Source organism: Rana temporaria, chromosome 7 (genome assembly GCF_905171775.1).
Source record: "Rana temporaria chromosome 7, aRanTem1.1, whole genome shotgun sequence".
NCBI lineage: Eukaryota > Metazoa > Chordata > Amphibia > Anura > Ranidae > Rana > Rana temporaria.
The window spans coordinates 55659360-55947717 of record NC_053495.1 but is presented as its reverse complement, the minus strand read 5'-3'; the positions used below and the strand labels follow the sequence as shown (position 1 = coordinate 55947717).

General features: G+C 43.2%; 1 protein-coding gene across 1 annotated transcript; it reads right to left on the bottom strand.

The window, feature by feature from the left end:
• Positions 1-76577: 76577 nt before the first annotated feature.
• ELFN2 (extracellular leucine rich repeat and fibronectin type III domain containing 2) lies at positions 76578-231652 on the bottom strand. Its single transcript, XM_040359416.1, has 3 exons — positions 230786-231652; positions 101188-101292; positions 76578-80580 (listed from the first exon to the last, which is right to left on the bottom strand). The coding sequence occupies exon 3, from the start codon at positions 80187-80189 to the stop codon at positions 77775-77777; it is 2415 nt and encodes an 804-aa protein (XP_040215350.1). The 5' UTR covers positions 80190-80580; positions 101188-101292; positions 230786-231652; the 3' UTR covers positions 76578-77774.
• Positions 231653-288358: the final 56706 nt, after the last annotated feature.

The following is a 288358-nucleotide window of genomic DNA, read 5'->3' as shown; positions in this document are numbered from 1 at the left end:
TGGATTTTTAATGATTATCTTTACAACATGGCTATGAAATAAAAAAGGAACGGCATTTAAAAAACCCTGGACTCAAAGGAAATGTTTATCTTTTTTGGATCTCACTGGTCTCTAACTTTAGATGCAAAATGGACACTATGCCAACAAGTACACAGTTCATGCTTCAAATGGGCAGTCGTTTTCTGTTTTATGCAGCAGAAAATAAAGCAGTGTGTTTGCATTAGTTTTTAAAAGAGCTTGCAACATTTCCCCGAATCCCCCTCCTTTTGCATGAATTTACAGAACATTATTATCTCCCTAGATTTTATACATGGTCCAGAGGTGATGTTTTTTCAACAGGAAGCAAAAAATATGCATGTACTTACTGGAAAGCAACGTAATAAAAATTTAAAACTGAAAAGCATGAAACATTCATGAAACACATGCCTTGCTTCTTCAAATTCTTTAATAATATACTGAATGCAAAATGAGCAGGTAAAGGTTTTTCAATTCCTAGCTGAATTAACTAAGCCCTTCTTATTGTCACAGTTATCTTTTCAGCCCCAAGGGTTCTTTTTTGCAGGTCTCTCCCAAGTCATTCTTCGTTTTAGGGCTGGAATGACTTTAACCACATCAATACCGGGCACTTTCGCCCCCTTCCTTCCCAGGCCAATATTTAGCTTTCAGCGCTCTCTCACTTTCAATGACAATTGCGTGGTCTTGCTACGCTGTACCTAAATGACATTTTTATATCTTTGTTCACACAAATAGAGCTTTGTTTTGGTGTATTTTTTTGCGACTCCGTTTTTTTTTTTTTTTTGCGATAAAAACTAAAAAAAGGGCGTAAATTTGGAAAAAATAACAATATTCTCTTCTTTCAATTTTAAAAGAAATCCAATAAAATCGAATTTTTGTAATAAATTTAAGCCAAAATTTATTCAGCTACATGTTTTTGGTAAAAAATATAATAATATAATATTTGGTTTGTGTGATTATGGACAGATGTACGCAGATGATCATGTACAGATGTGCTCAGGTGATCACGGACATATGTGTGTTGATGATCATTGGGACATATGATTTTACTATTACATATGTGGGGGACAGGTGTTTTTACTGTTTGGGGGCATTGTGTGTGGACACTGGGCCGGTGATCAGTGTGTAAAGAGCTGTAAAAACAGCTCACTGATCACCAGCCCACTGCAGAGATCCGCTCTCCTCTCCTTACCGACAACTTCTGTGTAAGGAGAGGAGAGCCGATCGCCTAGCAACTGTCTCTGTATTAAAATCACATGACGACTGTGATTGGAGGGCCAATCACAGAGCCCTCCTGCTGATCTGAGATCCGCTGTGTCCAGGTGACACAAGCACATCGGGATCGCGCCGCTACGCATGCACGCGCACGATCCCCCTCCTTCTGAGGGACGACCCTGAACATCCACTCAGAAGGAGAGAGCGCCCACCCGGCCGTATATGTACAGTGGCCGGGTGGGATTTAAACTGAACTCCAGCCTAATCTTCAGTCATGTTAAATTTGGTGTTATCACTCTCACTCTCTCATACTGGTCACTGGAAGTTCAACATGGCACCTCGTGGCAAAGAACTCTCTGAGGATCTGAAAAAAAAGAATTGTTGCTCTACATAAAGATGGCCTAGGCTAAAGGAAGATTGCCAAGAGGACTTTCCTTGATTTTAGCCGTATATCTTCAGTGTGAGATCTAAGGCACTGTTGCCTCTGCTAGTCTCAAGATATTTCAATTGAAATGTAGTGATGCCAGTACTGTGTTGTTCACTGTTTTTCTTGCTGGCGACTCTGATATGAGGAAGCAAAGCCCTTACTTGACCAATATTACTGCCTCCACACACAGACACAATGTAGAACAAGTTAGGGTATGTCAGTAATGGTTGAAAGATCAGCTGAAGGGAGACTGCAAGCGATACTGATGACTACTCTTTTACTCTCTGTCAGCATATTTTTGGCCAGTCCAGTCTCTATTTTACATTGATATTTATCTACCTTTAGCTCTTTCAATACCAGACTGTGCTAAAGCACTTTAGGTCACTCTACTGTGTTAAATTAAAGATTCAACAGAGCGCACAGGGAGAGGGAGAGGAATCAGTCATTTCATTCAGTTCAGTGTGCAGTCTAACCTTGAGATATTAAGCAATGTAAACAACATACTTTTTAGAGAAAGCAGTTGAAATTAGTCTTTTAAACATGTGAAAAGGAACCTAGAGCTCCGTCTACTGGCTGAAAAAAGGTAAATATATTTAATCTAAACCCAAAAATACCAAATATGTTGCTGCACATGCTCTTGGTATGTTGGCTCTTTTTTTGTCCTGCATATAATTAAACCAGACAACCAGTAAGGTGTATCCACTGGCCCTTCCCGTCCTTGGGGCAGCACTTATATTATATAACCAGAAAATATAATCATGTTCTGCTCTACAAAAAGCATTCTTGTGAAAATGTAATTTAAGTAGTAATTTAATGTAATATTGTATTTTATTTTTAGCCCTGAACATAATGAGTGCATAAATAAAATATATATGAAACACTGTACGTTCCCTTTAATACATTTTTTGTAGTTTCCTTGCATTCCAGATCTGCATGCATTTGGGATTACATTTCTGTCCACTGACTTAAGTAAGTCCTTGGCAACCGAGAGTGAATTGGGACCAAACTTTCTGTACGTTAACAGACACCTTTTGTCCAAGTAGGCCATTCTTTCTCATAAAGCTGCGTAATCACTTTTAGAACAACATTCATTTGTGTTTCTATTTTTCAGATTTATAGCAGATCAGGGTCTTCACTTGTCTGCTTAAGTAATCTTCTCTCAAGCATGGCTCCACCCCAACCCCTAACTGGGAACGCTATATTAACCACTTGCCGACGGTGGCACAATGGCTCTCCTGGGCGAAATCCCGTACGGGTACGTCTTACCTGTTTTCGGCCACCAGAGGGCACACGCACATGCCTGCTGCACAGCGGTTGACCTGATGCGTGTGGCCGACAGGCACAATCGCCACCATTGCCAAGCGTGATCGCGTGCACAAGCGCCAGCATGGGGATTTGTGTGTGTAAACACACAAGTCCCTGTGCTGTCAGAGGACAGGAGCCATATCGTTTCTTCCTACGAAGGAGGAAAAATGATATGGCTTCTCTCCTAGTCACTCATATCCCCACACAGCTAGAACATGCTGAGGGAACACACATTTAACCCCTTGATAGCCCCCTAGTGTTAACCCCTTCCCTTCCAGTGACATTTACACAGTAATCAGTGCATTTTTATAGCACTGATCACTGTACAAAATGCCAATGGTCCCAAAAATGTGTCAAAAGTCTCCGATCTGTCTGTCGCAATGTCACAGTACCGCTACAAATTGCAGATCACCACCATTACTAGTGGAAAAAAAATGAAAATGCTATAAATCTTTCCCATTTTCTGTTATAACATGTTGTAAATAAGTAATTTTTCTCCTTTGGTGCTGAGGCTACATTGACGGACACTGATAGGCTGCACTGATGAGGTGGCACCGACGGGCACTCATGAGGTGGCACTGATAGGCACTAATGAGGAGGCACTAATATGCAGGACTGATGGGCGGCACTGATGGGCACTAATGGGCAGTGATGGGCAGCACTTATGGTCACTAATAGGCAGCATTTATGGACATTGATTGGCAAAACTAGGCACTGATAGGCGGCATGGATGTGCATAGGCAAACTGATGGGCACTGATGGGTGGTATTGATGTGCACTGATAGGTGGCACTCATGAGGAGGCACTGACAGGCATCACTGATGGGCACTTATTGACATCACTGATTGGCATCACTGGTTGGCACTGGCAGGCATCACTGCTCTCCTGAAGGGGGGGGGATCTGCGCTGATAATCAGCACATTGATTATCAGTGCAGACCCTTTGAGGATGCCCACTAGAGACCACCAGTTATGCCCACTAGAGACCATCAGGGATGACAATCAGGACCCATTCGAAAAGCCAATCTGTGCCCATCAGTTATGCCTGTCAGTACCCCCTAATCAGTGCTGCCCATCAGTGCCACCCATCAGTGCCACCTATCAGTACCCATCAATGCCACCTATAAGTGCCCACCAGTAGTGCCCACCAGTGCTGCATATCAGTGCCACCTATTAGTGCCCATCAGTGCTGCTTATTAGTGCGGCCTATCAATGCCCATCAGTGCTGCATATAAGTGCCTCATCATCAGTATCACCTCATCAGTGCTCACCAATGAAGGAGAAAATGTACTTATTTACACAGTTTCATAACAGAAACGAATAAAACCTTTTTTTTAATCATTTTCAATAAGTCTTTTTTTATTTGCAGTGCAAAAAAAAAACGTGGTGATCAAATACCACCAAAAGAAAACTCTATTTGTGGGAAAAAAAGGCGTGGCGTGGGAAGGAAGGGGGTGAAGGTGCCCTGTATTGAAGTGGTTAATTACTGGGCCAGAGGGCTACCAGGAGACACCACAGTTTGACTGAGACTGTAAACCATGCTGGGAAAATAGTAACATTCTGTGAGCTGTAATGGATGAAGTGAAAGAGAAATTTTGTTGCTATTGATAATTGCCTGGTCTGAAGTTGCACCATACAAAAAGGGGTTCATGCATGTATGGCGTATCACAAGCACAGGGTTTATTAGGAACAAGGCAAGTCAGAAAAGATGCAGTACTAGTGTCTAACGTGCAGTAAGCTATTTGGAGGAGACCATATTGCCGATGACTACAGAACTAGTGTTGAGTGCATAAGCATCCAGCCTTTTGGGAAGCGGTGTGACTTGGCATAGGTTACGGAACACCCTGGTAGTGAAGAAGCTTGTGGGCTTAGGCTCCTTCCCTAGTGACTGGAACCCAGACACTGGGTCCAACTCCCACCATGGGGCATCTTAGGGACCCAGCACATAATGTTCGATGGAGTGAGGCCTAATAAACCATGTGTTGTACAGTACACAAGACACACTTCCTAGTATTCAGGTGCAATATATGAATCAATGTCCCTGGAAGTGAGGTGACAGGTTGCTGGGCTGGTGGAGTCCAGTACAGCTTCAACGGTACCAGCTAAGAAATGCTGCAGAATACAGAGAGAAGAGTTATGAAGTGTATTGATGAACTTTTCATAGTGCACAGAGTGTAATGCCCCGTACACACAATCAGTTTTCCTGTTGGAAAAAGTCTGATGAGAGCTTTTGGTCGGGAATCTCGATCGTGTGTATGCTTCATCAGACTTTTTTCAACGGAAAAACTGCTGGAAAAACATAGAGAGCAGGATCTCTTTTTTCCCGTCAGGAAAAAAAACTGATCGGAATTTCCGATCGTGTGTACAAATTCCAAGCGCAAAATTCCTACGCATGCTCAAAAACAATTTGACGCATGCTCAGATGCATCAAACTTAATTTTCTTGGCTCGTCGTAGTATTTTACGTCACCGCGTTCTTGGCAGTCAAAGGTCCACCAAACTTTTGTGTGACTGTGTGTATGCAAGGCAGGCTTGAGAGGAATTCCATCAGAAATCTGTGCATTTGTCACAGATCAAGCCCACAGCACTCGTGCTGCATCCGCTCTCTCCCCCCCTCTCCTCTCACACTGTACCGTTCGGTACAGAGAGGGGAGGGAGGAACCGGAGTCTTCACATGACGCCGGTTTGTTTACAAGTGATCGCTCCGTCATTGGACGGAGCGATCACGTGGTAAACTGCCGATATCAGCGGCGATTTACCGTGACATTTACCGTGACATTACCGGACATTCCTGTGTGCGTGCCCCAGAGGGCGCGCGGGAGCGCGATTCTGGGAGGACGTCCATGGAAGTCCTCCCAGAGTTAAGCAACCGCCTTGTAGACGTATATCGTCTATAGGGCGGTTAGTAACTGGTTAAAACAACGTTGCCCACACACGATCGTTTTTAAAAAATGCTCTAGCAAAGCGCAGTGACGTACAACACGTACAACGGCACTATAAAGGGGAAGTTCCATGTGGATGACGCCACCCTTGGGGCTGCTTTAGCTGATTCCCTGTTAGTAAAAGCCGATTTGCGCTTTTCTGTCTGTTACAGCGTGATGAATGTGCTTACTCCATTACGAATGGTAGTTTTACCAGAACGAGCGCTTCCGTCTCATAACTTGCTTCTGAGCATGTGCGGGTTTTTAACGTTGTTTTAGCCAACACACGATCATTTTTTACAACCCGAAAAACAACATAGTTTAAAACGTTGTTAAAAAGTGCAGCATGTTCGAAAAAATATTTTGTCGTTTTTCAGAACCCGAAAAATGATGTGAAGCCCACACACGATCATTTTAAATGACATTTTTTTAAAACGTAGTTTTTTTCATGCCGAAAAGTCTTTCATTAAACGTCTGCTTAAATTTGATAAAACAAAAGCAATATGTAAAATGAACTGTGCCAGACACTTGCCCATTTTTAGAATTTTTCCATCTCTGTCTGCTTTTCAATAGTCAATGATAAGCAGGGCAGGACTTAGGGTGGTGGGGGCCCCTGGGCTTGAGTGTTGAAGGGGCCCCCTGGAGCCGAGAATTGGGGGGGGGGGATCGAAGTTGCTGAGCGGGGGGGGGCGAATTGAAGTTGTTGAGGGGGGGGGGGGGGGGAGTGTCTCTCAGGCCCCGTACCCCGTACACGCGGCCGGTTTGGTCCGATGAGAATGAACCGAAGTTCTTTTCATCGGACCAAACCGACCGTGTGTATAGGCTATCGGTCTGTTTTCCTTCGGTCCAAAATTTTAAAACATGCTTCAAAACCGAACCGATGGACCGTCGGACCATTCTCATCGGTTTTGTCCGACCGTGTGTACGGGGCCTCACCTGTGCCACTGCCAACAGCCGGGGCCACAGACTATCATTAGACCGTCTCTCGGCTTTCTTCCCTTCAGCAGCCACAGTCCTCCACACACCGCTCCGGTTCCTCCTGCTTCCGTGCTGCCTCCTCTTGCAGTGCAGGAAAATTAACCCTTTTGCGAGACTGCGGGAAGAAGCTGTCTGTGCGGGAAAGTCCCGCAGAATCCGTGCGTGTTGGGAGGTATGCGCAGAGCCATCAGGAATTTTGGGGCCCCTCACACAGCTTAAGGCATGGGCCCCCTGGAGCAGAGAATCGGGGCGGGGGGGGGGGGGGTGCTGCCGCCTAAAATTGAGAAGCGGAGGGGCTGCCGCAAATTGAGAAGCGGGGGGGGGGGGCCTTTACAAAAAAAATAAGAAATAAATAAAAAAAAATATATATAAATATATATATATATTATATATATATATATATATATATATATATATATAAAGGGGGGTAGCCATCCGGGGGCCCTGAGGACCTCTGGGCCCTTCATTTAATAAAAATAAAAAATAAACCTCTGGGCCCTTTAATAAAAAAATAAAAAAAATAAACATTTATAAAAAATACATAAAAAAAGGGAGGTTGCCTCTGGGCCCCTGGGGACCTCTGGGCCTTTTAATAAAAAATATAAACAAAAATAAAAAAATAAACATTTATAAAAAACAAAAGGGGGGGGGGTTGCCACATGGGGCCCTGGGGACCTCTGAGCCCTTTAATAATAATAATAATAATAATAATAATAATAATAATAATAATAATAATAATAATAATAAAATATATACATATATATATAAAAAAAAAATTAAAAAAGGGGGGTTGCCGTCTGGGGCCCTGGAGACCCCTGGGCCCTTTAATAATCATAATAATAATAATAATAAAATATAATATATATATATATATATATATATATATATATATATATATATATATATATATATATATATATATATATATATATATATAAACTTTTTTTTTATTAAAAAAAATAAAAAAAAGGGGGGTTGCCGTCTGGGGCCCTGGGGACCTCCGGACCCCTAAAAAAAAAAAAAAAAAAAAAAAAAAAAAAATTTTTTTTTTTTTTTTTAAAGGGGGCCCCCTATTGGGCGGGGCCCATGGGCTTGAGCCCAGTCAAGCCCAATGGTAAGTCCGGCCCTGATGATAAGAGATTTCTGCAATTTTATCTGGATCTGGTTTTAAGCTTTCTCATGGAAAAAAAGGTGTCAGAAATGCTTGACTTCGCCTTCTCGTAGTATGCATTTTTCTACGTTGAATTTAGCTCATTTTTTGTGGGTCTTTCTAACATGGCTTTCAAATTTTAATCATGTTCTTCTATAGAGCTGCCAAACACTAAGAGATGATCCACATAAAAGGCTGCCCCTCGGAGTCCTGCATATGTTTCATTTACTTTCCTTTGGAATACTTGCTGTGCAGATTGGAAGCCAAATGGTAGGTGGGTAAAGAAATGCCTTCCTTGTGATGTGTTAAATGTTGCAAGCATGGAACTGACCTTATTTACTTTTATCTACCAATATCCTGAACAGCATCCACAACTCTGAAGTACTTTGCACTGGCAAGCTTGCTAGTTATATCTTCCAGTATATATTTACAGTTTTATTTTTGTATCTGGTAAATCAGGCATCTCAATGTATTGTTTTTCCACTATGACCATTGCACAGCTTTGATGGCCTTTGTTTTTCCAGCGCCGTCTTTAATATTGATTGGACCCTGGCCAAACATTTTCTTGGACCCCCCCCCCCTCTACACCGACCACCAATGTTAGGGGGGATTTACACTGACCACCAGTGTAAGGGCAATTCTGCACTTACCACCAATGTAAAGGGAATATACTGATCACCTATGTAATGAAGACTTTACACTGACAACCAATGCAAAGGTGGTATTTTACATCAACAACCAATAATGGGGGTTTTCTACACTGGCCACCAATGTAATGGGGATTTACACTGACCATTAATGTAATAGGAGCATTCACAGTAACTACCAATGTAAGGAGAGATTTACACTGACCACCAATGTACTGTACATATTAATGCAGCCTCTATTTAGGCATCAATGTAGATATTTACATATTAATGCAGGTTATTTACATGTAAACACAGGGACCCAGATTCTCAAAGGGCTTACGACGGTGCAGTGCCATGTACGCCGTCGTAAGTCCTAATCTGGGCCGTCGTATCTATGCGACTGATTCTTAGAATCAGTTACGCATAGATATCCATTAGATCCGACAGGCGTAAGTCTCTTACGCCGTCGGATCTTAACTGCAATTTTTTTTTGGCCGCTAGATGGCGCTTCCGTCGATTTTCCCATCGAGTATGCACATTAGCTAGATACGTGAATTCCCAAATGTACGCGCGGCCGACGCAGTAAAGTTACAACGTTTACGTTAGGCTTTTCCCGGCGTAAAGTTGCCCCTGCTATATGAGGCTTGTTAAGTATGGCCGTCATTCCCGCGTCAAAATTTATAAATTTACGTTGTTTGCGTAAGTCGTCCGTGAATGGTGCTGGACGTAATTTACGTCCACTTCAAAACCAATGACGTCCTTGCAACATCATTTAGAGCAATGCACGCCGGGATATTTTAGGGACGGCGCATGCACAGTTCGTTCAGCGCGGGGACGCGCTTCATTTAAATGAAACACGCCCCCTACCTGCCGAATTTGAATTCCGCCGAGTGATTTACGTTACGCTGCCGCAACTTTACACGCAAGTGCTTTGTGAATAAAGCACTTGCCTGAAAAACTTGCGGCGGTGTAACGTAAATCAGATACGTTACGCCCGCCCATTTTTACGCCATTCTACGAGAATCTGGGCCAGGGTCTGCAGGTGAGCCATCTGTACACACAATAAGGCAGAGCTGGGCAGCTTTAGTAACAGAACTTCACACTGAGATATCAGAACACAGCACATGACTAGAACTTCAAGGGACAAGGGAATTTATACTGGGGTAGTTGGCAAGTATGAGACAACTGCTTTGGGCCCCACAACAATGATATATATTTTTTTAGATCCACCTTTATATGATGCAGTCTGTCACCATCCTTAACAAATCAGTCTGTTTTTCTGATTCCCCCCCACACCTAAAACTAACTTGGCAGCCTCTGTGCTGCTTTGGGAGAACTTGCCTATTTTCAGGGGGTAAGCACTGCACTAAAAACATAAAACTAAATGCTGCCACAACAGTTAAACATTGGTATGTTTGATGCAATATGTTTTGGGGGGAAATACATACACATCATGGATCTGCATTGCAATAACTTTCCTGCTTCTACTTTATTCATTCTGTGGATCTGTACTTTCTGTACCTCTTGTGTGGGCCCTCGAATATTTCCTTTAAAGATCACTAATCATACAGGAGCAGCTCTAGAGATGACACAAGATCTAAAGTAGAGCTGGGATTTTGGAAACCCAATTATATTTCTTATTTAATGTTAAAGTGGTTGTGAAGGCTGAAGGGTTTTTACATTCGTGCATTAATGCATTCTTTTTTTTTTTTTTTCAGATTATATAGTTAGAAGCTGAAGAGTGGAAACTTTGAGTGGAGAGTGAAAACCAGTTTTACTTTTGACTGCTTTTGATTGCTGTGTTTGCATTTTTGGGTTCTTTTTGGGGTCTTTCCTTGCAGCTTTTTACCACCCTTTTCTGTCACTTTTTAAATCACACTGCCATATGCGTACTGCTGTGGAGTGTCATTATATCTTAACGACACCCCCATTTCAGCTTGCGTATCCCAGTGCGAACTGACAGTTCGGACATGAATCGGATCACATATGTGTGAACACACATGCGATCCGATTCTGGTCCGAACAGAAAAACGGTCCTGTGCGTCTTTGGACCGAATGCAGTGCGATATCAGCCATTCTATCTGTATGGCTGATACCGCACCGCACAGACATCGCATGTAATCTGAACAGCAGTGTGCTGCGGAATACATCCAAATTACATGCAATGTCTGGCATCGCACAAGTGTGAACCGGGCCTTAAGGTGGGTGTTCTGCATTATTAAACAGAGCACCATTTTCAAGCAATATGGGGAAGAAAAAGGATCTCTCTGCTGCCGAAAAGAGTGAAATAGTTCAATGCCTTGGACGAGGTATGAAAACATTAGATATTTCACGAAAACGTAAGTGTGATCATCTCACTATTAAGAGATTTGTGGCTGATTTAGAGCACAGACGGGTTTTGTGCAGATAAAGGCACATTGAGGACGATTTCTGCCAGATCCAAGCATCGAATCAAGGGAACAGCTGCTAAAACACCATTACATAGCAGCAAACAGATATTTGAAGCTGCTGGTGCCTCTGGAGTCCCACGGACATCAAGGTGTAGCGTCCTCCAGACTCTTGCAACTGTGCATAAACCTTCCATTCGGCCACCACTAACCAATGCTCACAAGCAGAAATGGCTGCATTGGGAAGAAAAATACATGAAGACTAATTTTCAAAAAGTCCTGTTCACTGATGAGTGCCGTGAAACCCTGGATGGTCCAGCTGCGACATCAGCAAGGCGGTGGTGGAGTTATATTTTGGGCCGGAATCATGGGAAGAGAGCTGGTCGGCCCTTTTAGGGTCCCCGAAGGTGTAAAGATGACCTCTGCAAAGTATGTGGAGTTCCTGACTGACCACTTCCTTCCCTACTACAGAAGGAAGAACTATGCTTTCCGTAATGAAATTATCTTCATGCATGACAATGCACCATCTCATGCGGCAAAGAATACCTCTGCATCAATGGCTGCTATGGGGATAAAAGGAGAGAAAGTCATGGTGTGGCCTCCATAATCCCCTGACCTCAATCCTATTGAGAACCTTTGGAGCATCTTCAAGCAAAAAGATCTATGAGGGTGGGAGGCAGTTTACATCCAAACATCCGCTCTGGGAGGAAATTCTGACATCTTGCAAACAAATTCAAGCAAAAACTGTCCAAAAACTCACAAGTTCAATGGATGCAAGACTTGTGAAGCTGCTATCAAATAAGGGGTCCTATTTTAAAATGTAACATGACCTGTTAAAATGTTTAAAAAGTTAAAATGTTTAAAAAGTTTGATTGAAATAGCTTTTGATTTCAGTAAATATGCTGCAAACACAACAAATGACAATTTTCAGTTCTTTACAACCTATAACGTGTTTTGAAACTTACTGTGCGTAATAATTTGGAACAGTGCATTGTAAAAAAAAATAAAAAAAATGTTATCATTAGGAGGTTTGTTCAATAAAATTGTAATTGTACTTTTAATAGTTGATAACATGAGAATTATGCTAACTGTTGTTTACATAAATTTTTTAGGTAAATGAGAAAAATATCATTGGCATAATAATTTGGAACAGGGTGTATATAACTTCCTGTAGAACTCATTTCTGAGCCTGCTTATCCTTGAGCTTGCCGTTTTTTTGCTTGCTGGAACTCTGACCAAGTGGAACTGGACTAAGTGGTGAGTTAAAAACCAGAGTGCAAAACAGGAGTCATTAAACCTGTGAGTAACATCTGAAATTTCCTGTTAGTAATATTATTATTGTAACTGGGAGAATGGGGGTTAGCAAGATTTAAGGTTTTGTGCAGTGCACAGTGTGCCACATGTATACAACAATGGAGCAACAGCTCCAGGATGGATACCGCTGCGACAGATGTGAGCAGGTTGCCTTTCTGGAAGCTCACATTAGAGATCTGGAAAAGCAAATTGCAACACTGGGCAGAACAGACAACCTTAAAAGGGGTCGCTCACTGAGAAGGTGGCTAGTGGGGTTAATGGAGAGGGTGCAGGGGCAAGTCAGGATTACCAGGTAGAAAGGTGGGTTAATACAGTTAGAGGGAGTGATAGGGGCTCACAGAATAGGAAGGCCAGTCCTGTGTTTGACACCCTAACAGATTTTCCAAGTTGGGTGAAGATGTGGGGGTATCAAGCTCAGAGGTGGCAGCCCTAGCTTTCACTGCTCCCCCTAACAGCCGGTTAGTAGGGGTGGTGAGGGGAGTGCAGGTAGGCCTAGACAGTTGATGGTAATAGGGGATTCTATATTCAGAAGGACTGATAATTTGTCGCCAGGATCGCCTCAACCAAATGGTTTGCTGTCTCCCTGATGCCAGGGTTTGGCATGTGGTGGACCGGATTGATAAATTACTGGGAGGGGCTGGGCATGACCCAGATGTCTTGGTCTATGTTGAAACCAATGACAGAATATATGGAAGGTGGAGGCTCCCTAAGAACCAATTTAAAGAACTAGGCTGCAAGCTTAAGGGAAGGACCTCCAAGGTGATATTCTCTGAAATATTGCCTGTGCCATGCGCAATACAGGAAAGGCAGGGGGTCATTAGAGAGCATGGCTAAATACCTGCTGTAAGGGGGAAGTATTGGGTTTTTAGAGCACTGGGCACTGGAAAAGCTGAAGGAGTATTTAAACTAGGATTGTGGGAGAGGGAGAATTTGAATTATAATGGGTCAGACAAGGGTCAGTCCCTATTGATGGGTGGAATGGGGAAAGCTGGGGGAGGGCAATGGCAGAGGATATAAAGGTTTCTTTGTTACAAACAAGAATCAAGGCGGCTCTAGGCTTTGTGAGGCCTTAGGCAAAACGTACATATGAGGCCCCACTCATGCCGATAATGGTAAAAAAAATTAAGAAATAAAAATGGCTACAGAAAGATGCATTGATCTAGCACATATGGACATGCCGCATGCACGCCTGTCACATGGAGTCGGGTGCTGTCATCCAGCCGCTGCTGCCACCTAGAGGCCTCTACTGTCCCGCACCTGCTGTCACCGGAACGGGAGCTCCGTGATGAGGCCATTCTTTGTCAGTCAGCCCCTGGGCCACAGAGTCCCAGCGAGGGTAGGCAGAGCCACATCAGTGATGGAGGCGGAGCACAGGCAAATTAGGCATGGGCGCGATGCCCCTGTGAGTGCGAGGACTTAGGCGACTGCCTAATTTGCCTAATTAGAGAGCCGCCTCTGAGAATAGGTGTGTAATGGAACTCTGTATTCTGCCAGGACATTTATAATCATCATGCAGTGAGGCATACCAAGGGTTAATTGTAGAGTGACTTTTGGGCACAGATTGAGCCAGGAGATGGGGTGGCAAGTGAATCATAATCCATGTTTGCAGGATGTCTGGAGATGTCACAAGTTGTTGGCTATTCAATGTGGGGACACATTCTTTTGAAAGGTGTTAATTGCATAGACTCCTAGACATTTCATTGTCCCTTGTGTAAAGGTGTTATGTGTGGAATGAATTTATCGGAGACAGAACGTCTGTCTAGAAATGTGGATTGGAAGGAGATCATTGTGTTTGAGTTCTGGTAATGAAGAAATGTTTATAATTAGCTCAAAGAAGGTGATTGAAGCTTCCCCACAGTGTGATATGTGGGTGGGGACAGTTTGATTGTTCATGTGCCTTGAATACTGTATACAATCTCAGAGTGAACCATTAAAAATCAGTCCTGCTTGACTCTGCAAAACGTAGCCTCGTCTCGTTTCTTGAAAGGGCGTTCGATGGGATATACCGGCGGTACCTGCATATCGCAGCTTGCCAGAGAAAAGGACTTCTCCAACGGCTGATACCCTCTCACTACCTGGGTAGCCGTTACATTGGTTGGCAGCAGCGGGATGGTCCTTTTATCCAAAGAGCAAGTGCTGAATGGAGTCGCAGTACGCCAGGCTGAAAAGATCCACACTAAAAGATTTATTGGAGAGTCGTGGTAGGAGTGCCAGCAACAGACCACGGAGGGAGCTGATAGCTGACCTGCTGGAGCTGGACGAAATGGATGGATCTATGGAAGGAACGGAGCCCCTTGCACCGGTCAGCGAAGAAGATGTAATTACTGGGATTGTACAGCGGAGATTATCCTTGTATCCAGAAACGTCCGTGGAACTAATAAACCAGCTGTTCCGGGAAGCACGGGAAGAGATACAAACGAAGGGGGGACAAGAACTGGAACTGGTAAGAGCGAGACAGCCCATTACACATGCAGCTCCTACTCCTCCACCTGCGGCTACAGGAAAGAAAATACTGTTCACTGCATTTAAAGCTTTTGTAGAAAGTGAGGAGGAAATCGATGGATATTTGGCGGACTTTGAGAGGCAGTGCTCACTACACCAGGTACCACCAGACCAATGGGTCACTATTTTGTCGGGGAAATTGTCGGGCAAAGCCAATGAAGCCTTTCGGGCTCTTGCTCCAGAGGATATTTTACAATACCAGCAAGTTAAAAAGGCGCTGCTAACCCGATACGCTGTAACTCCAGAAGCCTACCGCCGTCGCTTCCGGGAGTCCAAGAAGGGGGCTGTGGACTCCCACATGGAATGGGCCAACCGGTTACAAAGGGTGGCATCCCTTTGGGTCCAAGGGTGCAAGGCCAACACCGGGGAGGAAGTATTGCAGCTGTTTCTAATGGAACACTTCTTCCAAGACCTGGCCGCAGACATACAAGACTGGGTACGAGATCGCCATCCCGCTAACTTAAACGAGGCGGCTCGGCTAGCAGATGAGTACGCGGAAACAAGGAAAGTAAGCCAGGGTACTACACGGCTGGCTCATGAGGTAGAACCGCGTACTCCAACCGTCACCCCACGCCCAGAGTTTGGGGCTCCAGTCCCACCAGGACCACCACGCCCTCAGGGGCCTAACAACTACCCCCGGGATTCGTCAGGGGGTGACGTGCCATCACTGCAGCAACACGGGACATATTGCTCGTTATTGCACTCTGAGTGCTACAACTACCAACTGGAGATGGACAACACCCAACACAGAGGTCACTCCATCACGTCCCTCTGCGGCCCACTGCCTAGAGACCGAGGTGGGCCCTGAGGAATGTCTGGGAATTTTGTATGAGGCAGACCCAATACAAGCTGCCTCTCCAGATAACTGTCAGCATCACCGTCAGGAGGTACGGGTGAATGGACAAGTAGCACAAGGCCTAAGAGACACTGTCTAGAAATGTGGATTGGAAGGAGATCATTGTGTTTGAGTTCTGGTAATGAAGAAATGTTTATAATTAGCTCAAAGAAGGTGATTGAAGCTTCCCCACAGTGTGTGATATGTGGGTGGGGACAGTTTGATTGTTCATGTGCCTTGAATACTGTATAAAATCTCAGAGTGAACCATTAAAAATCAGTCCTGCTTGACTCTGCAAAACGTAGCCCCGTCTCGTTTCTTGAAAGGGCGTTCGATGGGATATACCGGCGGTACCTGCATATCGCAGCTTGCCAGGGAAAAGGACTTCTCCAATGGCTGATACCCTCTCACTAACTGGGTAGCCGTTACAAGGTGGAAAAGGTACTATTTGTACTAAAATAAAAAAATATGCAACATACCTTTGCAAAATGTGACTTTACGTGTTTGTTCACCAATGCCAGAAGTCTGCCAAGCAAAATAGGTGAGTTGGAAGCTCTGGTGCACAAGGAGAACTATGATCTAATTGGTATTGCTGAATCTTAGCTTCATTCTTCTCATGACTTCTATTAATATTCCTGGCTATGCTCTCTTTCAGAAAGACAGGGTAAAAAGGTGGAGTGGTGGTGTCTGTCTTTATGTGAGACGTGATCTTAAAGCGAGTGTGAAAGAGGACATAGTTATTGGAGAGTGTGATGAGTCTGAAGCATTATGGGTGGAACTGTACATTGGTGTGAGTACTACAAAGGTTGTCATTGGAGTTTGTTATAAACCTCCCAGTGTTAGTGAGGAAGTGGAGACTCACAGATGGAAAGGGCTGTAAAGGTTGGGATAGTGATAATAATGGGGGATTTTACCTACCCTGAAATTGACTGGAGTAACGGCCCTGCTGGGATAGTTAAAGGGAAAAAATGTATAAACCTATTACAAGACAATTTTATGGTCCAGTTTATCGAGGCCCTGACTAGGAATGAAGCTCTGCTGGACCCGGTAATCTCAAACCATGCAGAGCTTATTACCAATATTCATATAAAAGAACATCTGGGTAGCAGTGACCATAACAGGATTTCATGTGATGTTAGCTGTAAGCAACAAACATATACAGGTAAGATAAAAACACTTAACTTTAAGAGCCGGTTCACACAGGGGCGACCTGGGATCTGACTTGTAGTCTCCCCAAGTAATCCCAAGTTGCGCGGTTGAGAAAATCAATGGAAGTGAATGGAGCCGTCTTAATGTACACTACTGAAGTCGCTCCGACTTCAGAAAAAGTTCCTGTACTACTTCAATCCGACTTGTAGGCAACTTGTACCCATTGATTTCAATGGAAGTTGTCTCAGAAGTCTGATCACTGTTTTAACTGAAGCAACTTTCCAGGAAGATAACATACATTTCTCAGGCAAACCCCTCCCTCCCTCCCTCCCTCCCTCCCACAGAGCTTATTGTTGTTTGATTGGACACTGCAAAGCCTCCTGTCCTGGAGGCGACTTGAAGTTGCCTTGTACTGTCCAGGAGGCAACTCGAAGTTGCCTTGTAAGTTGCCTGATGATTCATACTCAAGTCGTGTCCAAGTTGCCTCCCAAAGTCGTGCTGGAAGTCATGTTGCCCCAGTGTGAACCGACTCTAAGAGATTTCCAAGGATGAGGGCTGCTCTCCAGGACTTAGACTGGGAGGGAATATTGGCATCAATGGACACAGAACAGAAATGGGAATTCTTCCAAGTGACCGTATGTAAACTTGCTGGAAAGTATATTCCCTTGGGCAATACGCTTAAAAGGCATAAAATAAAACCTATGTGGTTCACGGTCAAAGTTCAAATGGCTATAAATAATAATAAAAAAAAAATTAAGGATTGTTACAAAGAATATAACAGACTATGTAAAAAGGAAATCAAGGATGCAAAAATTCAAAACGAACGACAGATTGCAAAGATAGTAGGACAAACCCCCCAAAAATATATTAATAATAAAAAGGTCATGTCTGAGCATGTAGGCCCTTTACAAAATAATCTAGAGTGGGTGACTGGGGACAAATAGAATGCTTTCTTCAGCTCTGTGTATACAAAAGAGCATGGAGGAGCTCATGTCCATAATGTGGGTGGTAGTGACACAGCCCCAAATGATCCACAATGGCTCAAAAGTGATATTGTCCAGAAATATTTAGTCAGAATAAAGGTGGATAAAGCACCTGGACCAGATGGCATCCATCCATGGATCCTAAAAGAATTGAGCTCTGTCATTTCAAGGCCATTGTTTCTAATATTTAGGGACTCGTTAATGACTGAAATGGTACCACTGGTGATCAAATTCCACCAAAAGAAAGCTCTATTTGTTGGGAAAAAAGGACGTCAATTTTGTTTGGGAGCCACGTCACAAGACGCGCAATTGTCAGTTAAAGCGACACAGTGGCCTGTTTTTTGGCCAGAGAAATGGTCCGGGGCTGAAGTGGTTAATAAAAGACCACATCAAGTTTTTGCTGGAAAAAATATTTTAAGCAACAGACAGCATGGATTCGTGAAAGACAGAAGTTGTGAAACAAACCTGATTTCTTTTTATGAGGACTTGAGGTAAGTAAAAACATGGACAGAGGGGTGTCTTCACGTGACGTGACGCAACGCGTAAGGTGGACATGACCCGGAAGTGACGCGATACCCTGACCGTCCACCGGAAGTGCAGTTGTTTGGCTTTTTTATTCGTTTCTTTGATGTAAGCACATTTTATCTTCATTAAATCTCTTAAAGTGCTTACTTACTTCACGATGAGAGTTTTTTATCTTCAATTTGCTCCTGCTAATACTTGTGGCCGCCTGTGAGCTGACTCCACTGTGCCGGGACCTGCACCGCTAGTGTACACAGAGAACGCTCCTGGATTCCATTCCAGCAATAGGAGAATTTCGTGGACACGCATTATCCATTGACTGGAGGGAATTTTCCTGGACACCATCCCAACATTTGGAGGATTTTGTTGACACGTATTATCCTCTAACTGGAGGTAAGCGCTCTGTGAGCTCAATCATTGTGAAGTCTCATCTAGATTGTCTACATTGATGTCCAAGGGCAGAAGCTTTTACACAAGTTGATTTACTTGATTTATACACATTGGACTTTATTCATATGTTTTGATGCAATAGTTGCATTTGGTTTATGTTTTGGACTTTAATTTATGGTTCACAGTTTGCCATTTTTTAGTTCATCTATAGATGTTATCAGTCTTCTGACTGTCTTTATATTCACTTTTAGATTTTCAGTTTGCGCTCATCACTCCCACTTTATAAGAATATGCATGCATCATACATACTAGGGGGAGTACAACTGGGGGGATCCATAGTGGAGAAGGATCTGGGAGTTTTGGTAGATCATGAGCTCAATAATGGCATGCAATGCCAAGCTGCAGTTTCCAGAGCGAGAGAAGTCCTTTCTTGTATTAAGAGTGGCATGGAGTCCAAAGAGAGAGATATAATTTTGTCCCTGTACAAATCATTAGTAAGACTGCACCTGGAATATGCATTTCAGTTTTGGGCACCAGTTCTCAAACAGGATAATCAGGGACCTTGAGACAGTGCAGAGAAGGGCAACCAAACTGATAAGAGGCATGGAGGAGCTCAGTTATGAGAAAAGATTATAGGAACTGAATTTATTCACTCTTGAGAAGAAAAGATTAAGGGGGGATATGATCAACATGTACAAATACACAAGTTGGCCTTATAGTGAAATTGGTGTTGAGTTTTTCACTTCAAGGTCATCACAAGAGTAAGAGCTGTGAAAATGTGCAATAGAATCCCTCTAGAGGTGGCTCTGCAAAGCTCAGTAGATTGCTTTAAAAAGGGCCTGGATTCTTTCCTAAATGTACATAATATAACTGGGTACTAACATTTATAGGTAAAGTTGATCCAGGGAAAATCCAATTGCCTCTCTGGGGATCAGAAAGGAATTTTTCCCCTGCTGTAGCAAATGTTATCATGCTTTGCTGGGGTCTGTTGCCTTCCTCTGGATCAACTATGGGTGAAGGATTGTGTATATGGGATTGTATTTTTTATTTATTTTTTGTTGAACTAGATGGGCTTGTATCTTTTTCCAACCTAACTTAGTATCCTTCTGTGTGTTGCTCCCCGCACAGCCCCCTCCATACTCACCTGAGCCCTTACTCAATTCAGCGATGTGCACGATAGCCTTGGTTGTCCCAGGTCTTTCTCCTCCTCATTGCTCTCCTCACTGTCAATCACAGCCAGTGAAGAGAGAGCAGGGGGCAAAGCTGAGCCACAGCTCAATGTATCTCATGTACTCCTAGAGCGGGGCTCGGAAGCAAGCACACCCCAGTGCCCCCCTTAGTATGCGGTTTGCTTTTGGGAGCGCTGGTCAAGGGGTCAAAAAAAAAGCTAAAGCTTTAATATTATTTTAACAAGGATGTCTAACTTGTGGATATGGGCAACAATTCCACTTTTACTCAATTTTTCTTCACTCCTGTTAAGTAGACATGTGCGATTCCGTTCGTAACAAATGGATTTTCGTACAAATTTTTTTGTATTACTACATTCGGATCAATTCAAACATCCGAATAGCTGAAAGTACTAAAATACGAAAATTACGGAATTGCGAATAAGCAAAATATGAATGTACGATTGGACAAACTTACTAAGATACGAAACACCGACACAGCAAAAGAACGAAAATTACATCTATAACGAACGATTTGCATTCCGTTTTTTAAATCCTTTGTCTGTTCGTAATTTCGTATATTCGTATTTTCATTCGTATGTTCGTATTTTCATTTGTGTGTTTTGTAAATCCATTTCTTTGTCTGTTCATAAATTTGTGTACTCTGATCGTTCTTTCGAATGGGCACTGGGCAGTGTAGTTAGTGAGTGATGTATCTTACGTAATATCTTAGCAAATCAGCTTATCTCTTTTGTGCTGAGTCACATTGGACAGTGCAAAGCCTCATACACACGATCTGACTTCAAACAAACTTTTCTGTGGATTTTTGTCCGAAGGGAGTTGGCCGGACTTTTGAAACCGAAAAAGTTTGTCTGATTGAGCGTACACACGGTCGGATTTTTTGGAAAACGCTCATTTTGAAGTTTGTTGGCAAAAAGTCAGACCGTGTGTACGGGGCTTAACCCCCCTGGCGGTATTCCTGAGTCTGACTCGGGGTTACATTTTCGTGCTGCGATTGGTAACCCCGAGTCAGACTCGGGCTCGCCTCGCTGACTCCACAGGCATGGTTTACTTACCTTGTCCCTGGATCCAGCGATGCCACCGCGCTGTGTGAGCGACCCGGTGCTCGCTCGATTCACACAGTGCCTCTGTGTGCTGCCGATCTCCGTTCCCTGCGACGTTACGACGCACGGGGGCGGAGAACAGCGCCAAATTTAAAAAGGTAAACAAACACATTACATACAGTATACTGTAATCTTATAGATTACAGTACTGTATGTAAAAAATACACACCCCCCCTTGTCCCTAGTGGTCTACCCAGTGCCCTACATGTTCTTTTATATAATAAAAACTGTTCTTTCTGCCTGCAAACTGTAGATTGTCCATAGCAACCAAAAGTGTCCCTTTATGTCAAAAATGGTTTTAGAGCAGCTAGAAAACAGCGATAATAAATTATAATCACTTGCAGAATTGTGCGATAGCGATTTGTGGGGAAATTCGTCATAAAAAAATAAGTAATGACAGCGACAATTCTGCAACTGAGCAAATTTCAGTGATTTTGAGTTGATTACATTATTGAATAATTGTTATTGTAATTATATTATTATTTGTTATAATTATTTATAATTATTTATTATATTATAATTTATAATTTTGTTTTTAAAAAAATGTCATACCCAGGATGCCTACTAGACTCTTGTTTGGTCAGATTTAAGTGAGTTATTCCTAAGAATTACAGGCCTACAATATAAAACGCCAAATTTCCTTGCAAATAATTGTACCGCTTTCAGCACCTAAAATCTGAAATAATCATACTGCCAGGGAGGTTAAGAGAAAGTCTATCTTAATATGGATTAGCCGCATGTTGAAAATGAAACTAAAATACAAGATTGCAAATGACCGCGCCGCAATGTATTTCCGAAAGTACAAAATTACGAATCCATTAAACGAAAATTATTATCTAACAAAATTACAAATTTCGAATCAACGGAAATAAATTAGACAGAATTACGAATCATTCCGTATAAACGAAAATAAAACTGTTACGAAAATACGAACGGGTCCGAATAGGAAAACTTGCGTCTTACGAAATACAAACGGGTCCGAATAGGAAAACTTGCGTCTTACGAAATTACGAATCTTTACGAACCTACGGAAGGAGACAAGACGAAACAAACAAAAAAAAAAAAAGTTTTTTTTTTGTTGTGCATATGTCTACTGTTAAGTAAGATTTCTTTTTTTGTCTCCGATATAATTAACATTTGCATTAATAAATAAATCTTCATGTAAGGGTACAGAACAGAGTTTAAATACGGTACATATGCAAACATACAATTGAGAAAATAGATTTACATATTATTTTTATGTGATTATATAAACAATAAACCCTGGGCCAGATTCACAGATGAAATACGCCGGCGTATCTACTGATACGCCGGTGTATCTACTGATACGCCAGCGTATTTTCAAATTTCCGGCGTCGTATCTTTAGTTTGAATCCTCAAACCAAGATACGACGTCATTTGGGTAAGATCCGACAGGCGTACGGCTTCATACGCCTTCGGATCTTAGGATGCAATACTTCGGCGCCCGCTGGGTGGAGTTTGCGTTGTTTTCCGCGTCGGGTATGCTAATTAGCTGTTTACGGCGATCCACGAAGCTACGCGCTCTCGTCGCATTCTCTTACGTCGGCTTTTCCCGTCGTAAAGTTACGGATGCTATTTCAATGGCTTATATTTAGACTAGCCATGTTAAAGTATGGCCGTCATTCCCGCGTCGAATTTTGATTTTTTTTTTTGCGTAAGTCGTCCGGGAATAGGAAAGAACGTAACGCACGTCGCCGTTCAAAAAATTACATCGTGCGATGTCATTTCGCTTCAAAGCACGGTGGGAAATTACAAAACGGAGCATGCGCAGTGCATTCGGCGCGGGAACGCGCCTAATTTAAATGATACACGCCCCATTTGAATTAGGCGGGCTTGCGCCGGACAGATTTACACTACGCCGCCGCAAGTTTACAGGCAAGTGCTTTGTGAATCAAGCACTTGCGCTGAAAACTTACGGCGGTGTAACGTAAATGGGATACGCTACGCCGCCGGAATTGTACATGAATCTGGCCCCCTGTGTTTCTTTTGAAAAGAAAAAGCAGTCTGTATGGTAAAACAGCCCATTAGACAGATGAATTTAAAATTGTAATATGGTGAAATGAGTGAAATACACAGACATACAGCACACATGTATTGCTTAATACAGATGCCAATACATTTGTGTGTGAGAAAGATGAGGCAGGGAGTATGCTGGGAGATGCATTGATCTGTGGGCCTTTAATTAAATGCCTTTTAGCTAGACATCAAAATGAGATCGCAGAGGAGAGAGAAGTCAGAGAGATAGAGGAAAATGGACACCAAGCGGCTACAATTCAACAGTGGAAGTGAGAGGGAAAAATCAGGATAGGTATTGCAGTGAAATGGAAGACACATCAGAAGAAGAAATGGTGGGCATAGAGACCTAAGGATCCTTTGCAGAAAAATAGAGTAGAACTTGATTTTATGTCCAACAATGTTGCCACATATTCGTGTTGTGTTACCAGTAACCTACGGTTCACCTCCCCCCATATAAGCTGTCCCCACTTACGTGAACTAGTTATCTACCACTAGACCAGGGATATGCAATTAGCGGACCTCCAGCTGTAGCAGAACTACAAATCCCATGAGGCATAGCAAAACACTGACAGCCACAAGCATGACACTCAAAGGCAGAGGCATGATGGGACTTGTAGTTTTGCAACAGCTGGAGGTCCGCTAATTGCATATCCCTGCACTAGACCATACTTCCCACTAGTAGACTAATATGATTTCTTAGATGATACATTCAGAAATGTGTACAAAAATGTCCCATTATCTTGTTGGGTCAGTGCATTAGACAAATAAATTACAATAAAGATTTGAATCACTTTTAAAAAGAGACCTACAATCCCTATTCGACTTGGTAAAAAACAATTTGACATTGATCATGGTAAATTAATGCCTTTCAGCGATCATACAGGACAAACAAGCCAATTTGATAAGATCTGAGAACCCTGGATCAAATACTTGTCTGACCCTTTGTGAGATCTCAGGGATTGGCCAAGTTAAAGGGGTTGTAAAGGAATAAATAGCTTCCTTTACCTAAGTGCAGTCCTCCTTCACTTACCTCATCCTTCGATTTTGCTTTTAAATGTCCTTATTTCTTCTGAGAAATCCTCACTTCCTGTTCTTCTGTCTGTAACTCACCACCGTAATGCAAGGCTTTCTCCCTGGTGTGGAGAAAGCCTCTTGAGGAGGGAGGGGGCGAGCAGGCAAGTCAGGACACTCTCTACTTTGCAGATAGAGAAAGGAGCTGTGTGTTAGTGGGGGTCCTGACACTCCTGCTCGCCCCTCCCCCCTCAAGAGGCTTTCTCCACACCAGGGAGAAAGCCTCGCATTACGGTGTGTAGTTACAGACAGAAGAACAGGAAGTGAGGATTTCTCAGAAGAAATAAGGACATTTAAAAGCAAAATGGAAGGATGAGGTAAGTGAAGGAGGACTGCACTAAGGTAAAGGAAGCTATTTAGGGGAAAAAAAATCCTTTACAACCCCTTTAATATTAGGGAGTGCACTTCCTCCTTCCTCCTTGATATTCTTTCCTTCTTACTTTCATTCTTCTCCTTTTCCTGGAATTGCCTCTTCCTTTCCCTCCCATGTGGAGGGATGGGGAAACCAGGGGATATCTATAGCTATTTTCCAGATCACAGTAATGTTATTCGGTTTTGTTTTGTTTTATTATTATTTTTTCCTTTTCTGAATTGGAACAATAAGCTGTAACAGTTGTGCAGGCCGGAAGATGATAATTTACTCTTCTAGAAATGCTCACTGTATAGTCATACTGAGATATGGAATGCAGTTTAAACTTAAATGTTGAAAATGTCTTGTAAACTTTCAATAAAAACCATTGAAACAGAAAAAGAGACCTACGACTATTGCCTTAAAGGGGTTGTAAAGGTTCGTTTTTTTTATTTTCTAAATAGGTTCCTTTAAGCTCGTGCATTGTTGGTTCACTTACCTTTTCCTTTGATTTCCCTTTGAAACGTTTTTTTCTCTTTGTCTGAATTTCTCACTTCCTGTTTCTCCTCAGTAAGCTGTTCTGGCTGACTAACCTCCAGCCAGAACTGTTCGGATGATGGGGGCAAGCTTACAGGAAGTGGGAAATTCTGACAAAGAAAAAAAATCATTTAGAAGGGAAATTGAAGGAAAAGGTAAGTGAACCAACAATGCACTAGCTTAAAGGAACCTATTTAGAAAATAAAAAACAAACCTTTACAACCCCTTTAATCATACAAAATCTGACAGATATAACGTTCAGGTACCTAGAGGTTGCTGAAAAAGACCTGCAGCAGCTACCATTACCTCCCTTCTGCCTAAATCCTGGGTGGATCTGATTGAACAAAGCTTTTGATACCTCCTTGTAGTGTCAATGTCAAAGCTTTCTGCTGCACAGGAAGGTATGGACCAATAGGAAGGTATGAGTAAGTGAGTGAAAAACGTATAATGCGCAAGCACATGCGAACTGAATCGCCTCTGGGCGCTGTATCTATTTAATGGGTAAGGAACCCCTTGACCTCAGAAGAGATGGGTTTTAATCTTTCTCCTGAAAGCCAAGTGGTCCGACTCCAGTCGGATGGTAGTTGGTAGCGCATTCCACAGCCAAGAACCTTGGTATGGTGCAGAGAAAGCAGGCAAGCTCTAACACTACCTAAAAGCAGAACTAGATTTTCGCTCTTCAGAGGTGTTTTGTATTTCTAAAGGGCTTTTCTCCTCTGGGGACTCAAAGCGCTTCAGAAGCAAGGCAGCACACTCAATTGGGCCAATTCATTAACCAGAATACCTTTGGAGTCTAGGAGGAAACCATTGCAAGTACATGGAGAACATGAAAACTCCATACAGATAGTATTCTGGTCAGGATTCCAACCAAGAGACCTAGTGCTGCAAGGCAGAGGTGCTGACCACTAAGCCACTTTGCTGCCACTCAAGAAGATATTGTACAGATGTTCTTCATTATCATGATTTTACTTCTACTTTTCATATAAAGCGGTTGCGCAGTGTGTCTAACTATAACTGAAAAGTTCAATAGACGCCACAGTTTTACAGAGGGCTTTATACGGCGCCTGCGCAGTCAGCTCTACACGGCTCCTAGTCGGTACGCAGGCGCCGTATAGCGCCGTATAGAGCCGACTCGCAGTTCGGCTATTTTCAAAAAATCGTGACGCGCCTTATCCGCCGGGGGGCAAGTTTTTTTCAAGACGTCAATCATCTGGGTGAAGTCCCACATGACACTGCGCCTCTGTATAGGAACGCCTACTCCGGTGGGAGTGAGCACCCGGAAGCCGGGTGGAAAATAGCAATAATACGGTATGTACAGCAAAAAAAAACAAAAAAACAAACAGCATACTGTAAATGTTGGAAGTATGCAGAATGTAATGTTATATACCGTATTTATTGCGGTATAACGCGCTCTGGCGTATACCGCGCACCCCCAATTTGGCCCCCAATCCTGTGGGAAAAAAAGATTTTTAGTTTTTTTGTACTTACAGTTTTGATGTCTTGCGCGGCGTCCATCTGCGGCCTCGTCGGGTCCGGCGTCCTTCTGCGGCTTCGGGTGTCCTCTTCGGCGGGTCCGGCGTCTGTCTTCGGCGGGTCGGGTGTCCATCTTCGGCAGGTCCGGTGTCCATCTTCGGCGGGTCCGGTGTCCATCTTCGGCGGGTCCGGCGTCCTTCTTCGGCGGGTCCGGCGTCCATCTTCGGCGGCGTCCTCTCGCTCGTTTCCCGCCACGACTTTGAATACTGCGCCCGCATATAGCGAGCGCAGTACACTCGTGAATCTTCGGGCAGGCTCGGGCGCCTCTCGCACTGACGTCCTGTACGCTCAGGACGTCAGGACGTTAGTACGAGAGGCGCCGAGACTGGCCGAAGATTCACGAGTGTACTGCGCTCGCTATATGCGGGCGCAGTATTCAAACTCATGGCGGGAAAGCGGGTATCGGCGTATATCGCGCACCCACGATTTTGCCCTGATTTTCAGGGCAAAATAGTGCGCGGTATACGCCGATAAATACGGTACATGTTTTTAGGGTGAACCGCTTTAAAGGGTCACTAAAGGAAAAAATTTTTTTTGCTGAAATGACTGTTTACAGGGTATAGAGACATCAAAGTTAACTGATTCCTTTTAAAAATGATTAAAAATCGAATTTAATCTATCATATAATGTGCCTCTAGTTTCACGTTCGGTTTTAAAGGTACATACATGAAGTTCCGGGTGAGAGGTGAGTCGGGAAGACTCACAGAACAAAAACAACAAATCCAGGGCAGTGTTTTGTTTTTAAAATGAATCTGGTTCTGAGGAGTTTCAGACACACAGTAATGACAGCTTAGACCACCGTGAAAATCACCCAGTACGATGGTTATAAGGAAACAGGCAACCAGGAAGTGTGGAGATCACAGCAGAATTACAGCTACTTCAAAGCAAAAACGAACAATGAGGACATGAAACCAGTACTGCAGTAAGGTAAAGGAAGCTATTTAGCTAAAAAAAAAATTCCTTTAGTGACCCTTTAAGGTTAGGTGTATTAAATAAAGATTAAAGGGGATCTCTCTGCAACTATACAGCTGAATAATTACTTATATGTCACAGTATAATTGTGTCCTTGAGCTACAGTCAAGTGACTTTACCTAAGCTGAGCTGGTCATCATTTCATACATAATTTCTGCATTTCAACAGTCTCCTCTTCCCCAGTGATCAGACTTTAATGATGTAGCAATTCACATAGACAGGTCTGATCTGTGTCAGAAAATGAATAACTGTATTTGGATTTGTATGATTGTGCCTTGCAAGCATCTCAATTTCGGTAATAAAATGTTAACTTTGAATGATGACTAAACAAAGATGGTGCCAACCTCATGTAGAGAAAAGCAGAAGAAGGCATTGCCAGGGGAAGTACAATGATCTCTGCGAGAAGCAATAAACACCTGCAAGTGTTATGGTTTCACATGGGTCAACAACCTCTTCCACATTAAATGTCAATTTACCACCATTAGACAGCTGGCGTGTCAGAGAACAATAGCAAGCTGTAGTTATATAGTTTGGGTTTTCAATTTTTTGTACTCATAGTTATACTGTTAATAGCAAGGTAAAATATATGTGAACCCTTACCTTGTAAAACAGCCCTTTTAGTTTTAGAATGGAAAGTCAAAACATTTGTGTGTGTGTGTGTGTGTGTGTGTGTGTGTGTATATGTGTATATATATACAGTGCCTTGCAAAAGTATTCTCCCCCTTGGCTTTTTACTTATTTTGTTACATTAGAGCCTTTAGTTCAATGTTTTTTTTATCTAAATTGCATGTAATGGATCAGAACACAATAGTCTAAGTTGGTGACGAATAATTCGAAAAATAAATGCATAAAACTATTTTTCAGAAATAAAAAAATGATAATTGGCATGTGCGTATGTATTCACCTTGTTTGTTATGAAGCCCATAAAAAGCTCTGTTGCAACTAGGGTAGAGCGAACCCGAACTGTAAAGTTCGGGTTCCGTACGGACTTTGGGTTTTCCCCGAACCCGAACCCGAATAATTGAAAAAAGTTTGGGTCCAGGATCGGAGTTCGGGAAAAAAAATGCGCGGAGGTCCCCGCAAATTCAATAACCAGACCCTTTAGGTCTGGTATGGATATTAAGGGGAACCCCGCCGTCAATTTAAAAAAAAAATGACGTGCGGTTCCCCCTAAATATCCATAACCAGACCCGTTATCCGAGCACGTTGACCTGGCCAGCCGCAGAAAAGAGGGGGGGACAGAGTGCGGCCCCCCCCTCTCCTGAACCGCACCAGGCCACATGCCCTCAACATGGGGAGGATGTCCCCATGTTGATGGGGACAAGGGTCTCATCCCCACAACCCTTGCCCGGTGGTTGTGGGGGTATGCGGGCGGGAGGTTTATTAGAATCTGGAAGACCCCTTTAACAAAGGGGACCCCCAGATCCTGACCCCCCCCTGTGTGAAATGGTAATGGGGTATCCAGTCGTTCCCGGCTTCCTGCGTTGTCCTGATCCTGCGACGGCTGCGGGTGATCTCCAGCGATGAGAAGTTCCTGCGTCGGGTGATCTCCGCTCCAGCGATGAGAAGATCCATCCATCCAGCGCAGCATCGCCGACCTCCTCTCACCGCTGGACACTGCCCAGCGAATGACGCGACTGCAGCTGTGACATTACTTATATAGATGAGGCAGGGCCACCCGTCACGTGACCCCGCCCCCTCTGACGTACCCTCTGCTACGTCACTGGGGAAGCCCAGGAAGAGGAAAGACCCTGGGGGTCTGTACAGACTCACCGGATCAATCCGTCCGAATCCATCCCCTGCATGCGTCGTAATGATTCGACGCATGCGTGGAAGTCCTTATATCACAGCGTCGCGCACGTCACCGCGTCATCATCGCGGCGACGGCGCGACGCGTCACTGCGGACGGAATTCGGTGGGGATTTTGATCTCATGGTTAGTACAACCATGAGATCAAAATCCACCAGAGGATTTATCCGCGGAAACGGACCTCCGGACCGTTTCCGCGGATAAATCCTCTCGTGTGTACTAGGCCTAAGAGTATGTGTATGTTAAAGAGGAAGCATACAACAGAGACCTAAGTGAAACTGTGTTCAGTTCCCCCACGTGGCTATCCCCAGGTACAAACCTTAAAATACCCAACACTAATACCTAATACCCGATACTGAATTAAAGGGAGTTAGGACTTGAACTTATGCCAAAAGATGTGGGTCCCTGGACTGTAACCAGATGCACCTTTATTATATTACTAATGGCTGGAAGTTATGCTATTTCAATGCTGAGCAAAAGAAAAAAAATACACATCTGGCTGGCGCCGCTGGCGGTATGTTACTTTAAAGCGGGGGTTCACCCTTAGAGGGCACTTTTCCCCCTTAGATTCCTGCTCGTTATTACTAGGGGAATCGGCTATTTATTTTAAAATATGTGCAGTACTTACCCGTTTACGAGACGCATCCTCTCCGTCGCTTCCGGGTATGGGCTTCGGGAATGGGCGTTCCTTCTTGATTGACAGTCTTCCGAGAGGCTTCCGACGGTCGCATCCATCGCGTCACGATTTTCCGAAAGAAGCCGAACGTCGGTGCGCAGGCGCAGTATAGAGCCGCACCGACGTTCGGCTTCTTTCGGCTACGAGTGACGCGATGGATGCGACCGTCGGAAGCCTCTCGGAAGAATGTCAATCAAGAAGGAACGCCCGCTCCCGAAGACCCATACCCGGAAGCGACGGAAGAAGATGCAGCTCGAAAACGGGTAAGTACTGCACATATTTTAATATAAATAGCCGATTCCCCTAGACCGAACGAGCAGGAAGCTAAGGGGAGATTTTTTTTTTTTTTTAAAATGGGTGAACTCCCGCTTTAAGAGGATGTCTGAATACCTGAATTTCAGTTAAATATAGTGGGCCTGTACACAGTTGGGCTGCAGGTGGCAGGATGGGGTGACTCATAATATGATACATGGGTGGTGGTGGACAGGGTCCTGAATGTAACGTACACAATGTGAGCCTGGTCAAGTCAGGAGTTGATGGTGGCTAGTGGAATAACTTCTTCTTAAGTCGTCTCATGGATGATTTGACTCTAAATGGAGAGGTTATAAGTGTGGTGAGGCTAAAACACCTGTCCAAGAGCATAGCAATGTCAACATTGTCAACACTAACACAAAAGGTAAAGGGAGAAGATTCTTCTTATGCCTTGTACACACGATCAGGCTTTAGCCTGACCAAACTCACATCAGAATTCCGACGGAATTCCATCGGAGGAAAAGAGAACATGTTCTCTATGTAACCTCAGATGGAATTCATCAGAATTTCCGATGGAATTTCTCTGATGGGCATACACATGGTCGGAATTTCCAATGGAAAAAGTCTGTCTGACTTTTTCCATCAGAAATTCCAATCGTGTGTACGAGGCCTCAGAGTAAAGTGCCTGATTTTTCCTGGATTGTGGCGCTTGAGGACCCGAGGAACCCGTGCAATTGTCTTGTTTCCCTCCCAATGCTATCATGTCTGGAACTTGAATGGAGCGATGGTAACACTGGAAAACAAGATAAGTATAAGTTGCTAGCACTGAGTTTCCACTACAAAATAACTATTTTTGGCGGACTGACTCTCTAAAACTATTACAAAGCATCATAAAATGAAGAATTATAAAATTGTATAGGCTAAAATGATCACAGAAACAAAACATGTTAATGCTCATGCAAAACAGCACAGAGTAAAATGGAAAAGGCTGCGTCAGATAGTAACAAATCGGAGACCGTGAGCTTTGCTGAAATCACTAAACCGATGAAAGATGAAATGTTTGGTTCCTATAAACTACTGCAAGCTGAACACTATCATTGCTCTGTGTAGCTCTTAATTAATTAGGCTTGTGCTTGTTATTTGCCTGGTGACAGAGTGATCTCTAGATTCCTGTCATATTCTCCTCCATGAATCGTTCTCTATCCTCTCTCCCTACCTGCTCTCCCTGTCTCCACTGCTGTCTGAACATACTTCCTCCCTCAACGCCTCCTCTCTTTCTTACAGTTTTCTTCTCATCCACGGGGAAACTGGATTTTCCACCTAATCCTATTACCCCCTGTGATTCCACAGAGTATCATTAAAAGCGCTCAGCACATCGGGGGAGCACAGGGGGCAAATCTGTCAGTGGGAACATAAGAAGCCAGGGAATAGCAAGGAGAAAGGGATGCTGAACTACCTGTAGAGGTGTTAACGGTAAATAAAAGGCAAAGAAGAAAGCAATCGCGTGGGGATTGATTGGAGAAGTAAAAGCGGCTGGGGTGGAAGGATTTATTTGCAAAACGAAATACAGATAGTCAGATTTGTACAGTAGGGTTGATTCTTATTAGAATCCTCATCACAAGCCTTTTGCTCTCAGGCTCTGGCTATTGTTACAAGTGAGTTACTGCCCCTGGGGGGGGCTATTAATGGCATGATCTGATTTTCACACAGAGAACAGCAGCGGTACCCGTCAACTCAGCCTCTCAGCCAGAAGCAACCACACAGCTGCATGTCAGCTGCAAACTGTGCAGAGGTGGGAGGGAGAAGAGAAAATGTATGCAAGCAAGAAAGAGAGAGAAAGAAAATCAACATGTTAGAGAGAGATAGAGAAGCGGCATCTGGTTTGTGTGAGATTAAAGGGTCAACCCTGAAAATGATTTATGTCTTTGAAATCCCTGTGGGTGTTATATATGAAAGATAGCAGTACTTTGATAATGATGGCCTGCGAAAGGACCTATCATGTCTCCCTCTGCACAAAATGAAATAGCTATAAAGATATAGATTGTGATTTTACCCAATTCCTGCTGAAGCAACCCAGGCCCTGCTGGGCATTATTGACAGCATCTACTGTGTAATATAACAATGCTGCAACAGAAATCAATCTAGACCCACAGTGGATGGGTGTTCTATTGGTTGCCATTGCAGCGTACTGTACGTGCATAGAGGGGCGCAGGTTCATTATAGCCAAGGCAATATACAATGTTCAGCAGTGAGTGGCTAGCTGTTACAGCAACCAGGTAAAACCACAACGGAGGCCTATATTGCTATTTATTATGTATTATCTTGCTTAGGGAGTCATGGGGAGTCCTTTTGTGGACTCTTTTTTACACGTTTACTTTGTTTTCAGTATGCTCCACAGCATATGCCATACCTGCTGAAACCGGAGATTCACTGTCGCTACTGTCCTCCAGGTCCCATGCCCTACTACATAGCGGACTGTTTGTTCGGCCAGGGCCGCCTTTCGCAGAACACTTTGGGCCAGATTCTTAAAGGACTTACGACTGCGCAGCACCATGTACGCCGTCGTAAGTCCTAATCTGAGCCGTCGTATCTATGCGACTGATTCTTAGAATCAGTTACGCATAGATATCCATTAGATCCGACAGGCGTAAGTCTCTTACGCCGTCGGATCTAAACTGCAGATTTTTTTTGACCGCTAGGTGGCGCTTCCGTCGGATTCCCCGTGGAGTATGCAAATTAGCTAGATACGCGAATTCCCGAATGTACGCACGGCCAACGCAGTAAAGTTACAACGTTTACGTTAGGCTTTTTCCGTCGTAAAGTTGCCCCTGCTATATGAGGCGCAGCCAATGTTAAGTATGGCCGTCGTTCCTGCGTCGAAATTTTTAAAAGTTACGTCGTTTGCGTAAGTCGTCCGTGAATGGGGCTGGACGTCATTTACGTTCACGTCGAAACCAATGACGTCCTTGCGACGTCATTTGGAGCAATGCACACTGGGATATTTTACGGACGGCGCTTGCGCAGTTCGTTCGGTGCGGGGACGCGCTTCATTTAAATGATACACGCCCCCTATCCGCCGAATTTGAATTCCGCCCCGTGATTTACGCTACGCCGCCGCAACTTTACAGGCAAGTGCTTTGTGAATAAAGCACTTGCCCAAAAAACTTGCGGCGGCGTAACGTAAATCGGATACGTTACGCCGCCGCAGAGATACGCCCAGTGTACAAGAATCTGGGCCTGTGGGTTTTACGCAAGCAATGCAAAGTGTTCTCTGTTTGGACGAGATGGAGATCACAATCTCTCCACCTCATCTAATGAAGGAACTCCATACACTCATTGAGAAACAAGAAATACATTCTCTAACCACTAACGCACAGTTTTACGTTGGCACTTTGAAGGGGAATACCGTTGTTATGGTAGCAGATAGCTACCCTAACCCCAGTATCCTCTTCTTCAGCGGGTGGTCCGCTACAAGATAAAAGTGGTCTCTGCGGCGGATTCACCTCAAGATCACTTTTTTCGGCGGCAGGAGAAATAGAGTAAAATAAATAAGGAAAACCCAAAAAACTTTTTTTAAAGCGCCCCGTCCGACAAGCTCGCGCGCAGAAGCGAACGCATACGTGAGTAGTGCCCGCATATGAAAACGGTGTTCCAAACCACACATGTGAGGTATCGCTGTGATTGGTAGAGCGAGAGCAATAATTCTAGCCCTAGACCTCCTCTGTAACTCAAAACATGCAACCTGTAGAATTTTTTAAACGTCGCCTATGGAGATTTTTAATGGTAAAAGTTTTTTGACGCCATTCCACAAGCGGGCGCAATGTTGAAGCGTGACATGTTGGGTATCAATTTACTTGGCGTAACATTATCTTTCACAATATAAAAAAAAAAATTGGGCTAACTTTACTGTTGTCTTATTTTTCTATTAAAAAAAGGGATTTTTTTTCCAAAAAAAGTGCGCTTGTAACAAAAAGTATTGCAACGACCGCCACTTTATTCTCTAGGGTGTTAGAAAAAAATGTATAAGGTTTGGCGGTTCTAAGTAATTTTCTAGTAAAACAAGTTGTTTTTAACTTGTAAACACCAAGTCTAAAAAACAGGCTCGGTCCTTAAGTGGTTAAACAGTGCCTGTGCTAAGTGGACTGTTCCCTGTGGTTAGGCTGCTGCTTGGCTCATGATGAGGAAAACAGCAGCAACCACTGTAGTAATGGCAACTACTAAAGCAATTCTTTACTTCCATAGCAGTCCCAGAGGTATGGTATATGCCTTCTTGCATTAGTCCAAGTTGGATCAAAGTAACTATGCAATAAAATACATACCTGGAATTCCGTTTTAACCTTTTTTACCATAGTGGAAGCCTTGCGAGGGGTAATTTGCTGCTCAAAACCAACCCAGTGCTTTAGATGTGGATATGGCTGTGTATGGCCTCAGCCAGCACTGCTCCGGCCATGCCCCCTGACATGTTTCGCCCCGATACAAAATTTAGCAAACTTTTCTATAGCTTTTAGGTCTGTTGTTGCTCCCACTTACACTGTTTAAGGCAGGCAAAAACTACCAAGGAAAGACTTTTTTCAAGTTGAAATGAATCCGATTGGTGTGCTATTGCTGTATTTAAGTCTAGCTAAATATAAAAGATATAAATAAATGATGTGTCCAAAAATTATGATGCCAAATTACATTGCCACGGACACTGTCCGTAGAAATCATAACACATATACAAAGACATCTCCCAATCATGTAATTTTAGGATTGGTGTTTTTTTATTGTTTTGCTTTGTTAAATGGCACACATAGCAGTGTCCAGCTTCCCATGCTCATTTTTGACAATAACTTGACCATTAGCCTAGAATACGGAGACAAATAGCTAGATTCAGGTAGGGGCACGCAACTTTAAGGCGTATCGTATTTACACTACGCCGCCTTAAGTCAGAGAGGCAAGTACTGTATTCACAAAGTACTTGCCTCCCAACTTACGGCGGCGTAGCGTAAATGGGGCCGGCGTAAGCGTGCCTATTTCAAATTAGGATGAGGGGGCGTGTTTTATGTTAATGGAGGGTGACCCGACATGATTGATGTTTTTTTTACGAACCGCGCATGTGCCGTCCGTGTACATATCCCAGTGTGCATTGCTCCAAAGTACGCCGCAAGGACGTATTGGTTTCGACGTGAACGTAAATTACGTCCAGCCCTATTCACGGACGACTTGCGCAAACGATGTAAAATTTTCAAATTTTGACGTGGGAACGGCGGCCATACTTAACATTGACTAGTCCAGCTATTTGATGGAATAACTTTACGCCTCAAAACGCCTTACGTAAACGGTGTATCTTTACTGAGACGGGCGCACTTACGTTTCGTGAATAGACGTATCTAGTCATTTACATATTCTATGCCAAACTCAACGGAAGCGCCACCTAGCGGCCAGCCTAAATATTGCACCCTAAGATACGACGGTGTAAGAGACTTACGCCGCTCGTATCTTAGCCTAATTTAAGCGTAATCTGGTTTCCAGAATACGCTTAAATTTGCGACGGTGCAGATTCAGAGTTAGGCCGGCGTATCTACTGATACGCCGACCTAACTCTCTCTGATTCTAGCTAAGAGTTTAGTATCAATTCACCCCCATAGACTTCAACAGGATTTGTTAATTTTGGGATTAGCAAATTTCAAACAGAATTACGCAGGCCCCTCAAGAATTGAAACAAGGCAAATTTACCTATCTCGAATGATAATATTTTTGTTATTAACATTAACACGTTGAGACACTAACACGTATAATATAAAGCCTTTTTGAGGTCTGACAACATCTTCGAGCAATGATGCATGACACACTATTCTGCCAATAGACATGAGAAGGGAAATAATTCCAATTTTGTGTGCTAACAGGGTTTGGAATTCATTATTGCAATAGTATCCCATGGTATGGCATCACACATACCCTTTACAGTCTCCTCTTTGTACTTAGTGACAACAATTTTTTTAAAGGATTTTTCTGCACAGCATCTTTTAGGATTAGAGACTCTTTAATCCGAGGCCAGTAATCACTGCCGTACATTTATTACACTTGCAATAAGTATTGCAATTAATCAGTAGATACTGCAATATATCCCTTTTTTCTATCGAAATGATTATATCTCTGTCAATTTTATCTAGCTCCCTTATTTAGTCACACAAACTATGTGCAATGTGTCTAGTTTCAGTCATGGGATGGCACAAGAGAAGAGGACAGATGGCTCTAAGGTTACATAATGTCACTTGTTTGTCTCTTCCCACATTATTTGTACAAATATTCTGTCAGGGACCCTCAGACCCAGTGTGACAAAGGTTTCTTTTTCTGCAGAGTAAATCTAGTAGATTGTGCATTATTACGCCACAGCACAGCTGTTCTCTAAAGATGTTTGATGACCTCTAATGACTTGCTTACCAAGCAGACCACAGAGTGTATTAAAGCAGTTATGAAGGGACACAATGGGAGAAGAGGACATTATAAGAAGACCGATGTAAGAACTTGAGGTATAGATTATTGACTTGATGCCTGAAAAAATCTCCTGTGGCTAGCAATGGTTCAAACAGCATAAAAGACTTGACACTTTTTCCCCCTATAGAATGGGAGTTTTACGGTGCAGAGAGTCTGTCACTAGACCATTGATTTTAACAAATACTGGATCTTCATAGAAAATTATATATGTGCATTTTACATATTTTGGGCATGTTATTTACCTGTATAAGCATAATTTATATACAGTTGCAAGAAAAAGTATGTGAACCCTTTTGGAATGATATGGATTTCTGCACAAATTGGTCATAAAATGTGATCTGATCTTCATCTAGGTCACAACAATAGACAATCACAGTCTGCTTAAACTAATAACACACAAATAATTAAAGCAGGGGTTCACCCGGAAACAGATTTTTAACATTAGATTGAGGCTAATTCTGGGAAGCAGAATCGGGTGGTTTTTTTTTAAATCAATGCAGTACTTACCGTTTTAGAGATAGATATTCTCCTGCCGCTTACGGGTATGGTCTTCAGGACTGGGCGTTCCTATTTGATTGACAGCCTTCCGACCGTCGCATACAGCGCGTCACGAGTTGCCGAAAGAAGCCGAACGTCGGTGCGGCTCTATGCGGCGCCTGCGCACCGACGTTTGGCTACTTTCGGCAACTCGTATTCTCAAAGCACTTGCTCCGTAAGTAGCGTAAATCGGCCGGCGTAAGCCCGCTTAATTCAAATGTGGAAGGGGGGCGTGTTTTATGCTAAACTACTGTGACCCGACGTGATTGACGTTTTTCACGAACGGCGCATGCAGACACTCGGCCACCCCCCTGGTCTTATGGGTAGCCTTCCTGCCTGCAGCTGAGTCTTGTGACCTGGGAGGAGGGGAGAGAGAGACCCTTGTGGGGGAGGCCTGTTGGGGTGGAGGAATGGGAGGGGCTACCCCTGATGGTGGGAACCACATCCGAAGCCAAAAGGATTTCCCTGGCAATGTCCATATCTTCATCCTCATCCTCCCCCCCCTCATCCTTCTCCCCCTCAACCTCCTCATGATGTGAGGTGTGGCCACTCCCTTCCCCTGGGGACTCCTGCCATTCTTGGGGCTCTTCTGCAGCCTGTTGTCCTGGGGGTGGTGCAGCCTGGCCTGATGGCCCAGCAACCTCCTGGCCTGATGGCCCAGCAATCTCCTGGCCATCTGTGGAGGACACAAAACATTCACAGGTTGGAGGATCCACACACTTGGCACATATTCCCTTCCCCCACCCACACATGCTACTCACCAGATAGAAAAACCCCAAAATTACCTGTCCTCACAGGATCATCAGATTCAAAACCAGGCAGGCCCACCACCTGCTGTCTGTGGAAGCACCGGGCCACTGCCCATTCCTCCTCAGTCAGCCTGACGGAGCAGGGTGGTCCTCCTCCAGTGCCCGTGGCATGGGCACTTATCTTGGCCATCTTCTCCCGGACCAGGCTCCTAAGATCGTTGATCTTCTTCTGAATCCCACTGGGGGTCCTCGTCTCCCCCCCCCCTCTGCATTGATCTGATCAGTAATTAGTTGAACGATCTCCTTCCTCCTGGCCGGGGTGGCTCTCAGGGCCATGCAAATAACGCCCGAAACGGGTGATGGCCCTAGCAGGTATCTGCTTTTCTCTCACAAAAAAATTCAACTTCCTGTGCTTCGGTGCCATAACACCCAACACTCAGCACCAAACACCAAAAAACAAACACAACAAACAAACAAACACAAATACTCACAGAACAAACACACACAAAAAGACACAGAACAAACACACACAAAAATCAAACCACACAAGCAGACAGCTAATACAAATTCAAAAACAAACACCGAAAAAACAAACAGTAAAAACACTCAGAAAAAAAACACAGCTACTACAATCTACTACTCCTACAAATCTTTTATCTAACAATACACTCACCAACACACACCAACAGACGACAGAGCAAAAGCAACTTGCTTTAGGAAGGGGAAAACAGGGATGTACTTTTGCAAGGGAAGTGTGTTTGTCTGGGGCTATTTATACACAGGGCGATTCTCAAACTAAGTACGCTTGGCCTTTTACCTATCTCACTGATTGCGCCGAGCCGAGTTCTGAGCATGCCCAGTGAGGTGCAGATTCGTGCGCGCATGCGCAGTACGGCCGGCCCTTCATTTGCATGGGGTCACGGCTCATTACAATGGAGCACGCCCACTTCCTTCCCACTTGCAATAACCCCGCCTTACGCCTCAGGATTTAAGTTACGCTGGCGCAAATTTGGGCGCAAATGCGCTGTGGATACGGCACTTATGACACAAAATTAAGGTGCCGTAACTTAAATGAAATTTGTTTGGAGTAACTTAATTTGCGCCGCTCTACGTGAATCTGGCCCGAAGAGTCTAAATATTTTTTTTTTAAGATTATGTCGAATCTTCTTTTTTTTTTTCTTAGAACATTCGACAGACACCATAAGCCTTCAATGACAGATTCGACCTTAATTTGGATTTTCGGACAAATGCATTTTTTTAACGAAAAACAAAATAAATAAAAACGAATTTCGGGAGTAACTAAATAAATGTATTTTTCGGACGAAAACGAAATTACGAAATGAAATATTTCAGTGTGCACATGTCTATTGACTAATCAAATAACACAGTCACTTCCAGGGCTAATAGGTCTTTCAAGGTGTGGCATAACAGATGTCAAATAAAATGGTGGTGTAAAAGATATATATGGTATCTCAAAACTAGGTGGATGCTGCCTTCCTCAGATGTGGTAATCCGAAAGGAACTACAAGAAAAACAGAAATGGAAGGCACGCACACCTAGTGCATTACCAGAGATTAATAATAAGAAATTTTTGTATGAAAGATGGTACTCACAAAATGCAACTGACAAAAGTCCATAAACACAGTGCATAGACATTCACAGAACACGGGGTACAGCTAATGCGTTTCAGGAGAGCACCCCCTTCTTCAGAGCTAGGCATAGCTAAGTAAGTAAGTGGTAAGTAGTAGTAAGTTGTAAGTACTTGCATGTGTATGAAAATCAGTTAAATTGTCACAATTTCTCCTAATTCGCATATATTGTCTTTTAGGGACAGCTCCCAACCATTGAGGGTGGTGGCAGCTATTGATTGGCACAAAGCCATTTCTATCCGTGGCCTTAAAAAATGTCCTTGTGCCAGTCTTATTCTTATTTTTAATCAAAGTAAGCTCCAGATAGTTCATTGTCACCAGACTCCATTTTGATGTATATTTGAGGCCATATTTATTATTATTCATATATATATATAATGAAGTTCTCCAGCTTAACCTGTGAACCATCCCACAAGAGGATGACATCATCTATGTACCTTTTATAGTACAAAAGTGTCCAAAAATAATTATTCCCCATAGCTTATTTAAGTCCTTCTACAAGGAAATACATTTGCTTTTTTTTCAGTTTGGATCCTTCTACAAGAGCCGATTTAACCGCGATAAGGGCATCATGTTGTTTTATGTTGGTAGAAAGTGACTCAATGTCAACAGTAACCATAAGCATGGTATGTGAAACTTCAATAGTTTCGAGTGATTTTATAAGTTCACGACTATCTTTCAGATACGATTTGCCCTGAGTAACCAGGGGCTGAAGATAGATGTCAAGATAATCGCCCACTCGAGAGTAAAGGGAGCCAATCCCACTTACTATGGGCCGGCCTGGGGGTTTGTCTCTACATTTATGAATTTTGGGCAATATATATAAAACCAGGATACGGGGAACACATCGAATAAGATAATTGGCTTATTTTTTATCTAAAATGTGGGTATTGATTCCCTTAGTGACCCAGAGTGTCAATTCTGTTTTTAATTTGGCAGTGGAATTAGATTGAAGTAGTTTATAAGTGGTTGTATCGTCTAACAACCTTTGAATCTCTGTAGTATAGCTTTCTTTGGTAAGTGCTATCACACCTCCCCCTTGTCCGCTGGCTGGACTACTATTTGTTTTTTTTGTTCAAGTTTTTTAATTCCCTCCCATATTGATTGGTCAGCTTTAGATTGTTTGACCTGTAGTTGTTTAATTTAATGTTGAACCATATTTTTGAATACCTCAATATGATGATGAGTTATGTAATTATTATGTAATTATTTCTGATTGGAACTCTAAAACAGAAGTTAATACTGCCGCTGCAGGACGCAATCACTGTGTGTAAAATGACTATTCAGTGGCAACAATTATTATTACATGTTATTTTATACATAGATAAAAAAGGGGTGGTGTGAGATGCTATTAAAAACTAACAAATAGAAATATGTTATTAAAAGCTAACAAATAGGAATATATTATTAAAAGATAGCAAATAGGACAAAAGTAAAACTTTGAGAGGGGAGGGGGAGTAGAGACAGAGAGAGCTTCTAGCATACGATGTGTCTGTGTGTTAGGTTAGGGTTACAGAACACATTTCAACAGTGTAAAAAAAAATTGAGTCTCTTGTGCTTAAATGAACAATGCAGTTAATGTCCATGTCATTTCCCTCCTTTTGCTTATTTGACACCATTCTTCTTCGCATTACATTCAGCTGATTGCTGGTAACTCCTGTTACATTGGCGCAGAGAGACAGCGTCCTGCTCAGCTCTCTCCTAGTTTTCTCAAAATAATGGGATCATAAGGGCTGGTACATTTGTTGGTACAATGGGTGGTCACACAGAAGCATAGCCTGATGAGGAAGTAAATAACAAATATGAGAAAGCGTAACATCACAATGTATTCTAGTTTCTGTAACCATGTTGCTATGCCATATAAAAAATCACCAAAACCTCCTAAACCCTTAAAGGGCTTCCATCCATCTTTAGCAATATCTCTGGTCTTATTCTGTAGTTCTCTTATCTTGGCAAGTTTCCCTTTAATAATGTCCTCATTATCAGAAATGTATATACAACTGTCAGTGTGAAATACCTTACACAACCCACCTTGAGCTGCAGTGAGATAATTTAGCGTTAGTCTGTGCTCCAATACTACCTTTTTAAGCTGAGCCATTTCTTCACTTAATGAACCTATATCAGTGGTAGTAAGGTTAATACAGTAATCTTATCTACAATTCTAGTGTAATTATTTATTCTTTTCATTGCTTCAATGCCCCATCCTTTCCAGGAAGGGAACCATGACCATGTCATGTCACCTTCAGTGAACAGCTCTCTTTTGAACACTAAAGGGTATTCTGGACTTTGATCGGGTAGCACTGTATCTTTGCAAACAGCCAAACCAGGTGCTAACTTCCCAATATAACATGTACCTGTAACATTAGTAGGAAGCCAGGCGCAAGCTTTATTTCCACATATATAATATAACCCTCTACGTATGGATGGTAAACCCGCTCCTAAAAAACTGGAAGCAATAACATGGAATCTCAGATAACCAATATTTTCACATATTTGGAACTGTAAACAATTTATACTATAAAGGCAGCCCTCAAAATTTAACTCGCCTGCTCGCATTTTGCGAGTAAATTTTGAGGGCTGGCGAGTGTGTGCTGCTTGGGAGGGGGGGGCGGACTGACCATCGGACGATTCGTGGATTCGTGACCAGTAGAGGGCCCCATCACAGCTTCCCCTATGGCGGGCATCACTAAATCGCGGCACTCTGCCATTCGGACCGCGGTGGTACCGCTATGTAGAAGCCTTTTCCTTCTCCTGCCGTTGCTCTGTAATCCTCACAGAGCCGACAGCAGGAGGCGGGACACTTCTGGGTGGAGGACAGAGCTGCCCGAGGTTATCAAACAGGCAATTGACTGCTAGGACTGTCCTTCATCCTAGCAGCCAATCACCTGTTTGTTACCTCGGACCTCCATCTAGAACTGTCCCGCCTCCCTCCCTGCAACTCCTGCACCCATCCAGACACGCTGTGCCTCCCTCCCTCCCTCCGATCTGTGTAAGGTAGGACAGTGCGGGGGGTGAAGTTAAGACTAAGAGCCAATAACTTAATGTGGGGGAGGATGCCAAGCCTCAGGATTGCAGTGATGTGGGGGGGCTAAGGACTGTCATGTGAGGGAGCTGAGGATTAGAATGTGGGGGAACTGAGGACTGTAATGTGGAGGAACTGAGGACTGCCCCATGCCCTGCTCTCTCTCTCTCTGCCCCATACCCTGCTATCTGCCCATACCCTGCTCTCTGCCCTGATCTCTGCCCCATACCCTATCTGCCCATACTTTGCTCTCTGCCACATGCCCTGATATCTGCCCATGCCCTGCTCTGTGCCCCCATGCCTTGCTCTTTGCCCTACTCTTTGTCCCCATGCTCTGATGTGTGCCCCCATGCCCTGCTGTCTGCCCCATGGCCTGCTCTGTGCCCCCATGCCCTGATGTCTGCCCCATCCTCTGATGTCTACCTAATGCCCTGCTCCGTGCTCCTATGCCCCGATGTCTGCCCTCATGCCCTGATGTCTGCCCCCATGCCTTGCTCTTTGCCTCATGCTCTGATGTGTGCCCCTATGCCCTGCTATGTGCCCCCATGCCTTGCTCCATGCCCTGATGTGTGCCCCCATGCCCTGCTCCGTGCCCCCATGCCCTGCTGCCTGCCCCCACGATGTGCCCCGTGATATGCCCTACTTTGTGCCCTATGATGTGCTCTACTGTGTGCCTCATGCCCTATTGTCCCACTGTGTGCCCAATTCCCTTTGGCCCTGTGATGTGTCCTGAGCCCTCATGCCCTACTGTCTGCCCCATGCCCTGCTCTGTGCCCCATGCCCTGATGTCTGCCCCATGCACTGCTTCTTTGCCCCATGCCCTGCTGTCTACCCTATGCCCTGCTCAGTGCCCCCATGCCCTAATGTCTGCCCCATACCCTGATGTCTGCCCCCATGCCCTGCTCTTTGCCCAATGCTCTACTCTTTGCCCTCATGCTCTGATGTGTGCCCCCAAGCCCTGCTTTTTCCCCCCATGCCCTGCTCTATGCCCCCATGTCCTGATGTCTTTCCCATGCTCTGATGTCTACCCCATGCTCTGATGTCTACCCCATGCCCTGCTTTGTGCCCCCTTGCCCTGCTTTGTGCTCCCATATGCCCTGCTATCTACCCTATGCCCTGCTGTCTACTCTATGCCCTGATGTCTGTCCCATGCCCTGCTCTATGCCCTCATGCCCTGATGTCTACCCCTTGCCCTGCTCCGTGCCCCCATGCCCTGCTCCGTGCCCCCATGCCCTGATGTCTGCCCCATGCCCTGCTGTCTGCCATATGCCCTACTCTGTGCCCCCATGCCCTGCTGTCTTCCCCATGCCCTGCTCTGTGCCCCCATGCCCTGATGTCTTCCCAATGCCCTGCTCCGTGCCCCCATGCCCTGCTCCGTGCCCCCATGCCCTGATGTCTGCCCCATGCCCTGCTGTCTGCCATATGCCCTACTCTGTGCCCCCATGCCCTGCTGTCTACCCCATGAACTGCTCTTTGCCCTGATGTGTACCCCCATGCCCTGTGTACCCCCATGCCCTGATGTGTGCCGCCATGCCCCGCTCTTTTGTGTACCCCCATGCCCTGCTCCTTGCCCCCATGATGTGTGTGGCTTGAGTGTGGGCAGGGATACAGGGGGCCCCATAATCTCCTGTTGCCCGGGGGCCCCATGAGTTGTCAGTCCGCCCCTGGGGCGAGCAAGGAGAGGAGAGCAGAGCGGAGCAGAGCCGCGGCGTTCAAACCGCGGGGAACATTACAGCTTTCAATTTAATAGCTGTGTTCCCCGCAGCGCACGTCTTATACAGCCCCTCCCCTCTTGTCCGGGAAACTTTGATAGACAGATCACCCATCCCAGGATTGGATGGGTGATCTGTCTATCAAAGTTTCCCGGACAAGAGGGGGACGTTTATACGAAACGATCGTCGGCGGCGTAGCCTGGTCACGCTTTTTACCTATTTCCCATCATCCGACCCTGTGAGCTGGCGAGGCGAGAGGAGACACACGCCACACGCAAATTGAGGTTGCCACCTCCTCTATTCAAGGCCCGCAGACCCAGTGCCGGGATGGGCACCTTTTAATGTAAGTGGCCACTTGGCCCCTTTTTTTTTTTTTTAATTTTAAAAATAAAAACCGGTTGCACTATGGAGCTTTTTTCTGTTTTATATTCCATTCATGAGATTAATGGGAGAAGATTTGCCTGTGTTTAACCACTGGAGGACGCACTACATGTTTGCAGACATTAACAACTGCACAAGCGTTTTTGACTCTCTTTTTAGTTAAAGGAGTCAAATCGCTTTGGTAAGCGCATTTATTATTTGCACTTTTGGGTGTCGTTTTGCGTAATTGGTGGAAGGAATATTTGAAGCACTGCCGTCCATGAGAAGATTGCATGTTTACTTTCTGGACCATTGAAAAGATTCACTCCTGTATTTATTAGTGGTTCACCACTATCATAGGAATATATGGACATTATCATTATCACTAAAATTATATTTTTTCTTTGATATATGGTTTTGGGAGCACATCACTCTTTAAATAGAGGTTCTTTTGTGAATCTTTTCTCTTATTATTGACCTAACTAGGTCTTTGCAATTTAGTTTTGGTTGATATATTTTGTATATTTTTATAATTGATATCACATGAGTTTTGTAATTGCTATCACATATGGTTTAGATTTGAGCCTGTTGTTACCTTACTGTTCCTTGCGCTCGTCTCAGGGGTTCTCCTTGAAGAGGTGGTTAAAGAAAGAAATGTCTGCGCCAAACACCCAGTCTCTTTTTCTCACTCCTGCAGAGAGGGTTTTTTATTAAACTAAACTTCAGAAAAGAGGGATGGAGGTCTAGGGGAGATTCAGGCATCTTACTTGCAAATCATGAATATTCTCTTAGGTACAGAGGAATAGCTGTCTCCACGCTGGACTCAGCGACCACCGGATAGGCCAACTCTCACTGGCCTCACTGGCTAGCAGCCGGTGCGAAGCTCGAGCAAAAGATAGTCTCTGCCACAGACTTGGTGAAAGTAGAATTGGTTCAATAGTCTCTGCCACAGACTTGTGTAACCACGCACTGGGTTAACTTCTGAAGAATAGAACACAGCTTACAGTGCCAGGATCTCTCAGCCATTCTGGCAGCACTGTGAGTTAGATTTTGATCCAGATGCATCCTTCAATTGAGTCCCCAATTGCTCGGTCCCTTCCAGCAGGCAAGGCGACACAGGACCATCCCTGGATCAGTAGGCCCCAGCAGCTACATTCAACCTGTTGCATTTCCAACCTTGACCAATGGTGACAGTGACACCTACTGTCAAGTGGAAAAACGTGCAACCCAGCCGAACTGAAACAGAAGCACAATTTGAATACAATCTTTCTTAGCCAAACTATTGCTCAGACAACTATAATTTTAACATATAGCACCCACTCATTGGGAGCAGGGTGCTACATTTGCTCCAGTGCAATCTTAATTGCCCAACCATGTAGATTTAGTGGTAAACGGGCATGTAATGTTTAAACAAATCTGTGGAGTATCTATTTTTAAACCATCAAAGTTACTGATCTGTGCTCATTAGCTGTGGAGACAATGTATGAGCCATTTATTCTGGTCCTGTTTAGATCAGTGAAGTTGAAAGGTATCATGGATATAGTTCCTGTTTGGGGATGTAACTGGGAACACACCCAGCAGTTACTAGCATTGCTATGGGTTAAATACAATTTTAACATTTGGATGAGAGGGTTATTTATGTCTCAGTTCTCACAATTAACAAAAAGAAACATCATCATTGTTTTTTCAAAGGATATCATCACTTCAGGATTTTCTTGCAGTGACTGGCGTGAATCCAGGTGGACTTTCCTTCCAACTTGACAGTGGAACCAGTTGTCAAAAGCACCAAATGTGGTCCATCAAATTTTGATTCTAGTGTCTTTCTGACGTGTCACTTGACCACCACCCAGTCACCTGGTTGGATTCTGTGAATACCTGAAACAGAATCTGGGTCAGGGATAGATTTATAAACACCTTCTGTGACGAACACGAGTGTCAGATCCCCGCCCTCTGCGCTAACTTGTGATGAAGGACCGGCCAACCTCACACCACGCTGTCACTTACGTAACAATGCCACTCTCAGCTGCGCAGCTGCGCCCAGCACAAAGATTTTCCAGCCTGCAGGACCACAACCTCTAGTAGCTAGTGCTAGTAGCCTGAGAGCGATTGTCACTGGGCTAATGACACAATTAACCCTTTAACTGCCACCACCGACATTGATAAGGAAGCGTCGGTACTCCCGTTAATTAGCAATACCAATTATGATTCTAGAATAAGCGTCTGCAGCACACACTGTCACCACAGACAGGTCTGCTCAGAGGCCTTACTCTACAACAGTAGCGCTCTTCAAAAGGCAGGTTCGTTATAGCTTGCATTAAGAGTTTTAGAGACAAGGTTAACACTTTTCAACATAAAAGGTTTATTACGAAAAGGGCAAACTTGGTGCAATAAAGTGTTACAGAAAAATATGTTTTAAAGAGATAACAACAATATACAGCCACAAAGTAATAAGGTAGAATTGAAGAAGAAGAATACTTGCAATTAGTGTCCAAGGGTTGATCAGAGTTCGATCGATGAACTGGGTAATCGGTTCTCAAACTTGGCAGATGCTCCTGCTTGGATGGTAAAACGGAGAACTCCCTATTGACTTGGCTTCTCCTCTTTTCTGTCAGATCAAAAGGGGCGTTGACACGACCAGTGACCAATTGTCTGGTCATCTGATTTAGGGGTCCACATTCACGCCCATATCCCAGGTACACTTTGTGATACATATTCATATTTCTGCAGCTCTAATGTTTACAGACTACCAATATCCGTTTTTTTGTTCAGTGTGATATCTGCCTTAAGAAAAGTCCAAACATGACACGTATTCCCTTGTTATTATACCTAGGATGGATAAATGGGGCCAGGGGCCTTCTATATAATTGATCATATTCATGTCTGGGCTTGAAACGTTACAAATTATCTGAGGAAACTAAATATGTCCGTTGTTTGGCTGTGCTATGAGTTAGCTGGAAGTTATGAAACATGCTAAACATTCATACTTATTTCCCTAGTTAAAGCTTAATGAGTATAAGACATTTACGACCGGGGTCTGCTGATTCTCTGAGGGGAGAGGGTGACAGTTTTACGACAGGCCAGGAACCCTGCCAGGCGACCTTATCAAACCTAGCTTGGTTCTGTTTCTCTGAGGAGATAACAACTCCTTTGAAGTAGACGCCTATGAATTCCTGAGAATAAGGGAGGGAGGGAGGGAGTGAGTTCATGTCTATGGCTACACTGTTTTTAAACAACATGGCTGCTGTATGGTTTTCAAACATGGCCACTGCGTGTCCAATGCGCAATATCGTTACACCTTCATGTATTTTTTTTTATGTTCTTTGCAAAATCTGAACATATTCTAACAGACTAGAGTGAGAAGCCTGTAACTGTTGGGGAAAATATAGCCCTGTTTTGGGTAGCCCTCCAAATAAAATCTCATAGGGGACAACCCATGTGGTTGTTTAGGGGTAGTTCGTACAGAATATAGGGCTAGTGGCAAAGTCTCCACCCATCCTTTTCCTGTATCTGCTTTAATTTTTGCACATCTGTTTTTCAAAATTCCATTAAGTATCTCAACTTTATCACTACTTTGTGGATGATAAGGTTTATCATCTGTATGTGAAGGACTTCCATTACCTCTTTCATTACTTCCCCAGTGCAATGGGTTCCTCTGTCACTCTCAATAGTTTCAGGAACTCCATATCTACAAACTATTTAATTGAAAATTTTCTTTGTTGTACTCATTTGTGCCTATTTTGGGCATCTGAATTTTATTATTATGTTCCACCTGTGTGTGAAAACGATTAAGTTAATTTACTATTGTCTTAATAGTGTAATCACAGCAGGAGAAGAGGCCGAAAAAGTATTGACAGAAGAAACCACCCCCATGTTGTCAGAATGAAATAGCACAGATTTATTGCAGAGCAGAGTACCCCAAAGGGAGGGCGTCATCAAAAGACGTGTATGAAACAGAGGAGAGATCTTTACTAATGCCATCATTTACCGATCCCCTTTAGGGAATGATAAATGTGGAATCATATGAAATTTGCCTGATTCCTTCTTGGGGACCACCCCTAAAGGGGACACTGCCTAGCTGGGAAGAGGAGGCACTGAAAAATGGCCCACCATATGGCCTAAAGTAGCCTCCTTGGCCAACTTCTCACAGAGAACCACAGGGTGTTGTCTAGCAGATTTCAAATTATGGGAGGGTGGTAATGTGGGAGGGAGATTGCAAGGGATAACAAAACCATGATCAAAGCCATGCCCCAATAGCGTAGCAGACCGCCTGTCAGGATACCTATCGAGCCAGGTTCGAATCACCTCAGTGTTCACCGGCGACCTCCTCTTTTCCAGAGCTGTCTCCTGGTTTATGGAACAAGCTTTTGCTTTTTTTGAGACAGCGACTGACAGGGTGGCTACCCCACATCTTGAGCATTCATGCCAGAAATGGCAAGTAGAACCCCACTTGCAGTGGGAATTTTTAAAAAGACCAACAGACGCCTCTTTTAACAGTTCCATGTGCCCCTGCTCCGGCAGAGGTGTTGCCCGACTTTAAGGGAGAATCCGCAGATGTATTGTATACACAACCCCTTTAGAATTCATGACCAGCATCCAAATAGGGATGAGCTTCGAGTTCGAGTCAAACTCATGTTTGACTCGAACATTGCCTGTTCGGCGAACAACGAACAATTTGAGGTGTTCGCGGCAAATTCGAAAAGCCACGGAACACCCTGTCAAAGTCTATGGGAGAAATCTAAAGTACTAATTTTAAAGGCTAATATGCAAGTTATTGTCCTAAAAAGTGTTTGGGGACCTGGGTCCTGCCCCAGGGGACATGTATCTATGAAAAAAAAGTTTTAAAAACTGCAGTTTTTTCGGGAGCAGTGAATTTAATAATGCTAAAAGTGAAACAATAAAATTGAAATATTCCTTTAAATTTCGTACCTGGGGGGGGTGTAAAGTTAGCATGTGAAATAGCGCATGTTTGCAGTACTTAGAACTGTCACTGCACAAAGTGCCATTTCTGAAAGAAAAAAAGTCATTTAAAACCGGACTTGCGGCTATAATAAATTGTCGGCTCCCGGCAATTCAGAGAGGATTCATTCATAAAAAAAAATAGCGTGGGGGTCCCCCCAAATTCAATTACCAGGCCCCTCAGGTCTGGTATGGATATTAAGGGGAACCCAGCCGTCAATTTAAAAAAAAATGACAAAATATCCATTCCAGGTCTGGTGTGGATTTTAAGGGGAACTCCACCCCAAATCTTAAAAAAAATGGCGTGGAGTTCCCCCAAAAATCCACACCAGACCCCTTATCCAAGCACGTTAACCTGGCCAGCCGCAAAAAAGAGGGGGGGGACAGAGTGCGCCCCACTTCTCCTGAACCGTAACAGGCCACATGCTCTCAAAATGGGGAGGATGTCCCCATGTTGATGGGGACAAGGGCCTCATCCCCACAACCCTTGCCCGGTGGTTGTGGGGGTCTGCGGGCGGGGGGCTTATCAGAATCTGGAAGACCCCTTTAACAAAGGGGACCCCCAGATCCTTGCCCCCCTATGTGCATTGGTAATGGGGTACATTGTACCTCTACCATTTCACGAAGGAAGTGTAAATAGTTGTAAAACACACCGTAGAAAAAAGTCCTTTATTAATAATAAAAAAAATAATAATCCAAATTTAAAAGAATATTTCACTTTTATTGTTTCACTTTTAGCATTATTAAATTCACTGCTCCCGAAAAAACGGCCATTTTTAAAACTTTTTTTGCATTGATACATGTCCCCTGGGGCAGGACCCAGGTCCCCAAACACTTTTTAGGACAATAACTTACATATTAGCCTTTAAAATTAGCACTTTATATTCCAAACGTTCGAGTCCCATAGACTTTAACAGGGTTCTAAAGTTCACACAAACATTTGGTGTGTTCGCAAGTTCTGGTGCGAACCGAACAGGGGGGTGTTTGGCTGATCCCTACATCCAAATGCCAATATCCTTATGATCCCAACTAAGGTCAGAGCGAACAGACATGCATTGCTGGAACTGCTCATCATACCTAAGCCAAGCTGTTCCACAATAAACCCTATGGGCCTCCCAAATGGAATCAAGATAAGAAAACAGCACAAAACAGAGCTCCGGCTGCTTTTCACCCAATATGCTCCCCAAGATTGTAAAGGCCTGAAGCCAATTCCCAAAGGTACGGGAAATCAATTGTTAGCACCGCTTGTCATCATCCTCTTCCTTGCGATGATTTATACCCTTTTTTTTCTAATGGGAAGCGTTCCAATGAGAGTAATGTGAAAATATCAAAATATAAAATGTTCAGGATTTTTTCCCTAACCTCCTGCTAAAGGTGCGCTCCCAGAGGGCCCTCATAGAAGACATATGAGTGTCCCTTTGCTGCATCAGAAATAGGGACAGGCTTGTCAGGCTATGATTAAGCACTAGCTTAGTGCGAAACGCGTCGGCTATCTACCTGTTCCTTTGTTTCACCTTGTGAAATGATGTACTTGCTGTGTTTTTTTGAATAAAAGACAACCGTTTGGTCATTGGAGTGCGGCTATATATCCTCTTTCTTCGTATCTTAGGCTTGTCAGGCTGCTTGGCACTACCTGACCCCACCGTTTCCACCACCATTGAGTAAGATGCCCCCACCATTGTGGCCTGGGCAGCCACAGATGACACGCCCACTGTAGTAGCCATAGGCGCAGGTATCTGTGATAAAGCATCTCACCGTGTGGAATCCCAGACAACGCTTGGGGTTGTAGCTCCACCGCTAGACCCCACCTCCAAACCCTTCAGTAGGACCAGGAAAGCCTGTACAAACCTGTGAACCTCCCCATCATATGTGGTAGTAATGCATGTGTGAGCCAAGGAGTATGAAATCTCACCTGTTGGAGGTGCAGGCACTTCGCTTCTGCCAATCATATGATCTGTACTTGGCCCAGTGGTGCCCGATGAATCAGAGGCCACCACCATGCCACTCTGGATGCTCTGTGGAGAAGCCGTCAGATTTGTAGATTGAGGCCCGATGTCAATCCCTCACAACATAGATACCTGTGGAGACAAAGAAGAGAGCGGGACAACCGGGGTGCCCCCATAAACCCCTAAATTGGACAGCCCCAATGTCCCCTGTGATATTAAGCTATCAGGTGCCTGATATGAATGGGTGAAGGGGTGAAGGGGGGCTGGGACACAGAGAAAGAGAGGAGCTGTCTTACATACGTAAAACTGTACTAGCTGGTGGTTGCTGATCAGGAGCCAGCCACAAGGGGGAGCCAAAGGGAAGCGCAGGAGATGGCTCAGGCAGTGTAGAGGAGAGGGCAGGAGAGGAGAAGATGTCGACCATACTAACTTGCTGACATGCTGGGGACACCATAGGAGGATGTGGTGCGGCTTTCTTCTCTCCCTGCAGCCTGGGTTGATTAGAGCCAGCAGCCAAGAGCACTAAACCGAGTGCTAGCAGGGTGGGAGCTCCGCCCCCTGAAACTCCGGTCGGCTCCCGGGACACATGCTGACCACATATCTCTGGGCAGAGGCAGAGGGCTGAGACGCTACTGCTCTTCTCTTGAGGCTGGAGCCCAGACAGAGACCCTTGGAGCCTTGGAGCCCAAATGTTGCACATCCCAAGGTGAGAGCAGAGTGCTGGACTAGGGAGATATGCACAACTGGTATTAGCACTTGGCAGTAGTAAACCATATGAGAAACTATTTTTAGCGGGCTTTACCATTGTTTTTGCGGTGCTATTCGGCCACTAGCGGGGGGCGCTTTTAACCCCCGCTATTGACCGAAAAGGGGTTAAAACTGCTGCATTCGAATTTCAAATAGAATAAATTTGAATTTAAATACATAAGAAAAGAAAAGAAAAAAAAAAGAATAGAATAGATTATAAAAAAATAGAAAAGAGTTGACTCAAAAAAAACAATAGAATATAATAGAAAGAATATAACCATTTCCCAAAATTCAAATAGAATCAATTTGAATTTGGATAGAATAAAAAAGAATAGATTAGAATGGAATAAAAAATAACAGAATAGTATAGAAAAAATACAGAATAGAATAGAAAGAATATAACCAGCTTCCAAAATTAGAATTTGGAATAGAATACATTTGAATTTGAATAGAATAGAAAAGAAAGGAATAGGATAGAATAGAATAGAATAGAAATTAATAGAATAGAATAGAATAAACAAATAGAAAACAAGCCCCCCCACGGCACCTCAACCCCTCCTCGCTGTCTGCCAGTCCCCCGGCACTTACCCCATCTAGGTGGCGGGCAGCAGCGGGGATCGGGCATCAGTGGGGACATCGGACATCGGCGGGCACATCGGGCATCAGGCAGCTGCTCCTGTGTCTTCTCCCCCTCGCTTCCACCGTGTGTCTCCTCCCCTCCTCCTAGGGATCCAATAGGATTACCTGTCCTTTCAGCCAATTGGGTGATGGGTATCAGAACCACTTCTCAATTGGCCGGGAGGAGGATCAGTTTTGCAACATCAAACATTTATTCGCTGTTGTGACACCTGGGTGGGCTCATGGCTGTAAAAAATATTGTTATCATTGGTGGCTGTGAATAACACACAACATCATAGATGATGTTATCTTTCACCTAGGTGGTCATGTAAGGACATTCCCTATCTGTGCTATGGATTGTTAGAGAAATGCATCCATATTGTCCCACCCTACCTTTCACTCAAAAACAATTCAAAGAACTGTGTTGAGAAAGACAGCTTCCACTATAATAATAAATAGTAAAACAAACAAGGCACGAAGCACAAGTTTTCTTTAATACCCACCAACCGATGCCACAGACATGCAAGAAGTGTGCCTTTGCTACCAATTTCAGAAAAACAGCTTGCAAGGTACGTGCACAAGAATCCATTTTTGACCTGAATAGAGAACATAACAGGGGTTCACTTTGATTTTTTGTATTGCAATTTTGCAAATTTTAATGTCCACTTTTATTATTTAATCAATGCAATGTAATTACAATGTAAACATACTGTATATATTCTGACTCCAGTTGTTTTAATAGTGATTATTTAGGGTAACACAGTTCAATGCAACAGTATTAAACACTCTCAGAAGAAATGAAGGAAATGTGTATATCCATTTGCTTTCACAAGATGGAAGATGGCACTTAGCTGGATTGCTAATTATACAGATATACCAGATACTGATACACATAAAGAATTATACTAATTTTGACTATTGTGAAGCAAATTGTTGTGATAGTGACTATCCTTTCGTGGGACCTCTATGGCTGGCATAGTTGGAACACAGAACACAGAAAAAGTAATACCAACGATGGTCACAAGGCAGCTGCATAATCAAAAAACGATTAACTAGAGAACAGCATAGGCTGTATACACAAATACAACTGCATTTCCCATGTAATTCAGGAGGCAGCGCAATATATCCAGGTTTAGGGCTCCGATTGTGCTTCTGGGGAGGGAGGGTTCCGTTTTCTGTCACAATGTGAGCTCCTATCATGGGAGCGTTACTGGCGAGATGGCACCTGTGATGTGGGCATGGATTTCTTGGGCCTCGTCCGGAAAATCTCTAGTATGTGTCAGCTTAGCTGTGTGTTGAGGTCTCGGGGAGAGCGGGATCTCATCGAGAGACACTCCGGGATGTTCTCTCCAGGTTTAGCTAGCTGATAGACACGCTGGGGTAGATTGCTGTATCTCAAGGAATGGGAGCTCCGAGACTGTGTCCATCTTAGAACGGGACCAAGCCACGCCCCCTACATTTCTTTTTATGTTTGATTTGTTTGATGGAAGAGCTTTATCAATTTTAATGAATGTCTGCAATGGTTTTGGATGGAGAGTGTGGCTGGTGATTTGCGCTCTTGTACTAGCTGACAGGATCTGCTTATATGGTTTGTGAGTGACTTATTAGCTCAGAGCGAATCACCCGCGGTGATAGACAGAAAGCTGGCCAAGATGGCCTTTCTTTTTAAACTAATGGGATATCCTGACTACACAAGTCTTTCGTAATTTGTCAGGTATGAGGGGTGGAGGAGGATGCGAACGCGAGCAGATCAGCGAAGACCAGTTTCCTGGGAAATTTTGCGGAACATGATGCAGGTGCTACCTAAGTTATGCCATTCCCCCTATGAAGTTATTATTTTTGTGTTGGCTTTTTCCCTGGCCATTTTTTGGTGCATTTCGTGTAAGAAAACTAGCTAGTATTGACATCACACTATGTTCTTCGAAGACTGATCAGCTTTACCGGGATGTGTCTAGTCCAAGTATGGAACACACTCCTTCCGCATTGGGGCTGCCATGAAGGCTGCCAGGTTGTGCACGTCTAGGGTGGAGGTTTAGAGGATTGGCCGATGGTAGTCTTCTCGCTATCACACATATGTGAGGACTCACAGAATGCAAATATGTCCAGTTTGGTACAATCGGGATGTGTTGGGAGTTTTTTGACTGCTGCCTTCCGAGTTCCATCTGTTGAATTATTACATTGCTATTTGTTTTATTTCTTTTAGGTCAGCAGCGACTCATGGTTTGGATCATGTGCCATTCCTTTGTTTTCTGGGCGACTGGTAGAGTGGAACTTCGGAAAAGTTGGTTGCAACTGAATTTTTCAGTATTCCAAGTCAAATTGTTGTGGCTGGGGGTCCAGGTATGCTTTGGGCCGAGGTTCTGTCCTTAATTCACAATCGTGTGATGCTGGAGGGACCTACAGACGTTTTGCTGCTGCAAATTGGGGGGTAAAGATCTTGGGGCCGTTGCCTTCCAAGCCCTTTTTTTGACAACCTGTTTGGATGAACATCCACATGTTCTTCTGGTCTGGTTGGAGATCCTCCCCCATTTTGTCTGGTGTCAGGCCAGTGATTTCAGAGCCCTTGACAAGGCGTGTGTTAAAGTGAATATGGCTATTTCCAAGTTTACCACGTCAACGTAAGGGCCTGGTCACTCATCATGTGGGTTTGGAGAGTAGGCGTTGTTATTTTCGTGCAGATGGGGTCCATCTAAATGATGTGGGCCTTGACATGTTCAATCTATTACTACAGGACTGGATTAATTGGGCTATGTCTTTGTGGTGGTCAGGGAGTCGATAAGGGAATCATCAATCTCCTGATGATTATCCCTTTTGCGGGCTGAGGTGGCAGGTGGCTGATGGAGTGGAGTCGGTTGAATGGGGAGCAGGAAGCCTTTAGTAAGCCCCTGAGCCTAGCCTGGACAGTTTGGGGCTAAACTGGCTCCTATTAAGTAAGGAAAGTTGAGATACGCCACTTAGCACTGCTAAAGGGATCTGGTGTTGGCTATATATGTTTACTGGTTTGATGGTTAATTTACAGTTGTCAAGCAGTGGCCAATACCTAAGTAATATAAGTATCAACCCAGTCGAAAATAATTTTGTTGTCCGCGTAATTATTTTGATTAATCTTAAGGAAAAGTGAACAGTGGACTATTCATGAGCAATTCATGCACAATTTTGATAATCCTTGAGGCCTTTTCTCACAGCCCCATTAAAAATAATCATTTAAACTTAAAAAATCAAATTTTGGACATGTGACATGTAAGAATGCACAGTGCAGCCCTGGCATATAAAACAATAAAGCCCAGAGGCAAAAACAATGCAATTTATAGCCACACAAGGTCTTGGGAATAAAAAGGCTTATTTTGGTTGTTAAAAAAAAAAGAAAAGACACATACATTAAAATATATATATATATATATATATATATATATATATATATATATATATATATATATATATATATATATATATATATATATATATATATATATAGATCTATATCTATAGATCTATAGATATAGAGATATATATCTCTAGATATGCAGATATAGATATATCTATATCTATATATAGCTATATACAGTATAGATCTATCTATCTATCTATCTATCTATCTATCTATCTATATATATATATATATATATATATATGTATATATATATATATATATACCGTATTTATCGGCGTATAACGCGCACCGGCGTATAACGCGCACCCTAATTTTAAGAGGGAAGTTTCAGGAAAAAAACTTAAAACAGCCCATTTTATATTCCAAAGCCCCCCTGCACATTACACAGATCTCAGCACATTACACATAGATACCAGCACATTGCACATAGATACCAGCACATTACACATAGATACCAGTACATTGCATAGATCTCAGCACATTGCACATAGATACCAGCACATTGCAAATAGATACCAGCACATTGCACATAGATACCAGCACATTACACATAGATACCAGTACATTGCATAGATCTCAGCACATTGCACATAGATACCAGTACATTGCATAGATCTCAGCACATTGCATAGATCTCAGCACACTACGTAGCCCCCCCCCCCCATACACTACACAGCATTGTCTCCCTGCACAGTACAGCTCATTTACATTACACAGCCCCCTTGCACTCCCAGGAGACTGCCAGCGTACTGTAAAGTTTAAAAATAAAGCACTGCCAGTCCCTTCTACATACCGTAGCTGAGAGTTCCTTCTCATTCATTCTCACTGTGTTCCCCGGCTGGTCACATGATCGCTCTCCTCTCATGTGACCGCTCTCCTCCTCCAATCTGAAGCTACACTCGGAGGGGGAGGAGGAGCAAGAAGAGGAGAGAAGGGACAAATGATTCTTAATCTCTTTAGTACGGTACGCTGGCATCCCAGGACCAGGAGAGGTAGGATGGCCGGAACGACACCCCCGTCCAATCCCCGCTCCCCCCCCATTGGTAAAAAAATGACATCGGCGTATAACGCGCACCCCCGATTTCCCCCTGATTTTAGGGGGAAAAAAGTGTGCGTTATACGCCGATAAATACGGTATATATATATATATATATATATATATATATATATATATATATATATATATATATACCGTATTTATCGGTGTATAACATGCACAGGTGTATAACTAAAACTTAAGGAGGAGGGCGTGTTTGGCGCGCTCTCTCCGGACCGCCTCTTCAACCCAGGAGGACACCTGCGGGTGTGTCTCCATGGAAGTCTAGGACGGAGTTGAGGCCTATCTACGACTGGCCGAAGCGCCATTGAGAGAGAGAGACAGAACCTCTGACAGGGTGATCGAACGGTGTTCCAATACATTAGTGACCTGTTCGAGAACCGGAGACTGTCATCCTGAAAGACTGTGACCGGAGATCGTGGACGGACTGTTCCGGAAGGACAAGGCCTGAACTGGTTGGGTGAGACGGGCACCTGCCCAGAGACAAGATCTACTGACTATGTTGCCGGAGAGTGGATTGTTCTCATTGACCGTTGTGGTTTGACTATTTGGGCCTTTTTCACCAGTTTATTTGTTCCCTTATTGGATTACAAATTACCCCTTGCGAGCCGCCGCATGCCAACGCATCAATGCAAGGACTTTTGGGATAATTTGTTCTGGGGTTTGGTCTGATCAACCAAACTACATTAGTTAGATATATTATCTAAGGACTGCCTGTTTAGTTATTGCAGACTGTTGATATTTGTCTTCATATTCTCTAACCGAGTAAATGGTTTCATTAAACTGTGTAATACTGTTGAGGGAGAGAGAGCTGGGTGAGGCTTGGCAGGGAGGTGCTACAGTGTGAATGCCTTAGTGAGGGAACCCCCCTTGCTGGTGCTTACACAGGTCTGCATAGCCGTTACAAATGAGTTTGTATTTATCTGCTACTAATGATCCCGACTCCTGCAGGGTTCTGCAGGAAGTTTACTACCGTTTTACCTTTTGCCTTTATTCTAACAAGTAAATAATTACATGGTTAAGTTGAATTTGTGTGCAGTTCATCTGTCATCCTACATGATCAATACAACTCAAGGTAATCATTTGTTTAAATAATTTATTGAGGTGCAGTAAGATATTGTGCTCCCCAACATTTATTGGGGTCCATAATCCTCATTAATACTAGTTGTGCAAAAGGAGGTTTTGAGCCAATTCTAGGGGTTGATAGCCAGAGCGTAGGCCCAAAACAAACCAGCAGCTCCTTCGGGGGTAGTGCTACATACAGTATATATAAATGTATGTCTTTCTACCATTTTAAAGCTCCCGACATCGTTTTAAAAAAAAAATCTAAAAATTGGTGTTTTACCACCCATAGCAACAAATTATATGTTTAGTTCTATCTAAATGGCAGAAATTGTGCCAGGTTGCCTTAATCCATTCAATGCTTTTTGCAAATTAAAATGGTTGAATTCAATAACAAGTGTTTTATTTCAAAGGATTTGGAAATGGACTCAGCAATAGGGATGAGCCGAATAAATCCCCCCCCCCCGTTCGGTTTGCACCAGAACCTGCGAACAGTCCAAAAGTTTGTGTGAACTTTAGAACCCCGTTAAAGTCTATGGGTCTCGAACGTTTGAAATTTAAAGTGATAATTTTATAGGCTTAAATGCAAGTTATTGTCCTAAAAAGTGTTTGGGGACCTGGGTCCTGCCCCAGGGGACATGTATCAATGCTAAAAAATGTTTTAAAAACTGACAATTTATTAATGCTTAAAGTGAAACAATAAAAGTGAAATATTCCTTTAAATTTCATACCTGGGGGGGGGGGGGTATAGTATGCCTGTGAAGTAGCGCTTGTTCCTGGTGCTTAGAACTGTTCTTGCACAAAGTGTAATTTCTGAAGGAAAAAAAGTCATTTAAAATCACTCGTGGCTATAATGAATTGGGTCCCCCCAAATTCAATAACCAAGCCCTTTAGGTCTGGTATGGATATTTAGGGGGAAACCCCACGTAATTTTTTTTTTATTTGACGAAGGGTTCCCCTTAATATCCATACCAGACCTAAAGGGCCTGGTTATTGAATTTGGGGGGACCCCCACGCATTTATTTTTTTATCAATGACTTTCAATGCCTTTTATCTGTATTGCCGGGAGCCGACAATTCATTATAGCCACGAGGTTATGGTTTTAAATGACTTTTTTTCCTTCAGAAATTACACTTTGTGCAAGGACAGTTCTAAGCATGGGAAACAAGCGCTAATTTACAGGCATACTATACAACCCCCCTAGGTGCAAAAATTAAAGGAATATTTCACTTTTATTGTTTCACTTTAAGCATTATTAAAATCACTGCTCCCGAAAAAACTTTTTTTGCATTGATACATGTTCCCTGGGGCAGGACCCAGGTCCCCAAAAACTTTTTATGACAATAACTTGCATATAAGCCTTTAAAATTAGCACTTTAGATTTCTCCCATAGAATTTTTGTTCCGCAGCTTTCTGAATTTGCCGCAAACACCCCAAATTGTTCGCTGTTTGGCGATCAGGCAATGTTCGAGTTGCACATGAGTTTGACTCGAACTCGAAGCTCATCCCTACTCAGCAAAAGAGGAAGTGATAGGAGGGCTTGCAGAGAAAGTATGTAATAAGTAAAACTCCACCATACACTAAGCTGCATGAAACTCATGACAAGTCCCTCAAGCTGGTCATACACATTACAAATGAATAAACATTCTCTATGCAATCTCCCTTAAGTATACCACAACTATACAGCATAATGTGAGGGCCTACCTACAGGTAAGCAATCCATTCCAATTGTATCCGATCAAGCAGACATTTGACATACCATCAGGGGTCAAGTCCTGGGGAAAAAAGTGTGGGAACTCCCACCCAAGATCCACTCCCCCAGCAAAAAAAATAAATGATACGCTCATATGCATAATTACTAAACCGCATGTTTTTTTTTTTTTCAATCCACTGTACCTTAGTAATCCTCAATGTTACTGGCCGCTTCCTGTATATGGATTCATCAGGTAGTGTGCGGGTATTCCGTCACTTCCTCGATCCCGCAATGTCTCCTGGGAGCTTTTGTCATTGTTCCCAGGAGACATTGCAGAGGTCTGCTGCGAGTTATCGCAGGATTTAGAAAGAACTTTAAGCAAGTTCTTTCTAAATCCTGTGATAACTTGCTGCAGACCTCCGCAATGTCTCCTGGGAACAATGACAAAAGTTCCCAGGAGACATTGCGACATCGAGGAAGTGACGGAATACCCGCACACTACCCGATGAATCCATATACAGGAAGCGGCCAGTAACATAAAGGATTACTAAGGTTCGCCTGCCCCTGACAGTGACTCGAGATGGGCATCGCCGCTTAGTAAAGGATTGGCTCGGCTGCTCTCGGCTGCTCTAGTCCTGCAAAGGGAACTGCGTTCCTGCTGTGAAAAAAGTGCAGGAACTCCGTTCCCATGCGTTCCCGCAGGACTTGAGCCCTGCATAACATAATTGTCTGTACATCGAAAGAAAATTGTACAATCAGATTTCAAAGTCTATGGTTAGCTTAACACTGAGGTTCTACATGACAGTTAAGGCTTTCACACTTATCTTTTTCACAGGCTGACAAATAAGCGCTGTCATGGTAACAGGCAAATACAATTGATGAACACAAGCATAGAGTGAAGCCTTAAAGTGAAGCTGTCATGGACTTCACTAAAAGGTAATAACTGCTAGACGTATGTAACTTTTGGTGTTGACTTTAACAGAAATAGAGGTACTGATGGAGATTTACTAAAACTAGTGCACACAGAATCTGGTGTAACAGTACATAGTGACCAATCAGCTTCTAGGATTTATTGTAAAAGCTTGATTAAACAAGCTGAAGTTAGAAGCTGATTGGTTACTATGCACAACTGCACCAGATTCTGTGTCCAGACAATATGGAAATTGGTGTGAAGACCATCGCCATCACCAGACTCTCCAACATGACCCACTCCACAAGGTACACAATTCTCTGCCCTGGACATCCCTTCACCTTCCTGATTTTAGTCATCTGACAGGTAACCTCTTTGTGAGAATTCCATAAGAAAAGTCCAGGAGTTAAGTCTTTTATATCTGATGGGTCATGATGGAGGGCCTGAGGTAATTTCAGGCACCACCTGCCTGTTCGTTGTCAATATTGTAACAGTATTGTGGACTTTTTTTGGGTCATGACAGGTTAACTCTAAACAAGATGCTTCTTAGATACATTATGACTTTTATTTACTGAGGAACACGTACAGTATATATCTTTGTTACACTCCACCATCACATTAGTATTTTTGTTTTTGCTATACAGGTGCTCTCTGGCACAAAGGAAACTATGGGTAGTCAAAAGGTGTCAAAACCAGCATGCAACCAGTGATTGCAGCCAATGGTTGCAGCACTGATATGTGTACTCTGGTTGGTGGAGAGTCCCCCTATTAGAATACAATAACTCAGCGTGAGAGATCCCTGCATCAACATCTCTTGTGTTGATGCAGTGATCTGTGATTTCTTTGTCATTTGAATGAAAAAAAGTCAATGTATATACCCAGCTTAACTCCATCCATGTATCTAGTGGAGTTCTCTACCTTTCACTAGCTTAGTTGTGCGGAATATACACTTCAATGCAGGCACCTAGTGGTATGTGCATATCCTACTTGATAGTCAATTGATTTTTGATGAAACAGTGCATTAAAATATATTCATAGTTTTCAGTACATTTCACTCTAATATTTGTTAAAAGACAAGATTGTTTTTTTCTTTTTTTCGAAAACATACTTACCTAGGTGAATGCAGCATTGATCCATTGCTGCATCTGTCCCCCGCCGGCTCTAAGACTGAGAACCGAGTGATCAAACACCACTGATCGCTCAGTTCTCAAAACAACCTGCACTCACAGGAGAAGTACAACCAAATGAGCTTTGACTGTACTTTTCCTTTTCTTCCTTTCTGAGGTTGCTGTGAGCTGTCCTGTGTTGCACTGTGCATGCCTGGCAGTTGTAATCAGGTCAGGGAGATTGCAGAGGACCCTTCATTCTCAGAAAACTCTGAAGCCCTGTACACACGCTCGGTTTTCCCAGCGGTAAAAAGTCTGCTGGGAAAACCGAGGGGAAAGCCGAGAACCCGGCAGAAAACTGCCATGAGAGCTTTGGCCGGGAATCCCTGCCGTGTGTATGCTCCATCGGCACTGCCTTGCAGTGTTTCCCATAGGAAAGTATTAGTAAATCTGGCGGAAAAAAAAACACTGGGAATCCCGACGGGAAAATAGAGAGCAGGTTCTCTATTTTCCCGCCGGGATTCCTGGCTGTTTTCCTGTCGGGAAAACTGCGAAGAAGCATACACACGTCCGGTTTTCCTGGCCAAAAGCTCTCTTGGCAGTTTTCCTGGCAGGAAAACCGGTCGTGTGTACGGGGCTTAAAAAAGCAAGAGCAACCAAAGCAAAATGAAGAATTACAAAACATATTACAGTTAGAAAATGTTATGAAGGTGGACTTGCCCTTTCATGAGTTGGATCCCAAACAAACGGAATTTCATTCTTGACAGAATTGTTACAATTCTTTACTGTCCAATGAACCACAAACATACTTCTGGATTTCATAAGAAATTTATTGCAAATATAGAAATAGATTTTTTTTCCATCCAATAATCCTTTTTTTTCTTTTTTTCAGGAACAATGCGTGCCAATAAAACAAAATCTAGAAAGACAACAAACCAGAGGACGTTCCAAATCCTTGATGTCCTCATAAAGTAGGGGACATAGCTGCTGGTATCTGCTAGGTCAGAGATGGAGATAAAACGGGTGGCTTGAAGCCTTAGAAGGATTTGATTCTGAATGTTCTTCAAACATCAGCCAATTAGCAGTGTTGTGTATAGTCTAATGGGAGCATTATGTAAGTCTTTTAATTTCTCATTAATTTGCTTTAATGCTATAACATCACAGCCCACCAGGGATTCTGGGTCAGTAAAAGATTTGTCTTCATCGATCGGAGTATAGGTGTTTTCTACATAATTAATGTATAAAGTCATTATTTTATATTAAACATATAAAATGAAATGAAGAAGAGCACCTATGGTAGCATAGGGAAATCAGTTTTAATAAGTGATATACATGTTTAATGTTGTTATTTATTAATACATTTTAAAATGTATTTATTTTCTATAAAGCAAGGGGGGGGGGGGGGTATAACCCCTGTCAGATTTTCTTTTTGGCCATTTGTGTCCTATTGTGGAGAGTTCCCTTAATTTCCTGTCCTATAGCCAAGCAGGAAGTGAGAGGAAATCCCTGAAAATTAAGGGAATTCCTTGGGGACCCAGAACTAATATCCCCATCTGAAGTTTTCCCCTCTATTACTTTCCTGGGGATAGCCCAAAATTTGGAGTTTTCTTTACTTTCAATGATAATGGTAAACAGGACAAAAAGAGAGGGTTAATCTCCTTAGCGGGGGCACAGTCAGCAATAGACAGGGGTTGCTGTCCACTCTATCCAAAACAAAAATAAAAGTTTGATGTCAGACGTTGGATCGATACAGGAATCAGGTAAATGTTTAAAGGGGGCGTTGCTGTGGTAAGGTTTTTTCATCTTAAAAGATAAGTTCACCTTTTGGAACATGTTATATGTTCCACCCGTATTTAGAAGGCGATTAGGCTATTCGACTTAGCAGCCCCTCGGCGGAAGGAGGAAGTGGGACAGGAAGTCCCACTCCTCCTGAAGCCCCCACTCCCCCCCCAAAAAATGACATGCCAAATGTGGCATGTAAGGGGGCGAGGAGTGGATTAAGCGAAAGTTCCAATTTTGGGTGGAACTCCGCTTTTCATTTGCTTTTATAACCACTTTAACGCAACGCATGTTAACATGCGCAAAAATATGCACCAGGATGCCGAAGTGTGAATGGGCCCTAAAGTGTATTTATTTATTAGTTTTAACTCTGAAGAACAAAGCCATGTTTGCTTTACTAAATCGTTTTTCTAGTATACTATAGTACATCATATTTTTAGATTATAAGCTCTAATGAGCAGTGCCTCTGATTCCTCCTGTATTGAATTGTATTGTAAAGTGCTGTTCAAACTGTTGGCGCTGTATAAATCCTGTATAATAATAATAATAATAATAATAATAATAATAATAATAATTACAGTATATCTGGGTAAAATGTACTTATACATTGCCTTGAAAAAGTGTTCATGCCCCTTGAAATTTTCCCCATTTTGTCATATTAAAACCAAAAACGTAAATGTATTTTATTGGGATTTTATGTGATAAACCAACACAAAGTGGCACATCATTGTTAAGTGGAATGAAAATGATAAAATGTTTTTTATTTGTATTTTTACAAATAAATATCTAAAAAGTGTGGCATGAATTTGTACTTAGCCCCCTTTACTCTGATACCACTAACTAAAATCTAGTGGAAACAATTTCCATCAGAAGTTACCTAATTAGTAAGTAGAGTCCACCTGTGTGTAATTTAATCTCAGTATAAATACAGCTGTTCTGTGAAGCCCTCAGAGGTTTGTTAGAGAACCTTAGTGAAAAAACAGCATCGTGAAGGCCAAGGAACACACCAGACAGGTCAGAGATAAAGTTGTGGAGAATTTTAAAGCAGGGTTAGGTTATAAAAAAATATCCCAAGCTTTGAAAATCTCATAGAGCACTGTTTAATCCATCATCAGAAAATTGGAGTATGGCACAACTGAAAAACTTCAAGACATGGTTGTCCACCTAAAATGACAGGCTGTGCAAAGAGAGCATTAAAGCAGCCAAGATGCCCATGGTAACTCTGGAAAAGCTGCAGAGATCCACAGCTTAGGTGGGAGAATCTGTTCACTATTAGTCGTGCACTACACAAATCTGGACCTTATGGAAGAGTGGCAAGAAGCAAGCCATTGTTGAAAGAAAGCCATGAGAAGTCATTTTTGCAGTTTGCAAGAGGCCATGTGGGAGACACAGCAAACATGTGGAAGAAGGTGCTCAGATGAGACCAAAATTGAACTTTTTGGCCTAAAAGCAAAATGCTATGTGTGGTGGAAAACCAACACTGCACATCACCCTGAACACACCATCCCCACCATGAAAAATGGTGTCTGGCAGCATCATGTTGAGGGGATGCCTTTCTTCAGCAGGGACAGGGAAGCTGGTCAGAGTTGATGGAAAGATTGATGGAGCCAAATACAGGGCAATCTTAGGAAAGAACCTGTAAAGCCTCGTACACACAATCAGTCCATCTGAAGGGGCTTTTACATTTTTGTTTTTTTCTTTATTTGTTTTAATAAAAATTTTAACTTAATTTTATTGCTATCACAAGGGCACTGACAAACCCCATTTGTAATAGCATAATGTGGATAATAGGTTAATAGGTTAATTTTAAGGAGAACATCAGGAACAGAGGTTCACTGGTCTCCCGTCTTTCTCCAGCCTGACACCTGCCATGGAGGCCTGCCATGGACACCCAGTAGGGGCAGCTAAGCCCTGGACGCATGGTGAGGTGGGCTGTGGTGGGCAGGCAACATCTTATGAATACTGTAGAAGTTATCTGGTTGCTTTACAGCCAGAAATACTTCTACTATATAGCTGGTAGTCAGGAAAAAAAAGAATTAAAAAATAAATAAAAAATCCAGGATACTAACTTGTATCACTGAGACGGATTTTTTTTTTTATATTTTCAATGGGATACAGACAAGAGATAACAGAGGAAAAAGGCCTAATAACAAAGGCCGAAAAAAACAAGCCTAAAATAGAAGGAAAACAAGCACAGCCACTTAAAAAAGAAGGTAAACTAATGCAACCAGCACAGTTTAGGAATGGCAAGCTGCAATATATTAGATTTTTGTTTTGGGGTTTAGATATGCTTTAATCTACTACAATAACATTGTGTACATGTGTGCATGGTCAAATTATAATAAAAAAGAAAATTGGCAAATTAAGTGTGACCATAATGTTGTGTTCAAGTCAACAGCAATGTGATAATTACACAACACTCTTTTCTATTTTCAGTATTCCCGCTTAAAATGAGTAATGAACGTTGGTATGAGAGTGGATAGGACTCAGGGCAGCTAATTAGAGTCAGGATACTCATGTATTGCTGACTTGCCCTGGGGTTATTCTCATATCAATATTATGTAGGAAAGGGCAGAGGTAAACTATTTCTTCTATCCTGCTTATTGGACAGATGCAGCCCCAAGGCTGTCTCCAAGGTTATTGCTGCCCAATTAGCAAACATGATTCTTAGTTATATCAGGCTACTGCTCCATAACATGTCATATTTAGAGAGTCGTGAAGGCTATTTTCATAGCAAGCATCTACACAATTTTTCTAGCTGGTGAGAGCCGATAGAATAGTTTTACTATATCTATTAGGATTTTTATAGCTGGTATGCCTGTAATCAGTTTATTTGTTGTAGACTTCAATAGAACATTATAATTGTGGGCAAAAGTATTGTAAAAGTTTGTTTGCCCTGTAGCAAAATCAGCAAAAGTGTGCTGCTTTGGGCACACAAGAGAAAGAGGGAGTGGAGGCTGGTGCTGGGTCTAAGAAAATTGATGCCTTATGACTTACAAGTTAAAATACCTTAATGCATTCTTTACTGAAACAAGTCCTTGTAGGGTACAGGCACATAGGTGCCTGGTGTAGTTCCCCAAATTTGTCACTAGATCTTTGTAGGCAGGGGTTAATTTGTTCCCCCTTTAAAAGTGTTTCTCCTTTACAATTCCTAATGAGGGGGAGATGATTTAATTTCCTCCTGGCAAGATCACATATGTATCCTAGATGGAGCTTAGTTCTAGGCAGTCCAGCCTGGATAGTGGAAAGTTAGGAGCCACAGGAGAAAGATTACTTCAGAGACTTTCCTTTCTTCACTACTCCGAAGATGGGCTTGGGCACATTAAGGTACACCAGTATATGCAAGAGAACTGTTGATTGATTGGTTACTGAGAACTGATGATTACAAGGGAGGAGATGTGATTTAATGGGCGTTTGAAGAAACTTGTTATCTCTTGTGTCTGAAGTGGAACCTTAGTAACATTGTTGTTGTGAAGTGAGGTAGCACCTAATTAAGCTATGTTAGACAGTACACCTCATGAAGCACTCACTTGCTAAGGAGAAAACTAGATGTTCCCAAATGTATGCAAACTTGATCATGTTAGGGGATGGTGTGGATGAGGGCATGGAAAGTTGTCCTGTAACCATACTTAAGACGTGGGGCCCAGAGTATGAGGTATACCCAGTCAGAATGAGGTGATTGTCAAGGAAGACCAGGACTATGGTGAAATTTGTGAATAACACTTTGCACCCTGTCTGAGGCACACCATGATGCATGGGTAAAGGTATCAGGAATAAGAAGAGTCCTAAGGGGCAATGGATGTGGCCTAAGCTAGACCTGCATGTACAAGCCCTGTAATTTTTGGCAGGTCCACAGGCGCAAGTGAAAGGTTGGAATTCTGTCCCGGGACTGGGACCTTCCTGCATTTTTATGTATTTAGCAGGATGAGCCACTGGGGACCCCCTACGTGAAGCACTGTACCAAATGTGGAAGGCGGAGTCTGGAGCAACCCAAAGCATGAACAGAGAAGATGAAAAAAGACAAGTGACATGGCACAGTTGGCACTTGCAGAGGTTGATGCAGAGGAGCCACTAGTTGACACTGTAGTTTGGGTGGATAACCGAACAGGATTCTTTATGTTGAAGGGGTGTACAGAAGTTAGTAGCTTGCCAGCAAGCCTGGCTTGTCAGCAAGTGGCAAGGACAACCACCACCTGGGCAAAGTGTTTGGTGTTTCTATGGAGAACCTTGAGGCCAGAGAGAGGAGAGACACAGGACCTGCCACCCACATTGACTGTGCATTTTCAGCCTGTGGTCTAGGGTCTTTACCCTAGTGTCACAGCTGCCTCCACCGTCAGAATCTTGAGAAGAAGAGTATTTGGGAGAATCAGAACCTCCAGAATCAGGCCCATTAGGGGCCCATTTAAACTGGGGCTCATTGGCATCTACTGCAATTTCTCCACCTTCTCCCACCTGAAGCTCAATTTCAGGACCTGTAATTGCTCCAAAATGTCACCAGGACAGGACGCTGACTGGTGGTTGATGAGGTTGTCTGGGCTGCAGCACTATTTATCCTGTAAAGTCTTGCTAGACTATAGCTGGGAGTTTCCGTACATCACCGAGAAGACATTTGATATGATAGAACAGGAGTAGGAGCAAGTTTATGATGAGGCTGTCTGAAACCAGTTGGGAGTCAGTCAATGGTATAGCACATCATTAGGCTATATAGATAGTGCAACTTATGAAGTACCCACTTGGTGAAGCGGGAACCCAGTCTACTCAACTGTATGCAAACCTAGACAGACTAGGGGATGATGATAGATGGGGGAATGAGAATCCTGTCCCGTAACCATGCTTAAGACATCAGGCCCGATGAACAAGGTATCCCCAATCAGAGTGGCATGATTGTCAAGGAATACCAGGAATAATGGTGAGAGTGTGAAAAGTCATGAATAACACTTCACACTCTGTCTGAGGCACATCATACATGCAGGCGTAAAGACATAATGGATGAGAAGAGGCAATTAAATGGTGATGTGGCCTAAGCCAGGCCTGAGCGTACAAGCCCAGTAATCTTTGGTAGGTCCGGAGACACAAGTAAAAGGTGGGCAGGTGTCTGCCTGGAAGTTGGTCATGAAAAGCAGTGCATGTACTAAATCTTGCAAAGATATGATCTTTAAGAATGTATCTTCTAGGAACTTCCCCTTAAGGGAAAAGCAAGAAAGTAGAAGTGCAGGACCTTTGGGATTACCCCTTGGGTATGGGATATAGGATTAAAGGTATAGCTGTTCCATGACTTAGTTATCATCTCTGCTGTTATCTGTTTGAAATGTAAGGAATTGGATAAGTGAAATAGTAAATATGGTAAAAGGCTGTCATTGTGTGGGCTGTGTTTTCTCCTAACCTTAAATGGGAACATCCTCTTTAAACAAAACTTGTGCTGGGAGTGGCTGCTATTAGGGTCCATTGCTGCAAGGCCTGAATCAGGTATGGAATGGGCTACTGTATGGTGCTAGCTGTGTCAAGTCGGGAACTCAGGGGAGGATCTTGTACCTATAGCACCTCAGTCACCCCAAGGATGCCAACCTATGCTGGCAGAAATGGGTTAAAGAGTATAGGTGCCTCCTCACAACATGGTTGTGTTCATGAAGGACTTGCTCCCCAGTACGCAACTAGGCCATGACACAACACTACACAGTATTCAGTCCATACATTTACATTGTTCATTACTTAAGCTAGGACCAAATGAACTTTGCAGCAGCCCCTCTTTCTATTCTGCTACACTTTTTATCACCATAATTTGTTAAGCATTCCACTGCATTGGAAAAAAATATACTTTGTACTGGAGAACCCCTGTTGCACCCTCTCTAAGCAAATTATATTTCATATAGAAAACATATTTTATTTGAAACCTTCCCATACCAATTTTGAATATTTATTGTAGCTATAGATTTTATCCTGAACTAGACTGTTCATTGCGAATATATTGTAGTTTAATAAGTTTCCACCCTTTAGACCCCTTTCACACTGGAGGTGTTTTACAGGCGCCATATCGCTAAAAACAGCACCTGTAAAGTGCCTGAAAAATGTCTCCCAAGCTTCTCCAGTGTGAAAGCCTGAGTGCTTTCACATTGGGGTGCTGCGCTAGCAGGACATTAAAAAAAGTCCTGCAAGCAGCATCTTAGGGGCGCTGGAAGAGCATACACCGATCCTACACCGCCCCTGCCCATTGAATCGAATGGGCACCGCTGCCGAAGCACCTGCAAAGCGCTTCCGCAGCGGCACTCTTATGGCACACTTAACCATTTCTTTGGCCGTTAGCAGGGGTTAAAAGTGTCTCACTAGTGCCCGAATAGCGCCCCTTAATCTAGTGGCGCTTTACCGCTAACGCAGCCCACGGCTCAATGAGAAAGGTATCTTACACAGCCCCTTTTCTACACCTTTTATACTGTATATCTTGTTGTTATCCGCATAATAGTCTATAATAGTCTATAGAATGTATTGGGTTTACTATCCAAATGTAAACAAGCGTTAGTAGTCATTATTATTTCTAATATCCTTAGAAAGCATAACTAATCGTCTAAATTGTGTTCACATACTTATTTTAGCTAATTTATTATTGCCATTTGTCTTACTCGTTTTCCTTTTACGAACGTTAAAATGTCACGTGATGCTCTTTTGTTATCCTATTTAAGATAGTACAAATGAAGTAACTGTTAAAAGTACATGGAGTATATTTTCATACTGCTAGAACCTGTTGCTTTTTTACAAAGCAACAACCTCAAAAGTTGCAGGGTGCTTACAGGAAAGAATGAATTAGGAAAAAGCAAAGCATTCAAGTGCTGCATACCCCACTACAAGAAAACCATGAATATACGACTACATTGAGTGGGTGGGTGTTTATATTTTTTAATCTTTTATACATAGATGGGTTTGAAGAGAGAATATATGAAACATTTTGAGGGCTAATATTTAGTCAGTGTTTTAAATTTGAATGTTTGCACTGTTTTGCGTTATGCTTTTTATCTCTTTTTCACTGGTATAATGTGACTAAACCCAGTAACTAGCAGGCCCGGACTGGGACATAAAATCGGCTCGGGCATTTTAGACTGAGCAGCCAATTGTTCACTGGGACGGCCTGTGACTCTATTCACAGAGTAAAAGGGGACACTGCGATTAGAGCAAAGAGGGGAGCACTGTGCTGGGGGCTGTGAACACTAGGGGCCCTGTAATGTAAAGGTGCATTGTGATATAAAGGGGATTGCACTGTGATATAAAGTGGATTGCACTGTAAAGGGTCACTGTAATGTGCATATTCAGCCTGTGTGTCCTCTTCAGGGAGGAGCTGCAGACTCTTGCTCTCTGTGCAGATCTCAAGCTCCTCTGCTGATAGGATGACATTGTTGGCAGAGTGGAAGAGCCAGGAGAGGAGACACAGGTATGACCGCATGATGGGAGGTGAGTAGCGGCCACAGTCTGTCTTACCCTTTGCAGACCGTGGTTGTCGTTACCTCTCGGTACAGTCATCAACAGGCCGCTCTTGTTAGGACATGCCTGGTATGCCCTATGGTCAGTCTGGGCCTAATAACTAGTATTTTTCTGTGCTTGCTGAAAATATTCTTAGCCCCAAGAAAGAAAATTAATGCAGTCATCACACCTAGGAACTGGCAAGCTGTAATATATTACATGTTTGATCTTTGGTTAAGATACACTGTAAAGCTGAAGTTAAATCTGCTTACTGTCGAAATGTGCCTTCCTTGGCTCCTTTTTTTCTCCTCATCACAATGCTAATCCCATTTTTTAAATAAAATATCATCATTAGGTCTCTGTGTTTCCCTATTAAATGCAGTCAATGGCCAGCAAGGTGCTGAACCTAGCATCTTAAAAACATCACAACACCCTGGCTCGGTAATCTCCCAAGTTTCCCTTAGTCCTTATGGAAGCAGTGGGTTGGCTCTTGGGAGAAGTTATTCACATATTCAAATGCCTTGATGAGTGAAAGTCAGTCTGGAGAAGTGGGCATTCCTAGGCAGGCTGCATTTGCATGCAAACCACTGTCAGTAACACTCACATGTGATGCCGAGCCTCCATGATTGAAAGAACTAAAATTCAATGCATTAAAGGGGTGAGCCAGGGACTGGAGAAAAAAGATGAATACATGCAAAGAAAAGTAGACACTCCAGTATATCAGCATAAACCAACTTCCTTTACTGTAAGACGATAAAATACAGCCCAAAAACATTGAACGCGTTTCAGCCGTTAGGCTTTAATTATGGTCATGATTAAGGCCTAGCGGCTGAAATGCATTGGCAGTTCTTTCGGCTGTATTTTATCGTGTAACATTAAAGGAAGTCTGTTTGTGCTGATATACTGGAGTACCAGATTTTCCTTGCATGCTTTAAGCTTTGGAGGTGGACAGAAGCCTTTCCAGCCTGAGCACCCGGCCGGGAGCCTTGGAATTCAGTGGGAGTTGTAGTTCTTCTTCACCTGTTGCTCTAGTGAAGAAACGGGGTAGAGGAGGCTGAACATTCTTCATCCGTAATTGAGACGGCCTCTATTTGTCTTGTCGTAGCTTCTAATGAACACTGTGAGAAGCTCACAAAGGTGAACAAAAGCCTTTAGTCTATGCGCTCTAACCTCTTGATTGAAACCTTCATTTAAATTACATTAACTTGCCTTCAGATAAATGACATTCTCACTGCTATAGTCCCCCCTCTGAAATGGCATGTCTGTGAAGAATGTCCATTATAGTTTTTTCCAGGGCTACTGCATGTGCAGCTTCTCAGAGTAGATGCACCAAAGATTGTAAGTGCTGTCATAACAGTGAGACTATTGGTCACATGCATCTGAGGTCTGTATTAATGTTCTAATGGGCCAAGATGGTGGCCTACAGTGCTTTAGTTAAAGTTAACAATGACTGAAGCAGAAAAACATTGCAAATAATATTGAAGAAATCATCAAAGAGGTTTATACGTGTGTAAAAGCTAAGCAAAATAAATATAATAACCTAAAACTTGTAAAAGATAACTTAGGAAACATAATTTTAAAGCACAAAGCAAAAGATCATACAGTAAACCTGTCATAAGAGAAAGAAGGAAAAAAACATTACTAATGTCCTTCTGACAATGACAGTTGCTTGACTTATTATGCTTCAGAATGGCTTGCATCCCCTTGTGCTAAAGGAATTAAGATCCAAATTGAATATGTGACTATTTCGTATTTTATTAGACTTTTCTTTTAAAATAAATACATCCAGAAGACTGAGGTATGGTTGAAAGTGTACTACTCAAGAAGAGTAACAAATCAGAGAACATAATATTGTCAGGCCATGTATAGCTCACCTAATTCTTCAAAAAGCTTTATTCAAACACATGGCAAAGACATTCATCCCTTCTTAAGTTTTTACTCCCTACTAGGGCTTTAATCATAGAGTACCGCAGCCTTTTTCACCCTGGAGTGCCTTGAGGTTTATTCGGGGTTACGATGACAAAATGCCTAAAAATTGCCCCAAAATTGTATACAAGCCAGTGGGTGGATGAAAACTGCTTTTTATTTACACAAAGCTACAGGTTTTCATTGTACAACATTACAACCTTCTAGCTGCCAGCCCCCTAATGACCAATGCCATCATCAGTTGATAAGGAGAATGTCAGTTGCCTGCAAAGCATCTTTGTTTGACCCTCCCTTGCCTTTCTCCATCAGCTTTGGGGTCTCATTAACTAAGTGATGGAGAAAAACTGAGAGAGAAGAGAAACACTGGATCACTATTCAGAACCAGTTTGCAAAAGTGTTTTTACTTTGGAAGAATACATTACCTCTAACGTTTGGTGTCCTACATGTATTGCTGTTGCTGTATTATGTAAAACTATTAGAATCGTTTTTGCATTTTAGAAAGGGGTGACTCAAGACTGTCCATCATTTTGGAGGGTGCCTCAAGACTGTCCATAATTTTGGAGGGTACCTCGAGATTGTCCATAATTTTAAAAGGTTCCTTGACTGAAAAAAGTTTGAAAAACACTGGCGTACTTAATGTATTAGGGAATGTTTCTGCTAAATGTCTAAACAAAGATTTGTGAAGAAGGTGAGCAATGTTTGGCCTGATGTTATTGAATTTGCAATTGAAGGAAGGTGACGAGGTCTGAAGTTGGCTCGGCACTTGTGGCTGTAGTATGGGAACAAAGGACTGAAGAAAGTCTAATGTACCTTTTACAGATCAATAGAATTGATTTCTGCTGTGTGCAATCATTTGAAGAAATTGTAAAGGGTTGATATGCAAAATTATATTAAATATATAGTAAAGAATAATTTAATAAGAGAAAATAAGCTTTTAAAAGGTACACAAGGGCGATAGCCATCAGAATGCTATTCCTCTTGTTGGCTCTTAAAATGTCTTCTTTCACTGAATTACATTTTTGCAATTTTTTTTGTAATAAACCTACAGTATTTAGATACAAGGTGCCATGGGGTATATAAATGAGCTATTGCATATAAATGATTACATTCCAATTTACCTCTTCCTATAGCTGTGTATCTTCATCTCTCCCACTAGATACCAGCAGATTCCCAGCAGGCAGGATGTCACCACATATCACTGCTGGATACATAAAGAGTGAACTGTGCCAAGTGCTTTTATTTATTTTTTTTCTTTACCTTTTGTGTTTTTTTGTCATTTTTGTTATTTTTTTATTTTTTTTTACACTAATGCATGCAAAAAATACAGTTCCCATCTCCTCCTTTGAAAATTATTGGCCTAAAACCTTGTGTACAAGTTGCTCCATCCCTTTCTCCCAAACCCTCCCACACTCCCAATTCCACCCAGAAAAAAAAGAAAGAAAAAAAAAACATAAAACAAGAAGCCAAAAACAAATCATGTCTTTGAATATACAGCAAAAAAAATACATAAAGTGCTCCTCTCACCTACCAACAATGGATGCAGCCATTTTGTGTTCTGAATCGATATTCGTGAAGCAGTATTCACTGATATCATCACTTTCAAGTGAGCTGATAGGCTGGATATTGGTTGTGGTGGTATTGGTTTTGATTACAAAATGGACACGCCCACTGCTTGTAAGCAATAGGTACAGTTATAAAGATAAAAAATAACATAAGAAATATTAGTCAGCTTCTAAAAAGTCAAGAAAACACAGGGCAATGTAGAGGTGACAAAGGTAAGCCCATGCACTAGAGTAGGTGATGTTGCAAGCTGACTTCATCAAGTGGAGGACACCAGGGAGAACATATAAAACAGGTAAATATCATCAATTCAGGAGGTAACAGAAAAACAAAAGCTCCTATTTAAGATTTTTCTCTTTATTAACCTGTAGTGAGTAGGTCTCCGCTGCTGTGTGATACTGTAAGGCTTCATTTTAACCTTGCACTCTGTAAATCAAACATACATCTTTCATTACAAACTGAGAACAATGTGCTAAACCTGCAGCATGCAGTGTTTATTTTATAAAGTCGGTATCTTCAGTAAGCTTTCAATGTAAATTTAAAACGCTTAACACATCCTCAAGTCCATATAATCAGAAAATACATTATTTATTTTTTTGTTTATAGCAAAAGCTAGGCTTGTTTGTATGATCTTGCTATTTAGGGTCCAAAAGTTGCAATTGTTCCATGAAAGATGGTATAGGTATAGATATTTGTAAATGCCATGATGACTTTTCAATGCCTGTAAAATGAATGCAAAGGACTTAAAGGGGACTCCTGTAAGGCAAAAAAGCACAGTGTGCTTAGGCTAGGCCCATCACCTTTTACTCTGCTGCTAATCATGTACACATTAAGCTAAAATACAATAAGCTGTGCTAACAAATTCCTGTTAGCAAAACATTAAAGATCCACTGTACCTAAGCAAATGGGAACATGGTGCCAATTTTTAACTCCTATAGTAATATATTTATTCTTTCATACTACTGCATTTTTCTTTACCAAGAAAAACGTAATAAAGTCCAATATTTCACATTTTGTTTAGCTTTACACATACAATAAATAACTTTATAGATCTTCGGCGGTTTAAAATGAATTAGCATGTTTCTAAAACAAAAAGACAATACAAGTTTTGCCTTTGTTGCAGAAAACATATACTTGAAAATGGGGACCATGATGCCTGTCTCATTAGTATAGCCTTCTTAATGCTTGAAACAGTTATATGTAGGATTTCCAGTGGTTTTGTATTGTGATGCACTTTTTTGTGAATTGTTCCTAGGTTATCACAATAGTTTTCTAATAACTCTTTCGAAATACAGCTTTTTTCGTAATGTTAAAGATCTTCTATCTGGCTGCCATAAAGCTTACCGAAAGATATAGCTGAGCAACCATAGCTTGGTTTACCTTGCTCATACTTTTTAAATGATCCCTCATATTACATGGCACATTCCTGTTCAGGCAATACAGGCATACCCCACTTTTAAGTACACAATGGGGTTTATTTACTAAAGCTGGAAAGCGCAAAATTAGGCTCACTTCTGCATAAAAACCAATGAGTTTCTAACTCCAGCTTGTTTAATTAAGCCTGGTAATAAAACTTGGAAGCTCATTGTTTTTTATGCAGAAGTGAGCCTGATTTTGCGCTTTCCAGCTTTAGTAGATAAACCCCATTGTGTAATTAAAAGTGGGGTATTGTAGCACATCAATGTATCCATTTCTTTTGTGGCACACCATCTCACGAAAATAGAAAAACCCACATAACCTTTTACCTGTTGTAGTCCATCAGTGTCACTAACTTGTCTGTGATGTGCAGAATTGTAAACCATTGCAGGTAAACTTCATCCTAGATCCTACAGTGGACAAGCCTATGTTCTGCTGGTCATTATTTGTTGCTTAAAAAACATTATATGACGTGCACACAATCTAAAATTATGTAACTTAACCTAGCTGCAGTTCCCCTTTAATACACATTCAATAACATGTCAAAAACTATGCTGAGCTAGCCACTTCTTTTAGCAACAATTCCTAGTTGCTATCTAGGCTAATGCGTCCACCTCCCCCCAATTCTTTGTAAGCACACCTTCTCCCAGCAGCATGCAGACTTCAAATAGATACATTTCTTCTGAAATTTGGAACATGCCTGAAAACTCTCAGTTTGAGATCTTACTATCACTTTAATACAGTTTATTATCATTAGTCTGGTCCTTCTTTATCCTAGCTATGATAGTTACCATACCAGTGCACCCTGCAGTATTGATATAATAGCAATAGTTATTTTTTTCTTATGATGAGAGGTATCATTTAAGGTCACTGTAATCCTTAATGTAAGCAGAGCAGCCTTTTCTCCAAAGCTCTTGGAATACAAATCCCGGTATCATTAAACTGCAGATCCACAGCCAATTTGTGTCACAAAGAATTGCCTTCAAGTCATACAAACATTGAAGAAAGAACAATATAAGAATATTATTTTACATGACTGACTACTTCAGAGATGGCTATTTTCTCCCCTGCTAGGGCTTGAATTCAGCTTGCAACATTTTGGGCTATGGGCGTTTTTTTATCATAATAATATTAATCATAAAAATAACTCTAAAACCAAAATGTATAAATGGAAAGTCACCACTACAGCGTATGGAGACAAGGGGGGGAAAGTGTTAAAAAAAGGGGAGGAGGTCTGTGCCAGAAAATTCCCTGTGCAGAACCCAGAAATCAAATTTTCTCCCCTCCTTTTATGAGGGTACATCCCCACCTCCAATGTAAACTTTAACTGCAAACTGCAGTGCCTCAGCACCACAATTCTCAACATGTCCACAGCCCTGTCCGGCCTTTAGCACCCTCTTAGGTGTCAGTTACAGTTTCTGCTGAGCAGACACTCCTTTCCAGTAATCCAAAATGTCATGCAAGTCCTCCCCTTTGGCAAACTGGACTTTTTTGCGCAAAGCATGTCCAGCTGCTATGTAGACCTCTTCTCGTGTGTGTTTTTTGTAAGGACGGAAGCGCTCCCATATCTTGTGGGTGTTTTCAGTTGAGTATTCTGGGCTAGAGGAGTATCCAGAGAAATGGTGTCTGGGTGACAGCTGGGAATAGCTAGAGTCTCTCTTGGTACGAGAAAGGGGTTTCAGAAAGCTCACTCTCTGGCTTAATGTATCAGCACTTTCTTCATAATAAAGAGCAGGGAAGGAGTGACGATGCTCACTACAATGATAGGAAGGCTTGACATCTAAATGGTGAACTCCTGCGGAGGACACAAGAGGAAGGCGGTCCAGAGGACTGTTGAGGGGGCTGCTTTTCTCAATATATTTGGAGTCACACTTTAAAGACTGCTCAGGGACATCCAAGCTAAAAACTCTGGCACTCTTAATGGAGCCACTAGACGAAATGCTGCAGCGTTTCTTTGCCACTGTGGCAGCATCTGCACTCAGCTGGCGCTGGAGAGGGTGAACACCTTCCTTGTAGGAAGGAGAGAGGAAGCTCAATCTTTCCAAATGACCCGAAGAGCTGGCTGGAATTGACTGGCAATCGTAGCCCAGCTCCGGGTCCCCCCCCCCTAAAAAAGAAGCCGTGTCAAGTTTTAGGGCATCAATACAGTTATTGATAATTTGGTTCACTTTATCCACTTCTTTGGCAATAGTGGATATTTCAGCTGCTGAGCCTTCACCATTGTCCAATTCTCGAAAGTCATCTTCATCCTCTTCTCCTGAAATGCCTCTGTGATTTCTGTCTAATCCTTCCGCGCTTCGTACTTCCATATAATTTGTCCCCTTTGGACCTTTTGGTGTTCCCATCTGAGAGTTCATTGACTTGGAAGGCATTCCTTTCTCCCCTCCACCTCCAAGTCCAACAGATGTTGGCAGTGAAGATATACGGGAGATTGGAATAGGATGTTCTGAGAGCTTCTGGGAAGAATGAGGTCCAATACAAGGGTCAATATCTGAACCATAACGCATTTCAAGAATAGTCTTTTTCACATTGAGGGATTTTTTCTTCTCCTCTTGCCTTCTCTTTTTTCTTAGACAGTAATAGACTACTCCCAAAATGATGACCATGCCAAAGAGGCAACCTAATATAGTCATAATATAGTGAGTGGTGGTGGAAGTGTTGGGAGAAAATTCTTCCTTATCCTTGGACCGAGTAAAAACAAACAGGCAAGTATGGTTGTACCTCTTTGAGTTCCGAATAGATGCTACACAGAAAGTATAGTTGACATGTGCCTTCAGCTTATCCAAGGTTATATACTCTTTCCTGTTTTTCAGGGTTGTAACATCATATACAAAACTATTGTTGTACTGTACCAGAATGTACATCTTTTTAAAAGGAGATGGAATAGTGACAATTAGAGTAGCTGAACTTCCTGTTACATGGTGAATTTCAATAGTGGGTATGCCAGAAGAATCTGTGGTAGAAGTAGGGGTTGGCTCAGATGAAAGAAGATCCCCAGGACTATAACCAGAGTTTTCATCTGTATCCGGCAAGGAGTTTGGTATGAAAGGGGTTGGCCTTTCACGTGGTATATAGGCTCCATTCTTGCACTGCGCTTGAAGGACAGTTATGGCATTTCGACTATGGTGAGGCTTGGGGCTGAGAAGTGGGTAACCTGCAAATTCTCTGGGGCTTTCACATTGCAAGCGGTCATAATTACGAGTAAAATTGTTGAACATGACTAACCAGCCAAGAAAGCCATAAAGTTCGCAGTTGCAATGAAAAGGATTTCCTGCCAGTTCACATGCCATAAGTGCTTGAATACTGACAAAGGTAATGCTATCTAACTTTGTAAGTCGGTTAGAGGATAAATCAATGCTTATAAGGCTTGGACACTCTGAAAAAGCTCCTGGTGTTACCACCTCTATCAAATTGTGCTGCACAAAAAGGAACTGTAGTCTGGGCATACCCCTTAACATTCCCTCTGATAAATTAGTCAATTTATTATACCCAAGCTGCAGGATTTGTAAGTTGGATTGTCCCAAAAAGGCTCCATCCTCAATATATGAGATCTCATTTTTTGTGAGATTGAGGTCTGTTAGATTTCCAAAGCGAGCGAGGGAAGCATAGCCAATAATTTTCAACTTATTTTCATTAAGCCTAAGATCATGAACTGTACTGTTGATATGCTGGGGTATGGTTTCATATGGTGGTTGATTCTGGCTACAGATGGCTAGCCAGACATAACCCTTGTCACCTTCAATCAGCCAGCAATCACTCTTTGCCCCTGGAGGGAGGTACCAGAAGAAAGGAACTAGTGTCAAAAAGAACCACCAGTATGACATGTTGCAAAAAAAAACAAGAATGATGGGCCTGAGGAAGATATGATATCCAACTGCAGATTTGTGCCCAAGCTTAGCGCAGTCCGTTTATGACAGTCCTGGACAAAATTCTGCACATCATGTTCTATGGGACAGGATATGAGAACAAGTCTCTTCTCAATAATAGTATCTGATCAAACAGCTAGCTCCCCGTGAGCGACCAACAGTTACTCGTTTGTGTTTCCCAGTGTTTTTCTATCAAGCCGTAGAAAGTTAAAATGAACGGAAAGGGTGACAGGGAACAGAGGACAGAGATTGTGTATATAAGTGTGCCAGCCGCCTCTGTGCCCTGGGATGTAGATTTCAAGAGATGAATCCGTCTCTGTTTCTGTCCGTCTCCAGCTGCCACCAGAATCTGAAAGAAAGAGAGACAAGGCTATGTCAGCAGAGAAGGAAATAGGAGGGAGAAAAGGAAAGAAAGGCAGATGCTCGGAGGTAGAAAAGAAATGCATATACAGAAGAAAGAGAAAATGTCAAATAACGGGCATGTATGAAAGAGACGCTAGATTTTTGAGGATATAAAACCGAGATAACAAGAGGAAAATTTAGAAAGCAGAGAAAGTCAGGCAAGTGGAAATAGGTGATAAATATGTAAATGATCCTCACACTGCCAAGGAGGGGGAGACAGGCAGGGAGATTAGAGGGAGATATAGCAGTAATCAAAGGCAGTGGGCTGAAAGATAAAAAGGAAGAGAGTGAAAGAATGAAGAATGTAGAAGCTGATGAAAATTTGAGTACATAGCAGGCTGTAAGATACAAAACTATACCCAACCAATGAAATGCATTTCTAAGCCAACAAAAAAATAAACATTAACAAAGCATAGCATTTACCAGATCCCCCCCCCCCCCCCTCATTTGTTGTTTTCATAGTGGAAAATGCTCCCTGATGAATTCAAGATACATTGCTGCTACATCTGACACAGTCACACAGAAGATAAATATAGGTCATTGCTGTGCACAGAAACTACATTCCCTTTGTATTGATATATGAGGCTATTATTTGCTATGTGAGAGAAACTATCATTCCCTAATTGCCATATACTTAAAACAAACAATAGCAATTTAGCGGCTGCATAGATGGCTGCATGGGCAGCCAGTGTTTGGCTTTGCCTTGAACAAGAGCGCTAAGGTCAAAAAATCTGCACAGATGTTCGCTGGCAGAGCAGTGTCAATGTGAAAAAAGCTGTTTGTTGGCTCAGAGAGGAGGGGGAGGGGTTGGCTTGTAGAAAGCTTCCTATATATCTATACAGAGTACATAGATCTCATTGCAGCAGCTTATTGTATCTGTGTTCAGTTTGTGACTGTTGGTCCTCTAGGATAAAAAGACAACGGTTTGGTAAATAGGGAGCCAAACTTTATTAGGCTAATTGTAGGAAAGCAAAAAATGTTCAGTTTGCATCTACATGTCTTTTATTGGTGAAGTTCCCTCCTAGGTAGGTGCTAGTGTATATAGTTTTTGGTTTCTCTGCTTAACAGGGAGACAGTAAGGCAAATGTATATGCTGTCAGCTTAACCACTTACGGACCGCCCGCGGACCACCCGCGGTCATTTTACATTACTAATTTGAAAAGGGATATCGTTATTATGGCAGCAGATAGCTACCATAACCCCGGTATCCTCTTCTTTAGCGGGTGGTCCACTTCAAGATAAAAGTGGTCTCTGTGGTGAATCGCCACAAGATCACTTTTATCTGCAATTTTCCCAGAAGTCTGCCTAAGATACAAGTCAGATATCAGGCATCCCCTGCAACAAAAATGTCATTTTTGGTGAGATATTTCTAATAGGAACATTTCTCAAGGGATGCGGGCCCAGCAGCTTTCCTCAATAGTGCTCTTCAGCTGCCACAGTTGATTGATAATTATGAAACCACTCCCATTAGACCCACTCTACACAGAGTCACAGACAAGCACACATGGATTTCTTCAGAATAACAAAAGGTAGGAATCTGCAACAAAGGTTGTTAAAACCCTTTCAATGTACATAGATCACCCAGAGGGGATTTTTTTTTTCTCAACAAAAGTGGAGTTACAATTTAATTTTGAGTATTCTACTAAGTTCCTTCTCCTATCCAAGTTCTCTAAATAAAATACAAAAACAAATCCCCTAGATTGGTCATTGGAAATAACAAGAGGAAGAGTGTGTGCACCTGGCTGTGTGAATACCCTGTAACTTACAGTGGATTAATCAGTGGGAGACCTCGGAAAACCAATATCTAAGCGGCTCCTGCGGGGGTACCGCCACAAAGAAAAGCATAGTTACAAGTCTCCCAGCCTTTCAGATCACCAAGAAACACATCTGAAACACATTAGGATACTCAAGGGCACCCTGAGGGTCAATTCATTACCTGGAGTGGTGAAACTACATTCAGCGGTTATTCCAGCACAGTCCCACCACAATCTTCTATGTGCCCAGTTCACATCACCACATTGTGCCGGTGTGTGCTGAAAAACAGCATCGCAGGGCACATTTTTTTTCTAAAGCAATGCAGTGCAATACAATCCACCTTGCACTTCATGGTGACCAATGGAATTTTATAAAATGTCATTGTGTGACATTCTTAATAAAGTTTGTTTAAAAAAAGTAACAATGCGATGCACTAGGAGCGGCACTGCAGTTGTCCCGGCACAGCACACCAGTTGGTTGTTTTTGTGAAATGACCCTCCAATAGAAAGCAAGTTGCAAAAAAAGGCTACAAAAAGGAAACACATACAGCCTCCACATTTACTGTAAGGATTGGTAAGCTGCAATATATTACATTTTTGGTTTGGGTTTAAAATAGTTGTAAGCAGTACAGCTAGATCACGTCTCTTTTCCCTGCCTGTGACTGGATATTGAACATGCAGCAGCACAGTCATAAGTCATCCCACTGCTGGCTCTACTCTTTCCTACTGTCGGCATGGTGCCAATAGGCTACTACTGTCGGTTTGGTGCATATTCCCCCCGTTTGGACCCCTGATATTTCACCAAAGCTCCCTAACAGGGTTCCTAAAAAATTGTAAAAAAATGTTTTTTATAAAAATAAATTTGTAAAAAATAATAAAAATATAACAATTTGGACACCTTACACTGCCCTACTGACACAAATCTCTGTTATACAAAATGTACACTCACTACTTAGCAAAGTTTCATTTCCTCAGTGTTGTCACATGAAAAATATAATAAAATAATTTCAAAAATGTGAGGGGTGTACTCACTTTTGTGAGATACTGTGTGTGTATATATATATATATATATATATATATATATATATATATATATATATATATATATATACACACCTACACACATGCATACACACACAGTGGAAATTTACATCAACATTGCAGCATAGTGCGGTGGTAATAATTCACAGGTGCAATATAAAACTTGTATTGAATTAATGCAGGAACAGTTCACAATAGACCCGGTGGTCCTACCTACCCAGCCAGGCACACTCACTGTTTCCAATATTGTGAAGAAGTAGATTCCAGCCAAACCAACAGTATCTGCTGAGGAGGGAACAGAATGCAGTCTGGCCATCTTGTGTCCAATTAGGAAAGTATTTGGAGAGATGCAACCTCATGCTTCCCCTTAGGCCCCAACTGGGACAAAAAAATAGGCCCAGGAATTTTAGACGGAGCAGACCATTTTTTTATTCATTTTTTATAAAGCTAAATTACAAATGACAACTGCCGCACCACAACTGTCTGCCAGAGCATTTGCGAAGCATTAACATAGACTTGAATGGAAGGCATTGAAAGGCTTCAAACGCCTCCTAATTCGTCATGAGGCTTCAATTGTGAAGCCTCTCAAATGCCTGCTTTTAATGCCAGTGTTAACTTAGCTTTAGTAATATTTATATAAATAGATAGTGCAGCGCTATTGTAATAAAATGCTGTTAAGTTCATATATCAGAACATAAACACAGATGTATAGTGTCTTCAATGGAGCCAAAAACACTCATGCAAGTGACTCCATGTGAAAAGCTCCACCAATGATAAAAGTGGCAGCTCACCTCCCAACGTGGACCCTTGATTACAGTGGGTCACACAGGCATTCCCTTACAGGGTATCAAGATGCTCAAACACCAAATAAGAGGGAACAAGTATTAAGAGGGAGCCACAGTATTCATGCAAATAAAAACATATATACAGTGGGGATCGAAAGTTTGGGCACCCCAGGTAAAAATGTGTATTAATGTGCATAACGAAGCCAAGGAAAGATGGAAAAATCTCCAAAAGCCATCAAATTACAGATTAGACATTCTTATAATATGTCAAAAAAAAGTTAGATTTTATTTCCATCATTTACACTTTCAAAATTACAGAAAACAAAAAAATGGTGTCTGCAAAAGTTTTTGGCACCCTGCAGAATTTATAGCATGCACTGCCCCATTTGCAAAGCTGAGACCTGCCAGTGTCATTGATTGTTCTCAATCATTGTCTGGGAAGACCAGGTGATGTCAATATCAAAGGTTTTAAATGCCCAGACTCATCTGACCTTGCCCCAACAATCAGCACCAGGGTTCTTCTAAGCAGTTGTCTAGAAAACTGAAACTGAAAATAGTTGACGCTCACAAAGCTGGAGAAGGCTATAAGAAGATAGCAAAGCGTTTTCAGATGTCAATATCCTCTGTTTGGAATGTAATTAAGAAATGGCAGTCATCAGGAACAGTGGAAGTTAAAGCAAGATCTGGAAGACCAAGAAAAATATCAGACAGAACAGCTCGCAGGATTGTGAGAAAAGCAATTTAAAACCCACGTTTGACTGCACGATCCCTCCAGAAAGATCTGGCAGACACTGGAGTTGTGTTACACTATTCCACTATAAAGAGATACTTGTACAAATATGGTCTTCATGGAAGAAAACCTCTTCACCACAAAAATCAGCGTTTGAACTTTGCAAATGAACATATAGACAAGCCTGATGCATTTTGGAAACAAGTTCTGTGGACCGATGAGGTTAAAATATACTTTTTTGGCGGAATGAGCAAAGGTACGTTTGGAGAAGAAAGGACACAGAATTTAATGAAAAGAACCTCTGTCCAACTGTTAAGCATGGGGGTTGATAAATCATGCTTTGTGGTTGTATTGCAGCCAGTGGCACAGGGAACTGAGTAGAGTAGAAGGAAAAATGGATTCATTAAAATTTCAGCAAATTTTGGATGGTAACTTGATGCCATCTGTGAAAAAGCTGAAGTTAAATGGCTTCTACAAATGGATAATGATCCTTTTTTTTTTGTTGTAAAAGGGATAATGATCCTAAACACACCTCAAAATCCATGGGGGATTACATCAAGAGGCGCAAACTGAAGGTTTTGTCATGGCCTTCACAATCTCCTGACCTCAACATAATTGAAAATCTATGGATAGACCTTAAAAGAGCAGTGCCAGAAATCTCAAAGAACTGGAAGACTTTTGTAAGGAAGAATGGGCAAAGATACCTCAAACAAGAATTGAAAGACTCTTGGCTTGGTACAAAAAGTGTTTACAAGCTGTGATACTTGCCAAAGGGGGCAGTACAAGATATTAACTCTGCAGGGTGCCCAAACTTTTGCAGACACCATTTTTTTGTTTTCTGTAATTTTGAAAGTGTAAATGATGGAAATAAAATCTAACTTTTTTTGACATATAAGAATGTCTAATCTGTAATTTGATGCCTTTTGGAGATTTTTCCATCTTTCCTTGGCTTCGTTATGCACATTAATAAAATTTTTTACCTGGGGTGCCCAAACTTTCGATCCCCACTGTAGTGCTCTCTGTTAGAATATGTTTTATTAAAATAACAGAATAAAACGTACAAGTAAGGCACTGAGACCCAGTGCCTGGTAAACATGCGTGTAACAACAGATCAGCGATGGCCGCAGGTAACGTCACATGACTTCCGTCCGTCCATACGCATTACATCCCGGGGGGTTGGGACTTCTTCAGCAGATACCTGTGACACCTGTCCCGGCATGCAGCTATGGGGTCCCCACCCCAGCTTTGCCCTTGCAGCTATGGGGTCCCCTCCCCAGCTCCCTTCCTTCATGGTCAGCTGACCTATTGTGTCCACCCCTGGCCCCGACAACAAAGAAGTGAATTAAATGGGATGCCGGTCTCCCAGCCACGGATAGTCTGGGTGAGCAGCGCAGGCTCAAGGGGCAGCCCAGCTGCCTTTGACATTTGACCCCAGCCCACCAGGCAGATGCCTACTCGCAAAAAGTGCACCAAACCCAGGGGCCAGGTTTTTAAATAGACTCTGGAACACCTAAGACGGCCACCAGAGTCAAATGAGTGACCAGCATCCAATCGGACCACTGCCCCAAACCATAGAGGAACCCTGTTCCCCATAACTTCCTTTTCCTCTGCATTGCCGCTGCAGTTGAGCGCCACCTGCAGTGGAGACAGCAGACTGCACCTGCCTACAGAGAATAATTTGTCCTACAAAAAAAGTGTGTACATATACATTATACATACATTAATACTGTGCATTTTACGACCTGAATAAGGGGCCACGCCCTGAAACATGTAGTCATCACTGTCAGCCTATTTTTATGTTCCTGGAGCTGCAGTTGGCTCCGGACCGGCCTCTGGCCTCTTCCGCCAGTCCGTGACGTCACCTCCGGGTGGTGGACACGGCTTCCTCCCTGCAAGTGGCTGTCATTTTCTTGTGTCTAGGCCACCTCCACCTGCTCTGGTGAGGCCAACCACATGCTTCAGAACAAGAACAAAGAGTCATGGAACTGATGGTTTGCCCCCCACAGAGCCCTGATCTCAACAACATCAGGTCTGTCTGAGATTACATGAAGAGACAGAAAAATTTGAGGCATTGTACACTGTACATACACATGTGGTTAGTTCTCCAAGATGTTTGGAACAACCTACCAGCCGAGTTCCTTCACAAATTGCGTGTAAGTGTACCTAGAAGAATTGATGTTGTGAAGGGTGGTCAAACCAAATATTGTTTTGATTTGGCTTTCTCCTCTGTTCATTTAATTTCTACTTTGTTAATTGATAAAAATAAACTATTAACACTTCTATTTCTAAAGGCATTGTTAATTTACAAAATGTTTCACACCTGCCTAGAACTTTTGCACAGTAAGGTGTATATATATATATATATATATATATATATATATACATATATATATATATATATATATATATATATATACGGTATACAGTATATTAATATATAACATTTTCTTTCAGGACAAACTATTCTTCATAGATGTGAATTTCCACGCATTAATTGCATTTGCTGTGGTACTAAGCCACAATAACTCTACCTTTTGGGTAAACAACGTAGTGTAAATTCTTGATATGCACTTTACATTTTAGTGGAAAACTGTTATGTTATGCCAGCTAAGAAAAACCATATCTCGTAAAAACAGTACAGTTTTACTTTAAAAAAAAGAGCTGATCTTGTTTTAGAAAAGTCCCACAGGTCCATGTTTAAAAGATGAGTTGTCAGTATCAAATTCAAATAGGTGAACATTTCGAAGCGTAAAGGAATAAAATGTTGGGACAGAATAAAAATGTTGGGATATAATATTTCATACAAGCCAGGTATCTGCACTCTCTACTATGGAAACCACAGGCTTCTTTCCTGGGCATATTTAATTGGGATAAATCAGCAGGCAGTGATGCTCTGGCCCACTTCCTTTTCTGTCCCACCCTTTTTACTGTGAGGTGTCAATTCCTGGATACATATTTTTTACTCATCTCATACCTAAGGTTAACGGTACTTTTAGCTCAGGTAAGCTTTAAATGTCACATTCCCTTCCAGCAACCCACCCAATCAAGTTTTAGACTTACCTGCACCTGCTTCTCTGACTTCTCTGGCACAGTTAAGATCATAAAGGAGCATTTGACACTGCAGAGCAACTAAGAGGACAACCTCAGTCCTTCTTCTGTGGATTTGAGGATGGACTGCTCCACAATACCTGCAGCTACAAAGGTCAGTATGTGCTTGTTTAAATGTTCCTTCCCCTCCAGCAACCCACCCAATCAAATACACATGCTCTGAATTTCCGAAAACAAATGTTCGATGGGAGCTTTTGGTCGGAAATTTCCGACAATAAAAATTTGAGAGCTGGTTCCCAAATTTTCTGACAACAAAATCCGTAAATTCCGATCGTGTGTGGACAATTCAGATGCACAAAATTCCACACATGCTCTGAATCAAGTGCAAGACGGAAGCACTCGGTCTGGTAAAACTAGCGTTCGTAATGGAGATAGCACATTTGTCACGCTCTAACAGACTGAAAAGCACGAAGCTGAAAAACACGAATCATGTCTCACCAAACTTCTACTAACATGAGATTAGCAGAAGGAGCCCAAAGGTTGGTGCAATTGGTATGGAACTTCCATTTTATTGTGCCGTCATACGTGCTGTACGTGACCGCGTTCTTGACGTTCGCAATTTCTGACAACATTTGTGCGACCGTGTGTATGCAAGACAAGTTTGAGCCAACATCCGTCGGAAAATTATCCACAGTTTGGTTTTCGGAATGTCCGATCGTGAGTATGCAGCATTAGACTTACCTGTCCCTGCTCCTCTGACATCTTTACTGTGTGGCTCGTGGGAGATGCCCAGCCTCTGAATTATAGCCTCCATTAATGCACAGAAAAACTCCATATAACCCCAGAGGAGAACAAATAATAAATGGCCCTTCAACTGAAATGAATAAAGACTCCTCCATGCATGCATAAAGGTAACACAACCTGGCTGTGAGATTTTTGGAGAGGAGGGTTTGGGACACCAGAAGACCGCACAGTGAAGATCGTAGAGGAGCACTTGACACTGCAGAGCAACTGAGAGAACAACTTTGGTGCTTCTTCTGTGGATTCGAGGATGGACTGCCCCACAATGCCTGCAGCTACAAAGGTCAGTATGTGCTTGTTTAAATGTTCAATTACTGCTTGCTATTTTCTAAGAATGTGTAAATACTTTGATGTTCATAGCCTGGTCATTTGCACTATAATACAAAGCCATCTACAGCTGTGGCCTGAGGTACTTCACCAAGCTTGCCTTAAAATATCACGCAAACCATTCTCTTTGCTCCTCCCAAGTCCTCCTGTTCCCTCAACACCTCTTACCATGCTTGGCTCTATGACTTCTCCAGAGCCTCTCCCATTCTCTGGAGCTCCTTACCCCCAATCTGTTCAGCTATCTTCTACTCTTTCTGCCTGAAAGCACATTTCTTCAAGAAAGCCTATCTCGCCTCTACCTAAAAAGGGAAAATTTTCATTCTCCATCAATTAATCCCAATGCAGTTGTTACTTTTTGTATCACTTACTGTACCCCTCCCTTTTAGATAATGTATTTCCCTTTTCCAAGCAGGGCTCTCCTAATCCTCTTGTCTGGAATTGTATTGTAAATGTATTTCCCTTTGTTTTGTAAAGCTCTGCACAAACTATATCAATCCTGGATAATATTAATAATTGGATTACCAAGAAGACAGTTAAATACACAGTTCAAATAAGTATATGTTTACTGTTTTATATGTCAAAGATTTTGGTTTGCTACACATGCCTTTTCTTTTTGACAGAATGGTAACTTTGCTTAGTGGTTTACCATTTATAACTGGAAAGAAGCGATGATGATAATTTTAATGATAATTTGAAATAATTATCATCTATCACTTAAAAGAGGCGATGATGATAATTTGAGGTGCATAGGTTCAACAAAATATACCTGTAGCACCCTCTAGTGTGCTACTAGTGTTAGTGTAGGTAAATGCATTTGGTATGACTCATGGTAACTGTGTGAGTTTGTAATTAGGTTGGGTTACTGCAGGTCAGGCTGAATGGCTCCACAGGGCAGGTCTCTGGTACCTCTCACTGGATCTAGAAGCTTGGAAAAACTCTTGTCCTGGGAGATCTTTGGAGCAGCCTGGTGGGCTGGTAGACAAGCAGCCAGGAGGGCTGGTAGTACCTGCAGATGGTGGAGCTGGGAGCAGTTCTACAAGAGGAGAGGAGATATTCCTGCATGCAGTTTTGCAACTTTTTGTGCTTTTTTTCCAAAGGGGGGCTAAGAGCTTCTGGTCCGTAAGTGACTTTGCCACTTACTCAATAGGCTGGGTGTTTCTAGCAAGGAGAGCAGTCCATGATTTTTTCTCTGTACATAGGAAGGAAGTTGTCTTTATCTGTGTTCTTCAAGTCAAGTTGGGCATCCCATAATCCCTACACCCAATCCAAATAGTTTTCCCCAATAAAACAACAAAAACAAGCCCATGGACTTATTTCTTGTGTCTGGAAGCAAGTGGAAAATGTGTGCTGCCTGGCTGTGCAGTTATAGGAAAGCCAGTTACCAGCAGCACTTGTGAGGGTAGTGCTACATACCATTCAGGGTTTAAGATTTTGGGTGAGGCTGATATGTGTGATAGAGCTGTACTGATAAAAGTGGTTCAGAAGGATCTACCGTAAAGTGATTTTCCCTTCAAAGAAGCAATTCCTTGATGGTAATCTAGTATGGGTGGACCCTGTTCTGGTTTTAGGCTACTAGCTCTCTGAAGCCTCGTACACACGTCCGAGGAACTTGACGGGCGACACACATCGTTTTGCTCGTCGAGTCCCTTGTGAAGCCGTCGAGGATCTCGGCGAGCCAAATTTTTCCATTCCCGTCGAGAAAAAAGAAGACATGCTTTCTTTTTGGCCCGACGAGATCCTCGGCGGTTTCCTCATTGGAAAGTGTACACGCGACCGGTTTCCTCGGCAAAAAAAAAACCCAGCAAGCTTCTTGCTGGTTTTTGCAGAGAAACTCGGCCGTGTGTACGAGGCCTTATAGTGACAAAGGAAGCCCTTTCCAGATGGTAAATTCTTGGATGTGTACGGTGGAGCATCAAGTACAAAAAATCATCTTACTTAAAGACTTAAGCCAGCCATAGACAATTCCAATCTCGGTCAGTTAAGCAGGAACTGGCTAAGATTTGAGTCCACTTATGGGCAGGCTGAATGTACCTACGTTGATCGATCAATCAACTTGGGTACAACCAGCCTGTCAAATAGTATATTTGATTATTGCTAGCTTCTGTTAAAGCCGCTAGCAATTATTACTGTGATCTCCTAGTGGGGACGGCTTCCTCCCCCAGACCCCCCCCCACCACCCCCGCCAGGAGAACGCAATAGCTCTGCTTAACGCTGACTGAGTTGATGGGGAAATCAATCAATTTTCCATGTCTGCAGCCTGTGGTTGCTGTGCAAGATTCAAAGATTGGCTGATCGGAATTTAAAGGTCTTTGGACAGCTAAAACTGTAAACATATACTGTAGGTATTTCAGCTGAGTATTTAACTATTTGCCCAAAGTTGCATTCAAATCATTTAAAAGAATTGTAATGCTTTCTGTTTAATCTTTATCCATTTTCAGTAGTGATTATGTTACAGTGTTGCATCATGATTATTGCTAATCCAGACATGCTTAAACCATTTTGGCTCTCTCTATAATCACATATGAACCATTAATGTAGATCATCAAGCCAGGATGAAGCAATCTGGGTTTCTACATAATGACTGCAGATTATTGCAAGGATAGACTGGTTTGTAGTGTGTACTGCAGATCATCAGGATAGGGTTGATTCTTAAGCCTCGTACACACGACCAAGGAACTTGACGGGCGAAACACATCGTTTTCCTCGTCGGGTTCCTTGTTAGGCTGTCAAGGAACTCGACAAGGCAAGTTTCTCCATTCCCGTCGAGGAAATAGAGAACATGCTCTCTTTTTGGCTCGTCAAGTTTCTCGACAGTTTCCTCGACGAAAATGTACACACGACCGGTTTCCTCTGCAAAAAAATATCTCCCAGCAAGTTTCTTGATGGATTCTGCCAAGGAAACCGGTCGTGTGTACGAGGCCTTCGATTTCTTTACCCTAGTGGTCACTGTAGTCTATAAGTATAGGATCAGGCAGCGCTTATCCTCAACATATATCAATATCTATAGAACACAATTAGGTCCAGATAGGCAAGTTGGCAGCTGCAGTATCTGAAAGCATCTTTGGATCAGCTAGAGTTTCTGTGATCTACACTGCCTCCAAAAAAAAATTCGATAACAAAAAGAAAAAGAAATCACATCGTTTTCTATATTCTACAATGTAATTTCCTAGATACTATCGCTGAATTAATTTATATTATCAGCACAGGTGCAGGCTTTTTATACCATAACTGCTTTATGTTAGTTCAGTCTTGTTGTCACAAGAGGAACAAGATGTGCTAGTTTCCATCATTTAATGCCATCTCCACTTTGCAGGTAGCATCAATATTTGTATGGCATCAGACAGAAATAGCTTTATATATATATAGTATAATAGATAATAGTATAATAGAGTGAAAACGACATAAGGGACCATATAGTGTTAGAATTCTACACACTATGAAGATGGATTATTCATGCAGGAAAAGACAGGTAAGTTTCTTTATAATATAGCTCTGATTGCACTTTACTTGGGTGTAAGACCAGCAAGTGCTAGGCATTTAACCACTTTAGCCCCGGAAGAATTTACCCCCTTCCTGACCAGAGCACTTTTTGCAATTCAGGCATTGCGTCGCTTTAACTGACAATTGCGTGGTTGTGCGACATTGCACCCAAACAAAATCAACGTCCTTTGTTTCCCACAAATAGAGCTTTCTTTTGGTGGTATTTGATCACCTCTGCGGTTTTTATTTTTTGCGCTAAAAACAAAAAAAGAGCTGACATTTTTACAAAAAAGCAATATTTTTTACTTTTTGCTATAATAAATATCTGTCTGAGAGGAAAAGCATTAATACGCATCTCCTTTTCCAGGTTGTGGTAAGCCTGCACCCCAGAGGGGGGAGTTATCCACATCTTTTTGGTGAATCTTTAATAGGTTGTAGGGTGCACTCACACCTTGTTTTTGATCACCTAGCACGCCACCCCCTTTTCTCTTTTTAAGCTCCTGTCTGGGGCTATTCACCAAAACACTTTAAGCGCTGTTTTATCATTTGAACCACGGTTCTATATATATATGTGATACTTTGTTTTATATCTTTAGTGGGTTTTACCCATTTTTTTAAATAGCTGCTTCTTGGAATTTTATCAATTTTATTCACTATTGATATTTCCTTCACACGCTTTTATACATCTTTTTCTTCACTTGGGATCAGTTGATACATTGGTCTTTGGCGCCGGAAGTGCATTTAGGTTCCCCTTGTCTTGTGTATGCACCTTCATTCCATAATAAATATCCCCCCAAAATATATAAAAAAAAACATTTTTTTCCTCAGTTTGGGCCGATACATATTCTACATATTTTTGTTAGAAAAAAAACACAATCAGTGCATATTGATTGATTTGCGCAAAAGTTATAGCGTCTACAAAATAGGGGATAGTTTTATGGCATTTTTATTATTATTATTTTTTTTTTTTTTATTAGTAATGGCGGCGATCAGCAATTTTTATTGTGACTGCGACATTATGGTGGACACATCGGACACTTTTGACACTATTATGGGACCATTGTCATTTATACAGCAAATAGTGCTATAAAAATGCACTGATTACTGTGTAAATGACACTGGCAAGGATGGGGTTAAACACTAGGGGGCGATCAAGGGTTTAAGTGTGCCCTAGGGAGTAATTCTAACTGTGGAGGGGCTGGGCTACAAGTGACACGACAACGATCATTGCTCCCGATGACAGGGAGCAGTAGATCTCTGTCCTGTCACTAGGCAGAACAGGGAAGTGCCTTGTTTACAAAGGCATCTCCCCGCTCCGTGACACAATCGCGGGCACCAGACAGACATCGAGTCCGCGAGACCCACGGTCACATTCACGGAGCACGCGACGCATGCCTAATATGCTGCAATTTAAAGGGGACGTACAGGTACATCCCTTTGCACAGCCGTGCCATTCTGTCAACATAAATAGTCGTCAGCGGTCGGCAAGTGGTTAAGCTATATTGTGACAGGCAGCTACATATTATTAGTATGGATAGTAAATAAATAGATAGTAAAGGGTTTCTATATAATATAGTGTAAACTGGAAATTATTATAGGACATATTTTTAAAGCTGTGGCTTAATTAAATTTGCATGTCATTGTTGTCACAAGAGGAACAAGATGTGCTAGTTTACTACATTTTACTACATTTAATGTCATCTCCAATTTGCATGTCATTTTGTCATGAAGAATGTATGCCAACCGTTCTCTATTATATTCATAAAGAATTAAAGAGTTACGTGACGTGCTGGAAAAAAGTAAACTGCTATTTAAAGCAGTAAAGAAAAGAGTGGACTAGAAGGGCTTAAGTGTTTAAGCCTGATCGCATGGGCATGTGGCTGCCCCCTTCCGCTGGCAATGTTAAAAAAAAGGGGGGGGTAAGGTTTAAGAGATTGAAACGGGGCTTGGGAAAAACAAGGATCACATGACACTGGGGAATCTTCTGGAACGTCATGTGATCTCTTGGAACATTCTGGAAAAGGGGCTTGTTATTAGGGCGCCCCTGCAGGAAGATTCCCGCCAGTCAGTCAGCGTCGGTGCAATGAGCTCCCCATCCTCCCTTCCTTGTCACTAGGCATGTTATGTGGTTCTGTCATCCTTCATATTTGAAGGGGGGACTTTTGGTTATGGCTATTCTGTAATGCTTAAAGGGGTGTTCCAGACTTTTTTTAAGTTTATTAAAAGTCAGCAGCTACAAAAAGTGTAGCTGCTGGCTTTTAATAATCAGACACTTACCTGCTCCACGGTTCCAGTGACGCGCCGGCCGGGGCTCCGCTCCTCGCCGGCCGGCGTCTTCAATCCTAGTGTGGGCACCCGGCAGTGACAGCTTTCGGCTTCACGGCCGGGCACCCATTGCGCATGCGCAATCAGCACTGCACATGCGCGAGCGGCGCGGCGCCGTCCGATTGGACAGGCGCTTGCCTACAGGGAGGGGCTGCAATAAGGCGATTAAGCTAATCGCCTTACCAGCCCCTCGGGGAAAGGAGGAACCCCCCACTACCCCCCCAACAAAAATGACATGCTAAATGTGGCATGTAAGGGGGGAAGGAGTGGATTAAGCGGAAGTTCCATTTTTAGGTGGAACTCCGCTTTAAGTCCTTTAAGACTGAGCTGTTTGAAGTTTATTGTTTGAAATTTAAGAATTTTATGAAATAATACAATCATTAGGAGGATGTTATTATTTATTTAAGTGAATACACCAATCAATGTGCGGCAGCCAATTTTATGCCATGAATTTGTTGTGTGTCATTATTTTAGTAGGTATTAGGTATTAAAAGGGTTGTAAAGGTAAATGTTTTTTCACCTTAAAGCGGAGGTTCACCCAAAGGTGAACCTCCGCTTTTCGGGAACCCTCCCCCCCTCCGGTGTCACATTTGATGCCTTTCAGAGGGGAGAGGGTGCAGATACCTGTCTAAAACAGGTATTTGCACCACTTCCGGTGCCTCCGCGTCTCCCCCCCCCCCCCATTGTGTTCTGAGAAACATTTGGCTCCCAGAACACAACGGGGACCAGTGAGAACGGCACAGCGCAACTCGCGCATGCGCAGTAGAGAACCGGGCAGTGAAGCCGCAGCGCTTCATTTCCTGATTTCCTCACCAAGGATGGCGGCGGGGGAAGCCGAAAGCCGAGCTACCGTATTTGTAGCTGTTGGCTTTTAAAAAAATGTTTTACAGGTGAACCACCGCTTTAATGCATCCTATGCATTAAGGTGAAAAAACATCTGAGTATTAGCGGCCCCCCAATTACTTAACTGACCCCTCGAAAGTCCCGCGCCGTGAACAAGCAGGCTTCTCACCCATCTTCCTGGCTCATTCATTGGTTGATTGAAAGCAGCGCAGCCATTGGCTTGCGCTGCTGCCAATCACATCCAATGATGGAGGGCGGAACCAAGTGATACAGTGAGTGGCTATGGCCACCGGCTGTATCACGGGAGCACGCCCGCAAGCACTCAACACCATGCGAGCTTGCTTGCATTAAGATGTTGAATCCTTGCGGGGGGGAGCGTAGAAAGCCGCCGAGGGACCTCAGAAGACCAGGTTCAGGGCCACTCAGTGCAAAACGAGTTGCACAATGGAGGTAAGTGTAACAAGTTTGTTATTTAAAAACAAAAAAAAATCCATTAGTGATCCTTTAAGTTATTCAGGGAAGGCAAGGTACAGTCTGCATTCCCATACCATAGCTAAGGAAGCAGTAGCAGTGTGTAGTTACAGGAAAATAAATGCTATATTTTTGGATAAAAAAAGTAACATATACCTTTAAATTAACTAGGAGGAGGAAAAGCGGCATTTATATAAACCACTGTCATAGTGCCATACATGCCATAGAAACATTTTGTTCTTCTGCAGCTCTTTATACATATGGTACATTTCAATATAAGGCAAAAAAAAAAAAAAAAAACATTCAAAACTGATAGGCAAAAGCCAAACTGTAAAAGGGGTAAACTGAGAAATGTCCCCAGTGAGCTAAACCAGTGGTAACCTCATGGACCACTAAACTCACAATTTTGAATCCCAAAGATCACTAACATGAATTTTACATGTGAACCAAAAAGCAGTGCTATACATATAATCAACATTAGCCAAAGTGCATATAATCATCAAAGGTTTACAAAGGTGCTACCAGTTCAAACAACAATGAATAAATCATGAATTACATAAATTCATCAATGTTATACAGTCAAAAGAGTGTAAAATGGTGCACAATATATATATATATATATATATATATATATATATATATATATATATATATATATATATATATATATATATATATATATATATATATATATATACATATAGATAGATAGATAGATAGATAGATAGATAGATATATATATATATATATATATATATAAAACAACAAAACCAAATATTACCCAAAACATCACACAACAATGGTTAGATGATGATGTAAAGTTGACACAAGACTAATCCCCTCATGTAGGAACCTCCAAGAGGATTACGCAACAGAAAGAAACAATATGTGACTCAATTAATTCAATTAACAATGGGAATTCACACCTAGGAGCCACACCGTGGAAAAGACACACTTAAAAATAAACACATAACAACTTGATAAACAGATTATAACAGGAGGCTCCAGCATCAGATTGTTTTGAGCTGGTTATATTAACGTGCTCTGAGTCTAGGAGGGGGTGAAACATACAATGCTGGTTTGGGCATTGAGACCCCAAATCTGTATCCGAGTCCTCCAGTTCCCAGTGTATGTGTGATATTAGACAGCAATGAAAACCCATTTCAACCTTTGCCAACTCTATTAAAAAAGAAAAAAGAATATATAAATAATTATGTACTGGTGTATTGATAGCCAAAATGTGTATTTATAGCCAAAACCATTTTTCTACAGTAGGGTAGAGTGGGGAAGGGTTCAAATCCCTATCAGGTTATTTTTTTACTGCTACGGGAAATATTCAATTGTTCTCTGTCCTGGAGACACAACAGGAAAACAGAGGAATTCCCATTTGCCAAGGATCACTTTGACATATTGCTCTGCAACGGGGGACATAAAGCACAAACATAAATACAAAGGCTCTACATTTTCCCCACATCCAAAACTAAGAAAAAAAATGCTTTTACAGTATAAACACTTTCAAGCATAATAGTGGGCTTACAAATTATATGTTTTACAAAGGGTAACTCTGATTCATCTGACTGCAAATTCTTACTAGACTTGGGAGAGCGGTTGGCAGTTTGATGAACACCCGAATTTTAAGGGCATTCGACCGTTTGTTCGGCCCGCCAAACTACCACAATGCAATGCGCCACCGCACTGTGCATTGGAAGCCCTGATTGGCTGAAGCAATGAAAACTTTGCCCAATCAGGGCACAGAGCACAGAAAGAAAAGATGACTCTATCCAGTCATGGTTCATGCCCTTAGTCCCACCGCACACTATAGAGGCCATTTGCAGTGTGATATTGGCTTGGAGAGAGATAAAACAGGGCTCTGTTCGGTGCTACTAGCGAGTTAGTGTGTTATGGTGTACTATTGTTATTCTATTGTCATTGTAGATCAGTTTAGTGTGAATCTAGTGATAGTGCAGTGTGAGTGTAGTTTGAGTGTAGTAGAAAAGTGAGTGTGAGGCACAACCCCAAAAAAGGCAGCCATCATGGAAGAGTAGAGAGTAGCCACCCTATTCCACCAGATTATGGAGCTGTTATCTCTAGGCCCACTTTTCACAGTTCAGCTGTTTGGGCCTTTTTAACACACGTTCAGTTGATCGCACTATTACAGTTTGCAAACTTTGCCTCAAGCACATCAAGCATTGCAAAAACACCAGCCATTTGGATACCACATTCTTGACAGGGCATTTAACCTCCCATCACTTTGCTCATTGGCAAAGGCACCTAAAAGCCAAACAAAAGGGACGCAATTCTGCTTCTCCTCACTCTTCACCTTTCTGGTCTACCCCCGCTATACCTCATTACCTCTTAGCAGCCTCCACTGACAGGGATGATGGTTTTGTTGGGCCAGGCAGTCAGCTGCAGGGGCCACGTTACTGCTGACACGTAGTCCAGCAAGCATGGTCAGGGATGATATATTTTGTTCACAGCACACTGGGTAACTCTGCTTGCAACTCGGAAGAATGCAGGACAGGGCTCAGTGCTGCAGCGTGTTGTACTGCCATGTCTCCATACAGCTAGTGGTGATGATGCAAGATTTGTCAACTCCACCCCCTCCTCCTTCTCCATGCCCTCCTCTGCTAAATTGTCCTATGACCCCCTAAGTGTTCAAGGGGCTATTCAATGAGTCAGGCTAAAAGGTGCAATGCAGTGCTTCAGCCGGTCTGTCTAGAGGACAGGAGCCACACTGAAGCAAAGATTCTTGCAGCTCTGCAGGGGCAAGCCCAGAGGTCATTCACGCAATGCCAGCTGGAGGCAGAAATGGTGGTGTACGATAATGGCACAAACCTCCTCTCTGCTCTTAGACAGAGAAACTTGATGCATATGCCATGCCTGGCACATGACCTCAATTTGGTGGTGCAGCGTTTCTTGAATAGGTACCCAGGGTTGGAAGATCTGCTAAAGCAGGCCAGCTGTAGCCATTTCAGGCAGTCATACACAGCCAGTGCTCAGCTGGCTAAAATTCAGCAGGAATTCCTCCTGCCCGTAAACTGTCCGATTTGTGACATGCCCACAAGGGCCTGCAAAAGGACCTGAGAATACGTGGCATCAAGGAGAAGGATAATTATTGGTTGGCAACCCTCCTTGACCACGTTACAAGGGGAAAGTCTCTGAATGCATCCCGTCCCCAAAGAGGGAGCAGAAGATGAAATCTCTTGAGGACACCTTAAAGCAGAGTTCATGTAACGTCTTTCCCGACTCTGGTAGGTTACAGTCTGGTGGAAAACTTTGTTTTGAGTCTTATGTTGGTCAAGAGAGGAGTGGTGGAGAAGGGGAGATGCATTTTAATTTTTTTAAGTCCTCGGCACCCAGGTCTGTCAGCTTTGGAAGATTTTCTAGGGGCAAAAACAGACACAGAGAGATTTCCAGTTGACGATACACTAGGTTACTGGGTCACGAGAATATACCACTGGCCAGAACTTGCCGAGTATTCAATTGAGCTGCTGAGCTGCCCTGAATCCAGCGTGATTTCCGAATGGGCATTCAGTACTGCTGGAGGTTTTGTGACAGGTAGGTGAGTGCGTCTGTCCATAGACTCTATGGACCAGCTGTCATTTATCAAAATGAATCAGTCCTGGATTAGCTGCAGCTATCAAGCCCCTGATGCTGATGTTGCTGATTACGTGCTTTCTGGATCTGGACTCTCTGAAAGACTGTCTGGGCTGCCTAGCTTTGTGAGTGTTGATTTAATCTGGAAGACATTTTTTGGTGTAGGTTTCATGGGCACAATTAATACCCAAGGGCCAATATTTGTATGCACCTGTTTAACAGGTGCATATTATTGCAATTTTTGACAGCAAGGCCAATTCTTGCTTTCATCAAGAGTACCACTATAGTGTTACCTTGTTAAGGCACCACTGACACCTAAACACCATTTTTTGGTATAGAATTCATGGGCACAATTAATACCCAAGGACCAATTTTTCTGCAACTGTATGACAGATGCATATACTTTATACTTTTCTGTATTTCAAAAAAAAATGTTTGACTAGAGGTACACTTTAAAGCCTGGTTCGGACCTATGTATTTTTTTAGTGCATTTTCAGTTTTGCAGAAACACACTACAGTCCATTAAACATGGTTTCTTATGGATCATGTTCACATTTCACATTTTGCATTTTATGGAAAGGGCCATGGACTTTTTTCTGGTTTTAGGTTCCATAGACTTCAATGGATCAAAAATGGGCATTGAAAAAGCAAAATGCACCTTGAGCCTAGGTTCACACTGCTGCGAATTCAAAATCGCGGTAAAATGCGCAATTTTACCGCGATTTTGCGGCTGCAATTTTGCCGCGATTTCGGCCGCAATTTAATGTAAATCGCGGCCCGAAATCGCAAAAAGTAGTACAGGAACTACTTTTTGAAATCGCAGATGCGGCGTCGCACTGATTAGGACAGTGCCATTGCCGACAATTGCCGCCGATTTGAGATGCGATTTGACATGTCAAATCGCATCTCAAATCGTTCCAAATCGTACCCAGTGTGAACCAGGGCTTAATATGCAAACTGTATCCTGCATAGGTGTGAACCAGGCCTAAAACATGATTAAACACAGTCTGTTAAGGGCATTTTTACAATAAATTCAAGCTAAAGTTAATTCTAATTTGTCTGCAACCTATATTTCATAAAAATAATTTTTATAACTTCCTGTACCACTTCCCTTTCTCTCCTCTACATGGACGTAAATTTCAGCATCTTGACCTGTTGTATTATATGTGTAAATATTGGAGAAATATTGCTTGACATAATACATATATTTTAAATTTGTATTAGGAACAATAGTACTTTTTATACTATTTAGCTGTATTATTTAAACTAATGTAACAGTATTCAACAAATTGTATGTATGATTAATATATGAAAACCATTTTACAAAAATGTACAAGAAAAAAAAAACCTACCGATCATATGTTCTCTAGAGGCAATAAGTATCTTGTAGAAGCAATGTTCTCATTATCCCAGCATGTCATTTTGGGGTGTGCTTGTTTGCCGTGTTCTTTTTCTGTCTATAAAGAGAACCATTCATTTTTAGTTAAGTAACTCTCATTTTCTTTAAACAAAAAGAGACAAAGAAGAAAAAACATGCTTTGTAATAGTGCATGGTTTAAGTAATTCAGTTAAACAAAAGGCAATAGAAAAAAAGAGAAAAAAAAAAAGTTGTTGGTTGAAACTGTATACAGTACTATTATTTCACTATAGGCATAAAGGTTTATTTCACCTTTTAAAGAGAATGTATAGTCTTTTCAATGTTTTTCGCTGTAAAGAAGATGACCTTGTTTAAACAAATTCTTGTTTCTACTTAATCTATACTTGTAATGTTATCTGAATATGTATATGTATATGTATATATATATATATATATATATATATATATATATATATATATATATATATATATATATATATATGCTGTATTAATACTGTATATATGTATATATACAGCACTACAGAGGAGAAGACATTGCCTTTTATTCTTCTCTCCCTCTATCGATCTACTGAAACACTAATGTTATGCTGCAGCATTCTCCTCCAGCCAGCAGGAGGAGTGCTAAAGCCATGCAAGCCCATACACTTCTATGCAGAGCTCTGAGAATCCTGGGAGTTGTGGTTTGCGATAGCAGCCACATGGGACAAAAGACTCCTTACACTACAGATCCCAATGGGCACTGTGCAGAAGAAAGAATGAAGAGATGATTTTTATTAAACTGCTTGGGAAAGTTCCTCTGTCTGAGCTGCCAGCATGAGACCATATCAACAGAGACCTGAGCCTGAGATTGGGAGTGAGGACAGCTGGGGATAGTGCAGCACTGCCCACATGAGAGCACCTGCACTGCTGCAGCAGAGAGACTGGAGGGTTAACTCATCCACTACTTCTCACTCTTGATTACTGGGTGCTTTTGGGGTGAGAGGGAGGGGTCCCTCTTCTACAGTAAGAGGCCACCACAGCATCCCATACGGCACTCTATACTGCACTTATTCCAATCTTAGACTGCACTTATACCAACCCTACACCACATTATACCAAACCTTTAGGGGAAATCTGAACCATATCTACCTTGCACCTGTGCTGAGACTATACCATACCTATACTGCATGTAGGTTAACTGGCACTGTTGTTAAGTGCACTAATGCTTCTAAAGGGCCCCAACAATGGCCCGGCAGAGGACCATCCCAAAGGACTGGCCCTCCTGTATTAATTATTCTGTAAGACCCTTTCTTCCCCTGCATTCTTCGCTACCATCCTCCCTTTCTTTTGCAAAGTGCATACCCAGTCCGGAAGAATAATTCTGCCTGGTGTGCTAGAGGGGCTGAGGTGTTTTTGGAAGAGGTTAAGGTAAAAATCACACTAATCAGCGGCTCCTATGAGGGTGGATCTACATACATAGCCAGGACAAGGTCATCTAGAGCGAAAATTCCAAACTGTGCCCCCCCCCCCCCAAGATGTATGGGCAATATGTGTCAGCAAAAATGCCCAGGCGAAAACAATAAGCACTAATCTGTGACAAGCATACCCCCCCCCCCCCACCCTCCTCCAGAGACAAATTATTATTATAGAGGATTTAAACCCCTCACATTTTTGAAAATATTTTTTTATATCTTTTCATGAGACAACACTGAAGAAATTACACTTTGCTACAATGTAAAGTAGTGAGTGTACAGCTTGTATAACAGTGTAAATTTGCTGTCCCCTCAAAATAACTCAACACACATCCATGAATGTCTAAACTGCTGGCAACAAAAGTAAATACATCCCTAAGTGAAAATGTCCAAATTGGACCAAAGTGTCAATATTTTGTGTGGCCACCATTATTTTCCAGCACTGCCTTAACCCTTTTGGGCATAGATTTCCCCAGAGCTTCATAGGTTGCCACTGGAGTCCACTTCCACTCCTCCATAATGACATCACGGAGCTGGTGGATGTTAGAGCCCTTGTGCTCCTCCACCTTCTGTTTGAGGATGCCCAATAGGGTTTAGGTCAGGAGACATGCTTGACCATCCCTCACCTTTACCTTCAGCTTCCTTAGTAAGGCAGTGGTCATCTTGTTTGGGGTCGTTATAATGTTGGAATACTGCCCTGCGGCCCAGTCTCTGAAGGGAGGGGATCATGCTCTGCTGCAGTATGTCACAGTACATGTTGGCATTCATGGTTCCCTCAATGAACTGTAGCTCCCCAGTGCTGGCAGCACTCATGCAGCCCCAAACCATGACACTCCCACCACCATGCTTGACTGTAGGCAAGACACACTTGTCTTTGTACTCCTCACCTGGTTGTCCCCACACGTTTGACACCATCTGAACCAAATAAGTTTATCTTGGTCTCATCAGACCACAGGACATGGATCCAGCAATCCATGTTCTTAGTCTGCTTGTCTTCAGCAAACTGTTTGCAGGCTTTCTTGTGCATCATCTTTAGAAGAGTATTCCTTCTGGGACGACAGCCATGCAGACCAATTTGATGCAGTGTGTGGCATATGGTCTGAGCACTGACAAGCTGACCCCCCACCCCTTCAACCTCTGCACATACCTGCTCCCCATTCACATATGAGACTTTGTAACACTAACAAGACACATGACACCAGGAAGAGGAAAATGGCTAATTGGGCCAGGTTTGGACATTTTCACTTAGTGGTATACTCACTTTTGTTGCTAGTGGTTTAGACACTAATGGCTGTTTGGTGAGTTATTTTAAGGTGACAGCAAATTTACACTGTTATACAAGCTCTACACTCACGACTTTACATTGTAGCAAAGTGTAATTTCTTCAGTGTTGTCACATGAAAAGATATAATAAAATATTTACAAAAATGTGAGGGGTGTACTCACTTTTATGAGATACTGTATGTCTTTGTATAGCTGTTGTATTAGTTCTAGCCTATAGACGTCCCAATTAAGTTACCAGCATTTCAATAAGGCAAGTATATAGCAGGAGATATAATTACTGTACTACTCAGGAGTGTGTACTCGGGTGGCCTGCTTGCAGCAGACTGTAAGGACAAGAGGATCAGACGGTATGGGGCTTGTATTTAATGGCAACTTCTGCCTGCGGATTATGAGGCAAAATGGAATGGACCAGTAAGGTTCTGGGTTAATAGCATCATGCTATATTTATTACCTGCTGAGCACTACGTGATAAATATACCACACTGGCAATCATCTAACAATCCTGCTCAAGGTCTTCTATGTGTCAAAACATATTTCTTTGCACTGGCCATTTTATCTGGCGTTTAGATTTTTGTGTGTTTTATCTATTACCATCCTGCACTGATTCATGTTCTTTTTGGTAGACAATCCATTTTATCATGTTTTAGACAATCTGCACGATGCTCTTTTTGGAGAAAACATGAATATTTAATTTTTCGTATGTGTGTTGTGTAGTTTTGTCTTCAGAAATCGCTTGATTTGGTGCATTAACTCTTTTAACTGCAGGTTATTGAACAGAGTTCCTGGAATTCTACAATCTGATTTACAGCAGTCTCTTAGCTGCATATAATGAAGAACCTGTAAGGCAAGAACCTGTAGGATGCACATCATGACGCCACTGGCAGCCCACATGCAATGAACCTGCGGAGTAAGACTAATAGCATTATCGTGTCGGTACGGTTTGAGCTGTAGCAGAGCTTCTCACTATTAATATCCCTTTTCGGTGATCTTTGCAGGTCCGCACTGCTACTGGACTGCAGAGCATCACACCACTCTCTTTCTCCAAGATCACATCTGACATGAGATAGAAAGCAAGAGGCGGCTATGCGTAGGTCCCAGCTGAGAATCAGCAGAGCATGATATTACTGTGCTAAGTGGGTTCTGTTAGAAATTTATGTTTTAACCCTCTCAGCCTTGAGACTCATGGATTTGTGCTGACAGGTAGAGCGTTTCTTTAACCCATTATCTGTCACTGGGTACACAAGCCGGAATCTGTGCATTGACACAGATTAAACAAGCAGGAGCTGAAATCATTAAAATGCTGCTGCTCTAGGGACCAATCCCTGCTTAACTGTTGCCTAGACCCATTCCAATATCTGATGTCTTCTATAATTGTTTTATTTAAAGGGGTTGTAAAGGTACAATTTTTTTTTCCTAAATATCTTCCTTTACCTTAGTGCAGTCCTCCTTCACTTACCTCGTCCTTTGATTTTGCATTTAAATGTCCTTATTTCTTCTGAGAAATCCTCACTTCCTGTTCTTCTGTCTGTAACTCCACACAGTAATGCAAGGCTTTCTCCCTGGTGTGGAGTGTCGTGCTCGCCCCCTCCCTTGGACTACAGGAGAGTCAGGACGCTCTCTACGTTGCAGATAGAGAAAGGATCTGTGTGTTAGTGGGCGTCCTGACTCTCCTGTAGTCTAAGGGAGGGGGCGAGCACGACATTCCACACCAGGAAGAAAGCCTTGCATTACTGTGTGGAGTTACGGACAGAAGAACAGGAAGTGAGGTTTTCTCAGAAGAAATAAGGACATTTAAAAGCAAAATCGAAGGATGATGATGAAGGATGAGGGAGGACTGCACTAAGGTAAAGGAAGCGATTTAGGGAAAAAAATTGTACCTTTACAACCCCTTTAACAGAGGAGCGTAGTACCTTTCACTTAGATTTCTCCAGCAGATCGGCTCTGTAATTCTTACAGCTTCCTAAAATCTTCCTACTTTATTTTCTATTGAAAAAACAGAAAAAGACTCTATAACCTAGTTTTAGACTTGAGAGTATTTGTTAAAAGTGTAAGAATAGGTCTTGTACTTAATACAATTGGAGATTGTCAATGGTGATGGGGGCGGACCTTTCTTCTTTTGTAATAGAAAGAAGGAACCGCCGCAATGACTAAGCATTGGTTATCAATGTGAAACTAGTTAGCTCTATTACCCCACTGTTTGCTGTTTTTTTCTTGCTTTTGTAGTATTTTTTTATTAGAATAAAAGGCACCACCTTTTTACCTTTTATTGGAGTGCGGCTGTCCAAAATGTATTTTCTCCCATTTATGTTTCTTTTGTAATACTTAAATTTTGGGTTATGTATGATTTTATCTATGATTTAAGCACTGTGGGGGGTATAGGGTTTCTGGACTGGAATACATAAACCTTACCCTTCCACTTACAGTCTGTTAAAAAAAATTGTTTCCCCCAGAAATATATAGAAATCATTTTTGTATCTCAACAGGAAGTGAGGTTTTCTCAGAAGAAATAAGGACATTTAAAAGCAAAATCGAAGGATGAGGATGAAGGACGAGGGAGGACTGCACTATGGTAAAGGAAGCTATTTAGGGAAAAAAATGGTACCTTTACAACCCCTTTAACAGAGGAGCGTAGTACCTTTCACTTAGATTTCTCCAGCAGATCGGCTCTGTAATTCTTACACCTTCCTAAAATCTTTCTACTTTATTTTCTATTGAAAAAACAGAAAAAGACTCTATAACCTAGTTTTAGACTTGAGAGTATTTGTTAAAAGTGTAAGAATAGGTCTTGTACTCAATACAATTGGAGATTGTCAATGGTGATGAGAGCGGGACCTTTCTTCTTTTGTAATACTTTTAATAATAATTTTGGGTTATGTATGATTTTATCTATGATTTAAGCACTGTGGGGGTATAGGGTTTCTGGACTGGAATACATAAACCTTACCCTTCCACTTACAGTCTGTTAAAAAAAATCTTGTTTCCCCCAGAAATATATAGAAATAATTTTTGTATCTCATCCTATGATATTATATTATATTTTATAAGGAAAAAGGGTACACTGTGCTACCTAAACACATTGTGATGGATTAGGCTAAAATCCCTATTTTCAAATTAGGCTAATTCTTTTTATGATTAGAATCACTGAAATGTTTCTCTTTCCTATATTCCTTACGCTGTTCATTTGTTTTATACGCATTATGCATATGTATGTATGGGAATGATCAATACTGCTTATTTTCCTTGATAAGATTTGTCAGATATGTTTTTTTAAGTATATTTCAACTTGGATGGATATACAAAAGGGATAAAAGAAAAGTTCAGTTTCCATTTTCTCCTTCTGCTTCTCATCTTGTGTGCTCCGGCCCATCCCCCCTTCCTGTTTTCAGCCCACCAAAGGGATTTGGTGTCTCGTGAAAAGCAGAACTGTTTTCCAAATAAGGACTTCCATTTCTTGCTCTTTGCTTCTGGACTTTGGAATGTGTGTGCCATGGGCTACAGACGTCACAAGCGGGAGGGTAATAAGGGGCTGGGATGTATTTGTGATTCTGTGGTTTTAATAAAAGAGCCAGCAGGCTCCAGGCCTCCCTCTGTTGGGCTGAGAAGCTGAGAGAGGTGAGATGTGAATCTTTTTGTCTGGTCCACATATTTCACCTTACTAATTTGAATCAAACGGCAGAATGGGTTTCCTCCCTGAGAAATTGTGTCAGGAATTTAATTAATCCACAACAACATAAACCAATAAAAGAAGAAAATATGCGGCAGCTCCAAAATATGAGACCACACATATATTATAAACCAAAGTACTAAAGAGAAGCCGCGCAAAATAAAGTTGAATAGATATGTGAAAAATTGTGATTAAACATATAATGATAAAAATTTACATAAATGATATGTAAAAAATCCAATACAACCATGTGCAAATCAAAAACACAAAAATGTGTGTAATACCAATATGTGTTATATACATTTTTTTTATATAAACCACATTTTTTAAATCAAAAAAGAGAGTCCAACACAATTAAAATAAGGTGGATCAATCCAATAATTAATGGAGTGCAGTATACAAAGAAGGGAAGCTGTGGGTATAAGGAGAAAGAGTGACATCAATCTTGCAACAAAACCATGCATGCACCACCACCGTACAGATTACTCACTTACCAGAGGCAAGCTGTAACAAGCCCATAAATATGGTCCCACTCCTGGTGTGTAATACTCTCCAACACCATAGAGAGGCACACAGATGAACTCGATATGTTGGCAGTCACAGAAATCAACACAAAGTACCCAAAATTAGAAAGGCACTCACATTGTGTATAACGCTTCTCTTATAACCTCACTATTAGACTAAGGTAGGGATGGTCCCGCTGTTCGAATCGACCGTAAGTTCGACTTGAGCATCAGGTGTTATATTTTATCCCATTATATTTTTCTTTCAATAAATAAAAGTTATTTTTTGTACTTTTCCTATTACAACCATGAGTACTTTGTGCTTATATATTATCTGACTAAAGTGAGCACACCCCTCACATTTTTGTAAATATTTTATTATATTTTTTCATGTGACAACGCTGAAGAAATTACACTTTGCTACAATGTAAAGTGGTTAGTGTACAGCTTGTATAACAGTGTGAATTTGCTGTCCCCTCAAAATTGCTCAACACACAGCCATTAATGTCTAAACTGCTGGCAAAAAAAGTAAGTACACCTCTAAGTGAAAAGGTTCAAATTGAGCCCAATTGGTAATTTTCCTTTCCCAGTGTCATGTGACTCGTTATTTGTACAAGGTCTCAGGTGTGAATGGGGAGCCGGTGTGTTAAATTTGGTGTTATCGCATTCACTCTCTCATACTGGTCACTGGATATTTCAACATGGCACCTCATGGCAAATAACTCTCTGAGGATCTGAAAAAAAGAATTGTTGCTCTACATAAAGATGGTCTAGGCTATAAGAAGATTGACAAGATCATGAAACTGACCTGCAGCACAGTGGCCAAGACCATACAGCAGTTTAACAGGACAGGTTCCACTCAGAACAGGCCTTACCATGGTCGACCAAAGAAGTTGAGTGCATGTGCTCAGCATCATATCCAGATGTTGCCTTTGGGAAATAGACGTATAAATGCTTCCAGCATTGCTGCAGAGGTTGAAGGGGTGGGGGGTCAGCCTGTCAGTGCTCAGACCATACGTCACACACTGCATCAAATTGGTCTGTGTGACTGTCATCCTAGAAGGAAGCCTCTTCTAAAGATGATGCACAAGAAAGCCTGTCAACAGTTTGCTGAAGACAAACAGACTAAGGACATGGATTAATGGAACATGTCTATTGTGGTCTGGTGAGATAAACTTATTTGGTTCAGATAATTAAGCATCTGTGGGGGCAACCAGGTGATGAGTACAAAGACAAGTGTGTCTTGCCTACAGTCAAGCATGGTGGTGGGAGTGTCATTGTCTGGGGCTGCACGAGTGCTGCTAGCACTGGGGAGCTACAGTTCATTGAGGGAACAATGAATGGCAACATGTACTGTGAGTTACTGAAGCAGAGCATGATCCCCTACTTTTGGAGACTGGGCCGCAGTGCAGTATTCTAACATGATAACTACCCCAAACACACCTCCAAGACCTCCACTGCCTTGCTAAAGAAGCTGAGGGTAAAGGTGATGGACTGGCCAAGCATGTCTCCAGACCTAAACCTATTGAGCATCTGTGGTGCATCCTCATATAGAAGGTGGAGGAGTGCAGAGTCTCTTAAATCCACCAGCTTCGTGATGTTGTCATGGAGGAGTGGAAGAGGACTCCAGTGGCAACCTGTGAAGCTCTGGTGAATTCCATGCCCAAGAGGGTTAAGGCAGTGCTGGAAAATAATGGCGGCCACACAACATATTGACAATTTGGGCTAAATTTGGACATTTTCACTTAGGGGTGTACTCAATTTTCTTGCCAGCGGTTTAGACATTAATGGCTGTGTGTTGATTTATTTTGAGTGGACAGCAAATTTACACTGTTATACAAGCTGTGCACTCACTACTTTACATTGTAGCAAAGTGTCATTTCTTCAGTGTTGTCACATGTACTCACTTTTCTGAGATAATGTATGCTGTTACTGTATGCAAATCTAAACTCTCTCGCTGTACAAGTTATATAATACCATGTACAATGTTATATTCTTTTCTACTTTTAATAAAGATTTGATTGTGAAAAAATCTAAAATAAATAATAATAATTAAGTGCAGCTCTTTAGCAATGTTTTCACCCAGGATTCACACAACTGTGAAGCCTCGTACACACGAAACACATAGTTTTGTTCGTCAAGTTCCTTTTTAGGCTGTCGGGGATCTCGGCGAGCCAAATTTCTCCATTCCCGTCGAGGAAAAAGAAGACATGCTCTCTTTTTGGCTCGACGAGATTCTCGACAGTTTCCTCGTCGAAAAGTGTACACATGACCGGTACGAGGCCTCACTCAAGATTCAGAATTGTTTTCATATTAAACGGGTTGTAAAGGTTCGTCTTTTATTTTCTAAATAGGTTCCTTAAAGCTAGTGCATTGTTGGTTCACTTACCTTTTCCTTAAATTTCCCTTCTAAATGTTTTTATTCTTTGTTTGAATTTCTCACTTCCTGTTCCTCCTCAGTAAGCTTTCCACCATCATCCAAGCGGTGGAAAGTCATTTAAAACAGCTTACTGAACAGCTTACAGAGGAGGAACAGGAAGTGAGAAATTCAGACAAAGAAAAAAAATATTTAGAAGGGAAATCAAAGGAAAAGGTAAGTGAACCAACAATGCACTAGCTTAAAGTAACCCATTTATCAAATAAAAAACAAACCTTTACAACCCCTTTAAATTCAATTAGAAACATTTGTGACCCTTGGATGAAAGATGTGTGAATCTTGGGTAAAAAACATTAATAAATAGACCCTTTAACATGAATGTTTTCTCTGGTTTGAAAACTTTATTTTAAAGGATGCCGGCTGTACTCTTGTTTATCATGGTATTTTCAAGACCTGCATGTACAAAATTTAAAGTGGTTTTTCCCCCCCCCCCCCTTTAAAAAAAAAAAAAAAAAACACTTTACCTATATTTTTTATAATCTTTTTCTGTGCCTCTGACCCTCAGTAGCTTTGCCATCACATTGCACATGCTCTACTTCTTCTTTTAGCAAGTAGGCCGTGTCTTCTCCCAGATTACTGTGGGTCAGAATCCTCCTAAATGCCCACATTCTAGGCAGAAATGCCTGCAGGGTGGATCAGATATCTTGACTGACAGTTCCACTCCACTCTGCATGACCTTGTTGAAGCGATGTCACCAAGACACGCAACATTTTGTGCCTAGCCCAGCTCCTGCCCCAGGCCATGCAGAGCTAAGAAGAAGAAAAAGAGTTACATGACCATATTTCTATCATTATTTTGTTAAGTTGAAGTTTAGATATGGTCGGTTTTACATTACTTCAGCTTGGACCAATGTACGTATGTATGTAAGTGCCAAAACCTGGTCAATCCCTGTAGAAGCTGGAAATTATTGTATTTGGCACTGTTACTACAGTGATCTCCAAGTGGAGAAGTGGGGGTTGACATCATGATTTTCAGCTTCCACAGGGACCCCACATCCTCTAGGCATTGAGCGGGCGTAATTTACTTTGAAAATTCGACATGATACTGAGCATGCACGTGCATGCGCCGTTCGAAAAAAGCGCCATTTACGTGGGGTCATGCTTAGTTCATAAAACACACCTCCCTGTTCCTCATTTGATTTAGGCGCGCTTATGCCGGCACATTTACGCTACGCCGCCGTAAATTATGGTGCAAATTGTTTCTGGATAAGGAAACTACGCTCTAAGTTACCGCAGCGTAGCGCATATGAGATGCGCTACGCCCGCCTAAATATACGCCCGTTTTTGTGGATCTGGCCCCAGATGTTGTGGAACTACTTTTCCCATGATGCTTGAGAAGCGGAGGGGGGGGGGGGGGCTGCCGAAAATGACTTTTCACATTAAAGTTGAGAAGCGGGGGGGGGCTGCCGAAAGTGACATGTCGGAAATTTAATCTTACATTAAAGTGAGAAGCGGGGGGTGCTGACTTCTTAGTTACCTCTTCTCCCACCAGCGAGTTGAGAAGCAGGATGAGGGGCCGAAAATGACTTCCCACCAGGCGGGGCCTCTAGTAATTCGGGGGGCCCTCTGCAGCTTTGTGGGGCCCTAAGCGGCTTGCATAGTGAGCCTATAGGGCGTATCGGCCCAGACTACAATGCAGAGTTCTGGGGCATCATGGGAAATGTAGTTCCAAAACATCTGAGGTGCCAACGTTCGCCATCACTGGACTAGAGTTTATTAAGACTAGTATCCATTTTGTATCATGTTTAGAGCAGTACTCTATTGCCGCGTACACACCATCACTTTATGTGATGAAAAAAAATGACGTTTTTAAAAACGTCACTTTAATTGACTGTGTGTGGGGGAAAACGTTGTTTTATGTCTTGTAAAAAACGACCAAAAAAAATTGAAGCATGCTTCAATTTTATGTGTCGTTTTTCAAAAGTGCACTTTTTACTTCACAGAAATTGACCGTGTGTAGCAAAAAACGTCGTTTTCTAAGACGTTTTTTCATCCACGCATGCCCAGAAGCTACTTATGAAGCAAGCTTCAATGGTAAAACGTGGTGGAACGTAACCTCACTTTGCAAGATCATTGTGAGAAAACGATGGTGTGTAGGCAACTTCGTCTTTGAAAATTGAAGTTTCAAAAACGTCATTTTTTACTTCACAGAAAGTGTCGTTTTTTTTCATCACATAAAGTGATGGTGTGTACGCGGCATAAGGCCTGATTCGCACCTATGCATTTTTAATGCTTTTTGCATTTTGCAGATTTGCACTACAGAATGTGTTCCATAGGAAACCATGTTAAATGGACTGTAGTGCAAATCTACAAAATGCAAAAAGCACCAATAATGCATAGATATGAATCCAGCCTAAAGGTTCATCTTTCTCAGTTTACAGCTGTTTTAATCACTTAAGGACCGCCGCACGACGATATACGTCGACAGAATGGCACGGCTGGGCACAAGGGTCCCCTTTAGGAAGCCCAGCCATGGGTCGCGAGCGTGCCGCCGGCGGCACGCTCGTGACCCGGTCCGAAGGTCCATGACCGCGCCCGCGGGACCCTTGGATCCGATCGCCGCCGGTGTCTCGCAATCTGGTCACAGGAGCTAAAGAATGGGGAGAGGTAAGTGTAAACACACCTTCCCCCGTTCTTCTCTGTGGCAGTGTCACTGATCGTCTGTTCCCTGTTATAGGGAACAACGATCAGTGATGTCACACCTCCACCTGCGCCCCCCTACAGTAAGAAACACACATGAGGTCACATTTAACCCCTACAGTGCCCCCCAGTGGTTAACCCCATCACTGCCATTGTCATTTTCACAGTATCAGTGCATTTTTATAGCACTTTTCACTGTAAAAATGACAATGGTCCTAAAAATGTGTCAAAAGTGTCTGATATGTCCGCCATAATGTCGCAGTCATGAAAAAAATCTCTGATCACCGCCATTACTAGTAAAAAAAAAAAATATTAATAAAAATGCCATAAAACTATCCCCTATTTTTTAAACACTATAACTTTTGCGCAAACCAATCAATAAATGCTTATTGCGATTTTTTTTGCAAAAATATATAGAAGAATACGTACCGGCCTAAACTGAGGGAAAAAAAATTTTTTATATATTTTTTGGGGATATTTATTATAGCAAAAAATAAAAAATATTGTTTTTTTTTTTGAAATTGTTGCTCTATTTTTGTTTCGAGCGCAAAAAATAAAAACAGAGGTGATCAAATATCACCAAAAGAAAGCTCTATTTGTGGGGGAAAAAAGGACGCCAATTTTGTTTGGGAGTCACGTTGTACGTTGCACGTTGCATGTGCAATTGTCAGTTAAAGCGACGCAGTGCCGAATCGCAAACAAAGGCCAGGTCCTTAACCTGCATTATGGTCTGGGTCTTAACCGGTTAAGCCCCACCTCTTGCTGCAAAAAGATCGACCATTTTTTTAAATGGCAGTGATAAAAGTGTTTTTTTGGGGGTTTAATTATACCATTGGTCCCTCTTACCTTGCCTTGACTCAGAGAGCCCTGGAAGTCCTACTTAATCAGATACAGACAGGGAATGAATAGCAGAGACTTTATTTTGCCTTGTACTGAAGAAAAGCCGCTTGTCTGTATGCAATTCTGGCGTGCAAAAAAAACAGGCACTGATGGGCATTGATGGGCAGCACTAATGGGCAGGCACTGATTGGCACTGAAAGGCAGCAGTGACTGGCATTACTAATTGCCACTCATTTGTGTCACTGATGGGCACTGATTGGTGTCATTGTTTAGCACTGATTGGAGTTACTGATGGGTACTGATTGGGGGTACTGATTGGGGGTACTGATGGGTACTGATTGGCAGCACTGGGGGGGCTTTACTGTAATCAGGGCACTGATGATCAGTGCCCTGATTACATGTCCGGGTGTTCCCTGCGAGGAGATGCCGCTGATCCGAACGTGTTTCGTAAAAGCACGGCCACGCCCCCTTTAAACCCAATAAAATAATGCTGCACTTGGAATTGCCTGGCGCTTCTCTTCCTTTTCTGTCCTTCTCTTTCCTCACAGTGATATGGTTCCCCAGCCCGCGCCTGAATCATTCTCACTCCCTCTGCAGCATTTATCTCAGACTCATATTTCCCTAGAACTAATTTTTACCTTTTTACATGCTTTTTATCATTGTTCTTTTGACAAACTATTATACTTATTCATACCTCCAATATTTTCTTAACTACCAGACTTTTTTTTTCAAATCTCTAATTATGACACACTTGGCTGACTACAAGAACAGCTGCTGTAAAAAGCAAAATACCTTTTTACTGAATATTTTCTCACAGTCAGTGAAACATCTGAATGTCTTTAAATGTCTAGGAACAAGGCACAATTCTTGACCAATGTTACCTGGTTAATATTTGCCATTCTTAATTGGGGTCCATAATATTACACAAAGTGTTTCCATACACTGTACAAAGACAACGCTAGCATAGATTTTATGGCTTTAAAAAGATGCAAAAACAACAACTAAGGGGCAGATCCACGTACATCGGCGCATATTTCCGCTGGGCGTAGAGTATCTAAGATACACTACGCCGCCGTAACTTACTTTTTTTTTCCAATCCTCAAAGAATGTGCGCCGTAAGTTACGGGGGCGTAGTGTATCTTTGGCGGCGTAAGGGCGCGCAATTCAAATCGATGTGATGAGGGCGTGTTTTATGTAAATACGTCGTGACCCGACGTAAACAACGTTTTTTTTTTTACCGGCGCATGCGCCGTCCGTGGGGGTATCCCAGTGCGCATGCTCGAAATTAAAGCGGAACAAGCCAATGCTTACGACGTTGATGTCATTCTACGCAAATCCCTATTCACGAACGACTTACGCAAACTACGTAAAAAATAAAAATTTTGACGCGGGAACGAAGGGCCATACTTAACATTGAGTACGCCTCATATAGCAGGGGTAACTTTACGCCGGAAAAAGCCGAACACAAACAACGTAAAAAAATGCTCCGGCCGGACGTACGTTCGTGGATCGCCGTATCTAGCTAATTTGCATACTCGACGCGGAATTCGACTGAAACGCCACTACTAAGACGTACGCCTGTCGGATCGATCCCTCATTCCATCGTATCTTGTTTTGTGGATACAAAACAAAGATACGACGCAGGAACTTTGAAATTACGCGGCGTATCAATAGATACGCCGGCGTAATTCGTTTGTGGATCTGCCCCTAAATGTTTATGTCTCACTATGATCCAAAAACATTTGGGAAACTCTAGGGCACTACCCTGAAATTAAATGTCATGCAACGACAAGCCAGCAATAAATTATAGCCTTCCAACCAGCAATTATGTGGCGGATATCCGATGATGCTGACTTTCATCAGTCTTGCATACACACTATCAGACTAAATTTCGACCGTGCCAAAACGCAGTGACGTAAAACACTACGACGAGCCTAAAAAAATTAAGTTCAATGCTTCCGAGCATGCGTCGACTTGATTCTGAGCATGCCAGGATTTTTCTCCAATGGAGTTCCACACAGACGATCGGAATTTCCTAACGTTTTTTTATCCATAGGAAAAATGTAAAACATTTTTTTACACCGATGAAAAAAAGACCGATGGGGCCCACACACGATTGGTTTGTCCGATGAAAGGGTCTTTTTTCATCGGACAAACCGATCGTGTGTACACGGCTTTACAGTTCTCTTGGTGCTTCAGCCCAAAGTGGGGTAATTTGAGCTTGTGTGGGGTTGATGTCATTCTATTAAGAAAAAGAGGTGAACAAATTGCTTGGGGGAAGTCAGACTGAAGCTACTTCATCTATTCACTTCAATCTATGTAGTCACTACTCACTATCACAATGGCTGGCACAAACAGGGGTAAAGAATGAGTTGAGATAGAAGAAATTATGGTGGTAATAAAAGCACAAACACGTATATGATGAAAAAAAAGATGGGCTGCAAACACATGGCTTGTATCAAGGGCACCACTCTAAAAAAATATTGCAAAATATTACAATGAAGGGAAGGGGACTTCTATTCAGAGCTCTAAACATGATACTTCCAAAATGCACCATAAATACCGTATTTATCTGGGTATAGCGCGCACCGGCGTATAGCGAGCACCCCAAGTCTAGAAAGGAAATTTCAGGAGAAAAAATGTATTGCTTACAGTTTGAATGCCCCTCGTCGGTGTCTTGCCCGGCGTCCATCGGCGGCCTTGTCCGGTCCGGCGTCCGTCTGCGGCCTTGGTGGTGTCCTCCCGCTTCTCCCGTCTCTGAGCGCCGCCGAGCTCAGTACACTCCGGTACACTCGGCTAGGCTCGGCCACGCTCAGCTCCTCTCGCATAAAGGCTAGGGCGTGACCCCGAGCGGAGCCGAGCATGGCCGAGCCTAGCCGAGTGTACCCGAGTGTACTGCGCTCGGTATATGTTGGCGGCGGCGCTCAGAGACAGCGCGGATCGGCGTATAACGCGCACCCATGATTTTCCCCTGATTTTAAGGGGAAAAAAGTGTGCGTTATACGCCGATAAATACGGTAATTTATTGCTGGAGATACCAAGTACACCATCTACCTACCACCCTTCCCATCCACCCTTACAACACTGAGAGACACACATAGGAGTGATTTACTAAAGGCAAGTAGACTGTGCACTTTGCATGTGGAATTGCTCCAGTCCACAGCTTAGAAAACGAGGAGAAGCTCTGCTGACTTGCATTATACAATCATGTGTAAACAAACAAAATTTTTTTTTGTTTCTTGTTGGGTTATTTTGCAAAGTGAAGCTTTACTTACTCATTTACTAAGCCAGGAGCTCAAATTCTTCGTCTATTTGTCTTTAGTAAATCAACCCCATAGCCTAATGTATGCGAATGCTCTCTCACAGCATATGCACTTGAAGACGAGGTAATAATTAAAGGGGTTGTAAAGGTTTGTGTTTTTTCACTTTAATGCATCCTATGGCTCACGCTGCTGTCAATCAAATCCAATGGTGCGGGCGCCGGGGGGTGGGGCGGGGCCAAGTCATAAACTCACCGTCTATGGACGCCGAGTGTATGACTCAGGAGCGTGCCCGCAAGGTAACCCCCTCGGGAGAGCGCTTCTCCAAGGGGATTTTCTAATGCAGGGAGGAGCCGCGAGAGCCGCCGAGGGACCCCAGAAGAGGATGTTTGGGGCCACTCTGTGCAAAACGAGCTGCACAGTGGAGGCAAGTATGACATATTTGTTATTTTAAAAAAATAAAAAAGGAACCTTTAGTATCACTTTAAAGTGGTTGTAAACCCTTTTTTTGTGACTTCTACCTATAGGTAAGCCTAGAATTAAGCCTCTAACACACAACCGGTTTTCCTGCCAGGAGAGCTTTTGGTCGGGAATCCCAGCCGTGTGTATGCTTCCTCGCAGTTTTCCCGACAGGAAAACTACCGGGAATCCCGGCGGGAAAATAGAGAACCAGCTCTCTATTTTTCCGCCGGGATCCCCGGAGGTTTTAAACCCGGTAGTTTTCCTATGGGGAAACACTGCGAGGGAGCATACACACGGCTGGGATTCCCAGCCAAAGCTCTCCCAGCAGATTTCCAGACGGGAAACCTGGCCGTGTGTACATGGGGAAACTTACCGAGCAGGTTCTCGGTTATCCCGTCAGCTTTATACCGCCGGGAATCCCGGTCATGTGTACAGGGCTTAAGGCTTACCTATAGGTAGTGGAAATATCTCCTAAACGTGCGCCGTTTAGGATACATTTCACTTGTAGTCCGCCGATAATGTAAACAGCGCATGCGCTGGGAAGAAACGAAACTCCATGCCGTTTCTTCCCTAGCCTGTGCCGTTAATGGCGGCTCCCCTGCGCAGGCTCCGACAAATCACAGAGCCGGAGCCTGTGGCCCAGAAGGAAGAGGGGCCAGAAGATGGACGCAGCCTTCACAGGGGAAATCGCTGGATTATTTTGCAGGTAAGTGTCACATAATGGGCTAGTGTGCGATGCATACTAGTCCATTATGCTTTTAATTTGCAGGCTTTGCAGGGAGCAAAGAGGAAGTAAAACCCATCAGGGTTTACTTCATGTTTAAATCTCAACAGCAAATAAAATCCGCAGGACATAAAGAACATGGCCCACATTTGTATGATTGTCCAATCACGATGTGTGAAACAATTACAACAAACCTAGAAGTGTTACTAAACCCAGGACCCTGCATTCAGTATATCTGATTCTCCACAGTACACAGAACATGGAAATGCAATTATTTTAAGAAATATAAATTGCTAAATACCTTTTCTCATCACCAGTATAGTCTTGTGACTTCTATGAGCGTCTGGTTAAAGCTTGTAGGAGGAGTTTTCATTCTACACTGACTGTCCTATCAGGATGCAGGACTGATCGCATGCATCCTCCCAAGAAAAAACTCTCTAGCAATACACACCAAATTGAGCATGTGTAGCCTGTCCCCGACTCTCTGTACTATCAGAAAATATATTGGTGACAGTGGAAGGAGGAAAGGATCAGAGAGGACAGGATCAAACAGCCTTTTTACACAATGCAGAGGATTAACCCCTTAGGTTCCACAGTGAGCATAACACGCATGCTATGCTGCATATACAGTGATTATAACATGCATGCTATGCTGCATATACAGTGAGTATAACACGCATGCTATGCTGCATATACAAACTGATTTTACTGTTGTGGGTTTAGTAAAACTTTAATTGGGCCGGTTCAGTAGATGTAGAAATCCATCTTCAAAAGTCAACTTCAGTTCCTAGCTCTGATTTTGTTAAAATTTGATATAGCATATATAATTGCAAGCCATTTTGTAATTTAGGGTTATTAAAATGACCTTTTTATTTCAATCTTCAGATGCTGTAATTTAATAAAATTATCCAAAAAAATAAAATTGTTGCCTTCTTGCAATATGGCAACCTGGAAGTGTTATGTACACTGTCAGTGTGCTGGATGCCTTCAGATATATAATTTCCCACTTGTGTGATTGGCACGTTGCTTTTATCACATGTCTGCTCTGAGAAACATTTTAGGCACCCCCGGCAATATGTTTCTATTTTTGTAAGATACAATCTAGGGCCCTTCCATTTCTGAAGTGATGCAGACAGATTTGTTGTTGCAGCCCTGAGATTGTACTAGGAGGGAGGTTTTAACGAAGGCTGACCTTCCTATCATAAATCAGTCAGATTCTTGCTACTGGAATTTGCAGTGTGTGTACCTGCTTAGTAGGTTAAGTGAACTTAAATGTTAATTGGAAATATTTAGTTTGACAACGCACTGTGCAACATAAAATGTCATTATTATTATTATTATTATTATTGCTATTTTGTTTTGTTTTAGAAAACTCTGTTTTCACCTTTTTTTTATCTGTTAGGCTGGGTTCACACTACGGTTTTCCCGTCCGTCAGCCGCATACGATTTATATGAAAAACCGTATGCGGCTGAAACGGACGGGAACGTATGGAACCGCACACATGTGCGTTTTCCATTGACATTAATGTTAAAGGAAAACGTATGCGTTTGCCATACTGTTTTAAAAACGACCGCAAAACCGTGGTTGAACACGGTTTTGCGTACGTTTAAAAAACGTTTTGCCAGCAAATCGTACGCACCCGGATGCATCTGAGTGCATACGATTTGCAATGCATTCTCTATCTATACGTTTTCCCGTCCGGGCCCGTACGTTTTCAATACTGAAATCGTATGCGGCTGACGGACGGGAAAACCGTAGTGTGAACCCAGCCTTAGCTGGATTCAGATAGCTTTTCATCAGTAGATACGCCAACGTAACTCTGAATCTACGCCGTCCTAAATTTAAGCGTATTCTGGAAACCAGATACGCTTAAATTAGGCTATGATACGAGCGGCGTAAGTCTCCTACGCCGTCGTATCTTAGGGTGCAATATTTACGCTGGCCGCTAGGTGGCGCTAACGTTGAGTTTGGCGTAGAATATGCAAATGACTAGATACACCGATTCAGAAACATACGTGTGCCCGGCGCATTTTTTTTACGTCGTTTACGTATGGCTTTTTCCAGCGTAAAGTTAATCGAACAAATAGCTGGCCTAGTCAATGTTAAGTATGTCGTTCCCGCGTCGAAATTTAAAATGTTTACGTCGTTTGCGTAAGTCGTCTGTGAATGGGGCTGGACGTAATTTACGTTCACGTCGAAACCAATACGTCCTTGCGGCGTACTTTGGAGCAATGCACACTGGGATATGTACACGGACAGGGCATGCGCCGTTCGTAAAAAACGTCAATCACATCGGGCCCTAGCGTGTCATGATCCTACAGGGTAAAAATTACCGCACCAGCCAAGCAGATACTGTCTGGAAAAAGCGCCCAGAGGCGATTCAGTTTGCATGCGTTGCGCTATACAAGTCATTCATTCATTCATTCAATCATTTACATAAAACATGCCCCCCTCATCCTCATTTGAATTAGGCGCGCTTACGCCGGCCCCATTTACGCTACGCCGCCGTAACTTAGGAGGCAAGTGCTTTGTGAATACAGCACTTGCCTCTTTGACTTACGGCGGCGTAGCGTAAATACGATACGCTACGCTGCCTCAAAGATACACACATCTACCTGAATCTAGCTATATGTTTGCATCCTAGTGCTGTTGATCTACTCCAGTCTCTCTGTAGTCGCTTCCTGTCTAAATGCACAAGCTCCAATGGCTGCTGCTTGTCATTACTCATAACAGGCTCCCTAATGGGGAGAACAGCAGAAGACACGTGCACAGTTGCTTATAGTCTCCATTGGAAGCAATTGCAAAAGGGTGACAACACAGGAGAACAATTGGGAGACAGGAACATGACGTTGTCACCCCATACCGGTTAGTGCCTAAACAATTATATTCATGGAAAGATCACCAGGAATTATTTTAAGGAAACCTACAAATGTAAAAAAAAAAAAATGACTTGAAGTTACACTATCACTTACATAGTTACAAAGTTACAAGGTAGGTGAGGTTGAAAAAAGACACAAGTCCATCAAGTCCAACCTATGTGTGTGTGATTATATGTCAGTATTACATTGTATATCCCTGTATGTTGTGATCGTTCAGGTGCTTATCTTATAGTTTTTTGAAACTATCGATGCCCCCCGCTGAGACCGCCTGTGGAAGGGAATTCCATATCCTTGCCACTCTTACAGTAAAGAACCCTCTACGTAGTTTAAGCTTAAACCTCTTTTCTTCTCATTTTAATGAGTGGCCACGTGTCTTGTTAAACTCCCTTCCGCGAAAAAGTTTTATCCCTACTGTGGGGTCACCAGTATGGTATTTGTTAATTGAAATCATATATCCTCTCAAAAGTGTCTTCTTCAGAGTGAATAAGTTCAGTGCTCGCAACCTTTCTGCATAACTAATATCCTCCAGACCCTTTATTAGCTTTGGTGCCCTTCTTTGTCCTCACCCTATTTCCAGTACATCCTTCCTGAGGACTGGTGCCCAGAACTGGACAGCATACTCCAGGTGCGGCCGGACCAGAGTCTTGTAGAATGGGAGAATTATCGCTTTATCCCTGGAGTTAATCCCTTTTTTAATGCATGCCAATATTCAGTTTGCTTTGTTAGCAGCAGCTTGGCATTGCATGCCATTGCTGAGCCTGTCATCTACTAGGACCCCTAGTATATCAGGACATGATATTTTAGTAATTGGGTTTACATCTACTTTAAATGGTACATTTTAAAAGTGGTCTATAGATATAACCAAAAACCCAACTAAGGAGGAAAAGGGAACAGAGGGATTTGGTTCAAAATGGGGCAGTTCATCCAAGTAAGGTCCCTTTCACACTACCGCGACTTCGCCGTAATTTCGCGACCACGATTTTTATGCAATTTTGCTGCAATTTCAGGGAGACTTGAGGTCTATGGACCTCAACTCACATCAAAGTTGGACCAAAGTAGTGCAGGGACTACTTTGAAGTCGGCACGACTTGAAGTCATACTGATATGAGTGGTAGTCATTGGAAATCATGGTAAACAACTTGTCATACGACTTTGCAGTCCCAAATCGTAGGACAAGTCATACAGGTGTGAAAGGGGCCTAAAGGACTGATTGGTATGTTACAGTTCCACAACATTGTATCTTATTAGGTTCTTTTTCAAATAGTCCATAAAAAACAGCTTGATATTGAATTTATTTATTTACAGAATTTTATGTTTTGTCTTAATACCTGAAAAATATTCCTTCCAGGTATAATGATGTTTCTAAAGCTGGACTGAGCCTTTAAGACTCTACAAAAAAGCCCCAAGCTGTCCAATGCCAGTCTAAAAGCCTAGATCTCTTCCATGTATAATGTGTAGGATGCCATGCCTTTTTTCAAGCTTGTTAAACAACTGATAAAACTCAAGGCATGTAATTACTGAGATTAGAACCCTAATTTTACTTTCCCACACGGACTCTTATCTCCTATTTGTCTGTTTACCCCAATTATACATATCACTAATTATAAGCTTGGATAAGCATGCCATAATCTACCTAGAGAATAATGAGAAAATCAGAACTGAAACAGCTATATTTAAACTTGGATGTGTTATAACATAAAAAAAAAGACATTTTATTGTATAAACTGAAAAATTAGAAGATGGATAGTGCCAATCTGGATAATGTTCACATATATGGTATGCTAGGTTGTTTGTTTGCTCCCATTTTGGAGACATAGGCCTAGATTCACGTAGGGCGGCTTTACGTTGTGCGGGCGTAGCTTATCTTATTTACGCTACGCCACCGCTACTTAGAGAGGCAAGTGCTGTATTTACAAAGCACTTGCGTCCTAAGTTACGGCGGCGTATCGTAAAACGGCCGGCGTAAGCGCGTGTAATTCAAAGTAGGCAGGTCGTGGGCGTGTTGTATTTAAATTAAGCGTGCATGCTCAGTATCACGTCGTATTTATGCCCAAAGATATGCTGGCTCAATGCCTGTGACGTGAAAGTAACCTACGCACAGCCCCATTCACGTACGACTTATGTAAACGACGTAAAAAGATACGCTTGTTCTGACGTCCATACCTTTCATGGGCTGCGTCACCTAGAGACCTGCTTTATCTTTACGCCGGCATATGTCTTACATAAACAGCGTAACTAATTGCGATGGGCATACGTACGTGCGTGAATCGGCGCATCTTGCTCATTTACATATTCAACGCGGAAATCAACGGAAGCGCCACCCAGCGGCCAGCGTAAATATGCACCCCAAGATACGACAGCGTAGGAGACTTACGCCACTCGTATCTTGGCCAAATCTATGCGTAACTGATTCTATGAATCAGGCGCATAGATACGACGGCGGTCATTCGGACTTACGACGGCATATCTGGAGATACGCCGTCGTAAGTCTTTGTGAATCTGGGCCAAAATCTTCATGGTAAAGCTATGTGAACAATGATGATCAAATAATGCGCAGCAATATATTTTTTAAGCCATAATTAGTGATGGACAAATGGGACTAGCTTTGACCCAACCGTGCACTGACAACTTTCTACATAGCCAACCTTGTCCGTGGCCTTAGGGCAAACCTGTACATTATTTTGTGGATAGTAATACAGTTTTGTGTGTAAGGGAAATTTTGCTGCCTTCCCACCTGCTGGAGTCAGTCACGTTAATGTTGCTACTCTTACAAAGATTTAACATTTTAATTAGAGGAACACTGTACTGTGTACCTAAAATGTACACAATCAGGATCCGTACACATAAAACCGATATACTTGCAGAGTATGGTGGAAGTTTTCCCTACTTCTAGTGGCTGGTTCTAGGTGTACTGACACAGGTGGGAAAATGTTCCTAATGCCCCATACACACGATTGGAAATTCCGACAGCAAAAGTCAGATGTGAGCTTTTGAACGGAAAATTTGATCGTGTGCACGTGGCATAAGCCTCTCTATCCTATCTCATTTTGGCTATGAAATCTGATCCCGTTAGTGTGATACTAAAACATCACATCCGCAGTAGTGTGATTTGTACAATTCCCATTTAAGACATTTTTGAACATAAGAAAATTATAAGGCTGGTCATACCCTGTAAGATTTCTCTTGTTTAGCCCCATGGGGTTGTTTGAACTAATTGAATATATGGTTAATTGTTTATCATTATATATACTGTATATATAAACTGATCAGCCAAAACATTAGGATCACTGAAAGGTCAAGTGAATAACATTGATTAACTCATTACAATAGCACCTGAAGGTCGTGGGATATATTAGGCAACAAATAAACATGTTGTCCATGAAGTTGATGTATTGGAAGAAGAACAATGGGCATCACAGTGTGTGTATGGGGCTGCACATCCACAGACCATTCAGGGTGTGCATGCTGACCCGTGTCCACAGTCGGAAGGGCCTACAATGCGCAAATCAGCATTAGAAATAGATCAATGAAAGAAGGTGGCCTGGTCTGATGAATCACACCTTCTTTTATATCATGTGGATGGCTGGGTGCATTTGAGATGGCACTAAAATGCAATATGGGAAGAAGGCAAGTTGACAGAGGCAGTGTAATGCTTTGCTGCAATGTTAAACCTTGGTCTTGCCTTTTAGTAGATGTTTTTTTTTAAACTTTGTTTATTTGTTTTCTGCAAATACAATCATCAAAAAGGCACTGTAACGGTTACATCTCTTGCATAGATTAACGCAGATTCAACATTGTCATAGCAGACATCAACTTTTTCCTCAGAGTAATTACCCCGGTTCCTCAACGGAGGAACCATAACAACAAGTGATCCAGGGTATTCACCGTGGACTGCACTGGGCCCCATATCGTATAACAGTACGTAGTAAACAGTAGAAATACCTATCAGTTGTAGTACATTCAAACTGACCACACTCACACACACACACCCAAACAACTGCCCTGACCATAAGCGCCCAACCACCCCCACACCCGGATCCGCTCGCACCCCAACCACCCCCCAGCCATCCAGCAACCACCAGAACAACCCTCCTCCCTCCTGCTTGTAGCCCATTATGATTGAGAGAGTGGGGTATCCTTCCAAAAGTAGTCCGCAATATCAAGCAAGGGCTGTCAGATCTTGGTAAACTTTTTGGGACAAGCCCTGCCCTTATATATGCATTTAAAGATGGGTATAACCTTAATCACCATACGATACAACATTTGAATATCAGGAGCAGATGTACTCTTCCAATGCAACAGAATCATTTTCCTAGCATAAATGAAAACTGTGCGGATCAGAGTTCGAGCATGAATTGTAGATATAAAGTCATTGAGCACTCCCAGCAATCCAACCTCTGGGGGGAGAAGAATGGGGAAGTGTAGGGTGTCCTTAAAAAAAGAAAACAAGTCCTTCCAATACGTTGATAAAGCTGGGCATGACCAAAACATATGTATATAATCGGCCTCAGTGGAGCCGCACCTAGGACAGGAAGCTATAGAAATTAGACCCATGCGGGTCAGCCTGGCAGGAGTATAATGTAACTGATGTATAAATTTAAATTGTAAATACCGATTGCTAGACCCGATATGATCAAGGAAGCAGACCTCCTAGGCCTCCTCCCACCCCTCCTCGGACAGCCCCGGAATGTCCACCTCCCATTTCCGCTGAGCAATCTGGAAGGGTTTAACCACCGCCGACTGCAGGGGGGAATAAACTGTCGTGACCAGTTTCCTAATATCCGAATAAGACATGAGCGCCTCCAGAGGTGAATCAGTGAGCTCCTGGGTCAGACCCTCAAATTGTGCCTGTGCTGCATGACGTAGTAACATATACTTGTATAGAAATGTATCTGTTACCCCACTTCTTACCCTTAGGTCCTCAAATGAAATAAACTTGTCATTGACAAAGATGTGGGAAACGTGTGTGACCCCCAATTGGGTCCACCACCTAGAATCCGGGTGGCCCAGGAACTCCGGGAAGTTGGAATTTTGCCATAGGGGAGGTCTGGGAGACACCCCACCCGAGTCCGTGAGCACCCTGTTACCCTCATGCCAGGCCAACCAGCTAACCTCTATCGGAGAGTTACGGGAGCAGCATCCGGGTATAGACCTGTGTAGGTCATCAACCTGCGAGTCCCTGGAGTCCACCAGAGCAGTCAATAGAGCGGTGGAACAGGACGGGGAGGCCTCCAGGAACCAATCATAGACATATGCAAGTTGAGACGCTATAAAATACTGTCTCAAATTAGGACAGGCTAATCCTCCATCCAGTTTAGCAGCCTGGAGAGAGGCCCTAGCGATTCGTGGGTTCGACCCCTGCCAGAGAAAGGTGAAGAGGAGCGAGTTAATATTTTTAAAACGTTTTTTCAACAAAAAAATTGGGGATGCCCGAAACACATACAAAAATTTGGGTAGGTATATCATGTTGAAAATATTCACGCGACCTATGAGATTAAGCGGTAAAGAGGCCCAAGTTTTCAGCCTGGTCTCCATGTGTGATATAATTGGGGTAATATTAAGATTTTCAAAAGAAGACAAGTCCGCATTAATACTGTATGTATCCCCAAATATTTAAATGTAGGTTGGACAGATAATTTAGACATAGAGAGGTAGGTATAGTCAAGTGTGGGGCCAATAGGGAATGCCACTGATTTGTCCCAACCTACCCGCAATCCGGAGACCTTCCCAAACTCCTCCACCACACCCATTAGGGAAACAAAGGACTGCTCAGAACCATCCAAGTAAATTAGGGCATCATCTGCGTAGAGAGAAATCTTTTGAGAGAGGGAACCATAACAGATGCCACCCACCGTCACCACTGACCGCTTACCCTGGCCCTAGGGTTGGCATAAAGCAAACGGACCCACCGAATAAATTGGGCGCTGAAGCCCATACGATGCATGGTTTCTCACAGGAAAGACCAGTTAACAGTATCAAAGGCCTTAAGCACGTCCAGAGATAGCACCAGGCCACTTTTTTTGATGGCAGCAGCCCTATGAATGTGCAGGTAAAGTCGTCGGATGTTGTCATACGTACTATTTCCAGGCATAAACCCCGCCTGGTCTCTGTGAATAGGATGGAGAATAACTTTTTGCAGTCTTAAGGCTAGAATTTTTGCAAGCACCTTCACATCACTATTCAATAGTGATATTGGACGGTACGACCCACACAACAGCTTATCTTTGTCAGGTTTAGGGAGCACCACTATCAGGGCTTCGCACATGGAGGAGGGGAGCTCTCCCCCCTGCATTATATATAATGTATTTGAAAATTTTAAAAATAGATGGGAATACTCAGGCCCTGTACACACGATCAGTCCAAACTGATGAAAACGGACTGAAGGACCGTTCTCATCGGTTAACCGATGAAGCTGAATGATGGTCTGATGTGCCTACACACCATCAGTTAAAAAAATGATCAAGTCCAACGCGGTGACGTAAAACACAACGACGTGCTGAAAAAAACGAAGTTCAATGCTTCCAAGCATGCGTCGACTTGATTCTGAGCATGCGCGGGTTTTGAACCGATGCTTTTACATACTAACTATCGGTTTTGACCTATCGGTTATCAGTCCATCAGTTAAATTTTAAAGCAAGTTCTAAATTTTTGGACTGAAGGATAACTGACTGATGGGGCCAACACATGGTCAGTTTGGACTGATGAAACGGATCTTAGACTAATCAGGTTGGACCTAACAAAAAGAGATTTACAGCATTATTGTGAATGTCTGTTTGCCCAATATCCAATCATTGCCTTTTCTATACAAAAAAGAAACCAAATATTTTACCATGCCTGTGTTACATCCACCTGTTGTAACATCTGAAGACTATTTTAAATGCACTGTCATTACTTAAAACCCTAGTCAAGTAGATATTTCTCCCTGTTTTCTCTGCGGGACATCTGCCTATCTATGACCAGACTTACACCACGGAGACCTGCTATTAGGATTAGTAGATTTCTATGGAAACTGTTTTCTCTAGTAACTATCTCTTCTATCAACTCTAATTCACTCTGTAACTGCTCACAATAAATCTTATCATCTTCACCTATAACTTCTCCTCATAAACCTTTTTTCTAACTGATCCTATAATATCTTACAATAAATTTCATTTACGAGTATCTCCCGAATCCCTTCCCTATACGTGTTTATCAGAGGGTCTGATACAAGAAAAAGGCCACTTTTTTGAAGAAGTAATTAAATTGATCTAAATAATGATGCACATTAGAAAAAAAATCTAACCAATGAATTCCTTAGATGCAGAAATGCAGTCAAAATTATGCAGATCAGATTACTTCAGCAATACTAGTACTATAGCCATGCATTACCAAATAACAGTGATTATGATGATTCTGGTTTGTTGTACAGATAATTAATTAAAACTGACTACTAAATGTAGTGACTTTCAAGCAGGGACAGTACACAAATAAGCTTATTTAATTCCTCCATCAAATTTTTCATTGTGGCTGCTACACTCCCTTCTAGATCCTATATTTACTGATCAGATTTTCAAGTTTTATGCAGTTAAATGGGTGATTGTACTCTGCCCTGCTACTGGATGCAGCATCCACTGCTGACTTTCTTTGAATAGGGACCATGTGTGAGGGTCAAGGTATATACTGTATGTGCGTAGAAATCCTACCATGTTTGCTCATACTGATGTGTAGTTATCTTTTTCTGTTTGCTATGAGTCGATGAACAACCAATCTGTTATGCCACGTACAAACGATCGGACATTCCAACAACAAAATCGTGGATTTTCTTTCGACGGATGTTGGCTCAAACTTGTCTTGCATACACACGGTCACACAAATGTTGTCGGGAATTCCGAACATCAAGAACGCGGTGACGTACAACACGTACGACGAGCCGAGCAAAATGAAGCTCAATAGCCAGTGCGGCTCTTCTGCTTGATTCTGAGCACGCGTGGAATTTTGTGCATTGAAATTGGCTACAACAACTTTTGTTGAAATTTGGAAACCAGCTCTCAAACATTTGTTGTCAGAAATTCTGACAGCAAATGTCTAATGGAGCATACACACGGTCGGATTTTCCAACAACAAGCTCACATCGTGTTTACACGGCAAAACATTCCTATTTTTTGAAGCACAAATGTTGCCAACCCAACTGGTGATGTTTGCCAACCTGGTTAGTGTGTATCATATCTATGAACACAGAAGCTCCAGGTCCTGACTCGGATCTTCTAAAGGACTTAGGACATTTTCCCAGTACCTATCTGACACAGCTGACAGAGGTGGGCGTCTAGGTGCCCAATTTCAAAGCTTTGTGAACTGCCTTTAAAGTAAAAGCAGTTTCTATAATAATAATAATAATAATAATAATATTTTGAGTGAACTGTCTCAGAAAATTCGTTTTGCCTTTGTCAGAACATTTGGGGTTAAAAGAATATATACATACACACACACACACATATATATAGGCCTTTATATTATGTATATATTTTACATGGATGTTATAAACAATACCAAAGCCATTTTTTTCTCTAAACTTGAAATTAAGTTCATAGCTCATGAATAGACAGTGTTACAAGAAGTTTCACAAGGAGTCCTCTGTATCATCTTCCCAGACCATCTTCTAGGTTATAATTCAAAGGTTTAGACCGGGCGTCACTAAATGGCGGACCGCGGTCCGGTTCCGGCCCCAGTGGCCATTCTACCCGGACCGCAGCCTCGCCTGTGTGTCTCTGTGACCGGCTCGCCCGCCTGCCGATGCCGCTATATACACAGCATGGCAGGCGCAGCAGGTCTGTGCCGTCTCTGCACTCCCCCCTCCCCACACTGCCTGTCTGCCTTATTCACACAAACATGAATCACGACCGCGCTGGACAATGGGCGGGACTTTTTAAGTTAAAAAGTGGGTGATTGGTTGCTAGGCATCGGGTCGGTCCCAGCAACAAATCACTCGCTTTTAATGGGAAAGGTCCCGCCCATTGTCCAGAGCGGCCACGCTTCATGTCCTGTGTGAATAAGGTAGGTTTTCTGTGGGGAGGGGGAGTGTTGTGCTCATGTGCTGTGCAGGACAGGACAGAACAGAACAGGACAGGGGTTTGCTATTGAGAGGATTGTGATGGGGGGAAGTCAGTCTGCGATGGGGGGTCTGTTATTGTAGGGAGGGGGTTGTTCAGTCTGTGATGGGGGGGGTCTGTGAATTTGGGGGCTCCGTCTGATTGGTGGGTCAGTCTGTGATAGGGGGTCTGATTTGGGGGGGTCAGTCTGTGATAGGGAGATCTGTGATTGTGGGGGGTTCAGTCTAAGATGGGGTGTTCTGTGATTGTGGGTGGGGGGGTTCAGTTTGTAATTGGGGGAGGGTTAAATCTGATTTGGGGGGTCAGTCTGTGATAGGTCTGTGATTTGGGGGGTCAGTCTGTGATTGGTGGGTCAGTCTGTGATAGGGGGTGATCTGTGATTGTGGGGGGGGGTTCAGTCTGTGATGGGGTGGTCTGTAATTGGGGAGGTCTGTGATTGTGGGGGGGGGGGTCAGCCTGTGATTGTGGGGGGATCAGTCTATGATAGTGGGGTCTGTGATTGGGGGGTCAGTCTGTGATGGGGTGGTCTGTGAATTTGGGGGGTCAGTCTGTGATTGGTGGGTCAGTCTGTGATTGGTGGGTCAGTCTGTTATAGGGGGTCTGATTTGGGGGGTCAGTCTGTGATGGGGGGATCTGTGTTTGTGGGGGGTTCAGTCTGTGATGGGGTGTCCTGTTATTGTGGGGGGTTCAGTTTGTAATTGGGGGGGGGATCAGTCTGATGTGGGGTCTGATTTGGGGGGGGTGATTGTGGGGGGGTTCAGTCTGTGATGGGGTGGTCTGTGATTGTGGGGGGTCCATCTGTGATTGGGGGGGTCCATCTGTGATTGGGGGATCAGTCTGTAATAGGGGGTCTGTGATTTGGGGGATCTGATCGGGGGGGGGGGTCAGCCTGTAATAGGGGGATCTGTGATTGTGGGGGTTCAGTCTGTGATTGGGGGGTCCATCTGTGATTGTGGGGAATAAGTCTGTGCTGGGGGTGTCCATCTGTGATTGGGGGGGATCGGTATGTGATGGGGATCTGTGATTTGGGGGGGTCAGTCTGTAATGGGGGGTTTGTGATGAGGCAGGGGGATGTGATGTAAGGGGGGTGGGGGGGCTGAGGACACTGATGTAAAAGGGGTTCTATGATTTCTGCACTGGCAAAACACAGGTCTGTTTTCTATGTGTCCTGTTCACATTGAAACAGCGCCCCTGCGTGCTGAGCAGTGTGGTACAAAATGCATTTTGTTTCTATGCACCGCAACTGATCTGTGCTGCATAAAAATGAAAGAAATGTATTTTGCGATTTTTAAGTCGATTTCGATGGTGTGTGGGTCTTAAAGGTGTGTGCATATGTGTGGTGGGGGGGCGCTGTGAAGTGGAGGATATCATGTGGCGTCATAGCACCAATATGACATTCGGACCTCCGCTGGAAGAATTTTTTTCCGTCCGGACCCCCGTGAATTTTAATTCACTACCCCTGGTTTAGACACTTATAGATAAGGGGAGATTCCACAGACGGTGTATCGTTTAGAGAATCAATTTTCAAGTGAGCTTACAAACCTAATTAGTATTTCCAGAATAAAACCATGAAACAAAAAAAGGGGCTTATTCAAATATGACTAAATGAAACGTATTATAATATTACTCAAGTACAAGTAGTATATTAACCAAAGGTATATAGTATTATTATATTGAAATACTTATATACATGATTCATCGAATAATGTCATCTATATTAAATGATGTATGTTAAATAATGTTTCTTTCATAATATGCTTACAGTGTATCTGTATTAGTTATTCATATATAAACCAGTTTAATACATACAATGCAACTGTTTTGCTTTTCGTTAGAATTATGACTTCAGTTTCAAACAATTTAACTAATAGCTCCAACTAATGATGTGGGGTAAACTTTCTCAAACCATATATTTCTGGCTACCCAGAGCAGAAAGATATGCTAGGCTGAAGGGAAAAGATCTCTTGATCTCTCACTATCTCTTGGGCTGAAGGAAGAGATCTTGAAATGCAGAAATGTAGAATGTTGGAAAGAATCCAGTTGAACTCATAACTGAAACTTCTCAAAAAGACAGAACTCCTAAGTCATGGTAAAGTATTAATCTTTTCATGTATACCTTTTTGATAATAATTTTTTTTTTGCATATACATTACTAAAATCATTTAAAAAATATATGGCAGAGCAAATTGGAGTTGTATTATTTTTAACTGCAGTATGAAATAATTATATTCCAAATATTAAGAGACATACACAGTTTTTTCTGTCTTTAAAAAGCTAAAAGGCAAAGCTTGTACAATGGTTTTATTATGATATATGTTTAGAAATTGATTCATCCTAAATTTAACATAAGTCTTGATTGGTCTATCAAGCTGTGCACAACAGACATTTTGTCTGTGAAAGTTTAAAATTTAAGTTAGAAGATCTGTTTGTTTTTAGAAGGAAACACCGTAATTAAGGTAAACAACAATTTGCTACACAAGTCTGTGAAACCACAGAAGCTATTCACTAAGAGTTACCAAGTCTTAAATGTACAAGTATCATTTAAGTATTGAAATGTGGTAATTTGTTATAGAGCTTATATAGTAAACGTGAATTATCTGAATCATCATTTATCTTTGATATGTAGAAGTATATCCATTTATTTGTATTTTCACAAAATATACCTGATATTAATTTGCACTGTATTTTTAGTTAATAAATATATATTTTAAAGCATATCATTTGTATCACTTGTCTTCAAAATAGCACAGATAAACACACTTGAATTTATTGTTGATGTTTATGATAAAATATAAATCTCCCGAAAACCAAGATTTGCATAATTTTATGAATACAATACTGTTCAGTATAAACATTCTGACACCTTATTAACAAGACCACCATTTGGGTCCCTCATTGGCACCATTGCCAGTTGCAGGGAACTAATAATCCAGTACTACAGTCCCTTGCAGCTTCATCATCATCAACAGACACTATTCTAGATCCTAAGGAGGTTCTTTGGCTTTGAACATCCAGGTTCCATCTCAATGCTTCTCATTAGTCCGCTGTGTAACCTAAATATTGCACAAGAATTATGTGCTCTCATGCAAAGAACCTTTCTGCTCACATTTTAACAGTCCAAATTAAGATACATTTTCTACCCTGGTATTATAGTTACAGTTTACTCTCAAACAATTAAAACTGTGAACATGTATCTTGCCTGGATAACCTGCTGTCTTTAATGCATACAAAATAGAAAATCATATTTAAACTCAAACTCCAGCCAAAACGTATTGTTTCGTTTTAGACCAAGTGGGGAAGGGTTAGAGCTTCTACTTAGTAGTGTAGCAAAAAGTAGGGTACTGACAGCTGTCTTGGGTTCCAGGGCTGTCATTTAAATGTTTTTACCTTAACTGCTTAAGTTAGCCATAGATGGATATTTTTTTTGTTTGGTCAGCCAGCTGGCTGACCAAAAAAAAGTGGGTGGATTCCCCCATCCACTCAATAGAGATGATCGAGGAACCCTCACTGATGTGCAATAATATGCTGATAGTGGGACTGCTTCACTCTCACAATACACTGATCAATGCTGATTGATTGCTTATGCTGATCAAATAATATTTTTCAACATACCCATTTGAGAGAAACCGATTGTTGGAATAGGTTCTCTCTTGCAGGAACAGCAATAGATGGAACAAAATTTGTCTGGTCCATCTTTAACAGGCCAAATTTCGATCCATCTATGGCCAACTTTAATGTTTAGGTTTTTATGGCCTTCTGTGTTTTTTTAAGGGCTCTTTTACACTGCTGTGTTTAAAAAGGTGGTATGTATTTTTCAAAAACACATCTTGCGTTTTTTAACATGTTTTTAATGTTTTGGGTTTTTTGTGTTTTTTGTGTGTTTTCTTGTTTTCTGATTGCTTTTGATGCATTCCAATTGACTTACAATGGATGGTGCCTTTTTGATACATTTAAAAAATAAATGCAGCATGTTGGAGTTTTTAAGTCACAGTTCACACATAGTCACCTGCAGTGATGTGAAGAGTGACAAAAGACTTAAAGGGAAATAGTTTTTATGGGCTTTTGTTGCCCTGGAAAAACATGACAAAAGCACACCAGTATGAACAGGGCCTAAAATTTTCCCCTTTTGTCTGTTAGAAACTAAAGCGATAGGAAAACTTTTTAATGACAAAGACAACACCACATTTGTGGAAAATGTGTGAGAGCTGGAACTTATGACAAGGCTTTTATTGCTGTCTATACCTTTCTGTTTTTTTCTGCAAACTGCACCCCTTATTTCTTGTGTGGGCATCACCAGAACCAGAAGTGAAGGGAAATCTCCCCAATGGTGCCACATATAGAAACGTATATTATACAAAATGTAAAACCTGAAAGAAATGCTAATTCTTCCCACATTTATCCGAAAAAAATAGGATATAGACTTTAAATTATAACATAAATGCCAAAAGTGATGAGCTGGTGACATTCAGAAAAATATATAATGACAGTTACCCAGGCACTATTTACACATATCACTATGCCAAATACAAAACTGCCAGCTCTCAAGAAAAAATGCTAACCTTTCCAAACTTTCAAGCAATGGCCTGCAGACTTGTGTTTATACATTTAAGCATAAGAATGTTTTGAGCAGTTGGCACAAACTGGGCTAAGTAGTTTCTGTGGCACTGCGTGGCACTGAATGGCATTTCTTACGCTCCCTTTCTCCCCTCCAGTTTGCTCACACAATGCCGATTTAATTAGCCTGTTATCTCACAGTGCCAGCTGCTCTCTCTAACATTGCACATTCACCAGAGAAAAGACACGAGTTGCCCAACCGAGAGAACGAGGCAGAGAAGTAGAGAGCAATGGAACCACAAGAGAAAGAAAGACAGTAAATGAAAATGGGACAAATTACTGAGTGAGAAAAAAAAAATATTTCATAAAAGGACCTAAAAATATTTTGCTGACAGGGAATAGGCATTTTTGGATACTATTTTTGAACACAAATCCCATCTATTGCATAGTATAATGATGTATTTTAGTGTTTCCATTTTTTCATGATATACATATGTTTACAAACTTGTTTTTACTTCTTTTAGTTATAATTAACTCAGGGCACTTAAATTATGTAAAATAACTCTAGAATCAATTTGCATACTAATATATATATATGTTTAGGAAAATATAAGAATTAATTTTTTTAAATAAAAAAACAAAACAGGAACACTTATACAGTAAAACCTTGGTTTGAGAGTAACTTGGTTTGAGAGCGTTTTGCAAGATGAGCAAAATGTTTTAATACATTTTGCCTTGATATACAAGCAATGTCTTGATATAAGAGTAGCGTCATGTCACAACTGAGTATAAAAGAGAAGAGAGGAGCCTCTAACGCCGCATACACACGGTCGTTCCAAACCGATGAGAATGGCCTGACGGGCCATTTCCATCGCTTCACCACTGAAGTGGCCTGATGGTCTGATGTGCGTACACACCATCGTTCCAAAAACCGATCGGGTCGGAAAGCGTAGACGTCAAACACACGACGTGCTGAATAAAATGAAGTTCAATGCTTCCAAGCATGCGTCGACTTGATTCTGAGCATGCGCGGGTTTTGAACCGATGCTTTCTGTACTAACCATCGGTTTGGACCGATCGGGCAGCGGGCCATCGGTTCGATTTTAAAGCATGTTTTAAAATTTTGGACCGAAGGACAACAGACCGATGGGCTATACACACGGTCGGTTTGGACCGATGAAACTGAACCTCGGTCCATTCTCATCGGTTTTGTCCGACCGTGTGTACGCGGCCTAAGTGTAGCAATATGGTTACATTTAATGAAAGTACAACATTTAGCAACATATTGCTACTCTTATAGGTGTCTCTCTTCTCTTTCAAATGGAGTGCTGCTTGGACCTTGAAGAAGAAGACATACCCCGAAAGCTTGTCCTGAAAAATTGTATGTTAGTGAAAAGAAAAAAAGTATCACGGACAGTACTCAATTTTCTCATACCCTGTAAAAAAAATGGTTTGATATACAAGTGCTTTGTTTATACAAGCATGTTTCTGGAACGAATTATGCTTGCAATCCAAGGTTTTACTGTATACTAGACATGTGCACACTGAAATATTTCGTTTCAGAATTTAGTTTTCGTCCGAAAAATAAATTTATTTAGTTACTCCCGAAATTTGTTTTCATTTATTTCGTTTTTCGTTAAAAATTGCATTAGTTCGAAAATCCGAATTAATTAAGGTAGAATCTGTCATTGAAGGCTTATTTATGGTGTCTGTCGTATGTTCAAAGAAGATTTGACGGAGCAGCTAAACTGCTTAACTCCGCAATCGTACATTTCCCGTCAAATGTTCCGCCTACAAGCTATAGTAGAATTCTAATGTTGTATGACTAGTAGTAATTATATTTATTAATTATTATTACTAGTCAACCAACATTAGAATTTTTATATAGCCTATGGGCGGATGCATTTGACCGGCGTCGTACAGTTTAGCTGCTCCATCAAATCTTCTTAGAACTTTTGACAGACACCATAACCCTTCAATGATAGATTCAACGTTTGTATGTTTTTCGCTGCTTTGTCGAATCTTCGTCGTTCATGTTGAATTGTCTACCCCAACAGTCACCCGACTTTCACATTCTTTTCACACCTATTCGTTCACACCTATGTATTTTTTAGTGTGTTTTCAGTTTTGCAGAAACACACTACCGTCCATTTAACATGGTTTCCTATAAATGTAGTTCACATCCATACCTCCCAACCTTTTGAGATAGGAATGAGGGACACCTACTATGAAATGTATGTAGGCATAGGACACACACCCTGCCACACCCCTGTAAAGTAAAATTAACCCAAAAAAGGTTAAAGGGTCACTAAAGAATATATTTTTTTTAGCTGAAATGACTGTTTACAGGGTATAGAGACATAATAGTTAACTGATTCCTTTTAAAAATGATTAAAAATAGATAAAAACCAATCATATAATGTACCTACAGTTTAGTTTAGTTTTTGCTGTTGTTTGCTGGTTCTCTGATGTACAGAGACAAAGAGCCAATAGAGGGCAGTGATGCTTTGTAAAACGAAACTGGATTGGTGCTGACACACAGTAATCACACCTCCTTGATTAGTCACCACAGTGAGAAATCTCCCAGTACTGTGGTGATCAGGAAACAGACAACCAGGAAGTGTCCAGAACAGAGAGGAATTGCAGCAACATCAAAGCAAAAACGAACAATGAGGACATGAAACCAGGATTGCAGTAAGGTAAAGGAAGCTATTTAGCTAAAAAAAAAAAATCTTTTAGTGACCCTTTAATTAAATACACAAGTGCTTTTTTTTTTCTTCTTTTTACCACTACTATTCCTTTATATTGGCTTTTAAAATGTACAAATGCAGCAATTTAGAAATCAGATGAAAGGTTTAGCACTGGGAATCACTTTTTGAAAGTGCATTTTATGTACTCATGCAAGCATTACACATCATTACTCAGTTCATAGGAACAACAGTGGGCCAATGAGTGCTTGTCGGGCAAGACAACAGCATAAAAAGCTGCACAGAAAAGCCCACGCGCTAATTACTCACAGTAAAAAGTAACTCTAAAGTGGTTGTATAGTGATTTTTGTAACTTTTACCTACAGGTAAGCCTATAATAAGGCTTACCTGTAGGTAAAAAAAAATCTCCTAAACCTTTATGGTTTAGGAGATATTCAGCGGCACATGCGTTCAGGGAATTCTCGGCTGAAGGCCCGGCAGACGCCAGACCTTGCCGGAAAGAAGTCTCCCGCGTGCATGCGCGGGAGTGACGACATTGCGGCTTCAGGCACTCACAGCGTTGGAGCCGCGATACCCGGAAGACACACCAAGGCAACATGTCAGCTACCTCGGAGTGGATCAGGTGAGTTAACGACGCCTTGTTCTAAGATAAGTATTTCAAAATGAGCTAGTATGCTGTGCATACTAGCTCACTATGCCTTTTGCCTTACAGGTGAGTAAAAAAATAATAATAATTTGGGGCTATACAACCCCTTTAACTTAGGCAAAGCATCAATGGGTCTGCACGAGGAGCCCTTTATCAAATGACTTGTCACTGCCATTTGTGGTAAATCAACGTTTTTTTTTCATATTTGCAGTGCTGCTACTGTATGTTTGTTCACCTTCATTTTTTAGATTTTTGGAGGTAATTGTTGTAGGATGAGTTTTGTTTAATTGAGGATGTTAATACAGGAGCACAACTGGGGGTAAGTAAATATCTGATTAGGGACCATGACAGGATCACCTGGTATACTTTATAGAAAGATTTCTGATTTCTGATTTTAATTACCGTATTTATCGGCGTATACCGCGCACTATTTCAGGGCAAAATCGTGGGTGCGCGATATACGCCAATACCCGCTTTCCCGCACCGAGTTTGAATACTGCGCCGGCATATACCGAGCGCAGTACACTCGTGTATAGTCGGCCAGTCTCGGCTACACAGACTGCACGACTATACTCGAGTGTACTGCGCTCGGTATATGCCGGCGCAGTATTCAAACTTGGCGTGGGAAAGCGGGGAAACGAGCGGGGAGGACGCCGCAGAAGGACGCCGGACCCGACGAAGAGGACACCCGAAGCCGCAGACGGACGCCGGACCCGACGAGGCCGCCGATGGACGCAGTGCAAGACACCAAACTGTAAGTGCAAAAATCTTTTTTTCACAGGAATTTCTGGGCAAATTTAGGGGTGCGAGCTATACGCGGGAGCGCGCTATACCCCAATAAATACGGTGTTATAAACAACTTTAAAAAAATTTCTTAACATGTTCAAGCTTATATGACATTTTAGTGACTATGATTAAAACTATTTTAGGCACCTACCAGGCCTGCTGGCCTATGCCCATATCAAATATATACTGTATATTGTTGTATGATGGCAATCAGAGATTATAGGCTGAAAATATTTTTTAATCATTTTTAACATCTAACATTTGAGTACATCCTTTAATGTGGTGCATATTATGGTGCATAAAGTACAGTAATTATTTAAAGAAAACAGCTGCGGATTTTGAGTTTTCAAGTTCAATTAATGTTTGGATAATTTTCCATTAGCCAATATTCCCAGCGGGACATTTTTATTAAGAGAGGAGACGATTTAACAAGTTTGACTAGAATGACACATGAATCATATGACAGACTGAAGCAGCAGGCATAATCAGTCATCCAGATGATGATTCTATCACCAACTGTCCAGTCCCTGGTGAAGTTTCAATATACCCCAGACTATTGATTTTAAAGGAAATATATAGTCATATATAAAAGTCACATTAACAAAAAAACATTTGTCTCCCCCTTCAGAAAACAAAATAAAACCCACAGTGGAATGCAAAAAAAACCTGATAACCCATAAAACTGCCATATCCACAATCTGCAATGTTATTTCTAACAAATATGTTTTGCCCTTTACGTTTTCTACATGTTAAAACACATTCGGCACATTTTTTCAATCTGAGTTTATTGATTTTTGAAGTTTTAACAAACATAAGGTACAAAAGTAAACAGGGGGTAATACAGGAGGAAAGGATATGTGTACTTTTTTGCACAAGGATATGTGAATGAAACTTAAGGCCTGTACAAACAATTCGATTTTCCGACAACAAATGTGTGATAGCAGGGTTTTGTCGGAAAATCTGACCGTTTGTACGCTCCATCGGACAATTGTTGTCGGATTTTGCAACAAATGTTGGATCGCATGCTTTAACCACTTATGCAGGTTAAGGACCTTGCCCCTTAGATAAAGCTTTCTTTTTGTGGTATTTGATCACCTCTGCAGTTTTTTTTTTTGCGCTATAAACAAAAATAGAGCGACAATTTTGAAAAAAAATGAAATATTTTTTACTTTTTGCTATAATAAAAATGCCCAAAAATATATAAAAAAACATATTTTTTCCTCAGTTTAGGCTGATACGGACTCTTCTACTTATTTTTGGTAAAAAAAATCGCAATAAGCGTTTATCGATTGGTTTGCGCAAAAGTTATAGCGTTTACAAAATAGGGGATAGTTTTATGGCATTTTTATTAATATTTTTCTTTTACTACTAATGGCGGCGATCAGCGATTTTTTTTCGTGACTGCAACATTATGGCGGACACATCGGACACTTTTGACAAATTTTTGGGACCATTTTGGGACCATTGTCATTTTCCCAGCGAAAAAAGTGCTATAAAAATGCACAGATTACTGTGAAAATGACAATTTCAGTGAAGGGGTTAACCACTAGGGGGCGCTAAGGGTTAAGTGTGCCCTAAGGGAGTGATTCTTACTGTAGGGAGGCATGGCTGTAGGTGTGACGTCACTGATCGTCATTCCCTTTAACAGGGAACAGACGATCAGTGACACTGCCACACAGAAGAACAGGGAAGGTGTGTTTACACACACCTCTCCCCGTTCTTCAGCTCCTGTGACACCAGCAGCGATCGGGTCCGCAGGTCCCGCGGGTGCGGTCATGGAGCTTCGGACCAGGTCTGTGTGCGCGTGTGCGACCCACGGCTGGGCACTTAAAGGCGACGTACAGGTACGTGCCTGTGCCCAGCCGTGCCATTCTGCCGATGTATATGTGCTGGAGGCTGTCCTTAAGTGGTTAAAATTTTTGGACAACAAATGTATGTCGTCAGATTGTCCGATCGTGTGCACACACGTCCGTCGGGAAAAAAAGTACAAACACGCATGCTCTGAACCAATGCTAACCATAAGACAACATTATCAGACATTGCCCAAAGGATGGCGCTAAAGAGCTGAACAAAAAAAACGTAGTATGTCTAGTACGTGTAGCACAGGGGTGTGCTACTAAAGTTATTATGTTAAGTAGTAATAGGTGAAACTCCTGCGCTGTACTGGATCGGTGAGTAAGGGAGAGGAAAAGAGGGGGGAGAAGAAGGGAAAATGGGGAGTGGGTGCACTGCAGCAAACAAAAAAGGTCTATCCTAATAGACAAAAATAGTAAATGCAAAAGGTGATAGTGTCTGCGCTGTCAAGGAAAACACTGCCAATGGGTGAAGGGCAATGAAAAGGGGAATAAGCCTGTGGGGGCAATGCCTCTAAGTGACAAACAAATATGCAATGCAAACATCAATACCAGTAACAAAGTGAGTCAATACATTGAATGAACATAGTGGATCAATACATTAAATAAGCATAACAGTCCCGATCCCACGATCAAAAGGAAGAGGAATCCAGGTAAAGCATGTGGAATGGATAAATAAATAAGTAGAGAGTCTGAGGTGAAGATTCCAACAAACAGGTCTGTGAAAAGGCGCAGCAAACGAATCCAAATGTGCAGCCCACACATATCTTCCTGGAAGGTGGGATGATGAATCTAATAGGGGACTACGCAATATTGTCTTTTATTGTGTCTCCCACATGCACCACCTGGTATTGGGACAATACCAGGTGGTGCATGTGGGAGACACAATAAAAGACAATATTGCGTAGTCCTGTCACTACTGGGGAACCTCCACTAAGATAGATGGGTGTACACTTACACAAGGTCTTAAGAGGGGGTGCCTATCTCCACGTGACTTCATCAGGGGAAGTCACGTGGTGTGACGAATACGCGTCGGGATCGGAGCACTGGACCTTTTGCAGCACCTGACAGACGGTAGACGAGCTTGCAGCTCGTGGATGTGTGACCGCCTCAGACTGCTATTCGTGAAGACAATGTACTTGGTTTGAGCTTCCCTTTTTGCATCCTGCTCCTGTATGGGCTCTTCCAGAGTATCTGAGTCTACTGGGTGGTACCACAAACTTCACCCCTGGAAGCACTAGAAAAGATTAGGCCTGCCTTAACTGGAATTCAGGTCCACCCTAACCAGCTGGTTTAAGTCCTGCTTCTTTGTCCAATCAAAGAGAAAAAATCCTGCCCCACGATGTCTCAAAGATAAAACATATACGATTTTATTAGATCCATCCATTAATAATGTATTATGACTAAGGCCTATGTAAGAGGCTGAAACACTTCAATAATTACAGGTATTGATTCCTTTTAATGGATGGATCTAATAAATTTGTATATGTTTTATCTTTGAGACGTTGGGGGTAATTTACTAAAGGCAAATACACTTTGCACTATAAGTGCACTTCAAGTACACTTGAAAGTATACTTGTAAGTGCAGTCGCTGTAGATTGCTGTAGATCTGAGGGGAAGCTCTGAAATGAGGGGAAGCGCTGCTGATTTTATCATCCAATCATGTGCAAGCTAAAATGCTGTTATTTATTTTCCTTGCATGTCCCCCTCAGATCTACAGCGACTGCACTTGCAAGTGCACTTATAGTGCAAAGTGGATTTGCCTTTAGTAAACCAACCCCATTGTGTTGCCGGATTTTTTTTCTCTTTGATTGGAGATTAAATGTCTGAGTACTGGGGCTATCCAAGCACACGAGTCTCCATCCGATCCTGTTTATAATTAACCGTTATTATGGGGTAGCAGCATGATTTCTGGAGATGTCAGTCCTACTCCTTACCCTAGACACAAGTCCAAGGTAGTACAAGCCAAAGAATAATTCCCCAATTACACAGAAAAAAGAGGGACCCAGACAGTTTCTCCATAATTGTGCCAATTTTATGTGGCAAAGTTAACATAACAACAGTCATTCTGAATAATTACAGAACACGCTTAAGTCCCCTTTCACACTGCTCTGTAGCAAATGCGTTTTTATTGTGATTTTGCTGTGTTTCAGATGCTTTTCCCATGCGTTTCTGATGTGTTTTTGGCCCACCTGCACCTGTGAAAAATGTATGTCTATAAGTTGCGCTGTTTCTAAATCAAACTACACTTATTTAAATTGGTGACACTTAATCCTAAATGATATTAAACATGTGCATAACAATGTACAACAAATGACACACTGTATATAAAGTGCTGTGCACAGCCACTAACTATGTTCAAATCTTTTTGCTATATTGGTGCTCATAAAACCAAAATGAACAACAGAAAAAAACAACAGATAAGCTGCAATGGTTGCTGTAACGGTCACCACCGTTTACGATATTCCATTTCATCACCCCACGACAGCTTATCCGACACTCCGACCGACAGGACCCATTTCATTTCCCAGAATAACGAGACTTCACACACAGCTCTGTTACTGGTTTCAAAATGAATGAACAAATGCTTTAATGGTTAGCTCTCTTATATACAGTACAGACATTTTACAGTAATCAAAGGAAGAAAGACACACTCCACCCACACATCACACAATGGGGCTTCAATCACATTCTTTTAGATAATGACATCCAGAGGAGTTAATTATCCCCCAGACGTCCGGACTCCGACAATAAGTGATTCACCTGCATAATACACATTCCTATGTCAGATGTTTTGGCACCGTTCTGACATAATTAACATGACCTAATTACTAATCAGTATCCAGACAGCCTGTCTCCGCATACAGCTTGACAAGTCACATTCCACATCTTATACTTTTGACACAAAACAGTGTTATTAGCATACATAATGAAAGGTCTTAGAAGCCAGGCTGAATTAACACCTAAAAGATAGACATCTGACCTTTACAGACGTCATTAGCATCTCAACAGCCTAGGTTAATAATTGAAGGAGACATCTTATTGACCTGTTGTGGACAGCATTAACCAAACTGTAATATTCCAAGATATCCTGCAAAACATGAATTATCATTTATCAGTAACCTTATGCCCAAAAGGGGCACAGGGTGACCTTAGACCCAAGAGTCATTACTGACGCTGGCACAGGAGTACCCCCCATCCTTCAAAAGTCTCTGGGTGTCACTGGTCATTCTGTTACAGTTGCAATTAATTGAATTCATGTGTCCAAGTTTGTAGAAAGTAAATAGTGCTCCAAAAACTCTTGCTTGCAAAAGGCGACTGTACATTTCAAATTGCCACATGCAATTCATAAAAGAATGTCCACATGCATACAAGTATTTCCAGAGTGCATGTCCATCACCACTGTGCTCCAAACACAAAGATTGTTCGATTACCAGATGAAATTATCCCACCAAGAGATAGTATGCGTGAGTGTAAATTCACCTCTGAAGGTGGGTAGTGAGCCAGCCTTAGTGGATCCAAGCTCACATATCTCATAACATATATTGATGAAAACAGAGAAGGCTCATAGTGCATTACTGTATATAAGCTGGTTTATTGAAAAGCACGATTGCACCTAAAGCAAAGATGTTTAGATCGGGTAGAAAATCATTCCTTGTGTTCCTGCAGAACGGTCTGCACGTGCTGACATAATGCTACTATCTCCGATTCAACGCGTTTCATCTCAGACGGCATAGACTGGAAACGGAGGCTCCAGCAGTGGTGTAAAAAGCCCCACAGTTTTTAAAGGGATACATTTTTCATGTGTTTTTCTTGCAAGGTAAAAACGTATCCGTGTGAAAGGGCCCTAATTAAACAGTCACAAACAGCCCTTAGGGTGTTGTTGCCTGCACTACATAAATGAAAGAGTCCCAGCCTTCCTACTTCTGAGAATTGCAAAGAAACTAGCCCCACTCCCATCATGAAGCAGTCCCTGCATTCCCCTTAAGGGGGACATCCGCTTAGAGCTACCCAAGCTTACATGGTAGTTCTCTACTATGTTCACACTTCACTTTCAAAGGAAAAACTCCTCAGTTCCCTTTATGGCACTGGATGGTTCCTGCCAATTAACTATGCACAGAGTCTGTTTATATAACCCTAGTGGAGGAGTGAGAGGGCATACTGCCCTGCGACCACAGAGTAGAGCTGTTCCTGAAAGGGACCTTACACTGGGTGACTAACATTAACACAACAAAGCGCGGGGACTTACAGTGGCTCCATAAAGAACTACACCAGGCTAACTGCTAGACCCAGGGCCTTTCTTTCCACCATAATAGCAATCTGCACAATAAAGCCATACTGGAATTGTTAATAGGTATACTGTAAATCAGTCGGATGAATATTAAACACCATTGGCACTAAAAATCCAAAGATTTATATTAAAAGAAAATAGAAAATGGGCAGGCAATTAAAGGGTGACCCTGACCTGCCTCCTAACCTCCTCCCTGACCTCGACCGCCTGCTGTCTGTCTACTTTGGTGCTGATTTCTGTCTGTCTATGACTATGATTCTAACCTGCTGGGTGCGCCAGTATTCTACCAGCTGTATTTCAATGTGCTTCTGCCCAGCGATCTTCTTATTGCATTTCAGTAAAACCTTGTTTCAGCTTCAGTGGACTGTACTTTTGCCATCTCTGCCACTCTGGATCCTCTCATTCCCTCTTCTTCTCCCCATGTGTATTGGACCAGAAGTGTTATGGAGGCTCCCTCATCAACTTGATCTCTAATTAGATACATGATAGAAAGCTCTTTTAAACAGGGCCCTCTTCACCTGAGATGTACACTCTCCCTATTGCTAGGGCATAGTGTGGTAACAATCTTATATTGACAGCAAGTATGTTGGTCATAATGCTCATTATTTAAATGGTAATCAATGGTAGCCATGGGGTGCACACTGTCTGCCCACAGTGGTTTAAGAGTGACTTCTGATGGCTGCCATCTAGAAACTTATAACCATTGTGTTCCCCCAAAAATAAGACCTACCCTGAAAATAAAACCTACTGTTATTTTCCAGGAGGGCTGCAATACAAGCCCTACCCTGAAAATGCTTAAATTTTAAAATGCTTGTAAATTCCTATAATCCACGCTATTACAGTAGTATAAATGTACAATGTGTGTGTTTCTGTAATATTATTGTGCCAAATACCTTCAGTACAATGCCACTAAGCGTTCAGCTGACCTCCCGCTGCTCTTCTCCTCTTCTCCCAGCTGTCAGCGGGGGATCTGGGCCCTCCCCTCTGCAGTGCTCGGAGCATAGATGAGAGCTCCGGGGGGTCAGGAAAGCACTGAGCAGCGCTGTAACGAAGGTATTGGTACAATTATATTACAGAAACATACATTATATACTATTGTAATAGAGTGGATTATAGGATTTTACAAGCATTTTAACTCGGTTGATACTGGGGATTCCTGACATTATCCCGAAAATAAACCTTATTGTGTCTTTTGCTGCTAAAATTAATATAAGACCCGGTCTTATTTTCAGGGGAAACACAGTGGGCCAGATTCAGAAAGAGATACGACGGCGTATCTCCTGATACGCCGTTGTATCTCCTGATACGCCGTCGTATCTCTGAGTTACGACGGTCGTATCTATGCGACTGATTCAGAGAATCAGTTACGCATAGATATTCCTAAGATCCGCCAGGTGTTAGGCCCCATACACACGAGAGGATTTATCCGCGGATACGGTCCAGCGGACCGTTTCCACGGATAAATCCTCTCGAGGATTTCCGCGGATTCCCATCCGATGAAGTGTACTCACCATCGAATCGAAATCCGCACCGAAATCCTCTGGCGATGACGTGTCGCGCCGTCGCCGCGATTATGACGCGGCGATGTGCGCGACGCTGTCATATAAGGAATTCCACGCATGCGTCGAATCATTACGACGCATGCGGGGGATCCCTTCGGACGGATGGATCCGGTGAGTCTGTACAGACCAGCGGATCCATCCGTTGGGATGGATTCCAGCGGATAGATTTGATAGCATGTCATCAAATATTTATCCGCTGGAAATCCATCCCAGGGGATAAATATCCGCGGAAACAGATCCGCTGGAGTGTACACACCATAGGATCTATCCGCTGAAACCCATTCGCTGGGATTTTTCAGCGGATGGATTTTATCATGTGTATGGGGCCTAAGTGTTTTACACCGTCGGATCTTAGGCTGCAATTCCAGGCTGGCCGCTAGGTGGCGCTTCCGTATTTTTACGCAAGGAATATGCAAATGAGGAGTTACGCCGATTCAGAAACGAATGACCGCCCGGCGCTTTTTTTTTACGTCGTTTGCGTTCGGCTTTTTCCGGCGTATAGTTACCCCTGCTATGTGAGGGGTAGCTAATGTTAAGTATGGCCGTCGTTCCCACGCCGAGTTTTGAAATTTTACGTTGTTTGCATAAGTCGTTCGCGAATACGGCTGGATGTAATTTACGTTCACGTCGAAAGCAATGACGTCCTTGCAACGTCATTTAGAGCAATGCACACTGGGAGATTTTACGGACGGCGCATGCGCCGTTCAAGTAAAACGTAAAAAACGCGGGGTCAAGGGAAATTTAAATAAAACACGCCCCCTACATCCCCATTTGAATTACGCGGCCTTACGCCGTAACACATACGCTACGCCGCTCTAACTAAGGGCGCAAGTTCTTTCTGAATAAAGAACTCGCGCCCAAAGTTAGAGCGGCGTAACGTATCTCAGATACGTTACGCCGGGCGGACAGATACACCAATGTATCTGAATCCAGCCCCTTATGTACACTCTTTAAACTACCCTTACAATGCATAGTAAATTATGTAATCATAGGAACACAATACCCCCAAAGGAAATCATTGTATGTCCCAAAAACACTATACATATCAATTTGCTATTATAAGTAAAAGGCAAATTATAGGTAAATCAATGAACCCATAGCTAAATTGTGAACATTTCTGTGGCCTGTTAACAGGAACAAACCACTATCCCTAAAGTTATTAAAAGAGAACAACAAAAATAGGGCGCACCAATGTAGTGTATTACCATTATACCAATTTATTAAATGTCTAAAGCAAGTGATATACACACAAACACATGACAATATTAGGCATATCATATAACACAAACAAGACTGCCACCAGATCTCCATTTCTTTGCTAGTGTCCCAGGAAGACACCGAAGGCTGTGGAGATCTGGCACTAGTCTCATCTGTGTTATATGATATGCCTGAGGCTGGGTTCACACTACTACACTACTTTCATCCTACTTTGCTCTGCTACATTGGTCCTACATTTATCCTACATTGGTCCTACATCCATCCTACTTTCATGAACAGGATACTACTTTGGTCCGACTTCAATAATATTCAATGGGCCTGAAGTAGGATCAATGTAGGACCAAAAGTAGTACAGGGAGCATTTTCAAAGTCGGACCGACTTGTGTAGGACGCTACAAGACGCTCTCATAGGGAAACATTGAACACAGAGCAAAGTAGGATGAAAGTAGTGTAGTAGTGTGAACCCAGCCTGACTCTGTCATGCATTTGTGTGTATATTACTTGCCATTAGACATTTAATAAAGTGGTATTATGGTAATGTGCGACACTGGGGCGCCCTGTTTTATTGTTCTCTTTTATTAACTTTAGGGATAGCGATTTACAGCAATTCAGCTATGGGTTCATTGATTTACCTATAACTTACTTTTTTGTTGTTTTGTAGTGCTATATGAAGGGACAGCAACAGTCCCAAGAGGGCAGCAAGGCATGTCAGCGTAAGCGTCCAAAATTATCCATTTAAGGAAACACATTTTGCAGCAGCTTTTGATTGCCTTCCCTTTATATATATATATATATATATATATATATATATATATATATATACACACTATATTACCAAGTATTGGTACACCTGCCTTTATGCCCACATGAACATTAATGGCATCCAAGTCTTAGTGCGTATAGTTCAGTACTGAGTTGGCCCACCCTTTGCAGCTATAACAGCTTCAACTCTTCAGTAAGGTCCATAAAGACACAAATGAGCGAGTTTCGGGTGGAGGAACTTGACTGGCCTGCACAGAGTCCTGACCTTAACCTAATAGAACACCGTTGGTATGAATTAGAGAGGAGACTGCGAGCCAAGCCTTTTTGTCCACATCAGTGCCTGACCTCACAAATGGGCTTCTGGAAGAATGGTCAAACATTCCCATAGACACACTCCTAAACCTTGTGGACAGCCTTCCCAGAAGAGTTGAAGCTGTTATAGCTGCATTGGGTGGGTCAACTCAATATTGAACCCTACGAACTAAGACTGGGATGCCATTAAAGTTCATGTGCGTGTAAAGGCGAATGTCCCAATACTTTTGGCAATATAGTGTATATATCAATATATACTGTACTTCTTAGAACTTTCTTTTAAACAAGGAAAAACTATTTATAGCATGCTGCTATACTACTAATGTACTCGCTGCTATTTATAGCTACTTTATTGATTATCAGCACCTTTTGAGATAAGGGCTATGGGGAGCCAAGTCAGCAATGCCTTGAAGAAAGACTGATGAAATAATGGGGCTTGGAACACTACCAGAGTATGTGACGCTGTATAGTTAAATATATGTGATATATAAATACAATAATTTACACTGAATATTTAATGTATTGTGCGAATGATGGGGGTAATGAGGTGCCTGCGGAGCAATGGCTTAAAAATACATTCCCATAGACACACTCCTAAACCTTGTGGACAGCCTTCCCAGAAGAGTTGAAGCTGTTGTAGCTGCAAAGGGTGGGCCAACTCAATATTGAACCCTACAGACTAAGACTGGGATACCATTAAAGTTCATGTGCATGTAAAGGGTGGCGTCCTAATACTTTTAGTAATATAGTGTATTTACTGATATATATACAGGGATTTTTTTCAGCTTGAACTTGGTGGAACTCAGTTCTGCCACCTCTGCTTCCTGCTCTCTACTATCACTGGTAAACACAGAAGTCCAGCTTCGGTCTTTACCAGGAATAGCTTGTCTCCCAACAGCTCCCACAGATCTCATCTCCTCAGCAGCTCCCACTGAGTGCAGGATGGGACCAAGGAAGATGCAGGTGCCCGGGGTGCATTGCGAGTGCTGACACCCCCACTAGATGATCTCCCTGCATGTGAGATAGGAGGCGTCACCTACAGTGTACGGAGAGGTACTAGAGCCGACTGCTTCAGCCTAATACAGCAACAAAAGTAAGACATGTGGAAGATGGGGGAGCTTTTAAGGGGGGGATAGGGATGAAGTGAAGGGGAAGCTGTGGAAGAAGCCTGAACTCTGTACTCTGTATGCAGCGAACCCCCGAACTTTGCATGTACATAGCACAGCCCGACCTCTGCATGTAACACATCCCTAAACTTAGCGCACCCCTGGGAGGAGTATTTTTTGGGCGGTTGTGGTTGAGTTTATACACCTAGGGCCAGATTCACAGAAGAGATATGACGGCGTTTCTCTGAAACGCCGTCGTATCTCTCAGAGTATCTATGCGACTGATTCATAGAATCAGTTACGCATAGAAAGCCCTTAGATCCGACAGGTGTTATTGTCTTACACCATCGGATCTTAGGATGCAGTACCTCGGCCGCCGCTGGGTGGTTTTCCAGCGTCGGGTATGCAAATTAGCAGTTACGGCGATCCACAACGGTTTTCGCGTTCGTTACGTCGGCGCAAGTCTTAGTTTCCCGTCGCAAAGTTAAGCAATCTTTTTCATTGCTTAACTTTACACCAGCCATGTTAAAGTATGGCCGTCGTTCCCGCGTCGATTTAGATTTTTTTTTTTTGGCGTAAGTACGTTATGCATGTCGCGATTCACAAACACGTTGTGCCGCCGTAATTTTGCGCAAAGCATGTCGGGAAAATTGCGAACGGAGCATGCGCAGAACGTCCGGCGCGGGAGCGCGCCTAATTCAAATGGCATTTGAATTGGGCGGGCTTGCGCCGGACGTGTTTATGATACACCGCCGCAAGTTTACAGGTAAGTGCTTTGTGGATCGGGCACTAACGCTGAAAACTTGCGGCGGTGTAACGTAAACGGGTTACGTTGCGCCGCCGCAATTGTACCTGAATCTGGCCCCTAGTTTCTGAGAAAAAAAGCCCTGTGCATATATATATATATATATATGTATATACCGAGAGAAATATGAATCACATAAACACGTGATATAACATAACATAGACCTGAGGTGTATCTTGGTGGGCTGGCCGGTATGCAAGGAATAGGGGGCATGCCTAAGATATGTAATGGAAGATTGTGGAGAGGAATGTGCTGAGAAGTGCCCTGAAAAGGGGAATGGGAGGGAGGGAGGGTATCGCCCACTGGAACCGACAAAGAGCGGTCCGCTTAAATACCCCCCTAGGCTCCTCCCATAAATTCAGGCCACCATATTGGCCTTATTATATACTGTATATACGAAATGATTAAGATGTGGGAGAATATGATGCAGAATAAAAGAGGCAGATGTAAATGTGTGTGTGTGTGTAAGGGGGTGTATTGTAAAAGCACGGAGAGGTAGGAGGAAGGCGTAGAAGGAGTGAATATTGTGCGAGGGGGAATACAAGATGTCGAAGCTTGAAGGGAACAGAGCTGAATGAGGCAGAGAAATGAATGCGGTGAAAAATAAAAGAGAACAGTGACAGCAGCTAAGGAGTGTGCTGGCGAGAGGGAGAAGGTGTTAAGAAAGATAGAAGGAGAGAATCAGCAGTGTGTCGATATAAATAGAGAAAGAACAAGAGCGACAGGAACAAAACCTGGAGGGAGACAGATGTGCAAGCCGCGTGGAGGAGAGAAAAATCTCTTCTGTGATGCAAAATATGCTTTTTTTTCTAAACACATTTAAGATTTTGCACTCTTCCAGCTAAAAAAGACCCATTGCTGTGGAATTATTTGAAAATACAGTACATGAAATGAGACAAGTACGCAATTATCCATGGCAACCAATCAAAATTCAGCTTTGAGTATGTCAATGAAAAGAAAACTCTAATGCCTCATACACACGATAGCGATTCCCGAAGAGAAAAGTGCGATGTGAGCTTTTTGTTGCGAATTTTGACCGTGTGTAGGCTTCATCGCACTTTTTCTGTCAGGCCGCATACACACGACCGAGGAACTCGACGGGCAAAACACATCGTTTTGTCCGTCGAGTTCCTTGTGAAGCCGCCGAGGACCTCAGCGAGCTGAAATTTCCCATTGAACAACGAGGAAATAGAGAACATGTTCTCTATTTCCTCGCCGAGGTCCTCGTCGGCTTCCTCGGCCGAAAGTGTACACACGGCCGGGTTTCTCGGCAGAATTCAGCTCTGAACCGAGTTTCTGGCTGAATTCTGCCGAGAAACTCGGTCGTGTGTACGGGGCCTCAGAATTCCAGCCAAGAAAAGATTGAAAGCAGGATCTCAATTTTCGTGACAGGAAAAATTCCTGTCGCAAATCGTGTTCGTCTGTATGCAATTACGAAAAGCGCAAAAAAACGTGCATGCTTAGAATCAAGCAGAAGAGCCGAACTGCCTATTGAACTTCATTGATCTCGGCTCGTCGTACGTGTTGTATGTCACCGCGTTCTTGACGTTCGGAATTTCAGACAAGATTTGTGTGAATGTGTGTATGCAACACAAGTTTGAGTCAACATTCTGTCAGAAAAAATCCAAGTTTTTCTTATCGGAATTTCCAATCCTTTGTATGGGGCATTAGAGTTTCAAGGCTCCCCTGAAGGAAGTGAGGGGTTACAAGGTTTCAAGGCCCCCTTTTTCTTCTTTTTAGGGATCCTTAAAATGAAGGCAGGTGTCAAGGCTCCCCACTCACCTGTAAGTGAGGGGTCAGCTGATTGGTGGGGTGAATATTCTTGGGGGTCACATGAACTCCTGGAAGGTTCTAGAATGTTTTTGGGGGGCTATATAAAGTACCAGTAGGTTTGGACCCCCAGAGTTCACTTGTCTCTCTGTGGTGCTCCTTTCCCTCCTGCCCCAATTTATGCTGCGGCCTTATTATTATGTGCTTGGGTCACCTTTTGCTAAAAAAGGGTGGACTTATGTTATCTAAAGTTCAAGTGACGTTTCAAGTATCTGTATTATATGTGTGGGATGTTTTAAACTTGCTATGCATTTTATGGCTTGAGTCGTAGTGACTGAGCCTTTCACATGGAAAAATTTAAAAAACGTAGAATGTTATATTTTGAAAAATAAAGTGTTTTTATTTAAACCAATAATAAAAATGGCTGTGGCCAAGTTTACTTCCAATAAGTATTTTTTTGTTTGTTTTATTTAAGATACTGCCTACAGTCCTAATAATGATCTAAAACTGTCTGTAGAGTCATTATAACATTTTAAAACATTTATTGTAAGAATTAAGAGGGAGCTGTTGTATTAAATAGATTAAATAAACCTGAAACGTTTATTAGTTGTCACCTAAAAATCAACACATTTTGATAATGCACAATTAACACAATTCATTAATTGCTGCGCGAAAATCCACCTTGTACTGTGTTATATTAGAAGACTGTTTGAAATGAGCTATCGCTCCTGAGCATTATGGGGTTTCTTTCATTGAATCTGGAGTGATGTGACTGTGACTGATTCGTTGACGTGAACTTGTACCTTGCCCATACTATACAAAGAAATAGGTTCAGTTTACAGGAGGGGCTTTAAATCCTAATTCAAACATTTTAAAAATTCAATGTTCAGGAACAGTAGAAATAATAAATACAGCTTTTGCTGCAAAACTCACCTCCTCTCCAGCATTGTTCCCTGCAGACTCACCACTATGAGGTCCAACTCTAGGCCTCTTACAGGTTGAATGTCACCCAACATCATAGAACCAAGTTCCTGTGACCCCAAGTTGTAATGGACACAACCCCTGGGGGTAAATCGTCAACCAGCCTGACAGTGCTGCCACACAGAATGGTATTCTTACTGGAGAACAGCTCTGTGGAAGTGTAAGGCCTTGTACACATGACCGAACATGTTTGATGCAACATGTCCGACGGACCGTTTCCAGCGGACAAGTTTCTTAGCATGCTAAGAAACTTTTGTCCGCTGGAAAACGGTCCACTGGAAAACGGTCCGATAGGCCGTACACACGACCGAACATGTCCGATGAAACTGGTCCGCGGACCAGTTTCATCGGACATGTTCGGTCGTGTGTACGAGGCCTAAAAGAACAGCCAATTAGAGAAGATGCAAGACTGTTGCTGCCCAGAATTTTGTGGATTTAATATCTTTAAAAAATAATTGTGGATTGGGCTTCAGGAAAAGGGGGGGTGGGGTGGTAAAACTTTGTATTGGACATTAAAGCGGGGGTTCACCCTAAAAACAATTTTCTAACATTACATCCAGCATACTGCCGACATGAACAGTATGCTGGTATTTTTTTTTCTCCGTACATACCGTGATATTGTAATTTTCCCCCCGGCTTCCGGGTTCTGATTCCCGCAGGACTGGACGTTCCTATTCAGGAGGTAGATGATTGACGTCTGGTGAAAAACTTCCCAAGGCGCATAAGGCGTGTCACCAGTTTTCAGTAAATAGCCGACCTGCGAGTCGGCTCTATATGGCGCCTGCGCAGTTAGCTCTACAAGGCGGGTGCAGGCGCCGTATAGAGTCGACTCGCAGGTCGGCCATTTTCGGAAAACTGGTGACGCGCTTTATGTGCCTTGGGAAGTTTTTCACCAGACGTCAATCATCTACCTCCTGAATAGGAACGTCCAGTCCCGCAGGAATCAGAACCCGGAAGCCAGGGGGGAAATGACAATATCACGGTATGTACGAAGAAAAAAAAAAATACCAGCATACTGTTCATGTCGGCAGTATGCTGGATGTAATGTTAGATAATTGTTTTAGGGTGAACCTCCACTTTAAGTAGCATCTGCTTACCGTCTACTGCTAGCCAACTCAGGAGTCCTGTGTATGTTTTGATTAGTTAAGCATTACTATGCATCCCCACCTGTACAAGATTTGGCTATTGGGCTCTGAAGCACCAAGCACTACCTTATGGGTGGCAAAGGGGACATCATATACAGATTCTATATCTGAAGATGCAGGACATTTTTGGCTGAACAGCAAAGGGAGACAATGGCTCCCACTGCTGTCTAGGCCAATAAGGAGGAAGAGTCCCCGGAGAGCTCCTCTCGTGCACATCGCTAGATCAAGAGGGAGCTTAAGTACGTATTGGGGGGGGGGGGGGGCTGCTGCACACAGAAGTTGTTTTGTCTTCATGCATAGAAAACTTGTCTAAAAAACCTTCATCCTTTAGAACCACTTTATGGACCATGCTTTTTCTCGCATCTTTTTGTTTAGTAAAAATCTGTATTTTTTGCTAGAAGATTACACTTTCGTGAATTTTATTCCAAAAAAAAAAAACATAATATATAACACACTTTTTTGGTAAAATATAAAAGATGATGTTATGCCGGGTAAACAGATAACTAATATGTCACGCTTTAATTTTGCGCACGCTCATGGAATGGCAGCAAACTATAATACTTAAAAACCTCCATAGACAAAGCTTTACATTTTTTTAACAGGTTACCTGTTTAGAGTTACAGAGGAGGTCTAGTGTTAGAATTATTTCTCTTGCGCTAACGTTCACGGTGATGTCTCACGTGCAAATACTGTTTACATATGCGTGCATGACTTAAGTATACATTCACTTGCATACTTAAGGGATGTGGGCTCTTTAAAAAAAAAAATCTTATTTATTTACTTATTTCTTTACCTTTAAAAAATATACAGTATATACCACTTTTTATCCTATTACAAGGAATGTAAACATCCCTAGAAATAAGGAATCACAGGTCCTCTTTATGGAGAGATCTGGGGTCTATAAGACCCCAAATCTATCCTCTACCCTTGAAAGCAAAAGATTTAAAAAAAACTCATTGATCTTTTGATTAAAAAATAAAAATAAATTGTATACTTCCGCCCTAGAACAGAAGTCACGTCATAACGTCGATCTGGTCATCCTAGATCATAGAGGTGGGGAGAGACAATCTGGTCTCTCCTCCTCTCTGTCACCAGCCATACAATCTGTTTGATTGTTTCCCAGGCTTACTGGTAAGAACTAGATGTGCACCAAATGGAATATTTGGTGCTGAAACCGAAAATGCAGGATGCACTTGGCCGAAAACCAAAACGAAAAATTACAGTTTTTCAAAAATATATATATTTTTATATATAATTGTATTATATTTGACTTTTTAATTAATATCTTGAATATAAATAATTATGAATTTGTAAGCCATTATTGGAATGCATCGCAAGAAAAGCTCAAGAGAAATGTATCCCTTTAAATTCTCTGTATGTCTTCACATTGGTACGTTGCGCTTCCGTTGTAGTGTAAAAAATCTTGCTTGCTGCATTTTTGGTCAGATAAAAAAAACTGCACCAAAAACGAACCTCCCTGTTGAAATGTATTGAAAGCGCAGCAAGTACGCATCAATAACGGGCCCGTATTATGTTTTTGATGTGGTTTTTGAGTCACATCACCTATAAAAAACACATTGGGCCGGATTCAGATACATGGGCGCATATTTCTGCCGGCGTAGCGCATCTCATATGCGCTACGCTGACGTAACACAGAGAGGCAAGCAGAGTATTCACAAAGCACTTGCTCCCAACGTTGCGCCAGTGTAATGTAAATTCTTCGGCGTAAGCCTAATTCAAAGTAGGTGGAAGTGGGCGTGATCCATTTAAATGAACCGTGACTCCATGCAAATGATGGGCCGAGCGAACGGTGGACGCTTTCCAATGCGCATGCTCAGAATCACGTCGGAACGAACGCCTAAGATACATCGAATCACTGCCTACGACGTGAACGCAACCTACGCCCAGCCCTATTCACGTACTACTATGTAAACTACGTAAAATACGATGGCTGTTCCCTGGTCCATACCTTAACATGACTCACACCTGCTTTATGAGGCTTAACTTTACGCCAGACGTACAATGTACGTAAACCGCGTATATTAATGCGCCTGGCACAAGTACGTTTGTGAATCGGCGTATCTCACTCATTTGCATATTAGAATTGTAAATCAATGGGAGCGCCCCTTGCGGCCAGCGTAAATATGCGCCCACGATACAACAGCGTAGGAAACTTACGTCGGTCGGATGAAGCCTATTTACAGGCGTTTCTTGCTTTCAAAGTCAGGCGCATTGATAGGACGGCCACATTGACACTTACGTGGTGTATCTCGAGATACGCCAGCGTAAGTGCTACGTGAATCCGGGCCATTGTGTCATTATATACACTATTATATAACACCATCGGACAAACCGATCGTGTGTACAGGGCTTAAGAGAACAAGGCCTTCTCCCCTTCTTTCTAGAATACAATTCTTGAGCCCAAGAAATTAAACATAGGGATGGAAGAAGGTCATTAACTATTTGCAGACTCCAACTCTGAACATCACTGAGCTTACACAAGGATTAGACTCTGGGCTCAGGTAAATAAAATGGCAGAGGAGAATGGGCAAGGCAAGTTCCAATGGTTGGGTGATGTCTTACCAAAAGATCCTGTAATGCCGCATACACGATCGGAATAGCCGATGAAAAAATTCTGTCTGACTTTTTCCATCGGAAAATTCAGACCATGTGTATGCGGCATAACTCTACCAGAAATTATTAAGGTGACACATTCTTAAATTGTAATTATATCTAATCCATTGTTACTCAGAACCAGAGTCAAACATAATAAATTCTGGCAAAGATAAAAATTGGAGGTCAACATGGCAGTGAAAAAGTTAAGGGTCTCCCTGAAACACATGGCCGCCCCCTCTGCAGACAAGCACACTCCCTCCCTCGCACCCACACAGACTAAAACAAACAGTGCATCATGTTTTCATATGGTAATGCTTCTCCATCTCCTAACGAGGCTGTTAATTAGAGCTGTGTGCAGCGCGGCAGGAGGAGGGGTTGTGGGAATGTGATTATAACGTGTTGCTGTGGGTTAATTCCAATGCAGAGAGACCTGCAGAGCATCACACTGCTCTGCGATGTGGATTACAGTGGTGGAAAGGAGGTGGGGTCGTCGTGTATGAAAGTAAGGGAGGGAGTGGGGAAAAGATGTGTCATTTGTATACGTTATGCTGAAAAGCAGCTTTCTGCTATTCTACATCCTTATACCGGGGAGGGGAGAAAGAGCAGAAAAGGGGTGCCTAATGAAGAAAAAAAATGAGGAATAGAGATAGAAATGAGAAAGGCTGAGGAGAGGAAAGCCGTCAATTAAAAGATACAAGAGGAAATGCTCGGAAAAAAAAAATTATGCAAATACACAGATAATGCAAGAGTGTAATGATAAATTAATCAATTTAGTAAGCCTATGCAAAGGCATTGAGAAAACCTGTCAACATATTTTAGTTGATGTGCAAGTCAGTGTATAGTTATCCAGGGAGCTCATATTGAGAATCGTTCATAAAACAGAGCGAAGGGCTAAATCCTGACATGTTAGAGATTACTGGAGCCCTGACTAAGTACCAAATGTTTGATAATGCCAGGAGGGTGGCCCAAATCCAGAGATGATACACATGGTCAGAGCAGGAGGTCAATATGAGAAATGTGTCAGATGACACATGAAGAGATGTGAACAAGAAAAATGGAAAAGATGCTCCTGGCACTGTTCTGAATGGAAGAATATTACGCTGCTATTACAGAGCTGCAAACAGAAGAATGGCCACATGTTCACTTCAGATGCATTTGAAAATATATGTGTTAATGCGTGTTATATTAATGTCATTCATTTTTAGATGTGTTGCGTTGCAACGTTAGAAGAGCCAATTTAATTATCATAAAACGGAAAATACAAATCACCAAATAATGCAGCACGGAAGACTTTTCCTTCAACACACTTTACTGCAATGTTCTTCAATGTGTGCTAACAACAGTAAAATCACTTAGTGAGTGTCGCTTGCTAATACAAATTTTATGGTGCAAACAAATATTGTGAAATATATATATTCAAATAGGTCCAAATAAGAGAATGTAGAAAAAATAAGCAAAAAAAAAAAGTTAAAGTGTTCAGTCCCAATTAGATAAACAGCAATCAAACTGTGAAATTGTTTTCTTTGAGCTCATACGCTTATCCCGGATGTTGCCTCCAGCTAAGTGACAGTCCCTCTGTGTGAGCCCAAATCACCTCATGTGACAAAGTACAAAATTCCCACTCACCAGATGGTGTTGATCCTAATGTCATACGACAAATAAGATCCAAATAAGGCTTCTGTGGTCTCTATAACCCACGTTTATTTTTCACCCTCTCACTGATGTCTTTTCCTCTGTGTCTGGTTGTTTCAGTGGCAGAATATAGAGGAGATAAATGAAGAAAAAACTCCTCATGGCGTTAAAATGTAAAAATGTATTGAACCGCCTTATGGGTTAACATATATAAACCCACAATATTAAAAAGTGGGCAAAAAATATTCAAAACTCTGTGCTGTGCGGTGGGGAAGAGAGTCCGCTCTAAGCCGGCGTGCATTGAACTCACACTAGGAGTTACGCACCGTGCATTCCATCTTGATGCGTTTCGTCATTATGTGATATTTTCACGTGTATTTACTACAATGTCTCATGTCCATACTGTTTGCCAGTGATTGAAATGCAGCAAAATTCATGTCAATGCCCACTTGCCGACCGCCCTATAGCAGTTTTACTGCTACAGGGTATCCGCACAGGATCGCGTATATATTTGTGATCCTGCACTTCTGGGTATCAGGCGCAAGTGCGCTGCCTGTTTGACATGGACATCTCCTATTGAATGTCCATAGTTGTGGGTCCTCTCAGGAGCCGAAAGATTATTGACATCATCACAGGGGTGTAAAGTACACCGGTGGGCTTAGGCATTATTGCAGTGCTGGATTAGCGACCCCCTGCTCCGTAACTGGTGACATGGAAGGTGGACTTAGGTGAGTGTAGCAGGTAAGGGGTTGGAAGATAGGGGTGGAAGGGAAGATTGAGAAAAATGGTTTTAGCCCAGAGTGGGGCTTTAAATGATGCAATAGGGTTGATTTAATAAAGAAGTATTTAACCTTGTAAGAGAATTTTGGTAAAAAAGTGAAAATTCACTTCTGCAAATCATACCCAATTACGTGCAAGAGAAACACAAATGATTGTGATTGAAGTCAGCAGAGCTTCACCTCATTCACAAATCTAAGGGAACACTTAATTTGTTAAGTGAAAATACTAAATTAATTTAGTCAATCAACCCCCAATAAGTCCAGTAGGAGGTAAAATACACATTAGGGTTAATTTATTAAAGGGTTACAATTATGACTTAGCTCAATGAACCCATACTCCATTCACTTATCCAATCACGAGCAAAGATTTTTATTATTCCTTTGCACACAATTGGGTGAACAAAGGTTAACTTGGACGAACAAAAAAAAATACTTCTTATAAGCTTGACAAATACCCGTACAAGATATGCCATGGCTTATAATTGTTGTGTAATGGCTAACCTGGGCTCTAATGGAAGTAAAATTGCCAGGGTACAGGTGTAAACACAATTATATTGCAGTCCACAAAAGACTTCCATGGGCTAAAATAATAGTCCTCCAACTGGCAGGGTTCCAATCACTGAGCTACTGCAGAGAAGTCACTTAAAAATCTTTTGCCTGTACTTTATATATTTAGACTGACGGAAATCTTGGGCACATTGGGTGGGATTTGCATTTTTCAAAATCTAGATTGTAAAATACTAATAAAGGCATATCTAAACCCAATAACAAAAAAGGTAATGTTTTGCAGTTTTCCAATCCTTTGATGTGCTGACTGCATTAAATTTATTTTTTAAGGCTTTTATCCTTTTTTTTTTTAACCTGGGGATCCTGCCAATTTCACACTTTCTGTCCTAAGTTGACAACATTCATTTACTGCACACAATTGTTGGCTGAAAGCGTTGTCAACCTAAGTTACTCTCCTGATTTGGAGAACAAAACACCTCCTCTCCTAATCTCCATTACATAGAGGGAATTTGTTCAGCAGTTCACAGAATATAGATGGGAAGGCTGATATCATTGTTTGAGATTTAAAGAGGAATTATAATATGGATATGTTTACATACAGTAGTTACATTGATCCAGACCAAAATGAGTGCAAAAAGAAAGCTATTCCGTCGAGCACAAGAAAGGAATCGTGGAGGTGAAAATCTTACGGCTTTCTGCAAAGAGATGAAGGTAGATCTCCGAATAATCCGAAAATGGCATGCAGAGTACAATAACCTCAGTGAACAGGTTGTTTGAATAAATGTAGATTATTGTATATATATATATATATATATATATATATATATATATATATATATATATATATATATATATATATATATATAAATATATATTGTATATGAATAAGACATCCCCTTAAAATAAGCCCCAATGTATCTTTAGGAGCCAAAATTAATATAAGAACCGGTCTGATTTACGGGGAAGCAGAGTGTATACCATACGTGGCCAATGCCCCTGGAAGTTGGAAATCAATGAAGTAGACAATGCTTCTCCAGTGATCTCCACCTGCATTCTGAACACAGGAGATCAGCCATTTGGCAAGGGCACCATTCAGGGAATGCTTTGCATTTTCTGAATGAAGGCAAAGCTTTCTCTGATTGGATGAGGTGGAGAGCGTGATGTCACCCCTTGCCTGTCCACCACGTTCAATCAGAGGACACTTTGCAGTGAACAAGAAGTTACAGGGGCACAAACATTCTGGCAAGATCAACAGGAATGTATCTGTACTTGCTATAAATGTTGGTTAAAAAAAAGAAAACTGTTTCAGCTTTCTCATCCAAAGAATGGTAAGGTGCAATAGATTAGGGTATTCTAACATATATATTATACTACTCCCCACTGAAATCAGGAGAACGCTAAAGCCTTGTTCAGTACCACCCACTGAACATTACCATTTAACTGAATGGGAGCGCCCTGCTGCAACCACCCCACAACGGCATGCATTGCACGCAATTGTAGTATTCCAGTGTAACGTTCAAGAGGTTAAATCAGGTGGTGAGGAGGTGGACATTGCCTACTCACTGCCTGTCAAATGCTCTCTGAAGAACAATACAAATGTGAACCACTCTTTAGACAGCAACACTAGTGTAAACTAGCCCTAAAAATGTTCAGTAATAACAATTCGCAAACTTATACATAATTGCAGGCTTTTTATCCTTTGCGCACTTTATTTCTCTATTGCTGTTAACTTTCATTTTAAAGGACTATATATCCCATGATATATCCTGCCTGCAAGCAGTGATTCCTATATTGACTCTGCCTCCTGAAACTCCTCCTTTCAGCACCTCTGTAGTTCAGCAGGCAGGCTCTGTGAAGTGTGTGACCAGCAGTGCTTACTCACTCCCCTGATGAAGTCACGTGACGTCACGACACGCATCGGGATTGGAGCATCGGGTACAGACACAGCCTGATGCCAGGAGACGAGCTCGGCGCTTGTGGATGTGTACATTTGATTTTATCCACTCATGTGAGTTTTTTTACTTTACCATTAAATTGTTTATTTTACGGAGTTACGCTATTGGTTCCCTCTTCCTTTCTCAATATCACTACCACTTTTTGAGTATTGATCGGCTGCCATTTGGGGTCAAGAGCGAATCTTAGTCCACACCAGGTCAACACTCTGAGGGGGATACGAGTTTGGTGCTCGTGGATTGATGCCCGCTTTCATATCTTTCAAGTGAGTGCATCATCTTGAGACCTACTACTATCCAGTTTTGGGGTCCCTCACAGTGTCACGCTATATGCATCTTATATGTTTGTGTCTATTCATGATACATATCGGCCACTGAGACCACTTCAGCAATAGATGAGAGATTGTCTGTCAGTTTCCATATGCATCCAGATCTGCGGTATTCTGCTGTTTGGCTTAAACAGCAGTGAGGTGAGCTGCTAGTGCACATATAGGTGGTCATCACTGAAGACTATATACAGCATGTTGCATCTTTGGTGGTGGTGTTTCATTCAAACACTGACTGTTGGATCATGTTATGCTGTGTTTTTTGGGACTATTATCCATGATATATGTATTTTCCTAATTGCGATCTTTAACACGTGTGTGATTTTGTTCACCATTGTTATCTCATTTGGATTTTTTTATGTATTAGTTCACATACACTGAGTTTCCATGTATTTATTATTAGCTACTAGAACACTTTGGAATGCCTACCAGTCCTTCTCACATTTCTTAACTTGATAACTTTTTAGCACTCAGTAATATGCACTAAGATAGTTATGTAGCCATATACATGTTGTAAACATTGGAACGTATTGAACTAGAAAACAGTATTAAGCCTCAAAATTAAGCAGGGGACCACTTTTTTCTGTTCTTTGTCTAGCCACATATTAGAAATAAACCGAAACATAGGTATGCTTATGTTTCATAAGAGTGCTCCTAAAAAGACAGAGAAAGTCATAAAAATGTGAAATATGAAAATGCTCGCACCAAATTGCCAGAGGAATACTTGAAACAAAAGAAAGCAGAAGCACTGGATTAGTGTTTGAATTATAGAAAACTCACCTACTATAAGTACCCTCAAAATCCAGAAACATCAGCGTGTCAAAAGATTACTTAATATGAGAAAAGATATAACTGTTGAAAATACGGTCGCATTATAATGGAAATTCTAATGGAATGGAAAGCAAATGTAGGCAGCTGTTGATGGACTAAATTCAGGAACAGTAACAAGAAAATTCTCAAAACATGAGAAGCCTATAAAAATGTACCACAGCAACAATGTTGACGGGCTATGACAGCTTATTTTACATCAATATAATTATTATGTTTGGAAAAAATATAAATAGCTGGTGCTGCCTTTGTGCTGAACGGATGTTTTAAAAATTCATTAGTCCATTTTTTTTAAATAAACCTATTGATCTGGGCAGATGTGTCACAAGACCCTGTGTTGCTCTTCCTGTTGGAATCCAAGGCATTACAGGTATATCCCACTTTTAAGTACACAATGGGGTTTATTTACTAAAGCTGGAAAGCGCAAAATCACGCTCACTTCTTCATAGAAACCAATGAGCTTCTAACTCCAGCTTGTTCAATTAAGCCTGGTAATAAAACCTGAAAGCTCATTGGGCCATATTCTCTAATACTTTACGCCTGCGTATCAGCAGATACGCAGACGTAAGTCCGATCCTATGTTTAAGTGTATTCTCAAACTGAGATACACTTAAACATGCCTAAGATACGATGGCCTGCGCCGTTGTATCTTAGGCTGCAATATTTACGCTGACCGATAGGTGGCGGTCAGCGTATAATATGCAAATGACTAGTCACGCCGATTCTCTAACCTACGCTTGCCCGCCGTAGTGTTTTAACGTCGTTTCCGTAAGCGATACGCGGCGTAAAGATAAAGATGCCCCCTAGGTGGCGTACTCAATGTTAAGTATGGCCGTCGATCCCGCGTCGAAATTTGAAAATTTAACGTTGTTTGCGTAAGTCGTCCGTGAATGGCGCTGGACGCCATTTACGTTACAGTCAAAACAAATGACGTCCGTGAGACGTCATTTAACGCAATGCACGTCGGGTAATTTACCCGACGGAGCATGCGCATTACGATCGGCGCGGGAGCGCGCCTAATTTAAATGATCCACGCCCCCTACCAGGATCATTTGAATTAGGAGGGCTTGCGCGGATGGACTTTACGCGACGCCGCCGCAAGTTTACAGGTAAGTGGTTTGGGAATCAGGCACTTGCCACTTAAACTTGCGGCGGCGTAACGTAAAGGACATACGTTCCGCCGCCTCAGATATTTTAGAATATGCCCCATTGTTTTTTATGCAGAAGTGAGCCTGATTTTGCGCTTTCCAGCTTAAGTAAATAAACCCGATTGTGTACTTAAAAGTGGGGTATACCTGTACAGGTTGAGAGATATACCACTTATGCCGCGTACACACGACCGTTTCTCATGACGAGAAAAATGCCATTTCTTAAATTGGTCGTTAAAAACGGTCGTGTGTAGGCTCCAGAGCATTTTTCTCGACGAGAAAAATGGCCATTAAAAATTTAGAACATGCTCTATTTTTTCTCGTTGGTTTTCACATTGTCGTTTTTCTCGTCGTTAAAAACGGTCGCGTGTACGCTTTAACGGAAAAAAAGACCTGCATGCTTAGAAGCAGGTTATGAGAAGGGAAATTTGCATAATCAGCCCAAAGGGTGGCGCCATTCAAATTGGAACTTACCCTTTATAGTGCCGTCGTATGTGTTGTACGTCACTGCGCTTTGTTCGAGCATTTTTTTTCACGATCGTGTGCATGCAAGGCAAGCTTGACAAGAATCACTTTGTGAAAAACATCGTTTTTTTCTATGCCATGAAAAATGGTCGTGTGTACGCGACTTAAGTCCAATTGAACCTTCAGATTAAATTAGCTTAATATGGTCCAGATTTGCAAAGTCTTACCTTTTTTTCATGTACACATATTCGCCAGCACACCAAGGATCATTGAAAAAACGTCCAAAAATTTAATGCATAATAGCGATCCAAAAAGCAAAGTTTCGAGGTCACGCAGGACCTCTTCGTCAGGCTTTTTTTCAGTCTGCCTCTTTGCTTCCTCTCAATTTAACATGCGTTGAATAGTTCTTATGGGTGGTTTTCGAAGGTTTCCTAAGTAAAGCTGGTCATACACTGTTTAAAATATGTTTAGTGGGAGGCCCAGTCAACTGATTTGCGCCTGACATCCTTTGAGTGAAAAATTGAGGGAGTAAAACATTTTTGGAGGCTACTCAAACTGCCTACAAGGTCTCCTCTAAATAGAAAGGAGCAACAACTCTACCCTACAATGTCTCCTCTCTATATAAAGTAGGCTTTGCATGCATGACAGCAAACTTCTGGAAAGTTTATACAAGACATCCCAAGTTAAGTTAAAAAACACTTCAAAAAGCTACCTATGCACACAGTGTGGGGCAGATCAACAGAGAGAGTACGCCGGCGTATCTACTGATACGCCGGCGTACTTTCAAATTTCCCGCGTCGTATCTTTAGTTTGAATCCTCAAACCAAGATACGACGGCATCTGGGTTAGATCCGACAGGCGTACGGCTTCGTACGCCTTCGGATCTTAGATGCAATACTTCTGCGTCCGCTGGGTGGAGTTTGCGTCGTTTTCCGCGTCGGGTATGCAAATTAGCTATTTCCGACTATCCACGAACGTACGCGCGGCCGTCGCATTCTTTTACGTCGTCTGTAGGCGGCTTTTTCCGGCGTATAGTTAAAGATGGTGTTTTGCAGCGTATAGTTAGACTTGCCATGTTAAGTATGGCTGTCGTTCCCGCGTTTAATTTGAATTTTTTTTTTTTTCGTAACTCGTCCGTGAATCGGGATGGACGTAATTCATGTCTATGTTAAAAAAACGTACATCCTAGCGACGTCATTTAGCGCAATGCACGGCGGGAAATTTAGGGACAGCGCATGCGCCGTTCATTCGGCGCGGGGACGCGCTTTATTTAAATGAAACAGGCCCCCTAATTGCCGATTTGACCTCCGCCGCCAGAGATAGACTACGCCGCCGTAACTTACGGTGCAAAATCTTTAAGGATTCGAAGATAACACAAGTAATTTACGGCGGCTTAGCGTATCTCTGATACGCTGCGCCGGGGCAGATTTTTATGGATCTGCCCCTAAATGTGTATTTATATGTATGTATTGTTCAGATAATACATTTTTACTTCTGCCTAAATGGGTAATACGTAGCAGTATTGCTTCATATTTTCTGTCTGAGAAGAATCAAATTATTAAGAAATTTAAGATTTCAGAAATAAGAATAATAATAAATAATAATAATGAAAACACTAAGCAATGAACTAGTAGTAGCCTGTTTTTAACCTGTCAACTGTTATCAACTGTCACACTGAACTCCCCTAGAGTTGATTAAATCTGGTACTGCAAATCAGAACTTGTAGCAGAGTAGGCTGTTTCACTCCTAACATGAATTTGGTCAAACCCTTGATCTAAGTTTCATATGAACTAGTTCATTCAGTGAACTGGTCACCTCAGCCATTGAAGAGCAGAATCTAACAAGCCCAGGACCCTATAGATATTCTGTTTTTAATGTTGTGAAAGACTTTGAGGCAAGAATCCACATCCCTGTTATGTCATTGACCTAACAAGGATATTGCATACTTCCTTTAAAGCCAGGGACATTCTTCTCACTTCCCAAAGCCCCCCCCCCCCACCACCACCACCACCACCACCACATTCATAGATACAAGACTCTATTTTTGTTTACAAGCTAAAACACTGTCCCTCAGTGGTGTATACAGGTTTTGTGCTGCCCTAGGCCTGACTAAACTTGTGTACCCTCTAATTTAAATATGGCCCACCCCTTCCTGTCAAGACCACACCCAATTTTTGATTAAGACCCGCCCTGAAATTTTCGAGTGGGGACACTAGTCCTGAGGGCCTGGGGGGAATGGATTCCCTTAATTTGCAAAGATTTCCTCTCACTTCCTGTTTGGCTATGGGGCAGGAAGTGAAGGGGAATCTTTGCAATGGGACAGGTATGGTAAAAAATAAACTAACAGGGGCTATAACCCTCCCTTACTCTATCCAGAATGAAAAAAAAAGTGTTGCCTATAGTTCTACTTTAAGCACAAATTTCTGATAATTTTATGGAGAGGGCTAATGGAGAGGACTAAGAAGATATAACCATGCCAATGGTGCAGCAGAAAACATATAGCACAGTGAGGAAGGTTTGTGGTCCAGGATGATAGGACAGTCAAAATTAGAAGCAGCGCCCCACTCCACAGTTGCGGAATGCTGGCCACCCGCATACCGGAAGCAGTGCAGCTGCTTTATGGGGGCACTAGACTAATTGTTTCTCTCAGCCCAGTCTGCTCCATAAGACTGGCACTACGCTATCAGTGTAGCGCAAGCTGACAGGGACTCTTTCCGTGCTGCACCCCTGCAAAGTGCTGCCCAGGGCCTTGTTGGCCTAGGCCAGGATACAGCGCTGCCTCTGCTTACTACATTCTGTCCCAACTTACATACCAAAATTTTACATGACCTATATAACTATTCAATGATGATACGTATAGTATTTTTGTAAAAGATTTACAGGGGAAGGAATGTGTGTGGCAAATGGAAGACATGCAACCAGCTTGGTCGCACTTTGGCACGCTTTCTCAGTTTTAGCTCACGTCCCCACTCAGCTTTACTGTCTTCTTTTTACAGGTTTACTCCTATCTTCCCCATTAGCTTAGCTTCCCAGTATTTTGGCTACTTTCTATTAGGTGAGTCATTTTCTTTGTGAGTTGGATAGCTCAAACTGCTAAAGCATGGTGTTAATAAAAGCAGGCCATATTTCTGCATGGGATAGGTTGTTTTTTTTTGCAAATCATCTTTCTTCAAACTGCATTCCTAAAAAATTGTCTCAAAAATTGCCTACCCAAGCATTTACTTACCGTACAGTTTGATGCAAAATAGATTAAATGATTTATAAATAAATTGGCTTCCCTGAGAAACATTTTCACAGTAGGATAGCTAAAGTGTGGAAAACCCCATCCCTAAATAGAGCTGATATGAAATGTAGAATATTTTGGACGCTGATCAATGATACGTTGCCTGCAGTTCTCAGCAAAATCATGCATAGATTTAAAAATAAACGTAGGCAACCTAGATTGTTTATAACATTTCCTTCGACTTTGAAAACACCTTTTTACTATTTCTCTAGTTTACACATTCTGTGGTCCCTCCAGTAGACCTTGGATATGAGAGAGTAGTCTGTCCTGTCTTACCGCTTGTGTCCTCTTTTTATTCTTTTTTTAGACTTAATTTCTGATTTCTTGCTCCATTCTTTACACTAATTCTCTACAGTAGTCTATTTTGAACACTGAACATTTATTAGAATTGTACTTGTCATTGCACTGGGATGATTTGTAACAGGATCGTAACATTGTTGGCTGATTTTATACCTTACGTATTGCCCACCCTTAAGTATAATATTTCTAGGGATAGTGCAGAATATTTGTCATCCCTAAACAAGAAGTACTCTGTTAAACTCTGGGCAACCCCCCTCTCCCACCCTCTGCCCCCCCCCATCCCTGCCCATCATTTACTAAATTAATTGTAAAAAATCTTTATCCTTTTTTTTGCTTAAGAATTTTGGCACAAAAATGTTGAGTCTGTAGGAGGAAATCAAGCTTGCTGGAAAAAAATTCAAATTCCGAACAATGCAGTCTGAACCTACATTGGCTCTTCTACTATCTATTCAGTGTATTCATTGGATACCAGAACACCTGCTGATAAATTATTTGTTTGTCTATCTGTTTTGTTTAAAAGGGATTGGAAATTGCCAAAGTGTTTCCAACAGATTACCAACTTGCGGTATGCAGGTACACAGCAGGGTTCCCCACATGCCTGCTGCTACTGCAAGTCTTAATATCCAATAGTGTGAGTCATTAATCAGTATGTTGGTTTACCAACAGCCAATCAGATGTCACGTAGCACATAGTTAATTTGGTTCCTAACAGGAGTCATGTTTTCTAAGTGATATCAGTATTATGCATAAAACCTGGTGAGCCCTTTCTAAATAGCATTGCTATGGGGGGGGGGGGGGCATGGTGTTTGACTGGTTTAAAAGTATTTCTTGAATAAAGATTTTTATAACATAATATATGCTACTGTTAATGTTTATCCTGGCTGATTTTCTATGTTATTTATGTATTCATTTAAAAAAGAAACTGCTCTTGGTACTCAAATTAAACCACACTAAGGCCCCTTTCGGATGAAAACGGGACATACATTGGTCCCTATGTGATTGCGGGTGTCAGCGGATGAACATCCGCTGACACCCGTAATCACCCGCCTCCGCAAAGATCCGATTTTGGGGACGGAAGAAAAAAAAAATTTCTTCCATCTGCGGATCGGATAAACACGGACACACGGTCCGTGTTCATCCGATCCCCCCATAGGGGAGAGCGGAGAAAAGACAGGGCGGTCCCTGCACAGTATGCGGGGACCGCCCTGTCAGCCGGTGGCTCAGCGGGGATTTTACGGAGCGATCCCCGCTGAGCTGACGGACACACGGAGGTGGATCATTACTGATCCGCCCTGTCTGAAAGGGCCCTAAGTGAACCCATATAAGTAAACAAGTAAATAAAAAATGTAACGGAAGTGTATAGCAGAGCAACACAAACAATACAAGTGTTATAAGAATGCTATACAAAAACTGTTGCACTGCATATAAATCTCAGTGTTAGCAAATCATCAACTAATTAGATCCATAATCCTATCAAACCTGTTAAAATGTCACCAGTACAAAAATAACACCACATGTGAACTGTTTAAAATAAGACCCCTTTTCACTCTGAGGCATTTTTTAGGTGATAAAAGGCAAAAAATAGCGCCTGTAAAGCTCCTGAAAAATACCTCCCCTGCAGCCCCAGTGTGAGAGCCCATGTGCTTTCACACTGGGGCGCTGCGCTGGCAGGATGTTAAAAAAAGTCCTGCATGCTTCATCTTTGGGGCAGTCCACTGTCCCTGCACATTGAACTGAATGGGCTACACTCCCGAAACGCCTATGTAACAAGCCCCTGCTTGCTCCGTTCCACTCTCCCGACACTCCTCTGCTACTATTGGATCAGTTTGCAGATCGCAACGTCTGATGGTTCGGGATTCAAAGTACAGCTATGTGCCATTCAAATCCATTTGTGATAGCTCAGAACAAACACCAGGCAGGCTGTATGTAAGTTCAAACAGGAAACCCTTTATTGGATAGACACACACTTTTATACATAGCAGTTTGAACCCCCTGCCCCCACAACCACTTTGCTATTGGTCAATTGTAAAGTACATTGTAGTTCTCAATTAGGTCCTCTTGGCCATGCAAATGAGGACTTGAAACAGGGTCAGCAAGGATTGGTCCAATAGCTTGAATAGGAGGGCTGATATGTGTAATGGCACAGAAGCCCCAGGGGGTAATTAAAGTACATAAACAGTTAAACACAGAACAATGCTTTTCTTCCAGACCATGGAGCCGTCTAAGGGGGGGGTTAGCCTTAAGACATGGCAGAAGACCCACCACTGTGTAACAGATTCAAAGGAGAAATACTTCAGTATTCCAAGGTTCATGACAGCCTGCAAAGCGATTCGGCAGCGTCGCTTTTAGGGTGCATTTAACCCTTTCTTCAGCCTCTAGCGGGGGTTAAAAACATCCCGCTAATGGCCGAATGGCGCCACTAAAACGACAGTAAAGTGCTGCTAAATTTACTACTAACGTGGCCTATGGCTCAGTGTGAAAGGGCTCTCAGTCCTTTAGTGCAATAAATCCTATAAAGTGCCTTGGTGCATCCCTCCACCTTGTTACAGACAGCCTCTTATCAAAATCCAAGACCTTAAGTTATAGGTTGTCTAAACTGACAGAGTTATGTGTCCCTTCTCCACTACGGCGGTATTACAGCCACCAAGAAAAACTGATGACAATATCTATAGACTGCATATCTACCCACAAAATGATTGGTGCAATGCACATGTCAGTACAGATAACCAGCACCGTTGTTACCAGCTCCAGCGCACACGATATTGTCAGCATAGGCTCCACCCCAATGTGCATTTCATCTGAACAGACTTTCCCAAGGGTACTTATTTACTGCTGTCAATTTACGCAGCACTTTACATATATTGTACATTCCTATCAGTACCTGCCCTCAAAGTATATGCAGTAAACCATCCACACGGAAGTAGACATGTTCAGTTGTACATAGCTGTGAATGCAGCTGTGTCAATAAGAATCAACAATAGTTTGACTTTTTGACATTACTGACCTATGACATTTATAGTACCGTGCTGTCATCTAGAGTTTGCAAGCAGAAATGCTTCCCTCATAGAAATTGATGTAGGAAGAAAGTGTGAAGAGCTAACAGCCAGTGGGATAGGGCTACACACTTTCCAGTTAGAAGAACTGCACCAATGCTGAACTGAGCTTTACTAGTAAACAACGCTTCAACTTCAGTACGTGAGAGGCTGCCCAAATCAAGAGCCAGTTTTCATGTGATCACTTAATGCGGGGAGTCCTGTTTGTTTAGGAAATCGAGGACCAGCTATAATGGAAGCTAAGTGATATTTGTATCTTGATTGCATACAGACTATTGCCAAGGTTCATTTTTAGGAAAGAATAGAGTGTGCATGTATGCTTACTTGCAGCACTCTGTGGGGTTGATTTACTAAAACTGGAGAGTTCAAAATCTGGTGCAGCTCTGCATAGAAACCAAACAGCTTCCATTTTTTTTGTCAAAGCTTAATTGAACAAGCTTAAGTTAGAAGCTAATTGGCTACCATGCACAGCTGCACCAGACTTTGCATTCCCCTGGTTTAGCAATCAACCCCAGTATGTCTTGTTTTGCTAACTGTAAGCAGTTTGCATACACACCATTCTTGTTTAGTAAAAACACATTTATATATAATACTGGGATTGTTTCTTTGGGTTTACTGGAAGAATTAGACAAAAATAAAAAGCTAAATTCCTTATCATTTTGTAAAATATTACCCTATTATAATTGCCGTGCTTTTCAAAGATTTCTGAACAAGTCAATTGCATGTGTGTTATGAATCATGGCATTGCACTTCTTCAGTAAAGACCGGATCACATTGGAATTGTGGTACCATGTGGCCTTGTGGCTGCAAACGTGCTGCTGCTTTTGCGAGATGCGTTTGGGGTGCCATGATCAAATAATGGCACCCCTTGCATGTCTTGCAAGAGCCCCGCGTTCCGGTGTCAATGTCCCTTAACTACTTGCCGACCAGACGCCGCAGTTATACAGCGGCAGGTCAGCTCGGCTGTGCGAGATCACGTAACTATACATCATCTCGCGTTTCAGCCAATAGGGGCGCGCGCACCGCCGGAGTTGCGGGCGCACGCCCCCCACTCGCCCCTGGTGCCGACGCGCGTGCCCAGCGGTGATCACCGCCGGGCACCTGTGATCGCTTGTTACAGAGCGAGAACCGGGAGCTGTGTGTGTAAACACACAGCTCCCGGTCCTGTCAGGGGGAGAAATGACGGATCGTCTGTTCATACAATGTATGAACAGCGATCAGTCATTTCCCCTAGTCAGCCCCACCCCCCTTCAGTTAGAACACACACGGGGAACATACTTAACCCCTTCCTCGCCCCCTAGTGTTAACCCCTTCCCTGCCAGTGGCATTTTATAGTAATCACTGCATTTTTATAGCACTAATCGCTATAAAAATGCCAATGGTCCCAAAAATTTGTCAAAAGTGTGCTAAGTGTCCGCCATAAGGTCGCAGTACGGATAAAAATCGCTGATCGCTGCCATTACTAGTAAAGAAAAATATTAATAAAAATGCCATAAAACTATCCCCTATTTTGTAAACGCTATAAATTTTGCGCAAACCAATCAATAAACGCTTCTTGCGATTTTGTTTACGAAAAATATGTAGAAGAATAGGTTTCGGCCTAAACTGTGGAAACATTTTTTTTTTATATATATATTTTTGGGGATATTTATTATAGCAAAGAGTAAAAAATATTCATTTTTTTTCAAAATTGACGCTCTATTTTTGTAGTGCAAAAAATAAAAACCGCAGAGGTGATCAAATACCACCAAAATAAAGCTCTATTTGTGGGAAAAATAGGACGCCAATTTTGTTTGGGAGCCACGTTGCACGACTGCGCAATTGTCAGTTAAAGTGACGCAGTGCCGAATCGCAAAAAGGGGCCCGGTCATTGACCAGCAATATGGTCCGGGGCTGAAGTGGTTAAAGCCAGTTCAGCGGGTTTTGAAACCACACATAATTCTCTATTATCAAAGATTTTGATGACAATATTTACATTTCTGGGGCAGTACATACCTTGTTTGCTGCCAGCCTCACAAATATATTCAGCATCACGGAGGTGTGGGCCTTCTTCTGTCGCATAGTTACACAAATGTTCACACTTCCCATCCTGTTCTTGTGCAATCAACATGCCTTGACATATGCCATGATGAATAAAAAAAAGGGACTACCCATGTGGACATACAGTAAATAGCTGTATGTCCCTTACAATCATTAGAACTGAAAAAAACTGCTGGGTTAAGCTGCAAAACATCTTCAGCATTACAGAACAAGTCCAGTTAATGTTGCTAACTACTTTTCTAATAGTTATACAAAGACCAGAATAAATGAGTACCTTTACAATCTAACTGACAGACTTTGCTAAGTAAAAGGTGATTGGCAGGCAAATGATTGTAAATTTTAAACTCATGTAATTATTATTCAATTGTTTTTCCAAACTAAGGGTATTTAATAGCTAAAATTAGTTCTCAGAAAAGCACAGACTATATAAATAATTTAGATTAAAAGATTAATGTCAGAAGTGACAGATGTCATCAAACTAGATGAAAGGATCAATATCAAGAAATAAAAGTGAAATTGAGTCTTACATGCTTGAACAATTCCTTCAATTTAAAACTTTCAATTCCCAATTGGAGCACTACTGATATAAACCATAATGGATATCTTCACACAATGCACCTGGGTGACTGCAGTCCTCGCTGAACACTACAAAGACTTTCTAAATCATGAGGGAAAATCCTATAGAAGGTCACTTACAACAATACATTGTGAGTTATTCTATTCAAGTTTTACAGAACAGGTAATATAAAGATCATTCAAACATATGCACTTTTGAATTTTTTATTTATTTTTGATCATTCATAATGAAAAGTTCAGAAATCTGTTTCAGTTTTTTCTAGGCTCAAGCAAACTGCAGTTTTTGTAAATACTGTGTATTAAAATCTGCCTGTATTAAAGTCCAACTTTGGGCAAAACAAGAACCCCATCTCTGGCCAAGCAAAGGACATTCCAAAGGCCAGCACAAACTCTGTGACAAATATCTTGCGGGTGAGCCTGGGTTCTTCAGATTTAAGAATCACTGAGGCGTCCTCCCAGGCATATGATTTGTTCTCTGCCATGTCATGGACCAATATGAGGAGGGAAGCCAGATTAACATCCTTGCTGTCGAAGATGTCCTTCCTGATGCCGGCTGGGACTAGTTGCGTAGGGAAGATGGTAGTGCTGATCTCTGGCATACCTGCAGGTGGAGGCGCCCAGGACAGAAACCGTGACTGTGTCTGGGAGGGCTGTGACTGGGCAAACTTCCAGGACTCCCAGTCTAGCATTGGAGACTGCTGTGGACTGTGTGGTCACCATGGAGTGGAGCTGGGCGATAGTCGAGGAGATTGACTGCCGGGATTGCCTGCTGGGTTTCGGGCTCGGCTGCCACTAGTGGTGGGAAGAGTAGCCTAAAGAGCTTGGCTTTCCTGGTTGTGACGAGGAAGGGAATGCCCCTACGTCGCAGCTCAGCTGTGAGTTTGGGGATTGTCCAAGCCCTGAAAGACTGAACGCTGCTGCGCTCTGAACCCATGGAGGCTGACAGAGGGGGAGAGGTAAAATCTTTGCTGCCGGCCAGCGACATAGCTCTAGCTATAAGACAAGGAGAGGGGGAATGCATATGTTAAGATGAAGTAGGAAGGTAGGAAGGTAGGAAGGGACAGAGGAATTGCGTACAGAAATTAGACAAGAAAAAAAACGAGCATAGAAAAAGGAACAACAGGAGCAGTGAAGAAGCCGGTTTGCGTTCTGAAGCGTTGAATGCTGTTAGGGGAAATTTAAAAAAAAAAGAGAGTGTGGCAACCAAAGTGAGCCAGGAGGTGACTGGCTAGGTCACTGATAACTCGGGTGCACATCTGTGCTGAGCACAAACCTTTGGACCAGAGCCCCAGGGCGTACTGGAGCGAGAAGCTGAAGTCTGGCACGGCCTAAGTAGGAATGTTGCGTTCTGTAGTTTGTGACATGTGCTTGGCCTGCTAACGCTTGCACTGCCAGCAAGCTTAACATTTAGCGACCTTGTCTGCATAGCTGTTCAAAAACAGAGTGTAATGCGAAGAACCGTGTGACAGTAACTAACGTTCCAATGAGCTGTCCAAATTGTGTATATTAAGTGAACGTAGCGAAAGGATGCTGCAAGGGTGATGTGAGGGTGCCATAGTTGCCCTCAATGCCCTAATTGCAAAGTCCTGGTTGAGATCGAGAACTCAGTCGACCGGGAACCTGTTGTAAAGGTGACATAGAAGTCCAGTTTTAACCTGAGTTAAAATGAGTTTTGATCATAACCGATCGCTAATTGTGATTCTGAGTGTGTGGCAGTGAATGAATCATGCTGACTTGTGCCGGATTTAATGAAGTTGCATATCGTCTATGCTTGTGAGTATGTGTGAGCGTACGAATGGATTGACTGGGTACCGACTGGTAGCTTGTGCTAAGTGCCTCACGGAGGGGGCGGAGCTGCCGGAAGCCGTGTGACAAAATGGAATTGTGCTGTGTCGTGCCAAGGACTCGAGTCGTTATGCCACTGATGCAACTAGACTCAAATCGGGCTGTAGAGTGTATGAACTGAGTCCATTCGAAAACGTGGTGCCGCCGACCCGACTGGATTCAAAACGGCCTGTGGAGTGTACAAAGGGACCCAATTTGAATCGTTGTGCCGCTGGCGCGACTGGACTCAAAACGGTCTGGGGTATACAAATGAATGGTACGTTGATTGAGTAAAGTCTGAGCTTGGGAACATACGAACTATGTGTAAGTCTAAATGTGGGTGGGAAACAACAATGCAGAGGGAAGGCATGAGCCTACGATGACGGCAATTACAAAATGGGGAACATGATAAATTAAAACAACGCGTGACACAAGAAAGGTTTAAGAATCCTACCTGCGACAGTGAGCAAGAAGCAATTGAAGAAAACCACGAACGACGAACCGCAACACACTAAAATTCGAATACACAGACTCACGGACACGAGGTGAGCTGGCGGAGTCGGCCTGGTGACGTAATACTGTGCACTGTAAGTGGTCTTCTTATATAGCCCCCAGACCCCTCCCATAAATTCAGGCCACCATACTGGCCTTCTTATATGTATATACTTTATATAGGCATTTTGTATAGTTACATTATTGTGACATGAATTAAGTTTGCAATACTAAGGGCCACAGATGGGTTATAGTGCACAATTAGCAATATATGGCTGCTGCCTTTTGATATAGTGTTTAGTAGACGTATTCAAAGCTCAGTTAGTTACTTTTTTAAGCAGCAGATGTAACAATATGTACAGTCAGATACAAATATTTTTACACAGATGGCATGCTTTGGTAAAAGTGATGATTACTATGAATCTAGAAGTTTGCTTACTGTTGCAGGTGTATATACTGTCTGTAACGTTTTTTAATGCATATATCATTTTTTTTAATCCCGCAATTGTCCAAAAAACCCACCTATATAATAAGATGCAAAATCCTTTTTTTAATGCTACACATAAAAATCATATCTGTATATACAAAGGGTTGTTATAAGAGAATGTTATAATGGAAGAGAGGTTGAAGAAAAAATACAGATGATCCTTGACTTACATAATGTTCAATTCTGCAAATTGTGCACCAAACTGAATTGGGCTTATGTTCTGTAAATCTAATAAAAAAGAAAGTGCACATCTGGTCACTTGACAGTGGACAGGCAGCCAACTAGATACATTAGAACCTGACACAGCACTTTTGTTTCCTGCTCCCTTTAGTGCAGGCATTTCAAGCTGGTGTGTTTTGGGCAGCATGTGGCCCTTTTGTTCCTTCTTTGTTTGGCGCAGGGAGAAAGACTGACCATTATTCTTTACAGTATCATGTGAAGCAGTGCACAATCCGCCAGGTCTTGGGAGGATGTAGGCTGGAACGAGAAGCCGCAAAAGTCTTGAGTTTAAAGGTCTGTGTTTACACACTGTATAATTTACATGAGAATGGTAAAAGGGAATATAGGGCTTTGTTTCACTCAACAAAAACAAAGTACCTGTCAATTTCTGTTTAAAAAAAAAAAAAAAAAAAAGAAGTAATCTGTTATTTAGAGAAGAGTAATAATTACGTATTTGGCTGCTGGCTCTCTAGTAAAGCTACACCCAACAGCAGTAACATCAGCATCCAACAGTTCCAGGTGTGTCAGATGCCTGTATCGCCCTCTGTATGCTGTGGTTCCGCCTGCTGGCTGCTATGTCACTAGTGTGCCCCTGCAGTGATGCAGCGGCCAGGAGGTAGAACAACAGGACGTGGCGGCGTACGCAGGTATCAAACAACCCAGTTTATGCAGGATGCTGAAGATTTCAGGATCAGCTGTGACCCTGCAAGGGAGCAAAGACTGCAGTTAATAGTGACAGGCCTGGTCAATTATATTACTCTTATTTTACAACCTGCAAAATGTGTAATACACCTTTAAAATTCCATGCACACAACAAAATACAAAACTGCACATACAGGAACTGTCATACAATATCTCACAAAAGTGAGTTCACCCCTCACAATTTTTGTAAATATTTTATTATACCTTTTCGTTTGACAACACTGAAGAAATTACACTTTGCTACAATGTAAAGTAGTGAGTGTACAGATTGTATAACAGTGTACATTTGCTGTCCCCTCAAAATAACTCAACACACAGCCATTAATGTCTAAACAGCTGGCAACAAAAGTGAGTACACCCCTAAGTGAAAATGTCCAAATTGGGTCCAAAGTGTCAATATTTTGTGTGGCCACCATTATTTTCCAGCACTGCCTCAACCCTCTTGGGCATGGAATTTACCAGAGCATCACAGGTTGCCAACTGAGTCCTCTTCCACTCCTCCATGACGACATCACGGAGCTGGTGGATGTTAGAGAGCCTGCGCTCCTCCACCTTACATTTAAGGATGCCCCACAGATGCTCAATAGTGTTTAGGTCTGGAGATATGCTTGGCCAGTCCATCACCTTTACGGTCAGCTTCTTTGTAAGGCCACTGGTCGCCTTTGAGGTGTGTTTGGGGGTCGTTATCATATTGGAATACTGCCCTGTGGCCCAGTCTCCGAATGGAGAGGATCATTCTCTGCTTCAGTATGTCACAGTACATGTTGGCGTTCATGGTTCCCTCAATTAACTGTAGCTCCCCAGTGCCGGCAGCACTCATGCAGCTCCAGACCATGACACTCCCACCACCATGCTTGACTGCAGGCAAAACACACTTGTCTTTTTACTCCTCACCTGGTTGCCGCCATACACGCTTGACACAATCTGAACCAAACAAGTTTATCTTGGTCTCATCAGACCACAGGACATGGTTCCAGTAATCCAGTAAATGTCCTTAGTCTGCTTGTCATGCAGGCATTATCATTAGACAAGGCTTCCTTCTGGGACGACAGCCATGCAGACCATTTTAATGCAGTGTGCAGCATATGGTTTAAGCACTGACAGGCTGACCCCCCACTCCTTCAACCTCTGCAGCAATGCTGGCAGCACTCATACATCTATACCCCAAAGACAACCTCTGGATATGATGCTAAGCACATGCACTCAATTTCTTTGGTCGACCATGGTGAGGCCTGTTCTGAGTGGAACCTGTCTTGTTAAATCACTGTAGGGTCTTGGCCACCATGCTGCTGCTCAGTTTCAGGGTCTTGGCAATCTTCTTATAGCCTAGGCCATCTTTATGTAGAGCAACGATTCTTTTTTACAGATCCTCAGAGAGTTTTTTGCCATGAGGTGCCATGAGGTGCCATGTTGAGCTTTCAGTGACCAGTATGAGAGAGTGAGAGCCATAACACCAAATTTAACACACCTGCTCCCTATTCACACCTGAGACCTTGTAACACTTATGAGTCACATGACGTCGGGGAGGGCCAATGGCTAATTTGGCCCAATTTAGACATTTTCACTTAGGGTGTACTCACTTTTGTTGCCAGTAGTTTAGACATTAATGGCTGTGTGTTGAGTTATTTTAAAGGGGGACAGGAAATGTACACTGTTATCCACTTAAGACCCGGACCATTATGCAGGTTAAGGACATTGCCCCTTTTTGCGATTTGGCACTGCATCGCTTTAACTGACAATTGCGTGGTCGTGCAACGTAGCTCCCAAACAAAATTGGCGTCCTTTTTTTTTCCACAAATAGAGCTTTCTTTTGGTGGTATTTGATCACGTATGCGGTTTTTATTTTTTGCGCTATAAAAAAAAATAGAGCGACAATTTTGAAAAAAAAAACAATATTTTTTACTTTTTGCTATAATAAATATCCCCCAAAAATATATAAGAAAACTATTTTTTTTTCTCAGTTTAGGCCGATACGTATTCTTCTACCTATTTTTGGTAAAAATAATCGAAATAAGCGTTTATCGATTGATTTGTGCAACATTGATAGTGACCCCACGGCTGGGCCTTAAAGAGACACGTACAGGTACGTGATTGTGCCCAGCCGTGCCATTCTGCCGACGTATATCGTCGGTAGCGAGTCCTTAAGTGGTTATACAAGCTGTACACTCACTACTTTACATTGTAGAAAAGTACCATTTCTTCAGTGTTGTCTCATGAAAAGATATAATAAAATATTTACAAAAATGTGAGGGGTATACTCACTTTTGTGAGATACTGTATCTGACAAAGTATTTGTTATTTTGTTCATCCTGTTTTGTGATCCAGAAACAGAAAAAGCTAAGTTTTGGAACTCCCTTTGACCTCCCTGTGAACTACACTGCAGATTATAGCCGGTCAAGGACCCACTTCAGCCTGTGATTAAACAAGGAAAGTGCAGCAGCACACATATAAGGTCGTCATTCTCCTCACTATGTTCTCCCAGGAAACTTACACTGTTAGATTGACAGGACTGTGCAAAAACATCTGATTCTTTCCTACTTAAACTGGCTTCACAGTAGCAGAATTTGGTTCAATATTTTTTATTGTATGAACATTGTAGGTTTGTTCATTTCTAATCATTAGTGGGGTAAAATCAATGTTTCTTTTTGACCACAGTGATGAGAAAATTCGAAGGAGCGGGATGGAAACATTTTCTCAAATGTACAAATTTCTAACAGTATATGGTTTTCCTTTTTGTAAAGTCAATTTCTTCCAAAATGTAATGTTAAAAGCAAAGTAAATCTTGAATTACTTTTGAAAGACATTTGAATGTACTGAGTGAAAGACCTCATACACACGACCAGTTTCCTCGGCAGAATCCATCAAGAAACTTGGTGGGAGAGCTTTTCTGGAGGAAACTGGTCGTGTGTACATTTTTCATCAAGGAAACTGCTAACTGTTATGTCTCTATACCCTGTAAACAGTCATTTCAGCAAAAACATTTTTTTTTATTTACAACTCCTTTAAGCTTTGACAAAAAAAAATGGAAGCTAATGTAACATAAAATAGTCCTATGGATTTATGATAGGTGCTTATTACCAATCAAAAAGTAGTGTGCCCCTTATTCTGAGGATGCATGCATGTTTTCCTCTTTCAGCAAACCATGTTGCCCCATATTTTGTGTCCACAAGCATGTGCTCTTTATCGGTCTAACTCCAGTTTCTCACATTTTGGGAATCCACAGTGCCCCTCATCAATCTGTCACCCCTCATTCTGTACCTCTGTAGTACTCTTTATCAATCAGACTACACTGGTCCTCAACCTGTGCTTCAACATTGACTCTTATGCTCCCACTTTCAACCCCCCCCCCTTTATTTATTTTCAAATTAACTACATATTACCCAACAGGCCTAAGTCAACCCCAGCCCTGGTGAACATCCACACTGTAACCTGCAGAAACTATCTGATGCATACAGACCTGACAAGGCAAGTTGAAGGCAGAATTTGGACGCGGCATTATTGATGAAGTAGGGGCTGTTCACTTTGCCAAGTGAATGTGTTAATCACCCAATTATTAAACAAGTTTGGTTAATAGAAGTGAAAGCTTCACATTACTTACTAAGCTAAGTGAACATTCTCTTTACTGAGTGAATATTGTATGACTTTAATAAAGCTTGCCCAATGGGTGACTTATAACTTTTAGTGACCCTGAAGTTGCACAAGGCTTTTCTGTCAAATAATATATATATATATATATATTTTTTTTCATTCATCATTCATAAATTATTAAATAGCAGATATTTTATTTCAGTGAATCAAATAACACCAATTTAATGTCGGTTTAAATAACAAAATAGGCCTTCAATTCTGCCACTGTATTTAAAGTTGTTTTTACACCCACACTGCAGTTCCCATTCTAAATTAATATTGACTATTACTTTGTACTTTCTTACCCTGTAAGTATGGCGTTGCATGTAATTCTCTCTTCTACTCCAATGATCCTGTGCTGGGTGGCTGGGCAAGCAATTACCAGGCCAGAGTACTGTAACGTAGGGGCAGCGGATGGCTCCTCTATAATGAGTATGGTTAAAGGGGTTGTAAAGGTATTTCCCCCCCCCCCCCTAAATAGCTTCCTTTACCTTAGTGCAGTCCTCCTTCACTTACCTCATCCTTTGATTTTCTTTTAAATGTCCTTATTTCTGAGAAATCCTCACTTCCTGTTCTTCTGTCTGTAACTCCACGCAGTAATGCAAGGCTTTCTCCCTGGTGTGGAGAAAGCCTCTTGATTTGGGAGGGGGCGAGCAGGAGTGTCAGGATGCCCACTAACACACAGCTCCTTTCTCTATCTGCAAAGTAGAGAGCGTCCTGACTTGCCTGCTCGCCCCCTCCCCCCTCAAGAGTCTTTCTCCACACCAGGCAGAAAGCCTTGCATTACTGTGTGTAGTTACAGACAGAAGAACAGGAAGTGAGGATTTCTCAGAAGAAATAAGGACATTTAAAAGCAAAATCGAAGGATGAGGTAAGTGAAGGAGGACTGCACTAAGGTAAAGGAAGCTATTTAGGGAAAAAAATATTTTACCTTTTCTACCCCTTTAAGCTCTGACCCTGATTGACTAGAAACAAACATAAGGTAACTGCAAGCAGCTATGCAGGGAATGTGTAACTTTGCCCTGAAAAAAGAAGGTTTGGGTTTGTTTTAAAGGTGGGGTAAAGTCTTTTCAATTAACATTTATGCAGAGGAAAAGAAAAATACAAATAATAATGCTAATATTACACTTTAGTATACAGGATAATTTGCAATAAGAGCAAGGCGTAGAATGCCACTTGCTGTCCAGATCAGCATAAACAGTTACAATGCAACGTAAACTGCAACAGTGAGCAGAAATAAGAGTTGAACTATAAACCATTGGAGCTATACTGTCAGAGTGCACTGATGGCAGCTATGCTAGGCCTAAAACTGTCTGGTAAGCACTTGTTAGTATTTGAGAGGTCAAGACTGGGTATAGGGAGACAGAGGGGATTTTCAGGCAGGTTAAGGTATGCCTTCTGCCAGCCATCATTGGGGCCCTTTAAGAAATGTCGGTGCTCTAAAAAAACTGTGCTGATAAACCTGCATGCAGTTATACAGTAGGGGTAGTAAAGTCTTTGCCCTGATGCAATGTAGATGATGGGTAGGTCCCGCGTAAAGGTGACAGTACAGAATAGCAGTGGTCTAGAGTTGGTAGGGTTGTAATATAAAACTTGTATAAATACAGTATGAGCAGGGTGTACTTGTTGTCCTGCTCTTAGCAACTCAATCTCTGCCAGCAGTTTACCAGCCCCAAAGGCACAGCTGCAGGTGTCCGCACCAAAAGGGGGCCCCTCAGTCTCTCCCTAAAGCCTCCAGAGAACAACAGTGGACCAGATGATGGACGAATGTACCAATCTCATTGTGGTCATGGCATGGGTGATGCTGGTGTGGCCGATGATGTGTTTCAGAAAATGTTCTCACTCACTGTCGCAAGATCAGGTCTCCTCTGGTCAGACCTTCAAACAGGAGCAAGTGGGCAGATGTCCTCTCTCCTCCAGATCCTGGGTGCAAAAAGACCCAAACTTTCCCAGACAGCTCAACAAAATTCCCCTCCAACTCCTCCTGGGTCCCATAGCTTATTGAGATCTGTAGCTTTTACAGCCATGCCACAAGTGCAGTGGTCTCTCTCCAGGACTACATGTCCCAGTGTGCAATTCAACAAGTCAGTGTGCAAGTCCTTTCCCCCTTGCTGCTGATTGGCTCCCGCTACTTACAGGAGGGAGGGGGGTGAGCGAGGGAGGGGAATCCTCACAGAAACTGCATGTTCAGCCACGCAGCACCAACGGCACCTTTATACTTTCCCTTTAATTTCTTTAGAAAATAACCCCAATAGCTTTCAAATTCTCTTCTCCAATTAAATCTATCTTTCATCTACAAAGGACATTTAAAGTATGCAAAAACCACATGCACAGTAACTTAAAAGCTGGTCACTGTGCACTTTGTGCCAGCTGTGCATTTTTACTTACACTCAAAAGTGTCATTATGAATAATCATGTAATGGCGCTCTCACAGGAGGCAAAAGAGGAAGAGTCATTTTCATTTAAAATCTCGCTGGAGTTATATTTAAATCTTAGTTGTGAAAGGATTTTACAACATTCCGGATGCATCAAGGAGGGACCAATACGCATGCTTGAGTTTGCTAGTTCTGAGAATATTGGAATTGCTGTTTTTTTTTGTTTTTTTTTTATCTCCGCATCCAAGATTAGCTGAACATTTGCAGATAAATCATCTGCCTGACATCTTAAGCACATTCACCTTCATTGTTCATTGATACAATTCCCCCATCAAAAGAGATTTAAAGCTGAACTCCAGGATAAGCAAATATTGTCTAAATTAAATAGTCATGAGTATTCTTATTTGAATCCTGGTGTGCTTTGTGTATTTCTTCCAGATCTGTGCAATAATCCAGCGTGAAACTTTGCCTTCCTGTAATAAAGACTAGTCACTGCTGCTCTCTCTCCTTGTGCAGGGTGACTGGTCTTGTCTACGCCCCCCTCCTGTAGTTTTATGGCTATTGACGAATATATTTGATGACAGTTTTTGTCAACCAGAATTTGATCTTCTTTTCATATAAATAGTGCAAATGAGACCTTGTACATCTTGGTGGCCAAAACACTGTAATGTCATATAAATAGTGCAAAATAAATAATGTCAAATAAATAGTCATATAAATAATTTCATATAAATAGTGCCAACATTTTGGCCAAAAGAGACCTTGTACGTCTTGGTGGCCAAAACACTGTAATGCCACCCCCCATTAAATCATTCTCTGCAGCTATTACCTTTTGTACCACCAACCCCCCTCCCTTTAGGCCCCATTCACACCTGAGTTTAGCGTTTTTGAGCGTTTTTTCCGGCGTTTTGTCGCGCGTATTCGCATGTATTTGCACGTTTGCATACAGCGTTGTCCGAAGGGGTCAAAACTGGGGAAAAAATTTTGGGAACTCCCACCCAAGATCCACTCCCCCACCAAAAAAAAAAAATGATACGTTCATATGCATAATTACTAAACCGCATGTTTGTTTTTTTTCGATCCACTGTACCTTAGTAAACCTTTATGTTACTGGCCGCTTCCTGTATATGGATTCATCGGGTAGTGTGCGGGTATTCCGTCACTTCCTTGATGTGAAGTACTTTTGCGGCAGACCTCCGCAATGTCTCCTGGAAACAATGACAAAAGCTCCCAGGAGACATTGCGGCATCGAGGAAGTGACAGAATACCCACACACTACCCGATGAATCCATATACAGGAAGCGGCCAGTAACATAAAAGATTACTAAGGTTCACCTGCCCCTGACAGTGACTCGAGCTGGGCATCACCGCTTAGTGAAGGATTGGCTCGGGCGGTTTGGCTGCTCTCGGCTGCTCTAGTCCTGCAAAGGGAACTTGCCGTAAAAAAAGTGCAGGAACTCTGTTCCCACGCGTTCCCGCAGGACTTGAGCCCTGGTTGTCCGACATTTTTGAACTTTTTCGTTTTTTATTTTAGCCAATAGGAAAAATGATCATCTCTTTCATCATTTGTTGCTATGTTTGTAGATTTGTTTTATCTTCTTCCTGGGTGAATATTCTATATTTCACAGAACAGATTAAAGCGACAAAACGCCCGTAGAAACGCTCGTTATTGTGCTAGACGCTTGAATCGAGCGTTTCCATTACTTTTTATGGGAATACAAACGTTCAAAAATTCCCAAATCAGCCCAATTCGCGCAGAACTTGTTTGAGCTTCAGGCCCCATACACACGAGAGGATTTATCCGCAGATACGGTCCAGCGGACCGTATCCACGGATAAATCCTCTCAAGGATTTCAGAAGATTTCTATGCGATGGCGTGTACACACCATCGCATTGAAATCCCCGCTGAAATCCTCTGCCGATGACGTGTCGCGCCGTCGCCGCTATTATGACGCGGCGACGGGCGCGACGCTGTCATATAAGGAATTCCACGCATGCGTCAAATCATTACGATGCGTGCGGGGAACCCCTTTGGACGGATGGATCCGGTAAGTCTGTACAGACGAGCGGATCCATCCGTTGGAATGGATTCCAGCAGATGGATTTGTTGAGCATGTCAGCAAATATCCATCTGCTGGAAATCCATCCCAGGGGAGATTTATCTGCGGATAAATATCCGACGGAGTGTACACACCATAGAATCTATCCGCAGAAACCCATTTGATGGGATTTATCTGCGGATAGATTCTATGGTGTGTATGGGGCCTTAGGCGTTCGGCTTCAGGCGTTTTGGAGTGGAGATGTGAACCATCTCCATTGAGAATAATGGACTTTTTCCCCTCTAGCATTTTATAGCTTCAGGCTTCAGGCTACAAAATGCTCAGGTGTGAATGGGACCTTAGAATGTAAGCTCTACGAGCAAGGCCTTCTTGTACCTTTTGTATTGAACTGTATTGTAATTGTGTTGCCCCCCCCCCCCTATACAATGTAAAGCTCTGCGTAAACTGTTGGCGCTATATAAATCGTGTATTATAATAATAATAATGATGTCTAGAAATGTTTCAAACTGGGACTTTTATGCTTTGAACAAAGTCTGAGCATTCTTGCAATTATGCACCATACATATATATGCTGCAGCTGCAACAAAATACCCCTTAATTACAGTATGTGCCACAAGCGATAATCTCAGAGACACGCATAAACTTCCAAGACAAAGTATAATTTTTAGAAAATGGCACACTGTTATTACAAACGCCTTTATCTGCAAAGAAAATTCACAAAAAACAAACACTTTCTCTGAACTTAACTTAAAAAGAAACTTAATTAAATCAGTTGAAAACTACTTAGCAACCAACAACTGTTGGCACAACAAACATCTCAAGTTGTGAAGTCAGACATATGTAAGGTACAACATAACATATAGGGAGCAGAGATCAGGACAGGGTAATGTACAACAGAATGTACAGCGCAGGGTCGGGACTATGTAAGGTACAACACAGCGTATACAGTGGCATCAAGAGAATGTAATGTATTAAGAGGGATCAAGTGAAAACTATACCACAAATAGTATCAATCTGGCCCTAAAACAATTTAAACTCAGTAATCAAGAAAAGCTGTCATCCTAATTTTGATAATTCATAAAAACCTAGTACTATGAGACAAATGGACAGCACTAATCCAGTTACCCTATTTGTACTGTAACTACCACATTTACCAATATTCAATTCATATAATGTGCAAATAATAATACACAACCATGCTATAAGTACTAAAAATAATTGTGTAACAAAGTGCTAGTGCAATAAAGCTGTGCATTCAAATATATATCATTAATGTGCTATTTCTCAGAAAAAAAAAACATATACAATAAAGTGCTAATGCAGTGAAAATGTGCAATCAATATCATATTTGTACAAAAAACACATGCATCCAAAAAAACAATGTGCTAAAAAAAAGTTCATATGTTTCACAATAAAAAGCCCCAAACATACATGAATAGTGTAGTCTGAGACCCCTTTCACAGAGAAAAAAGTGCCTGTAAAGCGCCTGAAAGAAGCCTCATCTGCAATCCCAATGTGAAAGCCTGAGTGCTTTTACACTGAGGCGCTGCGCTGACAGGGGGCGTCAAAAAAAGTCCTGCAAGCAGCTTCCGTGCAGCACTTTAGGAGCGGTGAATACACCGCCCCTTCCCATTAAAATCAATAGGAAGCGGCTGCAAAGCGACTTGGCAGCAGCGTTTTCTGGGCACTTTTAACCCTTTATTCGGCCACTAGAGGGAGTTAAAAGCACCCCGATAGCGCTCGAAAAACGCCGGTAAATCGCTGCTAGTTTTGACGGTGCTTTGCCAGCGTTTTCCGGGCTCTGGCAGTGTGAAAGGGCTCTTAAGGCATGATTGGATTATCTGACGGGAATTGTATGATGGCAGGCTGTTGTTGGATAATCCGCATACAAACACGCATGCTCAGAAGCAATGCTAACCATAACATAACATTAGCAGAAGTTGCCCAAAGGGTGGCGCTAAAGAGCTGAAAAAACACATAATTTCGTGTTTGATGGACGAAAATTCTTTGCCACTTGTATGCAAGACAAGTTCCTGGCCAACGTCCTTCGGACAAAAGTCCTATGCTTTGTCCACAAAAAATCTGATCGTATGTACCAGGCTTTAGACTTGAATCCTCACTTCAAAAGACTTTGCTTTACAATGTGCATTCAACACCCAGTGCAAATATGTAAGGTACAACATATCGTATAGGGAGCAGAGATCAGGACAGTGTAAAGTACAACATAGAATGTACAGAGCAGGGGTTAGGACTATGTAAATACAGTATAACACATGGTATACAGTGCAGTCATCACGGAAATGTAATGTATTGTATTGCCTATAACATTGCTGGTCAATGGAATTAATTTTGCATTTATTTGTGTATGAAATATATATTACGATGCAAAATACACTTCAGATGTTGTTAAAGAATATGTAAACCCAACATTTAAATGGTAACTCCACTTTCGTTGGAAAAAAAATAGCAAATAAAGAAAAAATAATATAGAGTGTACAATTGCGATACAAGTCATATTGTAATTTAATGCTATTAAAAATGACCTTTCCTTTTCAATCTGCAGTCGCTGTCATTTTCTATAACTACAATGGAATATGGCTACATGGAGTTGTTCTTTACTCAGGATGTACTGACCACTCCCCAGAAACATAATTTCCTGCTTGTGTGATTGGCTCTCCAATTTTACCATAAGTCTACATAATTCATCCCAACGGTGTTCTATCAGGTTGAGGTCAGGACTCTGTGTAGGCCAGTCAAGTTCCTCCACCCCAAACTCTGTCATCCATGTCTTCACAGACCTTGCTTTGTGCAATGGTCCAAATCATTTGGTGGATGGGGGGATTATGCTGTGGGGTTGTTTTTGAGAGGTTGGGCTTGGCCTCTTAGTTCCAGTGAAGGGAACGATTAAAAACTCAGACACATGATAGGATTTTCATCAGACAAATCCGTGGAATTTTGTGCGGAGGGCGTTGGCCGTGAACTTGTTCTGCATACAGACTGCAGAACTTTTTCAGGCAACATACACAAAACGACATGGTTTTTCTGCTCTTTAGCGCCACCCTTCGGGCAACTTCTGCTAATGTTGTCTTATGGTTAGCATTAGTTCGAAACATGTGTGTTTGTACTTTGGATTTTAGTCCGACAGACTTGTGTACACATTTGTTGTCGGAAAATTTGAGAGCATGGCTATCCAACATTTGTTGTCGGAAATTCAGACAATTGGATTATCCAACAAAACCCTTCCATTACACAATTGTTGTCAGTATATCTGATCATGTGTACAGACCTTTAAGGCGTCAGCATACCAAGACATTTTGGACAATTTCATGCTCCCAACTTTGGGAGATGGCTTTTTCCTGTTCCAACATGACTGCATACCAGTGCACAAAGCAAGATCAATAAAAATACGGATAAGTGAGTTTGAGGAGGAGGAACTTGACTGGTCTGACCTCAACCCGATAGAACACCTTTGGGATGAATTATAGCGGAGACTGTGAGCCAGGCCTTCTTGTCCACCATCTGTGCCTGACCTCACAAATGGGCTTCTGGAAGAATGGTCAAACATTCCCATAGACACACTCCTAAACCTTGTGGACAGCCTTCCCAGAAGAGTTGAAGCTGTTATAGCTGCAAAGGGTGGGCCAACTCAATATTGAACCATACAGACTGGGGTGCCATTAAAGTTCATGTAAAGGCATGTGTCCCAATACTTTTGGTAATTCAGGGCCAGATTCTGAAAGGACTTACGACGGCGCAGCGCCATGTACGCCGTCGTAAGTCCTAATCCGACCAGTCGTATCTATGCGCCTGATTCTTAGAATCAGTTACGCATAGATATCCATTAGATCCGACAGGCGTAAGTCTCTTACGCCGTCGGATCTTAACTGCATTTTTTTGTTGACCGCTAGGTGGTGCTTCTGTCTAATTCCGCGTCGAGTATGCAAATTAGCTAGATACGCGAATTCCCGAACGTACGCGCGGCCGACGCAGTAAAGTTACGACGTTTACGTTAGGCTTTTCCCGGCGTATAGTTGCCCCTGCTATATGAGGCATAAGTGCGGCGTACCAATGTTAAGTATGGCCGTCGTTCCCACGTCGAAATTTGAAAAAGTTACGTTGTTTGCGTAAGTCGTCCGTGAATGGGGCTGGACGTCATTTACGTTCACGTCGAAACCAATGACGTCCTTGCGGCGTACTTTGGAGCAATTCACACTGGGAAATTCCACGGACGCATGCGCCGTTCCGCAAAAACGTCAATCACGTCGGGTCACAGTAGTTTTACATAAAACACGCCCCCTGATCCAAATTTGAATTAGGCGGGCTTACGCCGGCCGATTTACGCTACGCTGCCGCAACTTACGGAGCAAGTGCTTTGAGAATACAGCACTTGCCCGTCTAAGTTGTGGAGGCGTAGCGTAAATCGGATACATTACGCCCGGGAAAAGATACGCCGCTGACTGAGAATCTGGCCCATAGTGTATATATCAGTATACACTGTACCACATTGGACTTTCTTTTGAACAAGGAAAAACTATTTATAGCTTGCTGGTAATGTACTCCCTGCTATTTATAGCTACTTTATTGATTATTAGCACCTTTTGAGATAAGGGCTATGGGGAGCCAAGTCAGCAATGCCTTGAAGAAAGACTGATGAAATAATGGGGCTTGGAACACTACCAGAATATGTGACACTGTATAGTTAAATATATGTGATATATAAATAAAATAATTTACACTGAATATTTAATGTATTGTGCGAATGGTGGTGGTAATGAGGTGCCTGCGGAGCAATGGCTTAAAAATAGAACAACGTTGTGGCAGAGTCTGTAGTGGGTATCTTGTGTGGTCGTATGGGAATGTTTAACCCTGTTTAGAGATCACAGAATAGAAAATGTTCCGTATTTGTAATAGAAATACCTTTTAGTTATGTATGGCTGGATTGCAGTAATCTGTCTCATCAATTGTAAATTCCACATATATCTCTATGGCTGTGACATGCACCTTGCAAAAAAGTAAAAATTAGGAGTAATCCCAGCATAGTGAAATATGAATTCTTCAGTATAAAATGAATCGTCATAAAAAAGGAACAAGAAAACTGCCTGTCACTGTCCTGGATTGTTTAGGAGCTAAGCCAAAGCCTTGGCAGAACAAATCTGGCCCTGCTCCAATGGTCAGGTTTGTATCACAGCATTATGATTTATATCCACCGTCTGCAATAAATATATAAGACACCAAAAAGTATCAGTCAGATCTGATAGATTAAGGGCTAGTTTACACCATGTGCGTTGTGCTGCGTTAGCACATAGAAAACAATTGTGCCCTGTGAACACCATACACGTGCGGCAGTGTATGTTGTGTAAAAATTAGGGTTTCCCCGATACCACTTTTTTAGGACCGAGTACAAGTACCGATACTTTTTTTCATGTAGTCGCCGATACCGAATACCGATACTTTTTTTAAATGTCATGTGACAGTTTTCAAACCACAATACAGACTAAGGATATTTTCTTTAGAATTATGAAGAACTCTAACTCAAGACATTATAAAATAATAAAAATGAGTAAAAATGAATAAAAATGTTTTATTTGCTTGTCACGCAGTAGTAAAAAACTCAAAGAATTTTCATAGAACATGTTGATAAATACAAAAAAAGTATTCTATTTAGGTATCGGGAGCATTTGCGCGAGTACGAGTACTCCCGCAAATACTCGGTATCGGTCCCGATACCGATACTAGTATCGGTATCTGGACAACCCTAGTAAAAATGTAGCCTGCCTGCACCACATCACATCTCAACATGCTGCAGTGCATAGAGATGAATGAAATGTCATTGTGTCACCTTTTAATAAAGTTAAAAAAGAAAAAAGTAAAAAGTGTGATGTAAGTCATTTTTACTAAGATATTGATTTATATTTTATAGATTATTAATGTGGGAGAGAGAGAGAGAGAGAGAGAGAGAGAGAGAGAGAGATTTGTAAAGCGCAACACATGCGAACTGAATCGCCTCTGGGCGCTGTATCCATTTCATGGGTAAGGAAACCCCTTGACCTCAGAAGAGATGGGTTTTAATCTTTCTCATGAAGGCCAAGTGGTCCGACTCCAGTCGGATGGTGGTTGGTAGTGCATTCCACAGCCGAGGTCCCTGGACTGCAAATCTTCGATCTCCTTTGGACTTGTATCTGGCTTTGGGTATCTGGAGAAGGTTTTGATTTGTGGATCGCAGAATGCGATTGGGGTTATGGGCTTTTATTTTTTCGCATAGATATTGGGGGGCATTGCCTTGAATACACTTATGTATTAGGCAGAGTGCCTTGAAAGTGATTCTGTCTTTTACTGGCAACCAATGAAGGGTTCTCAGTGAAGGTGAGATTGATTCCCATGGTTTTTTCCCAGTCACTAGTCGAGCGGCCGTATTTTGAACGACTTGCAGGGGGGGTCAATTGCTCTGCATGACTATAGTAAGACAGATGCAAACCGCCTATTGCCTATAATACCATACACCCTACATCCCATCATAAGAAGGCACTGACCAAATATTCTTTGTATCAGGGTGGCCACACAAGATCCCCTGTCGCTGCACACTGACTCAAGGAGAATACCACTCTGCACCTTCTAACGCTGATAGCCATCTCCCAATGCCAGTTAAACCTTGGTTAACTGGATCAACTGAAGGATCCCATACCATGATGGTTCCTCACTTATGCCATATTGTTCTTAATTTTGAATGCCTCCAAGGATCCCCAACCGCTACACCCTTACCCCAAGAACCGACATATATACATTCCGACAAAATTAGGGTGGGAGCTCCTTCTTCATCTGGTGACCTGCGACTGACCACCGGACCCAGGCCCCTCCTACCCCAAGCATAAACTTACTAGGGCCACCCACTACCCTGGCCAGCTACACTCCCCCAAAAATTAACCCCTATAACTGCTGTTTTTTGCCCTGCTACCCTGTCATGCTAGCCCTATGCCTAAGCCTGCGTCTTGCTTCGGGCTTCTCTTGTTTGAGCATCTACTTTTGCATGTCTATAGTCTCTGGCACCTATTGTAGCATTTATTCCCTGTATGCCCCCTATATCATGAAAGTTGTCCACCACTGGCCTAGAACTCATGGTGGCATATCGGAAGTGTAAGGTCTTAGGCACGGCTGCTTCTGGCTCCTAGTCTCAGGAGATTTGAAGAGAAAAATCTGGTGATGCCACCGCTGTGCCCAGCTTTCTGGAGGCTTTGACATGAGGATTTAATGCCCCGCCTCTACCAAGATGGCTGTCCCACTCCCCACACAGAGACAGTGCAAACCTAGACGGTGGCAGTGCGTCCATAAAGGGCACAGGAGCGCCGCCCCCTCTCTCCTGCACCGCTCTATCACCATGCATTGCATGAATCTATCTATGGTTGCTGCTAACACCCCCTATTCAGGTGTCCGGCCCCTTTTCGGGCACCGGGCACCTGAATTAAAGCAGCGGGGATGTTTTTTGGAAGTGCCTGATTAGAGTCATAGCTCTAATAGGCGCCCAAAAATGAGGACGGCGGGCGCCATGCTGGGTGTTCACTGTTCACTCAGCTGTGTGTTAGCAAAGTGAAGGAATTAGCTTTGCTAACACTGAATCCGCCTCTAAGCCAATCAGGTTGGCCGGTCTGTTTCACGGTCACCTGATTGGCTGAAATGTCAGGCGCTGTGATTGGTCGCCTGAGAGAGGATGGAAGAAGACAAGGAGGACATGCAGGAGACTGCCGCTGACCCGCGAGACAGGTAGGTGCCGGGCAGCATCTGATGGGGTACAGTAGCGCCAATTGATGGGCACACTGGCAGAATTTGATGGGGCACAGTAGCGGCAATTGATGGGCACACTGGCAGCATCTGATATAGCACAGTAGCGGAAAATGATCCGCACACTGGTAGCATCTGATGGGGCACAGTAGCGCCAAGTGATGGGCACACTGGCAGCATCTGATGGGGCACAGTAGCGGCAATTGATGGGCACACTGGCAGCATCTGTTTGGGCACAGTAGCGGCAATTGATGAGTACACTGGCAGCATCTGATGGGACACAGTAGCGGCAATTGATGGGCACACTGGCGGCAATTGATGGGCACAGTGTCAGCAATTGATGGGTACAGTGGCTGCGATTGATGGCACAGTGGCGGCAATTTATGGGTACAGTGGCTGCGTTTGATTGCACAGTGGCAGAAATTTATGGGTACAGTGGCTGCGTTTGATGGCACAGTAGCTGCGTTTGATGTGCACAGTGGCTGCAATTGGTGGGGGTTTTTTTTTCAGTTTGTTTGCGCCCCCCCAAAAAATGTTGAGCACCAGCCGCCACTGAACCTAGATATCCTTAATTGGTAATGAGGTAAAGGTCAGCTGCACAGAAACAACAGAAAATATTAGAAATATCCTTTGCCCTCTGCCTGCCTTTTTTGTGCACAGCTTCCAAAACTTAGTTTGTCTACATTAAATGTGTGGCAGACCTTGCCGCTCCTCCTCTGAAAAAGGACCCGCACTGGAGGGCTTTTCAGATGTGCCTGATAGGTGGTGGGAAGGTGATATTGCTTGCTTATTCCCCCCATTTTGATGCACATGCATTACAAGCAGTGCAGGGCAGCTGTGGTGTATGGAATGGGTTTGCAATCAGTGCCTATACTGCCTGCTGAACATAATATGGGTGTTTTATATATTTTTTGCCCATAAAGCAAAGCATTACAGCCACGGCAGGTGTGGAACCCTATCTGGCTTCCTTTGCAGTATAGTCAGTAAAACTTTGTCTCAACCACCTGTTTTTACTGCCACCCAACCGCAAGGGGTCTTCAAGCCTGGGGGAAAAAAATTTAAGTCAGCAGCTACAATTACTGTAGCTGCTGACTTTTAGTATATGGACACTTACCTGTCCAGGGAGCCTGCAATGCCAGCACCCCCGGTTGGGCAGTTTTGTTTCCTTATTGTGACTAGTTTTACACCATTTATTTTTCTTTTGGCCCCCCCCCCATGAGGGAACAGAGAGTTTTACGCTGTATGAGAACCTTCTTGTGTCTGGATTTACTCCATTAGCTGGCTATACTTATATTCTGTATACTATGTACACTATCTATTATTGTCTTGTTGACATGGAAACTGTCTGTCTGGTTAAATAAAACATAAAAAAAAAAAATGAAAAAAGACCATCAGGACCTGGCGTTCATCACCGAAGAAACCAACACTGGAAAATGCCCCCTTTGGATTCCTTGATCATACATGGACTCTACCTTTTGCAGGTATGCCGGGACAGCACATAGCCTGAGGATTAGGGATGTAGGAGAAATATTGTTCTAAATGTTGGACTCTGAGATGTCTTTGCACTTTTCTAAGAGGTCACATAGTCGGTCCAGGCTGGGGTGAGATTGCAACAATAAAGTCGGGATTCGCCCACAACCTTGGACCAGCACCTGGCTCAGGCTTTCAGTAAATCATCAGGAGCCTGAGCCAGCCGCTCCCGCCCACTCCACAGCCCAGCACTCCAGTGAGTATGAGGGGTAGAGCAGAGAGCCGGGGACAGTCACCATCTCCCTGCTCACGGAGCTCTAAAAAAAACAAGCGATCAGTAGTCCGGTTCTCAGTCTTAGAGCCAGCTGGGGACAGATACAGTATTAGACCACTGCATCCACCTAGGTATGCGCCCGAAACTGAAGAAATATTCCTTCCGCTTCGACCAGCACATGACCAGCACATGATCATCAGAAAGGGGCACAGATAATGGGAAAATACAACCCCCCTCATGCTAGTAGGCACAGCGTGTAATTCAAATTGTTTTGCTTTAATTCCGCACTGACTGTCTTTGAAATTACCCCTGCCCCCTATTAAATCCAATCTGTGGACAAAACCAGGGACAGACTTGGTCCGGGGACAGTTTCCTCAATCAGGGGACTGTCCCCTGAAACTGGGGATGTCTGGTCACCCTAGAATAAGGGGCACCTACCAGCAAATATATCTAGGCATAAGCTCCACCCCCCTTAAACGAGAACCAAAAAAACAAGGTTAATTAAATCTACAAGGGCTTTTTTTACCACTACTATTTCTTTATATTAGCTTTCAAAAGATTTTACAAATGCCGCAATTTATAAATTGGATGAAAGATTTAGCACTGGGAAACACCTTTTGAAAGATAAATAGTGCATTTTATATACAACTATATAGATCAAACCAAAATGAGGGACAAATGAGAGGGAAACAGGTACATTGCTCCAAATCAGGGACAGTTGGGAGCTATGTTTCACTACAGGAGGACTCTAGTCAAAAGGGAAGCCACCACTTGCTTATATCTTTCCTTTATACAGGTCATAATGGGAACAGAGCCATCTAGTGGCCAGCCAGTGCACCTGTCTGCAACCTTGTTCTGTTAGAAGAAAAAAGAAAAAAGAAAACGAATGCACCACATCTAAGGATTGGAAAGCTGCAATACATAAAACTTATTTTTTTGGGTTTGGATGTGCTTTTTTTCTGTTTTCCTGCAATTAATGTGTATCTGTAATGCACTGTAGAAGCAGGTAAGCAAAAACGCATAGGGCCAGATTCTCAGAAGAGATACGACGGTGTATCTCAGGAAACACCGTTGTATCTCTGTTTTTGGCCCCGGGTATCTATGCGTATGATTCCTAGAATCATTTTCGCATAGATACGGCGTAGATCTGACAGGTGTAAGTCACTTACACCGTCGGATCTTAGATGTAATTCGACGCTGGCCACTAGGTGGCGTTTACGTTCAGTTCTCATTAGACTATGCAAATGAGCCTGATACACCGATTCCCGAACGAATTTGCGCGTCGTCGTTTCCGTAAGCGTAAGGTTACCCCTGCTATATGAGGGGTAACCTTACGCCAGTCCGCCGTATGCCATGTTAAGTATGGCGTTGGGTCAGCGTCGTCTTTTTCCGTCAGTTACGACGTTTTACTAAGTCGTCCGCGAATACGACTTTACGTCAATGACACTCACGTCGGCGTCATTGACGTTTTCCCTCGTGAGCTGGAGCATGCGCACTGGGCTATTTTTCCGCCCGGCGCATGCGCAGTTCGATCGGCGCGGGGTCGCGCTTAATTTGAATATAGGCCGCCCCCTTTGAGTTATGCAGCCAAACACACTACGCCGCTGCAAATTATGGAGCAAGTGCTTGGAGAATACGGCACTTGCTCCAGTAAGTTGCAGTGGCGTGGTGTAAATGGCTTACACTACTACCGCCGCCGATTCTATGAGAATCTGGCCCATAGCCTTTAAGTGAGCAGTACACATGACAGTTTAGAGGCTCTGAGGATGTCTGACCTGCCTTGTGTTTCGCCGTGTTTCTTTGGACGTTGCAAAGTGCATCTGAGCTGCAGACAAAGCAGATCAAAGAAGCCTTTTCTTGACAGATATTGCATTTTCCATGTAAATGCAGCTGCATGCTTTCAAATGGAAAATGCAGTCTTTGACTAGAACGCCCATTGGTATGAATCATAATGCTTGTTCTTTCTTTTGTGTTTTAAATGTGTATTATAATTAGTATGTGGTTAGGATCATTCAGTCTGGGACTTATTGTATTTTCATAGTGTACTATTAAGAGCTGCAGCCTTAAACTCCAAAAAATGTGAGTTAGTTCCATCACCATGGTAATGATTTTTCTTTCTTTTTTTTTTTTTCTTTTTTTCTACGCAGAACTACATTGCATTTTGTTCTTTTTCTTCTTAAATGGCAATTGAAACCTAGAAAGTTATTTTTCTTTCTTATATGAAATCCATGGAATATTACATTACCGATCTGTCATGTACCTATTGAAGAAATGATTAACACCTGGGAGCACGGCTCTGTGTTTTAAGAAACAGACTCGGGAAAGGCCCCTGAGGAATATGTACATGTATAATTGCGTTTCCATAGCAACTGGGAAAATTCACTACCCCAGCAAACATCACCCCCAAACCCACCATACATGGCATGGCTCTTGTTGCTTGGAAACAAATTCAGTTGACCTTCCTTGCTGGGAAAAGAAGCAGTGGCAGTCAGTTTATGCAGTGACCTTAATGCAGTGATGGGGAGTCAATGTGCAATGACCTTAATGCAGTTAGAAGGACCTCGAGTGCAGCAGCCTATGTGTCACCCCACTGTGCAAACTCAATTCTCTACAACCAATGACATCAATGTCATCAAATAAATCTTCTGAAAACTGTTTGTACTGCCATTGTGTTAATGTGCAGTGACTATAAAGCAAAAGCATTGAGGCAAAATCCAGAGAACATAATGCAGCAGAGGATAGTTAATCTGTGGGAACGACTACAACTGTGTGTCATGGACTTAATGTGCAGTTATTGAATGCAGTGCGGACAGATTCCTGCAAATGGGTCTTCTGGGAAGATGCAGCGGCCGGCTGATTGATTGAAGCCTAATCAGAAGATCGGCTGCACAATAATATTCCTTCCCCATACGTACAGGGACTCCTAAACACGCCACGGGGTCATTTGATCTGCTGCGTCCATCGGTGCATTTCAAGTGTTAATGTGCAATAAAAATGACCTTCTGCGTAAATGCCTGTCTGTGACATTGATTGAAATATCAAGCAGTTAATTAAATGCAATGTCATGTTATGACCGTGCTGTAACCTAAATACAGAAGCAGTTGGTTAAGCAAAAAAATGAAGTTATTTTAAAGTATAATGAGAGTTGATTGGCTAAAGCATTTTCAGTAGGATGATATGCTATGGCAATTCATTTTCCTTTCATAATTAAATGTGAAGTTACCAGGTCAGCGTATGGTGATAACACTACTACTACATAAAACCCACTTTGGACCATCTAATGCCACGTGTACACGACCGTTTTTCGGGTTCTAAAAAATGAAGTTTAACCACTTAAGCCCCGGACCATTTTGTTGCTAAATGCCCAGGCCAGGTTTTGCGATTCGGCACTGCGTCGCTTTAACAGACAATTGCGCGGTCATGCGACGTGGCTCCCAAACAAAATTGGCGTCCTTTTTTCCACACAAATAGAGGTTTCTTTTGGTGGTATTTGATCACCTCTGCGGTTTTTATTTTTTGCGCTATAAACAAAAATAGAGCGACAATTTTGAAAAAAATGCAATTTTTTTTACTTTTTGCTATAATGAATATCCCCCAAAAACATATATAACGTTTTTTTTCCCTCAGTTTAGGCCGATATGTATTCTTCTACCTATTTTTGGTAAAAAAAAACGCAATAAGCGTTTATCGATTGGTTTGCGCAAAATTTATAGCGTTTACAAAATAGGGGATAGTTTTATTGCATTTTTATTATTTATTTTTTTTTTACTACTAATGGCGGCGATCAGCGATTTTTTTCGTGACTGCGACATTATGGCGGACACTTTGGACAATTTTGACACATTTTTGGGACCATTGTCATTTTCACAGCAAAAAATGCATTTAAATTGCATTGTTTATTGTGAAAATGACAGTTGCAGTTTGGGAGTTAACCACAGGGGGCGCTGTAGGAGTTGGGGTTCACTTTGTGTGTGTTTACAACTGTAGGGGGGTGTGGCTGTAGGTCTGACGTCATCGATCGAGTCTCCCTATAAAAGGGATCACTCGATCGATGCAGCGCCATAGTGAAGCACGGGAAAGCCGTGTTTACATACGGCTCTCCCCGTTCTTCAGCTCCGGGGAGCGATCGCGACGGAGCGGCCATCGTCCCGGATCGCTCCTCGTGGGTATCCGACAGCCGCATGTAGCGGGGGGGTCCCGATCGGACCCCCGACCCGCGGAAAGGCATGGACGTACATGTACGCCCATATGCCTGTACGTGCCATTCTGTGGACGTACATATACATGCGGCGGTCGGCAAGTGGTTAAGGGCCCTTTCACATGTGCGGACAAATTGTCTGTTTTTTACAAGTCCGTAAACGGCCTTGTAATGCTTCCCTATGGGATTGCAGACGTTAGCGGATGATGCATCCGCTAACGTCCGCAAACATCCGCCTCCGCAAAGATCCGCTTTTTCAGACGGAAGAAAACCCTATTTTTCTTCCGTCTGGCGGAACGGATCGGATGAATACGGACACACGGTCCGTATTCATCCGATTCCCCATAGGGGAGAGCGGAGGAAAGACAGGGCGGTCTCTGCACAGTGTGCAGGGACCGCCCTGTCCGCCGACAGCTCAGCGGGGATTTATGGATGATCCCTGCTGAGCCGACAGACACACACGGGGCGGAGCAATACTGATCCGCTCCGTGTGAAAGGGCCCTTAAGGGTCTAGAAATTTTTTTTTTTTTTTCAATCCGATCATTAAAACGGCCTTGCCTACACACGATCGTGAAAAAAAAATGCTCTAGCAAAGCGCGGTGACCTACAACACGTACGATGGCACTATAAAGGGGAAGTTCCATTCGGATGACGCCACCCTTTGGGCTGCTTTAGCTGATTTCCTGTTAGTAAAAGACGATTCACGCTTTTCTGTCTGTTACAGCATGATGAATGTGCTTACTCCATTACGAACGGTAGTTTTACCAGAACAAGCGCTCTCGTCTCATAACTTGCTTCTGAGCATGCGCGGATTTTTCACGTCGTTAAAGCCCACGCACGACCATTTTTTACAACCTTAAAAACGACAACGTTAAAAACGTTGTGAAAAAATAGAGCATGTTCGAAATTTTGAATGCCCATTTTTTAGACCGTGAAAAATGCTTTGAAGCCCACACACAATCGTTTTTAATGACAATAAAAACTAATTTTTTAGAACCCGAAAAACTTTCAGTCAGCTATCGGGTGCTATCGCCACCATCTTCACTAAGAAAAACCATCAGTGAAGGTTTCACAGCCGGTTCCCTACCACGCATGTGCGAATCGTGCGGTGGTCTCTAATTGGGCCTGCTGCAGGGGAAGAAGGAGGGGTCAAAACCAGGTACCCGCTCCCCCTTCTACTTCCCCCAAAAGGAGCCAAATGTGGCAGAGGAGGGGGAAGGAGGCAGATAAGTGGACCTTCCCCTTTTGGGTGGAGCCCCGCTTTAAATATGCATTCCATTCCCCAGCTTCTAAGTAAGGGTGACATCATCTTTCCTACAAGAATTTTGGTAATGACGAGTAGCCCAAATTCTGCAGAAAGATGCGCCTGTACTATGCGGAGGTGTCATCTTGCTAAATCTTGGCTACTTATCATTCTCCAGGGTGTTGTCAGAAGAAGCATGGCATCACCCTCTGTAGTATGGAAGCCACAGGAAAGGTAGATATATTTAATACATCTTTTTCCTCTATTTTTGTTTAAAATGATTTTAACACTGCAGCTTCTGAGGAGGGAGTGGGGGCTGATATATTTAGTGGAACTTGCATTAGACGCTTTAAACTGATTTAAAAATAAACTGAAACTTCTAAATTAATTAGGTCAATATCTACCTTTTCCCTATTCTCCTCCTTTGCTGCGCTGTCTACTATGGCATGACAAGACTTGTAATTACTGTTTGCATGAAAACAACTCCAACCATTTCTTTGATAAATACATTTGCTGTTTATAGGGTATCATGGCTTTTCTGTCAATACAGTCCTATAGGCAAAATGACACACCAACTGGGGCCACAAAGTGCCACAAATGTAGACATTTGTTATGCTATATGCCTATTTGCCTGAATTGGTATCCATGTGCATGAGCCCTTAACAGTCATATATGCAGTAGTAAGCAAGAAAAACACAATCGCTTCTCTTTTTCAGTACCTCATCACAAAGTAATAATGAATCAGGAGCAATACAAGTTTCTTCTCCCATAAACCAATAAAAAATGTTGTTTATGTCCTTCATGCATCTAACAAGATGATACAGTCGAGGGGGTGGGCACAGACACAGCTTGGCTTTTACAAACTCCCTTATTAATAGCAGATTGAACAGAGGCAACAAATTATTCAGGGTGTCTGGTTTAGGAGATCAGATTATTTAACTATCAGAAAGCCTCCCAGCTTTAGAAATTGAGAACATTTCACCATTATTTTTCAGTTTTGGATAATGCAGAGAAGAGTTAATGTTGGCTGTGTCCCTCCTGGAGAAATGTCCCCAACCAGTGTCGGCTGGTGCTCAAATTTTTTTGGGGGGGCGCAAACAAACTGAAAAAATAAACATCAAACGCTGCCACTGTGCCCATCAAACGCAGCCAATGTGCCCATCAAACGCAGCCACTGTGCCCATCAAGAGCAGCCACTGTGCCCATCAAGCGCAGCCACTGTGCCCATCAAGCGCAGCCACTGTGCCCATCAAACGCAGCCACTGTGCCATCAATTGCTGCCAGTTTGCCCATCGATTGCCACTACTGTGCCCATCAATTTCTGCCAACGTGCCCATCAATTGCCACTACTGTTCCCATCAATTGCCACTACTGTTCCCATCAATTGCTGCTACTGTGCCCATCAAATACTTCCAGTGTGCCCATTAATTACCGCTACTGTTCCCATCAAATGTAGAGAGGGGGCAGCGCCTGTGCGCCCCTTATGGATGCACCGCCACTGTCCGCATCTGTTGGTCTACTTAAAGGGGTGCCATAACAGAACACAAGGTGAAGACTCAATAACCGCTTAAGGACCGCCGCACGACTATTAACGTTGGCAGAATGGCACAGCTGGGCACATGGACATGCTGGTACGTCTCCTTTAAGATGCCCTGCCGTGGGTCGGGAGCGCTCCGCCGGCGACGAGCTCGCAACCCGGTCCTGTCCTCCGTGACCGCGGCCGAGGGACCCGATCGCCGCCGGTGACCTGCGATCGGGTCACAGAGAGGAAGAACGGGGAGAGGTAAGTGTAAACAAACCTTCCCCGTTCCTCCTAGTGTGGCTGTCAGTGATCGTCTGTTCCTTGTGTTAGGGAACGACAATCAGTGACATCACAAGCACAGCCACGCCCCCCACAGTAAGAACACTCCCTTAGAACACACATAACCCCTACAGCGCCCCTCCTGGTTAACCCCTTCACCGCCAGTGTCATTTTCACAGTAATCAGTGCATTTTTATAGCACTTTTCGCAGTGAAAATTACAATGGTCCCAAAAATGTGTCAAATGTGTCTGATGTGTACGCCATAATGTCGCAGTCATTAGTAGTAAAAAAAATATATATAATAATTAAAAATGCCATAAAACTATCCCCTATGTAAACGCTATAAATTTTGCGCAAACCAATCAATAAACGCTTAAATAAACAAAAAGAAAAAATACTGCGCTATCTCATAGAGGTTAATAATAAAGCCGCTAACATAGCAAAAGAGATCAAGAGTTGCTAGTAAAACATATGTGGAAAAAGTGTAGCGCTAACAGTGAATCAATTGTGATAAAACAATCTAAATTGTATCGTGCAACACCACATGTGAACTAATGGTATCGGTGATAATTAAAGTCCATAAATCCTTGACTGGATAAATGGATTGAATCCAACTATGTTGAAAGACGTTCAATAACTGGATAAATAAACAAAATCCAACGGTGAGAAGTGAGAAGTCCACCACCACTTATGACAAGGGGCTTACCGGATGGATTGGACCCAGAAAGGCATATACCTACTAGGCCAATCAAGCTTTGTTAAAGATGATACACTGAAGAGGGTACACCATACACGTCTTGCGATTCGGTATAATTGAAAAAGAGACCTCAGGCAGACAATTCAGGAATGGTTCCCAGCAAGCAGCGATATTCAACAGATCACAAGGATGGCATATCGATTATTCAACCGATGAGTATGTAAAAGAAAAAGTGGGGCGCACATAGCATAATTCCGTAAAAATCAATATTTATTTTAAAAAGAGAGTAACTCATATTTTGCAATGATAAACCAAGCTCATAAAATTAGGGTAGCAGGAACAACAGCAGTCCATCCCGACTGTTTCGTTACAATAAGAACTTCATCTGGGGTGCTGTCATCTTGCTACTCTTACCCTTAAATACATCAGAAGACCCTCATATTCACATCATGGCTCCAATAGGAAGCTGGTAGTAATTACACACCACTTCCTGGTTAGTGGAAAAATGGAGACTGTGGCGTGTGGGTCAAGCCTCACTTTCAATACCGGAAGTGTGTCAGTGAGGGAAAAATAAATAAATAAATAAATAATAAACAAACCAAAAAATTAATCAGATTTGCCAAAAGCTAGAGCAGTAAATCAATAGGGCTTAAGTCGCTGTTGGCTTTTACTGGCTGAAGACAGCAGCGACTTAAGCCCTATTGATTTACAGCTCTAGCTTTTGGCAAATCTGATTAATTTTTTGGTTTATTTATTATTTATTTATTTTCCCCTCACTGACACACTTCCGGTATTGAAAGTGAGGCTTGACCCTCACGCCATTGTGCCCCAAATGCTGTCACTGTAACCATTAGGCGCTGCCACTGTGCCCCAAATGCTGTCACTGTGCCTATTAAATGCTGCCACTGTGCCCCAAATGCTGCCACTGTGCCCGTTAATCGCTGCCACTGTGCCCCACACCCGACACTTACCCTGTCTCTGGTAGGCAGAGGGTGGCGGCAGCAGGCCATGTCTTCCCGACCTCAATGTCTTCTCCCGGCCACCCTCTCCTATGATTGGACGCCTGATTAGTGGAGTCCAATCACTGTGCCTATCATTTCAGCCAATCAGGTGACAGATAACAAACCCGTGCACCTGATTGGCTGAGAGGCGGGTCAGTGTTAGGAAAGTGATTCATTCGCTTTCCTAACACGCAGCTGAGTAAACAGTGAATGCACAGCATTGCGCCCAGTGTTTACCATTTTGGTAATTAAAAACACCGTAATTCAAGTTCCTGGTGCCCGACTAGGGGCCGGTCACCTGAATAGGGGGTGGCAGCGGTGAACATAGATAGATTCATGGAATGCATAAATCTATCTATGGTAAGAGAGAGAGGTGACAGGAGAGAGGGGGCGGCACCCGTGCGCCCTTTATGGACGCACCACCACTGGTCTGTATATATGTATCTGTGTGTCTGTATGTGTATATATATATATATATATATATATATATATATATATATATATATGTGTGTGTGTGTCTGTGTACCTGTATAAATTAACCACTTGCTGACCGGCTCTCGCCGATATACGTCGGCACAAGTGGCACGGGTGCGCAAAATCACGTATATGTACGTTGGCCCTTTTAGGCCTTGTACAGACGGGCAAACATGTACGATGAAAACGGTCCGCCGGACCGTTTTCAGCGTACATGTCTGCCCGGGGATTTCTGTATGATGGCTGTACACACCATCATACAGAAATCCGCACGTACTCGATACGCGGCGACGCGGCGACGTGCGCGGCCCTGCCAGTTTGCAATTTAAACCTTACAGAGGTTCCAAGCCTTTACCACTCTATTAAAAACTTTAAAAAAAGTTGTTGCTGGAGTTTGGTTCAATAGGTTATATTGAGAAATCTTTAGAAAGGTTTAGAAACCTTTCTAGAATTTTTAGAAAAAGTTTATGTATAGACCACAATTGTTCATTTACATCAGTTGTTTGGAATAGCGCTATGAGTTTTTCCTGTAATTCTATGTACTTGGTTTCTGTGTTTGCACTTGCTTTCTGCTTTCATTGTCCTTACTTGAGGGGCAATGCTTGAACTAAGCAGGGCCAGAATTACTTAATAGCTAACCTGAATATTTTAGCCGCTTGGGATATGCATAAAAGAAGATGCGCCTCGTTAGCAAGTAACGTGCACTGCATCTGTTAGCATGCTTGCTGTGTTGAAGCATACAGTATATCTTCATTATAGAGGCTCTCTTTGTATATTACTGACCCTGAGCCTTAACACACAATTCAGTATATTTATTAAAATGTAAATGGATTACATTATTCAGGCTAGCAGTGTTTTGTTTCATTGTATCACACATATATATTTGTATAACTGTCATCTAATGTCAGTATCTCTTTTTATACATTTTTGTTCTAGGCTTCTTTATTTTGTTCAGGTTTTTTTTTTTTATAATTAATTAGTAGTAGGAAGAAAAGTGGACATATCTTTAGGAGCCAGCCAGGATAACAACATGGTAACATGGTACTACAGGAGACATGCTGCCAATGCCATGTCATGCTTGTGGAACAAGGCCTAGTTACCAGTGGGACCATGCTGTCAATGCAGTGCATGTTATCAAAACAGCTGTTTCTCCAAAAGAACGAAAAAACTACCAACATAGTTCTTCTTACTACAAAACCATGCTACAAAAACATTGTTTTGTTATCAGGTCAGCTATGCTATCTGAACAGTTCTTTGTTCATCTCTTACCAACTACACTATGCATGTGGTGGCAGAAAAAGTGTGCATTAATGACCAGCTTCTGCACATATGCATCCATAGCGGTCTGAGGTTGTGTGCCGAAAGCATGCCTATTGTGCACTCCCAACACACTGACCAAGTTGTCACCAACAGCCAGTAGGATGGCCTCCCAATCATGTGATCTTTGTGAGAGCCAATCACACCAGTAGCATGATTGGGAAGCTGCTCTGCCTTCCAGCAATAAATCTCATTCAAAGGTCTGCTGGCAACTATCAGGAGGGGGTTACAATATAGGCCATATTGCTAGAGCAGAGACAAGCAGGTATTTCAAAATATTCCTTACATATTAAAATGTATGTAAATAAAAAATAATTATTATTTTTTTGTCTTGAATAGAGTGGGGAAGAGTTAGATCTCCTATCAAGTTTGTATTGTTGTCTGTGGTCCCTCAGAGATTAGAGTGTAGAGGTTGCCTGGTCACCCAAATACCACTCATCCCAGCTTAAATAAACAGTCTAGGAGTTGTCTTTTTTTATTGCTTGAAGCAACATTAATGGGAGAGGGGTTAGGGAATGGGATACTCCAATTTTTCCTTGAGTAATTGTGGGCGCTGGACAGTCTAATGCCTCACCGCTGGAGACAATGAGGCACGTCTCTGAGCAGTCTAAGGTCTCACAGTTGAAGACCATGAGGTCTTTGGCATCTGGTTACCTTGCACCTCTTCACAACTGCTGGTACCCAGTGCAGTCTATGGAACACTACACAGTCACGTAGATAAGCAGGGTCTTCAGTCACAAGTCCCCACCACAACTGCCACCTTCCAGCTTCCACCGGACACTGTCCAGTGAGTGGGACGCCACCTCTCTAGACCAGATCCCCGGTGGTGAGGTTCTACAATTAACTCCAAAGCCCATCCAAACCCTCAGCCCTGACATCACTGAGGCCTCTAGAGCATCTGTACAGTCCATAGGCTGCCTGAAAGCAGTAGCCCTTCTGGCTCTAGAACCCTCCAAGGGAAAAAGCCCCTGCTGTCCAGTGCTATAGACTATTTATCATCTTTCAAGCCTCCTTCTGGACACTTCTCTACAGGGATTGGCTAAAGCATGATAAATATTCAGGCTGGTTATTTAAATATTTCACCCTAAGCTCCAGAGGCTTCTCCTAGAGGCAGGGAGAAGCAATCAAACTAACAGCCTGTGAAACGCTGAACAAACCAGGCCAGACAATCACTGTCCCCTTGATTACAGAAGGAGCCAAAAAGCATCCTACATAAAAAAGGGTGCTACACTATGTATTCACCTGTCGATGCTGTATCTGCTCCTGTCACCTCTACACTGAGAACCTAGGGATTAAACACCACTGATCACTCAGTTCTCCCCCCCCCCACTCTGAGCAGAGAGCCATGACTGTCAGTGACCGACTCTCTGCTCTGTCCCTCCAGCGCTCACTGGAGCGCTGAGCTGCGGAGGGACTGACTCAGTCGCCCAGGGGCTCGCTGAGAGGCTGAGCCAGCTGCTGGTCCATGCTGCTGGGTGGATCCGACTGTAAAGTCATGATCAATCCAGCGCCTGGACTGGCTAAGTGACGCCTGTTGACAGCAGGCTTTAGGCAGGCTGAAAGCGGGTCGCAGGAGTGCAGAACAAACTGCACACCTGTGATCCATAGGAGAAGTAGGACCAAAAATGCCTTGGTCCTACTTCTCCTTTAAATAAGGGACATTCAAACAGTACTATCCTTCCACCACCTATATCATCATTATGCATTCAGTCCCTCATTCACATGAAAGAATTGGTACTTTGTGCATGGTCACAAATTGTGAGGAGAGACAACATATTGCTATGCATCTAGGCCAGGCCTCGACAAAATCCGGGGCGCCCGATCGCAATTGCGACAAGACATTGTGACCTGGCGCCTGGGGAAGCTTAGGGCTGCAGAATGCCGTGCCGCAAAGTTGCCGCCTCAATTAACGTCCGGCGCTGGGCGGCCGGTAATTGAGGCCGCGGCTTTGCGGCATTCTAAATACTCCATTTAGAACTGAAATATAAATTTTGTTTGGAATTACCCATTAACCATAACTAGACATGAGCAAGTCAATTTTAAAGAGAATCAAGCAATTATTGAATTCAGGCAAACAGAGTCCATGGATTATATGATTCTCATTAGATACATCCATATATATCATGACTTATTCATTAAAATTACAAAAAGAAAATATGAAAAAGTAGAATTGTTGTTAACGGCAGTCAATCAGGTATTATATTTTATTTTAAAGAAACTAGTTGGCTGCTGTGAGCAACAACAGCAGTTTTATTCTTATTTTTATTTTGCCATGCATGTATGAATCAGCCCTCCATTGGGGCAAAGTGAATATTTAGGATTTGACAAATAAATAAATCAAAGTCTCTTACAATAAATAACACAACACGATTCATTTGAAGCTTTCAAATTTGACATATGCAGGATATATTCTAACTTAGTGTCAATTTGTCAAATAACAAGTAATGAACTCTGGAACATGAATGTGTAACAAGTAACGGTAAGTGAGAATGGATATATTTATGGAAAGTAACCTGAGATAATTTGTGATATTCCTTAATATATAAAATTCCATTGATGTCACAAATGTCTTGCTTGCTTCTTGACAGCAAAACACGTTTTTTTTTTTCGATTATCCATAAACTTGGACAACTTTCATTTGTGACCCATGGGACTGAAAATCATCCTGAAATCTCACATTGATATTGCTGTGTGCTATGGGCAATCGTGGTTATTTACAAAATGAATCATGTGGTTGACTTCTCTACCCTTCCACTGTAAAGTGAAATGATTGTTTTTCAACTCCCACAAATGGAAATAGTACTATTTCTTAAAAGTTGACTCTACAAACTTTTTTGAATATTAAGCAAAGATGTGATATCTTTGTAATTTTGTAATGATTTTAGGTGAACAGACTGTGGCTGACTTTGAAATTTTGTGCAGCAATTTAGACTGATCAGACATTGCTTTGGATCATTTATACTTTGATTAATAGTAGATAATGGTAAAGTGGATCTAAACCCTAACTAGATGACATTTAGTCTGTATCATAAACCAGACGCATTTTTTTCATAATTTACTGTTTTAACCATTTTTATGTTTTCTGTGTGTTTTTATCTCAGAGCCTCTGGCCACTTTCCATCTAAAAGCAGTTGCTCCAGAATCCACTGCACATCATTACTCTGAACCAGCTTCCTGATGGTGACAACTATGAACCATGGCCACTTGTGGTCACCACCAAGATCAGGTGTGACAGGTTCCCAATGCATGACAGCAACTGGAAAAGTTGTCACCCTATAACAGGAAATGTCTGAATAAAGACAGACATAGCCAGATAAACAGATATTCTTTTTTAATGACAGCTGCATATTTAATTTTTTTGAGATTACAGAGCTTTAACCGAGAGGGTTTAGATCTACTTTAGGACTGTATTGAAATCTATTCTATGGGTGGTCACAGATGGCCATAATTTTCTAAGAAAGACAGATGGGAAGATATCTGTCTGACCTTAAATGAGATATTGGAGCAAAGGATCCACCATGATTCTTGCCTGTACAATAAACTGCACTTCTGATCACCGAAGATGCTCAATACTATGATTCCTTTTGTATTGAATTGTATTGTAACTGTGCTATATAAATACTGTACTGTATAATAAATATTGTCTCTTAGCAGAAATAGCTTAATTGTTGAAATTATTCTTAAAGCGGTCCTCCACCCTAAAGTGGAGTCCCGCTGATCGGAACCCTCCCCCCCTCCGGTGTCACATTTGACACCTTTCAGGGGGGAGGGGGGTGCAGACACCTGTCTAAAGACAGGTATTTGCACCCACTTCCGGCCACACGCTACGGGCGAAAGACGGGCATTCCGTCACATCCCGTCTGTCGCCCGTTGTGTGCTGGGAACACTCGGCTCCCAGCACACAGCGTGTGAGCCAATCGGCGGGCGCAGCGCGACTCGCGCATGCGCCGTAGGGAACCGGGCAGTGAAGCCGCAGCGCTTCACTTCCTGGTTCCCTCACCGTGGATGGAGGGGGGAGCAGCAGGGTGACGAGCGATCGGCTCATCCTCTGCTGCGATCACCGCTGGACTCCAGGACAGGTAAGTGTCCTTATATTAAAAGTCAGCAGCTGCAGTATTTGTAGCTGCTAGCTTTTAATATATTGTTTTAGTGGCACATCCGCTTTAAATTTGGGAACATATCTTTCTATAATCTAACTGCCTTTGACAGTCCTAAATTTAAAGAGGAACTGCAGTCTGCTCACATAATTTGTAATAAAAACATCTTTGCCATTCTGAAGCTCCCCTCCAACCACTTGGCATATTATTGTATATATACTGTGATTCCGTACTTGCCAAATATCCTGCAGAAATCTCCCTCCACTAAGTCTGGCTGCAGCCATTTTAACTGTGGGCAGCTGAAGCTGTGGCCGGTTCATTTCCTGGATTTACACAGACACACAGAGGCACACAGACACACACACACATATACAGATAAACAGACACACTCACAGCACTGCTTGTCTGCACATTTCTACTCTCTCGATTAATACAGATAAATAAATAAAAAATAACGCTAATCTTAAAAAAATGTGTATTGAACAACTCAACCTTAATGTGATATGACACACTTAAAGGGCTTGTAAAGGTTCGTCTTTTATTTTCTAAATAGGTTCCTTTAAGCTAGTGCATTGTTGGTTCCCTTACCCTTTCCTTTGATTTCCATTCTAAATGTTTTTTTTCTTTGTTTGAATTTCTCACTTCCTGTTCCTCCTCAGTAAGCTTTCCACCATCATCCGAGCGGTGGAAAGTCATTTAGAACAGCTTACTGAACACCTTACTGAGGAGGAACAGGAAGTGAGAAATTCAGACAAAGAAAACAAAGAAAAAAAACATTTAGAAGGGAAATCGAAGGAAAAGGTAAGTGAACCAACAATGCACTAGCTTAAAGGAACCTATTTAGAAAATAAAAAACAAACCTTTACAACCCCTTTAATGCATGAAAATCGTCATAAGTTACAAAGTGTAAAAAACGAAAAAAAAAAAAAAAACAGTTCCAATTCTGTGCACAGAGTGAATCCTTGTTGTTGGTGTAAAAAGTCCAAAGATGAGAAACAGATATTCCATCACCAAAATGTGGTGCAGAGCCTATGGACTCTTTTCAGATGGCAGGGATAACCTATTGCTAGAATGGTCAGACAAGCAGGCAGAATGACTTCTGCAGGGTGACAGAAAACAAGTCACTGGGGCACTCTGATGGTAGGTGAGTCCTCCAATGTGATCCCTCCTTGCAGTGGGACATCCAAGTGGTCCAAGAACAGGAGATAAACCATACAAAAGAAAGCTCCAATAGTGTAATACTATCTAAGTAGTTTTTATTGGAAGGAAAGTCAAATGGCTACTTGCAATTAGTAAAAAAATGTGCACATAGGATAAAATTGTTTGTCGGCAAACATGAAACAATCACCCGCATTTCTGGGGTCACGTGGGGAGCGATGACATCAGCGCGTAGCTCCACCCTGTGGTGGCATGACCCCGGAAGTGTGGGTGATTGTTTCATGTTTGCCGGCAAACTATTTTATCCTATGTGCAATTTTTTTTTACTGAATGAAGCCATACAGGATCTTGAGATCCAAGATGAGAAGGTTGTCTCCTTTTGGTTCGGGAAATGTGTAATGGGTGTCTTAATATCCTTTCTGCCACAGATTTTTTTAAGGTTTAGTTTTGGCATGGTGGCTGTTTTATTGATGCAGCATTACTGTTAGCCATGCACCTCTTAATATGGTGAATAAAGTAAGGTGCTGGATGGACTGGACCTCTACAGGTCACATATTAATTCTGCAGTGGAAATCGCTGAGTCAGCAATCAGAGTTGACATTTGGCCCATGAAATAATGCATAATTGTGGTGAAATCCTTCTTTAAAACTGAGGAGGGGGGCACACGAAGAGGAGGAATGTAAAGACACAAGTAGAGGCAGCATTGTAGAATGTCAGGCTCTCGAGAAGGGAGCACTGTTAGCAGTCCCAAAACGGTTAGTGAACTGGAGGGATCTGGTACAGCGGGACTGCTCCGTGTGTGTTTTGAATTTGAAACATTGTACTGCAAGCAAGAACAACATAATACAATATATTGGGTTCATATGGTGGAACCGTGTGTCTCTTGCACAAAGGAGCAATGGCAGGAAGGTGCTACCTTACGCTGAATAGAGAAAACAGGAGCGCGGAGTATGTGCTTGCAACACTCCACCTAGAGATACAGACCTTCAATGTTTTAACCTTTATCAAAGAAAACCAAAAGAAACTATGGATAATATTAGTGCCCAATGGTTCTAAATAAAGTAGCTCCTGGTGCTCAGGCCACAGAGGTTATTATTATTATTTATGTTCAGTAAGTCATTGTTATGTTGTTATATTTCATAATCTATCGCCACCCTCTGTAAAAATTACACCCTATTTTTGGAGGTACAGTTGGTGGACTTAGTTGCCCAAACCCTTGATAGGTAACAGGATAGCTAGGTATAAGTGACTCCACAGGAAACTGGTCCGTGGTTAGAGAGCATACAACACCAAGAATTTCTGGCAACTATTTAACTCTAATGCTGGCAAATCAGGCAAATACAACCAGCCCTAAAATATCCAAAAGGGTGAACATAGCCCACCAACAAAAGTTTCAGGAAACACAGTGAAATGATATTACATTGGAAGTGCCTTGACCAATTGGATGTTTTCCTTTTACTACCAACAGTTTACATATTTACTGTATATCTATACTGTAGGAATAGTAGTAGTTTGTACTGTATATATTTCTAGATGCAATTATAGAATCTGAGCCAGGAAGAATACAACATGTATGAAAGTGTTATCCAGAACATCACATTCTTAAGAAAAACATTGACAGATGATTAGCTCCAAGGCAGCAAGCATGATTACATAGATAATGTGCAGTTCAGCCATTCAAGGACTGTCATAGGGAGCCAAAGCCTTAACACAAGCTCTCAATTCACTTGCCATTAAATTGTATATGCATTCCTCTTCAACAGATAGGTGAAAAGCTTAAAAATTCTATAGAATAACTTTAACACCACCAATATCCCTTAAATAGGGCTTTAAAAAAAAGTCTCTGGGCACATTTGACTAGTAGTTGTTTTTATTACTAACAGTCCATCTTCAACAGATCGGTGAAAAGCTTAACATTTCAATAGAATTACCTTAAAGGGGTTGTAAAGGCATTGTTGGTTCACTTACCTTTTCCCCTTCTAAATGTTTTTTTTCTTTGTCTGAATTTCTCACTTCCTGTTCCTCCTCAGTAAGCTTGCCCCCATCATCCGAGCTGTTCTGGCTGGGGGTTAGTCAGCCAGAACAGCTTACTGAGGAGGAACAGGAAGTGAGAAATTCAGACAAAGAAAACAATGACAAAAAATAATTTAGAAGGAAAATCGAAAGAAAAGGTAAGTGAACCAACAATGCACTAGCTTAAAGGAACCTATTTAGAAAATAAAAAACAAACTTTTACAACCCCTTTAAGGTTAGACAAATTCGACCACAGGTTCGATAGACACAGATTGTTATTGTCAGTGTCATGTCGAATCTCCTATCTATATCGAACTGTTGTCGCAACGAAAATTAAAATAAAGCATTTGTTTATGTCGGATCTTTTGGTTTTTGGGTTCTGCGCTTTCGTTATCATTTGTTAAAACGATAACGAAAATACCTGAAATTTGGACGAAAATGAACACACATGTCTACTGTATACCCTAATTCCTCACATTGATAGACAATTGGATGAAGGAGAGCCACCTTAAACTTAATGGATCAAAAACAGAACTGCTTCTGCTTCACGTAAACCGAAAGACAAACTCTAGGACAACATGGACGCCACCCCCCATTCTGGGACAAACCATCATACCAAGCACCAAAGTTAAAAGTCTAGGAGTCACTTTTAAAAAATAGGATCAGTAGTCAGTGGATCTCACCATCTTCTCCACCTGCTACGAAAACTCATCCCCTTTATCTCGGAAAAGGATACAGCAGTAGTAGTTGGAACAATCATCAACTCCAGACTCGACTATGCAAACTCCCTCTACCTTGAAACTCCCCAAATACCAGATTTCTCGGCTACAAGTTGTCCAGAACACAGCAGCCAGACTGGTAACGGAGAAAAAAACATGGGAATCAATCACCCCGCAACTAAAGACCCTTCATTGGCTAGCCGTAAAGGATCAGGTCACATTCAAGGCCCTCTGCCTCACTCACAAATGTACACAAGGAATCGCCCCCCCCCAATATTTATGCGAGAAAATAAAATGCCACAACCCCAATTACGTTCTTCAATCAACCAACCAAAATCTACTTCAAATCCCCAAGTCCCGCTATAAGTCTAAAGGAGAACGAAGATTCGCAGTCCAAGGACACCGACTGCGGAACGCGCTACCAACTAACATCCTATTGGAAGAAAATCATTGGGCCTTCAGGAAAAAAATTAAGACCCACCTTTTCTGAAAGATAAGGATGGAAATGGATACCAAGCGCCTTGAGGCGATTCAGTTCGCATTTGTAGCGCTATACAAGTTATTCACTCACTCACTTAACACCACCAATATCCCTTAGATAGGACTTTAAAAAAGTCTCTGGGCACATTTGACTAGTTTTTGTTACTAATAGCCCATATGTTCTTTTCCAGAGGTCCTTGAACAGTTTAAAGTGTGGAAAAAATAGAACTTTAAGTGCCGGTTCACACACGGGCAACCCGACTTACAGCGTAACTTTGCAAGGCGATTTGGAGGTGACTTCAGCGCGACTTCAGCACGACTTCAGCGTGACTTTGAGCAACTTACAATGTGACTTGAAGTTGCCTCCAGGACAGACGACTTTGGCTGTAGCCAATCACAGAATAATCAGCTCTGTGGGAGGGAAGAGTTTGCCTGGGTAAACTATTTTCTTTTCCTGTAAAGCTGCTTCAGTTAAGTTGGAGATCTGACTTTGGAGGCAACTTCCATTGAAATCTATGGGTACAAGTTGCCTAGAAGTCACCTTGAAGTAGTACAGGAACCTTTCTGAAGTCGAAGCAACTTCAGTAGTGTACATTAAGACGGCTCTCATTCACTTAAATAGAATTTCTTATGTCCAGCGACTGGGGGCAACTTGAGGTCTGACAAGTGTGAATCGGAACTTATGATCCAAAATTTTTTAAACTTTATTAAAGAAGCAAAGCAAACACATACGAGAACACTCTAATAGAAGCAGCCATTATCAGACTTTGCCAACAAGTTCTACAGCAGAGAAGTTGAATCATCTTATCCGCTTCATTACATGTAAGACCACCAGCCTAGGTCTTATAGGCTTGGAAGCCAAATCAGGAGTGCTATGTACATTCCTATAGCCCACTGAGTGCAAAACTGGATAACTCACACCTGTTTTAATTCTATGAACTAAAAGTGGTATGGTTTGATGAGTTACATTGAAACTAGTTCAATTCACTTAAGGTCTAAATATGACTGCCCATCTAATTACTTATTACCCCTCTGTGTAGTAACTAACCGTAGTAACACTAATTATCTGTAAACATACTTCTAATGACCAAAGAGCATTATAGCTTCAAAATGGTGTTGCTACTGATGAGGAAACTCAAATTCATGGGCTTCAGTAACATTTTGCTGAAGAGACTGCAGACAAGTGGATGTTATTATTATACAAGAATGCAGGGGTAACTGCATGCAGGGAGAGCAACACAATAAGTAAGATTGGATTGAATGTCTTTGCTGTGTCAAACTACGGATCTCTAATACAATGTATATGTCCTAAAGTCTGTGGGACCTAGCTGTATAACTTTCTTTGAAGTTCCATCTTTGACTCTGGTGGAATTAATTGAGATAGTAATAATCATTCACACAGGCATGCTACTTCCACCAGATCCTCCAGAGAACAAATCTTCAAAAGACATAGGGGGTTATTTACGAAGGGCTAATCCACTTTGCACTACAAGTGCACTTGGAAGTTCAGTCGCTGTAGATCTGAGGGGAAAGATCTGAAATGAGGGGAAGCTCTGCTGATTTTATAATCCAATCATGTGCAAGCAAAAATACTGTTTTTTAATTTTCCTTGCATGTCCCCGTCATATCTACAGTGACTGCAATTCCAAGTGCACTTGTAGTGCAAAGTGGATTTTCCTTTCGTAAATAACCCCCATAGAGTAATATCCCAGATGGAGGTGTAAATTTGCATTCTAAGACAAAAATACAAGAAACAAAGATGTTACAGAACTTTTAAATACAAAATATATGCAACAAATCAAAAACTAAATGTCTGATAAACAAAATGTCTCTTCCATTTTCCCCTTGCAAGAAGCATGTAAATGCTCCTGTTCTTTGACTGCTGCTGGTCTCAATCCAGCATCCTGGTTTTGGCTATGATGCATCCCTGTCTGTCCACTTGCAGGGTGATTAATGTGGCCAGTCATCGGGTGGAGACCAAACCTGATCTAAGCCAGCCAAGCCTGCAGTCTCACGCTTGTGATAGCATGTGTAATACATGTTCCAAGCTCCCTGTTTGTCTGCCCTGCCTGCTAGTTTGGATCCCTTCTTTATGACCTTGGATTGGAACTCCGACTATTCTCTGAACTCTGCCTGCCTTTGATTTTGGATTGACCCCAACTATTGTGAACCAAGAACCTGGACTGTCATTGAACCACTCTACCTGTCTGCCATCTGTAAGTACCTGTTTGCTATGCTCAGTCTGTGCCTGCCCTGATGTGGTAGCCAGGCACTATAGCATTGTGTATAAGTCCTGGGTGCAACCGAATACAGGTAAACCTGCTTGTCTTATGGGAAAGGGGGCTGCTATAGGTGAAGAACACAAAAGCTATCTATAGTGTCTGACCACCTGCGTTAGGGGTAAGCGTGACACTCCCACACTGCAAAACTATATTTCAGCAGAAAGTGCTGTAGATAAAATGTGAATATATAGATCCTGCAGTTAGGGTTCTTTGGGAGACAAATACCCCTCCAAATGTTTTCATAAAATACACACTTTTTTGTGCTCTAAAAAAAAATCACCTTTAAAATTGTCCGATCAAATGATGTTTAAAATACTCTTATGCCAAAATGTCTTATGTATAAGGGTATCTAAAGCCAAAAACAAAATTCTATATTTCACAGATTACCTGTCCTTAGATATGGTAACTGCATTCATTTTCTTTTTTACAGACTTTTTTTACCTTTCACCTTATGATTCTGCTGGTAGCCAGTGTTAATTTTGACTTCAAATTTCGATTCAGTTTTAATCATAGTCTTTTGACTTAAATGCCATTTTAGTTTTAGTTGCATTTTAATCTTTTTTTACTAAAATGCCAGTTTTAGTCGTATTTTAGTCATCTGAAATGTTTTCGTTTTAGTCATGTTAGTCGACTAAAATCTCCAGTGCATTTTAGTTGACTAAAACCAAATGGGTTTAGCTAAATTTGAATGCATTATTTAAACATGTCTCTAGAATTTTCAAATTAATTATTTACTCCTGGAGTAAAAATCGAATAACGTTATTATTTATGGCATTAAGGTTTAACCATGCATTACAGACACAAATTAAGCCATTGTGAAATATAACTTTATACTATAACTAAATATTGCTTTTTGACAAACAGAAGTGCAACTTTAAAATACAAAAAAAAACCTGTAAACTCTTATGGCTGAAATGCCATTGCACACACTGTATTACCTGAATATATTACCAACATTAAATACAAGAAAAAAAAAATGAGAAAAGTATTTTTCCTATTTTTTTTTCTCTCTCAGCAGCTTAGTAGATGCCCCTTACTTATCCCTGTGTGGTATTGCAACAGTGCAATACATGTTTAAACTTTAATGTGCTATTATTATAGGCTCTGGATGGAATTGTGTAGCCGATTTAGAAATGGCCAGCAGAGTAGTGTTAAAGGGGTTGTAAACCTTTGTGTTTTTTCACCTTAATGCATCTTATGCATTAAGGTAAAAAAACACCTTGCAGTGTACAGCCCCCCCCCCCTGTTTTACTTACCTGAGCCCCGAATTTCCGTGGGTGCGATCCCATGGTCACCCTCTCCACGGGTTCTCGGCTCTTCATTGCATAGATTGATAGCAGCCATTGGCTCCCGCTGCTGTCAATCAAATCCAATAAGGCGTGCCGTGCAACGGGGGGTGGCGCCGAGTCCTGCATACGGTGGCTATGGACAACGAATGCTGGACACAGGAGCACACCCGCAAGTTAACCCCCTTGGGAGAGCGCATCTCAGAGGGGGTTATCTGAGGAGCTAAGAGAGCCACCGTGGGACCCCAGAAGAGGATGTTCAGGGCCAACAAACTGCACAGTGGAGGTAAGTATGACATGTTTGTTTTAAAAAAATAAAATAATCGAACCTATAGTATCACTTTAATTTTTATGTCAATTTTCGGTTTAGTTTTAGTTATAGTCTTATGACTAAAATGCCATTTTAGTTGTAGTCGTTTTCTAGTCATCTGAATTGTTTAAGTTATATTTTGGTTGAATAACATAGAGGTTGATTTACTAAATGCAAATTGACTGTGCACTTTGCAAAGTGCAGTTGCACTCTGCAAGAGCAGTTGCTCCAGAGTTTAGTAAATGAGCAGAAGCTCTGCTGACTTTCATCATCCAATCATGTGTAAGCAAAAATGCTGTGTTTTTATTTTCCTTGCATGTAATTGGGTATTCTTTGCAAAGTGGAGCTTTACCTCATTCAATAAGCTCTGGTGCAAATGCACTTGCAGAGTGCAACTACACTTTACAAAGTGCACAGTCTAGTTGCCTTTAGTAAATCAACCCCATAGTGTTTATTTAGCTGACGAAAATATTTTAGTCAACTAAATGAACACTGCTGATAACACAGTTGCTGCCCTAGGTTGACAATGCTCCCTCACTGCAGAGGAGTAGTGTTACAACCCTAGGATAGGAAGGAAGTGTTTTAGGACTACAAAACATCTTGTCTTCTCCTCTTTTCATACGGAGGAGATGCACTGTAATCCACGGAGATAGCTGGAAACAATACCAATTAATATAAGTGCACCAAAGACAGGGACCACAGAAAAATATCACCTTACTGGATTTCTGGCACCAGCAACGGGTATTTTTTAAACATTTAGAGCAAGTATAGATAAACACTTTAGCCCTGTACACACGCTCGGTTTTCTCGGCGGAAAAAAGTCCACCGAGAAAACCGAGGGGAAAGCCGAGAACCTGGCAGGAAAACTGCCATGGAGCTTTGGCCGGGAATCCCGGCCGTGTGTATGCTCCATCGGCACTGCCTCGCAGTGTTTCCCATAGGTAAATAGTAGATCTGGTGGGGGAAAAAACTTTGGGAACCCTGACGGGAAAAGAGAGAGCAGGTTCTCTATTTTCCCGATGGGATTCCCGGCTATTTTCCTGACGGGAAAACTGCGAGGAAGCATGCACAGGTTTACCCAGCCAAAAGTTCTCCTGGCAGTTTTCCTGCCGAGAAAACCGGTCGTGTGTACGAGGCTTTATAAATTTAATGGATCAAAATGGCGCAAATAAGAGAAATGTATTGTTAGGACTCGCAAACATTTTAATTACATGTGAGGCCTCGTACACACGCACAGTTTTCTCCGTGTGTGTGTGTATGGTTTCTCGCCTGGAAAACTGCCGGGAATCTCGACAAGAAAAATAGAGAACCCGCTCTCTATTTTTCTCGTCTGGATTCTCCTGCCGAGAAACCCGAGCGTGTGTATGCTTACCTGGTCCCGATAAGCCTGCGCATGCTCAATGAGACTTCGACACATGCGCGGTAGCTTACAAGGCATAATGTAGGGTGTAGCAAGATGGCGGCGCCGGCATCGAATGTGACGAGCGCATGTTCATCGTAGTCGATGATGTCACCGCCTTCTTGCCATTCAAAAGAACAGCGGTTCTTTTGAATTGTGTGTGTGTACACTCGGCGAGCAAAAAAGCGTGCCAGAAATCTTCTCAGGAAAACCAACGTTTTTTTCCTGACGAGATTCCCGGCCGTGCGTACAGGGCTTAAGACTAACTAATATGTCTTTTTTTTCCCTTTTGGAGCTTTATATGGGAAATTTATTTTAGGCCACTCCACAAGCCCACCAAGACTACCTACTGTAGATGTACTGAAATCAGTAAGAAATCATTTCCTGAATGAAACAAGCTGCTCAGAGATAGCATATCTAATTAAGGTAAATATTGATTAGCTGGCTATGACACATACTGGAGGTACAGACTGCATGCTTTTTCTCATATTGTCTATACTGTGCATCTGCTTCCAAATAAATGTCCTAAAAACTGGCATCGCAATAGATAGCCAATCATAATACCAGTTACAGTGTTAATAATAATACAGCATTATTTTTTACTGATATTAAAACTATTATTATTTTACTACAGGGACTTATTTTTATTCAAGATTTATCGTAGTCACTGTCACTGGAACTAGGACTGATTTGCCAGCACTAGGGTAGTAGAGGAAAACAAAGCTGGTCTTTGAATCCTGACCCACCTGCATTAAATGGAGACACATCATTGAAGTGATTCTAAACTCTAAACATTTATTATCTTAATACATTCCTGCACATCTGCAGCTCTTCTCTCCCCTCACTTCCTGCTCTCACAGGCTTTGATGAGGCAGCAGGAGCCATTGGTTTGGCTCCCACTGCTGTCAATCAAAGTTGGTGATGAGTGATGACACAGACAGTGGGGCTCGAAAGCGAGCCTGCACAAGTGCCCAAATGGGAAGCGGCTTCCTATTGGGGGCCCTAGCCAGAGAGAAGGAGCCTGGAGAGCCAGCGCGGGACTCGAGAAAAGGAGGTTTGTGTGTAGGCTCCAGAGCATTTTTCTCGATGAGAAAAATGGGCGTTAAAAATTTAGAACCTGCTCTATTTTTTTTCATGTCGTTGTTTTTCACGTCGTGAAAAACGGTCATGTGTGGGCTTTAACGAGGGGGAAAAAACATGCTTGCTCAGAAGCAAGTTATGAGACAAGGAAATTAGCATAAACCACCCAAAGGGTGGTGCCATGCGAATGGATTTTCCCCTTTATAGTGCCGTCGTACGTGTTGTACATCACCACGCTTTGCTCGAGCATTTTTTTTACGATCGTGTGTATGCAATGCAGGCTTGAGAGGAATCACATAGAGAAAAACTTTGTTTTTTTCCATGACATGAATAATGGTTGTGTGTACGCGGCATTAGACATAGTAGGTGCAGGCCTATGGGCTACATGTACATGAAAATATAAAAAGGTGCAGCGCAGTAATGAAACTAATAAAGTCCATATGATGAGTAATTTCACAATGGTACACACCCCGTGACAAAGATGTTCTTCAAACGGTGCTCTCAATATGACAGATCCTCCACCAAAAAAACTGAACACTATTACCGGATACAATGGACCATTGAAGGAACAATAGGTCAAACTCGCTTGTTCCCACACTCTGGGGGGTAAGTGATGATGATGTGATCCAACAGGTGGCAGTCAGGAATCCATCAATCAGAGATCCATGTGGTGGAAAAAATATATGAAAACACTCTAAAGCCTCGTACACACGGCCGAGGAACTCGACGGGCGAAACACATCGTTTTGCTCGTCAAGTTCCTTGTTAGGCTGTCGAGGAACTCGACAAGCCAATTTTCTCCATTCCCGTCAAGGATATAGAGAACATGCTCTCTTTTTGGCTCGTCGAGTTTCTCGACAGTTTCCTCGACGAAAATGTACACACGACCGGTTTCCTCGGCAAAAAAATATGTCTCAGCAAGTTTCTTGCTGGTTTTTGCCGAGAAATTCGGTCGTGTGTACGAGGCCTGAGGCCACGTACACACGGTCAGTCCATCCGATGAAAATGGACTGAAGGACCGTCGTGCGTACACACCATCAGTTATAAAAACGATCGTGTCAGAATGCGGTGACGTAAAACCCAACGACGTGCTGAAAAAAACGAAGTTCAATGCTTCCAAGCATGCGTCGACTTGATTCTGAGCATGCGCAGGTTTTTAACTGATGCTTTTGCATACTAACGATCGGTTTTGAACATCGGTTAGGCGTCCATCGGTTAGATTTTAAAGCAAGTTCTCTTTTTTTTGACTGAAGGATAACTGACCGATGGGGCCTACACATGATCGGTTTGGACCGGTGAAACGGTCCTTCAGTCCGTTTTCATCGTTTTTGACCGATTGTGTGTACGCGGCCTAAGTGTAGACTGATTTTTATTCCAGGACAGGATACAAAACGTATAAAACAAAAAATTAAAAGAGCATGCAAGCTCTTATGAAATGAAATGAGAGCTGTATATGACAGCACAACAAACGCTAATAGTAGGCAAACAACAATGTGTATGCCGCAAGTGGAGACAGAAGGGCGTTGGTGACGTCACAAACAGTAGTAGATTGATGGATTCCTGACTGCCACCTGTTGTATCGCACCATCATCACTTACCCCCCAGAGTGTGGGAACAAGCGAGTTTGACCTATTGTTCATTCAATGGTCCATTGTATCCGGTAAGTGTTCACTTTTTTTGGTGGAGGATCTGTCATATTGAGAGCACTGTTTGAAGAACATCTTTGTCACGGGGTGTCTACCATTGTGATATTACTCGTCATATGGACTTTATTCGTTTCATTACTGCGCTGCACCTTTTTATATTTTCATGTACATTTTTTGAGGTCCTGAGATTTACCTTTCGGTGTTCAGCTTGCATAGTATTTTATTGTTTTTATGTGTGTGCGCTGATTGCCATTTATATCATTTCTATGGGCTACATGAAAAAGGGTAATTTTTTTCTGGTCTCCCAGTATAATTATTTGCAACACTTTTTCATATCATCAGTAGAAATAGTATTCACATTGACATCTGTTTTCATAATATCATAATATTCTAACCCAGAAAACAAAAAAATATTCTGTTGCGTGATCCTAGCAGAAGGGTACAATTTAGGGCAAACGTGTGTCTACGGGAACTGGAGATCACAATCCAACCCTGATTTTATAATTTAGCAGATAGTTATTTATTTTTATTTCTCTCAGCTACAGTACCATTCAAGAATCATTGAGACCCTCAGGCAAAAGCCTAATGAGACAGGTACCATATAAACCCTATAGATAAATGACAGGAATTGTGATGCTGTAAAGAGTCCTAGAGACAGATATTCAGATGATTTAATTGCGGAGAGTCATCACTCGTGTGGGTGCTTCAGCATTAGATAAATAGTTCAGTTTATATGTACAGCTCAAGCATAGGGAATGCCCAAATTGTCTAATGATGATCATAGACATGAGATGATTGCCTAGATTTGGATGTAATTTCATGTCTATGGGCACTGACTGACACCTCTAATCCTTTGCTGTTTCCCTTGAGATACTCCAAGACAGCGCTGGAAGTGATTGCATATTCCTCCCTCCTTTTTGCTTCATCGCATAAGCAAAAGCAGGTTCAAACTACCTGAGCATTTATGCCTGAAGCTAGACCTAGATAGGTCTTCAAAATGGTTGGATTGTGCCTGAAAGTCTGGCCATCGTCTGAGTTCTACTACCAGCTTTATTCCTGTGTGGTTGGTTATTCACTCCCCATGTTTTAACCACTTAAGCCCCGGACCATTTTGTTGCTAAAGGACCAGGCCCCTTTTTGCGATTCGGCACTGCGTCGCTTTAACTGACAATTACGCGGCCGTGCAACGTGGCTCCCAAACAAAATTGACTTCCTTTTTTCCCACAAATAAAGCTTTCTTTTGGTGGTATTTGATCACCTCTGCGGTTTTTATTTTTTGCGCTATAAACAAAAATAGAGCGACAATTTTGAAAAAAATTCAATATTTTTAACTTTTTGCTATAATAAATATCCCCCCAAAAATTTTTATATAAAAAAAAAAATGTTTTGCTCAGTTTAAGCCGGCACGTATTCTTCTACATATTTTTGGGAAAAAAATCGCAATAAGTATTTATTCATTGGTTTGCGCAAAAGTTATAGCGTCTACAAAATAGGGGATAGTTTTATGGCATTTGTATTAATATTTTTTACTAGTATTGGCGGCGATCAGCGATTTTTATCATGACTGCGACATTATGGCAGACACATCGAACACTTTTGACACCATTTTGGGACCATTGTCATTTTACAGCGATCAGTGCTATAAAAATGCACTGATTACTGTGAAAATGACACTGGCAGTGAAGGAGTTAAACTATAAGGGGCACTGAAGAGGTTAAATGTGACCTAAGGGAGTGATTCTTACTGTGTGGGGGCGTGGCTTGGCGTGTGATGTCACTGATCGTCGTTCCCTATGACAGGGAACAGACGATCAGTGACAGTCTGAAGCCTCGTACACACGTCCGAGGAACTCGACGGGCGAAACACATCGTTTTGCTCGTCGAGTTCCTTGTGAAGCCGCCGAGGATCTCTGCGAGCCAAATTTTCCCATTGCCGTCGAGGAAAAAGAAGACATGCTTTCTTTTTGGCCCGACGAGATCCTCAGCGGTTTCCTCGTTGAAAAGTGTACACCAGCTTCTTGCTGGTTTTTGCCGAGAAACTCGGCCGTGTGTACGAGGCCTGACTAGGAAGCACGGGGAGAGGTTTGTTTACACTTACCTCTCCCAGTTCTCCCCGCGCGACCCACGGCTGTACATATTAAAGGGGCGCAGCCGTGCCATTCTGCCGACGTACATCAGCGTGCGGCGGTCGGCAATCGGTTAAACTGCATAAACCATATTTATTACTATTTAATATTACATTTTCAAAGGAAATCAGAAATCAGTGTCTTCATGCCTCATGTGTGGTTTCTTTATTTTGTATTGAGTAACAGTCATAGTGGGAGATGGCAAAGGTTTACCTAATTTGTCATAAAACACCTCTTGGCAGTGATATTTGACTCTGGGGTTGATTTACTAAAACTGGAGAGTGCAAAGTCGGGTGCAATTGTGCATGGTAGCCAATCAGCTTTTCTAACTTCAGCTTGTTCAATAAAACTTTGACAAAAAAAAATGGAAGCTGATTGGTTTATCTGCCGAGCTGCACTAAATTTTGCACTCTCCCACTTTAGTAAATTAACCCAATGTCTTGTAGCCAGGATGGAAAATGTTGTCATATCATGCCAGAATTTGCCCTATCTTGCCCCATCTACGTTCCCTGTATGTATTCCATACATCTAGATTACAACCAAGGTTCAGATATGGTTGAATGCAATCATAAATATGGTAAAGCTCTAGCTGATCAACACTCAAATCAACTAGCTAAGTCTTTTATTGTGAGCCACATTGAAGACAACTGTAGGTGGCTGAAGCCTCGTACATACGACCAAGGAACTCGACGGGCGAAACACATAGTTTTCCTCGTCGAGTTCCTTGTTAGGCTGTCGAGAAACTCGACAAGCCAATTTTCTCCATTCCCGTCAAGGAAATAGAGAACTTGCTCTCTTTTTGGCTCGTCGAGTTTCTCGACAGTTTCCTCGATGAAAATGTACACACAACTGGTTTCCTCGGCAAAAAAATATCTCCCAGCAAGTTTCTTGCTGGTTTTTGCCGAGAAACTCGGTCGTTGTGTAGGTGGCTGACAGTTGACCAGGCTGGTTGATTTTGGACAATCAGATGTAAATTGGCATATCGGCAAGAATGCTTACAGCTCAATAGCCTGAGATATACATGTTTATTGGTTTGACCTTTTGTAAATGTCCCAATGCAGTTTAAAGCAAATGTCACAAGCTTTTTAGTGCGCTGAAACTGCAAGATTGTTGTCAGCCCTGCCCATTTGCTAGTTGTCAAACTACTGTACTCAATCCAACTAATTCTCATAATCTCCACAGTATAGGGACTAAAGCTGTGTATACACTGTTTGGATTTTGTCTGGTTCTTGATAAACCAGCCAAAACGTAATTAGTGGGTGACTTTGTTGGTCCCCTTATATCTGACATCGTAAGAAAAAAATTCAAAATGAAAGGAGCCAGGGGAAGATTAATTTCTCACTTCCTGTTTCTTCTCAGTAAGCTTGCCCCCATCATCTGGCCGGGGGTTGGTCAGCCAGAACAGATTACTGAGGAGGAACAGGAAGTGAGAAATTTAGACAAAGAAAAAAAACATTTAGAAGGGAAATCAAAGGAAAAGGTAAGTGAACCAACAATGCACTAGCTTGAAGGTACCTATTTAGAAAATAAAAAACAAACCTTTACAACCCTTTTAATTAGGAGGACCCTGTGAGATGGCATAAGAAGTGTGCACAGGACACAGAGCAGCTATAATAAAACACTTTCAATGGGCTGTTTATCAGACCAAAAGGTAAAAAATGAAGAACTTAATTAACTATAATGCTGCATACACACGACTGTAATTTTTTAGATTGGTCGTGAAAACCGGTTGTGTGTATGCTTCATAGCAGTTTTCTTGATGAGAAAACTGCCCGCAAAAAAAATAGAACCTGCTCTATTTTTTCTCGTTGCTTTTCCCGTCGTTCTTTTTCTCGTTGCGAAAACCGCTCATGTGTATGCTTTTCCGAGGGGAAAAAAAACGTACACGCTCAGAATCAAGTATGAGACGGGAGCGCTCGTTCTGGTAAAACTAGCGTTCGCAATGGAGATAGCACTATCATCACGCTGTAACGGACTGAAAAGCACAAAGACTGAAAAGCGCGAATCGTCTCTCACCAAACTTTTACTAACACGAGGATCAGCGAAAGCAGCCCAAAGGGTGGCGCCATTTGAATGGAACTTCCCCTTTATAGTGGCGTCATACGTGTTGTACGTCACCGCGCTTTGCTCAAGCGTTTTTTTTTTTTCATGGACGTGTGTATGCAAGGCAGGCTTGAGAGGAATCACGGCGAATCATGTAGAGAAAAACTTTGTTTTTTTTTTGCATGACAGGAAAAACGGTCATGTGTATGCTTTTCCGAGGGGAAAAAAAACGCACACGCTCAGAATCAAGTATAAGACGGGATCGCTCGTTCTGGTAAAACTAGCGTTCGTAATGGAGATAGCACATTCGTCACGCTGTAACGGACTGAAAAGAACAAAGACTGAAAAGCGCAAATCGTCTCTCACCAAACTTTTACTAACACGAGGATCAGAAAAAGCAGCCCAAAGGGTGGCGCCATTTGAATGAAACTTCCCCTTTATAGTGGCGTCGTACGTGTTGTCGTACGTGTTTTGTATGTCACCGCGCTTTGCTCGAGCATTTTTTTTTTCATGAACGTGTGTATGCAAGGCAGGCTTGAGAGGAATCACGATGAATCATGTCGAGAAAAACCTCATTTTTGTTTTTGCATGACAGGAAAAACGGTCATGTGTATGCTTTTCCGAGGGGAAAAAAAACGCACACGTTCAGAATCAAGTATGAGATGAGAGTGCTTGTTCTGTAAAAACTAGCGCTCGTAATGGAGATAGTACATTCGTCACGCTGTAACGGACTGAAAAGCACAAAGACTGAAAAGCGAAGTGCGAATCGTCTCTCACCAAACTTTTACTAGCTCGAGGATCAGCAAAAGCAGCCCAAAGGGTAGCGCCGTTTGAATGGAACTTCCCCTTTATAGTGTTGTCGTACGTGTTGTACGTCACCGCGCTTTGTTCAAGCGTTTTTTTTTCTTTCATGAACGTGTGTATGCAAGGCAGGCTTGAGAGGAATCACGATGAATTATGTCGAGAAAAACTTTGTTTTTTGCATGACAGGAAAAACGGTCGTGTGTACGCGGCATAATAGTCTACAAACACTTTAATTTATATGGTCATTGAAATTTAAATAATTCTGTGCCTACTTTATATTTTGCACTGATGTCAGTTTATTTTTCTATGTTTGAGTGTATTGCTTAACGTTTATGACCAGGTTGTCTGGTGTTTTTTTTTGTATGTTTTTCTGTTTGTTGGTTTGTCTTAAACCTAATAAAAATATATTTTTTTACTTTTGCCTACAGGTAAGCCTATAATAAGGCTTACCTGTAGGTATAAAGAATATCTCCTAAACCTGTACGGTTTAGGAGATATTCCCCTCGCAATGCGCCGCTGATTGCAGCGGCGCATGCGCAGGGGGGATCCTCGGCTGAAGGGCTGGCCCCGCCGACCCATGCCGGAAAGGAAATCTCCCGCGCGCATGCGCGGGAGTGACGTCATCGCCGCTCCAGCCAATCACAGCGCTGGAGCGGCGATACCCGGAAGACACGCTCGGCTCGGCGTGGACCAGGTAAGTTCCCTACCTCGTTCTGAGGTAAGTATTTCATGATGAGCTAATATGCGGTGCATACTAGCTCATTATGGCTTTTGCCTTGCAGGTATATAAAAAAAAAATGTATATGTGGGTTTACAAGCGCTTTAAGTTGATTTAAAAAAAAAAAAGAAAAGGTTCCTGTCAGCTTCACTTTAGCTGGGGCTGTCAGGTGTAATTTGGGCGGGTAGAGGCCTGGTTTTGGGCGGGTAAAGCGTGACTTTGAGCGGGAAGGTCACGTGTTTCCCGGGCTTTGAAAGTCACGTTTTTCCCGGGCATAGTACACGTGTATGGGGCTTTATAAGCCCAACACCCTGAGGCCTTAACCGGCTGTAACTTGGAACAGCGTGGTGTGCTCCCCCTTCCCCCCCACCCTGTCGCAGCACCTGTTATGTGGTATGTCCCCCTTGAAGACAAGGGGGGACTTTGTATTTATTTATTATTTATGGTATTCGCTCGAGTTTTAGGACTGAGCGAGATCTTGAGAGAGAATTTTAAGTTTGGAAAGTTATTTATTAAGAAGTTAAATATTGAAAGTTTTATTTATTAAGAATTTAAATAATATTAATTGTATTATTTATATATATATATATTTATATATACCAATAAAGGTGCCGTGGCCATTTCTATTACCAATAAAAAAAAAAAATGTTATCAATAAAATTGTTTAAATATATTTTGGTCTATGTTGAGTTCTTATTTATAGGCATTAGTTGAATTTATTTGGTACAGCCTGCATTCCCATGTCTAGGGAAGAACCTCTGCAATACCTGCTCAAGTCAAGTTGTCCCGACCTGTGGAGGTTCATGGATAGGATGCCAGACTCATGGATAAGATGAAGACTGTTCTGCTAGTTGCAGTGATTAGAAACCTCATCTTAAAATGAATCTTGATGTGGAATTATATCCAGGAAAAGAAATTATACCTTTCTACCCCTGCTGTGTCACTAAATGTAAACTTGTTTTCCACATGACTTGGAAAAATTTAGTGGTACAGCACCGAACATAATATGGTCAATTATGACTTACTGAGAGTAATCATAACAAGCAAGAGATGTTCTTGAATTCCAAAAATATATGGGAAACCCCCTTGGAGAAAATGATAGAGCCACCCACAACCTAATCATGACAGCCAGGACATGCATGGGAGTTGGAAAATTTCTCATCATTGTCACAGTATGGAAATGATGCTCCTGATCAGATAAAAACAATGACTAAAGCAATATAGAGTTTTTGGTTTTGATCCAAGTGAGGAGAAGTCCTTAGCAGCAGCAGCAGCTAACGTCAGACACCACTAGACATCTAAAGCCTATGCAACTCCTCTGCAACTCCCGCAGCATAGATTCAGGCTGGAGATATGCCTTGGCAGTGCTTGTCTCTTCTATAGAGCACCTGATTTGAGCATAAGTAAAGGGATCTGCATACATATACTGCCTTATGCAGGAAAGAAGCATCCTGTCTGAAGAAGACACACAGACCCAGTGTATTTATATTATTGGCGTAAATACATAGTAAACTCCATTGACAAACACTATTAATAAAATAGCACACCTGCTCTACACCAACACACAAATACTGAATCATGACTTATTGGAAAGATCAATACAAAATAGAGAATTTCATGTCTATATCATAAAAGTACAAGCATTTACAGACCTTTAATGCCATAGATGGATGTAAAGCTACATAGGAAAGCACTACAAGCTGATTAATACACCTAGACGTGCCTAACGGGTTACAGATGCAATATCCCAGATAAATGAACCCGTTTCAAATCAGAACACACCCAGAGAGATCATACCGAGCTACACATTCACGTGTTACACCTCATATCAGCATTAAGCTCCCATCACATGAGCACCCACATTCACCCAGCACACAGACTTTAAAAATACAGACACCACTGCTGTGTAATACAGTACAAGATCACACACAACATACAGAAGGATCTATAGCATAGAATGCAGAAAATAGAAGAATAGTAGAAGAATGTAACGCAATCCTTCAGTGAACAGTTCTAAAGCAGACACACATATAAGGAATAAAAAACGATACTGGTTGTGCGTGCGTGCGTGCGTGCGTGTATATATGTGCACATACATTTAGACATCAACATATTTCTACATATGTGACCAGTCACGCAGTTTACCAGTGTCTCTGTATCATCAGTCTGTGCCTCTCATCTCTCTGGCATTAAGAATCTGCTCATCCGCTTAGCAACCGGTGTCCCTGTCACTTTCCGTGCTCTTCTTGTCACCACTGCTCCCCCCTTTACGGTGTCACCAGCAGAGCTGTGTCCCTCGCGGCGCCAGAGACAGGCACCCAGACAGAAATCTTTCCAGATCTCCCCAGCTGTCTTACTCCAACAGATAGGCACCCACACAGCGAGCAAGCGAGGGAGAGCGAGGGAGCGAGAGAGAGAGAGAGAGAAGGAGGGAGGGAGCAAAAGAAGGAGGGGGATAGATAGAAGAACAAATACAGCATAAAAAGAGTGATGGTGCTAAGAGGATGGATGGAAGAAGCCCACAAGAAAACAACTGATCAACATCAACAATTGATCGACGCATAAATTCGAAGCAAAACGACAATAATAGCAATTCGTTGTAGAGGACGGGATAGAAATGGCAGAGAGGATATAGCGGGTGTTAAACACCGCACAGGAGAAGAGAGATTTCTAGCACATAGAAGGCAGTAGCATGATGGATGAGAGACACACACAGAGCCATAGAGGGATCATAGGAGTGGACAGAGAATCCTCGCAAACGGTGATCATCATACTCAGCCAGTGCAGCACCAGACTGAGCCACAGAGAAGATTATTGTGGGGCAGACCTGAATGAAAGGAGAGAGGAAAAAAAAAAAAATCAGGATGGGGGGGAAGAAGTGTAAGAGATTCTATGAATCGGGATGGCGAAGAAAAAAGAGAATCAAGAATAATGGAATATGGTGATGATGTAGAAAAAGGGAGCATGAAATCAAGAAGCAGAAAGAGAAGGAAGAGAGCTAGCAGAAGGCAAGGAATGGGAAGCCGTCAGGCTTGTGTGTACAGTAAACTGTACGTGTTAGAAAAGGTGGGGGGGCTATAGCATTTACAGATGGGAAAATGCAAAGCGAAGAAATAATAGAGGGAAAAAAAAACACATGCACCATATTTAACTTGTATGACCTAATAGTCTAAAGAGCCAAGGCTGCCTTGGCTCTTTAGACTATTAGGTCATACAAGTTATATACTAACTGGGATGTTGGCAAAATTAAAATAGTTGTATCATTAGTCTAATTGAGGCAATACTCACCCCTTTCGACATGCACCATATTGAAAAAAAAGGAAAAAAAAAATACATAAGAAATAAAAAAAGGAACCAGAGGAAAAAAGAACATTGAAACAACATATTTGTCTGCTTAAATGTATGTCTACATCATATACACTCATGGTGAAAGGCCAAAGGACGCTTGGTCCACAGCTGTATTACACCTGCCCAAGTCAATTTACTCTTCAGCCATTATGAAGACCCAGCTGTTAAATGACACAGTCATCTCATCCATTGTCTTGTACAACATAGATTTGCTACAACGACATAACAACTCTCAATGTCATTACTTGTCTCACGGTGTTTTTTGATTATGCCGTTATCCCAGGATCCCCAGGATAAGCACTAAGGATGTCACAGAGTCGAGAGACTGGAGCGCAGCCAAGAGTTTACTCACAGGGAACTATCCAGTTATCTCGCTTTTTTTTATATTGTTCTGAGGATGTCACTTAGGTGACCGATGAGCCATCTCCTTCCTTGCAATGTGTAGGATCTTCTTTGTATAGTCTGAATCACCTTCTACCTAATGAGAAGTGTCAGGCAGATTATGGCCCCCTCAACATGGCTCCATGACCTGCAGATCAATCAATCAAAATTAAATGAGAGGAGAGTAGGAGAGAGTAAAATGTGTAATACAGGAATTATCCTGTGATGGCGAGCCAGCTCCATAGTGGCGAGACACAAGTGTATATTTTATACTGAGCCAGATCCCTTGTATTAAGAAAGAAAACTGCTATATAATCCTGAACCAGCTCTGGAAGCTAAAGAATACAATGCTAAGTATATCTCGATTGTTAAAAAAAAAATGATTAAGCGCATGGTATGTAGGAACACATACTGGAAGAAAAAAACCCTTATCACTAACCTGTCGCGTTTTGCATTTAGCCAAAGCTCAAAATCTTAATTGGCTTATCAGAAGCGTTGCTTCTACGCCTTCTACAGAAATTCTGTTAATATAATTTGGTGATATAAATGCAAACAAGAATATGTAAAAATCAAGAGTATTTAAAATTAGGCCCTGATAAAGCTATGGCGCGTTTTAAAGCGGAGTTCCAGCCTTTTAATGTTTATTAACCACTTGCTTACTGGGCACATATACCCCCTTCCTGCCTAGGCAAAATGTCAGCTTTCAGCACTGCGTCGCTTTAAATTAAAATTGCGCGGTCGTGCGACGTACCTCCCAAACAAAATTGACGTCATTTTTTTCCCACAAATAGAGCTTTCTTTTGGTGGTATTTGATCACCTCTGTGGTTTTTATTTTTTGCGCTATAAACAAAAAAAGAGCCTACATTTTGAAAAAAAAAAAAACACAATATTTTTTACTTTTTGCTATAATAATTATCCCATTAAAAAAAACTATATATATTTTTTTTTCTCAGTTTAGGGCGATATGTATTCTACATATTTTTGGTAAAAAAAAAAAACGCAATAAGCGCATAGTGATTGGTTTGTGCAAAAAGTTATAGTGGCTAGAAAATAGGGGATAGAATTCTGAATTTTTTTTTATTATTTTTTTTTTTACTAGTAATACGGTGATCTGCGAATTTTGGCAGGACTGCGATATTATGGTGGACACATCGGACACTTTTGACACATTTTTGGGACCATTCACATTAATACAGCAAACAGTGCTATACAAATGCACCGATTACTGTATAAATGTGACTGGCAGGGAAGGGATTAACACTAGGGGCGAGGAAGGGGTTAAATGTGTATCCTGGGAGTGATTCTTACTGTGGGGGGAGGGGACTGACTGGGGGAGGTGACCGATGCTGTGTCCCTATGTACAAGGGACACAGCATCAGTCTCCTCTCCCTGACAGGACGTGGAGCTCTGTGTTTACACACAGAGCTCCACGTCCCTGCTCTGTCACTGCCGATCGCGGGTACCTGGGGGACATCGCGGGCGCCAGGCACACGCATTGGCATCTCGGTGACGTGCCGGGTGAGCGGCCGTATATAGACGGCCTCCCGGCAATTAAGAGCCACTTTGTGGCCGTAAAAACACGACGGGCGGGAAGTGGTTAAAAGTCAGCAGCTACAAAAAGTATAGCTGCTGATTTTTAATAAACAGACACTTACCTGTTCCTCTGTCCAGCGATGTGGCCGCACGGAGCTTCGCTTCTCTCCTCGCTCCTCTCCTCGGCGCCTCCATTTACATTGTGGGCACCCGGCCGTGACAGCTTTCGGCTTCACGGCCGGGCACGCACTGCGCATGCACTGGCGCGACAGGCGATCTGTCACGTGTCACAGGAAATCGCCTAGAGGGAGGGGCCGCTTAGGGGCAGAGGAGGAGTCACCTAGGCGGTCCCTAGGTGCAAGTAGGAAGTGGGACACGAAGTCCCACTCTTACCGAAGCCCCCACTCCCATACCTCCCGACTTTCTGAGATGGGAATGAGGGACACCTATCAGCAAAAGTATGCAGGCATAGGACACACCCCTTGCCACGCCCCCTTAAAGGAGAATTGTACAAAAAAATTAAATTGGTTAAACCCACAAGTGCTTTTTTACCACTACTATTTCTTTATATTGGCTTTTGGAATTTACAAATGCAGCAATTTAGAAATCAGATGAAAGTTTAGTGCTGGGAAACACTGTTTGATAGATAAAAAGTGCATTTTATATAGATCAGACCAAAATGAGGGACAAATGAGGAGAATGAGGGACAGAGGGACATTGCTCCAAATCAGGGACAGTCCCTCGAAATCAGGGACAGTTGGGAGGTATGCCCACTCCCCCCAAGAAAATGACATGCCAAATGTGGCATGTAAGGGGGCGAGGAGTGCTTAAACCGGAAGTTCCACTTTTGGATGGATCTCCTAATTAAAACCATGCATATTAAATCTGTGGTCTGACTATGCTGCAGGGATGTGGTGCACAACCCAAAAAAACGTTGTTAATAACAGTATAAAAATTTTACAAGAATTCCTAATAATAATACACTTTTAGTTGGTTGTAGTATGTTTGCATGACTTTTTTAATACAGAAGGTATTCAGGAAATAGATAGTAAGTATTGGTAACAGACTATCAAAAGCAGCTTTCAGGGCAGCTGAAAGTCATATGAGACTTCTAAGCCATTGGACTTAAATGATATGTCACTTGCTCTGGCATAGAAAGATGATTCTTCATAAAAAAGATCACATTTTATTTAATGGAATAGCTGTTTTAGTCTCAATCATTTTGGCACAGAAAAAGCATTATTTTGACTTTTACATGTTTTAGCAATAATTGTTGCTGCTACACAAAAAAGGGTTTTTTCAGATTTGCCCCTGTTTTCAGCAAATATGTAAGGTGGCTTCATTTGGCTAAAGCCATTTATTACAAATTCAATTTTGGCTGATATCACAATGCCAAAATCAGTATGTAAAGCAGAAAACCCTCTATTTTGGGATTAGAATCCTTGTTTTTGATGAAGGCAGTGATATTACATATATTAAGCTTGGCTATCACTTTCCTCTGATTAATTGAAACTCATGCTAAGAAAAATATGTGGACCACTAATGCTAACCGTGATAATTCTAGATATCTGGAAAACCCACTGAGGCCTGATTCACACCTATGCATTTTTAGTGCTTTTTGCATTTTGCAGATTTGCACTACAGAACGTGTTCCATAGGAAACCATATTGGATGGCAAATCTGCAAAATGCAAAAAACACTAAAAATGCATAGGTGTGAATCAAGCCTTATTCAATGGACCCAATGCTTGTGGAATGTCCCTAAATAGGTATGCAGATCGGGGTTGTTATCAGGCCTGTCTTAAGGAGAGGGCACACCTGGGCACTGCCCAGGGGCCCCAGCTGCATGGGGGGCCCCTGCACTTTCCCCAAAGCAGCTAGTCCTCGAGCCCACGCTGCTCCGAAATTGGGGGCCCCATGATGGACCTGAGAGTAATGGATACACAGAGTAGGCAGGCTGGCAGTGGTGCGCCGTGCTGTGCAGAACGATACCTTAGAATTTCGCAGCCAGCAGGGAGGGGGAGCGCCAGTGATGCTCTGACCCCGCCCCATGCAGCTTGAATGCTCGAGACTCGAAGGCTGCAGGGTAGAAGCTGGAGTGGGAGCTGCTGAGTCGGTAGCACTGAAAGCCCACTTGCGGAAGTAGCATTGTGGATGGTGTCATGGTGAGCCAAGCTGTACAGCACTGTTTGCACTGAAAGGCTTGGAATGCCTGGAGGGATGCTCCTTCCTCCGCCCCTCTTTCTGCCTGCTTGATTGGTATAGGGGAGTGCAATGCTGGAGGTGGGCACAGCGTCAAAAGTTTACATGCACTGTATCTCCACTGGAAAAGGGGGTACTACACGGATGGAATAATGGTGCTGGGGGATATTAACAGAGTGTATGGGAAAAAACAATGCTGAGGGGGGATCTGGGGTGTATAGGGGGTAGCAATGCTTGGGGTAGCTTGGGTGGCTATAGTGCTAGAGGTATCAGGGATGTAGAGAGGCCACAGTGTAGGGGGTATCAGGGATGTAGTGGGGTCACAATACAAGGGGTATGCTGGGGTAATATCTGGGGTGTAGAGGGGTCAGAGTGCTGGGGGATATCTAGAGTGTAGAGGGGTCAGAGTCAGAGCCTCCACTGCAGTATTTTTATTGGACAGCTTGGGCCAATGGTACTTTATCATTGGTCCAAGGTTCCAAGCTTTCCATTGAGCTCAGTGCCTCTGACAAGAAATGAGGAGAGGCACTGTGAGCTCATCCTCAGTCTGCTGCAAATAGAGTGCGCCAGCTTGTATTTAAACTGGCCACTCTGTATGTAGAGTGTAGAGCCTCCACTGCAGTATTTTTATTGGACAGCTTGGGCCAATGGTACTTTATCATTGGTCCAAGGTTCCAAGCTTTCCATTGAGCTCAGTGCCTCTGACAAGAAATGAGGAGAGGCACTGTGAGCTCATCCTCAGTCTGCTGCAAATAGAGTGCTCCAGCTTGTATTTAAACTGGCCACTCTGTATGTAGCTTGGAGCACAAGGAGCCCCGTATCTCTGGAACCGTAGGTCCCAGGATCCCCAAATTTTGATCAGTGGTGGGGTAGGACTTTAGCTACATACCCCAATTTGGGGTCTCTGCGACCCCAGGTCGCCGAGCTATGACCCTTGAAGCTCGATCGTTTTTTTTTTGTTTTTTTTCATGGCAGGTGAGGCAGGAACTGCACGTCCCTAGTGACTTGGTATTCTTTGCAAAGCTAAACGTCACTACATTCACTAAGCTCTGGGGAGCTTCCTTTGCAAAGTCAACAGCTTATTTGCCTTTACTAAATAAAACCCACGGTGTATATGTCCAGTGGAGGGAGCTGATAAACATGGCTTCTAAAGAGGATGTACCTGTAGTGCTACCCAAGAAGGAGTCATTGGAGAAAAAAATTCCTAGCAGATTGCCCCACAGCCAGGCACACAATCACAGTCACGCTTTTCCTCAATAACCTAGAGCCTAGGGTTCTTTGTGTTGTTGTTTTTTTCCTTAGATCAATGTACAGGTTGAGGACAGTAAACTCCTTTCTGAAAAGATGAAGCAGAAGTCCTTGCAATAGCAAAGTGTGGACTTGGCTTGTAGTAGAAGCAGTTAATAGCAAGCTTCTTTCTTTAGAGCAACCAGAGCAGAGTCCCTTCACAAATAACTAGATAGACCAATCTCTTTAGGACACCAGCTGATGTCCCCTTTACACAAAGCACAGCTGACTATCAAGCACAAGAGAGGTGGCAGCAGCTCAAAAGTCTACAAGATCTCTCACAGCAGTCTGTACTCACAAATTTCCTGAAAAAGTTGGTTGCCTCTTTCCAACATTCCTGTGACATCTTTCCTCTGTGACATCAGACTAGATCTTCAGAAGACAGTCCCTCAGCTCTCTATATATTCAGCATCCAGGCCCTCAACTCAACCACCTAAGGACTCATGAGCAGCAAGCACGTCAGCCCTCCGGGCTATGTTCCTCTCCTGAAGAATAAGACCCAACAGTTCTGTGTCCCAGCGTATTTATACAGACTCCCAGCAGCCTTCAGGGCCACCCTTAATGGGATTGTCATGGGTTGAATAAATATTCATGCTGCTAATTGCATTTCCCCACACCTATGTTCCAGAGTGTTCTCCAGTTCTCTGGAAAGCAGAGGAAACAATGAAAGCTAGCAACAGCTGAAACACTGAGCAGCCCTAACTAAACACAGCAATTATAGCCACACTGGGTACAGTGAGACAAGCTAAATCTAGGAGAGTGCTGCATATCCATGATAGAAATTGACTATGTAGCACTACCCCCCTGGAGCTGCTGGTTTAAATTTGGGCCTTGCACGTTACCTCGCTCTTCGTTGTCTAGGGGATGAGATGAGAGTCTTTTTTCTGTCAGGTTTTATTTCACACAAACTTGTATAGGTAGAGGGATGGAGGGTCAGGGGAAGTTCAGTCACATGATGCAGATCACTGAGGAACTTCTAAGTTTCAAAAGTCACACTCACCACTTTCCTCAGAGTGGGTATTGCTCACCTGGATAGACCCCTCTCACTGGCCTAGCAGCCGTGATGATGCACGGACAAAAAATAATACAGTCTCTGCCACAGACCTTTCTTTGAAAGTAGAAATAAACTGTTCCAGAATCTTCTGCCACAGGATTTAGCACCCGGATTTCCAGCCGTACAGTTTAGAGCCTTTAAGCCGACCTGGCAACACTGTAACACTATGCATCATAGCATATGGTGTATCCTCCAATGAAGTTACCAGGCCTCTCCCGAGATACCAGCCTTCCGCTTGGTCCTCCCCAGGACAGGTCTTCCCCTGGTTTCCTCCATTGTGTGGCTTCCTCCCGCAGGACAGACTGCGCAGGATCACCTTCAAAGTGCAGGCCCCAGTCAAGACAACTGGGCCTACCTCGCGGAATTGCAGCCATAGGCCAACGTGGTCCCGGGGCTGAAAATGGACCATCACATACCTCGAGCCAGGAGGACCACGAGGCAAAAGGACCCCAGAAAATGGCATCTGTCCCTTAAGTATGCTTCCCCAGCATGCCCAGCAGGGAGACCACTCCCACTTGGCTGTTCCCAGGGAAAAACACCCAATACACTCTGGCCTGCCTGTGTTCCAACATTGGCCTGTGGTGGTAACGCCACCTACAGGTGAACAATGGGAAAACCCTCCAAGCACAGCCATAGCTGGAACAGAGGCTGATTTAGCCTTAATCCTCAGAGTCTGAGCTAACTACCAGCTCAGACACCCACTAAATTTAAATATAGCGCCTGGTCATCAGGAGCAGCGCGCTATAAGTATATAGGGGAATCGTAGGCATGGCTGCTGCTGTGAAGGAATTTAAGAGATAGGATACAGTATATATATATATATATATATATATATATATATATATATATATATATATACACTGTAAATATATATGTATATATATATATATATATATATATATATTATACACCTATTTACAGTATATGGATGTATAGTTATTTTGCAAAATTCCTTACTGTATCTCATCAGGAGTGGTCCTCTAGGCCAGTGGTCATCAACCCTGCCCTGCAGGGCCCACTAACAGGCCAGGTTTTATTTATTACCTTGGGGAGATGCAGTCTAGAATACTGCAATCACTGAGGAGCAAATGATATCAGCTGTGATGTATTTCAGTTATCTTGCAAACCTGGCCTGTTAGTGGGCCCTGTAGGACAAGGTTGATGACCACTGCTCTAGGCATAGAGTGCATTTCCTCTGCCACAGGTTCAAATTTGAACCATTTGGTGTTTTACTTGCCCTGCACCATACTCTTCCTTTTTCAGTCTCCTCTGAAATTAAAGACCCTGAAGGTCTCTATATTACACTTCCTTCAAGATGTTGAAATTACCCTTGTCTCATATTATGCTCCAAATAATAACCTGAATCCTTTCTTCTCGCATTTATTTTAAGTTTTACGCTCCCACTGCAAAGGTACACTGATTTCATGTGGCGACTCGAATCTAATGATACAACCACATTTGGATAAATCTCTGTATGCCCCTGATCAGTACCCTCCCTCGATACGCTTTTGGAAACTACTCCAACAAGCCTCTCTGCTCGATACCTGGCGGGAATGCAATCCGACTAAGAAAAATTATACATTTTATTCAAACCCCCATAAATACTTTTCTAGGATCGATCATATTTTCGTCTCGGTTGCATCATCTCCAATATTACTTAATTCTATTATCCAGCCTGTTTCCTGGTCGGACCACTGTGCAGTACTTACCACGATATCCTCCCTGATCCCGCAGTCTAGAGACCGCACCTGGTAAATGAAGCCCACCTCACTAATCAATCATATTGTCTTGATATTCAAGGTTCCCTTAAAGACTACTTACAATATAACTCTACCCCTGATATCTCTCCTGTCCTTCTCTGGGAGGCACATAAACCTGTAATCAGGGGTACATTTATCTCGGTATCCACCCACCTAAAACATGACAAAAAACTTCAGTTAGCCAAATTAGAACAAGATTTTCACCAATGTTTTCTCCAATTCCAGTCCTCTCCTTCTGAACCTCATAGAATAGCTCTGGAAAAGTCAAAAGCAGAGTTGGACTTGCTGTTGGCTGAATCAGCTGATAAGGCCATCCGCAGATCTAACCATACTATTTAAACAAAGGCAAACAAACCGGATACTTTTCTGGTGATGCGCCTGATGTTGTCCGGAACGGAACCACGTTCAGGCTTCGGATAGACAAAAATTCCTATACCAGTAATCCTGTTAAACTTTTGGCTGAATTTCATAAGAGGCTGGAAGCAAAATCTTCTTTTTCCTCCTCCAATGCTGAGACATTATTTCGGGAAATTCCCCAACCCTCATTAACTAACTCTGATCGTGAGTCCCTGGAGAAGTCCATCACGGCTAAAGAGGTCATTTTAGCTATCAAAACTCTTAAATCTCATAAGCGACCTGTTTCTGATGGGCTCTCCGGTGCCCCCTATCCCCCTTAATTTTTGCTTTAGCAATCGAGCCTTTGGCTGCCCTGATTAGGGCATGCCCCGGATATTAAAGGTTTGGAAATTGCATCTACCTCTCATAAAATCTGCTTGTTCGCAGATGATGCGCTCCTGTTTATAACCTCCCCTTTTACTATTCTTCCGAACCTTATTCAGGTCTTGGAAACATTTGCAAATATAACAGGTTTAGAAGTTAACCAATCTAAGTCCAGAGCTCTCAACATGTCTCTCCCACATCAAGAATATGTTCATCTACAAAAGTATTTTCCCTTTATTTGCGCCACAACATCATTACCATATTTAGGCATAAGGCTAACCAGCGATCCGGAATCTCTTTACAAAACCAATTACCTCCCTATGTTGTCACATTTGTCTATTCGGATAGTTTTGTTGTTCCGATTGTACTGTCCCCATCCAAGTTGTACCGTGAGTTATGCTTTATAATTCCAACTAGGGTTGTCCCGATACCGATACTAGTATCGGTATCGGGACCGATTCCGAGTTTTTTCGGCGGTACTCAGACGCCGATACCCCGCCCCGATACATAAATAGAATACTTGCCGCCGCCCGCCGCCGAACGTCGCCCGCCGCCACGAAACGCCGTAATCCGCCGCCATTCGCCTCATCCCCGCTGCCGCCGACTCTGTAATACGGGCGGGAACATTACAGCTTTGAATAGCTGTAATGATTCGCACCACGCATAGACACTCCCCCTCGCTCGGGTGAACTGTCCAATCCCGAGCGAGGGGGAGTGTCTATACGCAAGGGCGGCGCCAATCATAACAGAGATTCAAAGTTGTAATGTTCCCGCCCGTATTACAGAGTCGGCGGCAGCGGGGATGCAGGTAAGCGTGACATGGCTGGATGGGGGGAGACGCTGGATGGGGGGAGACGCTGGCTGGATGGGGGGACGCTGGCTGGATGGGGGGTGACGCTGGCTGCATGGGGGGACGCTGGCTGGATGGGGGGTGACGCTGGCTGGATGGGGGGTGACGCTGGCTGGATGGGGGGACGCTGGCTGGATGGGGGGTGACGCTGGCTGCATGGGGGGTGACGCTGGCTGCATGGGGGGTGACGCTGGCTGCATGGGGGGTGACGCTGGCTGCATGGGGGGTGACAATGGCTGCATGGAGGGTGACAATGGCTGGGGGAATACATTGCTGGATGGGGGGTGACAATGGCTGCATGGGGGGTGACGCTGGCTGGATGGGGGGTGACGCTGGCTGCATGGGGGGTGACGCTGGCTGCATGGGGGGTGACGCTGGCTGCATGGGGGGTGACGCTGGCTGCATGGGGGGTGACGCTGGCTGCATGGGGGGTGACAATGGCTGGGGGAATACATTGCTGGATGGGGGGTGACGCTGGCTGGATGGGGGGTGACAATGGCTGGGGGAATACATTGCTGGATGGGGGGTGACAATGGCTGGATGGGGGGATACATTGCTGCATGGGGGGTGACGCTGGCTGGATGGGGGGTGACGCTGGCTGGATGGGGGGTGACGCTGGCTGGATGGGGGGTGACGCTGGCTGCATGGGGGGTGACGCTGGCTGGATGGGGGGTGACGCTGGCTGGATGGGGGGTGACGCTGGCTGGATGGGGGGTGACGCTGGCTGGATGGGGGGTGACGCTGGCTGGATGGGGGGTGACGCTGGCTGGATGGGGGGTGACGCTGGCTGCATGGGGGGTGACGCTGGCTGCATGGGGGTGACGCTGGCTGCATGGGGGGTGACGCTGGCTGCATGGGGGGTGACAATGGCTGGGGGAATACATTGCTGGATGGGGGGTGACGCTGGCTGGATGGGGGGTGACAATGGCTGCATGGGGGGTGACAATGGCTGGGGGAATACATTGCTGGATGGGGGGTGACGCTGGCTGGATGGGGGGTGACGCTGGCTGGATGGGGGGTGACGCTGGCTGCATGGGGGGTGACGCTGGCTGCATGGGGGGTGACGCTGGCTGGATGGGGGGTGACGCTGGCTGGATGGGGGGTGACGCTGGCTGGATGGGGGGTGACGCTGGCTGGATGGGGGGTGACGCTGGCTGGATGGGGGGATACATGGCTGCATCTGTGGGGGGACATCGCTGCATTTGGGGACACATTTTAAAAAAAGTATCGGTATTCGGTATCGGCGACTACTTGAAAAAAAGTATCGGTACTCGTACTCAGTCCTAAAAAAGTGGTATCGGGACAACCCTAATTCCAACCATGATTATTTGTTGCTGTACTCTAATTTTCTTTAATAAAATGTTTGAACAGAAAAGACACAAGCTGTGACTGCCATATGACATATGAAAATGTGGAGAGTCACTGGCTGAGTGGGAAGTATACACAAGAACCTTTCTATGTTTGCCTGCCTTGGAGGATACATATTGAGATACCCAGGGCTTTTTTTCTAAGAGAATTGATGCAGGAACTCCCCCCTTCTAAGTCACCCCTTGTCTTAGCTCCACCCACCGTTACTTGGATCCACCTCCGAGTAGCACCTCTTTTTAAGAATACAGAGCCAAGTATCATTTTGTGGTGCTAAGTAATTTGATTGGAGTTTGTTAATAGAAAGAAAAATAGTAAATAGATCCCCAAAAGCAACAATAGATTAGTCCAGAAACTATAGATCCCCCCAGCAACAATGGACTTCCACAACTAAATAACACCCCAGCAGCAACAACAGATCCCCCAGGACCCACCATTAGTACATCCTCCAACACACCCAAGCACAGTGCTGGGGGTATCGGAACCCACGTTCCTGCTAAAAAAGAGCTCTGGAGATACCACTATAACCTAGAACCATTAGAACCTCAATTGCCAGATCTCGGTAAAAGCCCAATAACACCAGAAGCAGCGGGGCTGTGTTAGCAGCTATTTCTGGATCAGAACCAAACCAAAAATGAGGCAAAAGGCCTTGCTGTGATGTGTGCTGAAAAAATACACTGCATGCAATGCTTTTTTCAGCGCATTAGGTTCAATGCAAAGCACTGCATCATAACATCACAGTGGTGAATTGAACTGCAATAAAATGTCACTTGTGTCACTTCCATAGAGTTCTGTAAAAAAAAAAAAGAATGTGCAAGGGCCAAAAACTGACGCGTTTTGGCAACCGCCTTAGTCCTAGCAGGACTAAGGCGGTTGCGAAAAAGGCGTCAGTGTATTGCTTGTCACTCTTTGTAACCAACTATTAAAATCGCTATATGGACTAAAGAGTTGCGGGCTCAATCCTTTTACTTGTTTCTGCTGTAGTGTATAGCCTGAGCACCTGAAAGAGGATCTTGCAAATTGGACTTTAAAGGAGTTGTAAATAAAAATATGTTTTTGGCTGAAATGACTGTTTGCAGGGTATAGAGACATAATAGTTAACTGATTCCTTTTAAAAACGATTAAAAATAGATAAAAAACAATCATATAATGTACCTGTAGTTTCTAGTTTCGTTTTTGCATGTTGTTTCCTGCTTCTCTGCTATACAGAGCCACAGAGCCAATACAGGGCAGTGATGGTTTGGAAAACGAAACTGATTGGTGCTGAGGGGTTTTAGACACACAGTAATTACACCTCCTTGATTAGTGACTACAGAGAGAAAGCTCCCAACACTGTGGTTATCAGGAAACAGACAACCAGGAAGTGTGGAGATCAGAGAAGAATTACAGCAACTTGAGAGCAAAAACGAACAATGAGGACATAAAAACAGCACTGCATTAAGGTAAAGGAAGCTATTAAGATAAAAAAAAAAATAGTTTAACAAACCCTTTAAGTTCCCCTTTGTGTGCGTTGTCTCTCTTCAGATTTACCTGATGGTGTCAGGACAAGTCTGATCATTGGAGGAGAGCAAGCTGAGTTCCCAGTATAGCTAGAGAACTGACCACAGTGTGTTCTCCTGCTTAGTGTGGTCAGTTTTAACCTTTTAAGTACCATGCTATAATCCAAAGACAGCTACAGTGCAGGTCTCTGGGGGCCTCTGGTGTGCGCTTTGGGCATGCTATGTAACCGGTGTGTCCAATCACAGCCAGGGTACTGATCATCAGCCCCATCAGTGACAATCAGTGCCCATCAATGCCGCCTATCAGTGCTCATCAGTGCTGTCTCATCAATGCAGCCATGGGTCAAGTCCTGGGGAAAAAAGTGTGGGAACTCCCACCCAAGATCCACTCCCCCACCAAAAAAAAAAAAATTATACGCTCATATGCATAATTACTAAACCGCATGTTTTTTCTTAATCCCGCGATAACTCGCGGCAGACCTCCGCAATGTCTCCTGGGAACAATGACAAAAGCTCCCAGGAGACATTGCGGCATTGAGGAAGTGACAGAAAACCTGCACACTACCCGATGAATCCATATACAGGAAGCGGCCAGTAACATAAAGGATTACTACGGTTCGCCTGCCACTGACAGTGACTCGAGCTGGGCATCGCCTCTTGGTGAAGGATTGGCTTGGGCGCCTCGGCTGCTCTATTCCTGCAAAGGGAACTGAGTTCCTGCTGTGAAAAAAGTGCAGGAACTCCGTTCCCACGCGTTCCCGCAGGACTTGAGCCCTGAATGCAGCCTCATGAGTGCCTTTTCATCAGTGCCCATCAGTGCAGCTTATCAGTACCCATCAGTGCTGCCTCATCATTGCACATCAGTGCAGCCTCTTCCGTGCAGCCTCGTTAGTGCAGATCAGTGCAGCCTCATCAGTGCAGCCTTATCAGTGCCCATTAGTGCTGAAAAAAAAACAGTGCTGATTAAATACCACCAAAAGAAAGCTCTATCTGTCTCAAAAAATAAATGCTGAAAGCTGGAAATTGGCCTGGGCAGGAAAAGGGTGAACGTGCTAAGTATTGAAGTGGTTAATAGGAAAGCAGAGGGACTGGCAGGAACACCTGGGATATCACACAAAGGAAGCAATACAAACAGAACAGGATACTTTCTCATACGAGTACATGGAACAGCAGACACATTATCAGGAATATGAAATGTTGGGTTTACATATTTAATAGGTAGAGGGTTAAATCACTAACGAGCTACTTCTAAACGTATGTGTCAAAAAGTTTAACTCTTTCTTCTCTGAGATCTCTTGAAAAGCAGGAATAAGCATGTAATACATTTCTGAGAAACGTCGGCGGTAAAATAGCTGTAAATGTGCATAGAAGTAATCCATACCTTATATGGCCCTTCAGAGGCATTATACTGAAATGCGACAGATGGACACCATTGCACAATGGCTGGTGAGCTTGTACCTGTCAGTACATGAGATATTTGTATACTTTCTTATTGGTGTAAAAAGAGAGTAAATTAGAAATCGGTTTTTATAAATATAATATACCATAAGCATGACATATGTTTCATTGTATGTTGTCTGCTCAGTTATATTCTGTGCAGTTGTGTGGGGGTGGTAGGCACCCTTTAATTATTTTGAGGAAGGCTGCATTGCTATGGCTACCTGCCAACTTCTCTTACAATGAATGGGGTGGGGGTAAGTGCTTTACTACTATCTTTTCAAGCCTTATGGATGCATTCTGACACATTTATTTATTTCCTTGGGAATGCTGTAGAAAGAATCTGGCTTTGTTTAATCCAATTCCTCTATTAAAGCAATTTTTTAGAGATAAACTGGCCATACACTGTGCAGATTTTGACTGGTTCCTGAAGAACCATCAAAATTTTGCTTTGTGGGTGGACCTCTTGGCCCCCTCCCGCCTGACATCTTTCAATTGCAAAATCGAAGGAGCCAGGTGGAAAATTGTCAGTTGAACAGTACCTCCATCCAATGCTGTATAGTGTGGATAGAAGAATACATTTGATATAGGCTGCATTTTAAAACATCTATTGGTGTATGGCAAGCTACCGTATATACTTGAGTATAAGCCAACCTGAGTATAAGCCGAGGGAACCTAATTTTACCCCAAAAAAATGGGAAAATGGATTGACTCGAGTATAAGCCTAGGGTGAGAATGCAGCAGCTACTGTAAGCAGAAAAGAGGGTCAACAATGCCCATTTGCATGCCTCACTGTGCCCATTGCAACCTTATTCTGCCCAACCTCACTGTGCCCATTGCAACCTCACTGTGCCCATTGCAACCTCACTGTGCCCATTGCCACCTCACTGTGCCCAACCTCACTGTGCTCATCATTGCCACCTCCCTGTGCCCATTGCCACCTCACTGTGCCCAACCTAACTGTGCCCATTGCAGCCTCCCTGTGCCCAAGTTAGTGTACCTGAAATTCTTGACAGGCTGCGGGCGTCCATTCATTGTTTAACCACTTGACACCCGCACGCCGTCATATGACGTCCAAAACGGGGACCTGTTATCCTGGGTGGACGTCATATGACGTGATGGGCTTTGCAGGGGGATATCTCAATGATGCCTGCACCCGGAGGCATCATTGAGATATCATTGTTTAGCGGCGGCGATCCTGCGCACCGTAAGAACGATCATAGCGGCGGTTCCGCCGCTAGATCGTTCTTACAGGCGGCGGGAGGGGACATCCCCCCCTCCCGCCGCCATCCGGTGCTTCTCCGGGCTCTCCCGTCCCACCGGGGGCCCGGAGAGATGATCGCCGTCCGCCGGATGTTTGCCATAGAGAAGACTGGTGACGATCTGGTCACCAGTCATCTCTATGACCGTCGGAGGCCCGGGCGCGATGTGATGACGTCACGCCCGGGTCCCCGTAAGTAAACAAACCGCAATTGCGGCTAGTTTGAATGAGATCTGTGAATTTTTTTTCACGATCTCATTCTTTCCAGCCTGCAGGAGAGATGTGGGGTCTTATTGACCCCGCATCTCTCCTTAAAGAGGACCTGTCACACACATTCCTATTACAAGGGATGTTTACATTCCTTGTAATAGGAATAAAAGCGATTGAAAAAAAAAAAAGTGTAAAAAAAAGTGTAAAAAATAAAGAAATAAGTAAAATAAAAAAGAAAAAATAATAATAAAAAAATTAAAATGCCCCTGTCCCCGGTAGCTCGCGCTCAGAAGCGTACGCACACGTAAGTCCCGCCCACGTATGTAAACGTCGTTCAAACCACACATGTGAGGTGTCGCCGCGTGCGTTAGAGCGTGTGCAACAATTCTAGCACTAGACCTCCTCTGTAACTCTAAACTGGCAACCTGTAAAAATTTTAAAGTGTCGCCTATGGAGATTTTAAAGTAACGAAGTTTGGCGCCATTCCATGAGTGTACGCAATTTTAAAGCGTGACATGTTAGGTATCTAGTTACTCGGCGTAACATCATCTTTCATATTTTACCAAAAAATTGGGTTAACGTTACTGTTTTGTTATTTTTTAATTTATGAAACCATTTTTTTTACAAAAAAAAGCCGTTTAAAAAATTATTGCGCAAATACGGTGCAAGATAAAAAGTTGCAATGACCGCCATTTTATTCCCTAGGGTGTCTGCTAAAAAAACATATATAATGTTTGGGGGTTCTGAGTAATTTTCTAGCAAAAGAATGAGGATTTGTACATGTAGGAAAGAAGTGCCAGAATAGGCCCGGGAAGGAGGTGGGTTTTAAAGCCCGGTATTGAAGTGGTTAAAAGGTCTCCTCCTGGTCCCGTTCCGTGATAGGCACTTCCCAGCAGCCATAACGGACGTCTTCTCATCCTCTGACTCAGTTTCCCAGCAGACACTGTGTTCAGTGTTCCGCCAATCACAGACGTCTTTTCATCCCCGGACAAGAGAACGTCCATGATAGGCGGAACACTAAACACAGTATAGGGCTAGATTCAGGTAGGGGGACGTAAGTTTGAGCGGGCGTAGCGTATCCTATTTACGCTACGCCTCCGCAACTTATACGGGCAAGTGCAGTATTCACAAAGCACTTGCTCCGTAAGTTGCGGCGGCGTAGCGTAAATCTGCCAACGTAAGCGCACCAAATTCAAATTGTCAAGAGGTGGGCGTGTTTTATGCAAATAAAACATAACCCCACGTAAATGACGTTTCTCACGAGAGGCGCATGCGCCGGCCATGAACGTATCCCAGTGCGCATGCTCCTAATCACGTCTCAAATTGTTAATGCTTTCGACGTGAACGTAATTTACGCAAAGCCCTATTCGCGAACGACTTACGCAAACGACGTAAATTTTTTAAAATTCGACGCAGGAACGACGTCCATACTTAACATTGGCTATGCCTCATATAGCAGGAGTAACGTTACGCCGGAAAAAGCCTTACGCAAATATTCTACGCTGAAGTCGAAGGCAGCGCCACCTAGCGGCCAGCGTAAATATGCACCCTAAGATACGACGGCGTAAGAGACTTACGCCAGTCGGATCTTAGCCTAATTTCGGCATATCTTGCTTTCTGAATACAGAAAGAAGATACGCCGGCGCAGATTTGAATTTACGCGGCGTATCAATAGATACACCGGCGTAAATTCTTTCTGAATCTAGCCCAGTGTCTGCTGGGAAACGCCTATCACGGAAGGGACCAGGGGGAAGCCGCGACTTTTAAACAATGGACGCTCGCAGCCCTTTAGGTACACTGTTGCAAGTATAAGCCGAGGGGTGTATTTTCAGCCCTAAAAAATTCGCGTCACTGATTTGATTGACAGCAGCGGGAGCCAATGGCTGCGTTGCTATCAATCATCCAATGAAAAACCACCTGAAGCTGGGGGGAAAGCATTGTGGGATCGCGCCCACAGAGATTCGGGGCTCAGGTAAGTAAAACGGGGGGGGCTGGGGGGCCGGAGAGTGCAAGGTGTTTTTTCACCTTAACGCAGACCTGGGCAAACTACGGCCCGGCGGACCTTTTAAAACGGCCCACCCCCGCCGCCGCTGCCACGTTAATCACCGCGGCGGGGAACATTACAGACAGCGTTCGTTTGAACAGCTGTTTTCCCCGCCGCGCATAGACACTCCCCTTTGGACGGATCTGTCCAATCGCGAGCAAGGGGGAGTCACATAGACACTCCCCCTTGCTCGCGATTGGACAGATCCGTCCAAGGGGGAGTGTCTATGCGCAGCGGGGAAAACAGCTGTTCAAACGAACGCTGTCTGTTATGTTCCCCGCCGCGGTGATAACAGTAGGCAGGGCCGGGAGGGGTCACTGTGCCCATCACACGCAGCCACTTGTGCCAACACATGCAGCCACTTGTGCCAACACACACAGCCACTTCGTCACCATAAATTGTCGCCACTGTGCCAATCACACGCAGCCACTGTGCCAATCACACGTAGCCACTGTGCCAATCACACGCAGCCACTGTGCCAATCACATGCAGCCACTGTGCCAATCACACGCAGCCACTGTGCCAATCACACGCAGCCACTGTTCCCATCAAACGCAGCCACTGTGCAATCAATTGTTGCCACTGTTCCCAAACACAGCCACTGTGCCAATCACATGCAGCCACTGTGCCAATCACACGCAGCCACTGTGCCAATCACACGCAGCCACTGTGCCAATCACATGCAGCCACTGTGCCCAAACGCAGCCACTGTGCCCATCAAACGCAGCCACTGTGCCAATCACACGCAGCCACTGTGCCAATCACATGCAGCCACTGTGCCCAATCGCAGCCACTGTGCCCATCAAACGCAGCCACTGTGCCAATAACACGCAGCCACTGTGCCAATAACACGCAGCCACTGTGCCAATCACACGCAGCCACTGTGCCAATCACACGCAGCCACTGTGCCCATCAAACGCAGCCACTGTGCCCATCACACGCAGCCACTGTGCCAATCACACGCAGCCACTGTGCCAATCACACGCAGCCACTGTTCCCATCAAACGCAGCCACTGTGCCAATCACACGCAGCCACTGTGCAATCAATTGTTGCCACTGTTCCCAAACACAGCCACTGTGCCAATCACATGCAGCCACTGTGCCAATCACATGCAGCCACTGTGCCAATCACACGCAGCCACTGTGCCAATCACACGCAGCCACTGTGCCAATCACATGCAGCCACTGTGCCCATCAAACGCAGCCACTGTGCCAATCACACGCAGCCACTGTGCCAATAACACGCAGCCACTCTGCCCATCAAACGCAGCCACTGTGCCAATCACACGCAGCCACTGTGCACTCAATTGTTGCCACTGTTCCCAAACACAGCCACTGTGCCAATCACATGCAGCCACTGTGCCAATCACGCGCAGCCACTGTGCCAATTACACGCAGCCACTGTGCCAATCACACGCAGCCACTGAGCCCATCAAACGCAGCCACTGTGCCCATCACACGCAGCCACTGTGCCAATCACACGCAGCCACTGTGCCAATCACATGCAGCCACTGTGCCAATCACACGCAGCCACTGTGCAATCAATTGTTGCCACTGTTCCCAAACACAGCCACTGTGCCAATAACATGCAGCCACTGTGCCAATCACATGCAGCCACTGTGCCAATCACACGTAGCCACTGTGCCAATCACACGCAGCCACTGTGCCAATCACATGCAGCCACTGTGCCCATCAAACGCAGCCACTGTGCCAATCACACGCAGCCACTGTGCCAATAACACGCAGCCACTCTGCCCATCAAACGCAGCCACTGTGCCAATCACACGCAGCCACTGTGCCCATCAAACGCAGCCACTGTGCCATCACATGCAGCCACTGTGCCATCACACGCAGTCACTGTGCCATCAATTGTTGCCACTGTGCCCATCACACGCAGTCACTGTGCCATCAATTGTTGCCACTGTGCCCATCAAACGCAGCCACTGTGCCAATCACACGCAGCCACTGTGCCCATCAAACGCAGCCACTGTGCCATCACATGCAGCCACTGTGCCATCACACGCAGTCACTGTGCCATCAATTGTCGCCACTGTGCCCATCAAACGCAACCACTGTGCCATCACACGCAGCCACTGTGCCATCACATGCAGCCACTGTTTAATCAATTGTTATTGATTAAACAGTGGCTGCCTGTCCCCAGCCTCTGTCCCCCTCCTGTGTCATGTCCCCAGCGTCTGTCCCCCTCCTGTGTCATGTCCCCAGCGTCTGTCCCCCTCATGTGTCATGTCCCCAGCGTCTGTCTCCCTCCTGTGTCATGTCCCCAGCGTCTGTCTCCCTCCTGTGTCATGTCCCCAGCGTCTGTCCCCCTCCTGTGCCATGTCCCCAGCCTCTGTCCCCCTCCTGTGCCATGTCCCCAGCCTCTGTCCCCCTCCTGTGTCATGTCCCCAGCCTCTGTCCCCCTCCTGTGCCTTGTCCCCAGCCTCTGTCCCCCTCCTGTGCCATGTCCCCAGCCTCTGTCCCCCAGTTTTCCAACAATGATATTTACTGCTTTTTATAAAGAAATACAATTGATTTTATGCAGTATTGAGTTTAGCCTTTTGGCCCGGCCCTCCAAAATATTTTTAGTTTCTCATGTGGCCCCATCGAAAAAATAATTGCCCACCCCTGCCTTAACGCATAGGGTGCATTAAGGTGAAAAAACACGAACCCATACAACCCCTTTAAGTTGCGTCTCAATCTATTGTTTGGTTCTTATGTAACTCCTCTTTAAAACCTCCTTCAATTCCCTATTCAACAGGACTAGGAGAGGAAGAGATGCAGAACTGTAAGCCAATTGGCCTCTACTGCACAGTGGTAACAATCTAAAAACAGACACATTATTAAAGAGGAAGTAAACCCTCTCTTAAAAAAATAAAATTATGAATTACTTACCTGAGAACGAAGCCCCCGCAGCAGTCCTCGGACACCACCTCCGTCGCCGCCATGATACCCGGAGTGACTTTCCGAGTATCGCTGCTCTGGCGCTGTGACTGGCCGGAGCAGTGATGACGTCACTAACCGCCACTAACAGGATGATGCCATTAGTAGCGGCACGCTCAGTGCGCCTGCGTGCCGCTGTCTATGGCGCATGCGCTGTAAACATCGGTGCTGTCTTTATTGGAAAAACATATCCTTTGCCGTGTAGGTTAAGGAAATATTTCTTTGACCTACAGGTAAGCCTTAATCTAGGCTTACCTGTAGGTCAAAGTGGTCTGTATGGCCCGGATTCACAAAGCACTTACGCCGACGTATCTCGAGATACGCTGCGTAAGTCTATCTATGTGCCGTCGTATCTGAGCGCCGTGCCCACAATCTGAGATACGCCTGAAAATAGGCTTCCTACGACCGACGTAACTTGCCAACGCCGGCGTATTGTGGGCTCATATTTACGCTGGGCGCATTTGCCACTCCCATTGATTTTCTATGCACATATGCAAATGAGGGAGATACACCGATTCACGAACGTACTTGCGCCCGGCGCATAATACGCGGTTTGCGTAAGGAGTACGTCCGGCGTAAAGTTATTCCACATATAGGAGGCGCAATTCATGCAAAGGCATGGACCAGGGAACAGAGCCGTCGTATTTTACGTCGTTTACGTAGTACGTGAATAGGGCTGGGCGTAGGTTACGTTCACATCGTAGGCAGTGATCCGTCGTATCTTAGGGAGTAGTTCCGACGTGATTCTGAGCATGCGCACTGGGATGCGTCCACGGGACGGCGCATGCGCCGTATGTTATACGTATCTTTATGACGCTCAGTCCATGATTTACATGGGGTCACGCCTCATTAGCATGGCTCACACCCACTTCCACCTTCGCTGGCTTATGTCGAGGAAACCCAGCGTAGATTTGGGGGCGAGTGCTTTGTGAATTTTGTGCTTGCCTCTGTGCGCTGCGTCGGCGTAGCGTATATTAGATACGCTACGCTCGCATAAATATGCGCCGATGTATGTGAATCCGGGCCTATGGGTTTACAACCACTTTAATAGGATGAGAGAGCAGAGTGTTGAGCCTTTCAGTGTGCTTGCTGCATTTTCACTCTCCATTTGAGGCAGGTATTTGACCAAGCTGTATTGCTTTAACTGTGGTGGAGAAAAGTGAGGTCATAGATTTGTCTATGGTGTCCTGCAGAGGTGAGTGCATTTTAATATAAGCTGAACAGAATTACAAATCTTATGATTTGTAAAATAATTACCACTTGATTTCAGTTGTGCGTTAACCTTTTTAGCGTTAGTTCTGCTTTTAAATCGTCTTAATATACTGTATTAAGTATGGCTATTCAGGGTGGATTCCCAGCTGTAATGTGCTTATTGCAATTAACATGTTTTGCATGTTTTGTAATAAAATTGTGAAATAATCCAGCTGTACCAGAGTGGCAAATAAATCCGTCAGATAACCTGTTGCAATCAGTTTAACAAAATATAATGCGTGCCCTTGTGAAAACAGACTTTTAGGTAATGATTTATTCTGTGTGGTGTACTGCCATTGCTCCTATTAGACCAGTGACCTCCAAACTGTGGTCCGGGGGCCAGATACGGCCCGTTGCATGCTTTTATCCTGCCCTTGTTTTATCCGGCCTTATTTAATCCACTGATACCAAAAATGGGGCTTATTTCCACCCCCCAACTAATGCCTATGAAGGGGTACAATTCCTCCTACTTATGGGGCACAAGCAGGGGCGTTGCTAGGTGGCAAAAAGACCAGGGGCTTCAGCCCGAGGCGGGCACCGGGGGGGCAGCTTTGGATCCGGGATGGTCATGGCGCAGGGTTTTTTGGCTGGGCGGTGGGGGGGTTACTTGCTGGTTGCTGCTTGGCTTACCATTGCCCATCAATTTTGAACACTAAACTCACCTACCTGACACACTGACCATTACACTGACTACCTGACATACATACACCTACCTGACATACATACACTGACTACCTGACCTGCATACACCTGCCTGACATACACTGACCTGCCTGACATACATTGACCTCATCTACCGGACCTACATACACTCACCTACCGGACATACATACATCCAACCTGATATACATACACTGACTACCTGACCTGACATACATACACTGACTACCTGACCTGCATACACCTACCTGACATACATACACTGACTACCTGACCTGACACACATACACTGACTACCTGACCTGCATACACCTACCTGACATACATACACCTACCTGACATACATACACTGACTTCCTGACCTGCATACACCTACCTGACATACATACACTGACTACCTGACCTGCATACACCTACCTGACATACACTGACCTACCTGACATACATACACCTACCAGACATACACTGACCGCATCTACCTGACCTACATACACTTACCTACCTGACATACATACACCTACCTGACATATAGGGGGGGATCCGGGGTGGTCGTGGTGCAGGATTTTTTGGCAGATTCCTGTGTGTCCAGAACTGCAGGTAGGGGGCACAACTGCTGAGCCCAGAGAAGATAGAGAGTCTGGCTGCAGGGAGCTATGCATGGTAAAAAAAAAAGCAGAGCCTGAACCATGGAGAGCAGAGAACTGAGAACTCCAGGGAGGGGGGAGAAAGCCTCTATCTAGCTAATGCTGGCAATGTAGTCAGATGTGCTTTGCACAACATTTTGTCTGGCCTGTAGGGGACCACCAGAGACAAGCATGTGTGTGTGGGTTACCTTTTAAATACCTTGCTATCTTCCCCGATCGCTCCTCCGCTGGCCTGATCTCTCTCGAGTCCCGATCGTTCTAAAAGCCGCCCGCCCGAGCTTCGAGCGGGGATCATCTCAGTGATGTGGCTCGGCGGTATTGTAATTCCCGCCTTCTGGAGCTTGCAGCGCCTATGATGGACGTCACACGTTCCGCAGTCACGGCATTGGACCAGTGGGACGTCCATTCGGGGCTCCAGCCCCCTAAGTCCGGCCCTAACGATGCCCCTGGGCACAAGTCCTCCCAACAATGTCAACAATGGAGCCTAATAACATCAATGATGGGGTACAGTTCCTCCCACAGACATCAATAATGGGGCATTTTTTGTCCCCACTGATACTAGGACATTTTCTACTCACCTACCAATGGCAACAGTCTGGCTTCCTTAAAGTCTGATGGACAGTTAACTGGCCCTTTGCTTAGAAAGTTCGGAGATCTGTATTGGACCATAGAGGAATGCAGGTAACAGCGTTTAGTTGGACCATCATTTATTTTTCAACAGGACAATGACCCCAAACACACCTCCAGGCTAGAAGGAGAGTGATGGGGTGCTGCGCCAGGTGACTACCTCTTGAAGCTCATCAAGAGAATGCCAAGAGTGTGCAAAGCAGTAATCAAAGCAAAAGGTGGCTACTTTGAAGAACCTAGAATATGAAATATATTTTCAGTTGTTTCACACTTTTTTGTTATGTATAATTCCACATGTGTTAATTCATAGTTTTGATGCCTTCAGTGTGAATCTACAATTGTCATAGTCATGAAAATAAAGAAAACTCTTTGAATGAGAAGGTGTGTCCAAACTTTTGGTCTGTACTGTATATAAACACAAAGGGAATATAGAAGGATAGAGAAAGTTAGGACAGTTGCGTTCTGGAACAGAACAGAAAAGTGAGGAGAACCTAGGGCTAGACTCAACCAGTTGGTGAACTTCAGATGTAAATTATTGTCGTCGTCCCCCCCCCCCCCCCCCCCCTCAGTTTGTTAGCACTAACTTGCCCCACTGGTGTTGCTGTAAAAAGTAAAATAATATTTCTTTTACCCACTTATTTTAGTGTGGTAGGTGGAATATAGGGCCTGATTTACTAAGCTATGTGCGCTGCGCTGGTTCATGCATTAATTAGTACTCCGGGTGGAGGCTTAATTCGGCGCATGAACCAGCGTAGCAGCCGGCGCATTGAAACTAATATGTAAAGCCGCGCCGAACTCCCTATAGAAGTCTATGGGAGAAATCAAAAGTGTTCATTTTAAAGGCTAATCTGCAAGTTTTGTCCTAAAAAGTGTTTGGGGACCTCAGTCCTGCCCCAGGGAACATGTATCAATGCTTTTTTTATTTTTTAAAACGGCCGTTTTTTCGGGAGCAGTGAAATTAATAATTCTTAAAGTGAAACAATAAAAGTGAAATATTCCTTTAAATTTCGTACCTAGGGGGGGGTGTAATGTCAGCATGTGAAATAGCGCATTTTTCCCGCACTTAGAACTCCCCCTGCACAAAGTGACATTCAGAAGGAAAAAAGTCATTTAAAAATTCACACGCGGCTATAATGAATTGTCGGCTCTGACAATTCTAAAGGGATTCATTCATAAAACAAACAAAAAAATGTGTAGGGGTTCCCCCAAATTAAATTACCAGGCCCTTCAGGTCTGGAATGGAATTTGAATTTGATTTGGCCGCCGTTTTCCCGCTCCTGGGACCCGCCCCCCTCTGACGCCACAAGTAAACTCCTTAGAAGGTCATGTGCGTCAGAGGGGGGCGGGGTCGCAGAGCGTCACACAGCGGGGGAATTCAATTTCAATCGCGCCGCCCGGAGAAGAAGTTCCCGCCGTGTACACTCATGTGACCCCGCCCCCCTCTGACGCCACAAGTAAACTCCTTAGAAGGTCATGTGCGTCAGAGGGGGGCGGGGTCACATGAGTGTACACGGCGGGAACTTCTTCTCCGGGCGGCGCGATTGAAATTGAATTCCCCCGCTGTGTGACGCTCTGCGACCCCGCCCCCCTCTGACGCACATGACCTTCTAAGGAGTTTACTTGTGGCGTCAGAGGGGGGCGGGTCCCAGGAGCGGGAAAACGGCGGCCAAATCAAATTCAAACGCAGGGGACGAGAAGGCGGCGGACCGAGAAGAAGACCGCAGAAGACCCAAGATGCGGACGAGGAGGCGGACGGAGAACACAACGGGCAAGATGCGGGACCAGAAGGCGGAAGGACGGACGGAGAAGATAGAAGAAGACGTCGGGCAAGATGTTGACGAGAAGAAAGAAGCAGCGGAAGAAAGCCGAAGGAAAGAAGAAAAGAAGATTTTATTAAAAGATTTGTCAAAAACCGGCTACTGTCATTTTTAACACTTTGACATTTTTTTTGGGGTGAAATGGTAGAGGTACAATGTACCCCATTACCATTTCACACAGGGGGGGGGTCAGGATCTGGGGGTCCCCTTTGTTAAAGGGGTCTTCCAGATTCTGATAAACCTCCCGCCCGCATACCCCCACAACCACCGGGCAAGGGTTGTGGGGATGAGACCCTTGTCCCCATCAACATGGGGACATCCTCCCCATGTTGAGGGCATGTGGCCTGGTGCGGTTCAGGAGAGGGGGGGGCCGCACTCTGTCCCCCCCTCTTTTCTGCGGCCGGCCAGGTCAACGTGCTCGGATAAGGGTCTGGTGTGGATTTTTAGGGGGACTCCACGCCATTTTTTTTTTCAATTTGGGGTGGAGTTCCCCTTAAAATCCACACCAGACCTGAAGGGTCTGGAATGGATATTTGCCGGGAACCGCACGTCTTTTTTTTTTTGGGTTTTTACGGCGGGGTTCCCCTTAATATCCATTCCAGACCTGAAGGGCCTGGTAATTTAATTTGGAGGGACCCCCTTTTTTTTTTTTTTTTTAATGAGCAATGACTCTATTCTTTATAGCCATGAGTACTTTAACCACTTGCCCACCGGGTTAATTCTGGCACTTCTCTCCTTCATGTGAAAATCACAATTTTTTGGCTAGAAAATTAATCAGAACCCCCAAACATTATATATTTTTTTTTAACAGACATCCTAGGGAATAAAATGGCAGTCATTGCAATACTTTTTGTCACACCGTATTTGCGCAGCGGTCTTACAAGCGCACTTTTTTTGGATAAAAATCACTTTTTTGAATTAAAAAATAAGACAACAATACATTTTGCCCAATTTTTTTCTATATTGTGAAAGATAATGTTACGCCGAGTAAAATGATACCCAACATGTCACGCTTAAAAATTGCGCCCGCTCGTGGCATGGCGTCAAACTTTTACCCTTTAAAAAACTCGATAGGCGACGTTTAAAAAATTCTACAGGTTGCATTTTTTGAGTTGCAGAGTAGGTCTAGGGCTAGAATTATTGCTCTCACTCTAACGATCGCGGCGATACCTCACTTGTGTGGTTTGAATATTGTTTTCATATGCGGGCGCTACTCGCGTATGCGTTTGCTTCTGTGCGCGAGCTCGTCGCGACGGGGCGCTTTAAAATTTTTTTTTGGGGTTTTCTTATTTATTTTTATTTAGTTTTATAATGTTTTACACTGAAATAAAAAAAAAAAAAAAAATTGATCAGTTTTCTTCCTATTACAAGGAATGTAAACATCCCTTGTAATAGGACTAGTGTGTGACAGGTCCTCTTTATGGAGAGAGGCGGGGTCAATAAGGCTGGAAAGCATGGTATTGAAAAAAAAAAAAAAGATCTCATGCTTTCAGCTGCAATCATGTTCGTTCACCACAGTGGTGTAGTGTATAGCACTTTGACCTAGCAGCAAAAGAGTCGTTGGTTCGAATCCCGCCCGTGACAGCATCTGCATGGAGTTTGCATGTTCTCCCTGTGCCTGCGTGGGTTTCCTCCCACAATATAAAAACACGCTGTAAATCGGTTCCGGTCTAAATAAGCCCTAATATGCAGTAGTATATTAAGGTTTGGTTCTGCCCTAGGCCTGACTACATATCTGCACCTCCTAATAGAAAAATGACCCACCCCTTCCTGTCAAGGTCACACCCTGTTTTTGTATAACCCCGCCCAGTAATTTTCAGGGGACCCACACACTAGTTCTGGGGGGGCACTGGATTCCCTTAACCACTTCCATACCAGGCACTTACGCACCTTCCCGCCCAAGCCAATTTTCAGCTTTCAACACTGTCGCACTTTGAATGGCAATTGCGCGGTCATACAACACTGTACCCAAACAAAATTGGCGTCCTTTTTTCCCCACAAATAGAGCTTTCTTTTGTTGTTATTTGATCACCTCTGCGTTTTTTTTTGCGCAACAACTAAAAAAAGACTGCAAATTTTGAAACAAAAAAACCTTTTTCTTTTTTTAGGTTAATTTTTTTGTAAATAAGTTTTTCTCTTTCAATTACGGGCACTGATATGGCGGCACTGATGGGCACCGATGAGATGGCACTGATGGACATCGATGAGGTAGTACTGACGGCACAGATGAGGTGGCATTGATTGGCGGCGCTGCTATGCGGCACTGATGGGCACTCATAGGCGGCACTGATGGGCACTCATGGGCGGCACAGATGGGCGGCACTTATGGGTGGCACTGATGGATACTTATGGGCGGCACTTATGGGTGGCACTGATGGATACTTATGGGTGGCACAGGTGGGCACTGATAGGTGGGCACTGTGCATGGATGGGCACTGTGGGGTGGCACTGATTTTCCCAGTCAGTGCCCATTTGTGGGCACTGATTGGCATCTTTTTTCTTATTTTTTAATGCTTTTTGTTTTTTTGTTCTATATTTTTTTTGTTTTTGCACACCCTGGTGGTCCAGGGTGGGCATCCCTGGTGGTCCAGTGTGGTGATCCGAGGGGGGGCTGCGCTGATAAACAATCAGCGCGAACGCCCCCTGTCAGGAGAGCCGCCGATCGGCTCTCCTATACTCGCGTCTGTAAGACGCGAGTGAGGAAGAGCCATCGATGGCTCTTCCTGTTTACATCGTGATCAGCCGTGATTGGACACGGCTGATCACGTGGTAAAGAGTCTCCGTCTCCGTGAGAGACTCTTTACCGAGATCGGAGATGCAGGGTGTCAGACTGACACCCCGCATCACCGATCGCCGCGCTGCGTGCCCCCACAGGCGCGTGCGGCATGAAATCCTGCAGGACGTCCTGTCAGGATTGTGTAACCACTTCCCGGACGTAAATCGACCATAGGCTGGGCGGGAAGTGGTTAATTTGCATAGTTTTTCTCTCACTTCCTGTTTGGCTATGGGGCAGGAAGTGAAGGCAAATCTCCCCAATTGGACACAGATAATACAAAATAAACTGACAGGGCCTATAACCCTCCCTCACTCTATCCAAAATGAAAGAAAATAAAACTTGTTGATTATAGTTCTTGTCAGGGGCGGACTGACCATTGAGTCACTCGGGCACTGCCCGAGGGCCCCATGCCACTAGGGGGCCCCATCCGGGTTGCCAGGCTCAGTAAAACCAGGGACAGTATGTAAAAATCTGTGTTTTTTTTAGATCTGTCCCTGATATGTCCGAAAATGACATGCTTTTAATGTGAATATCCCAAGATTTTAGCTGCCCGCCTCTGCACTACCTCCTGGCGTGGTGGTCATCTGTAAGCCAGAGGGGCCCCATAATCTTCTATTGCCCAGGGGCCCCATGAGTTGTCAGTCCGCCCCTGGTTCTAGTTTAAGCACAAATTTCATAGAGTTTTATTGAGAGCCCTAAGAAAATATAACCATGCCAATAGGCCAGGATAGAGCGTTGCTAATATGTAGGAATGTGTGTGTTAGAGCACCCCACCCAATGTTAACTAAAAAATTATTAATTTGCAAATAAGTATTATCTGCTCATTTTTTTGGGGATGTCTGCACCCCTGATAGTGACAACATTTGTGAGGTGTCTTCACCCTTTCTAATTCATTCACTTCCTGTCACATAGCCAAACAGGAAGTGAGGGTAAAACCTTACTAATATATTTTCTTGGGGACACAGAGATCAATCTAAATAGTTTCCCATTATGTAAATTGCACTCTAGCATTTTGCTGTGTACACCCCAAATTATTAGGGATCTTGGACTTTGGGGTCCATTTACTAAAGGCAAATCCACTCCTACAAGTGCAAAGCAAGGAAGAAAACAAAACAACTTTGCTTCTACAGGATTGGATGTTAAAACCATCAGTGCTTCCTCTCTGATTTTCAGCAACTATGCTTGTACTGCAGAGTGGCTTTGCCTTTACTAAACCCCAAACTAAATAATCATTTGGGGCAGGGATCCTCAAACTACGGCCCTCCAGCTGTTGTAGAACTACACATCCCATGAGGCCTTGTAATGCACTGACATTCACAGACATGACTAGGCATGATGGGAATTGTAGTTCCTGAACAACTGGAGGGCCGTAGTTTGAAGACCCATGATTTGGGGTGTACACAGCAGTGCTGGAGTGCAATTTGCTTAATGGGGACACTAGTTAGATTGACCGGTGTCCCCAAGAAATGACACTGGTAGGGTTTTAACCTCACTTCCTGTTCAGCTGTGTGACAGGAAGTGAAGCCAATTTTAAGAAAAGGGACACAAAGCTCAACACAAAAATAAAAAAACACAAAGCAGGGGTTCTAACACTCACTTGGCTTCCCTCAAACACCCACAATTTGAATAGGATTGCCTTGCGCTAGATTTAAGCACAGTGCTGTAAATCAGCACGTCAAGCCTGTCCACCAATAGCAAACCCCCCCCCCCCCCCCCCCACAGGCCATGTTTGCAGGTTTTCCTTCATCTTGCACATGTGCTTTAAAATAGTCTGGACAGCAATTCTTGATAAGAGAAATCCCCAAAACATGTCCTGTCGGGGGTACTTGAGGGCTGAGGACCACTGCAGAATAAATAAAATACTTACCAGTTTTTGTCTTTAAAGTCAGGGAGAATAAACATGGCAAACATTTCATGATTACACACCAGGAAAGAAGCTTAGACAAAAATCACACATAATTTGTTAGGCCCTAACCTAGTTCAGCTGCAGCTGTCAACATATGTAGCATGAAAAAGTAACAAAAGACAAACTTAACAATTTTAAAGTAATTTTTATTGGTCAACAAAACAAGGAAAGCAAAAAAAGACAAACAAACAAACACAAACAAAAATACATTTCAAAATTCTAATTAACCATAGCTTTACACATTTTTCATAAAATAAGGCCACATAGACAAATACATCAAAGTGAACATCATTTAAAAATAAACCAAAACCATTGGCAAAATAAAACAAAACCCATGCAACAAACCACATTTGTGTTTAGCAACAGCATTTCTGCCAGCCTGCCCCTTCTGAGGGCAGCTGAGGACTGATCGATCCAAGCTTTTTATAACAGTGCTAGTAATGAAGCAATTGGAATCACATGAACAAATTGCAGTCTCTAGTTTGGGTGAGCTTGTAATTGGGCACACCTGCAATTAATCCAAACCACGCTCTATGAGCATCCAATGAGTGTTTTTCACCTTTTAAAAAGAAAGGATATTTTTTTTCTAAGTGTTTGAGCATGCTCAGTTCATCACACATGTAGGAACCAAGCTGCAATGGAATGAGAGCTTTTTTTTTTTTGTTTCCCCTGATCTGATGCTTTCCAGCCTGAAGGGGAGGTGTTAAAAACAGAAGTAAACACGCACATTTAATAATCTATTTGTGTGAAAAAAAAGGTTGCCAATTTTGTTTGGGAGCCACGTCGCACGACTGCGCAATTGTCAGTTAAAGCGACGCCGTGCCGAATCACAAAAACTTGCCCGGTCATTGACCAGAAATATGGTCCGGGCTCAAGTGGTTAAAAATTAACAAAACACAAAAGTGAGCCCAATTTTTGGGGATAATGTGAAAGATGATGTTACACTGAGTAAATAGATACCTTACATGTCACGCTTTACTATTGGAAACACTCCTGCAATGGGGCCAAAATGAATTCCGTGAATATCCCCATAGGCGACCTTTTTCTTTTTTTTCCAGGTTACCAGTTTATAGTTACAAAGAAGGTCTAGTGGTAAAAGTATTGCTCTCGCTCTAACGCACGCGTCAATACCTCACATGTGTGGTTTGAACGATGTTTATATATGTGGGCGGGACTTGCGTAAGTCCCGCCCACATATGTAAAAATTATTTTTACTTTTTGCTATAATAAATATCCCCAAAAATATATATTGAAAAAACTAAAAAACCCCTCAGTTTAGGCCGATACGTATTCTACATCTTTTTGTTTCCAAAAAATCGCAAATAGCGTTTAGTGTTTGGTTTTTGCAAAAGTTATAGCGTCTACAAATTTTTTTTTTTTGTTGTTTTAACTAGTTATTGGGGCGATCAGCGATTTTTATCGGTACTGCGACATTATGGCGGACACATCGAACACTTTTTTGGAACCATTGGCATTTTTCTAGCGATCAGTGCTGTAAAAAATGCATTGCTTACTCAAAAAATGCCACTGGCAGGGAAGGGGTTAACACTAGGTGCGAGGGAGGGGTTAAATATGTTCCCTGGGTGTGTTCTAACTGTAGGGGGGGGGGGGACTGACATGTGAAAATGACAGATCGCTGTTCATGAAGGGGAACTCCAGACCCCAAAAAAAATAAGGTGGGTTCCCTCCAGGTGCATACCAGGCTCTTAGGCTTGGTCTGGAACATAAGGGGTTAAACCCGCGCAAAAAAAAATAGCGTGGGGTCCCCCCCAAGATCCAAACCAAGCCATTATCCCAGGCACGCAGTCTGGTCAGACAGGAATGGGGGTGGGGACGAGCGAGCGCCCCCCTCCCTCCTGAGCCATACCAGACCACATGCCCTCAACATGGGGGAGTGTGTGCTGTGGGGGAGGGGGGCACTGCCCCCCCCAACCCAAAGCACTCTTGTCCCCATGTCGATAGGGACAAGAGCCTCTTCCCGACAACCCTGGCCGTTGGTTGTCGGGGTATGCGGGCGGAGGGCTTATCAGAATCTGAGAGACCCCTTTAATAAAGGGGTCCCCAGATTCCGGCCCCCCACCCTATGTGAATGAGTATGGGGGTACATTGTACCCCTACCCATTCACCTGGGGAAAAAAATGGAAAAAAATAATACACCACACATGAATAAATTAATTTATTAGTCAGCCGGGGGTCTTCTGCCGGGGCCCCCCACCACCACCCCATTAGGCCCCGGGCTTCGCCATCTTCTGCCGGAACCCCCTTCACCAGTGAGGCTCCTGCCTTTGGGGGAGGGTCCCGGGCTACTACGACGGTTTCTGCGGGGGGGGTGCACTGGCACCCCACCCCCGTCTTCAGCGACGTAATTCACCGGGACCCCCTTCACCAGGGAGGCTCCTGCCTTTGGGGGAGGGTCCCGGGCTTCCACGACGGTTTCTGCGGGGGTGGGGTGCACTGGCACCCCACCCCCCTCTTCAGCGACGTAATTCACCGGGACCCCCTTCACCAGGGAGGCTCCTGCCTTTGGGGGAGGGTCCCGGGCTTCCACGACGGTTTCTGCGGGGGGGGGGTGCACTGGCACCCCACCCCCGTCTTCAGCGACGTAATTCACCGGGACCCCCTTCACCAGGGAGGCTCCTGCCTTTGGGGGAGGGTCCCGGGCTTCCACGACGGTTTCTGCGGGGGGGGGTGCACTGGCACCCCACCCCCGTCTTCAGCGACGTAATTCACCGGGACCCCCTTCACCAGGGAGGCTCCTGCCTTTGGGGGAGGGTCCCGGGCTTCCACGACGGTTTCTGCGGGGGGGGTGCACTGGCACCCCACCCCCGTCTTCAGCGACGTAATTCACCGGGACCCCCTTCACCAGGGAGGCTCCTGCCTTTGGGGGAGGGTCCCGGGCTTGTACGGTGTCTTCCGCCGGAGGGCGCCACTCTCCGGGCTTCTGCGATGCCTTCCGCTTCTGCCTGTCTCCTCCGCGGAGCACAGGGCTTGTCTCCGCTGTCTTCTCCCTTCTCTTCCATTCGATGTTGACACGACGAGGTCCGGCGCTGGAATGCCGTCTGAGCAGTGGGCATGGACTTATATAGGGCAATGCCACCATGTGACCTCAACCCATGTGACATCACATTCCCATCATGCCCAGGGAATGTGATGTCACATGGGTTGAGGTCACATGGTGGCATTACCCTATATAAGTCCATGCCCGTCGCTGACACGGCATGTCAGCGCGGAACCTCGTCGTGTCAACATCCAATGGAAGAGAAGGGAGAGGACAGCGCAGACAAGCCCTGTGCTCCCGGAGGAGACAGGCAGAAGAAGGAAGAGAGAAGAAAGAAGACGGAAGAAAGCCCTGGCTCCGCGGGGGAGCCAGGCAGAAGAGGGAGCAGAGAAAAGACCGGGGAGTTGGCGCACCCCCGGCAGAAGACCAGGAAGACCGGAACCCTGGCGGAAGGCACCGGAAAGACCGGGGGATAGGCGCCATCCCCCGGCAGAAGACCCCGAAGTCCGGATGCCCCTCCCTAATGAAAAAGAGCTTAAATGGGGTGGGGGCATCCGGCGGAAGGCTCCGGAGAGGACCGAGGGATGGCGCCCTCCCCCGGCAGAAATCACCGAAGCCCAGGGTCCCGGCAGAAGATCGGGAGAGAAGAAACCCCCCCTTCTAAGAGAGCTAAAGAAGAAAGGGGGGGCTCCGGAGCTGATTAATAAAATATTTTATTGTGTGTGGTGTTTTATTTTACTTTACATTTCCCCCATGTGAATGGGTAGAGGTACGATGTACCCCATACTCATTCACATAGGGTGGGGGTCCGGCATCTGGGGGCCCCCTTATTAAAGGGAGCTCGCAGATTCCGATTAGCCCCGCCCGCATACCCCGACAACCAATGGCAAGGGTTGTCGGGAAGAGGCTCTTGTCCCTATCGACATGGGGGCAAGAGTGCTGTGGGGTGGGGGGGCAGTGCCCCCCTCCCCCACAGCACACACTCCCCCATGTTGAGGGCATGCGGTCTGGTACGGCTCAGGAGGGGGGGGGCCGCTCGCTCGTCCCCGCCCCCATTCCTGTCCGGGCCAGACTGCATGCTTGGGATGAGGGCTTGGTTTGGATCTGGGGGGGACCCCCGCGCCGAATCGGCGCGGGTTTAACCCCTCACGTTCCGGACCAAGCCTAAGAGCCTAATGTAGCCCTGAAGGGGGACCCGCGCCGATTTCAAGTTTGAAATTTGGCGCCGAGTTCCCCTTCAGGGCTGAAAACAGCTCGGAGATTCCCGTGCGCCGCGTCACGCAGCGCATTCACGGGTACGCCGCTTGGTATTTACCAAGATTTTCACGGCGTACTGACAAGGCGCACGGGAATCCCTGACTTTTCTCTCTGCGCATGCCCAGTATGCAAATGAACCTCCCGAGGTTCAGGCGCACTGTGCAAGCGTACGGGGATCTGTTTTCAAAAAACACTTTCCCTTTCAATTCGGCCCGCCAAACACTTTCAAACACATGTCACTTCACTTCCCCTGCATCCCCCCACCTCCCCCCCTAATAAACTCCCGCCCAAACCCCCGCAATTTACAGTTTAATGTGCCGTGCGCCAGGTCTGTACTGGTGCACAATGCACCCTCTCCTGGGCGCACGGAGCACATTAGTAACTAGGGAAATACACTGCACTAGCAGCGTATTTCTTTAGTAAATGGCAAAATGGCTGCTACTCCTGCTTTTACTCCATGAGTCATGGAGTAAAGGCTTGGTAAATCAGCCCCATAGTGTTTAAATGCTGCAAAAACGAATAAGCCCTGATGTGTAAATTTTCATTTATCTTTTTAAAGTAGATGTAAACCTGCAATTAGTTTGCTAAGACCATAAAAAAAAAAACACTCAATCAGACCAATGGTGCTGATCTCCTGCAGCCATTTTCTGTATACATACCACACATGCATTTTACATACAGCTGCACAGCATTTTATAGAACAGGTTTACAAATTTTGACAACAGTGGGCATAATGCATAATGTGTGTTGAAACAGACACCCGCAGTTTCCATCAGAAGCCCATGTGACAAGTTGGTAATGCAGGAGCATAAAAATAAGACTCAGGCGCTGAGCTTTGTCATCCTATAACAGGAAGTGCTGAACAAGGTGAACAAGAACCTTCATGGCAAAATCACCAAGTGTTATTTTTATTGGAGGCTGCAGATTTGAAAATACTAAACATTATTATACAGGATTTATATAGCGCCAACAGTTTGCACAGTGCTTTACTATATAAAGGGAGACAATACAAGAGGGTTAGGAGGGCCCTGCTCCTGCAAGATTACAGTCTAATAGGGTCATGTTTTGAAACGACAAAAGCCTGATAAAGCCTACGTATTTAATAGTTTAGTGATTGTGTCCACATATTCTTTCACAATGGGAATGCTTTATATTCAGTTGACGGAGAACAACATCGTATTAACGTGAGTTTCCATTTACAACTGTCCCTGCCAGTGCATGATCGCATGAATTCGCACTGGCACATAAAAAAATGCGCACGGGCAAACAGGTGCGTGCACAATCATGCAAGCTCCCAGCTAAGTTTGGAGCCAAACAGCCTTTATAAGAAAGCCTGTCAGTATCTACAGTTGCTGGTTAATCTTCGACTCCTCCAGTGCTTTATTTCTGTGGTTCCCTTGTTCTTGTGCTTTCCTGTTACCGACTTGGCTTTTCCTGACCTGCCTCCTGACCTTGGCTTGATTAACGGATCCTCTTTTCGCTCTCCTGTGTTTTGTTAGCTGAGTATTTAAATCATGCGCTGGAAGTTTATTATATACAGTAATACCCTTTACTTTCATTTAGAAATATCAGAAAATGTCTTACATCATGAGAAACATGAAACAGGAACAGGATACAAACAAGTACACATTTAGATACAGATGGTACATCCTGTCATTACTTTGTATCATAGAATACACACTACAATACTGCAGTGTCCCCTGCTGGATAGACAGGTATAATGCATACAGTATATATAGTTCACAGTACTTTACATTACACACTGTTGCTCTTCCAACACCCCTTCTCAACAGCATGTGCTTTGTCAAATTATATTAAGCTTGTGAACTATTTGATTATAATCCCGTCCTTGTTCAAAACAAGTTATAATCAACATAGATGAGGATGTATATCCATCTGTCTTATTGATTCTTGGAGTAGAGACAGGGGTCTGCTTTACTTATTGAGAATCCTTCTCTGGTAAGCACTTCATTCACTTTCTTATTCCACATGCTTGCAGATTGCTTAAGACCATAGATGCTCTTCTAAAGTTTACACACAAGGTTGTCTCCTTGCTCAACCCCTGGTGGTTGCTCCATGTAGAGATCTTCCTTAATGTCTACAGGAAAGCAGTTTTAACATCTAGGTGTTTGACTTGAATGCCCTTTCTGGCCTGCAACGCTATGAAGTGCTCTGACGGCGGAGTGTTTTTTTACATCAGGAGCAAATGTTTCATTGTAATCTTCACAGCATTTCTGTGAGTAACCCTTGGCAACTAGTCTACCTTTGTATTTGTGGATATTCCCTTCTGCGTCTGACTTTACTTTGAAAGTCCACTTTATTCCTCTAGTTTTGTGGTTAGAAGGGAACTCTGTGAGTGTCCAGGTTTTATTTTTTAAAAGTGACTTTAATTCTTCTTGTGCTGCCTTTCTCCATTTATTGGCTCGCTTGGATCAACCTTTTCTTCTGGGTTGCTGGGCATATTTACTCCACAGCTTGCAGGGATTGGTGTTTCTAATGATGGGTTTTCATCAAATTAAAAACACTTAGGTAGATTCACAAAGAGTTAGGCCGGCTTATCAGTAGATAAGCCGACCTAACTCTGAATCTACGCCGGCGTTTGTTTAAGCGTATGCTCAAACAGAGATACGCTTAAACAAAGCTAAGATAGGCCGGCTTGCGCCGTTCTATCCTAGCTTGCAATGTTTCTGATGGCCGTTAGATGGCGCTTCCATTGCGGCCAGCGTAGATTATGTAAATTAGGGGATACGCCGATTCACGAACGTACGCCAGGCCCACGCCGTCGAATTACGTTGTTTCCGTAGGGGATAGGCCGCCTAAAGTTAGAGCTATGCTCTAGTGGCCTAGCCAATGTTAAGTATGGCCGCCGTTCCCGCCGCAAAATTCGAAATGTTAACGTCGTTTGCGTAAGTCGTCCGCGAATTGGTATTTACGTCGTTTACGTCCACGTTGAAATCAATAGGCCCGTACGGCGTACTTAGCCGCAATGCGCACTGGGAAATGTAGCCGCCCGGCGCATGCGCAGTGTCAAAAAACGTCAAAAAACTTGAGGTCAAGCCTCATTTCCATACAACACGCCCCCCTCCAAGTCATTTGAATTAGGCGCCCTTACGCCCGCTCGTTTGAGGCTACGCCGCTGTAGATTAGCAGGTAAGTGGTTTGAAAATCACTACTAGCCTAACTAATTTACGGCGGTGTAGTCTAAACAGGCTAGGCTAGGCCGTCCTAAAGATAAGCCTTTCTACGTGAATCTACCTAATTATTTCTTATTGTCCCTTTGTCAGTCTTTGGGTGTAGAATTCTGTAACCCTTAGTTTGCTCACTGTAGCCTTCTAGTATGCCCTCTATGGCTCTGTTCTCCAGCTTGGATAGCTTTTCACTTGGAATATATGCATATGCTTTACATATAAACACTCTGATGTGCCCTATGCCAGGCTTTGATCCATGCCACATTTTGAATGGAGTACTTTTGGCTCATGAGGGTAGTCTGTTCTGTAGGTAGGTAGCAGTCAAGACTGCTTCTCCTCAGTACTTGTGAGGGAGGTAGAAATCTGACAACATGCACCTGGCCATTTTTATTAGAGTGCAATGTTTCCTTTCTGCTACACCGTTTTGTTCACGAGTGTATGGTGGGGTTGTCTGGTGTACTATTCCTTGTCTCTTTATGTTTGAGGCCACTTCTTTGCTTATATATTCTCCCCCATTGTCGGTGTGTATTATTCCTGGTTTCTGTTGGAATTTATTGCTAGACATGGCAACAAACTCTTGAAGTTTATCTGATGTTTCATTCTTGTGTTTCATCAGATAAGGAGTTGTGTACCTCCAATAATCATCAATGAAAATCAGTAGATATCTGTTCCCGTCTGATGTGGGAGTTTTCATTGGACTGCATACGTCACTGTGTATGAGCTGCAGGGGGTGGGTAGTTTTTCTTTGAGATGCCTGTAGAAGGGGGGCATGTGTGGCTTTTGCTTCTATACAGCATTTGCATTTCATGAACACTTTGCAAGGCATTATTGTCAAATCTTCTGATAAGATCTCTTTTTATAATGTCCTGTATAGCTTCTGGACTTCTGTGTCCCAGCCACAAGTGAATACATTTGCTGTGTAGGTCATTAGAGGCTATATTGGCTTGCTGGTCTGTGGTGATGAGCCTTTATAGGTGATCATCCAGTTTTCCTTTTGCAAGGAATCATTTATTATTGTGAAATGTGAATTCATCACTCTGAAACTTAACTGTGAGACCGTTGTTTGCAAGACTTTCACTGATAGAATGCTGTCTTCTAGTTCTGGAACATACAGCACTTTCTTTACAAGGATACTGTGGTGAACTCCTTGTGGTGTAATGCAGTTCAGGAAGCCCTGGCCTTTACCTTCTGAAGTGATTCTTTTCCCATTTGCTAGGAAAACTTGGTCTTTTGCACTGTAATCAATGTTTGTGAAGAAGGTCTCATTTCTAGTCATGTGGCTTGTCACAACTGAGTCTATGCACCAGCCACGTGGGTTTGCCACTCTGCTTCACTTTAAAGGTGCCACTCCATGATGTGTTTTCGATTTCCTTTGTGATTGCTTTGACTTTCTTTTGTGGATAGCTCTAGCTTTCACTGCTCAGCATTCCTTTTTTTAAGTGACCAGTCTTTTTACAGCGAAAACAGGCTCTGCTTTCTTTGTTGTGCTTTATGTCTTTGTACATCTTAAGAGCTTTGTCATCATGGTGCGTATTTTCTTTCCTTCTGTCATATTCATCAATTAATTTGACTTTGATGTATCCTAATGTTAGCTCCTGCTCAGGTCTGGTTTCTAAAGCGTTAATAAGAGCAGTATATGTCTCTAGAAGGCTACAGAGGAGCAGGCCAACAATATGGTTATCTTTGATGTCCTCTCCGAGCTGCTCTATGATCTCTAGCATAGCTTTCATTTGCTGACCATCTTCTAGTCTTATCTTATATAACTTTCTTAGTAGAAAGAGCTTGCTGTTTAGTCTTGAACACTCATGCAGTTTTTATAATAAAGTTCACATACCTTTGGCCGTTTTCTCTGTTCTTATGTGGATAAGCTGGTCATCTTCCACTAGCAAGCTTTTAGTTGCTGTTGCCTGTCTGTCTTTCCTATCCCATTCCCCTGTCTCTCCATTTGTGGGTCTGTCTACATTTAGCACTTACCACAAGTCATCCTTGTTCAGAAGCATTTCTAGTTCCAACTTCTACAGCTGGTAATTGGTATTGTTCAGCTACTGCAAACTTCACATCTGAACCACTTGCTATCTTTCAGTAGCTTGTATACAGTACTCACTGCACTCACTAAGTTGCAGAGTTATCTTTCCAGTGCCTGCTGGGTTCGCCAGGTGCCTGGGGTATCCTCTCCAATGCCTGGGTGCCTGGAGCCCATAACCTGTTGGCTGAGTATTTAAATCATGCGCTGGAAGCTTCTTATATACAGCAACGGAGGAATTTCAGAACATGTCTTACATCATGAGAAACATGAAACAGGAACAGGATACAAACAAGTACACATTTAAATACAGACTGTAAATCCTGTCATCACTTCGTATTATAGAATACCCACACATATACTGCAGTGCCACCTAATGGATTAATAGGTATAATGCATGCAGTATAAATAGTTCACAGTACTTTACATCACATGCTATTGCTCTTCCAACATGTTTGATCCTGGCTGCTCAGAAACCCACCTGGCACCCGACCCTGACTTCGAACAGACTTTTCTCCAGTCTCTGTGTTACCAAAGACCTGCTACATCTCATGGGCGCCACCTGTCTGCAGACTTTACTCCAGCACATCAACTGTACTTCTGAGTTCCCCTGCAAGCAGTTCCACAGGCAACCCGTCTACTTTGGGCCTGACTCCTCCTGTTTCATCTCCAGGGGAGTCTGTAACTTAGCCACAAGGGGAGCCCTCTCTCTGTTGGCCTCCAGCACCATAATATGGGGAGCTATGATGGGCATGTGAGGCATGGGGAATGGATAGTCTTAGTTGGGCCTCATTAATTCTCCTGCCTAAATGTGCTTGCATTACCCGCATCATTATTGTTTTAACAAAGATGTTATAGTTCTCACTAAACCGCTTATTAATAAACAAATTGAAACACTATGAACGTGGCAGAGCAGAAGATGAATAGCCGGCTGGGTCTAATGTCCTGAGATTAAATCCAGAGTAGAGTAAAACAAATTCTTGACATATCCATGATTTAGCCAATCACATGCTAAGGTCCATCTTCCTCTGATATAAACACAAATCAGCTGAAAGTGTCTGCATAGAGACTATGGCTGCATTGACTTGCCGGACACAGAAAGGGTTACTGCAGCTGTGCTGCTAAAGCGGAGCTGTGACCCACTTGCACAGATGAGAATGGGTTATTTGGAAAAAGAACAAGAGACCAGATGCAAGAATGGTGAAAGGGAGCTTATGAGAAATAAAGGAAGCTTAGAAGAAACAGAAGTGGCTATGATGAAGTCTAAAGGATGAGAAGTGAACGTGCAAAACAAGAAAAGAAATGTAATGGGCAAAACGACACCAAATACAGGGTGTTAAGAGTTGAAATGATGGCATGAGATGGAGGAAGAGGAATAAAAATACTAAGTGCATGGAGAGGGCCAGGGTAGCAGACGGCTCCTACATTAGAGAGGGCCACTCTCCCCAGCTATCTTTAATCTTTTAATCTTTTCTATTTTAATCGCTTGCCACTGCATTGTGTATAAAACAAAATAAATAAATTAATCATGCAGCCAATGGCAGAAGAAAAGCGTGGCATGGAATATCTGGCAAAAAGCACAGAAACATGGGCATAATTCATGGGCTAAAATTGAAAATCTGCATTTCCGATTTGACATGTTTATGCATTTTGTTCACTGATAAAAGCAAATCTCTACTAAACACTGAATGTATCTAAAATCACCACATTACCATATAACAATAAAATGTAACATTTTCTGTAAATAAAAACAAAATGACCCTACACAGTAGATATACCCCATACCATAAACCATATGGCCCGGATTCACAAAGCACTTGCGCCGACGTATCTCGAGATACGCCGCGTAAGTGCAAATATGTGCCGTCGTATCTGTGCGCCTGACTCAGAAACTAAGATACGCCTGAAAATAGGCTTCATCCGACCGACGTAACTTGCCTACGCCGGCGTAGAGTGGGCGCATATTTACGCTGGTCGTATTTGGCGCTCCCATTGATTTTCTATTCACATATGCAAATGAGGGAGATACGCCGATTCACGAACGTACATCCGTCCGACGCAGTGCACGTAAAGTCATACGTCCGGCGCAAAGTTATGCCCCATAAAGGAGGTGTAACTCAGCAGCATCCATGCAAAGGGAACACAAGCCAACGTATTTTACGTAGTTTACGTAGGATGTGAATATGACTAGGCGTAGGTTACGTTCACGCCGTAGGCAGTGATCCGGCGTATCTTAGGGAGTAGTTCCGACGTGATTGTGAGCATGCGCACTGGGATGCGTCCACGGGACGGCACATGCGCCGTTCGTTATACGTATCTGTCTGGCGCTCGGCCCATCATTTGCATGGGGTCACGCCTCATTTGCATGGCTCACGCCCACTTCCACATACCCTGGCTTACGCCTAGGAAACCCAGCGCAGTTTTGGCAGCACTGGCTTTGTGAATCCAGTGCTTGCCTCTCTGCGCTGCGTTGGCGTAGCGTAAAGGAGATACGCTACGACGGCTGTATGTGAATCCGGGCCTAATTGCTTGAAAAGTTTGTATAAATGTGATTTTTTTTTTTTTTTTATTATTAATGTTATTAGCTTTATTATCCTTAAAACAACTTCAGGTTAAATAATCCCCCCCCCCCCCCCCCCCCCCCGAGTAGAGTAACATATTTACCTGCATTACCGATCCAACAATGTTTTGTTGTGTGATCCTGCCCATCATTGCACAGGTTTTGCAAGGTCAACTTTTGGACGGCTTTTCTTCTTCATGTGCATGTGCACCATGGTCCCATTCCTATGGGATGGTCATACTCACAGCACTACTGGAGGCTGCCATGACTGCAGCCATCCTAAAGAATGAATGGGAACGTAGTACACCTGCACAAGAAGGAAAGTTGTCTGTGTGAAGCAGGGATGTTTTCTAAAAGCAGTAGGCAGGTGTGCAAAATGATAAATTGGGCCCCCTGGCCTGTAAACAAGAAAATTTGGCACACGCAGCCAAAAGTGGGCTTGTTTCTAAGTTGACTTACATAGTATAGTATGAGACAGTGTTGATTAGGGAACAAGGCCAATACAAGGGGTGGGCAGAAGGGACTGATGCCCTGGACGGGACCATTTACTGAAGGAAGGCGGGCGCAGTAGAGGCAAAAAAAAATGTTTTTCTCGACGTGATTCTTGTCAAGCCTGCCTTGCATACACACGATTGTGAAAAAAAAATGCTCAAGCAAAGCACAGTGACGTACAACACGTGCAACGGCACTATAAAGGGGAAGTTCCATTCGGATGGCCCACCCTTTGGGCTGCTTTTGCTAATTTCGTGTTAGTAAACTTTTGGTGAGAGACGATTCACGCTTTTCAGTCTTTGTGCTTTTCAGTCTGTTACAGCGCGACGAATGTGCTATTTCCATTACAAACGCTAGTTTTACCAGAATGAGGGCTCCCGTCTCATAACTTGCTTCTGAGCATGTGTGTTTTTTTCCTGTCGTTAAAGCCTACACACGACCGTTTTTCACAGCGTGAAAAACGACGACGTGAAAAACTAAGAGAAAAATTAGAGCATGTTCTAAATTTTTAATGGCCATTTTTCCCGTCAAGAAAAATGCTCTGGAGCCTAAACACAATCGTTTTTAATGACCAATTAAAAAAATTGCATTAGAGCTTTGGAGACAGATATATGTGCTTAGTTCAACTTTAACATAGAAAACATTGCACTGGAAATTCCACAATCTTACAAATAATAAAGCTACCCAATGGAGAGTCAAAATATCCCTCTCCATGGGTGGCACCCGTGGATACAATTTCCTCATGTGTACATATACTTTCTGGAAAGGAGAGAGCAAAGAAGAATGATATGAAGACAAGACAAATGATCATTAGGGCCTTGTTTTAAAGCATATTTATTGCTTGTTAACAATATAGGAAAACTTCAATTCCCATAACTTGGCCACAGATTTACTTTACGATTTATTTTGTGAAATGTTAAAAAGAGATTCCAAATTCAAAAAGCAACTCTGCCAAGAATGATTTCTCTGTTGTGAGGGAGTAGGGTATATTTTAGATATATTTTTAGATATATTTTATCCTCAGTGTTTCTTAGCTGTTTATTTGTAGCCACAGTATAATAATATTCCTTCAGTCTATTACTGTGTTGGCATCTTGAGCCTGGTTTGTTAGCTTTGTTATGATTTCTCACCTTTTTATATTCTCTATATCTGTTTGTTTGGAGAATCCACTAGACTAGAGGAAAGGGGATACAACATTCTAGATCAGGGGTCCTCAAACTACTGCCCTTTTGCAGCAATCCCCTCCCCTCTGCTACCTTTATCGCACAAGACGAGAAACACGACAGGTCCAGAAAAAGGACGGAACCTTTTGAGTAAAGAAGTGGGTGATTGGCTACTAGGCAGCGGGACAGTCCCAGCAATCAATCACTTGCCCTTCATTTGCAAAGTCCTGGCCTTTGTCCGGACCTGCCCTGCTTCACATCTTGTTTGATTAAGGTAGCAGCGGGGAGGGGGGGTGCTGTGATATTATAGAAGGGGCGGAAGTGTAAAATCGATGGGAAGGATCTGTGATTGGGGGATCTGTTATGGGAAAGTCTGTAATGGGGGAGTCTGTTATGGGGAATCTATTATGGGTGGAGTCTGTGATGGGGGATCTGTGATGGGGGAGTCTATTATGGGGGGATCTGTGATGGGGGGAGTCTGTGATCTGGAATCTGTGATGGGGGAGTCTGTTACGGGGGCGTCTGTTATGGGGGCTCTGTGATGGGAGGAGTCTGTGATGGGAGGAGTTTGTTATGGGTCAGTCTGTTATGGCGGTTCTGTGATTGGGGGAGACTGTGATGGGGGAGTCTGTGATGGGGGAATCTTATAGGGCAGGGGTGGGCAATTATTTTTTCGATGGGGCCACATGTGAAACTAAAAATATTTTGGAGGGCCGGGCCAAAAGGCTAAACTCAATACTGCATAAAATCAATTGTATTTCTTTATAAAAAGCAGTAAATATCATTGTTGGAAAACTGGTACGAGTACTTGTTATAGACATGGCACAGGAGGGGGACAGAGGCTGGGGACATGGCACAGGAGGGGGACAGAGGCTGGGGACATGGCACAGGAGGGGGACAGAGGCTGGGGACATGGCACAGGAGGGGGACAGAGGCTGGAGACATGACACAGGAGGGGGACAGAGGCTGGGGACATGACACAGGAGGGGGACAGAGGCTGGGGACATGACACAGGAGGGGGACAGAGGCTGGGGACATGGCACAGGAGGGGGACAGAGGCTGGGGACATGGCACAGGAGGGGGACAGAGGCTGGGGACATGGCACAGGAGGGGGACAGAGGCTGGGGACATGACACAGGAGGGGGACAGAGGCTGGGGACATGACAGAGGCTGGGGACATGGCACAGGAGGGGGACAGAGGCTGGGGACATGGCACAGGAGGGGGACAGAGGCTGGGGACATGACACAGGAGGGGGACAGAGGCTGGGGACATGGCACAGGAGGGGGACAGAGGCTGGGGACATGACACAGGAGGGGGACAGAGGCTGGGGACATGACACAGGAGGGGGACAGAGGCTGGGGACATGACACAGGAGGGGGACAGAGGCTGGGGACATGACACAGGAGGGGGACAGACGCTGGGGACATGGCACAGGAGGGGGACAGAGGCTGGGGACATGACACAGGAGGGGGACAGAGGCTGGGGACATGGCACAGGAGGGGGACAGAGGCTGGGGACATGACACAGGAGGGGGACAGAAGCTGGGGACATGACACAGGAGGGGGACAGAGGCTGGGGACATGACACAGGAGGGGGACAGACGCTGGGGACATGACACAGGAGGGGGACAGACGCTGGGGACATGGCACAGGAGGGGGACAGAGGCTGGGGACATGGCACAGGAGGGGGACAGAGGCTGGGGACATGACACAAGAGGGGGACAGAGGCTGGGGACATGACACAGGAGGGGGACAGAGGCTGGGGACATGACACAGGAGGGGGACAGAGGCTGGGGACATGACACAGGAGGGGGACAGAGGCTGGGGACATGACACAGGAGGGGGACAGAGGCTGGGGACATGACACAGGAGGGGGACAGAGGCTGGGGACATGGCACAGGAGGGGGACAGAGGCTGGGGACATGGCACAGGAGGGGGACAGAGGCTGGGGACATGGCACAGGAGGGGGACAGAGGCTGGGGACATGGCACAGGAGGGGGACAGAGGCTGGGGACATGACACAGGAGGGGGACAGAGGCTGGGGACATGACACAGGAGGGGGACAGAGGCTGGGGACATGACAGAGGCTGGGGACATGGCACAGGAGGGGGACAGAGGCTGGGGACATGGCACAGGAGGGGGACAGAGGCTGGGGACATGACACAGGAGGGGGACAGAGGCTGGGGACATGGCACAGGAGGGGGACAGAGGCTGGGGACATGACACAGGAGGGGGACAGAGGCTGGGGACATGACACAAGAGGGGGACAGAGGCTGGGGACATGACACAGGAGGGGGACAGAGGCTGGGGACATGACACAGGAGGGGGACAGAGGCTGGGGACATGACACAGGAGGGGGACAGAGGCTGGGGACATGACACAGGAGGGGGACAGAGGCTGGGGACATGGCACAGGAGGGGGACAGAGGCTGGGGACATGGCACAGGAGGGGGACAGAGGCTGGGGACATGGCACAGGAGGGGGACAGAGGCTGGGGACATGGCACAGGAGGGGGACAGAGGCTGGGGACATGACACAGGAGGGGGACAGAGGCTGGGGACATGACACAGGAGGGGGACAGAGGCTGGGGACATGACAGAGGCTGGGGACATGGCACAGGAGGGGGACAGAGGCTGGGGACATGGCACAGGAGGGGGACAGAGGCTGGGGACATGACACAGGAGGGGGACAGAGGCTGGGGACATGGCACAGGAGGGGGACAGAGGCTGGGGACATGACACAGGAGGGGGACAGAGGCCGGGGACATGACACAAGAGGGGGACAGAGGCTGGGGACATGACACAGGAGGGGGACAGAGGCTGGGGACATGACACAGGAGGGGGACAGAGGCTGGGGACATGACACAGGAGGGGGACAGAGGCTGGGGACATGACACAGGAGGGGGACAGAGGCTGGGGACATGACACAGGAGGGGGACAGAGGCTGGGGACATGACACAGGAGGGGGACAGAGGCTGGGGACATGACACAGGAGGGGGACAGAGGCTGGGGACATGGCACAGGAGGGGGACATAGGCTGGGGACATGGCACAGGAGGGGGACAGAGGCTGGGGACATGGCACAGGAGGGGGACAGAGGCTGGGGACATGGCACAGGAGGGGGACAGAGGCTGGGGACATGACACAGGAGGGGGACAGAGGCTGGGGACATGACACAGGAGGGGGACAGAAGCTGGGGACATGACACAGGAGGGGGACAGAGGCTGGGGACATGACACAGGAGGGGGACAGAGGCTGGGGACATGACACAGGAGGGGGACAGAGGCTGGGGACATGACACAGGAGGGGGACAGAGGCTGGGGACATGACACAGGAGGGGGACAGGGGCTGGGGACATGACACAGGAGGGGGACAGAGGCTGGGGACATGACACAGGAGGGGGACAGACGCTGGGGACATGACACAGGAGGGGGACAGACGCTGGGGACATGACACAGGAGGGGGACAGACGCTGGGGACATGACACAGGAGGGGGACAGACGCTGGGGACATGACACAGGAGGGGGACAGACGCTGGGGACATGACACAGGAGGGGGACAGACGCTGGGGACATGACACAGGAGGGGGACAGAGGCTGGGGACAGGCAGCCACTGTTTAATCAATAACAATTGATTAAACAGTGGCTGCATGTGATGGCACAGTGGCTGCGTGTGATGGCACAGTGGTTGCGTTTGATGGGCACAGTGGCGACAATTGATGGCACAGTGGCTGCGTGTGATGGGCACAGTGGCAACAATTGATGGCACAGTGACTGCGTGTGTTGGCACAGTGGCTGCATGTGATGGCACATTGGCTGCGTTTGATGGGCACAGTGGCTGCGTGTGATGGGCACAGTGGCTGCGTTTGATGGGCAGAGTGGCTGCGTGTGATTGGCAGAGTGGCTGCGTGTGATTGGCACAGTGGCTGCGTTTGATGGGCACAGTGGCTGCGTTTGATGGGCACAGTGGCTGCATGTGATTGGCACAGTGGCTGCGTGTGATTGGCACAGTGGCTGCGTGTGATTGGCACAGTGGCTGCGTGTGATTGGCACAGTGGCTGCGTTTGATGGGAACAGTGGCTGCGTGTGATTGGCACAGTGGCTGCGTGTGATTGGCACAGTGGCTACGTGTGATTGGCACAGTGGCTGCGTGTGATTGGCACAGTGGCGACAATTTATGGTGGCACAGTGGCTGCGTGTGTTGGCACAAGTGGCTGCATGTGTTGGCACAAGTGGCTGCATGTGTTGGCACAAGTGGCTGCGTGTGATGGGCACAGTGACCCCTCCCAGCCCTGCCTACCCTCCCAGCCCTGCCTACTGTTATCATCATGGCATAGACACTCCCCCTTGGTAGGATCTGTCCAATCGCGAGCAAGGGGGAGTCACATAGACACTCCCCCTTGCTCGCGATTGGACAGATCCGTCCAAGGGGGAGTGTCTATGCGCAGCGGGGAAAACAGCTGTTCAAACGAACGCTGTCTGTAATGTTCCCCGCTGCACATAGACACTCCCCCTTGGACGGATCTGTCCAATCGCGAGCAAGGGGGAGTGTCTATGTGACTCCCCCTTGCTCGCGATTGGACAGATCCGTCCAAGGGGGAGTGTCTATGCCATAGACACTCCCCCTTGGACGGATCTGTCCAATCGCGAGCAAGGGGGAGTGTCTATTTGACTCCCCCTTGCTCGCGATTGGACAGATCCGTCCAAGGGGGAGTGTCTATGCGCGGCGGGGAAAACAGCTGTTCAAACGAACGCTGTCTAATGTTCCCTGCCGCGGTGATTAACGTGGCAGCGGCGGCGGCGGCGATTTCGGCCGCGGGCCGGAATAAAAGGTCCGCCGGGCCGTATACGGCCCGCGGGCCGTAGTTTGCCCAGGTCTGTTATAGGGGGATCTGTGATGGGGAGAGTCTGTTATGGGGGATCTGTTATGGGGGCTCTGTGATGAGGGAGTCTGTTACGGGGGGCTTTGTGATGGAGAGGAGTTTGTGTTGGGGGGCTTTGTGATGGGGGGGTCTGTGATGGGGGATCTTTTATGAGGGGCTTTGTGATGGATGACCTGATATGGGGGCTTTTTGATGGGGGGGGGTCTGTGATAGAGAGCACTCTGTGATGGGTGGGTTCTGTGATGAGGGGGTTCTGTGATGTGGAGGGGGTTCTGTGATGTGGAAGGGGTTCTGTGATGGGGGGATCTGTGATGGGGAGGAGATCTGTAATGAGGGGAGTCTGTGAAATACTAATAAGGTTATGTTGATTAAAATAGTTTTTTATTTTAAATATTAAATAGTTTTTTCCTGGGTTTTTTTGCACTACAAATAAGATGTGTGCATAGAAATTTGTTCATATTTTTTTTAAACTATAGTCCGGCCCCCCAACAATCTGAGGGACTGTGAACTGGCCCACTGTTTAAAAAGTTTGAGGACCCCTGTTCTAGATTATCCATTGAAATATATAAATAAGTCTAAACTATTAAGTAAGCCTGGCAGGCAGGAAGGCAGAACTACCCAATGGAGTTTCCGAAAGCTTTGACGATCTTCCACAGACTCATGCCACGTACACATGAGCGGTTTTCTGCTCAAGCTTGTCTTGGGTACACACGGTCACACTAAATTCTGACAGTCAAAAACGCGGTGACGTACAACACTACAACGAGGGGAGAAAAATTAAGTTCAATGCTTCCAAACATGTGTGTTTTTTTGTGCGTTGAAATTCCTGCACTCTTTATTTTCCCGGCAGTTTTCCTGTTGGAAAAAGTCAGATGGAGCATACACACGGTTGGGATTCCAGGCGAAAAGCTCTCATCTGACTTTTTCCGATGGGAAAACCGGTCGTGTGTACGGGGCATCAGCCTCTGTTCTGCTCCATCCCACATTTAGTTACCCTTTAAATTTAAAACCCATATCAATTTGAAAGCATTGTGTACAAAAATATAATTACCAAAGCCTGCTTGTAATCATAAATGGACCAGTTTTAGTTAGGGTACTTGGCAGTTTGGTGGTTAGCCATTCAGACATTGCCTTCATCGGCATCATTGTTTCTAAGCATTTGATTTTAAAAACCTAAATGGAGAGAGGATTTCCATGTAAAATGGACATCCAATTTAATATGGCTTACAACGATTTGGAGTATGCAAGTAAACATGCAGTACTAGAATACATGAAGTATAAAAGGCAGGTACCCAGTGGTGCAATGTGTCTAAGGGATTACATCAAAATTAGTAAAAGTGAATGCTCTGCTCTTGACACTAAGGTCTTGTACACACGGTCGGACCAAACCGATGAGACTGGCCCGTCGGACCGTTTTCAGCGGTTCACCTCTGAAGTGGCCTGACGGCCTGATGTGTGTACACACCATCAGTTCAAAATCCGATCGGGTCAGAACGCGGTGACGTAAAACACACGACGTGCTGAAAAAAACGAAGTTCAATGCTTCCAAGCATGCGTCGACTTGATTCTGAGCATGCGCGGGTTTTGAACCGATGCTTTTGTGTACTAACCATCGGTTTGGTCCGATCGGGCAGCGGTCCAGCGGTTCGGTTTTGAAGCATGTTTAGAAATTTTGGACCGAAGGAAACCAGACCGATAGCCTATACACACGGTCGGTTTGGTCCGATGAAAATTAACTTCGGTTCATTCTCATCGGACCAAACCGACCGTGTGTACGGGGCCTTACAGTATGTGTGGAGAACCAGAGATGCCTTTGTTTGTTGTAACTCAGCAGTCAGTCGTCTAGTGGATTGAGTGAGTACACAGCTCCTATTGTTCAGCTGTATGACAGTCTAAGGCCGCGTACACACGACCGGTCCAAACCGATGAAAACGGACTTAAGTTCAGTTTCATCGGTCCAAACCGACCGTGTGTACGGCCCATCGGTCTGTTGTCTTTCGGACAAAAATTAGAGAACTTGCTTTAAAATCGAACCGATGGACGGCTGACCATCGGTCAAAACCGATGGTTAGTACACAAAAGCATCGGTTCAAAACCTGCGCATGCTCAGAAATAAAATCGACGCATGCTTGGAAGCATTGAACTTTGTTTTTTTCAGCACGTCGTGTGTTTTACGTCACCGCGTTTTGACCTGATCGGTTTTTGAACTGATGGTGTGCACGCACATCAGACCAATCAGTCTGCTTCAGTGGTGAACCGATGAAAACGGTCCGTCGGACCATTCTCATCGGATGGACCGGTCGTGTGTACGCGGCCTGACCGTTTCTTGCAAGTTTCAAATAATGTCTGCTACTGGGAAGGATTATGGCATCCATGACAAACCTACCCCAGAAACTGCTGACATGTGCAGTTATATAGTAGAAGCCTCAAAATCCTTTTTTTTTTTTTTAAAGCATATTGTAACAACTTGTTTATTTTTTATTTTTTTTATGGGGCAATTTCAGTCCCTTTAAAATGGACCTAGACTAAAACATATTGCTCAGTGTAAAGCATATCAATAGACAAAAACAGACCTCCCCCCCAAAAAATAATAATAATACTGACATTTGGGGGGATTGCCAGTGACACCCCCATCCCTCCACCACCACCATGGACATCCCTATGTTGTGACATCTCCCTGCCTGCAGGAAATAATAAAATAGATATGAGGGGAGGGATTGCCATTGACATCCTACTGAGTGAGAATGACAGCCCCCCAACCCCCACACACCACAATGGACATCCCTATTCAATACATACTCATTGCACTCTATGGGGTGACAACTTCCCCCCTACCACATAATACAGACATGGGGGGGGGGTGATTGCCCATGACAGATCACCCCCTTCATAGAGATGTGAGGGGGGCTGTGATCACCAGAGCCCCCCCCCCCACATTGCAAGGGGATCTCTGCAGACCCTAATGTAGAGGTGAACTCTGATGTAAGAGGTAACACTGTGGACCCTAATGTAAAGGGGGGGCTTTGGTGACTATAAACCACCTGACATCAGAGTTTCCCAGAGTTCACAGCGGTCCCCCTTACACTGTAACGGGGAACCCTGCAGATTCTTTAGTAGAGGAGAACTCTTAGGACTCTACTCTGATGTATGGGGACTCTTGTGTAAGGGGGTGGGGAGAGACCTCCTTACATCAGAGTTCCTTTTACATTAAAGTATGCAGTATCCCCCTTTACATCAAACACTGCAGCATTCCCCTTGACACATATAAAAATATTTAAATAAAAATATTTTATCAAAAAAAAAAAAAGTCGGCCTTACAGTTTGTTTTTGGAGGAGGCACTTTAGAATTCTTTGCCTATAGGGTCCTGATGTGTAAATCTGGCCCTGCCTATTATAGCCTTTACTTTAAGCATTGCTATTTCTTTGTACCCACTTAGGGAAGGCTCCCTCCCTGCAATAATACTGGCCTTACTGTTTTTAGCAGACATTGCAGTAATAACCTTGGGTTTTGTTCTGCTCAAAAACTTATCTAAAGGGATTAACCTAAAGTTATGGACCCCCATAGCAACATAGCAAAGGTCCAGCCCCTTCTCATGTAACTTCCCCCCTAACATCAATGTCTATCATATTTGGTACTGCTTAAACCTCTACTTTATAACTTATAACAAGAGTGATGGGTTGGGCAGTTTGAGTTTTCCTCTAGGGAAATGAAGGGCATCTTTGCCCTGTAATATCTTGAGTAGATTACCACATTTGCTTGACAGCAAAATAAGCAGTGCGTTCCAGCGCCCACCAAGACTAACTGTGAGGGCTTACAGTGTTGTGGCAACACCAACACCTAGGGCCCAAATATATACGGCAGGCCCCTACTTTCAAACATCCAACTTACAATCGACTCCTACTTGCAAACGAAAGGAGACAACAGGAGGTGAGAGGAAATCTACCCCTAGGAAGGGAAATTCTCTTCTGTAAGGGGTTTCTCCTGTCCACTGATGCTTTATCACCAATCCTTGTTTCACTAAAAAACCCACATTTTCAAAAAATCATTTGTCATTGGGACAGAAAGTGAATTGCAATCTTCTGAACAGATGCGCACAGACAGCAAAACAAATGTTACAGGGGTGATAACCCTTCTCTATGTTTTCCAAAAAGTTTAAAAATAGAATTTTTGGCTGGAGCTACACTTTAAAAAACTACCAGTTCAAAATTACAAACAGATTCTACTTAACCACTTCCCGACCGCCGCATGTATATGTACGTCCACAGAATGGCACGTACAAGCAAATGGGCGTACAGGTACGTCCTTGCCTTTCCGCGCGTCGGGGGTCCGATCGGGACCCCCCCCGCTACATGCGGCGGTCGGATTCCTGCGGGGAGCGATCTGGACGACGGCACGGCTATTCGTTTATAGCCGCTCCGTCGCGATCGCTCCTCGGAGCTGAAGAACAGGGAGAGCCGTATGTAAACACGGCTTCCCCGTGCTTCACTGTGGCGGCTGCATCGATCGAGTCATCCCTTTTAGAGGGAGACTCGATCGATGACGTCAGTCCTACAGCCACACCCCCCTTCAGTTGTAAACACACACTAGGTGAACACTAACTCCTACAGCGCCCCCTGTGGTAAACTCCCAATTTAAATGCATTTTTTGCTGTGAAAATGACAATGGTCCCAAAAATGTGTCAAAATTGTCCGAAGTGTCCGCCATAATGTCGCAGTCACGAAAAAAATCGCTGATCGCCGCCATTAGTAGTAAAAAAATAATAATTAATAAAAATGCAATAAAACTATCCCCTATTTTGTAAACGCTATAAATTTTGTGCAAACCAATCGATAAACGCTTATTGCGTTTTTTTTTACCAAAAATAGGTAGAAGAATACGTATCGCCCTAAACTGAGGAAAATTATTTTTTTATATATGTTTTTGGGGGATATTTATTATAGCAAAAAGTAAAAAATATTGAATTTTTTTCAAAATTGTCGCTTTATTTTTGTTTATAGCGCAAAAAATGAAAACCGCAGAGGTGATCAAATACCACCAAAAGAAACCTCTATTTGTGGGGAAAAAAGGACGCCAATTTTGTTTGGGAGCCACGTCGCACGACCGCGCAATTGTCTGTTAAAGCGACGCAGTGCCGAATCGCAAAACCTGGCCTGGGCATTTAGCTGCCTAAAGGTCCGGGGCTTAAGTGGTTAACAACAAATCTACAGTCCCTGTCTTGTTTGCACCGCCTGTATACTGCTGCTCAAAGTATATAGGGCCAAAGGGGCTTGTAATGACCTGGGGGGAGGTGGGGGGGAACCCATGCTATTTTTCTTGATGATTTTCATACATATTGCAGGGACCAGACATTACATTAAAGCCGCAGGCAGTTTCAAATTACTTTTTTCTTATAGTAATATCATTTTGTGCAGGGACAGTTCTAAACACGGGAAACACTTGCCACTTCACAGGCATACTATAGACACCCAGCAGGTATGATATTTAAAGGAATTAAAAAACAAATGTCACTTTAAGCATCATTAAAATCACTGCTCCCGAAAAAACGACCATTTTTAAAACTTTTTTTTTCCATTGATACATGTTCCCTGGGGCAAGACCTGGGTCCTCAAACCCGTTTAACGACAAGCCTTTAAAATTATCACTTTTGAATTCGAACGTTCGAGTCCCATAGACTTCAATGGGGTTCTAAAAGTTTGCGCGAATGTTCGGTCCGTTCGAAGGTTCTGGTGCGAACCGAACGGGGGGGTGTTCGGCTCATCCCTACTACTGATATACTCACAAACTTGCCATTTGGTCCCAGTGTGTGTGATTCTGGTTCCCTGACCAATCCTCCTTGGCAGCCACTCACTTTATCTTCAACCCTGTTTTTATGTGCTAACTGGCTATGAGTTATGGATTCTTGGGCATTGCATTACATCAAACTGCTACACTCATTTTCAATTTTTCTATTTTTTAGATTTTATTGATATTAAACTGAAAAATGCACTATTCATGAGGAAGGAGTCAAGGGTACTCCGAAACACATTGGAACTGTCTATGCAGACCCCCATTCAATTCTAAACTATAGTATATTGATCTCATGCCATGAGACACATGGTTCAATGTTGTTATTCCATTGTGTGTTCAATCTTGCTATTTCATTATTGATGGCTCAGCACTTTTAGTTTAATTTGTCCTTTTACATTTTTGTCTTATTATAGGTATTTTTGATACTATTAAAATTCAATGTACACTATTTTGCTACACGCCTGTGCCTTTAAAGGCCCATTTTTAGGGGAAACAGTGTTTTAACATTTTAACCAATTTAACCTAGTTGAGCACAGTGAAAAAGGCATTTACCAAATGCACAAGAGGAGTGCAAATATTTTATTTTGATGGCTTTTAATATGCCACAAATATTCAGCTGTAATCAGCAAGGATAAATACAAGATAAATCCAGCTTTAAGATATTATGCCCATCATAGAACACTTTACCTCACCACCTTTATGACCACGGATGTCTGTTCCTGCATAGTTCTATGCAACTGATATAAAATACCTAGAAATTAGCATGTAATGAAATATTAATTCCTTACTTTGTCATCCTTGTAAGCTTACATAACAAGGAATGTGATCAGAATAGTGTAAAAGTCTTTCCACAAATCCAGATTTTAGCATGCTTCTTTCACATCAAACATTTTGTCAAGGGGGATTTATATTTATTTTAAGATGTATATAAAGAGGTACATGGACAATGAAAAAGGCAAGCTATTAATTTCTATTTAAGAAATTCACAATAAAATAACATTTTATTTTTCCAATATGTTTAATAGAACTACTAGAAGGCTGTCAAGTTTTCCACCCTTGGTTAGTTTTTATCTATATGCTTTTAAATTGGCTTGTTTTTCTCCCATCTGTGGATGACTTTGTGGTTATAGTTACTGTACAATTATATCTATGTGTAGACAGAGTAGTGGCTAGAGATTAGAAAACCATTATAAATCTGATGGGTCCTTGACCTGTGAATTGGGGTGTAAACTGGGGCACTCTGGAGCACATTAAAATTCATTCAAATTTGTTTATTTATCGCATTATTAAAAGATATCAACTAGCGTAATATTTCCCAGATATTGTTTGGTTGGATACCACTATCATGAACTTTTCTTTTTTAGGTGCTTTGCAGAACTATCGTACCACTTTGGATCCAACTTTGCCCAGCGACTTGAAGTCAGACACATATGTGTCCGACTTCATTGAACAGGGATCCGACTTCGATCCCCGACAATACCAGGAACTGTATCTGATATGAATCTTTAGGCAGAACTTCACTGCAAATAAAAAAAAACACATGGGTTCCCCCCTCTAGGAGCATACCAGACCGAAGGGTCTGGTATGGATTTTAAGGGGAACCCCATACCAGACCCTTATTCGAGCACACAGCCCGGCATGTCAGGAAAGGGGGTGGGGACGAGCGAGTGCTCCCCCTCCTGAACCGTACCAGGCCGCATGCCCTCAACATTGGGAGTGAATGCTTTGTGGCAGGAGGGCCCTATGTGAATGAGTATGGGGTACATTGTACCCCTACCCATTCAGGTAAGAAAAAAA

Excerpts from the sequence above, each read along its gene's own strand:
- ELFN2 (XM_040359416.1), bottom strand. The coding sequence starts at position 80,189 with ATGTCATACTGGTGGTTCTTTTTGACACTAGTTCCTTTCTTCTGGTAC.